The sequence below is a fragment of the Talpa occidentalis genome, unplaced genomic scaffold (genome assembly GCF_014898055.3).
Source record: "Talpa occidentalis isolate TD23 unplaced genomic scaffold, MPIMG_talOcc4v2.1 talOcc4.7, whole genome shotgun sequence".
In the NCBI taxonomy this organism is placed as follows: domain Eukaryota; kingdom Metazoa; phylum Chordata; class Mammalia; order Eulipotyphla; family Talpidae; genus Talpa; species Talpa occidentalis.
This window is the reverse complement of record NW_023605083.1, coordinates 90097253-90320088: the sequence shown is the minus strand read 5'-3', so window position 1 is coordinate 90320088 and position 222836 is coordinate 90097253. Positions and strand designations below refer to the sequence as shown.

At 40.8% G+C, this 222836-nt stretch overlaps 8 protein-coding genes, 1 long non-coding RNA gene, 1 other non-coding gene and 1 pseudogene across 24 annotated transcripts; 4 read left to right on the top strand and 7 right to left on the bottom strand.

Moving 5' to 3' along the window:
* The first annotated feature begins 3225 nt into the window (after positions 1-3225).
* LOC119231719 (uncharacterized) lies at positions 3226-14086 on the top strand. Its single transcript, XR_005121929.2, has 3 exons — positions 3226-3342; positions 12858-13037; positions 14066-14086. It is a non-coding gene; the product is annotated as an uncharacterized LOC119231719 (long non-coding RNA).
* LOC119233145 (U1 spliceosomal RNA) lies at positions 14063-14225 on the bottom strand. Its single transcript, XR_005122297.1, has one exon. It is a non-coding gene; the product is annotated as a U1 spliceosomal RNA (small nuclear RNA).
* Positions 14226-22893: 8668 nt separating this feature from the next.
* Positions 22894-112367, top strand: RABEP1 (rabaptin, RAB GTPase binding effector protein 1). Of its 2 annotated transcripts, XM_037493436.2 has the most exons (18): positions 22894-23141; positions 60070-60198; positions 70131-70334; positions 72066-72226; positions 74445-74564; positions 77596-77731; positions 80877-81055; positions 83502-83633; positions 88260-88727; positions 90316-90420; positions 92080-92196; positions 95452-95550; positions 100772-100912; positions 103607-103796; positions 104646-104701; positions 106574-106672; positions 107243-107359; positions 108206-112366. In XM_037493436.2, exons 1-18 carry the CDS (start codon positions 23108-23110, stop codon positions 108305-108307), a joined length of 2589 nt encoding a protein of 862 aa, XP_037349333.1. In that variant the 5' UTR covers positions 22894-23107; the 3' UTR covers positions 108308-112366. The 2 variants fall into 2 exon arrangements, with proteins under 2 accessions (XP_037349333.1, XP_037349334.1); XM_037493437.2 differs by lacking the exons at positions 22894-23141; positions 60070-60198 and adding an exon at positions 69223-69493 and having other exon boundaries at positions 108206-112367.
* Positions 39875-40149, bottom strand: LOC119231718 (60S ribosomal protein L37a-like; annotated as a pseudogene).
* On the bottom strand, positions 111144-144977 carry NUP88 (nucleoporin 88). Its single transcript, XM_037493438.2, has 17 exons — positions 144638-144977; positions 141468-141637; positions 140640-140765; positions 137543-137629; positions 133625-133801; positions 129233-129419; positions 128308-128455; positions 125039-125137; positions 118589-118679; positions 115430-115531; positions 113324-113482; positions 112925-113050; positions 112753-112818; positions 112544-112624; positions 112128-112254; positions 111729-111847; positions 111144-111308 (listed from the first exon to the last, which is right to left on the bottom strand). Exons 1-17 carry the CDS (start codon positions 144938-144940, stop codon positions 111245-111247), a joined length of 2232 nt encoding a protein of 743 aa, XP_037349335.1. The 5' UTR covers positions 144941-144977; the 3' UTR covers positions 111144-111244.
* A 336-nt stretch (positions 144978-145313) lies between these two features.
* Positions 145314-154115, top strand: RPAIN (RPA interacting protein). 3 transcript variants are annotated; one of them, XM_037493441.2, is made up of 7 exons: positions 145320-145598; positions 147093-147263; positions 148445-148505; positions 150217-150328; positions 150475-150538; positions 151622-151762; positions 153826-154115. In XM_037493441.2, exons 1-7 carry the CDS (start codon positions 145518-145520, stop codon positions 153853-153855), a joined length of 660 nt encoding a protein of 219 aa, XP_037349338.1. In that variant the 5' UTR covers positions 145320-145517; the 3' UTR covers positions 153856-154115. The 3 variants fall into 3 exon arrangements, with proteins under 3 accessions (XP_037349340.1, XP_037349339.1, XP_037349338.1); XM_037493442.2 differs by lacking the exons at positions 150475-150538; positions 153826-154115 and having other exon boundaries at positions 145316-145598; positions 151622-151763; XM_037493443.2 differs by lacking the exons at positions 150217-150328; positions 150475-150538; positions 151622-151762; positions 153826-154115 and adding an exon at positions 150129-150210 and having other exon boundaries at positions 145314-145598.
* On the bottom strand, positions 154040-159286 carry C1QBP (complement C1q binding protein). The gene is made up of 6 exons (XM_037493439.2): positions 158980-159286; positions 158271-158421; positions 156766-156859; positions 154850-154945; positions 154554-154676; positions 154040-154430 (listed from the first exon to the last, which is right to left on the bottom strand). The coding sequence occupies exons 1-6, from the start codon at positions 159209-159211 to the stop codon at positions 154281-154283; spliced, it is 846 nt and encodes a 281-aa protein (XP_037349336.1). The 5' UTR covers positions 159212-159286; the 3' UTR covers positions 154040-154280.
* A 722-nt stretch (positions 159287-160008) lies between these two features.
* DHX33 (DEAH-box helicase 33) lies at positions 160009-181323 on the bottom strand. Of its 2 annotated transcripts, none has more exons than XM_037493535.2 (12): positions 180850-181323; positions 178362-178522; positions 177161-177388; positions 176793-176963; positions 172741-172926; positions 171896-172007; positions 170609-170768; positions 170373-170461; positions 168689-168816; positions 168115-168318; positions 166104-166190; positions 160009-162870 (listed from the first exon to the last, which is right to left on the bottom strand). In XM_037493535.2, exons 1-12 carry the CDS (start codon positions 181130-181132, stop codon positions 162562-162564), a joined length of 2118 nt encoding a protein of 705 aa, XP_037349432.1. In that variant the 5' UTR covers positions 181133-181323; the 3' UTR covers positions 160009-162561. The 2 variants fall into 2 exon arrangements, with proteins under 2 accessions (XP_037349432.1, XP_037349434.1); XM_037493537.2 differs by lacking the exon at positions 180850-181323 and adding an exon at positions 180184-180597.
* A 6234-nt stretch (positions 181324-187557) lies between these two features.
* DERL2 (derlin 2) lies at positions 187558-197992 on the bottom strand. 2 transcript variants are annotated; one of them, XM_037493381.2, is made up of 7 exons: positions 197851-197984; positions 196932-196997; positions 194991-195064; positions 193757-193850; positions 192807-193002; positions 192458-192548; positions 187558-188066 (listed from the first exon to the last, which is right to left on the bottom strand). In XM_037493381.2, the coding sequence occupies exons 1-7, from the start codon at positions 197941-197943 to the stop codon at positions 187961-187963; spliced, it is 720 nt and encodes a 239-aa protein (XP_037349278.1). In that variant the 5' UTR covers positions 197944-197984; the 3' UTR covers positions 187558-187960. The 2 variants fall into 2 exon arrangements, with proteins under 2 accessions (XP_037349278.1, XP_037349279.1); XM_037493382.2 differs by lacking the exons at positions 187558-188066; positions 192807-193002; positions 193757-193850; positions 194991-195064 and having other exon boundaries at positions 192483-192548; positions 197851-197992.
* A 112-nt stretch (positions 197993-198104) lies between these two features.
* Positions 198105-203801, top strand: MIS12 (MIS12 kinetochore complex component). Of its 10 annotated transcripts, none has more exons than XM_054688956.1 (4): positions 198107-198153; positions 199451-199552; positions 200619-200816; positions 201661-203801. In XM_054688956.1, the coding sequence occupies exon 4, from the start codon at positions 201704-201706 to the stop codon at positions 202322-202324; it is 621 nt and encodes a 206-aa protein (XP_054544931.1). In that variant the 5' UTR covers positions 198107-198153; positions 199451-199552; positions 200619-200816; positions 201661-201703; the 3' UTR covers positions 202325-203801. The 10 variants fall into 10 exon arrangements, with proteins under 10 accessions (XP_054544935.1, XP_054544931.1, XP_054544934.1 ...); XM_054688955.1 differs by lacking the exon at positions 198107-198153 and adding an exon at positions 198297-198431; XM_054688954.1 differs by lacking the exon at positions 198107-198153 and adding an exon at positions 198604-198713.
* A 3975-nt stretch (positions 203802-207776) lies between these two features.
* LOC119230936 (uncharacterized) lies at positions 207777-208173 on the bottom strand. The gene has a single exon (XM_037492506.1). The coding sequence runs from the start codon at positions 208154-208156 to the stop codon at positions 207791-207793; it is 366 nt and encodes a 121-aa protein (XP_037348403.1). The 5' UTR covers positions 208157-208173; the 3' UTR covers positions 207777-207790.
* Positions 208174-222836: the final 14663 nt, after the last annotated feature.

Sequence of the window (222836 nt, the reverse complement as noted above, 5' to 3'; positions counted from 1 at the left end):
CACAGCTGCCATGGTGCCCTGATTAATGGGTGACCCATCAAGTGACAGAAATCTAAATATAACTGTGGCTGCCTGCCTGACTGGCTGACTTCCCTGTGTGTGTTCAGGGCAACAGACCAGGACTGATGCTTCCCTGAGCCGGCAGATCCAGATCTGTGTTGTAGGGATGGCTACCAGGACACAAGTTTGCAACCTGATGACAGAGAAGGTGTGTGTGCAGGGGAGATAGCATAGTCCAGAGAAAAATGGGGGCCAAGCCCAAGTTTTGATGGAAACATATCGCCAAGTCCTGAAAGGTTAGTGGTTGTGTTAACTGAAAATAGTGTTTTAGTGGTGATGGTTAGACTAAGAGTTCACTAGATAATTAAACTGAGAATGCAAACCTGGGAAGCCAGCTGGCCAGTTTTACTCTGTGAGAGCCCATCCAACACCACAAGTTGGATTTAGTTAATATAGGTAGGAACAGGGAGTCATGGCGTTAAGAATGTAAGTATTTTTCATAGGAGGGCTTCTGGTTGTAAATTGTCCCAACAGATATGCTGATGCGAGCAGAAGGCAATGCAGGATTTAACTTCTTCCTTTCTAAAGAAACCACTGCAGAGAGGCAAAGTCTGGTTACTATTGATAATTGTCTTTATCTGACTTCTTGGTCTTCAGTGAGCGTGAAAGGACTGGCTTTATCTTCATACAGAACTCCTGTATAAGTGACAGGATGGAGCCCATTCACACTCTAAGCACTTTAAGTCTATGAAGATCAAAGCCTTACTTGTCAGTTTGGGCAGGGGTTATGGGTGCTGGGAAGGGCATGTTATCCCAGTAACTTACAATATGTTGGCAACAGGAATAAACTGAGAGGTATGCTGTAGGGTAAGTGAAAATTATCAAGCTTTTCCGCCCTCCCCCCACCAGCATTAATGTTACATCCTTGTGGTCCTACATGCATGCCTGATGGCGGGCACCTGGAGTAAAGTGTGGGCATGCATAAGTGGGCACACCTGGGCTTAGAGACTGGGCTTATAATGTCAGTGTCACAGGGTTGTCAGCAGTGGTGGAAGCAGCAAAAGAATGAGAGCAGAACCAGCAGAACAGCAAAGGCGAAACAGAGAAGCAGAGTCCACAAGAGAACGCTAGAGAGCCCAGAACGCTAGAGAGCCTGCCAGCCTCCTGCACACCCCACCCCATACCCCCAGCCCTCTGCTTGCTGTGTACCTGGTTGCCACACTCCAAATGGTGTAAAAAGCTCAATAATAGCCTGAAAAGCCACAGTGGTCTCAAGACTCCTCTTACCCGTCTGCTTGGATCATGGAAAACCTGCTCTGTGCCTTCCTGCCACTACAGAGCAGAGTCAGGTAGGTGAGCTTGAAGATACCTCCGAGAAGTTTGATATTGGGCACTTAGGTTAAGATGGTACAGTATTGAGATTTATAAGAAATATATATTTGGTAATTCAGATGGCCAAAGTATATTTCTCATACATATTTTGTTTTCAGCCACAATTCCTGGCTCATAGCTCCCAGAAGTCTAGAAATTTTCCTGTGTTGAGAGTGATAAAGGTGTCTGTAGTTAAGTTACTGAGCTGCCTTTTGGGAAGCACCTGAGGTTAGTGGGTTGGAATTTTCATTCCCAACCCTCTAGAGGGAAGAAGGGCTGGAGGTTGAGTTCAATTTGCTGATTGTCAAGAGTTAATAAATCATGTAATGAATTCTCCATAACAGCCCAAAAGGATAGGCTTTGTTTTTTTTTTTTTTAAAGATTTATTTATATATGCATACAAGAGCTGGGGTACAGGCCAGAAGTGTGGGTGGGGGGGAGTGAGAGGATTCACCAGAGACAGAGTGGGGAACAGAACAGGCAGATTGACTGAAGTACACTGCTGAGGGGAGCAGTGAGCGAGACAGGAGAGGTCTGCTACGCCATGTGGGTTTGCTCCCTGGCCAGCTGGGATCCAGGATCGAACTCACTCCTGCAGCAGAGTTTGCGGATTGCTTCATAGTGCGGTGCTTAACCCTTTGCGCCATCAGGGCGGCCAGGATGGGCTTTGGAGAGCTTCATGGTTGGTGAATATGGAGATTTGGATAGAACAGTGCCTTGGAGAAGGCATGGTAACGCCAAGCTTTTCCCCATCCCTTGTCCTATGCATCTCTTCCATCTGGCTGTTATATTCTTTTAATAGCCATCAAGTGAGTAAACAGATTTCCTGAGTTCTGCGAGTGGTTCCAGCAAGTTAATCAAACTTGAGGAGGGGAACTTCTGACTTATGGTCCACTGGTCAGAAGCACCTGGGGCTTGAAGGTTTGCAGCATATCTGGTCGGAGGACTGTCTCTGTAGGCTGAGCCTTTAACCTGGGGAATCTGACACTATCTCTGGGTAGATGGTGTCAGAATTGAGTTGAATCCTGCTGGTGTCTGATATTTGCTTATTTATGTGGGTAAGTCTACCCATGCTCTCATTGGAACTGGGTCTAGGAACCCAATACAGATGGACACAGGATATTGAGACAAGGTAAGTCTTCTATCTTGAAGGATTTGTATACCTGTCTAAGAAATATAAGTTGTATCCAGCTAGCTGTAGGGAGCCAAATGTAGTTTTAGACATGTCAGAAGAATCTTGCTTTCTACAGCATAGAGAGTAGGAAGTACACCAATTTGGGAAGTGGGGAAGCCGCTTAAGCACTCTAAAACTATCTGCAGCCAATTCAGCACCAGTTCGATCCCCGGCCAGGGAGCTACTCACATGGAACAGCAGACCTCTCCTGTCTCACCCACTGCTCCCCTCAGCAGTGTATTTCAGTAGATCTGCCTGTTCTGCTCCCCACTCTGTCTCTGGTGAATCCTCTCACCCCCTGCATCTCTGGCCTGTACTCCAGTTCTTGTAGGCATAAATAATCTAAAAAAATAAAAGAAATTGAAGGAGGCAGGACAAATTTTAAATGTCTGGAGCCGCCTGGAGCATGCGCCGTGTTGCACATGTGCTCGATGAATTAGGTTTCGATTTACTGTTTCGCCTTCGGAGAAACCCCTGCGTTCTCCTGTAAATCACGCGAGACTGAGAGTACGATGGAGGAGCGACCGGGGTATAAGAAGGGAACCACGAGAGGGAGACTGCGAGGAGACTATAAGGAGATATGGCAAGGGGTACTGCGAGAGGAGCAGAGAGAAGGCCAGGGAAGTAAGAAAGACAGGGAAAAGAAAGATATGTAAAAGTAGGAAAGGATAAAGGAAAAATAAAGAAGCAAACGCTAGGGTCAAGTTGTCTCAAGCCCCTCATTTCAAGCCTCAGCCCTTCTCTTTTCGTGCCTCCGAATCCCGCGGGTCGGGACATTAAAGGAGTCAGACAATAGGGTAAGTGATGGTCAGGCTTTTGCGCTGTTGGCCTCTGTGGCTATCACCTGTGGCCTTGAATGCAAGAGGCACTTGGGAGAATGTGCTTGGTGGATACCTGAAGTATGGTGTGGCATGCGAAAGTGGGCATACTTGAGCCGGGAGGCTGACGCTATTAGGGTGGTATCACAGAGGAGAGTGTGCAGTAGAGAGTAGTGGAGAACAGCTAGGAGAGAAAAGAGCATGTGGAGATTTGCAGGGGGGCCCAAGTTGCTGTCTTCCTGCTGGCTTGTTTCCCCCGCGTATTATTAAAAAATAAACCCATGGGGATGATGCCAAGGGCGCCAAGATTCTCTCTTTTAAGCTGCCTGAAATGACAATGAACCTACCCGACCTGGGATGGTTGCAGAACAGTTGTCAACTGGACAAGTGCTAGGAAAGCTGGAAGAAAGACCTCACTGGAGCACCATCCCAACAAACTCTGTGACCTCAGGCCCTATAGCTTCTGGCTCCCTTACCAAGTTCCAGTCACACCAGTCTTTCCAGTCGTGTGCTGCGCTAAGACGGATTTTTTCAGGGTCTTCACACTTGCTGGTCCTCCTCCCTGAGATACTGTTCCCCAGCTTTTCACACTCCTGGTTCCTTCTCATTATTCAGCTCTTTGTTCAAATAGCTCCTCAGAGAAATTGTCCCCAATCACCCTATCTAAGTAGCATCCTCACCCCCTTTCAGGCCCCCACATTCCCACTCTTTCCACTTCCTCTGTAGACGCAGGACTGGCCACTGAGCAGGTTTTCTATGATCCAGCAGACTGGGTAAAGCAGGAGTCAGAGTCCTCAGTGGTTTTCTGCAGGTCTTTATTTAGATTTAGCAGGCATATGGCAGGCAGGGGTGCTGGGGGGCCGGGAGGCTGGCAGTCCTCCCAGCAAATCTTCACTCTATCTGGACTCTATCTGGGCTCTCTCTGCTTCTCTTCTTCTCTTGGCTTCTGCTTGTTCTTGGCTTCTCTGGCATCCCGGCGACACCGCCCTTATAAACTCAGTCTCTCAGCCCAGGTTTACCCACTTCAGGGGCCTGCCATCAGGCATGCATTCAGGACCACAGGGTTCCCTCATCTATCCTAATGGCGGGAGGGCAGAAAAGCCTGATACTTTTACCTTACCCTTATGCATACAAGAGCTGGGGCACAGGCCAGATTCACGGGGAGGGTGAGAGGATTCACCAGAGACAGAGTGGGGAACAGAACAGGCAGACTGACTGAAATACACTGCTGAGGGGAGCAGCGGGCAAGACAGGAGAGGTCTGCTGCACCATGTGGGTTGCTCCTTGGTCAGCCAGAGATCAAACTCGTGCTGCAGTGGCTACAGATTGCTTCATAGGTTGTGTCTTACCCCTTGCACCACCAGGGAGGTCCTCATGTTGTTTGTTTAAGAACGCATTGCTGGGTGACATTGCCTTTTATTTGCTTTTATTTTACTCTTCACCAGAGAAAAGCTCTGTGGGAGCAGGAACATTGTTGTTTTCATCAGGGTATCCACCAGTACTTGAAAAAGTGCCTGGTATGTAGTAATTACTCTTTAAATATTGAATGAAAGAATAAATACATGAAATAAAGTCATTCTTGGGGTTTGGTGCCTTGGCCAAAGTAACCTGCCTAGGGAGGGCAGATCTAAGGCAAACACTAAGTTACTCTCCACCTCTCAGTTACACAGCAGGGTGCTCTCAGCCACAGGGCCCTGGGCACATAGAAGCAATTAGAAGGAGGCCAGCTTGGGGAAAACACTGCACTTCTCATTTTTGTGTGGTTGCCTTTCCAATCTCTCCTCTTAGAATGCTTACCCCTATCTTCACCTGGCTAACTTCTATTTATCATTTATGACTGAGCTCAATTTAGCTAAATGGCAGGACAGAACAAATTTATAAAGACTAGGAGCTATAAGGTACATATTTACCAGTTTGACTCTCTCTCTTTCTCTCTCTCTCTCTCTTCTATATATATATATATATAAAATGTATATACTAAAAACCAAAACCTTCCATACTGGGATAGATTTTACAAAATTAGATGAAGCTGGAGAAAATAATTGTAACCCATTCAACAGATAAAGGATTAATATCCATAACATATAGAATGCTCCTATAAATAAATGAAAAGACAAATAAGCCAATTTAATAAACTTAGGCTGAATGGATGAACAAATTGTAGTACATCACTGATTAAAAAGGGATAGGATATAAATAGATAATTTAAGACTAAAAATAAAATGGGCAATTAATTTATTAACTTAGAGAAATACAAAAGAAAACTTATTTTCACCTGTCAGATTGCCAAAAAAATTTTTTAAACAATTGGACTGGATTATTTTATTTTTAAGATTTATTTATTTAGGCATACAAGAACCGGGTACAGGCCAGAGGTATGAGGGGTGAGAGGATTCACCAGAGACAGAGTGGGGAGCAGAACAAGCAGATTGAGCGAAGTGCACTGCTGAGGGGAGCTGCGGGCAAGTCAGGAGAGGTCTGCTGCTCCAAGTGGGTTGCTCCCTGGCCGGGGATCGAACCCTTGCTGCAGTGGCTGCGGACAGCTCCATAGGCTGTGTCTTAACCCCTTGCGCCACCAGTGAGGCCCCCCTTGCCAAAATTTAAGACTAGTAATATACAGTATTGATGAGGGTGTGGGGGAATGGTATTTTTATTCACTACTGGTAGGGCAGTAAATTTGCAAAGTCTTTTGGGAGAGGAAAATTGGCAGTTTGTACCAAAAATAATTTTAAATGTACTCTCACTTTTAAGTATCCTCATTTAATTGAAACTCACCTATTAAACCTTTATTTATGAGTTATTCATTAGTGCAGCACTGGTTTATAATTTTATTGTATATTCCCATACAATTGCAGACCCCCATTCTGACGCCTCCATAAAAGTGTCTCTGGTTCATAGTTTTTTGTTGAATTTTGATTTTCACTTTCTTATAGTTATTCATTTTCCTGGTCCCTTATTTAAGTTTTCTAGATTCGCTATGAGTGAGACCATCCGGTATTGGCTTATTTCGCTGAGCATGATCCCTTCCAGCGCCATCTGTTGCTGCAAATTGCATGTGTTTATCTTTTTGAATGCTGAGTAATATTCATGGTATATATGTACCACATCTTCTTGATCCAGTCATCTAGGGCATTTGAAAGCTGCTATTGTAAACAGTGCTGCTATAAACATAGGGTGCAGGTGTTCAATTGTGTTTCTCCTTTGGGTAAATACTAGGAGTGGAATTGCACATATGGAAGCTCTATGTTTAGTAGGTCCAGAAATCTCCACACAGTCTCCACAGTGGTTGGACCAGTTTGCACTACCAACAGTGCAAAAGTTCACACCCTCGCCAGCATTTGTTGTTGCTAGTTTTTTAATATGTGCATTCTCACTGGTGTAAGATGGTATCTCATGGTAGTTTTGATTTGCATTTCCCTGATGGCAAGTGATGTTGAACATTTTTTCATATGCCTGTTGGCCATTTGCATTTCCTAGAGAAGTTTAGCTCTTCTGCCATTTTTTGACTGATTATTTCTTTGTTGTAGTCATCAGCTTCTTTGCAGATTTTGTGACAGTCCTTAATATGTGTAAAATGTTTCAGTTGGTGGGGTTTCTCTTAGTCTCTTTTGCTGAGTGCAGCACTGGTTTTAATTAGAAACTAGTCCAATACTCATCAATAGGGTAATAAGTAATAAAAAATAATACACACTAAAATACTATAGCATACTACAAAAATCAGTTAAACATTTAAGTACAGGAATAAAGTACACCATATATGTTAAATTAATAAGCAATTTGCAAAATAGTGTGTAAAACGTATTCTCATTTCTTTGTAAGATACAATTTAAGAACATTCTGACATTCATTTTTATGATCTTCAAATTTACTGAAATAAATATTTTTGTATAAAAGTAGTAGCTTTACAAAGTCTGTGTTTTTAAACTCAATTTAAAAGCTTTGAAATAATCTTGAATTTAGTTGAAGAACTTTCCTCATGGGCTAAGTAGTTTGTTATATAAACATAGAAAACTATCATTATTAACTTCTTGGTATTCAAATTAGAACAAAAACAAGCATCAAAGAAACCAGCAGCTGTGGAATACCCCGAAAAAGGCTTGGACTTGCTGCCACAAAATCTGAGCAAAAACTTGGCAGTCACTAATTAGCTGTGTGGCTTCTGACTCAAACTCTTGAAGGTTTGCATTTCTTACTTGCAAAATAAGAAGTAACAATAAACAGCAACAACACCCTAATGTAGGAGGCCTGAGAAGCAAAAGTGGGATTATTGAGTGCAGAGGAAAAAATGAGTCAATGTAGCTCAAAATGATAAGATTTAAAACTTTAATCCAGTCTTGGTTTAAAATTAGGTTAAAATTGGTCATAGGGATATTTGATAAAAAGGCTGGAAAGGAAATAATGTATTTGCCCAAATTATATGCGAATTCATGTGTTGTGCAGGTTATTGCAATCTCAAGAGAAAGAAGAAAAAGGTAGCATAGCTGGAGACTAGCCAGCTGTCACCAGAGATCGAATACGTGATTAAACTAGACACCCTGGCTTCCTTGTCAGTTCCTCTCTCCATGTGTTCACTGGTATTCAAGGAGAAGGAACTACAGCTGTTGCATGAGATAGTCATTTGTTAGAACACAAAAGGTGTTTTGTTTCTGTTTAATTTTACAGGAATGTAACCTTTACCACAAAGTTTGGGATAACCACAAACTTGTAAATTATATTTATGCTGACAGATTGTATTTGCTTGTGCAGATCACAAAGTCTGCTTCTTATAGGAAGTTGAGTTTGTTGCTTTATCTGTAAATGAACTCAATGGTTTTATGATAATTAATGTACAATTTTATAAATTAAATAATTTCCATTGCATAGACTTGGGCTGGCTCAAGGTATTGCCAAGAGAGCTGGAGAAGCAGGTTTGAGGTTATGCAGTGAGAACCACAAACAAAATTATGGCATAGAACCCACTGGTGAGGACACTTCTGCTGCCATCCCAGAGGGGCAATCCTTCAGTGGTGTTGCTGATGGCTCCACTGGCACTGTGCCTTTAGGAACTGGATGTTGCCGTCTCCATCTCTGTAACAGTCAGTGATGATGCACCACTGCCTCTGTTGATTCCTTAGCTCCCATTCAAAAATTCAGGACAAATGTTGGCGAGGTTGTGGAGAAAAAGGAACTCTCCTACATTGCTGGTGGGAGTGCAAACTGGTCCAACCACTATGGAGAGCTGTGTGGCGATTTCTTGACCTACTAAAGATAGAGCTTCCATATGATCCAGCAATTCCACTCCTAGGTATTTACCCAAAGGACACAGAAACATTAATTCCAAAGGGCACCTGCACTCCTATGTTTATAGCAGCACTATTTACAATAGCTAAGCTATGGAAACAACCCAAATGCCCAAAAATAGATGACTAGATCAAGAAGATGTGGTGCATATACACCATGGAATATTACTCAGCAATCACAAAAGAGAAACACATGCAGTTTGCAGCAACATGGATGGAGCTAGAAGGGATCATGCTCAGCGAAATAAGTCAGAAAGAAAAAGAAAAATACCGGATGGTCTCACTCTTAGCAGGAATTTAGAAAACCTAAAGGGACCAAGAAAAATACTGATTAATACAAAGTAAAAATCAAAATCAACAAGCAACTATAAACCAGAGACACACTTCTGGGGGTGGAGGGGGAGGGAAGGGGAGAGGAAGGACTAGGGTCAAAATAAGGGGGGGTGCAATTGTATGGGGAATATAAGCAAAATGAAAATGCATACATTGTGAAAAAATGAAAAATGATGTAATAATTATATAAAATAAAATATTAAAAACAAAACAAAAAATTCTGGACAGTGCAGAGACTGCCTATGTCATGAACTCATAGCTGCAAAGGAAAGAGGTTCTAACAGATTGGAAAGGGGTTCAGATTCTGAGCAGCCAACAAATTATAAAATCCAAATATTTTCTTACTCTCTCTACCTCTGCACCCACACAAGGGAATGTTACAAGAGAAAATCAACTCACCATACTTATTTAAAATTACTCACTTTCAGTTTATGTCCATAAGTCTCAAATGAGCTTGCAACACTATCAGACTATTCATTTTTCTTTTTTCACTTCCTGAGATACTATTTCATATTTCTGACATCAAATGTCCAATATCTCCCCTTCATTCCAATGGTGTCTTTGTTTAGTGATCCCTCCAGAAAAGAGATTCATTCAGAGGAGCTCTCTCTACCTCCTCTTTCCACCATGGCAACCCTTCCACATGCTCTCTGTCCATCCCCCTTACCTACTCAAAGACTTCACTCCTGCAGTCTCCCCTCTTTGACATTCTACTGGATCATTCTCAGTGGCATAGGGACATATCTTTGTATCATTCATCTTCTAAAATATAAACAGAACTAAAACCTCCTTCAAACACAGTCCTCTTTCAACTCACCTCATTTCTCTCTTCTCTTTCTCAAACTCATCATTTGAAGGTCTCTTCTTGCTCTCCTTCCTCATGTCCATCTTTCCACAAAACCACTTCATCAAGCTCTTGTCCTCACTCTTTTATTAAGGTCACCATGACCTACATCTACCCAAGCAAATGTTTGCTTGTTTGAGTTTTTCTTTTCTTTTTAAAAAGATTTATTTATTGGGGCCTCCCCGGTGGCACAGCGGTTGAGCGCTGGGTTGCGAAGCTGCCCGCAGCCTCTGCAGCGCCAGTTCGATCCCGGCTGCTCCCCGGCCACCGGAGGAGGGTCCCACATGGCGCGCAGACCTCTCCTGCCGCCCACTGCTCCCCCCAGCAGTGTACCTTCCATCCTTCTCCCTGCTCTGCTCCCCGCTCTGGCTCTGGTGAATTCCCTCACCCTCCCGCGCTTCTGACTGTGCCCAATGCTTGTATAAATAATAAAAATAAATCTTAAAAGATTTATTTTTATGCAAGAACCAGGGTATAGGCCTGATGCGCGGGAGGGTGAGCGGATTCACCAGAGACAGAGCGGGGACAGAACAGGCAGACTGACAAAATACACTGCTGAGGGGAGCAGTGGGTGAGACAGGAGAGGTCTGCTGCACCCTGTGGAATTCTCTCCGGCCAGCCGGGATTGAACCTGCGCTGCAGAGTCAGTGGACAGCTTCACAGCTCAACTGCCTGCGCCACCAGGGAGGCCGTTTGAGTTTTTCTTTGGCACCTTATTGAACTTCTCAGAAGCATTTGATGCTCTTGAATGCTTTGTCCTTTTCAAGACACTTTCTTCTTGAGCTTTCAGGATTTCATACTCCCCTGTTTTTTCTTTCTTCTCAACATTTTTTGCTTCCCCATGACTCTGTCCTCGGTAGTCTTTCTCTTCTATATTCTCTCTAAATGATTTCCAACCTGTTTACCTACTTTTCCCTGCTCTATGCATTTTATCACACTTCCCCTCAACTTCCTGCTTTGAAAAATCTCAAATTTACCTAGAAGTTTGAAGAGTAATAATTATGAGTATCTCTGTACTTTTCAATGATATTCATCAGTTGCTGTCATTTTGCCAATATTTGTGTGTGTAATTTCTCCATCTCTTCCCCACCCTATACACTTTGGCTCAACCTTGGCTTCAACAAATTTCAATCAACATGATACAGTTCCTTTAAATATTTTAACATCTACCTTCCAAAACTGAAGTATTTTCCTAAAGAACTATAAAACTATTATTATAGCTAAGAAAATTAACAATAATTAATCACTATGCAGTATATTTTCAAATTTTCCCAAATCTCTGAACTATGATCTATATAGAAATCATTCTTTTAGGGCCTCCCTGATGGTGCAAGGAATTAAGTCTCAACATTATGAAGCTATCTGCAGCCAGTGCAGCACTAGTTGGATCCCTGTCTCGCTCGCTGCTCCCTTCCACAGCATATTTCAGTCTGCCTGTTCTGCTCCCCATTCTCTCTGGTGAATCCTCTCACCCCCTTTGCACCTTTGGCCTACACCCCACCTCTGGTATGCATAAATAAATAAATCTTAAAAAAAAGAGAAATAATTCTTTTAAATCCAAGGTCTAATCAAGAATTACTCATAAATTTCATCATTACCTTTAGTCTCTTTCATTATTAAAAAGATCATCCCTCCCTGTCTTTTGTTGTTTTCCACAATATTGACTGTTTTCAAAAGTCCATTCTTTACAGAATGCTTTCTAGATTAGTGGCTCTCAAAAGGGGTGATTTTGTTCCCCATGGGAAATTTGATAATGTCTGGAGATATTATTGGTTATCACAAAGGGGCAGGTGTATCTTAGACATATAGGGCTATTGTAATGAAATGCCATAAACCAGTGTCTTATAAACAACAGAAAACTTTTTTTTGACATTCTGAAGGCTGAGAAGTCTGAGTTCAAGGTGTTGGCAGGTTGAGTGTCTGGTGAAGTATATTTATATATATCTTAAAAAGTGAAATGTGGGAGGGAATTTTCTCTGGTCTCTTTTATGGGGACACTAATGCCATTCAGGAGGGCTTACCCTCGTGACCTAAACACCTCCTAAAGTTCCCACCTCCTAATATCATCACCTTGTGGGTTAGGGTTTGAACATACGAATTGTGGGGGAGGGGGCTTTCACATTCAATGCATAACAATCTACTGGCATCTAGTGGGTGGAGGCCAGGGGTGCTACTAAACTTCCTATAGTGCACAGAATAGCTCCCAGACCAAAGAATTATCCACCCCAAAATGTCAGTAGTGCAGAAGTTGAGAAACTCTAGATTCATCTGATAGTTTGCTCATGATTAGATTCAGATACAACAGATGATCCTCGCCTAAACAACTATTACAATGGGGGTTGCAGAATGGTTACTTTCTTTTATTCTGCCATTCTTTGTATGATTATAACTTAGAATTCTTCTGTAATGAAGAACTTTGCATTTCTGTTTCTCTTTTCATTTTAGTATTACTTGGACTAATGGGAAAACAGAATGCATCAACTTTACTCATATTGATATTCAAATTTTAGCATGTATTTTAGCATGTCACTAACTTGGCCAATGGGAATCATGTTAAACTCTTATCCTACGGACATTGCCATTTCTTTAGTCTTCAGTCTTCTTTGATTTCTGACATTAAATGTCCCAGGTATACCTTCTACTTTGCCTGCCCCCGTCCTGGAATCATCCATTTCTTGAAATATTGTTTCTTTTAATGGGGTGTAGTATTTAGAAACCAAGGACTGGATACTAGATATGTTCATTGCTACTGGGATATCATTGGTTCTAAGTCCATGGAGTGGACATAGCAAAAATTTGAACTTATGAAAAAATACACAATTTAAATTCAGCAAATACCTCTCTACCATTGTCTCCTCTATTTGTACTTTCCTTCTCCTATTATGAGAAACCTGGTTTTCAACGAAAATCAATGTATTTGTTCATTTGCTTTATCCTATAATATACCCAAAGTTGCTTGATAATTATACCCTGTATAGTGATTATTAATAGTCTCTGATTTATTCTGTTTCTTATTGTGGGAAAAAAAATGAATAAAGATAGAAGCACTTCCAGAATGACAAAGATCTCTGAAAATCTACTCCTCCATAAAAGTAACAAGAACACTGGCAAAAGTTGTCGAAATCAACTTTTTCAGAACTCTGAAAAGTAATCAAAGGCTTGCTAAACTTCAAGGAAGATTTATCCAAGGAAAACAGCTGAATCTAGTAAGAATCTAGGTAAGAATAGAAGGCTTTCTGGCATTTTAACTTACTCTCTTACCATCTTCCGCTCAGCTTTTCAGTATCCTTGGAACTGTACTAGCTATGAAAATCAGAAGCTTAGCAGCCACTGGAAGGAACAGAACAACTTTGAACTTCCCCCAAATGCCCAACTCAGACAATTGTCACTATTAGACCTGCCTGGCTGTCACTTGAAAACCTTCACTCTTAGGGCTTGTTTTATTTGAAGTGACTCAGAACTTATTCTATGCCTAGCAGTCCTATTCCCAGGTATTTGTTGGAAAAAAAAATAGCTGCAATCGCTTATATCTTAGTTGCTTGAGGTGGTAATACCAGTTGGGACTAGTGAAAGGCTGACCAAAGAACAAACAGGAGAAACTGGATATTTGTTAATTTATTGATTGGTTTTGTTAAGAGCTACAATTTAATGGAATACAACATGACTTTTTTTTTTTTTAAACAGATTTATTTATTTATACAAGAACTGGGGTACAAGCCAGAGGCAGGAGGGTGAGAGGCTTCACAAAGACAGAAGGTGAACAGAACAGGCAAATGGACCAAAAACACTGCTGAGGGGAGCAGTGGGCAAGACAGGAGAGGTCTGCTGCACCATGTGGGTATTCCCTGGCTGGTCAGGGAATCGAACCCACATTGCAGAGGCTGCGGACAGCTTCACAGTGCTGTGCTCAACCCACTGCACCACCGGGGAGGCCCAACATGACTATCTTTTGATGATTTAATTTTTTAAATAACTCCAAGGGGAAAATAAAAAAGGAAAAACTTGGGAATGGATTTCCATAGAGGGCTTTGATAATCTCTGATTTAATTTGGGACTCTAGAAAGACACTTGCATGTGCATTTCCATACTTTACATATTTTTTTAAACTCTGATTTTTTTCTCTTAATAAGATATCTTGGCATTCACTTTATAGTAACACATAAAACTCTTATATATTCTCTTTTATGACCATGTATCATTCAATTGTGCATATGTTCATCTTATTATATATTCATTTTTTTCTTAGGGCAAAGTGTGAATGCAGTCCTCCACTTCTACAAATTATGCATTCAATTTTCCACATTTGGGGAAATCACAGAGGTCAGCACATCCAGAGTACAACGGCTGAGCCTCACCTGGGGAAAACCACCGTTGTGATCATGGTGTCTCCCTTGCCAGGTAGGTGTCTTTAATTGAACAAGTTTTCAATGTAGGTGGCATACGGGTTGTTTTAATATTTTGCTATTAAAAATAATGCCATAATTGGGCCTCCCTGGAGGGAATAGAACAACTTTGAACTTCCCCCAAAAACCCAACTCAGACAATTGTCACTATTAGATCTGTCTGGCTGTCACTTGAAAACCTTCACTCTTAGGGCTTGTTTTTATTTGAAGTGTGTTTCCAGCGGCAATGTAAATAAATGAGTGCCTGTTTTCCTTACAGCTTCACTAGTACAGGAGGTTGTCAACCTTTTGAACTTGTCACTCAATGGATAAGAAACAGTATCTCAATGTTTCAATTGCATTGTGTTTTGAGTGAATTTGGGTCTTTTATATGTTTAAAATGAACTTTTAATGTCTTTTAAAAATGAATCTCTTCAAGTCCTTTGCCCACTTTTCTATAAGTTTTCAGTTTTGTCTCTTTAGATTTTTACAGGGCTCTTTGTATATTCTGGCTGTTGATTATGAATACCATCTGAACTGTTGACTTCTTAACCATATCCCCCTGCCTGAGCTCCAAATTTGTATGCCTGACTATCTATTTGACATTTCCAGTTAGATACTCAATAGGTGTTCTTGACAAAAACAGAGCTCTTTCCTCCTCAGCAAATCCTTATCTCATAAGTCATATCCAACATCTGTCCATTTTCTATATCTTCCCTGGTATCATGCTGGATGAAACTACCATCACTGACTATGGCAGCACCTCTTAACTCTTCCCCACTTCCATCATTACCCTTCCTCCCTCCTATAATTTATTTTTCATATAGTAAACAAGGTTATCCCTTTAAAAGTGTAAATTGAACCATGTAGCACTTCCATTTAAAACTTTCTGATGGCCTCCCATAATAGATGGAATAAAATAGATATTAAGATGACAATGGGCCTCCCCAGTGGCACAAGGGACTAAGTCTCAGCATTATGAAGCAATTTGCAGCTACTGCAGCACCAGCTGGATCTGTGGCTGGGGAATTGACCCACATGGCACAGCAGACCTCTCCTGTCTCACCCGCTGCTTCCCTCAGCAGTGTATTTTAGTGGATCTGCCTGTTCTTCTCCCCACTTTGTCTCTGGTGAATTCTCTCACCCTCCACACCTCTGGCCTACACCCTAGCTCTTGTATGCATAAATAAATAAATCTTAAAAAAAAAAATACGACAGCAGACCCAAAATTAAGTCTCTTGTACTAAGCCTTATGTCACCAAACCAAGACTTTATTTTTGTTGTTCTTATATCAATATTTTTTTTTTCTTCAGGGAATATTGGTTTACGATACTGTATATTATCAGAGATATAGAATCACACTTCATCAGATGTATGTTACCAAACCACACCCACAACCAAGGCACCCATAGTCCTCCATTATAGTCCATGGTGTACCCTCCACCATCCTGTTTGCTACCCTTCCTCTCCTCCTCCCATTGTGGTATCCTCAATTCTATGGTCAGACTGCTAGGATTTGTTATTGGTTTGGTTCTGTCTGATCCTTTGTCTTATTTCTCTATACTCTACAAATAAGTGACACCATCTGGTATTTGTTTTTCTCCTTCTGACTTATCTTGCTTAGCATTATCCCCTCCATTTCCATCCAGAATAACAAGAGTTCATCTTTCAAAACAATATAAAAACAAAACAATATATATGGAATACTATCATCATATATATATTACATATATATTCATGCCATCTGCAAATAGTGATAGTTTTCCTTCTTTCCCAGTTTGGATTTCTTTTATATCTTGCCAATACTTAATTTGATTACAGATTAAATTACATTTAAGAAGTTGAATCTTAAACCAGTAAATCAGGAATCACCTCACCAGCAATAGTTAGGTAATCTTCCTGAAAAACCCCCTGCCATCCCCTTCAAGAAAGTGACTTTATAATCAGACTGCTCTTTGACCTAATGTAACTTCCTTATTTCCACTCCTTCTGCATATAAAAATCTCTCATTTTACACAGGTCCTCAGAGTTCCTTTCTGTTTACTAGATGGGATGCTACTCAATTCATGAATCATTGAATAAAGCTGATGAAATACTGAAGATTTACTTAGTTGAATTTTGTTTTTAAAGACAGAATATAATTTAGTTCATGTTGTGGCATCAATGTCTTAGGACTGACTCTGGCCTCCCTCTCCTTTCCCACTTACCACTCTGGCTTTCCTCTACTCTGGTCCCTGGTTATTATAATTTTTTAAAAGATTTATTTATTTATGCATATAAGAACTGGGGTACAGGCCAGAGGTGCGGGGGTGAGAGATTCACCAGAGACAGAGTGGGGAGCAGAACAGGCAGATTGACCAAAATACACTGCTGAGGGAGCAGCGGGTGAGTCAGGAGAGGTCTGCTGTACCATGTGGGTAGCTCCTGGCCAGGATCGAACTCATGCTGCAGTGGCTGCAGATAACTTCATAGGTTGCGTCTTAACCCCTTGTACTACCAGGGAGACCCCCTTTTTTTTTTTGTCTCTTGGACATACTAAACCTTTTAATATTCTTGATACTTTTTAAAGTTTATCTTTTTTTTTGCATGACTATTCTTTTCCATAGCTTCTAATTGCTGCCTCCATTGTCCCACTCAGATAGCTCCACTCCCATCCTCCATTGTTCTAGTTAATTTTTTCAAAGCCTCTCCCTTTGGAAAGTTACATGAGAAAATTTTCCTTCTTTCCTTAAATGGTTTGAGAGTTTTTTTTTTCCTTGCAACTGAAATAATTCTAGTTAATATATTTATAGGAATTATCAATAATAAAGATAGCATTTCAAATTATTGGGGAATAATGATTTGGGCACAATTACTTGTCTACCTGAAAATAAAGTTAGTTCCCCTACCTAACACCATGTAAAAAGTCATTCCTAATAGATTAAAAAGGAAAACATGAAAAACCAAAGATATACGCATACTGGGAAAATGTTCACAGAATCATTGCCCATTTATGGATTTAGCGTTGAAAGACCTTCTTGGAGAGAGGGGAAAAAAGCTATAGAAAGATAGATAAATTGACAATTAAAAACTTAAAATTCTGGGGCCTCCCTGGTGGTGCAGGGGTTAAAAACAGCTCTATCAAGCTATTGCCAACCACTGCAGCATGAGCTTGAAAACCTGCCAGCCAGGGAGAAACCCACATGGTGCAGCAGACCTTTTCTGCCTCGCCTGCTGCTCCCCTCAGCAGTGTATTTCAGTAGATCTGTCTGTTCTGCTCTCCACTCTCGTGTATCCTCTCACCCCCTGCACCTCTGGCTTACACACCAGTTCTTGTATGCACAATAAATAAATCTTGAAAAAAATTAATTAAAAAAACAAAAAACCTTAAAATTCTGTAAATAAATGACACTACTAGTATTATTAATACTAAAAGACAAATAACAAAATGGAAGAAAATACCTCATATTTTACATATAAAAGATTAATATCTACAAGATGTTAAGAACTCTTTTAAGTCAATAATAAAACACAACAACCAGTGACAAATATCCAAAGATAAATAAAATCTGTGGTAGATGAAATGCAAACAGCTAATAAAATGTAAAATGATTCCTAACCTCATTGATATTCAGGAAAATGCTTACTAAAATGTCATTAATATATAACCTCTTGCCCATCAAATTGGTAGGCGAAAGAAGATTGATAAAAGCTAGCAATGGTATGTGCAAAGATGTTCACACATGTTGAGTGGAATATACATTATGATACTTTTTATAGTAATTTTTTAAAAAGCTTGTAATTTTTTTTTATTTTAAAGATTTATTTATTTATGCATACAAGAGCTGGGGTACAGACCAGAGATGCAGGGGGTAAGTGGATTCACCAGAGACAGGGTGGGGAGCAGAACAGGCAGATTGAAAAACACTGCTTAGGGGAGCAGCGGGTGAGACAGGAGAGGTTTGCTGTGCCATGTGGGTTGCTCCCTGGTCAGCCAGGGATCGAACTCGTGCTGCAGAGGCTATGGATTGCTTCATAGTGCAGTGCTTAAACCCTGCACCACCAGGGAGGTCCCATGATAGTAATTTGTCTGTGATGATAATGAAACGGTGTTTATGATCTTTGATTTTAGTAATTCCAAGTGTATAGGTATATATCCTGGAAAACCTCTCATATAAGTGTCAAAATATACATGCATGTTCCTTGCTGCATTGTAAATAGAGAAAAATTGTAACTTAACCATTTACTAAAATGAAAACTATGTGGCAGTCAAAAAGATTGAATAGAGTTATATGTACTGGTCTGTATTTTTAAAGGAAAAAAACCACACTTAGAATAATATATTTAGAAACTTATATAATGTCATAAACCATAGTTACCTCAGTTAAATAGATACATGAATATGTTTAATCGCAGGAAAAGTTAAAAAGTAATATGAACAATTTGATCTTATCTATGTAAGGAACATAAAACAGAGACACATGACCCTACCCTACATGTTCATAGATGCATAGAAAAATATCTGAAAGGATTCATATAAAGCTGATAATAATAGTTCTGGGGAAAAGTGTGGGATTGTGTGTGTGTAGGAGAGGAGAGGTTTGGGGGGTATTTTTGCTTTATCTTTTTAATTTAGAATTAGGACTGGAAATTTTTGAAAAAGATGCACAAAAATATAAGGGAGGATAGCTTTTGGAGATATGATTGAAAATTCTGAAAATGAATTTCATTGGCAATGGTATAGGAGTTACAGGGTATTCGTTGGTTTCTGATAGATATGGGTAGCCAGCACTGATAGCAAAAAAGTATATGCTTTGGAGTCAGAGAAATTTGGAGTTGAAATCTCCTTCTTCCATTTACTATGTAACTTGGGCTGGTCGATTAACCTTTCTAAATAATGAATAGAACCTACTTCAAAGGGCTGTTATGAGGACTGAGGTAAGATCTCTAACATGTAGTACTCACCATGTAGTTAAGTGGTTAAGTATTATTATTAATGTTAATGGTTAAACTTATGTTCTATAATCCAATGAGAGTTGAGAAATAGATTAATGATGACCAAATCAAGTTGAATCACAAAGATTTCATCTGCAGATTGCACATACATGTCACTAGCAAGGATTCCTTATTATTTGTTCCATCTACTTTTTTTTTTTTGAAGATTTATTTATTTATACAAGCACTGGGGTACAGGCCAGAGGCGCGGGAGGGTGAGAGAATCTACCAGAGACAGAGCAGGGAGCAGAACAGTCAGAAGGACCGAAATACACTGCTGAGGGGAGCAGCGGGCGAGGCAGGAGAGGTGGGAATCTCCCCAGGGGCTGGAATCGAACCAGTGCCACAGAGGCTGTGGGCAGCTTCACAGCGCTGTGCTCAGCTTGCTGTGCCACCAGGGAAGCTCTGTTCCATCTACTTCTAATATTATTTATTTATCCATTCATTCACTCATTCAACCAGTAAGTATTTACTGAGCGTTTCTTATGTCAGGCAATTGATATATGTTAGAAATAAATGACTCTTCCCATTTTCTGGGAGTTGTTATTGTTCCCCAATGGGAGAAAGACATGAATTTAGTTGGCAGCATAGCAATGGAGTTACACATACAGTCAGTGGACCCAGATAGCCTGGGTCTAATTTCCAGCTTTACTTACTTATTAACTCTGTGACCTTGGAAGAATTATTTAACCTTTTTGGTCTCATTATCTATAAAATGGGGTTAACAACAGACCCCCCTTACTCCTACTCCCTACCTTCCCACTGTAAGGTTCTTAAGAGGATTAAATGAGTCATTGCAAGGATAAAGTACTTTGCCCAGTACCGAGCACATGGTATACACCAGTAAATGTCAGCCATTTTTATTTCCAGGCAATTATGTCACGGTGTGGTCGCCATTAAAAGAGGAATCCTGAGAGGGGAGACCACACCAGATATAAAGTTACTTATCTACCTAGCAAACTTCATTTAGTAATAATGGATCCCATTTCATATTATTAATGAAGAGCTAATATAGAACTGGAATAAGAACTCCTAATCAATATGAGATAATTAACGTGATATACTTTTGTCCAAAGTAAAGAAACTTGACATTTTTAACCTTGGGGAATTATCTAGTGTAAATGGGACAGTGCCATTAGGAATTTCTTTCACAGAACCTCTGACCAACTGCCAGTCAGTTCTACTTGTACACTTGCAGAGACAGGCAACTCACTCTCTGAAAGGTAGCCTTGTGTCTGGTGAGCTCCAACTGAGAAAAAGTTCTCCTTTAGGTTGAACTAAATGCAATCTCTGGCCCTACAACATAATTGTATCCACTATCCTCCAGGGTCTGATGATAGTCTTCATAGCCCAACACATCTTCCCCCACCCCCATGCTCAACTCAATGCGGAAGTACCTTCCTCTGATACCTCCAAGTACTTTGCACACATCATTTCAGTTTCCACATTCCCTGTGGCTCCACCCACCTCAGCCAGTCAGTGTGCCCTTTAAGTAATGGTGCCCCAGAACAAACACTATCAGCACCGCTGCTGTGACCCAATCAGGGCAAAGTGCAGGACAGGCATCACCTTCTATAATCTACACTCTGATACTAATGAAGCACAAAAAAAAAAAAAAAAAAAAAAAAGTTTTCTGGCAGCTGCATCGAATTTACTTAATTAAAACCCCTAATTGGCAAATAACCCCAATATTTCTCACCTAGACTACATTAAAGTTTGTGCTTCCCAGATTGAGAATTAAATGGATTCAAGTTTGGTCATTTTCAATGTGGTAAAGTTGTATGATCATTTTAGAATTTATTTCCTTATCCTGTTGATGAACATTTGGGTCATTTATTTAATGGATGAGGAACTCTACCACCTTGAATATTTTTGTATGTGTCCCCTGGGGTACATGTGCAATGTAATTGACAATTATTTCATATGTTTAAATCTTATTTCTCAATTTCCTTCAGAACACAAGAATCACATCTTTTGCACTTAATAAAAGCTTTGAGCACATGCCAATTTTCTTAGGAATATATACCTAGGGGTGAACTTGCTGTGTGTTAGGGTTTACTTAAAAATATGAAAATGTACATAACTCTTGATTGATTTCAAAATTGCTTTTTAGACCACCTCCTTAGCAGAGGGAGATCTAGGTGTCTAAACCACCAGTCTAACCACTTCCAAATGACATTGATCTTAAGGGCCTGGCTTGGAATCCCAGAAGAGGCAATAAATGGGCCTCTTCTTCACTGAAACGAGCCCCTATAGTAAAAGGCATCAATATCTGCTATCTTTGTGACCTCTGCCTTGTGTTAGTCATCACAATAAGGTAGAAGATACACTGGGCTACCCTATGTGGGACAAAGGTTCTCATTGCCAAGTGCAAATTTGCTCACCCAGGAAAGTCATCTCTGAGGGAACTGGGGGTGGGGCTGGGGTGGAGGAAATAGTACTGCTTGCTCTCTCCCCAACATACCACCCATCCAAGGATGTTACCTGCTCAAAACACTGAAGTCTCTGTTGAAGCCCTTCCTAATGTGAGCAGGATTGTGAGACAAAGGTATAATAGATGCCACATGTTTACCTAAATTAATTTAAAATTACAAATTACTCCAAATAATTGTTAATCTCAATGTACTCTTTTTACCTTCACAAATACATATTTTTAAGGAGGTGAAAGACCAGGTTCAAATTTAGAATTCCTGTACTCAGATGTATGCACTTGAATGAGGTAGAGGAGCTCCAGACCTGATGGGCTTTTAGCTCATGGCACATCTGCCCTCTATTCCCATCTCTGTTCTGCGTTAGGGGGGGTCTGATGTCCAGAAGCTCAGATGTCCAAGTACTGTGCCACCTCCCCCAAAACACAGTGGCCCCTCAGCTACTTTTAAAGTTGCTCAAGATTTTGCCATAGTGAAAATGGACCTGGGGGGAGAAGCTACAGCATCCAGGCATTTGGGAGGGAATTCTGGGTTCACAGGTCCCCAGAACTTGATTCTGGAGGAGCACGGGTGCCAGATGGGCATGTCCCTTGGACCTTGTAGATTCCGCATTGTGTGGAAAGAGTGTGATCAGAGGGTGCCTTAGAGGGAGGCTTTAAAGTACTGGCCTGGAGCCTGCTCTCTTCCCTAGGTGTAAAGGCAGCGCTGTAGGCGCCTGTCTCTCCTCTCCTAGGAGTGCAGGGAGAGTGGCTGGGCTCTTTCCCCAGCGTCTATCCCAGCCCCTGCCACTGAAGCCACGTTGCACATAGACGCTTAATGGAAAGTTAAGTCTCAAACAGTGCTTCATACTTTACTTTATTAAAAAATTTCTCAGTCATCATACGGATGGAGGCCAAGAAGCTTAAAGAAGTGAAATGACTCGCCCAAGGTCACACAGTGAGGCGAGAGGCAGAGTAGACTCACACTCACTCCACCAGCCGGCCTCCTCCCTGGTCTCTCTTTATCTATTTTCCTGTCCTTCTCTGCCAAAGCGGGCGACTGGGAGGCGCCCTCCAAGAGGCCGAGTCTCCCTCGCCGCCCACGTGCCCCCCCTCCGCCCCACCCCGCGCATCCCACCGCTCCCTCCCTCCTCCCTGCAGCCTCCCTCCGCGTCCCGCGGCGGACCCAGCGCCTCCAGCCTGGCCTCCCGCCCTCGCCCCCTCCCCGCCCCTCCCCCGCCTCAGGAGAAGCCCCGCCCCTCCCTGGGGCGACGTCACGTGCCGCCCCATCCCCCCGCGCATGCGCACTGCTTATTTCCCGCTGTCAGGATGAGGAGGCGGAGGTCGGCGCTCGGGTCCGTCTCTGCCCGGGGCTGTGGCGGCACCGGCGGCTCCAGCCTTAGCGGTTCCTCCCTGGGCGCAGGCGGCGGCGGCTCGGTCGACGCCTCTCCCGCCAGCTGAGCCCGCGGCAGCGCTGGACGCCGCTTCCCCGCCCATCCCCGCTCCCGAGGCCGGCCACCTGGCCATGGCGCAGCCGGGCCCGGCTCCTCAGCCTGACGGTGAGCGCCCACCATGGCAGGCGCGGCGGGCGCGGCCTGCGCGGGGCTGGCTCGCCGGGGCTCCTCCGGGCGGCGGGAAGGGCTCGCGCGCGCCGGGGGGGAACCCCGCGGGGCCGAGGTGGGAGCGTGCGGGCTCCGGAGCGGGCGGCGCGCGAGGGCGGCGCGGGGGCCCGGGGGGCTGGGGCCGGGCGGCCGCCGCTGGGGAGGGGGTGGGCGGCGCGGGCGGGAGGCGGAGGGAAGGGCGTGGGGCGACTCGGGGACCTGGCGGAGGCCGGGGGGCGCGGAGAGCGAGCTGCTTAGGCAGCGCCGGGACCCGCACGTGGGTTCTGCCCGTGGGGTGGGTGGCAATCGGGAACGTGCGCTGTATTCGTTAAAAAGGAATTGCCTTAGGTGTTGGTGGGTGCCCCCACCCCCGTTCGGAGCCAAGCTGCAGAGGTTTTGTGATAGAAAACTAATTGGGAACATTAGCTGGATTTAGTGGCGTCCCTTGAAGCTGGGTGGTTTAATTTTAAGTTCTGGGGCCTGGGAGTCTAAAGGACCTGGATCCTTTACTGGCAAGCTCTAGGCCAATTCCTTAACCTCTTCGGGTTGCAGTCTTCGCGCTCAAGAAGAAGTTCATTAATGCCTTTATATTTTATTCATAAAGATGCAAACGTGCGTAAAGTTATTATTATTATGGGGTATTTGGGAATAACGAGGAGAGAGGTGTCTGTTGAAGTCGAGGAAATGGTGACTTTCATCACACTTTTATTTTTAGAAGGAAAATCAGCCCTAAATAATCCAAGTTGGTTGTCAGAATCCTTCATTAATACCTCTGGGAAATGTACTAAACTCTGCTTCAGATGATGATTTGATCACATCGGGCCAGACTTTACTACCTGGAGTAATGTTTGAAAAAAATGTGATTCGTTTTTGGCAGGGTGCTACTGAATCTAGTTGAGAAAGTACTTACAGGTGTTTTTCTGTAAACAGTGCTTTGCATTTTTAAGAGTGAGTAGAATGTTTGGATATCATGCTGGACACATAGTAGGTACTTAAAAACTTGCCTCTGCCTAGGGTTGTCTCTTAAATAACCTTTCGTGGAAAACCTTGCACTTTGTTCTTGCCTCTGGCTGAAACAATGTTATCAGATTTTAAGGTTTTAAGGCTAGCTACTTTCTTGGAAGTATTCCTTCAACGCTTGGTAGTCTTTAGTTTCAGGTTTTGTTAGTTACCTCAGGAGAGATGTCTGTTACAGGGCAAACCCGATATGAAATGGGTTACCTGACTGTAGGTCCTCACCTGCGGGCTTAAAAGGGACTTATAATAATACTTAATTGCAGGCACATACAAAAAGGTTATTAAAGGGTTTACTTACAAAAGAAAGGGAATTGAAGAAATGAATAACTCGGGAAAGAGAGGGAGATAAATTCGTGAATGCATCCTACCAGTTCTGCTGAGCTGGAACCCCAGTGGCACGCTGAGAGCTGGCAAAAAACCCAAGAGACCCTCGTGGCCCACGTGTCTGGTTTTATACCAAACCTGGCTGCTTAACTGCACGCTCAGGTCCCAGCAGTCCTCCCTTCAGTGATGATGACATTATGGGATTTGTAGTTCTTGGTGTCTTAGGTATCTTTGGTCTGAAGTGGGGGTGAGTCCATAAACCATATTTGTGGAGTTTGTTCAGGACATCCTTTCCCCCCAACATGTCCAGTCTGCTGCAGACACCTGGAATTCCAGAAGAATCTGCTGGCTGTTTCTATTCAAGTAGAAGAGAAGGGAGGCACTTCTGGTGGTTATCAGAGAGGAGACAGGGATAGTTCAGGCTACATTTTAATTCTCACCTTTTGCATTTGGTATTAGGGAACAAAACTGCTTTTCTACAAACCCAGAGCTCTTTGTAAGTGCAGACAGTGGCAGAATACAGAGTACTCTACTGGCTTCTGGTTGTGTTCTGGAGGGGGTAGTATGCTTAGCTGGCTGCTTCCTTCTCTTGAGTTGCATGGAAACAAATGTCTAAGGCAGCTCAGGTGACATGACAGTCTGGAATAAAAATTCCCTGCCTCCTTTGAGATGTGAAATGGTTTTCCTTGTAAATAGGCAGAAGTGACTAAGCACTGAAAAGAGCCTAGGAAAAATTCGATTTAGGACTGTATTTTTGCTAGTCTTGGTAGAAATTTATTCCCTATTTTGCAAATTCTGTGACTCTAGGATGAGATTTGGTTTATATAAATGACACTATTTACTTACAATTAGTATAGTAAATAAGAAACTACAGCTACTGTTTAGAAACAGAGTATTTGGGATATTTGAGTGCTTTGTGTCAGTGTCTGTAGAAGTTCATTTTGGGGATTTTACTTTTTCTCTTTGGCTGAATTTGAATAGACCACTTCTTTTTTTTTAATTTTATTTTTATATTCCCCATACAATTGCAACCCCCTTTTTTGACCCCAATCCCTCCTTTCTCTGCCCCCCCCCCCATAGTGTGTCTCTGGTTTATAGTTGTTTGTTGATTTTGATTTTTTTCTTTCTTATAGTTATTCTTTTTCCTGATCCCTTGAATAAACCACTTCTTAACGCTTTAACTTTAAACATACTCAAGTTTCCTACCCCTGCTGATTTAAAAAAATGCAGAATTCTTTGTGTCAAATTGACAGTAAAAGATAACTGCTTCATTTCTTACTTAATCTTTCTTTTGACACATTCTTAGAAGCAATTGTGTTTTGTGTTGACATTGTTTTTTCTTTTTTGACATACCTTTGTTTATCAGGTAGATATATAGAGTAAGAAAAGATTAGATTTGTATATTAATTGAAATGTATTATTTTCTGCTTATTCTTTTACTCATTTGGTAATTTTTTTTGAGAAGTTAATCTTCAAGAAATCTTAACAGCCAAAGAGTTCAGCTGATTTCATTTTCCCTTGAGAATTCAAAGACAATATCATTTAAAAGCATTTGATTTTAAATTTTTTTTACATCTAAGTTATATTTTTGAAACATTTGCTCTGATTTTACACCATTACTTTTTTTTTTAAAGATTTATTTATTTATTTATTTATTTATTTATACAAGCACTGGGTACAGTCAGAAGCGCGGGAGGGTGAGAGAATTCACCAGAGCCAGAGCGGGGAGCAGAGCAGGCAGAAGGACCGAAGTACACTGCTGAGGGGAGCAGCTGGTGGCAGGAGAGGTGCACCATGTGGGACCCTCCTCCCGTGGCCTGGGAGCAGCCGGGGATCGAACTGGCGCTGCAGAGGCTGCGGGCAGCTTCGCAACCCAGCGCTCAACCGCTGTGCCACAGGGGGGGCCCTACACCATTACTTTTTTATTTAAAAACACTCTCTTCTAAAATCCCTCCATTAAGAAAGTATGTATATTAAGAAATATGTCTCGGGCCTCCTTGGTGGCGCAGGGGGTAAAGACACGCTATCAGCAGCCACTGAAACATGAGTTCGATCCCTGGTCAGGTAGCCAACCCACATGGTGCAGCAGACCTCTTCTGTCATGCTCACTGCTTCCCTCATCAGTGTATTTCAGTACATCTGCCTCTTCTGCTCCCCACTTTGTCTCTGATGAATCCTCTCGCCGACCCACACCTCTGACCTACACCCCAGTTCTTGTATGCATAAATATATAAATCTTAAAAAAAAAAAAAGAAATGTCTTCTGTCTCCTGCAGTTAACCACTAATAAGTTTTCTGTCTTCTTGATTTTTTTCTATAGTTAAATAACTTGCTACCTTTTACCCCTGAATGGGACATGCTTTAAACATACATAGGGTCAGCACTTGTCTATTTTACTTAACAAATGTTTAGCTGTGATGTTTATTATTATATAATAAATATATAATAAATTTTTATTATATATCCTTGTAAGTGATTACATGGCCTTGTAACATACTAAAAACTCTACATGTACTATCTCAGGCAATCTTCATATCATTGAGGTAGGTACTATAGTACTATTATCCCTATTTTATTGATGAGGAAACTGAAGCATAGAGAAAAAAGTGCCGAGAGTTGTAGATAGTTAGTGGGGGAGCCACAATTCAAACCCAGGTGATCTGATGCCAGGACCCTGTAGTCTATATACTAGATCATAGACTGCTTTCCATTTCAGTGTTACAGATCTGCCTCATTCTTGTTAAAGTATTCCATCACATTCATGTACTGTGTATGATTTTTTAAAACGATTTATTTATCGCATACAAGAGCTGGGGTACAGATGCGGGGGGGGGGCGTGAGAGGATTCACTAGAGACAGAGTGGGGAACAGAATTGACAGACTGACTGTACCACACTGCTGAGGGGAGCAGTGGGTGAGGCAGGAGAGGTCTGTATCGCCATGTGGGTTGCTCCCTGGCCGGCCGGGGATCGAACTCGTGCTGCAGAGGCTACGGATTGCTTCATAGTGTGGTGCTTAACTAACCCTTGCGCCACCAGGGAGGCCCACTATGCCTGATTTATTTGTCTGTTTTATTGATAGAGAAGTAGACTGTTTTCAGGTTTTTTAGCTTTTTTTTTTTTAAAGATTTTATTTTTGCGTAGAAGAACTGGGGTTGAGAGGATTCACCAGGGACAGAGTGGGGAGCAGAACAGGCAGATCCACTGGAATAGACCACAAAGGGAAGCAGTGGGTGAAACAGGCGAGGTCTGCTGCGCCAGGTGGGTTGTTAGCTCTCTGCCAGGGATTGAACCCAGGCCCTTGCCTTGGCCCTCCTGGTTGTAGCACTGAGACTTAACCCCTAGGTCACCAGGTAGGCCTAGTTTTTTCATTTTATAAGCAGTGCTTATACATATTTTTCAGATACTCTTGCCTTTTTTTTTTTTTAAAGATTTATTTATTTATGCATACAGGAGCTGGGGTGCAGGCCAGAGGGATAGGCGGTGAGAGGATTCACCAGAGACAGAGTGGGGAGTAGAACAGGTGGATCTACTGAAATACACTGCCAAGGGGAGCAGTGAGCAAGACAAGAGAGGTCTGCTGCGGCATGTGGGTCACTTTCCTGGCTGGGGATCAAACTCGATTGCTTCATAATGCTGATGCTTAACCCGTTGCACCACCAGGGAGGCCCCACTCTTGTTTTTCTGAGACTGTTGAACAGAAGGTTATGAGCTCTGAGTAGCTTAAATTTTAATAACTGTTGCTAGATTACTCTCAAAAAGTATCAATTTATGTACCTACCAACAGTATATGAGAGGGTGGATTTCCCCTTCAGTCTTATAAGATCTGGATAATGTCTTGTTAGATAAGATTCTTGTGTTTTCTAATAGATTAACAAGTTATATTTTTCATTTAAATGTCTCCATGCTTTTTTTATGCAAAGCCCACTGCTAGGGTCTAGGAAATACAATGACCAACAAAACTGACTCAAACCGTGTTTCTCAGTAGTGAATCAGATGGCCATTAATTAGATAATTCCATAGACAAGTATAAAACTATTAAACAAATATGAATGTCTACTACTTGTCAGGCACAATTCTAGATATTTGGAGTAATCAGTGGGTAGCACAGATGACAAATAGCCCTGCCCTAGTGTGGGAAAAACAGATTAGTTGTAACTAAACAACATAAGCAAGTGATATGTATTGTTCGGTGATAAGTGCTATGGAAAAAAAGAAAAAATAGAGCCAGGGTAAAGGGGGATGGGTTGGTTAAATAGGTTGGTCAGAGTAAACTTATTGAGAAGATGACTTTTGAGCAGACATGAAGGAGAGATAGGGATCAATTTTTCACATGCCTTAGAGGAAGGGGCATATCTGGCATGTTTGAGGAATGGCATGGAGATCAGTGTGACTGGAATGAAATAATGGGAGGGAGGTTGGGTAGAGAGGAAGAGAAAGGAGAATAATAGGATATGAGGTGAGAGGCAATGGCAGAACTTGTGGGGTCCTAGAAGGATAATAGAGATTGGTTTTCCCTGAGGGAAATTTTGAGGTTTTGAGCAGAGTGGTGATGTGATCTGACATGTTTAAAAAAAAATCAGTACAACTGATACATTGGTAATAGAGCAAAGGGTGGCAAGAGAGGCATTAATCCAGGGAAAAAATGATGAGGATTGAATCAGGGTGTAATGATGGAGGTTATTTTTTCAAGGTATGGCCAACAGCATTTGGATTAGATAAGGGATGCAAGAGAGAGAAAGGTGTTAAGGATCACTCAAACATTTTTTTGGCTTAAGTACTATGAGAGTACCTAAGTACCTGTGCAGTACTCTTGAATGCTTATATTTGAGAAGTTTGACACATCAGGGAGGCCATGAAAGGTTTCTGAGGAAGTGGTCCTGGAGCTGATATATAAGGGATGATCGGGAGTCCCCTTTTGGGAAGAAGCAGGATGTGTGAGCCAAGGGAAGTTGGTTAGTGTGGGGGAGTAGAGAGAATGAGAGGGTGTGAAATAGCTATGAACAAGTCTTGAGTGGTCTTTTGTCTTAGAGCTGTAGGGGAAGCCACTGAGGGGCTTTAAGTGAGATGGTGACATGATGGCTTTTTAATTTGTACTTCCTTGATAGTGATTGTATGTTTTTTCTTTTTTGTCCAGAATGCTTTAATTTTTATGTTGCTCTGACCTTTTTAAAAATTCTTGGTTTCTAGATTTCTTGCCATGCTTATTAGGAAGAACCTCCTAACTCCATGTTTATTCAAACAAACAAGCAAACCAACCCTCATTTTTAACACTTTTAAGATCTTTTGTCTTATATTTTCTACCTTTATCCAGCTGGAAGTTATTTAGTTAATATTTCGTGAATACAAAGAATTAACTAAACCAGATTACTTAAGAGAAAAAGAAAACCCTGAAGAATACAGGAATAGAAGCTGTAAGGTGCAACCACTGTCTGTAGGGCTGAGGCAGAGCACCTAAGGAAGGAACAGATCTTTCAGTGGCCATTTCCAGAACAGATCCAGACTTTGTTGGAGAGGGTGCATCTGTGACCCTCTGAAGTATAGGGATCATTGATGGGCCTCTTGGGAAGAAAAACACTTTCTGGTTTGCTGGGGAAGTCTGCCTGTACTTGGAATTTATTTTTGCTATTACATAGGGACCCAACTTTTTTTTTCTTCTAAATGGATAACCAGTTGTCTTAATACCATTTATTCAATAATTCTTGTATTTGCTTTATTATAATTTGACAAATTTTTCCAAATGCTAATCTTGTAGAGATAGTTGATCTGAAACACAAAAGTCCTGTGCTCACCCCAGGGTCTTTTCATTCTGATGTTCCAACACACATTAATTTGAAATTGTAACACCTTTAATTTGTCTTTCCTGAATACCTGTGGATGAAACTGCCTTTGAATGTTTTTTTTAAAGTTTTTTTTTTTAAGATTTATTTATGCATACAAGAGCTGGGGTATAGTCCAGAGGTGTGGCGGGGCGGGGGGGGTGTGGTGGGTGAGAGGATTCACCAGAGAGAGTGGGGAGCAGAACAGTCAGATCAACTGAAACACACTGCTGAGGGGCGCAGCGGGTGAGACAGGAGAGGTCTACTGTGCCATGTGGGTAGCTCCCTGGCCGGCTGGGAATCGAACTTGTGCTGCAGTGGCTGGCGATAGCTTAATAGTGCTGTCTTTAACCCCTGCACCACCAGGGAGGCCCTACCTTTGAATCTTAAGGGGTTTAATTTCTAAAAAAGTGAACTACATCACAGACTAGTTTTTATTCGATGAAATTTCATGAGTTCTTTTTGTATAGTCATTGAATTGAACTGAGTCTTCACTAAGAGTAAGAGAACTTAGTCTTCAACAAGAGTATTTTTTTTTTTTTTTTTTTGCATAGTATTTTTGTGCTAGGCATTGTGGAGGGGATATAGAAGTGAGTGAGATGTGGTTCTGCTTTCAAAAAATGTATGCTCTAGTGGAGGAATGGGCCTTAGGCACACTAAGGTTAACTGAAGAGGTGCCTAGTGAAAGAACACAGTCAGTGCTGTTGGATCACAGAGGAACCTGTTATTTCAAGTAAAAGAACAGGAAGACCTATGAGGGAAGGTACCTTTGTTCAGTTTTTTTATTAAGATAACTGAATTTCTTCCAAGTGGTAGTCTTATTTCTGTTTGTCTCTGGAGAGAAAGAACTAACTACTTCCTAGTTTGGGCTAGTTCTAATGTTTTTCCTTTAAGCAGAAACTTGCCTCATAATTTCTACTCACTGGTTTTAGTTTTCTAGGATCACTGTGAAGAAATCTAAGGCATTCTTCCCCATGTTTATCTGAGGAAATTTGTTGGTAACATCATGTCTTTCCTAAGCATTTTTATTTCTCCTGTCAGATGGTTTTGAATCTACTTAACATTTTTATTCTCTTTGAGACAGATTCTGGTTGTTAATGACTTTAGATGGTCCCTAGTGTTCTCTAGATGTAGTCAACCTATAGGGAGTATTAGGTATTGAGACATCATTGAAAGGAATCTTGGGGGCCTCCCTGGTGGTGCAAGGGGTTAAGACGCAGCTTCCACAGCCACTGCATCTCCCAGGCCAGTGAGCTGACCCACATGGGGCAGCAGACTTCTCCTGTCTTGCCGGCAGCTCTCTTCAACAGTGTATTTCAGTCAATCCGCCTGTTCTGCTCCCCACTCTGTCTCTAGTGAATTCTCTCACCCCCCATAGCTCTGACCTCCACCCCAGTTATTGTATGCATAAATAAATCTTTAAAAGAGAAAAAGAAATTAATCCTAAAAACTAGTTCTGTTTCCTCATTTTACAGGTCATGAAACTATAAACTAAAGAGGTGGAAGTGACTTGGCCTCGTAGGAGACATTGTAAAAGAATTTAGGAGTGGAATGGGGCTGTCTTTCTTTTTGTTACTACTTCTTAAATTTATGTAGCATGAACTTTCTAGATGCCTCATTATAACATGACCTGGTAAGAATCATGAACTTTAAAAAAAAAAAAAGATTTATTTATGCATGAAAAAGCTGGAGTGCAGGCCAGAGGTGTGGGGTGAGAAGATTCACCAGAGTGGGGAGCAGAACAGGCAGATGTACTGAAATACACTGCTGAGGGGAGCAGCGGGCAAGGCAGGCGAGGTCTGCTGTGCCATGTGGGTCATCTTCCTGACTGGGGATCAGACTTGTGCTGCAGTAGCTGCAAATTGCTTCATAGTGCTGATGCTTAACCCCTTGTGCTATCAGGGAGGCCCAGAATCATAAACTTGATATAATTTGATTACAATCAAAATGCACACAATTTCTTGATAATCTTTTTTTCTTTAATACTTTCATTCTTTAAACATTTATTTTTAATGCTTATTGCATGAGCCTTGTGTTGTGGGTATTACAACAAAATAGAAAGGTGTTCCTTTTCTTATGGCCCTATAAGTCTCGTGGTAAATATAGACAAACTCCTCCTTGAGGACAGGGCATTTTTTGTCTGGCTGATGATGGTGTCCTAGCATAATGCTTAACATAGAATAAATATGAGCTATAGGTTGTTGAGAGAAATGAGAACATGTAGATTTAGTAATGTGGTAACTTCCACATTTAACAATATTTTTATAATACATAACAGGGACATCTAATAATATTCAGGAAATTTAGTTAACATAGGACCCTCCCTCCATTTCAGCCTTACTGCATCCCTTATGTTGGAGTAAGTGGCATTTGAATAGAGCTAAAAAGTTGTGTAGAATTTTTGACAGATGGAAATGGTGTCTTTGAGAAAATGTTAGAGGAGAGGAAGGAATTTTGCAGGATGGGGTGGAGCATGTGCAGTATTGGGTGAAGCATGTGAGTAATCTGGTGTCATGGGAGTGTGAGTCCTGTTGAAGACAGGTTTGAAGGAGGGGGTTGATCCTTAGTAGCAGAAAGCTATGCTGCCAGCTAAGGAGTTTGGATTTTTCTCAATGATGTCCATAGGTCTTTGTCTTCAAATATTTAATGAGTGTTTTTCCATTTTGGCAGTTCCTCATGTGAGGATTCTCTGCCCTCACCATACTTCTTGACTTTCTCTGCTCTCTAGCCAGACGTTCTATTTGATACAATATAGATTACTAGTGTTCTTCTTAAAATGATGCACCTAAAATTAGAGAAAATATTTCAGACATAGAATCTATGTGACTTGGATATAAAATAGCTAAAGCACTCTTTTTTTGATCAAGACCATCAACTCTAAAGGTTAATATTCCCTCAATTTGTTTTAACCCCCTGTATCATACTAGTTCATGATTAAGTAGCAACTGATTTATTGGGAAGCTACAAATAGCTTGTACTGGACTGTGTATTAATTTTTTTTTGAGTATTATAGACTAGATACTGTGCTAGCACTGGGGACACAGATATGGTTATAATAAAAAAAATTAATAGACTTTCTTAGAACGGTTTTAGATTTGCAAGAAATTATATAGAAAGTACACAGAGTTTCCATATACTCCCTCCCTAGGGGAACTCCCCCTTCCATCAACATTCTATACCATAGTGGTACATTTGTTACAGTTGGTGAATTTACATTGGCACATCATTATCACCAATGTCCATTGTTTACATTAAGGTTCACTCTTGGTGGTGTATAATTATTGGTTTGGACAAATGTAAATGGCATATATCCACCATTGTAGTATCATGCAGAATAATTGTCATAAAAATCCCCTGTGTTTTACCTATTCGTTCTTCTTACCCCCTGAATCCTTGCCAACCACTTTTCTTTTTATTGTCTACATAGTTTTGCCTTTTGGAATTACACAATATGCTATCTTTTTAGACTGGCTTCTTTCATTTAGCAATATGCATTTACGTTCCTTCATGTCTTTTCATGGCTTGATAAATCATTTATTTTTGACTGATTAATACGCCATTGTATGGATATACCAGTGTACTTATCCATTCATACATTCACCTGTTGAAGGATATCTTGGTTATTTCCAAGTTTTGGCAGTTATGAATTGAGCTGATTTTTTTTTTTTGAAAGTTTTATTTTATTTATGCATACAAGAACTGGGGTATAGGCCACAAGTTGGGGTGGTGAGAGGATTCACCAGAGACAGAGTGGGGAGCTGAATAGGCGGATCTGCTGAGGGGAGCAGCAATGCTGAGGGGAGCATCAGATGAGGCAGGAGAGGTCTGCTGCACCATGTGGGTTAACTCCCTGGCCGGGGATCGAACTCATGCCACAGTGGCTGGGGATAGCTTGATAGTGCTGAGACTTAACTCCTGCATCACCAGGGAGGCCTGAATAGAGCTGCTTTAATATAACTTTTTGTGTGTATATGGATATGTTTCCAGTGAATTTGGGTAAATACCAAGGAGTGTGATTGTTGGATCCTATTGTCAAGAGTATGTGATAGTAACTGTCATTTGCATTCTACCAGCAATGACTGAGAATTATGTTGCTCCACTTCCTCAGCATTGTTGTCCATGTTTTGGATTTCAGTCCTTTCAGTTGTGCATTGGCACCTAATTTTAATTTGCAATTCTCAAATGATGAATGATGTTGAGTATCTTTTCAAATGCTTAATTACCATCTGTTGTATCTTTCATGAGGTGTCTGTTCAGAAATTCCCCTGATGTTTTAATCAGGTTGTTCATTTTCTTATTGATTAGTTTTAGGAGTTCTTTGTATATTTTGGATAATAGTTCTTTATCAAATATCTTTTTGTAAGTATTTTCTCTCAGTGTGTGATGTGTCTTCTCATTCCCTTGTACAGAGCAGTGGTTTTAAATTTTGATGAAAATTATTTCTTTTGTGGTTCCTACCTTTGGTATTGTATCTAAAAAGTCATTGCCATACTGTGTGTCATGTAGACTTCCTCCTATATAATGTCCTAGAAATTTTATAGTTTTACATTTTACTTATGTCTGTGACTCATTTTGAATTAATTTTTGTGAAGGTTGTAAGGTCTGTATCTGTTCATTTTATAATATATATTTTTAAATATTTATTTATTTTATACAAGAACTGGGGTACAGGTCAGAAGTGCGGGAGGGTGAGAGAATTCACCAGAGCCGGGAGCAGAACAGGCAGACGGACTGAAGACACTGCTGAGGGGAGCAGTGGGTGAGGCAGGAGAGGTCTGCTGCGCCATGTGGGGTTCTCCCTGGCCGGCAGGGAATCGAACCAGCGCTGCAGAGGCTGGGGACAGCTTCGCAGTGCGGTGCTCAACTGCTGTGCCACCGGGGAGGCCCTGTTCATTATATTTTTGACATGTTGTTGAAAAGACTATTCTTTTTCCACTGATCTGCTTTTCCTTCTTTGTCACAAATCAGTTGACTGTATTTATGTGGATCTATTTTTGGGATTTCTGCTTTGTTCCATTGATGTATTTGACCATTCTTTCATGCTGTTTTTTTTTTTTTTTAAGATTTATTCATTTATTTATACAAGCACTGGGTACAGTCAGAAGCACGGGAGGGCGAGAGAATTCACCAGAGCCAGAGCGGGGAGCAGAGCAGGCAGAAGGACCGAAGTGCACTGCTGAGGGGAGCAGCGGGCGGCAGGAGAGGTCTGCGCGCCATGTGGGACCCTCCTCCGTTGGCCGGGGAGCAGCCGGGAATCAAACCGGTGCTGCAGAGGCTGTGGGCAGCTTTGCAACCCAGCGCTCAACCGCTGCACCACCAGGAGGCCCCCATGCTGTGTTTTAAAAATTTTTTTTAAAGATTTATTTATTTATGCATACAAGAACTGGGGTACAGGCCAGAGGCGTGGGGGATGAAAGGATTCACCAGAGACAGTGGGGAACAGAACAGGCGGAATGACAAACAAACTACTGAGGGGAGCAGCTGGTGAGATAGGAGAAGTCTGCTGTGCCATGTGGGTAGCTCCTGGCAGGGGATTGAACTCGTGCTTCAATGGCTTCAAACAGCTTCATAAGTTGCATCTTAACCCTTGTGCCACCCGGGAAGCCCTTTTTTTAAATATTCTTTTTTTTTTTTAATAGAGGCATGTTTTATTTATTTATTTGTTTGTTTTGTTTATACATGCACTGGGTACAGTCAGAAGTGCGGGAGGGTGAGAGAATTCACCAGAGCCAGAGTGGGGAGCAGAGCAGGCAGACGGACCAAAGTACACTGCTGAGGGGAGCAGCAGGCGGCAGGAGAGGTCTGCGCGCCACGTGGGACCCTCCTCCTGTGGCCGGGGAGCAGCCAGGGATCGAACCAGCACCGCAGAGGCTTCGGGCAGCTTCACAACCCAGCGCTCAACCGTTGCACCACCGGGGAGGCCCCCTTTTTTTTTTATACAAGAGCTGGGGTACAGGCCAGAGGTGCGGGAGGGTTAGAGGATTCACCAGAGACAGAGCTGGGAGCGGAACAGGCAGACGGACCGAATACACTGCTGAGGGGAGCAGCAGGCGAGGCAGGAGAGATCTGCCACGCCAAGTGGGAATCTCCCTGGCCGGCCAGTAATCGAACCTGCACTGCAGAGACTGCGGACAGCTTCACAGCACGGTGCTCAACCACCTGTGCCATCAGGGGAGGCCCTTAAATATTCTTTTTTTTTTTTTAACTTTTAAAAAAATTATTTTATATAATTCTTACATAATTTTTCATTTTTGCACAATGTATGCATTTTCATTTTGGTTATATTCCCCATACAAATTCCCACCCCCCTTATTCTGACCCTAATCCCTCTTCTTCCCCGACCCCCCCCCCCACCACTGTAGTGTGTCTCTGATCTATAGTTGCTTGTTGATTTTGATTTTTACTTTATTACAATAAGTCCTTTTCCTGGTCCCTTACTTAGGTTTTCAATATTCCTTCTATGAGTGAGACCATCCGGTATTTTTCTTTTCCTTTCTGGCTTATTTCGCTGAGCATGATCCCTTCCAGCTCCATCCATGTTGCTGCAAATTCCATGAGTTTATCTTTTTAACTAAAATTTTTTTTGAAATAACAGATGCTTGTGGCAAAATAATTAGTAAATGTATAATATGAAAAGTCTGTAAGTTCCTAACTTCTTAGAGATAAGCACTATTAAAGGCCCTGGTTTGTGTTTTCCCAGGTTTAAAAAAATGGGCATACTGATGCTTTGAAAGTGGCATCATGCTACATATATTCTTAAGTCCTACTAATGAATATTTGTGCCATTATGATAATGCAGCAAATACTTTGTACATCTTCCACACTTGAGTGTTTTGTGGGATGAATTCCTTGAATGGAGTTACTAAGTCAAAGAATGTGCATGTTTAAAAATTTAATGGCAAAACCAAAATTCTCATTCAAAAACGTTTGACAATTTATAGGTATGAGAGGATTAGTTTCTTAATTTAACAAAGTCAAGTTCTTTGCATCTGGGAAAATTGACCTCTTTGTCATCTGTGTAGCAGGGATAGCAAAATTTCTTTTTTAAAAAAATATTTATTTATGCATACAAGAGCTGGGGTGTAGGCCAGAGGTGTGGGTGGGAGGTGAAGTGAGAGGATTCACCAGAGACAGAGTTGGGGAGCAGAACAGGTGGATTGACTGAAATACACTGCTGAATGAAGCAGTGGGCAAGACAGGAGACGTCTGTTGCGCCATGTGGGTTAGCTCCTGACCTGCTGGGGATTGAACTCCTGCTGTCGTGGCTGCCAGTGGCTTCATAGTGCTGAGACTTAACCCCTTGTGCCACCAGGGAGGCCATGTTTTTAATTTCAGGATGCTTTGGAAATACTTTATTTCTGTGATTGATCAGGTTTTTCTTTATGACTCAAGGTTTTCTTCTACCTCTTTGTATTATCTATATTCTAGTATTTACTTTTAAATATTTTATCACTTTGGGATTTATTTTGATTTGACTAAGATAGGAATCCAGCTTTTGCTAAGTTCAAATGGCTACCCAGATACTCTTTTTTTTTAAAGTTCTTTTTTTTTTAAAGATTGATTTATTTATGTAAGAACTGGGGTACAGTGAGAGGTGCGGGAGAGTGAGAGAAGTTACCAGAGAGAGCGGGGAGCAGAACAGGCAGACGGACCGAAGTACACTGCTGAGGGGAACAGCGGGTGGCAGGAGAGGTCTGCGCGCCATGTGGGACCCTCCTCCGGTGGCCAGGGAGCAGCCGGGGATCGAACCGGCGCTGCAGAGGCTGTGGGCAGCTTCGCAACCCAGCACTCAACCGCTGTGCCACTGGGGAGGCCCTAATGTTTTACTATTTTAAAGAGCCAGGTATCCTTCATTACTCATTTTCTGTAATTTTCCTGTTCTATTCTTAGTTATTTATTCACTCAGATAAAATTTGAAATGATCACATTAAATTTGCCTACTATGTTCTTCTCATCTGCCTATAAAGGGGAAAAGGGGAACCTTAAAAAAAAAACACAACTCATTGAGTTTATAAACTAAGGAGCATGTGTATTTTTAAGAATCATTTTTGTAATTAAAGTACCTTATGGCACTTTAAATACATTAATTCTATTATTTAATCCTTTAATTCTTTCAGGATGGTAGTATCCTTATTTCACAATTGAGGAAATGAAAGTGTAGTACTTGTTCAGGGTCCAGTCCCATGACTATTTTTATTCTACCCACTCTCTCTCAGGTCAGGTCAACCAAAGTAAACTGTTAGGTCATTAAAACGGAGCTAGAATTAAGCTCCAAATTGTTTTGTTTTTTTTTTTTTTTTTTTTGGGATCATAAAGTACAAAGAAAGTGTAACTGAACTTAGCCATAATTTTATCATTTGGAGTATTTTGTAATTTTAGTGTATTTCTGATCCTGTTTTATAACTATAAGTAAAAAGCATTTTAAACAGTCATTGTACATGTGGTTTTGTATTCTGCTATTTTTTAAAAGATTTATTTATGCATACAAGAACTGGGGTACAGGCCAGAGGTGCAGGGGGTGAGAGGATTCACCAGAGACAGAGTGGGGAATAGAACAGGCAGACTGACTGAAATATACTGCTGAGGGGAACAGCGGGTGAGACAGGAGAGGTCTGCTGCGCCATGTGGGTAGCTCTTTGGCCAGCCAGGGATCTGATAGCTTCATAGTGTTGTGCTTAACCCCTTGCACCACTAGGGAGGCCCTCTGCTATTTTTAATTATGATGTGAAGTTTCCCTGTGTGTCGTTTTTCAGAAAACATGGGTTTTAAAAGTTTATTATGATTGTGTTCTAACAGTCTTCTTATTGCCTATTTGATTATTTGTAAAATCTTGCTATTAATAATTCTATAGGAGACATCCTTGAACAGTAATCTTTGATCTCATCTTTATTTCTTATAGAGTTCTGAATCAAGAAGTATGAGTTTTGGTTTTGAGATATGGTTGCCAAATTGCCTTTCAGAAGGTCCAGTTCTAGTTTATAGTTCTAACAGTAGTGTCATGTCTACTAGTGTCATTGTTAACATTATATACATATTAACATTTTCTTTGCCAATAATATAGGCAACAATGGTATCTTACTGCTGTTTTAAATCATGTTTTTAGTATGATTGGCCTTTAAAAAATATATTGGCTGGGCCTCCCTGGTGGCACAGCTGGTTGGGCACAGTGCTGTGGAGCTGTCCGCAGCCTCCTCAGTGCTGGTTCGATCCTGGCTTGCCAGGGAGAATCCCACATGGCGAGGCAGACCTCTCCTGTCTCGCCCGCTGCTCCCCTCAGCAGTGCTTTCTGTCTGTTTGCCTGTTCTGCTCCCAGCTCCATCTCAGGTGAATCCTCTCACCCTCCAGCGACTCTGGCCTGTGCCCCAGCTCTTGTATAAATAAAATAAATCTTAAAAAAAAAATATATTGGCTATTCGTTTTCATTTTCTTCCTTGTTCATTGACTAACCTTTGCCATTATCTTTTTTTATTTTAGTTCCTGTTACAGAAAACTCCATTTATTATAGACTGGCAGTGTTTCAAATTGTGGAATTTCTACTGGTCTTTCAGTTCCTTCAGTCTTCTAATGGCAGACTTCCCTGTGACTGTAAAAATGGTGTTGTAGGTCCATGCACCACCACCTACCATTTTGATGCAGGAACCACAGTGCCAGGTCCCCACAGCTCATATCTTCATCTTGGTTTTGCCACAGAGGGAGGAAGTGTACTTGGTGTGTTGGTTAACTTCAGTTTTCTTACCATTTTCCTGAGGGAGGCACCATGATGGGTACCCTATTTACCATCAGTCCTGACCTTGGTGTGTTTGGCCATGTCACATACTATGTCAGAGCCCAGAGACTTCTTTGTTATTTCCTTATTAATTTATAAATAACTGTCATTGTATTAGCCTTTTTGTTTCTGATATTTTCTAAGTTTGTCACTTTATTTTGGCTTTTTGGTGATTTATGATATAGAGAAGTTTAAGATTTCATTTGAACAAACTTAATAGTGCTTTGATACTTTTAAAGACCCCTCTGTCTCACATATCCTCTCATTTTCTGTTTTGTGTTTAAAATTGTTTTTTTAAATACTTGACTAGAGTTAGTTTTTTTTCCCCCAGTATCATTTGAATTTTTAAGTATTGGTTTGTGTCTTTTTAATTTAATGAAGTGCCGTTGTTTTAGATGCTTGTAAATATTTTAAAAGTATACGGTTTCTCCCCTCAGGTGTGGTCACCTTGCTCTCCCATCACCAAAGCGCCCATAGTCGATTGGTCTCTTCTCTTCCATCCTTTTAAGTTGTTTGTGTATGAGCTGTTTATCAAGTTAGGTCCCCCACATCATGTAGTTAAATTATTAATTTCTGCAAATAATTTTGTAGTTTTAGATAAAATTCAGAATGACTATTGCAAACAATTCAGAAAATGTAGAAATGCATGAAGAATAAAACTGATCATCAAAGATAATTTCCATTAACATTTTGGTGTATTTCTAGAGTTTTCATTTGTATATTAAAATGTATGAAAAAGTACTTAAAGTTCAATAAAAATGTTAGTATTTTTATAGCATACATTTCCTACTTAAACATACATTCATTCATGATGTGTTATTAATAATGTTAAAGTAACTGGATAGTATGCCATTGTGTGAATTCCATAATATGCTTAATTAATCCCCTCTTGGTATTTAAGTTTTAATTTTTTTCCTGTTACAAATAATACTTTAGTAAACATTGGATTCATGTTTCTGCTTGTTTGTGCAAATATTTACCTCAATAAATCCCTACTAGTTGTTTCAAAGGTGATATATATATATATTTTTTTAATTTTGGTGCTTAAGTTTCAATGTATTCTTTATCCATTGGGAGTAGGTATGTCTCAGAACAGGTGTAACTCCAACTCCTAGTGGTTTAAACAAGAGTTCAGTTTTTGTGTGTAACAATTTGAGATAAAGCAACTTTCAACTGTTGAAGGATGTCTAAGTTCCAGATTCCTTTTATTTTTTACTTTCCTTCTCTGTGGATCTCTTCCGATCTTTATTTTTATCTTACAGACTCAGTTCTGCTTTCCTTTTGGGAATATTTATTCCTTTAAGTCTTTCAGTTTGTTTTTTTTTTCCTGTCATTATTTACATTATTCTGTTCCATTTCTTGGATTCTCTATGCATATGGGTCATCCTTATATTGAATATTCTTTGCTTCTTGTACCTATTTCCTCTTTAGTTGCTTTACTATTTTCCTTTTCTTTGTAATTCACTGAGACTATTTCAGGTTTTTTTAATCTAGCAATTGATGAACAGATATATTAATGTTGGACAGCTTTTGTATGCATGTGATAAACTCAACTTTTGTTTGTGATGGATTCTATATACAGTTAGATTTGATTTGCTAATGTTTTAAAAAATTTGCAGTTACCTTTGTAAGATTGGCTGTTAGTTTTACATTTGGTATTATCTCGGGTTTTGATATCTTATTTTACCAGTCTGGTAAAACATGTTGGGAGCCTGTGCTGGGTGCAGCTTAATAGTATAGGAAATGTTTATTCCTGGTAGATTTGATAGAATTCTTTTTCAGGTTTCACCTTGAGACTTGCATAGATATTTCATAATTTGCTTGGTCATGTTTCCATTAAACATAGGTTTGTTTTTAATATTTTGGAATTTTAACTGATGCTACAGTCAACATTCTTGCAATTAATTCTACATATGTCCATGATTACTTCTTTTTTTTTAAAGTTTTTTTTTTTTTAAAGATTTATTTTTATTTATTTATACAAGCACTGGGTACAGTCAGAAGCGCGGGAGGGTGAGAGAATTCACCAGAGCCAGAGCGGGGAGCAGAGCAGGCAGAAGGACCGAAGTACACTGCTGAGGGGAGCAGCGGGCGGCAGGAGAGGTCTGCGCGCCATGTGGGACCCTCCTCCTGTGGCCGGGGAGCAGCCGGGGATCGAACCAGCGCTGCAGAGGCTGCGGGCAGCTTCGCAACCTAGCGCTCAACCGCTGCGCCACCGGGGAGGCCCTAAAGTTTTTTTTTTTGCATACAAGAACTGGGGTTCAGGCCAGAGGTGCAGGGGGTGAGAGGATTCACCAGAGACAGAGTGGGGAACAGAACAGGCAGATCTACTGAAATACACTGCTGAGGGGAGCAGCAGGCGAGACAGGGGAGGTCAGCTGTGCCATGTGGGTCACCTCACTGGCCAGGGATTGAACTCATGCTGCAGTAGCTGCGGATAGCTTTATAGTGCTGCGTCTTAACCCCTTGCACTACCAGGGAGGCCCCCATGATTACTTCTTTCGGGTAAATTATTGGCGGTGGAATTGCCTGGTTAAAGAGTATACAGAATCTAAAGGTGTTTGCTATTGATTCTCGCAGTCATCCATCTTTAAATATACCCTGGATTTGTTTTCATTAGGTATGGTAAGGGGTCATACACAGAGTCAGCCACCTATGAAAGCAGAGTTTCTTACAGTTTTCAAGAGAGAGGTGCACCCATGCTACATAGAGCCCCATGGGGTAAGTATGAGGGTGCAGGGAGAGCATAGTTCAGAGATTTATTGTCATTTCCATGGAGAGGAATAAGTGGGCCCTGGTAGGCAAGTTTAAGTAAATTTAGGATTGGATAATTCAGATTGTGTTGGTGGCCTCTGATCTGTGGGAATGGCCTCTGATTGTCTGGTACATGGCCTTTGGGTAACTTAGGGCAGGGGAAATATTGATATGGAGCAGTTCAATAAAGGAGGTACTAGGTGTATGGACTTGGAATTGTTTGTTTTATATGTGGTAGCTGTGTTCACATGTGAGTTGTTCATTATCTTTAGGAATTAGCTAGCCCTAGGAGGTGCAGTCTTTTCCTGGCTACAGAGTCCTATCAGGTTAAATCATCATAAAATATAGAAAACAAAACATTACATACCATTCTTTAATATTCTAGTAGTTGGTGCTCACATCAAGACTAGGTAGTGGTATTTTTAATTAAAAGAAGGAAATCCAGGGTCTCCTGGTGCAGTGGGTTGAGCACAGTGCTGTGAAACTATCCAGAGCCTCTGCAGCACGGGTTCGATTCCTGGCCGGCCAGGGAGATTCCCACATGGCGTGGCAGACCTCTCCTGTCTCGCCGGCTGCTCTCTTCAGTAGTGCTTTCGGTCCGTCTGCCTGTTCTGCTCCCCACTCTGTCTCTGGTGGATCCTCTCACCCTCCTGCGCCTCTGGCCTGTTCCCCAGCTATTGTATAAATAATAATAATAATAAAATCTTAAAAAAGAAGGAAATCCACAAAAATGTTGGCTAATTTTGCAAGCAAAAATCTGTGTAGTTGTGCATTTCTTTGATTTCTGTTTGCATTTGGAATTTCTTTGCAAATGGTCTATCTTTATCCTTAAAATATTGCTTGTCTTTTTTATTGATCATGAAGAATTTTATTTACAAGGATAGTACCCTACTAAATAATAGGTTTTAAAATGTATGTTTTTTGGTGAAATATGGTTACCATAATTTGAATTAATTTTGCAAAGTTGTCAGAGGAGAACAAGTTATGGGGTGGTGGTGTTTAATGTGGGTATTGCTACCTCCCAAAAGTTGATTTAACTATCACTAATTGATAAACCATATATACCTGTGCACCATACATACTATTGATACTTCAAAAATCATAAAAAATGTGTAAAAGTCATTAGAGAATGAAGTCCTTCATCTTTATTATTACAACCAGAGTATTTTTTGTTTTAACTGTTTTTGAGTGATCTGGTTAAATTTAGAACAAGAAGTTAAACATTTCTTTATGCATTGTCTTCCCCCATTAAAAAGAGGTTTTTTAGATTTTGACTAAAATACTTCCATGAATATTTTGGATACAGGGTTTGGATAGTTGGTAGAAGTATTTGACCCTGTAGTTCTCCAAGATTTAAATTGTTTCATTTTTGTGAGGTAGAATATTGAAAAAATACTGAAGTAGGTACCTAAGAACATACTAAATGAGCATTTGAGAGAGCAGAACAGGCTTTTTACCTGTTTCCTAGGCTGTCATTTTATTTCAGAAGTTCTGATCCCTATCTGTTTTATGACAGGTTTTACACCTTGTCACTATTAGCATTTTGGGCAAGGTAGTTCCTTGCTGTAGAGGACTGTCCTGAGCAGTCTGTACACTAATGAGAATGTGTTTCATCTAGGTCTTTCCCTAGTGCTGGGATTCTTACCTTGGCATCCATAGGAACAATACAGAAGTTTACGAACTCAGGAGTAAAAAAATCTGTGTTTCCATGAACTTGAACTGTACATTGTTGAATGTTTAGCAGCATCTTTGGCCTCTCCATGCTAGATGCCAGTTGCTTTCTCCTTTTATACACCTCCTCTTTGTGACAACCAAAAATATGTCCAGACATTGCCAAATGTCCCATGGGGAGCAAAATCATTCTCTGAGAACCACTGGTTTATTATGAAGTGCTTTAGAATCCTTTACCCTTCTGATATAAATTATACACGTGACTAAAAAAAAGGTTTAATTCCCTTTCAACATCTAAGTGAACAGTGACTAGGTAAAAGAACACCCCTACGAGGTGATGTTATACTTGCTTATAAACTCTGCTGAAATCTTTGTAGGTCTTGGAGCCAGGCAACTCAGAGTTTGAATCCAACTCTGCCGTTTATTAGGTGTGTAACAGATTAAGAGATTAGTTAATCTCTTAGAGCATATTACTTCATCTATAACTGAGAGTGATAATGTCATCTTTGTGGTTTATTTTATCAAATTTAATGAGCCAGTGTAGAAAATAACTTTTGTAGTACTCCATGTAGAACTATATATGGATTATTTTATTTTTATTTATTTATTTTTTTTAATAACAATTTTATTTTATTTTTTTAAAGATTTATTTATTTATTTATACAAGCACTGGGGCGCAGTCAGAAGCGCGGGAGGGTGAGAGAATTCGCCAGAGCGGGGAGCAGAGCAGGCAGAAGGACCGAAGTACACTGCTGAGGGGAGCAGCGGGCGTCAGGAGAGGTCTGCGCGCCATGCGGGACCCTCCTCCGGTGGCCGGGGAGCAGCCTGGGATCGAACCGGCGCCGCAGAGGCCGCGGGCAGCTTCACAACCCAGCGCTCAACCGCTGCGCCACCGGGGAAGCCCTATATATGGATTATTTTAATCTTTACTACAACTCTAGAAAGTGGTACTATTCTAGTCTCCTTTTTACAGATGAAGAGAAGCAACCAGTTTGTAAATGGTAGAGCCGGAATTTGAGCTCTTAATTCCAGAGCCTGTGCTTTTAACTATTATGCTATATTGCTTATTATATAATACCTGATAAATAGGTTAGCTCCTGTTAGGGTTTCATTTTCTACCTTTGAGATACTCCTCACCCACAAATGTTAACATCAGCTCTATTTCCTTAAATTTTTTATCTTTCCCTTTCTAGAGACATTCAATTAATTTTCTTTATCCATGTATAGGCAGGGTAGCTATTTTCAAAGATTCTGATTCCTGTTTGTGTTTGACCTTGATATTTCTGCAAAGCTCATAAATAATGCATTCAGCTTTCCTTATAAATAAAATATAACCTCTGTTTTTATTTATTTATGGAAAACTTTTCTTCTGCTAAGTAATTTCTATATTATTGCCTTTTTAAAAATAACACAAGTGTGGGGGCCTCCCTGGTGGCCTAGGTTTAGGTCTCAGTGCTATCACTGCCACAGCCTGAGTTCGATCCCTGGCCAGTCAGCTAACCCACATATGGCACAGCAGACCTCTCCTGTCTCACCTGCTGCTCCCCTCAGCAGTGTATTTCAGTCAGTCTGCCTGTTCTGTTCCCTACTCTGTTTCTGGTGAATCCTCTCACCAATCCCCCCCCCCCCACCTCTGGCCTACATCCCTGTTCTATGCAAAAATAAATAAAATTTTAAAAAACCAGGGGAAAAAAAGAATACTTCTGTTAAAACACAAGTGTGGGAGGATAAATGCAGGTACATTTTAGATTTTCCGTGTTATAATGAAGGACAGTGTATGCACAGGGAATTTGATTTTTTATGTTCCATTAGACTCAACTTTTCTCCCTCTAAATGATAAAAAAATTCAGATTATTCTAAACCACTTACCATTTTATATTAAAGAAATTGGTAGTAAACAGAAATAATTGAATTTTTATTAATGGTTTTCCATTGTGAATTGTATGTGTGCATATGTATAATAATCCATTATCTGGATTGGTGGAGGAATGAAGTTTTATTGGAACATTATTTTCCAGCTAATTATGCTTAAGACCCTCAAAGCACAGAAATGGCAAGACTTAAACAAATTAATGTCTTTATATGGGATATTTTTTAAACACTTAAAAAAGCACAAAGGTTAGTGTATAGATTCACTGCACTCACTTGGTCATGATTACTAATGTATAGCCAATCTTCTTTCATTTATAACCCTCTTCCCACCTCCCCTACTGGATTCTTAAATTGCAAATCTCAGACATTATGTGATTTCATTTGGAAGCATTTCAGTATATTTGTAAACATAGTGACAATACTATTGTAACACCTCAAAATAGTTAATAATTCTGTAATATCACATATTAAGTCAGTGTTGAAATTCTGTAATGGTCTCAACTTTAAAAATTGAGTTGTTCAAATCAGGATCCAAAATAAGTGCTGTCCTTAAAATTGGTTGCTATATCTGTCCTTTCCCCCTCACCCACTGTAATATATTTGTTGAAGAAATCCATCCTGTAGAATCTTCACATCTGTAATTTCCTAGTTGCGTCTATGTGGTGGTGGTCTCCATGTTCTTTTTGCCTTTTGTGTTTCCTCTAAGTTGGAAATGACTTTTAAAAGTAAAGATCAGATTTTTTTTTTAATGTGGTGGTTTTGTTTTGTTTCTTAAATGAGTATTTCAGAATATTTGCTATTTAAAAGAATATTTCCAAAGAATATTCAAAATTGGTAGTCTTTTTTTGAAATGATTTTAAAAATTAAAAATCAAGAGACAGAAGAACATACCAATTTGTTGGAGCAAAATACTCAGGGAATTCTCAATCTAGTGAACTGCAGAATGTGTCTAATGAGTCTTGCTGAATTAAGAAAAACAATGGATGATAAAAATCATGATCATAATACTGATTGAGGAAATATGAGACTGATACAGCTAGAACTAATGGATTTTAAAAAATGCTATAACCAAATTAAAAGTTATAATAAAGGGCTTTTACAGTAGACAAATAAAGGTAATGCAGAGAATTAGTGAGCTTGAAAGCACAATGGTGGCAAAAACACAGAATAATAAACAGGAAAAAGTGAAAAAAATGAAAACAGTATAAGAACTCTTTGGGATAACTTTTTCTTTAAAAAGATTTATTTATTTATTCATACAAGCACTGGGTACAGTCAGAAGCGCGGGAGGGCGAGAGAATTCACCAGAGCCAGAGCGGAGAGTAGAACTGACAGAGTGAGGAAGTACACTGCTGAGGGGAGCAGCAGGTGGCAGGAGAGGTCTGTGCGCCATGTGTGACCCCCACCCGGTGGCCGGGGATCGAACCGGGGCTGCAGAGGCTGCGGGCAGCTTCGCAACCCAGTGCTCAACCGCTGCGCCACCAGGGAGGCCCTCTTTGGGATAACCTTAAGAGAAATAATATCCATAGTGTGGGGATTCCAGAAGGAGAAGAGAAAGGAAGGTATAGAAAATGTAAAGAAAAATTGCTGAGAACCACCTCAATCTGGGAAATGATCCAGATGTCCTGATCCAAAAGCTGGAAGCATTTGCGTAGAAATATTTGTGTGGAAATTTTCATTTATAGAATTGTTGGTTTGTATGGTAAGTGTGTGTTTATAATAAACTGCCAATCTTTCCCAGAGTGGTTATACTGTTTTTGCATTCCCACCACCAGCAGCTTTATCAACAGTTGGTACATTTAAGCACAAAATTAAGTTTAAACATAATTTTACTCTCAGTGAACCTTTAGTGTGTCCCAAGTCAGGCATGAAGTGGCATGATGTAGTTCTGCTTATGAATGCCAGTAGAGTTGTAGGTGGAAAATTGAATTTTTTTGGCCTGTCTCCTTAAGCCCAATACCTAAGTTTTGAATATTTTTTCTTGTGAAGAACTAAACTATTTAAATATCCAAATGTTAAAAAAATATATCTGCTGATCAGTCCATTGACAGTTATCCTTTTACATCTGGCTTGCCTTTATATGGTATTTGAAATACTGTGGAAGTAGGATAATACCAGTTTATACAAATTGAATAGTCTGTTTTTATCCACACATACTTTTATCAGCTATTGAAAACTAGCTTTGACAATTACAATAATTTGATTAAATGTAATTGGAGAAAATGACACACACTGTGTGGTAAAATTTATGTAATGATGGTTAAATTTTACCGTGTATCCTGACTAATATTTTTAAATATTCATTGTTTATTTCACCTATATTCCTGTTTATTTCTGAAGTAATCCTTATTGGCAACTATTTGAGATTTTTTTCCTGGTTTACATTTCAATATATATTCCATATGGGAAAACATGATTGATTATAGCTTTACAGTCTTATAGTAATACAGGAATAGAGCCTGGAATATAGTTGATACTGCATTGTTCATGTAGAAATAATTTGAACAATGTTTTTTGCCCTAGTATGTTCCAGAAATTATGATTACTGAAAGGTCATGGGAAGTTCCCATTCTTTTGTTCACAGTTTATGCCTTTTTTGTGTATTTGACTTTTTCTCAAAACTCTGGTTACCTGCTTTTCATACTGATAAATTTGAGAGCAATTTTTGGAACATTTAACAATAGGTTATTAAATAATTTGTGAGTATTTGAAGAAATAAGTGATTTTTGTAGTTGTCATTAGGAAAAATCTCTAGATCACCATGGACCAAATTAATATCTCCGTTTATTTTTTTAGCAGAATTATGAAACCGAAGCCATTAAATCCTGAAGCTGTTAATAGTAACTATCATTTGAGTGCATGTTACATGTGAGTTACCTTTTATGATGCTTTCTCTAATCCTCAAAGAATGGGATACTCTGCAAAATGGGTATTTTTGTTTTAGTGAAATCTTGAAAAGGTTAAACTATTTGCCCTAGTTTATATAACAATAGCTTATCCTTGCATTTTAATAAGGTATTTGACCTACATGTTATGAAATCTTTGACCTACATGTTATGAAATCATGGATAAGATGAAGAAATGTGATTTGACACTAAGGGTTAGAATCAATTTGTAATTAATATAAGAGCAATCTCTAAATTTGTAATTAATAGAGACCTCCGCTGGGATCTCAGGTGATATATTAGAAGAATATCTTTCATTTATAACTTAAACGTTGCTACACACACCCACCGACACACACCCACCCCCACACACCCACCTCCACCCCAACTCAAACTGCAACAAGACTAAAGCTGTAGTGAAAGTTCAAGCATAAAGAATTTAAGGAGGCAGTGTTAAATTACCTTAATGGCTAATAATGACAATGTGCACTTGTGGCTGAAAACTAGGGTAGATTTATAATACATTATTAAGAGCGTAGCCCTCAGATAAAATGTTTGTATTAGACTCTATGCTGATATTTTATTAGTGTCAGAATGGCTTATTTTATGTAGAATTTTGACTAACTTGTATTTCAGGAGAGTGACTGAAATAATGAAGATTTACTATTAAATTGCTAGTATATGTTTCATCTGGAGAAGAAAAGAGAGGGCAAGTGTGAGATTTCAGATACTAGAAATTTCCCTTTCTAATTCTATTGGGCAAATCTGAGATCTCTAAGGAAACTGATTAAGGATTGTGTTACTAAAAATAGGTATTTCTAACAGCTGACCAATTATCCAACAGGGAAGAAGGGGGTGATCTAAAATCTCCAAACAGTTGAATTGGCAGCCCCATGAACTGAGCTATTTAGATAGCTGTTCATGTGGAAGCCATATGATCACCTGTCTGTGATACTGTAGGAATGGATTCCTTTCTGAGCTAGGAATTGGTGGCATTCAAACTGTTTTTATATCTGTCCACGAATAAGACAGCGCATTTTTCATTGCAATGCAGTGTAAACATATCAGAAACATAAATTTCATGAAATAACATACACCCATATTAAATGTGTTGCTGAAGTTTTTTGTAGTATTTCATTCTTTTAAAAAGGCAGTTTACTAATCACTAAATTGATTTAACAATTCACTAATTGACTCAGTTGAAATAAACTACTTGAATAATCTCTAAAATCTTTGAACAGTATGATGTTGTGATTGTCCCTGTATAACTAATAATCTAGAACCAAAAATTAAACCCAGAATACTCCATATTGCAAATATCTGGAGATACTAATTTTGATCATCCACCTCTAGGCAGGTTGAAAATGAGGAAACATTCTGTGTCCTCCTATTCTTCTCCATTCTTCTTCTGAAGATGAGAAGAACTTCATATTTTCTCAACTCCTTTCACTCTTGCCGCCACCCAGTACCCACTCCCCAATTTAGGCTTTTCCATGTTTTTTCTCCTTAATTCTTTTTACTCTTTTGAAAATTCTTAGTTTTTATTTCATTTTCTCCCTGAATTAACATTTGGTGTTGATTCTTTCACTTAATATTTTTTTTCTGGATTCGTAATAGCATTTTCTGTTAGTTTACATAAACACCTAAGCTTTAATATGTAATTGATTTTCTTATTTGAAACACATCATCTTCCAAGTATTTTTTAATCAGAGGTATTATGATACCTAATTGCTTTAAGAGAGTTGCTAAAACGAGAACGACTTTTCACTTTGATTCACGGAAGGAAGGCTAAGTAATTACTTTGTGCAATCCTCTTAACTAATAGTATTCTGTATTAGAACTGTTTTTTTTTACTCAAATGGACAAGCTAAAATGGGGTGCAGTTTCTTAAAGTTGCAAAAGTAAGATGTCTTTGAGATTATGTAAAGTGAAATGAGAGTATGTAAAGTGAAATGGCAACTTTCTATTGGTTTAAAGAATTGCAATTATCTTTAGTATTTTTTTTCGAATGATGACATACCTTTAATTCAGTCTTTTAGGATTGTTGTAAAATGTCTGTTTTTCCCCACTACTACCTCTTAAATACCCCTTTGACTCTTCTCCCTTCCCTCTCCTTCTTAATCTCAGTTTGGTTGTCAATTTCCACTAGTTTATAGTTTGCTTTTGCTTTGTCAGTTCATCTACTTTGTTTCCTTATGTTACTCATATATGTGAAATAGTGCAGTCTTTCTCTTTCTGTCTTTGCATCATTCCCTCAAGTATCTTCCATTTTTTGCTGTAAATGGTATCATGTCATCTTACAACTTGAATAGTATACCATTGTCTATATATACCATATCATCTTTATCCAGTCCTATATTAGCTTGCATTTAGCTTGCTTCTCTATGTTGGCAAATGTAAATAATGCCAAAATAAAAATTGTGGAGCATGTAATTTTTTGAGTTGATGATTTCATGTTCTTTGCATAGATACCCATGAGTAGATTTCTGAGTTGCATGGTATTTCCATTTTTACTTCTTTTTGTTTTTACTTTATAAAGATAGGTTCAGACTGCTTTCCAAAAATGTCTATGCCAATTTACATTCCCACCAACAGTGTATAAGAGATCCTCTTTTCTCCACATTCTCTCAACACTTGTTGGAAGTATGTCATTCTCAGAGGTATGAGATGATACTTCATTGTGATTTTGATTTGGATTTCCATTGGCTTTCTTATATCCACTAGGAACTGTGGATTTATTTCTGGGATTTCTATTATCTTTCATTGATCCAGTGTCTATTTTTATTTAATACTGCATTTTAATTGCTGTTGTTTTATACTATGGTTTAAAATCAAATAACATGCCTCCATTTATCTTTTTTCTCAAAATTGCTTTAGCTACTAAAGGTCTTTTATGGCTCCAAATAAATTTTAGTATTTTTTGCTTTTTTCTTTGAAAAATGTCATTGCAGTCTTAAATGGGATGGCATTAAATATGTATTTTGTTTTTGGTAAAAGAGTCATTTTGACTATATGTATTTTCTCCTTCCATGAACATGGGATATTGTTCCATCTCTTTGTGTCTTATAGAATAATTATCATAAATTATCATAAATTCTTCACATGTTTGGTTAATTCTTGGGTATTTGATTCTTTGAGGGGATTGTAAATGGAATTATTTTTTTTTTTTTTTTTTTTTAAATAAAGTTATTTATTTATTTATTTATACAAGCACTGGGTACAGTCAGAAGCATGGGAGGGTGAGAGAATTCACCAGAGCCAGAGTTGGGAGCAAAACAGGAAGAAGGACCAAAGTACACTGCTGAGGGGAGCAGCGGGTGGCAGGAGAGGTCTGCGCGCCAGGCGGGACCCTCCTCCAGTGGCTGGGGAGCAAACGGGGATCGAACCGGCGCTGCAGAGTTGCAGGCAGCTTCGCAACCCAGCGCTCAACCGCTGCGCCACCGGGGAGGCCCTGGAATTATTTTCTTAATTTCTTTCAATTATTTATGGTATTTTCCTCTGTCTCTTCATTTTCAGTTTTTAAGGGTTAAGGTGAAGAACTTAATTTCTTTATCCTAGTGAATTAGCCTTATATTACATTTGCAGGTTACAGTGTATGATTCTAGGTTGCTTCATAGATTGAACCCTCAAGTTCCCCTGTTTAGGGGTGAAGGGGCATTTTTACTCTCCAGTTCTGGTTGCTTCCTGGCAATATAGCTTTTATCTTTACCTTTGCACTTTTTTGAATGACTGGAGCTCTGTTGCTGAGGGGGCAGGAGATAGGAACTGGGGCAGCATGATCCAAGAAGTTGTGCTGTGTGTACCAGCAGTTCAAGCCTCCTAAGGTTCTTTGGAAGTCTGAGTTGCTTGGGGATTTACAGTGCTTTTCCCTAGGCCAAAGTGGCTAGAATAATCTTGGACTAACGTCAGTCTCAGCTCTGGTTCAGCTCTGGGGTGTGGGTTCTGTGACCAGTAACACCATAAATACCTCCACTCCCAGTCCCCCATATGAGTAGGAGCAGAATGATCTGAGAACTTCCCACTGCAGACAGGCTACTGTTCCAGTTCTGAATCCATGTGAATTAGGGTTGTGTTTCCCAAGGTTTCCACCTGCCTTCCCTGTAGACCTCTCTCAGTAGTTGTAGGAGGGGGCAATGGTTGGAAAAGAATCAGTCCCTTGTCTTTCAAATACAGAACCTCCCCCCACAAACACCCCCCCCCCCGCCCCCGGCCAAAAACCCGCGCCATGTTTGCTTCTGTTGCTAGGACCTGGCTGCCTTATACTCTGGTTGATGGCAGTATCCATTATGTATTATTGCTATCTCTGCTTTGGCCCTGGGTGCTGGTGATGCAGATGAGTCTCTGCTATAGAGAGAAGAACCCTTGCTTGTATAGCCTGCACAGGTGAGCCAGTTTAGCTTTTCCTTTAGTTCTGGCTCCAGTTTTTCCTGTCTGGGAGCTGCAAGCTTAAGCTGACAATCACTACCTTATACAAACCCCATGCTGGCAGTTGCCAAGACTGTATGTGACCCTCAAGTTCCCCTGTTTAGGGGTGAAGGGGCATTTTTACCCTCCAGTTCTGGTTGCTGCCTGGCAATATAGCCTTTATCTTTACAGGACTTGAACACTATGCTAGTGTTCTTTGGAAAATGCCCCCCTATTCCTGTAGTTCTCTGGAGGTAGAATCCTCTGTCCTGTATACTTAGTTTGTGTACCTTCACTCTCCAGTGTGGTCTCCATGGGTTCTAAAGTCCACGATGTGGGTGTGAACCCTTCAGTTAACAACAACAGAGGCTCAGTATCACAGTCATCACTCCTGCTCTTGGCTTGCCCTGTCTTAGTAACTCTCCCAGCACAATTACATTTTAGCTTTTTCTGTCCTCTCTGCTTGGCCATTCCTCTTTATGCATACAGTGTTCATCCAGTTATCCTCCAGGAACCTTTATCTTTATTTATGTGTGTTTTTTTTTTTTTTTTTTGTGGGACCCTCACCGGGGGCCGGGGAATGAACCAGCGCTGCAGAGGCTGCGGGCAGCCTCGCAGCCCAGTGCTCAACCGCTGAGCCACCAGGGGAGGCCCTGCCTTTATTTATGTATAATTTGTACATATGTGGAGGAGGAAAGCTCGGTGTCTTCACTCTTCCACCATTTTGCTGAACTCTGTTCTAACATTGCAAAGTGATTGGTAATATTAATCCAATTACCTGTGTGTGGATTGCTTGTGTGATGAATAGTCTCTAGATTAGTGACCCCTGCTAGCCCCATCAACTCCTTCTCTCTCCTTTTGTGAGGCATGCTAAGTAATTATGGATTTATCTAAATATTAGCCTAAAAAAGTACAATTGAGAGAATAGAGTTACTCCATATTTTTAGTAATTCCTAAAAGAATTTGGATGTGATGAGTTTTTAGAGCACAGAGAAAAGGGAAGGCCACTTTTCAAACAAGATACTTTGTTTTTAGGGAATTTATCTATTTTTAACAAATTGCTTATTCTAGGGAGAACGTAAGTATAGTTTCAAAATTGATTGTTTTTTATGTTAAACAGTTTATGAGCAAAGAACTTGAGACAGAAAAATAGATGAAAATAATCACTAAAGTAAAGCAAAATGAAGCACTTCATTACCTTTATTTTCAATCCAATCAGTGTAAGCTGTCCTTTTTATTGCCCTTTGAATCAGTGAGGTAGCCACTGTGAATATAATTTGGCGTATTCTTTCCAGTCATTTTTCCTTTTTTTGAGGTACAATTCACATATTTTTTCTGCTTTGATATTATCCCATTGGGTGGATGTATCTACCATTCATAATTTCATATTAAAGTTCAGTGATATTAAACTTAAGACTTCTGAGTTTTAAACGGTTCATGTTCTTTTGTTCTACTGGAGTTATGTTCTTTTGTTTTTTGCTTGATAAGAGGTATTTTCTTGGATCTTGAACATCTTTACACAAGGATTCTGCTTGTAGTAATATTTGACCTAGACAACTTTTTTCCCTTTTTCCGTTACTCGTGATTTATCAAATTTAGTACAATGTTAGAGGAATCTAGTCGTAGAACACAACTTGGGGCTTAAAATGTTATTATGTATTCTCCCATTCATGTCAAAATTAGGAAAGATATATCTAAGAATTACTGAGTTTTTTCATTTACTTACCATCTCATTTTTTTCTTTCTGGATTGTTGCTTAATTCAGGTACTTTGAGGGAATGGTCTAAAATTTTTTTTCCCTTTGGATGTCAAGCATTAAAAGTAAGCCATTGCATTTGCAGCAACATGGATGTCGCTGGAAGGGATCATGCGAAAATAAGCGAAATAAGCGAAATAAGCCAAAAAGAAAAAGAAAAATACCGGATGGTCTCACTCATAGCAGGAATCTAGAAAACTTAAATAAGGGACCAGGAAAAAGAATAACTATAAGAAAGAAAATATCAAAATCAACAAATAGGGCCTCACCGGTGGCACAACGGTTGAGTGCTGGGTTGCGAAGCTGCCCGCAGCCTCTGCAGTGCCGGTTCGATCCCCGGCCATTGGAGGAGGGTCCCACATGGTGCGCAGACCTCTCCTGCCGCCCGCTGCTCCCCTCAGCAGTGTACTTTGGTCCTTCTGCCTGCTCTGCTCCCCGCTCTGGCTCTGGTAAATTCTCTCACCCTCCCGCGCTTCTGACTGTACTCAGTGCTTGTATGTATAAATCAATCAATCAATCAGTCAATCAATCAATATATCTTAAAAAAAAGAGAAAAAAAATCAACAAATAACTATGAACAAGAGACTCTTTGGGGGGGTGTGGGGTGGGGGAAGGAGGGCTTGGGGTAAAAATAAGGGGGTTGTAATTGTATGGAGAATATAAAAATAAAATTTAAATTAAAAAAAAAAGAACAAGGTTCCTAGATCCACATAATTTCCACCATCACACATCACTTTCATCAGTGTCTGCCAGTTGATGATTCTGTAGTAAATGTGAATCAATGCTTTGAAGAAATAAAGAGCAAGTGGGTGAGGCAAATAAATAAATAAATAAATAAATAAAAGTTAGCCATTGCATAAGATAGTTTATCTGTTTTTCTTATAATTCAAAGGTAACACTGGATGTGTGAAATGGTTAATGAAGGCTGGTATGCTAATAACTCTCAGTTGCTAAGTTAAAAGGCATAATGTTGTTGAAGGTTGACATTAATGCTAATTTGTCCACAATGCTATGAAGATACTTGGTAGGCGGCAAAGGCATGAGCTGGAAATCTAAGCTTGGAACTGAGTCAGAATCATGAGGTTAGAAGCAACTTCTGGTCTTTTGTGGCTACATACAAAGTCACTTGATCACTCTACTGTTTTCCTTTATTACAGAAATATCACTAGTTTAATAATTACAGCTAATATTAATCAACGACTACATTCCTCTAACATTGTACTAAATTTAATAAATCACGAGTAATGGAAGAAGGGAAAAAAGTTGTCTAGGTCAAATATTACAACAAGCAGAATTGTTGATATCATCTGTACCTGGCAAAGTGCTTTTGGCATAAACTATTAGTTAATTATTGTGAACTGCTTGTAATTATGTCAGAAAAATAATACAGCATTTTGTGTGATGAGAACTATTTTCAGTTTGATTTGTGGTTAGTTACTAATGCATTAGGATATGCCTGTTTGTAAACTTTCCTGATGTCTTACGCAAGGCTAATTGATTTTTCTAGATAAAGCACCAGAGGCATTTTTGGAAAAAGCAGTTATTTCAGCTGTAGGGTCAGGAATGGACCAGTGCAGGTTTTCTGATCCCATGCAGACCGGGTAAAGGAGGAGTCCTAGAGAGTCCTCGGTGGGTTTTGCAGGTGTTTTATTGGGATTTACCCGGTACACAGCAGGCAAGGGTGCTGGGAGGCTGGGAGGCTGGCAGTCCTCCCAGCCCCCAGCAAATCTTCACTCTATCTGGGCTCTCCAGTGATCTCTGCTTCTGCTTCTTTGCTTCTCTCTCGGCTTCTACTACTACTTTCTCGGCTTCTCTTTCGGCTTTTGCTGGCGTCCCCGTGACGCCGCCCTTAAAAGCCCAGTCTCAGCCCAGGTGAATCCCATCTACCTATGCCCACACCCTATTCCAGGTGCCCGCCATCAGGCATGCATTCAGGACCGCAAGGATCCATCATTTATCCTGATGGCGGGAGTGCAGAAAAGCCTGACATTTTTCCTTTCCCTACATCAGCCTTTATCTGTATCATACAATTATAATATATTAGAAGTATTTTTGTTTTATTTTATTGGAATACTTTTATTAGAAGTATTTTTATTAAAAGATGAGAGAATAAGAGTTATTTAGTATACCCTCAAAGGGGTCACAATTCCTGGAATTGAAAATGATCCTGAAGCCTGGAGAGGCAGCCATATCTGGGGGTATGGACTGCATCTGACCTGTGATTGAGAGCCAGGTCCAGACTGGGAGTGAAAACACATGTAAAGCTGCAGTTATGAAGCTGTATTTTAGCTTTTATTGGTTCATTATCTTCAGAGTCTAAATGAAAGCTATGGATGGTATGTGTGCATGCACTTGGGCACACGTGCACATGCACATTTTGGTAGAAGATAGTGATGAGGTTGGAGAGGAATTGTTAGAGTAAGAACTGGAGGGATCTTAACTTTTTCTTCAATGTTGATTTCCCAGAGCCTTTCCTACCTCATGCTGTAATTAGCAGCTACCAGTAACATTACAGCATTAAGAAGAAACATGATTACACAGAGAGCAAGTTTCTTTCATGATTTCAGATGGTACATATGGCATAACTGGACATTTACCCCTTCTAATAGATTCTTCTTCTTTTCTTTCTCCTGTCACTTCACTTGACCAGAACTCATTCTTTGCTTTCTCCTAAAGACCCTAGGTATTTGCTCCTCAAAATGATTCCTTCTTATCTTTTATGACATGGAATCCAAAGCAGTAATCATTTCTTCTTACTGTCATAGATTGTACTAATAATGCTAGATCTCTGATGAGGCTGGTCTGGAGATATGGAAGTGAACAGATAATGTTTTTGTTTTGTTTTCTTTTTACCACTGAAGTAGACACTTTATTTTTTTAGCTTGTGTTTATCCTTTTCAAAATCAGATAGACAGAAAGCATGAAGACAACTTTTTTTTTTTTTAATTTATTTATTCAAGCACCGGGTATAGTCAGAAGCAAAGGAGGGTGAGAGAATTCACCGAGCCAGAGCGGGAAATAGAACAGGCAGACGGACTGAAGAACACTGCTGAGGGGAGCAGCGGGCGCGGCAGGAGAGGTCTGTATGCCATGTGGGACCCTCGCCAGCAGCCAGGAATTGAACCGGTGCTGCAGAGGCTGCGGGCAGCCTCGCAGCCCAGCGCTAAACCGCTGTGCCACCAGGGGAGGCCCCCTGAAGACAACTTTTTCTTGCACCTGTAGTGGATACTTTGGCAGCAGACAGTAACTGCCCCAGGTCTGTCAAATAGATGCATTCAAAACTGGTCTTAATTAATTCCTTATTATCAAGGAGTTGTAGAGAACTTTGAAAATCATATGGAAGGTATAAATGACCCAATTCTGTTACTCATAGATAAATCATTGGTGCATTTTCCCAGTCTTTTTTCTGTGTCCTATAAAATCAGCTCTCATTTAAATTGAGTAATGAATATGTTTGGGGTAGGAGAGGGTTTTCAGAGATAGTCTCAGATTATGGTTAAAATTGTTGACAAATCATCATCTGGGCATAGCTTGTAGTAAGGAACTGGGACCTCTACTGGCCTAGGTAATCAGGCAGTGATGTTAGTACTGATAGGTATCCCTGGAGGAATTAGGGCCAAAAAAATTAGGGCCATTTTGTAACTGGGTTGCTGTTGGGCTAAAGGAGGAGGTCCAGGTTTTGAACCCTGGATTTCCCACCCTTGCTTGAACTTGAAAAATCTCCGGATTTCGTTAGGATAGGTCTTTATTTAATTAGTTGTGGCTAAATTATACAGTCCCTAAAATAGCAATGTGCCCCAGTCCCTGCCACATCACAATTGACATTAATTGAAAAACTCAGTGGCACAGTGGTTGAGCGCTGGGCTGCGAAGCTGCCCGCAGCCTCTGCAGCGCAGGTTTGATCCCTGGCCACCAGCGAGGGTCCCACATGGCGAGCAGACCTCTCCTGTGGTGCCCGCTGCTCCCCTCAGCAGTGTATTTCGTCAGTCTGCCTGTTCTGCTCCCCACTCTGGCTCTGGTGAATTCTCTCGCCCTCCCCCACTTCTGACTGTACCCAGTACTTGTATAAATAAATAAATAAATATTTTAAAAAAAGGTAATTGAGAATTCATACAGAACATACACTTTTGTGTTCTTCCTATATGAAAGGGTTTTTGATTGGTTTCAGAATAATAATAATGGATCATCTTGAAAATGGAAGAGTAGTTCAGACTGGAATGACTATCCTAATTAGGGAATTCATTTGCTTTTGCTTATAACACTTGAGAGAAACAGGAGCTAGCAGGATTGGCAGTGGGTTCATATGTGAGGTATATAACCCAAATAAACCAATATTTAATAATTTCAGAATGGATTGCCATTCTGTCAGCTATACATAAAAACAGTCAGTGTTCTCTTTTGAGAAATTTACCTTGTATGATTCTGTATATATGCTGTTTCACTTTCTATAATTAATTCAGTTTGTGTATTTTTTTAAATTAGAATTTTCTAGATCATATTGTATCCTGGATGAAGCTTGACTGCTTGTTTTTTATTTATAGAAAAGTGCACTTGGAATACCAGTTTGTTGTAATAGTTCATAAATAAGAGTTATTTGTTAACTAGTATTTTTTTTTCCAGTTTCTCTTCAGCAACGGGTAGCAGAATTGGAAAAAATTAATGCAGAATATTTACGTGCACAGCAGCAGCTTGAACAAGAATTTAATCAAAAGAGAGCAAAATTTAAGGAGTTATATTTGGCTAAAGAGGGTAAGTTCATAAGTCTCCCCACCCCTATTCTGACACTATCTTGAAATGTGATGTTTCTTGGTTATACAATGTTAATTTTATCGTTTGAATTAACCTTGATTTTAATGGTACTTACATTTATAATAAAAACTTTGGAGCTGGGGTTATAAATGCACTTGAAAAGTAAGTTGAAAAAAATGTATTATTCAGATTTTTCCTTGCTTTTGACCTTAGGAATGATATTTATTATAGTAGGCTGCATATTTCCTGTGACATAGGACTTTCAGTGATCTTCGCACTTGAAAGATAGCCCTGGACAAATCAGGACTTTGCATTCTAATAATAATAGCTTTAGCCACATTATATTAAAACTAACAATTCATGGAATTTGTCCAATAAATGTTCAGTTATTTATCAACAAATGTTTAATACCTTCTATGAGGCAGACATTGTGTCTGGGTGCTGGGTTTACAGCAGAGAAAGATTCATGTGGTTCTTTAACTCATAGAACCTGACCTCTTGTATAAAAAAAAAAAAGGAAAGTATGTAAGGGAAATCCATGAGAACATTATTATGGAAGATCTAATCTAAGGAATAAGAGAAAGGGCTTACATTTTGGATATTGACTTAGAAATATATGATTATGGTTTTCACAGCTCTCTAGACCAGAGTTTCTGAAAGCCTGATTATGGAATAGCAGTATCAACATCACAGGCATCTGGGAAATTTAATGTCATTTAAATTTAAATGTTAGAAATGCAAATTTTTGGCTTCTACCTTAGACTTACTGAATTGAAACTCTGGGATTAGTGTCTGCCAGTTGGTGTTCTAAGAAGCTCTTTGGGTAGTTCAGATGCACACTGAATTTGAGAATCATTGCTGTAGTTTAGACTGTGGTTCTCAACCTTTAACATGGATAAGTCTCCTGAAGAGCTTGTTAGTTTGTTGGTATGAGGTCTGAGAATTTGCATTTCTAGTAGACTTGTAAATGCGATATTGCTAGAGACCACGGTTGAGAACCACGGCTGCAAACCATCACCAAATTTTTTAAGTTTATATATTCATAAAATATTTATACCCCTCACATGTTGACATTTAAATTTTTTATTTTAGGGCTACCCCGGTGGCGCAGCGGTTGAGCGCTGGGCCGTGAAGCTGCCCGCAGCCTCCGCAGCGCCGGTTTGATACCTGGCTGCTGGCGAGGGTCCCACATGGCCTGCAGACCTTTCCTGCCGCGCCCACTGCTCCCCTCAGCAGTGTACTTCGACAGTCTGCCTGTTCTGCTCCCCGCTCTGTCTCTGGTGAATCCTCTTACCCTCCCGCGCTTCTGACTGTGCCCAGTGCTTGTATAAAGTAAATAAATAAATCTTTAGAAAAAAAAAATTTTTTTATTTTAAATTTAAAAAGCTGTGAAAGATGTAAATTATATCATGTTGTCAATATTGACAATTTAAATGAAAACTTAATGTTTTGAAACATATACAGTGAAATCAATCACCATCTATTTCATTAAAAAATGAATAAGCTCTTTAATAGAAAGTTTACATTTTTGTTGTCTTTGTGTGGGGTTCTTTTTCATTTCCCTCAGAATTTTATTCTAAAAAGTGTTTTTTTAACATTTAAAAAAAATTTTTTTATTTTTATGTAAGAACTAGGGTACAACTCAGAGGCATGGGAGGGTGAGAGGATTCACCAGAGACAGCGCGGGGAGAAGAACAAGCAGATGGACCGAAATATACTACTGAGGGGAGCAGCGGGCGAGACAGGAGAGGTCTGCTGTGCCATGTGGGTATCTCCCTGGCTGGCCAGGAATTAAACTCGTGCTGCAGAGGCTGTAGACAGCTTCACAACACTGTGCTCAACCTGCTGCGCCACTGGGGAGGCCCTAAAAAGTATTATTTTTAGAATATAGACTTGAATATGCATTAGAATTTTACCTGTAGGGTTTGTTAAAACAAAGATGGCGGGGCTTCACATGTAGAATTTCTCCAATTCACTAGATCTGTGGGATCCTAGAATTTTCATTTCTAGCAGATGAACAGGTGAAACTAATGCTGTTGGTCAGGGACCACTCTTTGAGAACCACTGGCCTAAAGTAATATTTTGTGTTTTAAAGCCATTTAAAAAATTTAATTAGAATTCTCTGTAACAAAAATATGCATGTAAATATTCTGTATTAAGCTATAATTACACTGACTCAAAGTACATAATTGATTACACCATAAATATTTTACAAATTAAAAAACATTAACAAATACAATGATTTGAAATGCAGTTCATATGCGATACATTAAATATTATTCCCCCAAAAGTTATTTATCTGTGGATGAGTATTATTTATTTTATGAAAAAGACAGTTTTAGTTTTTTAAAAAATAGCTATAGGTGCTGTAAACCCTTGATGTCATAAATAACTGGGTGGAAATAGAAGTTTTTTTAATTGTGATTGTTAAATTGTAAATTGAGTCCCACAGTGCTCTAGCTTTAAAAATATTTTTATTCTACTAGTGACAACTCAAGTTTAGCTTCAGTCTTGTAGAAAGCAAGACCTGTCTGACCTGCTAAAAGATTTGTTAACTAGTTGTTAACAATTTATTAAAACACTGGTATTTGAAATTCAGGGTAGGTGAAAAGTCTTTTTGTTCAACAGGAAGGGGTGATTATGAAATAGGAGAATATTTAAGTACCCCTCTGTTTTATGAGAGAATATTTATGAAAGTTGAATTTCTAGATATTGATTCCTTTAAAACAATATGTGCCTATGAATCACTTAGAAAAAAATCTTTGCATACCCCCCAGAGGATAGGTGGGATCCCAGAAGAATCCCACTTTGAAGACCACTGCCCAGGAATTGTGTTATTCAGATTATAGATTACCCTGTATAGGTTATCCATTGATGGGTAACAAAATTGAGTGGATTGTGACTAGCAATTTATAAAAAAGAATAAAATGGAAAATAACAGCACATTGTACTTAGTAAGGTTAAGTAAGTATAGTTACACAATTTTTTTTGTTTCATTTACATGTATGCATATGAGCAAAGAAAATAAATTTCATATAAATGTCATATAAAATACATTTCTTACTGAGAATTGTGGTAGAAGAAATTTGAAAGCCATTGTTCTAGAGGATGGAAGGTTCTTAGGCTTTATAGAATAGAGCTCTGATTGTAGTGCGGAATGCGGTTCCCACAAACAGGAGGACTGTTTCCTCTTTCAGTTTGTTTCTTCATAGATTGATAAGGAGATGGGAAAACTGGTCTTCCTGTTTAGGTATGGTAGTATTTTGCAAGTAACTGGAGGTTGGGATGAATGAGATATGGTTTCTGTCTTTTTTTTTTTTTTTTTTTTTAATGCATCAAGAACTGGGGTGTAGGCCAGATGTGCAAAGGGTGAGAGGATTCACCAGAGATAGAGTGGGGAGTAGAACAGGCAGATCTACTGAAATATAATGCTGAGGGGAGCAGTGGTTAAGAAGGGAGTGGTCTGCTGTGCCATGTGGGTTAGCTCCCTGGCCAGGGATCCAACTCATGCTGCAGTGGCTGGTGATAGCTTGATAGCACTGGGACTTTAACCTCTGTGCCACCAGGGAGGCCCCTGGTTTCTGTCTTGAAGAAAGTACAGTATAGTAAGTATAGTATCATCGCTTGAATATATGTTAAATGTCATGAGAAATAAATTCTGTCTAGTTCTTCAGTATGTTCATTTGAATTTGTTAGCCTCTCCCTTTTAAAATTTGTTTTAACCTTGAATTGATACCACCTTAAACTCTGTGCAATAATGCTTTCTTGTCAAGAAGACTTGTAATATTTTTAATGTGTATTGAGGAGGTCTGGTTGTATTTTCTAATGGCCAATTCATACTCACTATTATACTAGCTAGTGACATCCTTTTTTTTCTCCCATCTTTCCTCCTGATAATTCTGTAGTTTGAGCATCACTCTATAACTTTATTTCAATCTTGTCTTATTTTTAGTAAATTCAAGTTAACCTTGTCAAAAATTTGTCCATATTTATTTGTTTTCTCTGTATCCAAATAAAACTGTTAGGATTTTCTTAATTTTATTTGAAATTATGGAATTGACTTTCCTGTAAAACTTTGAAATGTGAATATGACCACAAATCTTTCGTTTTTGAAATATTTTATCAATTACAGTTCCCTATCTCTGATCTAAACAGCTTGTAATGTGAATTCATCTAAAAGGCATACTTGGTATGTTAAAATTGCTATGAGTACATCTAGATACATCATCTGTATGTGTATTATTTATATCTTTACCATCTGAAGTTCTTAATGAACTTAAGCTTATCATAGAGAGTAATTGAGGTAACTTTTGCAGAAATTTCAAAAGAAATAATGTGACACTTCTTTTTGAGAATTTCAATGTCGTCTCTTAAAAAGTGCGTAGTGTGTAAATCTTTCATGTTGAGTTAGTTTGTCGGGATGTTTGCCTATATCATAATAAAAATCAAATTTGAAGATTTCCTCTAATGCAGAAACTTACATTGTGTCAACTATGATGTGTAAACCTAACCTTTTATGTTTGTCACAAGTAGTAACAGCATAAGCCATGGGTTTGATGTACTTAGCATTCTGTTTTATCTTTTCAGCAAATTAGGTCAAGGTAACCCCAGAAATCCAAATACTGGTATTTATGCTCTTGTTTATGGAGAATAACTGAAATATAACTGCAAATAATAATAAGAAATGGTAATAGAGACTGTTACTTTTTCACTTCTCTTACTGTCTTTTTGGAACCTTGGAACCTATTCTGATATCCTTTTCCAGCTAAATCAACTGGAATGTTATAAATATTTTGAAACTTTTGTTGCTTTTGTGTTCAACTTGGAAAAATATTTTCTGATTTAGTTTTTTCCTTTAAACAACTTCTGTACAAAGCTTGACACTGAAGCATTGTTTTTATTTTGGAAAGCCTCAGTTGTGGGCAATCAGTAAATGCCTATTACATGAGCCAGCAAACAAAAGGCCATAGAGTTCTTAATTTGACGAAAAATAGTATACATAGAATTTAAGTTAATCACCAGAAGAGAATGAAATTTTCTAGTGGTGTTCAAAAAGACTTTATACATGGTCATAATTTATATAAATCTCAGATGCTAAATAATCAGAATTTCAATAGTTAAAAGTTAGGCTTAGAAAGAAATTTGTGGCTCAGATGGTATAAGCTTGTACTTAGATATGGAAAATAGAATAAGAGTATGTTAAACAAAATTTAAAACAAGACTGTATTAAAAAAATTTAAACCATTAGAAATATTGGAAACAAAACAAAAAGGTTAACAGATGGTTTAAACTGTAGATGAGGAATTCTCTTTTAGAATGAGACAGAGAGGAAAAAATATCAAAGAACAGTTGACATCCAGGATGAATTGAGAACCTCCAACTCGCATCTTAAAAAGATTTCCAAGAGAAGAGAATGGAGGCAGTAGTAGAAAATATTTGGGGGAATAATTGATTTTTTTTTTTAAGTGTTAAAAGTCCTTGGTGTAAATATTGAGTAGCAGGCAAGGTAAATAATAGTGTATCCATACTTTGACACGTCTTAAATTATAGCATATTAAGAAAGTATTGAAAGTTACCAGAGCAAAGAAACAATGCTGGCAGGGGATAATACATAAGGAAAATAAATGCTATGAGACATGAAATAAGATTCTCAAATTATCAACCTAAGATTTTATATGCAGCTAAATTATTTGAGCAAGAACAAAAAGACATTCCAGGCTTACAAAAACTAATTGCGTATGCTGCCTATATAAATCCACTATAAGGCCAGTAAAGATAGAAGAAAAGTAAACATAGAGGGAATGTATAGGATATAAGAAACAGTACCAATCATAGAAATGGATAAACCTCACAATAAGAAACAAAATAAAAATTTTCCTAGTTCACTTAATTTTGTTAAAAGAAGAAAGACAAATGCAATAACATCAAGATTAGGATTTAAGATAAAAAGCATTGAAGGGATATAGAAGGCCATTTCAAAATGAAAGAAGCAATCTACTAAGGAAGTATAATCATGAGCAGGTATGTGGCTGCTAAAATAGTCTTCACATGTCATATAAAATAAAAGATATGTGGATTACAAGGAGAAATTGATAAATGTGCATGAGTGATATCACATTATATCAATTGCTATACCAATAATAGGTGAAGATATAATAGCTTAGAGCCACAGAATTTTTAAAAGCTTGACCTAGGAATTCTGTACCCAAGAATATAGAAATGTTTTATTTATGTGGAACACTTTAATGCCTATGTTCAACTCAAAGGAAGACTCAGTATATTTAGAAAATAAAGCTACTTACTGTATTTTCTTACCAAATGCAATCAGAAAGATTTTAACAATATAAAAATTTTGAAAGTTTGGAAATTAGGAATGCATTCCTATTATGAGTTAAAGACAAAATCAGAGAGTGCAAAACATTAAGAACACATGAAGATAAGTGTGAAATGTAGCTTAAACAATAGTTTGAGATGATCTCTGTTCATCTCCAGAAGTTGGAAAAAGTGAATCCAAAGAAAGTAAATGAAAGAAAATAATAGAAATTAGTGAAATAGAAAAAGCAAAGCAGTCAGCTATAAAGTTAAAAGTATACTTTTGGATAAAACTAGTAGAAAATAAAAAGATATGATTACAGCTAGAGTAGAGCTATAAAAGCATAATACTATGTATGTCTGCCAAAAATTTTGAAATTTTAGATAAAAGTAGTTTCTCAGGATATATGAATTACCAAGATTGTCTCACAGAAACCCTGAATAAACTAATAATCATAAAATTTGCCAAGTCAATAGAATTCTTTTTTAAAATTTATTTATTATGTATGCATACAATTACTGGGATGTAAGGGGGGGAGGGGAGAGTTGGTGGGAGAGTGGCAGTGGTGGTGAAGGGATACACCAGAGACAGTGGGGAGCAGAACAGGCAGACTAACTGAAAAACACTGCTGAGGGGAGCAGCGGGCAGACGGGAGAGGTCTGCTGCACCATGTGGGTTGTTCCCTGGCCAGGCTGGTGGGCGGGGATCAAACCTAGTGCTGCAGTGGTTGGGGATAACTTGATAGTGCTGTCTTTAACTCCTGTGCCACCAGGGAGGCCCAAGTCAATAGAATTTGTATTTACAGGACCTGCTGGTGACTACTGGTTGTCTCAGCACTACCACCACGGTAGCTTGATTTTGATCCCCACATGGCGCAGCAGACCTCTCCTATTTTGCCTGCTGCTCCCCGTATCGATGTATTTCAGTAGATCTGCCTGTTCTGTTCCCTACTCTGTCTCTGGTGAATCCTCTTATCCTGGCACCTCTTGCCTACATCCCATTTCTTCTATGCAAATTAAATATCTTCAAAAATCTTGGGGTTTTAGAAAATATTCTTGTTTACAAAAGTTTTGCACAGGCTTATGTTTTATAAAAATATTTTGTTAAATCTTTAATATTTGTTACTTTCTTTTTTAAATTGTCAGACACTAGATAAAAAGGGTTAGTGTAATTGGATACTCAAACAAGAAGTATTAATACTAGTACACCAATACACACTTCTCATTTATGATCATAGAGTATAAAATCTCTAAGTTTTGGTTCTATAGAGTATTAAAAAATAGTATATACCATAAAAATCCGTACTAGAGATGCCAGGATAGTTTAACATTAGAACATCTATTGATGCCACTCACTATTAACAAATGAGGAAACTCAGAAAGGACCTTCAATTCCTGTTAATAACATGAATTCTTACTAGTTCTCAGCAAACTAGGTATTGAGAAGGACTTGCCTTAACCTAAGGAAATTTTCCTACATAGAGGAAGCAAGAGAATCTGCACTATTAGAACTAAAAAGAAAATTGAACATTGTTGGAATGAAGATCAATATTGAAGATTCAGTAATGTTTGTCTCTGTACTACTAATTAGAAAAGTAATAGAAGAAAAAGATATTCTGAAGCAAGCAAATAAAAAGAAATCAGAATGCTTAGTCACTTCTAAAGTAAAGTCAGTCTAAGAAACCTTTGTAGAGGAAATTTATAAAACTGTATTTAAGGGGACTCTTCGGTGGCACAGCGGGTTGAGCACAGTGCTGTGAAGCTGTCCAGCCTCTGCAGCACAGGTTCGATTCCTGGCCGGCAAGGGAGATTCCCACATGGTGTGGCAGACCACTCCTGTCGCGCCTGCTGCTTGCTGCCCTCAGCAGTGGACTTGGGTCGTTTGCCTGTTCTCCCTGCTCTGTCTTTGGTGAAGCCTCTCACCCTCCCGTGCCTCTGGCCTGTACCCCAGCTCTTGTATTAAAAAAAAAAAAATCTTAAAAAAAAAAACCCCACAAAAAAATAGTTTTTAAGGACATACTTTATAAACAGAATGAGATAATGTGTTTATAGGTGGGATGACACAGTGTTATAAAGAAACTCACCTTTATCTATACATATAGGACAATTCTAATTTTATTTTAAAATCTTATTCCTCCTTCCCTTGGGCCTTTTAAACTATCTACAAATGTACAAGAAAGAATAGGATCAAGAAGAGGGTAATTCACTACATTTTTAAATTTATTTATTTTTTTATTAAAGATTTTTTTTTTAGAGAGGCATGTTTTATTTATTTATGTATTTGTTTGTTTGTTTGTTTGACTGTACATGCACTGGGTACAGTCAGAAGCGCGGGAGGGTGAGAGAATTCACCAGAGCCAGAGCAGGGAGCAGAGCAGGCAGAAGGACCGAAGGACACTGCTGAGGGGAGCAGCGGGCGGCAGGAGAGGTCTGCGCACCATGTGGGACCCTCCTCCGGTGGCCGGGGAGCAGCCGGCGATTGAAACGGCACCGCGGGCAGCTTCGCAACCCAGCGCTCAACCGCTGCGCCACCGGGGAGGCCCTCCACTACATTTTTTTAAAATGGAAAACAGTGGCTATTGGTAAAGGCTATTTCCAATAGTGGCTATTGGGAAAACAGACATACTCCTATATTGTTAGCCCATAGTATCTATAGGTTCTTTATCTGCAGATTCAGTCAGTAGTGGATGAAAACTACATAATTACATCTATGATGGTTGCATTTGTACTGAATATGTACAAACCTTTTCTGATCATTATTCCTAAACAATCCAGTGTAACAACTATTTACGTAGTATTTTCATTATATTAGGTATTAAAAGTCATCTACAGATGATTTTAAGTATATGGGAGGATGTGCATAGATTATGTGCAAAGACTACATTTTCATGTATAAGGGACTTGAGCTTGTGTGGACATTGGTATTTGCAGGGGTCCTGGAACCAGTCTCCTGTGGATACTGAGGAATGGCTGTATAGTGTTGGTAGGTCCATTTTTTATGGAAGTCAGTTTCCATATATTCTAGCTAGGCTTAAATCATATAGAAAGCTCATCAGATAAACTTAATAGTTAAGAGATGATAAAGGAGTGCTGAGAAATTAATCCTAACTTAAAAATATCTGAATCTAATAACTATTATATACTGTTGTTTTATTAACATTCCTTTTGTATTTATGTTGTGTAAGGTACTGTCTTTATAAGCATTTTCATCTAATTGTTTCATCATTAAAACAGCCTTGTGACATGGTTATTTTTAATCTCCATTTTATAGAAATGGAAAGTGAGGCCCAGAAAGGTTAAGAAGACCAAGTTCATTTAACTAGTATGTGAAAGAGCCTAAATTTAGCTCTTAAACTATAATCTTAATTAATTACTATATGGTTATAATCACTATGTGGTTATATAGTTAATAATGAATTGATTTGTGATACCCACATACCTTAAATCTTACCTTTATTAAAATGATTACATTTTCTAGTTAATTTAAAATTTAATGCTTAATTTCTTTCATTAGAATGTTAACATTGTAGAATTAATGTTTTATTTCTTCATTGGATTTTCAGCCTGTTATAAAAAAAGCAAAACCCTTATTAATGGAAAATTGTTTGCTTTTTCCCCAGAGGATCTGAAGAGGCAAAATGCAGTGTTGCAAGCTGCACAAGATGATTTAGGACACCTTCGGACACAGCTGTGGGAAGCCCAAGCAGAGATGGAGAATATTAAGGCCATTGCCACAGTGTCTGAGAATACTAAACAAGAAGCTATAGATGAAGTGAAAAGACAGTGGAGAGAAGAAGTTGCTTCACTTCAGGCTGTGATGAAAGGTAAAGACAAAGAAAATAAGATCTCCTTTATGATTTTGTGAGATAACTGATTCTGATGATTGAGAGCATTTTTCAGAGGGTCTTAAAAATATATCCTGCATTTCATCTGTGTCTCTGTATTGCCATCTTTCAAAATAGAAGTCAGTGACATAAATTGGTATGTCATCTATGTTTTAACAAACTTGATAATGGAGAATTATGAGGGTGTTATAGAGAAAATGCATTAAATTAACTAATTCATTATAAGGTTAAAAGCAGGGCTTCAAAATAGTTTTTCTGTAGAAATTAGGTTAGTAATGTCAATGAATAAAGCTGCATAGGCATAGGGAGTGTGCTGAACTGGGTGATCTGTAAATAGTAAACAGTAAAAGGTTACTATTTACACTTAATGGTTCCTGCTTATTATTACCCATCAAGTTCAGTGTTGCCAAATCTTTCACAGTTTCAAGAAAAATTTGGATTTTTATGTGAAATCCCCACTGCAGTCTGTAAGATAGAATGTGTTAGAATAAACTTTTGGTGCCATCAGCTTGTGACCCTTGATCTAAAGAAAAGATAGTCATTTAGTCTCTCTCTGCCATTGGCACTTCTACTAAATTACTTCCTGCATTTCTGAGAAGATGAAATGAAATGAAAATGAAGTTGTCTCCCCGAATCTTTGGCTTCCTGGAATTATTTTAGGTAGGATTGTATATGTGAAATAATGATGACCACTCCTCTCCTGTGGGCCACTCCTCTCCTGTGGGCCCCTCTCTGTAAGTTTTGTGTAATTTTGCTTTAGTGATCTTTATTAAGGCACATAAGACTAGTCGTATTTCTGGGTTTATGGATGTCATCTAGGGATTACTCTCAACTTCATGTAACAATCCTGACTATAGTGACTTACCCAAATAGGAGTTCACTTTTTTCTGACAGAACAAAAAGTCCAGAGAGCTTATCTAGGGCTGGTTACAGTGGTTCCATGATGTCACTGGTGTCTGAGACTCCTTAGTCTTTCTGTTCCTTCATCCTTAAGTATGTGGTTTTCAACTTCATTTTGCCTCATGGTTGAAAAACAACTGCTCCATCGTCAGTTTGCCTCAGAAAAGCAACAGCTTTCTAGAAATATCCAGCATATACCCTTTTCTTACACTTTGAGGTGTGTGTGGTTACTCCTAACTACAAAGACAACTGGAAAATCAAAATTTCAAATTGGACCATTGACTAATGAAATTTCAGTGTTGTTAGGAAGGAGTGGAAATTAATCGACAGCCAGCAATGTTTCTCATATTATGTTTAAAAATTAAGACTGTATAAAATTTGCCTCAATTTAGAATCTTGTTTATAGTAAAATATTCTAGAAATATATCTCTTTTCTTTAACTTTGAGGTAGTTGATTGGGGTGACTTGTTATGTTTCTCTAAGGAGTTATAGCATGTCTAAAAACATAGGTTTTGGAGTTTGAATTCTAGCTCTGCTTCTTTTAGTGGAACATTGATCAGAATATTTAACTTATCCTGAGTTTTCCTCATCTGTAAAATAATGTGGCACAGGTTTATTATGAAGATAAAAGATGATGATTAAAAGCTTTCAGCAAAATTTTAAAAACTAGAAATGTTGGTTATTTTAATTGAAATAAAAACTTTCTAGAAATTAGAAATATGTGCTTATATAACTATTTTAAAAATTTTGGTGTGCAGATATTTTTTTTCCAGATTGCTTAGACATGAAATATTTGGTGATGTTTTGTAGAAACAGTTCGTGACTATGAGCACCAGTTCCACGTTAGGCTGGAGCAGGAGCGAACACAGTGGGCACAGTATCGAGAATCTGCAGAGAGGGAAATAGCTGATTTAAGGCGAAAGCTTTCTGAAGGTCAAGAGGAGGAAAATTTAGAAAATGAAATGAAAAAGGTATGAAGGAATGTATTTATCATGTAGAAATAATTGAATCCAAATGCAAGATGCTTTAACTAATACTCTGGTAACAGAAGTTGTACTTCTATGTTTTCTGTTAGAGGAATTATTTGGGCACAGGCATAAATACAGTACCAGATTATTTGATGCCCTCCCCCTCCCAACACCCTCAAATATGTATGGCAAACTTGATCACTTTCTTCAAATCTTTGATCACCTTATAAGAGCTGTCCTGACCACCTCATTTATTTTTTTTTATTTTTTTTTATTAGATAATAAATTTTATTGTTATATTCCCCATACAATTGCAGCCCCCCCATTCTGACCCCAATCCCTCCCCTCCCGCCCCTGCCCCCCTAAAAGTGTCTCTGGTTCATAGTTTTTTGTTGATTTTGATTTTCACTTTCTTATAGTTATTCATTTTCCTGCTGACCACCTCATTTAACATTGTAACCTACCTACTTTCCTCCCCAACACGGATGCTGATCATTTTTATCCTAATTCTTCTTTTCCCATTACACATTTCCTTATACATACAGTTCACCTATTTATTATGTTTATTGTTTGCTGCCTTTCTCTCCATGCTGGAATGTAAGATTCATTAAAGGCAGAAGTCTTAGTTGAATATCCTAAATGCCTAAAGTAGTATCTAGCACATACCTTTTCAAGAAAATTTGTTGAATGAGTATGTTTGCTTGCTGATTATGTCTAAAACTTGTGAAAGATGTTAGTTTTCTTTCTTTCTCAATATAACTTGGTTCCTATGTCACGAATATACTGCATTATTTTGCCTGAACATAGAGCAACTAAATATAAGGTGAAATATTTTATTATTGAGAGAGATCGTAGAGTTCTCATATACTCCACACCCAGTTTCCCGTTATTAACATTTTAAATAAGAATAGTACACAATAAAATATTATTGGCACACTGTTAACTAAATTCCATCCTCTATATTCAGAATTCATTAATATCCTTTTATTTTCTTTTCTAGGATCCCATCCAGAATATCACATTACATTTAGTCATGTTTTCTTAGGCTCCTTGTGCTATGACAATCACTCAGATTTTACTTTTGTTCAATAACCTTTCTGTCACGTTACAAAAATCATCTTTAAAAGTTTTATTTATAATGAAATATAATGTTTAGAATTGTGAGGTCAACTTTGCATTAATAGATAACTCAGTCTATGTTACATTCTTTGGTGCTGCCCTCCTTTTTTTCCCCCTGCTGGTTTTTATTATCCGACCTCTGTCAGCATCCCAAATTAGCCTTGACTGATGATATTTTAAGCTCACATGTCTTTCCCAAACAGGACTTACTTCAAAATAAAATAAACCATAAAATGACTTTGTAAGGATTGGAAAACAAAATGAAAACCTCTTTTGTAAGAGATTTTTTTCAGGGGAAGCTCTCTACCCACCTTTGGACATATATGATATTTTTCTCTATCATGAACAAATTCAGTGAATAAAGTTAATTTTTGTTTTCACTAGAAGGAAAAAATTAACTTTTATAGTGTTCCTTGGAATGTGCATAATTTTATAAATAAATGTCAGTATATAAATATATAATTATGTATGTATAGATAATTGTTTCTCAACAATTTTTACCTTAGGGTATTGTTTCCTTTTAATCCATGTTTTTGAGAATGAAGGATGGAACACAATATGATAGTTTTAGGAGTCATTGTTTGGGTTTGTTTCACTTAGATATCAAAAGTAAAATAGTTTTTAAAATGCTCTTTAAATAACTAGATGGCAGCTTCTTTATAGCAATATAACTTTCTAGTGTTTTAGGAAGTACATTTGTTTATGTTTAAAAGTAATCAGTCCTTTCATTCTTATGAGAATGAAATTAATTTCATTAATTTAATAACAAGAATTCTAAACATTAATATATTTATTGTGTGTATTTCTTTTTATATACAAGATATTTTCCAACACAATTATTCAATTAATTTAAAAGTCAGACTTGTCATAGTGAATCCATTTTCCTTCTTTCTCCCAAATTCTAAGTGAAATATTTAGGCACACTCTGATTATGACTTGACAAAGTTATGCAACATTAAAACTTAGACATGTTTCAGTGCTGTGAGTGCTAGTACAATGCCTGTAGAATTATTTGTTATACTAATTTTAATGAGTGGGTCACTGTTTCTTAGAAAAGCAATAAAACAGTAAGTTTATAACACTTAATATTTTTTAACTATAGGCCCAAGAGGATGCTGAAAAACTTCGGTCTGTTGTGATGCCCATGGAGAAGGAAATTGCAGCTTTGAAAGATAAACTGACAGAGGCTGAAGACAAGATTAAAGAGCTGGAGGCCTCAAAGGTTGTGAACATTGTGATCCATTTGCTTTAAACTTAGTATTGTGTCCTAATACTATGAGTAAAACTAGAATCACTGAGGGAGTAAAGTGTAACTTAGACTATGGATCTTAAGATCTTTAAAATGCAAAAAAATGCTTTAAGATGAGTTTGCCTTTTTGGATATTTCATTTTATTTTTAAAGATTTATTTATTTATGCATACAAGAACTGGGGTATAGGTCAGAGGTGCGGGGGGTGAGAGGATTCACCAGAGACAGAGTGGGGAACAGAACAGACAGATTGACTGAAATACACTGCTGAGGGGAGCAGTGGGTGAGTCAGGAGAGGTCTGCTGCACCATGTGGGTAGCTCCCTGGCTGGGGGATCGAACTCGTGCTGCATTGACTGCGGATTGCTTCATAGGTTGTGTCTTAACCCCTTGTGCCACCAGGGAGGCCTCTTTATGGATATTTCAAATAATCATAATGGTGCTGCTTGTGCTGCTTTGTTATTTAAGTTAGTAGAGAGCCCAGAAATTGACCATTTGTATATGGAAATTTAGTATATGAGAAGTGGCATTATAAATCAGTGGGAGATGTTTTTAAAAAATGCTTTCAAATATTAGTTATAAATGTAAAATAAAGTGAAATTGGCTTCCTGTTCCACACTTTACAAAAATTAATTTCTGTGATTTAAAAATCTCAGAGTGAAAAATAAATTTTTAAAGCTTTTAGGTGTTACAAAAAGAAAATTATTTGAGGGTACAAAAACTTTTTTTGTTTTTAAAGATTTATTTATTCATGCATACAAGAACTGGGGTACAAGCCAGATGTGTGGGAGGGTGAGAGGATTCACCAGAGACAGCGGGAAACAAAACAGGCAGACTGACTGAAACACACTGCTGAGGGGAGCAGCAGGTGAGACAGGAGAGGTCTGCTGCACCATGTGGGTATCTCTCAAGCTGGCCGGGATCGAATCCGTGCTGCAGAGGCTGAGGACAGCTTCACAGCACTGCGCTCAACTGCCTGCGCCACCAGGTAGGCCCATGAAAACATTTTTTAAATAAAATAATACTATAAAAGATTGACAAATTTGCCTATATTAGAATATAAAATTTCCATACTAAAAGATACAGTAGGTAGTTGAAAGAAAAGTTGTGAACTATTAGAATATATTATACTCATACAGACCAAAAAATAGTGCCCAACGCTAATAAAAATTGCCAATTCCATATATGATAAATGACCCAAAAGGAAAAGTATCTGAACAATTTACAAAAGAAGAAACTATAGTATACAAGAATGAAAAGATATTCAACCTTACTAGAAATTAGGGAAATGTAAGTTGTGTGAAATTCTTCCCAGTTTCAGTTGCTGTTCCAAGTTGGGTTCCCAGTTGACTATCCTGGGCTTATCTGGGTGTAGATATTGATACCATATAAATCTTTTCCTTATAAGTAGCTTTTGGTGATGTGTCCCCATCCTCTATTTATCACTGTTTCAGGTTTTTTTTGGTAGATGTCCTTGTGTTTTTGTTATTTTTTTTATTGGTGGCTTCATTTTGAAGGCATTGAAATTCAAGGAAGTTCACACACTGTGCTACTATTAATTACCACCATCTTCCCAGGGTTCTTAATAGTTTTGGAATGCTAGAAATACACCATTAGTTCAAATGTTTATTCTAAGATAATAGCTGATAGAAATAATGGTTAGATACCACCATTTTATGTCTGCCATTTTGATTCTCTTCTACCATCAACATCAGCTGAATTACCACCCTCTCCAAATGAAAGAGAAAATGCCTTAACTACAGCCAGCAGTTTATCATGCTTAGTTAATAGCATTTTGGTTGATGACAACATCCAGTGAAACATTAAATGGCAACTTAAGTAATCATATTAGTCCTTGATCAGTACTAATGTATTAATAGTCTTCTAAAGATTAGATAACTAAAAACATTACTATTTCAAATTTGAAGAAGTGGGATGATAAAAGGCACGAAAATGACTTCTAATAACCATTTGAAAAAAACATAATCATTTGAAAAAACTGAAAGTTAAACAGATAGCCAAAATTTATGATGAACGGTTTATAAGATGGGATGGAGGGCCTCCCTGGTGGTGCAAGGGATTAAGTACCACACTATGATGCTATCCACAGCCTCTGCAGCACGAGTTCAATCCCTGGCCGGCCAGGGAGCTACCCATGTGGCACAGCAGACCTCTTCTGTCTCACCCGCTGCTCCCCTCAGCAGTGTATTTCAGTGGATCTGCCTGTTCTGCTCCCCACTCTGGTGAATCCTCTCACTCTCTCGCATATCTGGCCTGTACCCCGGTTCTTGTATAAATAAATAAATCTTAAAAAAAAGTTTATTTAAAAATAAAGATGGGATGGAACAACTGATTGTATAATCACTATCTGGGGGCAAGAGTGTATTTTATTTCACTTATAACTATCTCAGATATTAGTTTTTTTTTTAAACATTTGAATATTGTATCTGTTCAACAGAACTACAGTATGTTTAAAAAGATGTGATTAAAGCATTCTCTGCTTTTCTTCAAGTTTGTGTTCTTTATAGTATGAGACTAGTTATTTTTTGCATCATGACTTCTGTTTTCCCTCTGTGACTGTATATGTCTCTGAGAATGTCTCCTTTTATAAATTTAAGGCACTTGGAATTCTTACCAGAAAGCAAAGAAAAGCAAACTTACAGGGGTGTGATACCATTTTTGTCTTTGAAAGCAACTACTTGTCTTTTTTTTTTTTTTTTTAAACACCACTTGGTATTACTGACTATGCAATAAAATGAGCACATGTAAGTATTGATCTGGAAATACAAATTGGAACTATCTTTTGAAAAGCATGGTACAGAACTGTTATGTGTAATGTCAATTATATATTCACTCTGGTGACATGATTATGAATAATGCCTACTATTGTTATTTTCCCAGAATCTGTAGTATATGTTTTTTAATTAAAAATATGAATTTTCAATTCTTGTAAATTTAAATACAAACATCAATTTTTAGTTTAATAGAATTGTGTCTTGTTTCAGGTTAAAGAACTCAATCATTATCTGGAAGCTGAGAAGTCTTGTAGAACTGATCTAGAGATGTATGTAGCTGTTTTGAATACTCAGAAATCCGTTTTACAGGAAGATGCTGAGAAACTGCGGAAAGAATTGCATGAAGGTAAATATGTACTCTATTTTTTTAATTTCAGTCACTGAGTGAGTTATGTAAGTACTTGATATTGACTAACAACAATACATATTCTAAAACCCAATCCAACATATTAGTGATTCAGTTTAAACTTTGTAGGTGATTTGAATGTTTTCATGAAAAGTTGAGGGTTGTGAGGTATACTCGAATTGTTAACCTCTTCTCTTGCCTCTAGGTCCCAGTAATAATTTCACAAGACAAGTGTTCAGAGCAAAAAGATAATAGGGCTAAGAATTTCTGCTCCCCCCACTTCATTCATTTTGGTGAAGGTGAACATGGGACAGAAAGGGGAGACAATATATTCTGGTATCCTTAAGTAACAATCCTGTTTTTAAGAGACATTTTTTATTTCACTAGCCTGGTAGCAGAATGATGTAGAAATTGACTCTGTTTTCTAGAGATAGAGGAAGAAGGCTCATCCTTTGCCCTTTTAATTCTTCTAATAATTCTTACATACCTGGGGTTCTTAACCTTGTGTTGTAGACTCCTTTGGCAGTCTTCTGAAACCCTCTCAGAATAATGTTTTTATTCCAGAGAATACATAGAATTATGAAAGAAGTGAATTATATTATAAAATTTATCAAAACATTAACTGCAAACTTAAGATATAATAATAAAAGTACCATTTTATTAAATAACAAGGTTTATTAGCAGTTTATTAGTTTATATTAACTACTATAATTTTGAAGTAATGCTGAGCATAAATGATAAGATCTCTGTAACAGCTGTACTAAGATGAAAATATCTGTGACTTCTGTTGGTGATGAAGTCATAGCTATTGCTATACTGAATGTGATTTGTTACCTCCATTTTATAATAGAAGGAAATGATAAATTTTAGTTAAAGGTTAGTAAAAATAAGATATAGCATTTTCAAATCGTCATGTAAATGCATGGACCCCTTGGAATCTTAAGTTTGTTAATAATTATACTAGTAACATTTTAATATGAAGGTTTAGGACTATAGTGATAGAATCCTACTATGAACACTTTTCAGTGTATCAGCTATTATGGATGATACAGCCCTTTCTTAAATAACTTAGGTTTTCATGAGTTATTTTCCAAATAGTGGAAGGCTGAAATGATACAATCCTCAGGATTTTTATGAAAATGACCCAAAGTTTGAGGAAACATTTTTCAAAAGTACTTCTACAGTCAGAAAGACAATTTGAGAAAAAAAAAAATTCTGTGTCTGTAAAAAAAAAGTTTTCAATTAAAAAAAAAAAGATACCCTGAAAGGTGTCCAAATGAAATAGGAATTTATGCTTAAACTCTACACCCCAGTTCTTTCAGAATTAGTGTAAGACTACCAAACCTTCCTACGATATCTGGAAAAGTATCTGAGAAGGTTTATTAAGTTGTGTAATGGGGTGTAGTAATTTCAGTAATGAAATACACACAGAAAGTCTCCAAATGAAAGAAGACAGAATGGAGCAACAGTGTAACTTACAGCCTCAGTTGGTGGAATCAGACAGGAAACCAAGTTAGTGCAGTTATGTATGATAGGTGCTAGGCTTGGAAATGTAGGAGGCAACAGTGTCACAGATGTGCTTCTTATAAGAGGTTGCTTTGAACAGTCATTTTCCAGGTAGTCAGAGATGAACATAGCATTTAAGCCATTTGCATGTATACAAAAAGGTAAAGAAGTTTAAGAAATTAATTCAGCAGAATTAGATGTAAGATGTAGTAGGGCAAAATGTAAGATAAGAGAGCAAGGGGCCAAGATTGTAGAGACCTTATACTATGGACTTTGGATTTCATCTTTCTTTTTTTTAATGGAAGACAGTAATCTGATTTAATAGTTGTTCGTGCAGAAATCTACGGGTATTAGCTTTATCCAAATTTGATGTGAATTAACAATTATATTGACAGAAATAGAAAAATTAGTATACATCAATGGAAATGTGTGTATATATATAGAGTGAGATATAATTCATATGCTATGAAGTTTACGCTTTTGTAATGTACAATTCAATGTTTTTAATGTATTTACAAAATTGTGTGCTATCACCACTAATTCCAGAATGTTTTCATTACTCCAAAAAGAAATTCTGTACCCATTTACCCATTATTACTCTCTGTAGGCTCCTTTTCTTCAGCCCCTGGCAACACAACCAATAATCAGAAAGATTATTAAAGATTATTAATAAACAAAGTCTCTATAGATTTGCATATTCTGGACTTTGACATAAATGAGATTATATAGTATGTGACATCTTGTCTCTGGCTTATTGGAAGGGTTTGTAATTGACAATGATATTTTGTGTTTTAGAAAGTTCTATTTCACAGAAGTGTGGTGGATAGAATAGAGGGGACAAAACTAAGCAAGGGCAGGAAGAATAATAGACACTGCTGTTGTAGTTGTTTAAGGCATAAGGACTGATCTGAGGCAAAAGTCTGTGATGCCTGTGTGACACTGCACAGAATGGAGAATTCTCTAGGCCTCTGTCACAGGTGAATGTGTTGGGTGAGAAAAAGTCAGAAGTCTCAATTGTCTCATATTTCTGATTTGAGTAACTTGGTAGATGGACACATAGAGAATGCTACCTACTTTTTTGGGTGAACTGATGATATAAGTCAAAATTTGAACTGACTCATCCTGAGAGTTCTAAACCTAAATGGGCTCAAGAAGTTTTCTTGGATAACAGATTTATCAGAATGTATTAAAGAGAACTGGAATGGTTACTACACCTTTGACCTTTACAACAACACCTACCAAAGTATATTCTCTAGAACACTTGCTATATGATTGGCTGTCTAGAAAGGGTTTTTTAAAAGTGAAATAAATTTGGAAAATGTATTATATATCACTTTCCATGAGACCGTATATATACTCTGACTTCAAAGGAATCTTTAAAAATATTTTTAACCCAGGTATTCTAAAACTTACTGAATACAGAAGAATTTTTTCCCCACATGTTCCTAAGAGCACACTTTGGGAGACTGCTTAGAGACAGGGTGTTATGTGTAAGAACAGCTGTCATATGCAAAGATAGGCTCTTCCTTGGTTCTTGTGAAAGGCAGAATCCCAGGCAGTGCTCCATTGACCAGACCTATGTTAAAGAAATTGTCTACCATTAAACTTCAGTGTTTTGTATTGGGGGATTCCTAAACAGTTTGCCATCTCTTGGAGCAAGAGCGACAGCAACACAACCAGTTAAAACACACATGGCAGAAGGCCAATGACCAATTTTTGGAATCTCAACGTTTGCTAATGAGGGACATGCAGCGAATGGAGATTGTACTAACTTCAGAACAACTCCGACAAGTTGAAGAACTGAAGAAGAAAGATCAGGTGAATAGCAGTTTTGTGAGACCTGCTTGCTTTGTTAATGATACAGTCCATATGACTATTACTTTATATAGAGATTAACTTAAACTGATACAAGTTATATACACCCTTTCAAAAAGCATAACTGCTTTTGGAGAATTTTATTTTCTAGTTTTACAAATGACCTTGTCCGGGGAAAAGAACTGATCTAGAAATGATCATCTTTAAGACTGCTGAATGCAACGGAGAACATTTTAAAAAATCTTTATAATTCTGTCCAATTTTCCTGGGACTCCTGAATTGTGTTAATCCATACCAGGTCTTTTATAAAGGTGCTCTAAAAGCCTTATTAGAAGGTGACAGGGTGGAATGGAGGAACTGAGTGATATGAAAAGGCAGGTATCTAGAGTACTGCATACCCAAGATACTATTTTCTCCTTATCTTCAAAAAAATTACTGAAATTGGGGCCTCCCTGGTGGCACAAGGGGCTAAGTGTCAGCACTCTGAAGCAGTCTGCATCTCCTGCAGCATGAGTTTGATCCCCCGCCAGGAAGGTGACCCACATGATACAGCAGACCTCTCCCAACTTGCCCAGCAGTGTATCTCAGTAGATCTGCCTGTTCTGCTACCCACTCTGTCTCTGGTGATTCCTCTCAACCCCTACATCTCTGGCTTACACCTTGGTTCTTGTATGCATAAATGAATAAATCTTTTTTAAAAATCACTTAAATTACATGCGTAACACACAAATACCATCCTCATGTTAAAATATTTTAAGTACAGAGTGAAGTAATAAAACAATAAATTGAAAATCTCCCAAGACCTCCCTTCCCAGAAGTAATTACTTTGCACTAAAATGTACTCAGTCTGGAAGGCAGTCTTCTAGACCATTTCTGTGTTTATAAGTGTGTATTTAGGTCTTTAAAAATTGTACAACTAGTATGGTATTAATGTTCTGTAACTTAGGGTTCCCATAAGCATTATCTTGGACATATTTTCACACCAGAGATCTCATTTTGTTAACTGGTAGCATATGTGTACTGTAATTGGTTTTATCCATCCCCTGTAGTGCGTGTCTAGATGGTTCTCCTCCTTACCCCCACTTTTTTTTTTAATCATTTCAAACAAAGTTGCAGCTAATATCCTGTACTATCTTATTCACTAGAATATGTCACTAGGATAACTATGTAAAAGCTTTTCTACATATTATAAGAAATATTTAAAATTACCTTATATGACTTAGGTTAGATTTTGTTTTTCTGAAGTTTCTTCTTTTTAAATTTCTATTTTGTCTCTAATTCTGACTCATTCATCTATGTGCGGACACAACCAGCTTAAGGATTTAGATTTTTAAAGTATAGAACTAATCATGCTCTTCCTGCTGCCTATTAAAACAATCTACACTCCTATACTGGTCATTTAAAGCCTTTATTAACATTTCCTGAGTTTTTACTATAAGCCAGCATTGTGCTAAAACTTTATATATATTAAACTTTATCTCTTGTAGCTCTCAGTATTAACAAATAAATGAGCACACAAAACAACAAAATGCTGCAAATGAAATAGGTACTATGGACAGATCTGAGGTTTGACTCAATTTCTGATTCCAGAGTGTAAGCACTGAGTCACCACCCTCTTCTCCTTTATCTTATTCCATGTATCTCATGTTCCTGCCTCTTTTTAGTGACATCCAATTATTCAATAATCTTCCATTTGCCTGCTCTTCTGCCTGCTCTTCTGTAGCTATACCTTTGTACATGCTTCCTTTCTTCCTGGCACCATTTCTTGTCTCCTCTCACACATTTATTAAACTCATTTTACTAATCCTGCAATATCCAACTAAATTGTTAACCTTTGAGCTTCCATTCTAGTTCCATCAGATGAAAGCAGTCATTGATTTTTCTCCTATAGAACCTGTACGTACTTGTGTAGTGTTGTAACTAAATGTACCTTTGTCCCTCCCTCTAGCCTGTTTGGGGGCACTGAAGGTATCAGTTCATTTTTGTTGAATTATTGGATTAACTCCAATCATTCCTTTATTTCATATAAACTTGGACATGTTTCTAATAGATACTAAGTGTCATAGCTTTGTCTTGTTTTCTATGATAATTTGAAAGAATGTTCTGTGTAAATTTTCATTTCAAGAAGGGGGGTGATTTACTTCTTTTGCTTTGCCTTTCACATAGTGTACTTTTCTTGAAAGCTGTTCTCTGATTTCTTCTTTATGCCAGGGTTCATGTTTTGTGCCTGTAGTATTTAAGCAACATGTTATGGTCATAGATGTCCTTAGATGTTATTATAAAACAAAGTGTCCAGTTTTCTCTCATCATAAAACTCTGTTCATTTTTTTTTTTGTTTTGAGCAGTTAAATAATTGTAGATAATGAAATACTATACATAATGAATCATTACATATAGATTACCTGGGTGATTTTATTTTTATATTTATTTTTTTCTTTTTACCTTTTAGGAGGAAGATGAACAGCAAAGACTTAGTAAGAGAAAGGATCACAAAAAACTGGATGTTGAGGAAGAAGTGAAAATACCAGTAGTCTGTGCTTTAACTCATGAAGAATCTTTAGCCCAGTTGTCAAATGAAGAGGTATAGTGAATTTATCATTAAAATTATTGTATGCATGATGTTATTTTAATTAATATAATATCTTCAATTATTTTTATGGTATTATCGGTAGTACATTTTGAAACATGTTGCAATTTCTCTCACTGTCTCTGAAATAGCTGTTCTTTTCCCAGTGGTTCCAAAATTAAAACATCAGAAAATTTTAATAACTACAAGAGGTTTTTTGAAATGAATGATAAGTGTTGCCAATGCTTGAGCTTCTCATTTAAAAAACTATCTGAAATATTAAAACATTTAACTTCCTATAGCATATATTTAATTATTTATTAACCAGTAAAAGATCTTAAGGCCTAAGAACAGTGGGTGAGGTTTGAGAGATTCTGATGGGTAGGAAGGAGCATTTCAAGTATTGGGTATACAAAGATTGGAAAGACCTGAAGCAGAAAGTGTAAGGTGGTGTTCCTATGACCTCATCACTTCTCACCCACAATGGCTTCTTTATTACCTTTTCTGTTTTCATCCTGTCTCATTGTAACCTCAAACATATTGTCACATTAAATTTTCTTAAATGCAGCCACAGTCAGACCACACCTATTTCAAAAACCACCACTGACTTTGTTCTACATCATGAAGTATATAAATTGCCACTCAGTCAGTCAGTGCCCTTCATAGTATGTGCTCTGTTTTTAGCCACAGTGCTTCACTTGCCACCTAGCTCATTGGTTCCTTCCCCTGGAACACCCCTCCCTTTACCTTTCTGAGTATGGAAATCCTTCTATTCATTCTTCAAGACTCAATGATGATACCTCTTTTTCAATAAGGGAAATGCTTCTCTTACTGCCTTTAAGTGAAAACTTAAGTTCCCTCATTTGGCACACAAGGGCCTACAGTTGAATGACTCATTAGCCTTATCAGACAGTCGGCTGTATCATAGCCAGATCTTTCTGCTTATTGTCCATGTGCATATTCCTATTTATACTGCCCCTGCTGTTTAGAATTTCATACTTTCCTGGCTTGTGAACCAATTTCAGTTAAGTTAGATAAGGGTCTTTTCTCAAATTCAGTGGTATCATGTTTTTGTTTAGATTGAAGATTTACTTAGACCTGTATAGAATCTACTTCCTGTTTATGGATTGTTTAACATTTAAAAAATGCTTTAAAAATTTCCAGTGAACATAGAAAGTATGATGTAATTGTTTTTCTACATTCTTTGTTTTGGGTCATACACTGAAGGTCACTTCACCTGATTATGCTGTGCATTTTTAAATAGTTAGACTTGCAGGAGAATGTCTTAATTTTGGGGTGCTGCCAGACATTAGTTTTTGCATCATGCAGTTCTATGTCCAGAATGTTTGAAAAAGTTTCAAACTTCAAAAAATATTTTAGCAGGAAATTAGGAGAGGGAGATTTGTTGTGATTCAGAATGAAGCATTTTTCTTATTTTTGGTTCTGTCTGAACAGACATGTGATAAAGTGTACATAACTTTTCCTAATATTTGAAATATCTTTTAGATGATCAGATCTGGTATTTTGTAATTTGAGTGTTGAATGTACATGTTTTGTGTTGAAAGTTATTACAGTTTATTGTAGCTTGTTGGCTTAAAGTTAATATGAAATGCTCTTGACACTTAGATTTCTTGCTAAAAACATTTAAAATTTATAGAACCTTGTATCTTCTTTAATTGGCAGAATATACTTTTCTAATTACTTAAGTAATATGTATTCATTATGACAAAGGAAAGTACAGAAAGGTTATACAAAGTAAAATTACTGATAGGTAATTCTGATGTCCAGAGATCACCACCACTTAGCATTTTGGTATGTGCCTGTCCTTTCCCTCTTTCTCTTTTTGTTTCCAAAGATAACATTTTTTTTTTAATTTTTACTTTTCAAACATAATTCATATTGTAACTGTTTAATGAATATCATTTCCCACCTAAGTTTAAAAGTTTTGGCAAAAATGCTTTCCCTAAACATGATATTTAATAGCTTAATTCTCTACAAATTGATTTGTGCCCAGGTTTTAATTTGTAAGAGTTGTTAAGGGATAATATGTATAGGTGAGTGCCATTGAACAAGAAGTGTAATGTTAATCACAGTTCACCTAAAATGAGAGGCATGTAGAGCCACATGAAAAAGCACCAGTTAGTCATGAGGCAAAAGCAGGAGCAAGAGGAAAGCATCAACCCAGCCAATAGGAGTTTTTGCGGGAAAGGCAGGACAGGGCAGGGTAAATAGTATAGGAAAGACTATTTTGAATAATCCCATTGTGCCTTAGGGCATAAAGTCTGTCTTTAGTTTTTTAGTACCTGGTCCTGGGTTGACACAGGGCAGGGGAAATACTGGCTTGGTGTTTAAGAGTTACATGAAGGAGTTGGATGGATGAGGTGTGTGGAATTGGTATTGGTTGATTTCTTTAGAAAGGTATCTTCATAGACAAGTTGTTATTATGTCTAGGAGTTAGCTACCATGGGAGGGGCAGTCTCTCCCCAGTCAGCAAGGCTCCCCAACAGTCAAAAACATCATAAAATATAACGATTTAAAAACATAATTAACATGCTAGTCAAGTGGCTTTTCATTTTTTATTAGTATAATTTTTTATTATAAGTTATGCATAATGCTTTTATGTATAATTCTTCCCTATACTGAAATCATTATGGAATTACCTGATTATGTACTTAGTATAAATTTTTATGAAAAGGACTGTTGAGTTTAAGGCCATACACATTTTTATGGGATTAGAACATACTGTTTAATTACAGAAACACATTAACAGTTTATGTTCCCTTTTTGCTAGAAGTATATGTCCCTTATACTGTTATTAGTATGTTTTTAAAATAGCCCTCAACTTTTCTGCTGGAGTTCCTTTTTCTCTTTGGTGTCACAGCAGAATTGTATATGATACCTTTAGATGTCAGACTTCTTTGTAAGCAGACAGAATGCATTGACACTCCAGTGTTTATTCGAATACTTATTTTGGGACCTTTGCCATAACTAGTTTAATATGTACTAGATGTGTTCCTCTGCCATCTGAATTTCAACAATTAATTCTTTAAAAAGAATTAATATAAAAGGTGTTGACTTTTTATTATACCAAATAAGGATAAATTTAAAATATTTTTTAAAAATCTGTATTCTTTAGTTTTCCAGTTCATAAAAGGCAGGGTATTTAACAACAAAAGTTAGAAAGGATATGTTACAATAAGACTAGTCCTTTAGATGGAATAAGTTTGTCTCCAAGAAAAATTTCCTATTTTCCTAGTTTCCTGATTTCCTAACTCACTGTGCAACTTGCAACTGCATCATGGAATGCCAGTAGTGTGCTTTTTGACTTTGCAAATATGCTAATTGGAATGAAAATTCATGTAAAATGATATTAATCATTTGAAGTGTGCATTTAGTGGCATTTAGTACCTTCATAGTGTAAATGCACCCATCACCTCTGTCTAGTTTCATAACATTTTTATCACCCCCAAAGGAGACCCCATTTCTGTTAAGGACTCATTCGTCATTCTTCTTTCCCCTTAGCTTCTGGAATCACTAATTTGCTTTTAGACTCTCTTGGTTACCTGTTCTGGACATTTCATATAGATGGAATCATACAATACTTTTTTTGGTCTGACTGACTTCTTTCACTTAGTATACCACATTCATTGTGATTACACCTTATTCGAAACTTGGTTTCCAGTATACCACTAAACTCATTTTTCCTCTGCTTCTCTAGCTACTTCTTCCTTTGTTCAGCCCCAAAATGTTGGTTTTTTTCAGGGTTCATCCCTTGGCCTTCTTCTCATCCTACAGACTTATCCAAGGTGTTCTGATTTGCTGCTGTGACTTTATCATTATGCAGTGGATACGCCCTATCTTTATGTAAAGACTTACATGGTCCTCTATCAGGTGGACATCTCTACTTGGATATACCATAACCACCTCATATTCAAAATACCCAGCCCTGAATTTCAAGAGACCTTCCCTGACTCCTTATGTCTGGGCTGAATTCTTCTTCTTGAACTCCCAGATCATTCCTAGTGCTACTCTTGTCATTTTACTAAGTATAATGTTCTGATAGCCTGCTTGTTTATTTTTTTTTTTCATGAAACTATAAGCACCTTGAGGTCAGAGTTGTACAAGTTGTATCTTGTCCACTCTTTGTATCCTGAATGTTTAGAGCCTGGCATAGTAGAGACTTAGTAATTATTCCGTGAATATGTGAAGGTAGCACATTAATGATCATCCTATGTAACATGTGGCAAAGTAATTTCAATATATGGTGGTTTGTCTCTTTGAAAATATAGAGACTTGGGCCTCCCCAGTGGCGCAGCGGTTGAGCGCTGGGTTGTGAAGCTGCCCGCAGCCTCTGCAGCGCCAGTTCGATCCCCGGCTGCTCCCTGGCCACCTGAGGAGGGTCCCACATGGCGCGCAGACCTCTCCTGCCGCCCACTGCTCCCCTCAGCAGTGTACTTCTGTCCTTCTGTCTGCTCTGCTCCCCGCTCTGGCTCTGGTGAATTCTCTCACCCTCCCGTGCTTCTGACTGTACCCAGTGCTTGTATAAATAAATAAATAAATCTTAAAAAAAAAAAAAAGAAAGAAAGAAAAAAAGAAAATATAGAGACTTGCAACTTGGCAATATATTTTTTCACATTTCAGGAACATTTAGATAGTACCCATGGTTCAGTCCATTCCTTAGATGCAGACTTACTGTTGCCATCTGGAGACCCATTCAGTAAATCGGACAATGACATGTTCAAAGATGGACTCAGGAGAGCACAGTCTACAGACAGCTTGGGAACCTCAGGCTCACTGCAATCTAAAGCTTTAGGCTATAACTACAAAGCAAAATCTGCTGGAAACCTGGACGAATCAGATTTTGGACCATTGGTTGGAGCAGATTCGGTGTCTGAGAACTTTGATACTGCCTCCCTTGGGTCACTGCAAATGCCAAGTGGGTTTATGTTAACCAAAGATCAGGAAAGAGCAATCAAGGCGATGACACCAGAACAAGAAGAGACGGCGTCCCTCCTCTCCAGTGTTACACAGGGTATGGAAAGTGCTTACATGTCCCCCAGTGGTTACCGCTTAGTCAGTGAGACAGAATGGAATCTCCTACAAAAAGAGGTGAGTTATCTTCCTTATTTTTTCCTCTTGCTTTGAGAATACTTGGTAGCTCTGGGATTCATTGTTCATTTACTAGCACCTGGAGTCAAGCATCCCTCCAAGTATATGTTAACCCATATTGTCTGACCATTGTCATAGTCTGCTTTGGCTGTTCCTAGTGACTGTGACAAAGGAGGGAACTAATTTCATTTAGTGTCAGCTTTTCCACTTGCAATCACACTTTTGAAGTTGTAGCAATCTTCCTGAAAAGCATAGCAAATTTATGAGTAGCTTGAATTTGGTTTGCTTTGCAGGTTTTTATAATCTCAATATATTCCCAAATTTATACTCTTTCATTTTTCCTTGAGATCTAAAGGGCAAATATTTGTTAGCAGTTGATGCTGAGAGTGAGTATAAGGAGGGAGTAGAAAATAAGGGAAGAGAATGGAAGACAATCTTCAATGAGGTTAAATTTCTTCCTAATACCATTTACAAACTCAGAAGATTAGGAGGTAAGAAATTAAATGAAATAAAGCACAGTGGGGCCTCCCCGGTGGCGCAGCGGTTGAGCGCTAGGTTGCGAAGCTGCCCGCGGCCTCTGCGGCGCTGGTTCGATCCCCGGCTGCTTCCCGGCCACCGGCGGAGGATCCCACATGGCACGCAGACCTCTCCTGCCGCCTGCTGCTCCCCTCAGCAGTGTACTTCGGTCCTTCTGCCTGCTCTGCTCCCTGCTCTGGCTCTGGTGAATTCTCTCACCCTCCCGCGCTTCTGACTGTACCCAGTGCATGTATAAACAAAACAAACAAACAAAATAAATAAATAAAAAAAAAAAACATGCCTCTATAAAAAAAAAATAAAAAGATTTAAAAAAAAAAATAAAGCACAGTGCTTTATAGAATACAAAATCCTTTTATATACCTGATCTCTTTGAGCTTCATGATATTAATGAGGCAATCAGGGCATGGTTGTCCCCCAATTGTAAGTGAAGAAAGTGTCTCTGAAAGGTAAAGTGAATCACTCAAGTTCTTCCTTTGATTTAATGGCAATATCAGGGTTAGAATCCAGGTTTTCTGACTTCTGGTGCTTTCCTTTACTCACAGCTACTTCTCTTTAAAGAAGCTGTTGATAAGTATGTGGAATAGCCTATTAAACTGAAAAGAAACTATTCTCTTTAGCCTTATGGAAAACATGTATGAGAAGGTGCTACTTAATAGTTTCATACTACTTTGTAATTGGAGCTGGTAAAATGGTGAATTGGCACTGCTTCCCTGTTTTCACTCCCCTTGGCTGAGTAGTATTGATTTAAATTGTGAGTGCCATGGTGTTATACCATTTGCTTGACTTGTTTTTCCTCAAATGTGGTGTTTTCAGTCCTTAGCTTCATGATGATAAAGTTGTGGCCTTCTATTTTACTACCACATTTGCAATGGAGCTTGTAAATCTTTTAAAATCTGATTCTATAGTTTAACTTCTTGCCATAAGCCTGAAGAAATTATTTACTCCATGTTCTACTTTAATAACATAGGTAAGTCTGTGCATGTGTTCCTCAAGTATGTGATGTAGAATTATTTTGTTATGGCTGATAAGAGGTAATTTTGGTGCCCTCCAGGTACATAATGCTGGAAATAAACTTGGTAGACGTTGTGATATGTGTTCCAATTATGAAAAACAGTTACAAGGTATTCAAATTCAGGAGGCTGAAACAAGAGATCAGGTGAGTTTCTTTTGGATATACTGGGTTGGTGAGCTGTTGTAATTTTATTGAAGGTATGGAATTAACTTCTTTTTTCCCTCTGTCATTTGCTTAATGAACTGTATCCATCTTGTTCAGTATGAAATAATCTGGTACATGAAATACCAGTTACATTTCCAGCAGGAGCACATAGCCTCTGTTGTGTATCTGTTTTATTAACTTGCCCAATACCACACAGGTCAGTTCAGTAGCCCTGGCATATCTGGCATATCTCTCTGCCCCTTCCACCCAAGACCTAAAAATGGTATTGTCATGAAATATATATGCATGTGAAAGTACATTATCATTTGTAAATTTTGGCAGATAAGAACTTGATTATTGCCTCTAACTGAATAAAAGCTTAATTGAACATTATATTAATCAGTATTTGGCCTCTGCATTGCTTATTGGCTACATCTTGTCATAAATTTGTTGAATTAATGTTAATTTATAGGGGCCATAGAAATTAAGATTTGGTATGCTGAAATGAACAAATCTTAAGTATCTTTCCAAATACATGCTTAATTCTTGGTTCCTTAATATCATTTGGGAAATAGGTAGAATTTCTTGAGTAGGCTTGCCAAAGTATGAGTAAGGAAAAGAAAATTAATTTATAGTTCCAAATTGTTCTTTGGTATGAAGATTGTTCCCATAGTCTTCAAAATAATATGAAGAAAATCAGAATGGTTGTTCAATATTTTCCAATGTCATTGGCATTGATTTCTTATATGTGCTTTTTTCATAGATGATTTAAAGATAAATTTCTAAAGTTACTTGTAAAACTAATACAGTTCTTACAGTGTGACATGGACATGGGCTATTGGATTCTAGTCATTTCAATAGACATTTTACTGATGCTTCGTTTGTGCTTAGAATTCTGCGGACTCTTGGGCATTCAAATACAGATAAAATACACTTTGAGTGTTGCCAGCTAAGCCATTAGTTAAATATACTTTGTTCCTGTAGATGTACACACAGAACTAGAGGAGGGATAGGGCAGCTAACTTAATAGTTGGCTCAGGGAAGGTAACACTTGAGCTGAGTTGTTTTCAAGCTGGAGTGAAAGTTAATTAAGAATAGAAGTGGGGAAAGGATGTTCAAGGAAAGGAAAGAAAAGAGTTCAGTGTTGTGGAGAAGTAGCTAGGCATATGGCATGTGTGTGGTAGGGGGTAAGAAGGGGGGGGTATTGGGAGAGGAAGCTACTAAAGAAAGACCATGATGAGAGCATGAGGGAGGGTTGATAATTGTGAAGGGATTTAATTTTACCCTGAAGAGTTTGAGAGGCATTTAGAGATTTTAAGTAGGGAAATAATATGACTTGAATTTTGTTTCAGAAAAGAAAAAAATGTATTAGTGGGGATTGTGGACTGGAGTCAGAGGACAGACTGGAGTTAGGGAGGCCAGTGACCTAGCCTAGCGGATCTAAGAAGAAAAGCACATATTTTCAAATGAGATAATATATGTGAAAAATTGCCAAATACGGTGATTTCACCTGTTCTCCTTTTGAATTAACAAATATAAAATCGTTTTTAGGGGGAAAAAGATGAGATATTTTAGAACTATTACCCAAGTTAAGGATTTTTGTTTGATTTATGAAGGAATTTTGGTACTTTCTTCTAATTAACACTTAAAACTGCATAGGTGAAAAAACTGCAGGTGATGCTAAGGCAAGCAAATGACCAGTTAGAGAAGACAATGAAAGATAAACAGGAACTGGAAGACTTTATAAAGCAGAGCACTGAAGATTCAAGTCATCAGGTAAATGAAGGTTTTAAGACTGTGCCCTGGAAGATGACTGGGTTGTTTAAAATAAAAAACAACTGTGTTCTGAAAACACAGTATTCTTTGTTTCTTGCCCTGAAGAGATAGCATTTCTGTTTTTCTTCAGGTAAAAAGATATCTTACTGTTCTTTCTCTGGTATCTATTTTACAGGTTTTTAAAAAATCAACTTTTAAAATAACTGGTTATGAATATCGGGAGACTCAGATTTTCCTTTCCTTTTTGATTTTTATTAAGTTTTTCTACTGTACAGGCAACTTGATGACAAGAAAGATACTATTTTTAATTTTCTTTTTGACTCTTCAGAGTATAGCATCCATTAGGAAAAAAATCCATCTTACACAGATACACCAAACATACTAGAGCTAACATCTGTGAAGCCACCATCAAGGTCAAGTAATAGAGGGGCCTCCTTGGTGGCGCAAGGGGTTAAGTTGCAGCACTGTGAAGCTGTCCACAGCCACTGCAGCATAAGATCAATCCCCGGCCAGGGAACCGACCCACATGGCGCAGCAGACCTCTCCTGTTTTGCCCACTGCTCCCCTCAGCAGTGTGTTTCAGTGGAACTGCCTGTTCTGTTCCCCACTCTGTCTCTGGTGAATCCTCTTATCCCCCTGGCCTGCACCCCGGCTCTTGTATGCATAAATGAATAAATCTTTAAAAAGAAAAAAAATGATCAAGTAATAGAATATTAACTAATACCCCAGAAGTCCTCATTTCCCCCTCCACTTATTACCTCCTCCCTAGAGGTACCATTGTGCTAATTTCTAACACTGTCAGATTAATTGTGACTGTTTTGTGTTTCTTTCTTTTTTTTAAACAAACGAAGTATATAGAATGCATTCTTTGGTATATGTGTTGTCCATTCAACGTTGTGATATTCCTACTCACTATGCATGGAGCAGTAATTCGTTCATTTGTGGATATATTATAGTTTGTCCATCTTAATGTTGATGAGAGTTTGGGTTGTTTCCAGTTCTAGGATATTATGCATAATTCCTACTTTGAAATTTCTTTTTATGACTTCTTGCATAAGTTTCTGCTGGATATATGCCTTGGAATGGAATGCCTGGGTCAAAATGTTCATCAACTTTAGTAGATTATAAGGCCAAACAGTTTTCAGAGTGATTGTACACATTTATACTCCCACTAGGAGTGTATGAGAAGAATTCCTGTTGGTCTACAGTCTTCATAAACTTGATTTTGTTATTTTAATTACAGCCATTTTGGTGGGTGTGGAATGGTATTTCATTGTTTGCATTTCTCCGGTGTTTACTTAGCATTTTTCATATTTATTGGCCTTTAGGGTATCATATTGTGTGTGTGTGAGAGCTTGAGTTCCCGCAGCTCTGAAGCAAGTCTTATGCTAATTTTTCTGTTAGGATGTCTGTTTAGGCTTTATTATTTTTTTTTTATGTTATGTATTCTTTTATTTAAACTTATTGAGCCCTTTGGTGATATGTCTTGCATATGTCTTCTACTCAGTTCCTTACTTTTCATTATTTGAATAGTATCTTTTGAGGAACAGAAGTTTTTAATTTTATTGTAATCAAATTTATTATCTTTTCTCTATTAGTTATTTTTTTGCCCTGGTTTTTAAGATAGTATTTTCTCACCCTGCAGTTATGGAGTTATTTTCATGTGTTTTGTAGACGTTTCCTTGTTTTAGAGTCATGTTTATATTCTAAACTCCAGCTAGTGTATATATGCTGTATGTGTATATGCTGCAGGTCAGGGTAAATTTTTGTTTCACTTTTCCATATGGATAACAAGTTCTGGTACCAGTTAGTAAATTGGTCATTTTCCCCCACAGCTCTCAAAGTTATCTTTGTTCTCTGTCAGGTGAATATACATGTGTGGGTCAGTTTTAGGACTCTTTTTTTGTCTTTGCTTATTTTCTTCTGATGTTTTCTAGATCACTAATTTTTCCCTTCAGATGGGTATAATCTGTTTAATTCATCCATTCAAATATTAAGATAAATGGCCTTGTATGCATTGTATTTCTATTTGGTTATTTTTCATTGTTTCCAATTCTCTGGCAGTTCTAAATTTTGTCTTTTAAATACCAAACAGGCCAAGTATAGTTATTTTAAAGTCTGTCTCTAATAAGTCACATATCTGGATTCATTGTAGATCCGTTTCTACAATCTGTTTAGTTTTTTATAATGTCCATTTGTTTCCCTTTTTTTTTTCCTTAAAATGTCAGGAAAATATCCTTTTCATGTGCAATTTTACTTGAGGGCTAGGCATTGAATGTGAAAAATTGTTGAAATGATATAAAACCGTTTTCTTTATGAGAAGCAGGCAACTAGTAGTACTAATGATTCTGGGTATTACTGTAATCCAGTTGCATGAATTGAGATTATCTGAAGGTTATTAGATTATTTAAATTCCTCTCTTACCCCTCAGTGTGGCCCTTTGGGGCCTCAGTCTAAAGTGCAGGGTGTTTTCTGAGCATCCTCAAATGCTTTGCTCAGCTTTTCAGTGTCACCTGTTTCTTTTGGAGTTGGCATTTACTTTTAGAGAAGAGCTGTTGTAGATGCTGCACTCAACTCTCCAGGTGTCCACATTCAGGTCCTTGGCTCTGTGATTCTTTCCGCCTTGTTCTCCAATGTCTTCAAATGGTTGTTTTCATATTTTAGTCTAGGTTTTCTATTTCTCAATAAAAGGTTGGTTTACATTAACTAATCTGCTATTACTGGAAGCAGAATTCTGATAATAATCATGTTTTAAATGTCAAAAAGTTATTTTATTTTATGATTATTCTATGAGTCATTAACTTTCACATAAACCCTTCAGGAACATTAAAGCCAAGTCACGGGAGTGTAGAGTTCAGTGGTGTCAACCTTGTGTTTATTGCTCTAAGTAAATCATCTTGGAGGATAGTAGGTAGTTGCAGAAATGATTCATTTGTTCTTTGAACTGTGTGAAATTTCACATTTCTTTTGATTTTTCTTTAGCTTCTTTAAGATTAATTTTTATAATGAGGTCACATGGATTGATATTTGTCTAGAGACACCATGCCGATTTCTCATCTGTAGCAGCATGTGACACTGGGGACTTTGGGTAGTGCCTTGTGTGATCTGAAAGGCAGAGCCACACATTATATGTTGAATGAATAGTGAGTGGGTTACAGTGGACAATAAACATCAATCCTGGATGTTAACTAGGAGAAGAATTACCAGTTTCCTAACTGTATATTTTCTTTATGTACATTTTTTCTCTCCCTTAAGATCTCTACACTTGCCCTAAGAGCCCAAGCATCTGAGATCTTACTTGACGAGTTACAACAGAGCTTTTCCCAGGCAAAGAGGGACGTTCAGAAACAGATGGTAAGTTAACACTTAATTTAAAAAAAATTAATTATGTATTAATTTATATGTATGTGTTCTATCTTGAAATCATCTATTAATAGAACTTTTTTTTTTTTTAAGATTTATTTATTATTTATACAAGCACTGGGTACAGTCAGAAGCGTGGGAGGGTGAGAGAATTCACCAGAGCCAGAGCTGGGAGCAGAGCAAGCAGAAGGACCGAAGTTCACTGCTGAGGGGAGCAGCGGGTGGCAGGAGAGGTCTACACGCCATGTGGGACCCTCCTCCGGTGGCCTGGGAGCAGCCTGGGATCGAACCGGCGCTGCAGAGGCTGCGGGCAGCTTCGCAACCCAGCGCTCAAACGCTACGCCACCGGGGAGGCCCTATTAATAGAACTTTTAACTCCCTGGTCAAAGTGTCTATGGTTTTCAGGTTATGGTTATGTTATTCAGGGCCTACATAACATTAGTAATGGATAAGATTATGTAAAGATATTCCTTTATTAAATCTACCTCCTGGGAGCCTCCCTGGTGGTACAGGGGTTAAAGTCAGTGCTGTCAAAGCTATCCCCAGCCACTGAGGAATGAGTTCGATCCCCAGCAGAGAGCTAATTCACATGGTGCCGCAGACCTCTCCTGTCTTGCCCTCTGCTCTCCTTAGCAGTATATTTCAGTAGATCTGCCTGTTCTGCTCACCACTCTGTCTCTGGTGAATCTTCTCACCCCCTGCATCTCTGTCCTGTACCCCAGTTCATGTATGTATAAATAAATAAAAATCCTGCCTCGCCTGCTGCTCCCCTCAGCAGTGTCTTCGGTCTGTCTGCCTGTTCTGCTCCCCGCTCTGTCTCTGGTGAATTCTCTCACCCTCCCGTGCCTCTGACCTGCAACCCAGTTCTTGTATAAATAAATAAAAAATCTTTAAAAAAATAAATCTTTAAACTTACCTCTTGACCAACAAAATAGTGTCACCTCTAGTTTATTTTTCTGATTTGGGGAACCTAACCAGAATACACTATGGACTATGTAATTTAATTTTCAGCTCCAAATACAAGCTAAAAATGGAAATCTCAAAGCCTAGCCGGTGCAGCTTTTGGCAGTCATTGTGCTTTCCTTAGACTGCTAATTTATTTATTTAGAATAATCTCATTAATTTCGCAGGGGCTAAGAAAGCCCTAGCTGCTGTGGTGCAGGAAAACTTCCAGAAGGCCATGAGTTTTGATGGGAATGGAGCAGAGAGCTTCTTGAAGAGCTGTTTGGAATCTCTGCAAAATAGTACCCCAGCTTTGGGCCTCCCTTCTTATTCTGGCTCATTTTGCCTTATTCTTTTTCTCAGTGTTGGAGCCCTGCATCTGATAGCCCTTTGTAAATTATAGCAGAATTGGTCCTGCTGGGATGGACCTGCAGAGCTGCCTCTTGTCCATCTCCCCCAGGGTGACAGGAAACAAAAGCCTCAAGTCAGTTGGTAATGGTTTTTGATTGGCATTAGGTCAGTATCTGAATGGCATTTAAGCTGCTCCCTAAATTAGTCCTGTTTTGTTGGGAAGCATCTCATCCCTATCATCGACCAGAGAGTTTCATAATTTTCCATTAACTAGAGAACACAAGGTAATAGTCACTGACCTAAGAACACTGTTACATGCTGCCAGAGTTTCATAGTGCGTAACCTCCTTATACTCTATCTCATCTTTTTTTCTGCTCTTTTAAAACCTTTGCAAACAGTTGATTCCTTGTTAAATGAATGTGTTGCAGGTAACATTGAAGAATGTTTGAAATTAAGGTTGAGGTTCTGTTAATGCTACTGTATTACCTTTTTTTTCAAAATTTCCTTTAAAAGTTCTTATGCTGAGAGAGAGAAATTCAGTTTCTTATGCCCCTTCAGAGAAGAGTACCTGTGGTTGTGGTGGGGATCTTGATATCTTACTGTAACTTTTTATTTTGAAATATTTCCTATTTATGGGGAGGTTTATGGAATGAACACTCATAAAAATCTTTCCTTAAATTTACTAGTAGGGGCCTCCCTGGTGGCGCAGCAGTTGAGCACTGGGTTGCAAAGCTCCTCGTGGCCTCTGTGGCGCTGGATCAATCCCCGGCTGCTCCCCGGCCACCGGAGGAGGGTCCCACATGGCGCGCAGACCTCTCCTGCCGCCCGCTGCTCCCCTCAGCAGTGTACTTCGGTCCTTCTGCCTGCTCTGCTCCCTGCTCTGGCTCTGGTGAATTCTCTCACCCTCCCGCGCTTCTGACTGTACCCAGTGCTTGTATAAACAAACAAACAAATAAACAAACAAAAGTAAAAAAAAAATTTACTAGTAAAATTTTGCTACATTTTTACATGCTTGCAATTACTCTTTTAGTCTCTTTCATATGTATGTATGTATGTATATATTATTATATGTATGTATGTTTTTCTTCTTAGCCATTTGGAACATTACGACACATCTGCCATCTTTGTGTTTCTTAAGGCAGAGAAATTATTCTATGTAACCAAAATTCTGTTATTATATTCTAAAAATCTAACCAAGTCCTTGATTATTTCTTGGCAATGGTTTATTTATTTAAAATGTTGGATCCAGGGCCTCCCTGGTGGCGCAGCGGTTGAGCGCTGGGTTGCGAAGCTGCCCGTGGCCTCTGCGACGCCGGTTCTATCCCCGGCTGCTCCCCGGCCACCAGAGGAGGGTCCCACATGGCGCGCAGACCTCTCCTGCCGCCCGCTGCTCCCCTCAGCAGTGTACTTCGGTCCTTCTGCCTGCTCTGCTCCCCGCTCTGGCTCTGGTGAATTCTCTCACCCTCCCACGCTTCTGACTGTACCCAGTGCATGTATAAACAAAACAAACAAACAAACAAATAAATAAAAACATGCCTCTATAAAAAAAAAAAAAAAAAATGTTGGATCCAGGAATCAGTCAAGAGTCACATGTTGTATTTTGCTGTCTTGTCACGTTAGTTTCCTACAGTCACTTTTTTGGGTGTGACTTTATGACTTTTTTTTAATTAATTTTTTATTTATTTATGTATGCAGGAACGGGGTGTAGGCCAGAAGTGCGGGGGTGAGAGGATTCACTAGAGACAGAGTGGGGAGCATAACAGGCAGATCCATTGAAACACACTGCTGAGGGGAGCAGTGGGTGAGATAGGAGAGGTCTGCTGCGCCATAGGTGGCTTAGCTCCCTGGCTGGGGATTGAACTCAAATTCATTCTGCAGTGGCTGGGAATAGCTTAATAGCGCTAAGACTAACCCCTGCACCACCAGGGAGGCCCTATGACTAACATTTTTGAAGATCCACACAGTTATCCTTATAGAATACATATGTCTGATTATTTCCATATGAGTAGATTCAGGTTAGACATTTTGGCAGGAATACTACATAGATGAAATGATTCAATGGGAAATTCATAACATCAAGAAGTATGTAATAATGGGCGTTTTGGTTGTTGTTACAGCTTGATCACTTAGCTAAATGTGGGGACAAATAGTTTCAGAATGACCACACTAATATCGCTGTCAATAGTAAATCTACTAAGTAAAGCTCAACATTTCTTTATATTTCTTTCTGTTCTTAGAATGTATCCCAGGTAAAGATTTACAGTTAGGATACTGTGTTCAAAAGTCAGTTGAGCTGATTTTCACTTGTTATCAATATAGTTAGTACCATTTGTTTCTGTTTTCTTTTTTAATTTACTCTTTTTTTTTCTTGAACATACAAATGGAAAACTATTAAAATGTATCAGTATCCAAAAGTCTCACTTTCATTCCCTGTCCTTTTTCCCCTATTCCTACCCACCCCTTTAATGATCATTTAATTTTTGTTTTTTCCTCTGTCTTTACAAAATAAATCAGTATACAGTTCTTCTTTCCTTTTATATCCCAAAAGTAGTAGGATACTAATATATGGTATAAGTGGATTGAAAGTGATAATAAAGCATAACTGATTCTGGTCTGAAGATAATGAGAACCAACAGAACTGATCACAAGTTAGGCATTACCTTGACTTCCAGACAGCAGCCTGCTTAAGAAGCAGTTATTACTTCTGGAAAATGTTCTTGAGTCCTTTCCCCTAATTTGATACCCTTTTGTCCTTTTATCATGGCCGTACCATTCTCTGTCATGACACTTGGGAAATTTTTGGCTTACTTATCTTTCCCTCTGCTGCGCCTTCAACTTCTCCAGAGAAAATTATCTGCCTTTTATCTCTGTTCCCAGTGAACAGCAACATGTGAAATAGATTAGGGCCTCTCTGGTGGCTTAGGGAGGTTAAGCCTCAGCACTATCATGTTTTCACTGCTGCAGCCTGAGTTCCATCCCCGGCCAGGGAGCTAGCCCACCTGTGGCCCAGCAGACCTCTTCTCTCTTGCTGGTTGCTCCCCTCAGCAGTGTATTTCAGTGGATCTGCCCTGTTCTGCTCCCCACTCTGTTTCTGGTGAATCCTCTTCCCCCTCCGCCCCATACCTCTAGCCTACTCCCCAGCTCTTCTATGCATAAATAAGTAAATGAATCTTTTTAAAAAAAAAAAACTAAATAGATTAGTACCTGCTAAATAAATGTTGAGTGAATAATGTACAGTTTATACATAATGATTTAAAATTATTTAAAATCAGCAGATATTAAATACTTCTGCAGAATTTTATCTTAAATTAACTGGAATAACTTTATATTGATATAAATTCATAAAAAATACCCAAAATTATTTTATACGTGAATAGAATGCTCCATTTTAAGAATGAGTTACTTAAGTGTCCTATATTTCTTAATGACCTCCAATATTTGTGTTCCCTGGGCCATTCACAGTGATCCTGCACTTGAACAAATGTATGCAATGAAAGATGAAGATGCTGCTTTTTGCTTCTCTCTGCTTCTGTTGAATGCATGCCATGAGGAAATAGGAATTGTTTTGGAGTACATGCTCTATTTGATACAGGTCTTGACTATGTCAGCCCTTTCCAATGAGCTAGAGATAGTGTTCCTTCTGTAGTCCAGGGATGTGGGGGAAGACAGTCATTTTAAGCTTTTGGTAGAAACAGTGGAGATTTAGTTCAGATACTTGCTTTGTTGCCTGTCCCCTTTAATATATGTAATGGCTATAAATCAAATAATCTTTAAACTGGTTTTCATGTCATATATAGAACTTTATTATGTACCTCTCTTCTCATCCCTCATTTGGTTTGGCTTTCGTTTTTTCCTGTTGCAGCTACCAGCTGATAGGATTTACCTTTCTGGCTGTGATTAGTATCTGTTTCTATTCTAGGCAGTGCTGATGCAGTCACGGGAACAGGTTTCAGAAGAGCTGGTGAGGTTACAAAAAGATAATGACAGTCTTCAGGGAAAGCATAGCTTGCATGTTTCCTTACAGCAAGCAGAAGACTTCATTCTCCCGGAAACAATAGAGGTGACTTGTTTTCCACATGATCAAAAATATAAACAAGTACATTTTCTGAAATGGCTCTAATTTTTTTAAAGACTTAATTTAGATATAATTCAGATACCCAATGATTCACCCATTTAAAGTGCACAATTCAATGGTTTTTAGTATATTCTCAGATGTATAACCATCACAATCAATTTCAGAATATCTTCATCTCTTCAAAAAGAAACCGTTTCTTCATCGTTGATTCCTTCTCCCAACCTTAATGAACCACTAGTCTACTTTCTGTTTATAGATTGGCCTATTCTGGGCTTTCACATGAATGAAATCAGACATTTTATCATCTTGTGTGTCTGGCTTCTTTCATGTAGCATACTGTTTAAGAATTATCTATGTAGTAGCATGTCCATTTCTTTACTTTTTTATGACCAGATAACACTGTGCTGCGTGTGTGTGTGGGGTGTGTGTGTTTGTGTGTGTGTGTGAATTTATTTGTCTGTTAATGGACACTTAAATTGAATTTACTTTTGGGCTATTATGAATAATGCTAACATGTACATGCTAATCATTCATGTACAGGTTTTGATGTGGACATGTTTTCATTTTTCTTGGGTATAAACCTAGGATTGGAATTGCTGGGTCATAAATCATCTGAGGGCGGCACTCCATCTGCCCGCCTGTGACTATGCTGGTGCTTCTTTTCACCAACTCTCTCCTGCAGGGCAGCAGCTTCCTGCCTTCCCGTGAACTGTACCATGCCAGGACTTCTCTTCACTGACCTCCCTCAGCGGAGGCTGCTCTCCTCAAGGCCACCCCAGCCTGCAGCCATGCAAGCCTCTCTTAGCAAACCTGTTCCTTTCAGGGCAGCTCTTCCTGCCTGCTTGTGTCTATGCAAGTTTCCTTTATTCTTCTGTCCCTTTCCCTAATAAACCTGTTCTTTAAATATATTTAAAAAAAAAATTAGATCATCTGAGGATTTCTCTACATTCTCACCAATATTTGTTCTCTCACTTTTGATTATAAACTTCCTAATGGGTATCTCATTGTGATTTTTATTTGTATTTCCCTGATGACCAATGATATTGAGCATCTTTCATGTGTTTATTGGCCATTTGTATATTTTCCTTAGAGACATGTCTCTTCAGATCCTTCACTCATTTTTAAACTGGGTTGCTTATTATTACAAGAGTTCTTTATGTTTTCTCAATATAAATCATTCTCTTAGCATATAAATGATTTGCATTGTTTTCTTTCACTCTGGATTGTCTTTTTCACTTTCTTGATGTCCTTTGAAGCACAAAGGTTTTTAATTGTGATAAAATCCAGTTTTGTTTTTTTTTTCTGTTAATATTTTCTGTGTCATAGCTAAGAATCTCTGCCAAATCAAAGATCTGTACATTATTCTGGCAGGTCCAGATGGAGAATGCATCAGAAGTTAGGTCACCAAGCAGGCTTCTTGTAATGTCTTTCTGTCTAGTACTTAAAAGGGTTTACCACCCTGTTTTCCTTTTGTCTTCTAATAACTTTTATGACACTTTTAATACTTCCATTCTTTTTTTATAAATTATTTTAAAATCAAACATTATAGAAACTTACAGTTTTGTAAGTAACAGTTTTCCCCTATTCTACTCTGCAAACTAAACCTCTATAGTTTGGACCTTATTCTTTCTCCCTGTATGTATGTGAACAATGCTGTGATATTTTTGTTGTTATTTTGTTTTTATTTTGCTCATTTACCAGGGCTCCACATCCTACTTTGCCATTAGTTCCTTGTTCTCTCTTAACCCACTTCCGTCCCCAACTTGTGATATCAGCTCAGGTTTCTGCACCTTGGGAGAGGGAGCTCTCCATTTGAAACTGGTGACTGATCTCATCAAAGAGAACGTTTTGGGAATCTGTCTACTTTTACTATCAGCATGCTACTTTCAACTGACCGTTATTAAACTTTTCTCTTTTGGTATTAAAGAGTCCTTTCTTCCATTTTTTCTAGAGAATTTCAATTCCTAAAAAGTCCCAAGAATCTTTGAAGGATGTAATTAGTATATAAACTTTAATTCTTAGACTTGACTCAGTAATACATTTTATGAAATTTTTCTTGTGTTACAGTTTATACTCTTATTTTTTACTCTTCTTTAACTTATACTTTTGGTAGTTATCAGGAATTCTAGTTTTTACTTTAGGGTTTCTTTAGGATATAGTTGGGAGGATTTTGAAAAGAACGACAACAAAAGTTAAGGGAAAAAATAAGAAGTAAACTGAATTATAGGAAAACAAGTGATTATCGTAGAAAGGCATTCTTTGTTATATTTGCCTCTGGCTTAACATAGTTTCACAAGAGTTTCACACTTGGCTTCTAAGTTTCAGACTTTTTGGCCCTCATTCCCTAACTCCCCTCAAACTTAAGCAAATAATAGAAGTTCCCATGCTATTTATAGTAAATGCCACATTGTAAGCCATCTAACATTTTTACTTTTCTGCTTCTGAAGCAGTTTTGAAAGGAAAATATAGTTCACAATACACATTGACTGAAAATATACTGACTGTTGACATAGCACGTGCCCCTTGAAGCCCCTAAGTGGGTTGGAGTTCAAAGTCTTAAATTCTGAACCATTTAAAACAACGTCTGAACTTCTGATTGCAGAAAATCTTCAGCTTCATTTCATTTCTTTGTTTTCTTTCACTCTCACAACCCAATAACTATTTGTTTTTTTAATCCAGGCACTTCGGGAGTTGGTATTAAAATACCGCGAGAACATCATTCATGTGCGGACAGCAGCAGACCACATGGAAGAAAAGCTGAAGGCTGAAATACTTTTCCTAAAAGAGCAAATTCAGGCAGAACAGTGTTTAAAAGAAAACCTTGAAGAAACTCTGCAGCTGGAAATAGAAAACTGCAAGGAAGAAATAGGTGAAGATAAAAGTGATATAGTTTAGAATTGGAGGCACAAAAGAAAATTTCTAATTACAAGAATTAATATATGGTCATGCAGTGTGGAAAATGAAAGTAGAGGAAAGAATCAAGCACTTAATCCATTTTTCTAGGTGTTCTGATACATCTAATAATGGGGAGTAAAAACTAAGAAACAGGACAAATGAGCTACTCTTTGGCAGTTAGTAGTAGCTAGGAAAGCTTGAAGCCAGACCACTGGGGAACATTATTAGATGGGGGGCATTTCCTTGCAATACTTCAGTGTGTCGACACACTCCTGCTGGGGCTATCTCATTCCCCCAACCCCCACCCCAGAGTTGTGTGGATAGTTTATGATAACTGTATGCCTCTGCCCGAGCTTGATTGGTTGGGGAAAAATTTTTTTTAAAGATTTATTTATTCATACAAGAGCTGGGGTGCAGGCCAGAGGTGCGGGTATTGAGAGGATTCACCAGAGACAGAGTGGGGAGCAGAACAGGTGGATCTACTGAAATACACTGCTGAGGGGAGCAGCGGGTGAGACAGTAGAGACCAGGTCTGCTGCACCATGTGGATTGCTCCCTGCTGGGGATCAAACTCATGCCACAGTGGCTGGCATAGCTTGATAGCGCTGAGACTTTAACCCTTGTGCCAGCAGGGAGACCCTAGTTGGGGAAATTTTTGACAAAGGAGTGTTGCATTCTTCCCATGCTCTCAGTATGTTGACTCCTTCCATTGTATGAGATTGAGCTTGTAGTAGAAAGGGATATTTTAAGACAAAAATTTAAATGCCAAATCATAAATGCTAACCTTGCCTTTCCTTTTTTTTTTTTTCCCCCCCCCTTCTAGCCTCCATTTCTAGCCTAAAAGCTGAATTAGAAAGAATAAAGGTAGAAAAAGGACTGGTGAGTTTCATGAGTTTCAGATTAATTCTGTCAGCGATCACTAGTTATTTATTGAATCCTGCTGTGCTAAGCTCAACAAATAAAAGATAGACATAGTCCCTTTACAAAACTTGTCTCATGGGGAAAATATGATAGGATTAAGATGTGAGGACAGTGGAGACTGTTCTTTGAGTCCTGTGTCAGGGCATGTGTTAGCTGGAGGTGGTCCAGGGAGGACCAAGATGTGACTGCACCCCGCAGTCTCCACTATAGTCAGATGGTCATGACACAGTCTGTACTTAAAGCTACACTAGAAATATATATAAAATCTTTTTCAAACAAGAAGTGGTGTTTTCTAGCTGACTTAGAGTCTTCTCTTAGATAACACTAAGACCTTGTTAAATGGCCCCAGTCTGTTCCCTGGCCTCTTTGTTTATACATCAGTGACTTTTGCCTTCTCTTTGCCCTTCTTTCCCACATGTTGAGCTGTGCCTTGCCCCACCACTGACATTTCATTCACATCCCTCACCCCAATCTACTGTCCCTCCAGCTCTATATTCATGGACCCATCTGAGTACCCTCAATTCAGAGATCTTCAATTCTCTGAACTTTTCCTTTAATCTTAGCTTTAGCAACTTCTTTATTTCTTTGCTTTCTGTCTGTCTAGGCTGCATCCTGTAAAAAGATGAAAAAATCTTGCATCTTCAGCTAGATTCCCACTGAAACCCACAAGTCCCCTGATGCCTTGTTCTCCTGCTGCCCTGTTCTAACAACCCATTGCAGTCTGTCTTCTGCCACCACTGTAATGGCAAGGTTGCATTGGCAGAAACTACCAGAAACCTAAACGTGTCCAACTCTTGCCACTGCCACTGTGGTTGCAGACTTCAGTCCTCACCAGACTTATTTTAACAATCTAACTTCTTTTCCTGCTCCCACATTTTATCTCCTTCCAATTTATCTTCACACTGAAACCAAGGTGAGCTTTAAAAATTACAAATGACTGTGTTCCAGTCTGATTAAAACTCCTTTAGTGATTCTATTTCCAGGATCAAGTCCATACTTCTTAGCCTGGCCAGGAATTCCTGCCTCACCGCTGCCTTTATGGTCTCAGCCTCCAAGCCCCAGCGCTCTGGGCTGTAGTGTAGGCAAGAATCACCACATTTCCTAAACATATTTTTATACATGTTATCCACTTCATCTTTTTTGGAGTATCTCACTTTACTTTCTCTCCCTTACCATCCTTTCCCTTCCATTAGATTTTTTCATCTTTTACAGGTCAGGTATCTCTTTAGGGAAGTTCTTCCCAACTTTTCAGTAGAATTAAGTATTTCTTCCTTCATGTCCATGTGCCGTAATGATTATTAGTTTTTAATAGATAAATTTTTTAAAAGATTTATTTATGCATACAAGAGCTGTGGGTACAGGCCAGAGGTGTGGGGGGTGAGAGGATTCACCCGAGACAGAGTGGGGAACAGAACAGGCAGGCTGACTGAAATACACTGCTGAGAGCAGCGAGCAAGTCAGGAGAGGTCTGCTGCGCCTGTGGGTTGCTCCCAGGCCGGGGATCGAACTCCTGCTGCAGAGGCTGTGGCTAGCTTCATAGTGCTATGCTTAACCCCTTGCGCCACAAGGGAGGTGGCATAATTATTTACATGTCTGTCTCTCCTTGCCAAGGCCTTAGAACATAATAGATGCCTAATGTTTAATGAAAGATAGAAAAGGTCCTGAAAATAAACTGAAGCTCCACAGAGATCAAAGGGTGAGAAGAGTGAACGTAAGCATGGCCAGCGTCTGAGGTCTAGGAGTCCCTGAGGGTTGGGGGGTGCACATCTCCAGGCCACAGGATCCTCAGGCATTTCTATGAGTTTAGTTTTTTCCTTCTTAATTTCACAGTTGGAGTCCACATTAAGAGAGAAGTCTCAACAGCTTGACAGTCTTCAAGAGATAAAAATCACTTTGGAGGAACAGTTAAAGAAAGAGACTGCTGCTAAGGTGATATTTTTGTTGGTAATTTATTTTTTAAAGATTTATTTGTTTATGCATATAGAGGTGCAGGGGGTGAGAGGATTCACCAGAGACAGAGTTGGGGAGCAGAACAGGCGGATCTACTGAAATACACTGCTGAGGGGAGCAGTGGGCGAGACAGGAAAGGTCTGCTGTGCCATGAGGGTCACCTCCCTGGCCGGAGATTGAACTTGTGCTGCAGTGGCTGCGGATAGCTTCCTAGAGCTGACGCTTAACCCCTTGCACCACCAGGGAGGCCCCCCACCCAGATGCTTTTTGATGATCAGTCACCAGGCTGTTGGGGTGAGCCTATAGGAGTGGGGGGTGCAGCACTTTATTTTTTCTTCTTTCATACTCAGTTTATTTTAGGACCTAGAGCAGATAGCTAGGTGGCTTGCCCGTTGCTGTGTAGATGAAGGGAGGCGAACAGGATCCATGACTGTCATGGGCATCCACCGTCCTCTCGAGGGTAGGAGACCACAGGTTCCTAAATTTCCGAAGTGCTTCTGACCCGAGGCTCTTTGGCATTAACCCTCATTCAAAACTTGTACTTTCTAGGTTTCCGTTGAACAACTCATGTTTGAAGAGAAGAACAAAGCTCAGAGGTTGCAGACAGAACTAGATGTCAGTGAGCAAGTCCAGAGAGATTTTGTAAAACTTTCTCAGACCCTTCAGGTGAGGCATTCGGGGTACCCCAGGACTGTGCACCAAGGCACTTTTGGGGATCTTGGTACCCAGGAGAGGCTTGCCAATCCCTGACTCAACCACTGACAATAAGAGCTAGAGGTTTAGAGACGAAGGCTGCCCAACCCTGGCCCCAAACAGCTGCTTGGTCATTTGAAACAGAAATATATTTCAGGCTTGTCCCACTTTCCTTTCCCTTCGGCACCTCGCTGGTTTTGCCACCTTAACCCTCAGCTGTAAACTCCTCAGCATATCATGTAAGACCCCTCCCTAGCAGGCTTAGCCATGTGTTTTATTTGTTCCTCTCTCTGCCTCACGTCATACCCGTATGTGTGAGAGCTGCTTGTGGTTGCTCAGCCACGGCGCGGTGTCCCTCTGGTAGGCAGCTTGCTTTCATTGCCCTTTTACCCTTTCAAGGCCCAGGTTAGGATTGTCTTTGCCATAATACCCTCTGTAGGTCCCCAAAGTGGGCTGCAGTGTCAGCCCCACCCCTGCTGTCTCCTGCTCATGGTGCTTTGGCATCCGATGGGCATCTACAGGGACATTTACTGTACTGTGACAAAATTCTCTCACACCTTGTTTCTCCATCTGAACTGTGGGTTCTCGGGGCTCAGTCTCTCATTTATGTCCATGGTCCCAGCATCTTGTGCTAGGTCTGTGAGAGCGGCTTTGGGAAATTTTTGATTATTTTTGCTGTTTTCTTTCTTTGAAGTGACTATTCTCTGAATTAATTGCTCCATTTCTGCTCTGTTTCTGCTCCATTTCTGAAGTTCAAAGTAAACTTCAGGAAACCTAAGTGGAGGCATCTGCACTGAACTCAATGCATTGTTTCTCCAGGTGCAGTTAGAGCGGATCCGGCAAGCAGACTCTTTGGAGAGAATCCGGGCAATTCTGAATGACACCAAACTGACAGACATTAACCAGCTCCCTGAAACATGACACCCTGATAGCAGGACTCTAGCCTGCACTTTGGATTTTTAACTCATCTTTAGAGCAACATTAATTATTATTTAACTCTTAACTGAAGAAGCAGAAGTCACAAAAAAAGGGAAGACTGGAGAAATGCTTATTTCTAGTGGAAGAATGTGCAGCACAGGAACAGCGACCAGCCAGAGTAACTTGCATCAAAAAAACCTTTCCAGTGGGAACACTAACGAGACTCCAGTCTCAGCCCAGCAGGTGTGGTGGAGAAAGTGCTGTTTCCTTGCCTGCTTTATCCAACATTTCCCTACCCTAATGCAACATCCTCATAAGTGTTTGGTATTTTCTGTTCTTAGGTATTGGAAGAGAGCCTTTTCTGTTGATTAGAGTTCATCAGTAACAGTATTCAGCTAGCAGACAGAGGTGTAGTATGCTGTATGACTATTTTATATTAAAATATGAAGTTTGAGAGCAGGCCATTGGCTAATGACTGTATTTCCTAGCTCACTGCTTTCCGTTTTTTACCACTTTATCTTGAGATGGAGGACCTTAAATGCTACTGAAACTTTCCTGAGACCCAAACAAAAGCAATTCAAGAACTGAATTAATTGTGAGAATCTGAAAACATGGCTGGGGCTTCTGTTGAGATCAAAGGAAAAGCACAAGAAGCAGTTTGGAAGCACTTTTTCTGCTACCTGGATGATTTTGTGCGCCCACAGGTACCAGAGTCAAACTTAACTGGCACCATCTACTCTTTCAAAAACCGTCTTAGTTATTGGATCAGTGGAAAGAAAAAAAATTACAGAACAAGCTGTGTCTGACAACATCTAGTATAAATTTATAAATCTTATTTTCAACTCAAATCTGTGGGCCCGAATACTACTAGTCTCAAACACCAACATGCTAACTAGGTTTGACAGATACCTGTTTTGTATTTTTCTTTTATAATTTAGACCTGGGGTGTGATGCTTACTGAGGTTGTGGAAAACCCAGTTGGTATAGTCATCGTTTTGGAAATCGCTTTGTAATTTCTGTGAAGTTAGATTCCTTTCCAATGTGCAAAAGGCTTCAATGAGCAGGTTATTTTTGCCGTAGCCTTATGAAATGTTGCGGAAAGCACAAAGACCAGATTCAGGTTCACGCTTTACCTGCCGCAGTTCTATCAGGCAGTGGAGGGCAATACTGTAGTTCGTACAGGTGGTTCAAAATAAAATTATTAGTATCAAATACCTTTGATACTGGTGTTGCATAACAGCAGGATACTGGAAGGACTTTATGGGAATTAAGTGGATTAAGTAAGATCGGCTCATGGAAAGCCACCATCAACTTAGAATTTAAAGTGAATTGTGTTTGTTATAAATGAAGTGGTAATGGACTAGCCTTAAAGATCTTTATTTCTCTGTCTTCCACAGAACAAGCGATAAGGACTACATACCTCATCCCCTGGGTTACTGTTGTAGTCTTGCATTCATAATTATGAACTTAAAAGTAAAACTAATAATGGAAATAATGCTATAGGCTTGCCATGCATGAAACATTTTAATTGGTTTAAAGTCCCTTTGTATAAAGTGCTACTTGGTTTAGATAGAGGAAATGTATAGCCTCATTGAGTTACAGGGAATTTCATTCCAAAATGCAGTCAATTTAAATTATATACGCATAAGACTAGTCCCTTAGATTATCCACCAAGCTGACCTGTTTCAGATTATTAAAATTGGCACTTTAAAACAGGATGGGTAATTCACAATCTTCCTGCACTAACTGAACATAGCTCCAGGGACTTGCTGAGATCAGGCATCTTGCAGATGTTTTTCTTCCTAAGATGGTATGGGGCCAGTAAAATCATGATTAAGGAATGTTTTTGGTCTCTGTTGTGGCAGATGCGATCTGTTGGAACCCACTCTGCTGAGAAAAATAGCCTAGAAAAACCCAAACTAAGATTCTGGGGTTTGTATTTCTGGTATGAAACAAACTGTTGGGACATTCTAGTAGAAAAAACTCCTGGAACTGGGTTTTCTGTAGAAGTGGGCAGCTGATTTTGGAGGTAGGATTTTAGCGCTTCTAGACAAAAGGACAGTTGGGTTTCATGAGTGTTCCTGTGCTTGTATTCAGTCTGTACACTTATTCTCACGCATGTCTAACCTGATTTACCTCCTACCTGTAACCTACCTTATTACCATGTGGCTTTTAATTGGCAGTCACTCAGCCATTTCTAGGCAGGTACATATTACCTTTCAGAACTCATATTGATAGGTATAAAAAGATTACTAAAGCTGAGGACAAGATTTATACTGCATACCAGCCATTTTCTTCTTTTTCCCTTTTGAGGTCCTGCACCTGCACCTCATACCCAGCAACAGGTATTGGTACATAGAGCACAGCCAAACCCAGCTCTGAAAGGTAATACTGCCTGTCAAGGAAGTGAGCTAGCAGTGGGCTTGCGATTGTGGATCTTGAGTTCGGCTCTGAGCGGACTGCAGGTGTTAACTGTTTGTACTGAAGGCGTGTCCTTAAGAAGAAAGTGTTCAAATTAAAAAAGCTGCTGCCTAGTATACTGTGTGGTCTTTTCCTGGGAATCCCGGGGTTATGTCCCTCTTCAGACTCATGTTTGTGGTGCTGCTACTTTAAAATGCAGCTCTTATTCTTGTGCAAATACAGAGAAAGCTCAATAGGAATGATCTGGTGGTGGCTGCAGCTGAATGTCTCGGGCTTTTTTTGTTTTCAATCCTAGGTCACTGCTGAGTACAAGCAGATTCAAACTTACATAGAAAGCACATTCCACTGTTTAAATATAAGCATTTATTCAATAATTATAAAACAAGTATAAAAATGAACAACCACACTAAGTTCTTCCCAAAATGCCTCTTTATAAATTAGATAATGCCACCTGTTTTACAGTATGAGTTTAAGCCTTCACTTGTGTTAACTTCAGTTGCGAGTTTGTTCCTGGTGTTGTCAGAAGTTCACATGGTTTCGGATATCATTGATTTGCTTCACCATTTCTCTTATGTGTTCACCCCTGTAAAATTGTAAAGTCATTTACCTTTGGGAATACCACAAATGAATAAGCTATTATAACTGCTTCTGAAGAATGTCCACTGGCAATGAATGATCTTAGAAGTGCTGTGCTAAACTACCAGCTTATGGTTTTGGGTGGATAGTAATGGTCTTGACTCTTCACTGCAGGTGGCAATCGGCGCAACTGCTGGAAATATGTTTGAACAGATCGTAACCACATCAAATTGTATTACAGGAAAGTTAATCAGTTTGATCCTCTCACATACTCATCTTAAGTCCACAGCTATCCTAAAGCTCCTGTCTCAGTAATACTAGACATGCAAATAAGTAATCTTATCTGGGCGGAAAAAGGTTGATTTTTTAATACTGCAGTGGAAATAAAGACACTGTCTCTGTGCGAGCTGACGGTAGTGTTACTTACTCCTCTTTCAGGATGGACTGAATGCACTTTCTCTGGTAGGCGCTGAGCGTTATGGTGGGTTTTTGAGGACTCAGAACCTTTTCCATCTTTCGTTGCTGATACTCTTTTTTCATAGTAACCTTAAGTATGAGACAACAGATATTTTTGGCTATGAATCGTATGTTGTATGTACAACTTTGTTTTGTAACTGAGGAAACATCAGTTGATAATCCTGTGTAGGTTTCAAGATAAGTTTCTCATGGCGCTCACCAATACCTAGTCCCCACCTACCAACAACCGATTGCTGTACATCTTGGTAATGTCAGTTTTAGTCTATTCTCTTTGCATTAAAAAAAATTATCTATAGAACAGACTCTTGAAAAAATGCTGGATTTAGCTCCTCTGTTCATCCCTTCTTACCTGTTTAATGGCATTGCCCAGGTGTCGGAGTTGATCAGGTATCAGCTGTAGTTCTTTCTTCATGTCTCTCTCACTATCAGAAAGCACTGGCAGCTGAGAGTGGAAACTGTGAAGTACTTTCTTCATCCTTTAGAAAAGGTAAGCCAACATCGTAGCTGGAGATAGGCTACCGAGGAGAAACCCAGTCCTAACTTAAGTTTACAGGGGAATTCACGCCCCTGTAAAGGAGGCCGCTACAGGGCGGCCGGGGAAGCACTACTGTCTTCCCTGACAGACCTCTGGGGAGGGCTGGGGGGTGATCCTGTCAGCAGGTGAGCACCCTTCTGAGGTGCTCAAAAACACTATTAGCACCCAAGGACTTAAGTGACTCTGCTAAGTAGCTGAACAGGGCAGAGAATGTTACACATCTCACTGACCTGTTCATGATATCTTCTTGTTTTTCCTTGGCTTCCTCACATTTTTCAGCTAAACGCTCAGCCATTTCCCGAAGACTTTTCCTAATGGTGTAAAAAACAAGCTCTTGGAGTCCACCTTGAGGTTGATGCCACATGATGTGACTCAGCATCTTGTGAAATACAGTTCTATTCTACTTACTATTTGTTTTCTCCCTATTTGTGGCACTTACCTCTCCTCTCGACAATAATTGAGATCTTCTTGTTGCTTATCTTTTTGGTCACATAATAACTTGACCCTTCAAGAGCAAAAAGAAGTGAAATTTAATCCAAAGCCAGGTCCAGGCCATTACAGCGTCAGCTACTAGTCAGGGCCTGATGGTGTATGAACAAAAACCATCTTACCTCCGCTGAATCTCCTCCTTTGCCAGGTCCTGTTTAAGAATGTACTGTTCTCTGAACACCTGGGTGGCTCTGCTGATGAGCTGAAGACATTCTTCAGGAGGAGGGGGTGTATCTTTTTCAGATGATCTTTTAAAAAAAAAGTTTATTTCTATAACTGAGTAAAATAACTAAAAATATTCAAGTTATAGCTGCTTTTCTCCTTTTTTATACTCTTCCTGTCTATCATTCTCAAATGCCTCTGCCCATGTCTATTTTCGCCCTCTTTTCATTAGCTGATTAAACATGCCCCATGTTTCTGACAACTGTAACATAGTAATAGTGAGGGCAGAGTTTGAACAGTAATGATAAAAACAGAAAAGACAACCAGCTCTTAAAACCTATATGCCCCAAAGCTCATACTTCAAAAATGCTGGATTTGCAGTAGTACGTTGCAAAATGCTTTTAATATGCTTTTCAAAGGAATCTGGTGTTTCAGCTAGAATCCGGAGGGGAGACTCTGCCACTTCGACATCTTCTCGGGTACAAAGCAGCGGGGGAGAGGCTGGATGGACTGTGCTTCTGCAAAATAAAGTTCACAGTGGAGTGATTTACAGTACACCTGAGAGGAAAGCATAGTCACATTTCCAGAGCTTTGAGAATAGAAGAAACTATAAGCATTACTTTTGTAAATGCATTTTCTGCTTTGAAGAGGTCATCTTAGGAGTGTATCCCCTTATTCAGCCAGTGCTGCTATTTGTCAAAGCATTTTGGACTCTTCACTTTCGATTTTTTTTTGAAGATGGAGGCAGCACAAACACAGACACTCATGGACTCTTGGCAAAAGACTTGAGAACCAGTTTAGAAGCCAGAGTTAGGAACAAATCACTCATTCTCTAGGTATAGTTTGGAGCCGATCAAAACCAACATTCAGCCAGACAACTACTGGACATATAGTTGGTCTATTTAACTTGATTTCTAAGAATCACATCTACTTAGATTACTATAAAAATTTACAGGCAGCAATCCCTCTGCCCACCTGTGAATATGCAGATGCTTATTTTCACCAACTCTCTCCCTCTGCAGGGCAGCAGCCTACCTGCCTGCCCGTGACCTGTACCTGCCGGGACTTCACTGACCTCCCTCAGCAGAGGACGCTCTCCTAAAGGCTGCCCGCCTGCAGCCATGCAGACCTCTCTTAGCAAACCTGTTCCTTTCAGGGCAGCTCTTCCTACCTGCTGGTGTCTATGCAAGTGTCTTACTCTTCTGTCCCTTTCCCTAATAATAATAAACCTGCTCTTTAAATATAAAAAAAAAATTATAAAGACAATTTCAGAAAAGCTTGGAAGACTGCAAACTTTGACAGCAAGGTAAGTGAGTGACTTTGGAAGCAGCAATTCAAATCTGGGAGTCTGTTAAATAATAATATAGACAGTTTGGACTTCGGGCAGATGGCAGAAACATAAGCTCTGCAGGTATCTCTATATCTTATATTTAGAAGTTCCCCCTCCTCCCCACCTTTTCAGATTCAGATTTTCATCCTCAAGTAACTTAGTGTGACTAGGCCCTATTTTACAAAGGTTAAGATAGGTTTTTAAAATACATGCTGAGGTTAACAGGCAAAAAGGCCATGTTTTTTCAGTGAATTTATTACTTCTGTTTAGTCTTACTAGAGTTTAGTATAAAAACTTTTAGTATAAAAGTGATAATTTTTCTTTAAATTGTAAAACTTATCAATATTCAAAGAGCACGGGAACTCCTCTAAGGGCAGTACATTGTATTTACTGTCAGTACTTTGAACTTAGGTTGAATGTTTTGAAGTGCTTGCTTTGAACTGACAGACTGGGAAGGTGGGTGTCTAGTGTTCAACACCTGATGGCTCATTAGAGGCTTGTATTCCTGCGTTTATGAACCTCTGCATGACCTTCCAGGACTGCTGAAAAAGCAAAATGGTTCAATATGAGTTCCTTAAGGGGAGTGAAGATTTGAGTGTAGCAACACACTTCCTCTCTCCCAGAGTTTACATTTTGTACATCACCCTCAAGCTGACAGGGAAGTGGAAATTAAGTATTGGTACAGACTTTGGAGTCAGAAAGGCCTACATGTGCAGCCAGCGATGTGCGTCGCCTGTAACTTCAGCCTTTACTTCACACTTCTAGTCCTGTTGCCTATAAAGCGGGGTAACAGCACTCTCCTTACAGGATTGCTCTGATTACATGAGGCACTGCAGGGAACTGACTTCTGAGCCTGGCACATAGTTAGAGCTTGCTGGTCATCACGTCTAAATCATAAAAATGAATTGCCACACTTCAAAGCAAAGCTCACATAGCTGAAGTAGATGCCAGAAATCAAAACTAAATAAAATCTATTAGAGATGGCAAGAGCAAGAGAAATAGACACCCTTCCAACTGCCAAATTAGAAGCCAAAGCATAAACCGTGTATTTTCAACTGGTTGCTTGACAGCATTTTTCCACTTGAGATTGCAGAATGGAATGAGAGCTGTGCTAGGAAAATAAAAAGGGACATACAATAAAGGTCTTATGAGGCATTCGTAGGTACTGGTGATGCAGATCATTGTGGGGCCCAGAATGTCCGGGACAATCCAGAATCCTTGAATGGGAGCTGGCTGCCTAGAAAGACAAGACACAGTTGAGTTGTAAAGTAGCAAACGCAATGGGAACAAGCACAAGGACATACGTGAGGTTAGTGGCCTTCTCACGAGTGAACTGTTAGCCTGAGCTAACAGTTGCTGTGTGGACATAGAATAATTTCGAAGGTGATGACTTGGAAACCTATAAAGCCGATCTGACTGAGCTGCCACTCCACAGTCTAGGGTTGGGGAGGAACCCACTGCCGCCTGTGTGCTCACGTAACCTTAACAGTTGCCACGGTGCACTGTAGTTTCTTTTAATTGAGGTAACAAGCACATAGTGAGTTTCAGGTGTTCATTTTTGAAAATCAACGTGTGTGTACACATGACACAAATCACTGTGAAAATGCCAGTTTATTCTTCACCATACCACGGTCCTTTTTTCCTGACTTACCTATTTTCTCTGCCCCTTCAATTCTGGTAACATTAATTGTTCTCATAGTCTAAGAGTTTATTTTTGGCACTAGGACAGGCATATGAAGACAGGGTTTATATGCGAGCGGGGAAGACATGCTTCTTTGCTCTACACATCACATACAGACTCAAATCATGGCGTCTATCTCCAACCATAATTCCATCTAGGTCCATCCATGTTGTTGCCAATGGTGGAATTTTTCCTTTTTTTATATTTCACTGTGTACATATACCACATCTCTATTCATTTGTCAAATGATGTGCAAATTAGTTCTTGTGTCTTTCTCCCCAGTTTACAGGTAAACCTGCTACCTTCATATGCCTATCCTGTTGCCAGCCCAGATTAACTGCTCAGAAACTGTTGACTGAATAGAATGTTAAAGTCAATTTCACATTAAAAATACAATGCAATGCAGGCCAGAGTCTTTTGTCACCGTGCACTTCCCTTTCAACCTTAGTTCCTATGTCTCTGAAGAAACCGAAAACTGTGGACCTCAGACAGGAACTTCCTGGCCAACAGGCTACTCCACCTGCCCCCGCGCACACCCTCCCCATGTGCCATAGTACATTTCTGCCCCTGGAATGAAGAGGCCACCTCTACCCACTCTGTAGTTTCACTCTCTCCTCATTGTCTATTTCCCTTCCGCTAATAAACAAGTTTGTTCACAACTTTTCCACTGGAGGTCCCGGTAAGGAGGATTTCAAGCTCCTTAACCTATTGTTTCTCCCTTCCTTTTAGACCCAACCAGAAGTCCTTCAGCAGCGTCTACAATACTATTTTTCCTCCCACATCTCTTGTTTACCCCCTTTTTGGGGGAAGAGTTGTGAGATGGAGTCTGGGAGTTTAAATTTTTTAATGTTATATCTTTAGTGTGACATCTACATATAGGAGAATACACATATACACTCCGTAGCCACAATCTGGATCAAGAATAAAACACTGCCGTGGCCTAAGACCTCCTATTCCACTCCCCGGAGAAGCAGTCACTTTTTATTACCTACTTTCCCTATTCACATTTCAACCTGATACAGTTTTCCATCCTCTCCCATCCCCCAAAGTATTTTCCTTATGATCCTTGATGAACCTCTGTGGTGCCAAATCTAGACTCTTAACTGCCATGCTGTGCTTATTTGATGCTGTTGCCCTCTGCCTCCTCTTTGAAACCTCTTCCTCCTTGGAATCCTTGACAGCATTTCCTCTCTAGTTTCCTTCCTGGCCTGGACTTCCCTTCCTCCACTAACTGCTTGTAAGAGTGTTGCTCAGGACTTTTCTTAATTCTCCTGTGCTCATTCTAGGTCTTTTCCTGAGCTACCTCCACCAATGCTAACAATATCAAACTCCAGACCTACAGGCCTAGTGAGGATCTTCACTTGGATGTTCTATAACAACAGAAAACTTGAGGGAAGGGACTGACATAGATCAAAAAGAGTTAGAGCAAAAGTAGTATTCAGAGTTACTCATAATTTACTAAGTCTAACCCTTAGCAGTCATGTCAGTATGCATGACGGAAACCAACCCGCCTACCGCTGGAGATTGATGACACTGAGGAGTCTGAGAGCATTGACAAGGACCTGGAGAACCTTAAGAGACAAAAGGAAGATATGGGCGTGGTAGGGACAGTGACGGGGAAGGAGCTTTTGGGCTCAACAGTGAGCCGAGGAGTAGGGAACAAGCAATTCATGAATGAACTGGTAATAAACCCCAAACCAGTAATCTAATAATCTTAATCATCATTCATCTCAACTCTGGAAGTTTTGAATTTTCGAGGTGGATTATCTTACATGCGAGAGCCCTGGAATGGAATAAAATGATGGCTCAGGTACAAACAAGATTTAAAGAATTGGATGGTTGCAGTCAAGCAGAATGTTTTACCTCCTTCAGAGAAACGCTTCTGCATGAGGTTACTGATGCTTAACTTTCACTCTAAGCTACAATCCAAACTCATTTGTTTCTGAAAAAACTGACTGTAAAACTTGTCTGATTTTTGTTGTTAAAAATATGTTTTTGAAAAATCAGAAAACCTGAATGCTACCATTAACTCCTCTTCTGTCTTTCCAAATCTACCTTTTCTCCTATGTCTCTATGCCTGAAGGGTGCCTCACATACCCAGGTTTCCCAGAGGCAAACCTGGCACTAGACACTCTGTCAGACACCGGGTGTACACACCTGAGGGGACAGTACACAGTATGAGACAAACAGACATGACGAGGGCAGAGGACCTCATCAAGCATACATATTCCAGTAGTGATGACAAACACTAATATTAATTGTAACATGTTATAAAAGAGAATAAAAAAAAAAATCCCAAGTTAGAATCACAGAACTCCTTCTGAAGCACTAACATTAAGATCAGAAAGAAGATTAAGAATTAGCAAGTTAAAATAGGGGATAAGACTGGAGAAATCTATTCCAGAGAGAGGACACAGAGTATGAAGTGGCTTTGAAGCAGGTGTGAGGTTTTGATGAACATCTGATGAACTGATACTCTTAGAGGTGAAGTATCATGAGTGCAACTTACTTTTCAGTGATTCAAATTCGAGTCGTGTTCATGTGAATGTAATGTATATACTGGTATCTGAATTACTGAAAACTGTTATCTGAGTATACAAGGGAGACCCTTACCTGCATGGCAATGGCTTTGTACAAAGGATGTGTTCTACAAAGCATTTTTGTTCTGTAGCAAGTTCCTGTAAACTATCTTTATCTTCTTCATCTACAAAGGAACACATAAAATTTAACTGATGCTTAGAAAAGTCACATTAAAATGCTGACAATGTTAAATACATTTCAGTTCTTATCTCAGACCACAGCTTCTGACATAGCAACCTCCTTCCCTCAGGGATCTAGATTTCTGTCCCCAGAAGGAAAACAGATTTTCTTTAGTCCAATTTCTAAATTAAGAAATGTTTCACTGAGACCAATTCCAGAAATTATTCACTTCCCATTTTCCTTCCGACGATCCCAGAAATCATTCCTCACCCACACCAAATTTTTGTAACAGCTTTTTTTTTTTAAAGATTTATTTATTTATACAAGCACTGGGTACAGTAAGAAGCGCGGGAGAGTGAGAGAATTCACCAGAGCGGGGAACAGAAGGCAGATTGATGAAGAAATACACTGCTGAGGGGAGCAGCGGGAGCGGCAGGAGAGGTCTGTCGCTCCATGTGGGACCCTTGCCTAGGGCGGGGGATTGAACCGGCACTGCAGAGGCTGCGGGCACCTTCGCAGCCCACTCTCAACCGCTGCGCCACCAGGGGAGGCCCTATAACAGCTTTTTGAAATGTAATTCACACTACATAAAACTCACCCGTGTGTGACTCAATGAGTTTTAGTATGTTAAGAGAACTGTACTTCATCACCACAAAAAGTTTAAAATACTTTCATTACCAAAAAGAAACCCCCATACCTGCTAACAATCACCTCCTAATTTCTTCCAATCACCCCAGACCTAGGCAACAAACACTAATCTACTTTGTAAATCACTTGATTTACAAAATGTCTATCCCGGACATTTTAGACAACTGGAATTATAAAACATGCAGTTGCTTGTGACTGGTTTTTTTCATTTAGTATACTACAACCAAGGTTCATCCATGTAACATGTATCACTACTCATTCCTTTCTACTGCTGAGTAATATTTAATTTATGGATATACATTTTATATAATCATCTGTTAACAGACACTTGGCTATTTGACTTCTATGAATAAGGCTATTAAAATTCATAAATTTTTGTGTGCACATGTTTTTATTGCACTTCTCAAGGTCTCAGGAGTAGAAAAGTTGGGTCACATGGTAGATCTATTGAATCACTTGAGGAACTGCCAGACTATTTTCCAAAGCAGTAGCATTATTTTACGTTTTTATAAGTAGTGAATGAGAATACTTGTTTCTCTATAGCCTTACCAACATTTTATTGTTCTGTCATTTTTGATTTTAGCCATTTTAGTGGATGTGATGTGGTATCTCATTTCTACAATGACTAATGATGTTGAACATGTTTTCATGTGCTTAATGGCTATTTGCATGTCAATGGAAAAAGTCTGATCAAATCCTTTGTTCATTTTTGAAATTAGCTATTTATCTTTAGAATTCTAAGAGTTCTTTATGTTTTAGATATAAGGTGATTAAAATATTTTCATTACCAAAAGAAACTCCCATATCTGGTAACAATCACTCCCTAATTTCTTCCATTCGCCCCAGACCTAGGCAATAAACACTAATCTACTTTCTTTCACTTGATTTACAAAATGTCTATTCTGGACATTTTATACAACTGGAATCATACAACATGCAGTTGTATATATTATTTGCAATCAGATATATTTGCAAATATTTACTCTAAGAAGAATTCTTACAGTGATTTCATCAGATCTGCACATCAATCTGGGGGGTATGTTTTCTGATCTATTTGCATGGAATGTTTTTCATTTATTCAGGCATCGTTTCCTTCAACAATGTTTTGTAGTTTTAAAATACATTGTGTACTTCTTTTGCTAAATTTGTTCCTAAGTATTTATTCATTATGATGCTATTACAAATGAAATTATTGGGGCTCCCTGGTGGCGCAGGGGTTAAATTCTCAAGGCTATCCAGCTATCGCCAGCCACTGTGGCATGAGTGATCCCCAGCGGGAGCCAACCCACATGGCAAAGCAGACCTCTCTTGTCTTGCCAGCTGCTCCACTCAGCAGTGTATTTCAGTCAATCCACCTGTTTTGCTTCCCTCTCTCTGGTGAATACTCTCAACACACCCTCCCCCCATCACACCTCTGGCCTACACCCCAGTTCTTGTAAATGTATAAAATGTCCACTCAGCAGTGTATTTCAGTCAATCCACCTGTTTTGCTTCCCTCTCTCTGGTGAATACTCTCAACACACCCTCCCCCCATCACACCTCTGGCCTACACCCCAGTTCTTGTAAGTGTAATAAAAAAAAAGAAATCTTTAAAAAAAAGAAATGAAATTATGTTGTTAATTACCTTCTGGACTCTTCATTGCTGTGCAACAGAAGTGATGTTTGTACACTGGTCTTATTGCCTGCAACCTTAGTGAACTCACTAGTTTTAGTTTTTTAGTGTGTTCCCTCTTATTTACTGTATCAGAGATCATATAATAAGAGAACAGGCATAATTTTACTTCTTTCCTTTCCAATCTAAATGTCTTTTATTTCTTTTTTTTTAAGATTTATTTATTTATACAAGAACTGGGGTACAGTCAGAGGCGCGGGAGGGTGAGAGAATTCACCAAAGACAGAGCGGGGAGCAGAACAGACAGACGGGCCAAAGACACCGATGAGGGGAGTAGCGGGTGTGGCAGGAGAGGGCTGCTGCACCATGTGGGATTCTCCCTGGCCGGCTGGGATCAAACCCATGCTGCAGAGGCTGTGGGCAGCTTCATAGCGCGGCGCTCAACAGGCTGCACCACCAGAGAGGCCCCTATTTCATTTTCTTAATTATTTCCCTAGTTTAGAACCTCCATTGATGTTGAACAGAAGTTGCAATAGCAGACATCTTGTTCCTGTTCTTAGGCGGAAAGTGTAGAAGGTAGAACTTGTAAGTGGACATTTAACTGAGGAGATTTCCAGGTAAAACATGGATGTGGCCTAGATTATTCTTGTTGATTATGGTAGAATGTAAGGGAAAGTAGAATTGAAGGAAGAACTTGTAAACAAAAGGCACAACGCCTTGACGATTTGGGAAATTCTCAGACTATCTAGATGGCAAAAAATGCAAAAATTGAGATTTATTGTCAAGAAAGCGTATCTTAGAGAAAAAGTCACTGGTGTGGATATCTAGTCTTTTTCTAATACTTTTGAAAGAAGGTCAGACTATTTAGTCATATAACACAGTTCTTTGAAGAGATTTAGTGTGACTAAGAGCCTGTAACCATCTCAGCAAAAGCCAAAACTGAGATGAGATTATCTAGGAAAGATCTATGGATGAACCTCTTGTCTACTAGAGTGAATCCTCATGATATGCACAAGAGACCCAACAGGTTCTCGAGAATTTTATACCTACGCCAACACTGCTGGCTTGTACTGAAAAGGTCATAGAAAGGATTAAAATAGGCTATTCTACCGCTAAAATTCTATAGGCAGGAAACCGGCTGATAGAACCACTCAACTATGGACAAATGTTACCTTTCCTGAAAAATGAAGGATTACACAGAGAGCAGAGCAGCAAGCCAAGAGGATTATCCTTAGAATTTGAAACCCAAAAGAATTGGGATTTTGAAATTGAGACCTGTGCTTTCTTTTTTCTTTCCATTTCCTTTTGAACTGGAATGTATATAACCAATACCTATACCTGTTCCACCACTATGTTCAGGGAGCAGGTAACTTGTTTTCTCGTTTCTAAGCCTACTGATACTTTTGCATTGGGTAGATTATACTCAAGATTCCTACCTGATTTGGATGATGTATATGATACTGGGGACTTTAGAACTCAAGAGAGTTAGATGAGGTTTTGAACCCTGTGTTGCCATAATCATGCTAGGGGTAATACATTTTGCACATATATCGTTGGGGGTCATGGGTGGACTACAATAGACAGAATAATGGACTTCCAGATAAGTTTGCATCTCAATCCCCAAAATCTGTGAATATCAGGGTACAAGGCCATGGAGAATATTGGTTGCAGATGGAATAAAGCTGTCCATCAGACATCTTTGAGATAGGGAGAGTATCCTGGATTAGCTGGGTAAACACAATGTCATCACAAGTTTCCTTAAAAGAGAGGGGAGCAGCAAAGAAGCTGGGTGATACAAAGGGAGGACTCTACTTGTCCCACCATTGCTGATTTTTAAGATGAAAGAAAAGTGCTGCAAGCAAAGGAAGGCAGTAGAAACTGGAAAAGGTGAGGACATGGATTCTCTCTTAAGAGTTTCTGGAAAGGAACTCTGTTCTGCCCAGTGGAATCATTCTAGAATTTCTAACCCAAAGAACTTTAAGACAGTAACTTTAAAAAAAAAATTATTTGCTTATTTATGCATACCAGAGCTGGGGTACAGGCCAGAGGTGCGAGGGGTGACATGATTCACGAGAGACAAAGTGGGAAGCAGAACAGGCAGATGTACTGAGATACACTGCTGAGGGAAGCAGCAGGTGAGGCAGGTGAGGTCTGCTGCGCCATGTGCTCCCTGCCCGGGGATCGAATTCATGTTGCAGTGGCTGGCAATAGCTTAACAGCACCAAGACTTTAACCCCTGCACCACCAGGGAGGCCCTAAGATAATAACTTTTTTAAGCCACTAAATTCCGGTGCTTTATTACAGCAGCATTAGAAAGCTAATACAGAAAGCACTCATCTTCCATCATTAAGTAGAGTGTCAGCTGCAGGTTTTTCAGAGACTCTAACAAGTAGAGGAAGTTCCATTTTATTGCTAGTTCATTGAGTGTATGGGATTTTCTTAAATGCTTTTTCAGTGTTTAGTGAGATGATCATGTAGTTTTATCCTTTATTCTACTGATAAGGTATAATACTTTAAGTGAATTCTCAATAAATCAAGCTTGCATCCCTGAGATAAATCCCATTTGACATAATGTATAATCCTTTTTATATGTTGCTGAATTTGCTAGTGTGTTGTTCAGAATATTTTACATCTGGCCTCCCCGGTGGCGCAGTGGTTGAGCGCTGGGTTGCGAAGCTGCCCGCAGCCTCTGCAGCGCCGGTTCGATTCCCGGCTGCTCCCCGGCCACCGGAGGAGGGTCCCACATGGTGCGCAGACCTCTCCTGCCGCCCGCTGCTCCCCTCAGCAGTGTACTTCGGTCCTTCTGCCTGCTCTGCTCCCCTCTCTGGCTCTGGTGAATTCTCTCACCCTCCCGTGCTTCTGACTGTACCCAGTGCTTGTATAAATAAATAAATAAATAAATAAATAAATAAATAAATAAATAAATAAATAAATAAATCTTTAAAAAAAAAAAAAAGAATATTTTACATCTATTTTTGTAAGAGAGATATGCAGTTTTCTTTTCTTCAACGTCTTTCTCTGGTTTTGGTATCAGGTAATACTGGCTTTATAGAGTGAGTTGGGAAGCGCTTTGTTGTCTTCTTTTTTTCCGAAAGAGCTGTGAAGATTTGGCATTAATTCTTTAAATGTGAAGACATCATGCCCTGAGCTTTTCCTTTTGGGTAATTTTTTGATTACTGATACAATATTGTTACTTGTTACAGATCTATTCAAGTTTCCTATTTCTTTTTGAGTCATTTAAGTTATGTGATTGGCATACAGCTGTTGACAGTATTCCCTTACAACCTTTTTTTCTGCAAGGTCAGTAGTACTAGTCCTCCTTTCATTCCTAGTTACAGTAATCTGAATCTTTTTTATTTCTTGGTTAATCTAAGTTTTGTCCATTCTGTTGTTCTTTTCAGAGAATCAACTTCTGGTTTCACTGAGTTCTCCACTATTTTTCTTTTTCCTTTTTTCCAAGAAAGACTTATTTTAATTAATTTATTTATTTTAAAGATTTATTTATTTATTTATACAAGCACTGGGTACAGTCAGAAGCGCGGGAGCGTGAGAGAATTCACCAGAATCAGAGCGGGGAGCAGAGCAGGCAGACGGACCAAGTACACTGCTGAGAGGAGCAGCGGGCGGCAGAAGAAGTCTGCGTGCCATGTGGGACCCTCACCCGGTGGCCGGGGATCAAATCGGCGCTGCAGAGGCTGCGGGCAGCTTTGCAACCCAGCGCTCAACCACTGCGAGGCCCTCCACTATTTTTCTATTCAAGCTACTTTTTTTTTTATAAAGGATTTATTTATTTATGCATATAAGAGCTGGGGTACAGGCCAGAGATGTGGGGGGTGAGAGGATTCACCAGAGCTAGAGTGGGGAGCAGAACAGGCAGACTGACTGTGAAACACACTGCTGAGGGCAGCAGTGGGCAAGTCAGGAGAGGACTGCTTCACCATGTGGGTTTCTCTCTGGCTGGCTGGGGATGGAACTCATGCTGCGGAGGCTATGAATTGCTTCATAGTGCGGAGCTTAACTCCTTGGGCCACCAGGGAGGCCTTCAAGCTACTTTTGGTAGCATTTATGAAACAACAAAAAGCTCAGAAAGTTAATAAACTCACCTGATCCAAGAAATTTGTGAAGTTTATGAATCCATGTGAGCCCAACACTATGGACACCAGCTTCGTGAGTGCAGTGGTACCTTGAGGGACACTTGGGATCTGCGAATGCAATATAAAGGGATTAGGAAAATGAAAGAATTCACCCCAGTAGCCCACAAACACATTTGTTGACTGAGGTAATAGAGAGTCTATAGGACATTTATATTGTATTCTGAAGTATAATTAATAAAACACAATCCAAAGACGTTAAAGTCTCAATATTTCTATAACAAGTGTTCACCAAAATAAACACTTGCTGACAGATAGCTCATTTATGCCTCTCTGTCTACTTGTGTGCACTTACAGTTCTTCAAAATAAAATGGAAATTCAGCAAGTTTGTAGCTCTGTAGTGAACCTACTGCTTGCATACAATCACTTACAGGAAATTGCTGACACAAGCACACGCCTATAGCACAGGCACTAAAAAGACTTCACCACAACTGCTCAGTGAATAATTCTGTCATCGAAAAGTCAGCCAGGGATGAAATGTGAAGTTCTACTTATCCTGATAGTTTTGTTTGACAATCGTGTGTATTTATACTAAGAAACAGGAGCAGTGTAACAATTTTAATGACAATTTCTGTACTTCCTTCCAAGATGAGTTTTTGAATACTTATTACTTATTTTATGACTCAGGATTTTTAAATCATTAAACAACTAAAATAGGAATAAACATTAAACAACAAAAACAATGTATAGGAGCAATGAAAACTGATTTAAGATGGCATCTGTCATCCATAAACTCCTAAATTAAAATTTTCTCTAACAGTCTCACTTTTTTATTGTTGACTATATAGTATATATAGTAAGTAAATGTTGTAAAGTGGATATTAGGTTTTTGCATTGGGGGTTTGCATAATGCATCCCTCTGAATAAACACTGAAAAACTTCATTTTTTTTTTTTAAAGGATTTTCTTTCTTTTTTTTTTTTTAAAGATTTATTTATTTATACAAGCACTGGGTACAGTTAGAAGCACGGGCGGGTGAGAGAATTCACCAGAGCCAGAGCGGGGAGCAGAGCAGACAGAAGGACTGAAGTACACTGCTGAGGGGAGCAGCGGGCGGCAGGAGAGGTCTGTGGGCCTTGTGGGACCCTCCTCTGGTGGCCGGGGAGCAGCCGGGGATCGAACCGGCGCTGCAAAGGCTGCAGGCAGCTTCGCAACCCAGCGCTCAACCATTGCGCCACCGGGGAGGCCCTGAAAAACTTCATTTTTGACACTTGATAATTCAAGGCTCAAATCATGGTCTACTATAATTTAAAATGATCTTTCAAAATGTGTCTGTGGTGCTGAAGTCAACAGAAAAATACTAGCATTAGGATATAACAGAAATCTATCAAGAATGAGCCAATATAAGTAACTGAAGTAGGAAATTTGCTAGACCTCCCTCCCACCTCCATATCCATAAGGTAGCCATTTCATTTATGTCATTAAAAATATGGGTATGGTGGGCCTCTCTGGTGGTGCAGCGGGTTGCAAAGTACTGAGAAGCTGTCTGCAGCCTCTGCAGCGTGGGTTCCATTCCCAGCTGGCCAGGAGATATCTACATGGCGCGGCAGACCTCTCCTGTCTCACCTGCTGCTCCTCTCAGCAGTGTATTTCAGCCAACCTGCCTGTTCTGTGCCCCGCTCACTCTCACCCACCGCATCTCTGGCTTGTATCCCAATTCTTGTATAAATAAAAATAAATCTTTAAAAAAAAAAATATGCGTATGGAGCCTCCCTGGTGGCCCAAGGGGTTAAGTCTCAGCATTATCAAGCGATCAGCAGCCACTGCAGCATGAGTTTGATCCCTGGCCAGGGAGCTGACCCACATGGCACAGCAGACCTCTCCTGTCTTGCTCACTGCTCCCCTCAGCAGTGTATCTCAGTAGATCTGCCTATTCTGCTCCTCACTCTGTCTCTGGTGAATCCTTTCACCACACACACCTCTGGCCTACACCCTAGCTCTTGTATGCATAAATAAATCTTTTAAAAAAATGGGTTTGTTTCAGGGATTGTAATATATCTTATGTACAAATATGATTAAGTCAAACATTTTTTAGTTTCACATTGGAAAATATTAAATCTCATGAGAAGGCCCAATGTAAAAATGCCTATAATTAAGATTTCCCAAAGACAAATGTATCTTTATAGGAAATCAAATCATACCACTGAGATCATTTGGTCTCAATTTTCTCACCTATAAAGCAAAGTGCTGATACTTAATATCCAGATTATATCTCTTCAAACATTGTTTAGACATGACCAAATGGTTCTCCCTGTCAGTTTATTATGTAAGGACCACTATCTCTCTAAGTGTTCTGACTATAGTATAGTAATAGAGTTGAAGCCATTATTACCAGACCTACATAAACATGCAAATAAAAATGCAAGATTAGGTCAAGCTGCTATAAGGTCGAACTCTGTAGTGGATAGAGGAAAACTACTGAAGATCCATCCAATTATTCCAGACTGAGTAAGCTTTTATTGCACATTCTTTACAGGGAAGAAGACAAGATCCTAGAGGAGACTTACAAAGGGTAGAGGGATTTTATAGGATTTCTGTGTTAGAAGGAATCTGAGAGAGTATCTAATGTTATCCCTCTTGTTTTCCGATGAGAAAATGGAAGACTAGGGAGGCTGAGAAAATGCCCATTACTACAGAGTAATAATAAAAGCTAGCACACTCCAGATTCCTAGTCACAAATTCCTTCCACTCATCTACTCTGGGTCTGGACAATGCATTCTTTGTTCTAGAAGCTTATCCAAAAGCTCTCTAGATGAGTAGAGATGAAGGATCTTCTACCAACCCAGATAAGACAAAATATAAAAAGGATGACATTCAAATTGGATGTGGGTACAACAACATAAGTGTGTACTCAAAAATAAAGAATTTTATACTTAATATGAATATAATTTGATTTTTAGTTATTTTAAAAGTTTATTAAAGCTTGTATCCATTTAAATATTTGAATCATAAATATTCGTTTGATAGGGCCAGAAAAAATTCACTATTATTAATCTGGATAATGTGGCTAATAGTGAAAGCCACTATTTTAAAACTTGAGATATTTGCTCAGTCTTTTCTGAACTTAAAATATAAATATAGTGACTAAAAGGCCAAAAGAACTGTTTAATGGCTGGAACTACAGAACAAATAACAAATAAATTATAAGGGATCAGTCTCTAAATCTATAATAGCATCAAGTATAAATGTGATGAAAAAACTAAATTTAATGAATACTTTACCTCTGTGAAGTTTGATTGGACAAGAAAAGTCAGAATCAAAGGGATCATCCTCTCTGCATGTCAACTTCAGGGCAAGCTCTAGCTCAACACACTCAAACACATACAGAGAAGGAATGAGGTCCACCCTTGAATCCCACGACTTTTCTGACTGTAAAAAAAAAAAAAAAAAAAAAAAAAGCATTGTAATGTTGGCTTTTCATGTTCACTTGAAAATATACACAATTAAAGACAAAAGCAAAAAGCTGAATCAAAGAGTGCTTTCATATTCTTAATTCCACCCCTATTCTAACAATGCCTTGTTATGCTTAAAAGAGAAAAAAAGGTCTCCTTTTAGGAAGATGTAAATACACAAGAATAGAGAAGAGTCAATTCAGTGATTCAAAGGTTCTATCACCCAAGACTTCAATTTAGATTTTATTTATTTTTTTTTTAATAGAGGCATGTTTTTATTTATTTATTTGTTTGTTTTGTTTATACATGCACTGGGTACAGTCAGAAGCACAGGAGGGTGAGAGAATTCACCAGAGCGGGGAGCAGAGCAGGCAGAAGGACCGAAGCACACTGCTGAGGGGAGCAGCGGGCGGCAGGAGAGGTCTGCGTGCCATGTGGGATCCTCCTCCGGTTGCCGGGGAGCAGCCGGGGATCGAACCGGCGCCGCAGAGGCCATGGGCAGCTTCGCAACCCAGCGCTCAACCGCTGCGCCACCGGGGAGGCCCTCAATTTAGATTTTAAAAGGAAACAGGTAGTTGGTGGACTAAAGTAGCTGGGTACCTTCTAACTTCTTTCCATTTAAAGTGTTTCAATTAAATGTATAATTCCAAAATATACAGAAGTGTCAGATAAACTAAAATTCCTCATATACTAAGCATTCATGCTGGTCCAGGAACTACATTAGGTGTGGAGACATACACAGTACACTACTTACTGTTTGGTCATCTTCTTCTTCCCCTTCCAACACAACACAGTGATACAGCATTCCAGATTCAGTAGCAATTACTAAGATGTTGGGGACGCAGGGTAAGCAGAGTATGGCACAGGCATCATAACCATAGTTATCTTCAGCTGCAGGGTGCATAGGCAATGGACCTAACAGCTTTCCAATACTGCCAGAGCTAAAGAAAGAATCAAAACATATTTCGGAAATGTTGATAGGAAATAATTAAGTCCTTCACTTTAAACCCTTTTTTAAACTTCTTTCTCCTATCAAACCCTAATTAAAAATGCAATATATTCCCATGTCTCCACTTTTTCACTTTCCCACTCAATTTCCACTGCTTAGGGGTCTTTCAACAGGAGATAATTTGCCACTGAGAGGATAATGGCAATGCATAAAGCCATTTTTGGTTGTTACAACTCGGGGGTGGGGAGGTTATTGGCAGCTGGTGGATAGAAACCAGTGACACTGCTAAACATGTCCCCATAGGACAGTCCCTACAAAAATAACTATTCAGCTCAAATATCAATAATGCAGCAGTTGAAAAAAAAATCCCCTACAAATTCATTGTTTTTCATCACTCCACTGAAGTTACTCTCTGGCAAAGTCACCAAGATTGTAATTGCTATATGAAAAAGCCAATTAACTTGATCTTCTGCACCATTTATCACTGGTTAACATGATTGCCTCAACCCCCTTAACATCTGTTGTTATTTCTTGTAATTTCTCCTTCCTCCCTCTTTGAGGACACCTCACCAATGTCCTTTTCTGTTTTCTGACTTAAATATTGGCGCTCTCCAGGATTCTGATGTAAGCTCTCTCCTCTCACATGAGAGCATAATATGTTATGCCTGGGGGTCTCCCTGGTGGCGCAAGGGGTTAAGTCTCAGCACTATGAAGCTATCAACAGCCATTGCAGCACGAGTTCGATCCCTGGCCAGGGAGCTGACCCACATGGCACAGCAGACTTCTCCTGTCTTGCTCACTGCTCCCCTCAGCAGTGTATCTCAGTAGATCTGCCTGTTCTGCTCCCCAGTCTGTCTCTGGTGAATCTTCTCACCCCCTAAACCTCTGGCCTGCACCCCAGCTCTTGTATACATAAATAAATAAAATAAAGAAAAATTATGTTTGGCTTTAATTACTACTATCAATATATTCTAATGACTCCCAAACCTTTCTTCTGAAATGTAGCTTATTTTCAGGGCTTAAACCCACATATTTAATTAGACAAAGAAGAACTGATGGATTAGTTGGGGGAGACATTTAGCTAGCATTAGTATACTGTGCAGTAAGTATAGCAAAAGAATAATTTGCCGGGTTCAAAAGAAAGCAGAAAGGTAGATATAAATTGAGGTAATAAAAGCACCAGAAGTAAATAAAATAAATGAATAAAGAATATAGTCTGGGAGGAATTATGAGTAGACAATGCAAGTTAGGGAGCAGCATATACAAAGTCCTAGAGACATGAAAGAAAAGCAAGGAGCAGGAAGGAAGATTTGCTTAGTATGATGGGAAGTAAAGTACAAAATCAAAACCAACAGAAAAGCAGCTACTCAAAGTGGCTTATGAAAAGTGTTATATGCCATGTTAAATGCTCGGAATCAATTTGCAAGGTGACTGTGTCACCAGAGGTTTAAATTGAGTTAAACTGAGTTACTAAGTTTCACTTTACTAATACTGATCTGAGGAAGATGACATGGAAGAAGTCAAAATGGGATTCAGGGAAATATCTGAGAACAATCTAGGCAGAGGAGGATGAGGAGCTGACGTAAGGACAAGGGAATGGAGAGAAGAGAGTGGTATATATAAGAGACATTCAAGGTTAAAAAAAAAAAAAATCAACAGAATTTTGGAAGTGTTTTGCATGTAAGATACAGAAGATGACTTTCATGTTGTGGATTAAGGTTACTAGGTGGATCACGGTGTGGACAAATGAAGGCCATGTGATAGAGAGAGAAGGTATGTTACCAGAATAGCTACCCAAGGAAGATCATGTGTGAGAGGCAGAGAACTGTCTGGCAAGAAGAACACAATTGACAGTAATCCTTACGTTCTACAATCTGTCAAGTCCTTTCATCTTTCTCATTGTGCATACTCTTTTTTTCCCTTTCCTGGAACCACCTCTGTTCTTGTTTCTGCCTACTGAATCCTTTTGGGCCAAGCTTTTTTACTATGGTCTTCTCAGTCTTTGAAGCCCAGGAGGCTGAAACATTTACTCTGTCCCACTCCCACAGTGCCCTATGATGCCTGTGCAAATCACACTGTGCTAGTTATTGGGTTTTTTGTTTGACTTTTCAGTATTCAAGGAATACCACATTGCAGATCCTGAATAAACATCAGTTATTTTATAAATCAATAAAGAACAGGGTCTCCCTGGCGGCACCAGGGGTTAAGTCTCAGCACTATGAAGCAATCCGCAGCCACTGCAGCAAGAGTTCGATCCTGGCCAGGGAGCTACCCATATGGTGCAGATCTCTCCTGTCTCACCCGCTGCTCCCCTCAGCAGTGTATTTCAGTGGATCCGCCTGTTCTGCTCCCCATTCTGTCTCTGGTGAATCCTCTCACCCTCACCCCATACCGCTGGCCTACACCCCAGCCTTGCATGCATAAATAAATAAATAAACTCTTTTAAAAAAATCAATGAAGTATAATGTTCAGCTTTTGGCCTTATGCCTCTCTAGTTACAAACTAATTCGTCACTGACTCTTAACTCTCACTGTGACAAATGAATCTTTTTTCATTATTTTTATCTCCTCCATCTTCTCTCTAGTCCTGTATGTCCAACTATCTATGGATTATTTCCACTCCGTTGGTCCACTATTGTGTCAAATTCACCATTTGTAAAAACAAGTCATTGCTCCAAACTAGCTGCCCTTCGTAGCCTCAACTTTTTTTTTTTTTTAAGATTTATCTATTTATACATACCAGAACTGGGGTACAGGCCAGAGATGTGGAGGGTGAGAGGATTCACCAGAGACAGAGTGGGGAACAGAACAGGTAGATTGACTGAAATACACTGCTGAAGGGAGCAGTGGGCGAGACAGGAGAGGTCTGCTTTGCCATGTGGGTCACCTCCCTGGCTGGCAGGGAATCGAACTCGCTACAGTGGCTAGCTGCAGCTTGATAGCGCTGTCTTTAACCCTTGAGCCACCAGGGAGGCCCCTCTCAATATTTTTGTTAATGGCTCATTCCTTTATCCAAACAACAACTCTTACTGATTCTTCCTTTGAAATATTATGTTCATTTCTTTTCCTGTATAACAATCACCGTAGTTTAAATTCTTGTAGGCCTCCTAATAAATTTCTTTATTTTTTTTTATTATTTTTTTAAAGATTTATTTATGTAAACATTGGGTACAGTCAGAAGCATGGGAGGGTGAAAGAATTCACCAGAGCCAGAGCGGGTAGCAGAATAGGCAGACTGACAAAGTACACTGCTGAGGGGAGCAGCGGGTGGCAGGAGAGGTCTGCGCGCCATGTGGGACCCTCGCTGGCAGCTGGGGATAGAACCGGCGCTGCAGAGGCTGCAGGCAGCTTCACAACCCAGCGCTCAACCGCTGCATCACAGGGGAGTCCCAATAAATTTCTTTTTTAAAAGTCTTTCTGCCCCAGTCCCTTCCCTACCTACCTATTTTTTCTTGCTTAGAAAACCATCACTGGCTCCCTATCACCTTATTCCTACAGAAAACACTCCACATTCCTTAACCATGTGCTTAACTGTACCAAATTATCCCTGAGGAGAAACTTTAAGCTTTATCATTCAATGTCTCCTACACGTATGCCCTGCTCTAGCCTCAAACAACTAATCATTGAGCCTTGTATGACACTTGTATTTCTTTCCACATTCTACTTCAAGCTGCCCTTGTGACTAAGTAGTCTTTTCCTCCCTTGATGTGTCATTTACTCCTGCATTAAACCTGTTAAGTCTCACATGATATCAGTCCTTCTCTATGAAAATTTCCTTTATTTCTTCAGTCAGAATGCTCTCTCCTTCCTCTGGTTCTTACTGACTGTAGCACTAATATGGTAGGGTTAGGTATCTTTTCATGCATATGTGAAAGATACCAGATTACCATGTCTAACTATCCTCATGGAACCTCGCTCATACATGACGAACAATACTTTCATAGTTGACTAGACTTTATGAAATTAAATGTAGTCTTATCTTCAGTGATTACCCAAGAATTCTAAAGAATTTCCCAACTCATATGAGGAAATGAAAGGTCAAATGATCTATACCAACTCTTTCTTCAAAATATTTAAGCTAAGCACTGAAAGGCTGCCTTGCTGTTGCAAACTCAAAAACATGGATCCCAACTCTAACTATGACAATCTAAGGTAGAAGTTGGGTTCTCATTTGAGGTGGGTTACCTCTTCAACTTACCTGTGTAATAGACTAACATATGTAAGAAAAGTCTCCCCATTCTCATATAAGATGTACAGTGGGTATGCGACTACTTCATCTTTGCCTTTTTGTCCAAATATATTCTTCGGGACTGCTGTCAGTGGTCCAAAGTCAAATGCAACTGCTGTTTCTCCCAGAGATGCAGTATATGCCCTCCTGGAAACAGATTTAAAAAACAATTTGTTGAAAACAAATACACAATGTCCAATTATAGGATGTAGGGATGAAATCTGTATTCAATGGAATGAGAAAAAAATTCAAGACAAAAAATGATTACGAAGAATGTTAAAACAAGAAAGTCTCATAGAATTAAGGGAAAGGTCATAAAATCATACAGAGCTACTTTAATTTTAAAATATACAAATCAGAAATGGTAATAATATATACATATAAACATAACCACACACAAAAAAGAACAGGAAGAAAATACATGAAAACATCAGCAGTTATCTCTGAGCAGTAGGATGCATTCATTCCACAAGTAGTTACTAAGGACCTACTCCAAGCCAGGCACTGTTAAAGGTTCTACAAATGTATCAATGAATTAAAGGGCAGCTAGTGAAAGAGACATGCATTAGAGAAGAAATAAACACATAACATAAAGTCAGAAAATTGGGTCATAAAGAAAAATAAAGCAGGTAAGATGGCATTGGCACAGATGCTGTTTTAACTAGGTGGTCTGGGAAGGGCTCTGATAGGTGATATTTGAGCAAAGATCTGAAGGAAATAAGGGAGCAAGTAAATGGCTGTCTGGGAAGGAGCAGGCAAAGCAGAGGAAAGGACACATGAAAAGCTCTACAGTGGGAACACAGAAGCTGCTGCTTGAGGAATGCCACCAAGGCTGAAGCTCAGAGAGCCAGGGCACAGTGGGAAGAGAGAAGCTGGGGAGGGCGTCAGAGGACAGACCTGTAAGTCCTTGCAAGCCACAGTAAAGACAAGGGGAAATCAATGGGGTGTGGCAAGCAGGAAGGCAGAACGATGCTGATTTATTTTTAAATATTTATTTATTTTTATGCATACAAGAGCTGGGATGTAGGTCAGAGGTGTGGGGGGTGAGAGGATTCACCAGAGACAAGAGTGGGGAACAGAACCGGCAGACTGACCAAAGTACACCGCTGTGGGGAGCAGCAGGCGAGTCAGGAGAGGTCTGCTGCGCCATATGGGTTACTCCCAGGCCCGCTGGGGGATTGAACTCTTGCTGCATGCAGAAACTGCGGACAGCCTCATAGGTTGTGTTCCAACCCCTTGCACCACCAGGGAGGCCCAGAACCATGCTGATTTATATCAAAAGTGTATCTCTGGCTGCCATATTGAGGACTGACGATAGGCGATTACAAAATATTTCATTTTCTTAATAATTTCCTATAATATACATTCCTTTTACAAATTGGAAAATAAATGATAGAACATATTGTTTTTATATTTTAAAATTTTGTATAACTGGTTATCCATTTTAAAATTCCATTTTAATACAAGTTTAATTAATATGGCTAAAATAAAATCGCAAATTCATATAGATGAGTCAACATTAAACAGGAGGAATCTCAAAGTCTGGAAAAGGGCCTCCCCGGTGGTGCAAAGGTTAAAACGCAACCTATGAAGCAATCTGCAGCCACTGCAGCACAAGTTCGATTCCCGGCCAGCCAGGGAGCAACCCACATGGCGCAGCAGACCTCTCCTGACTCGCTCGCTGCTCCCCTCAGCAGTGTACTTTGGTCAATCTGCCTGTTCTGTTTCCCACTCTGTCTCTGGTGAGTCCTCTCACTCCCCACACCTCTGGCCTGTACCCCAGCTCTTGTATGCATAAATAAATCTTTAAAAAAAAAGTTTGGAAAAAAAAGATCTGAGTTAAACTAAAAAAAAAAAATCCAGGGCCTCCCTGGTGGTGCAAGGGGTTAAGATGCAACCTATGAAGCTATCTATAGCCACTGCAGAACGAGTTTGATACCCGCCCAGAGAGCTACCCACATGGCGCAGTAGACCTCTCCTGACTTGCCCGCTGCTTCCCTCAGCAGTATATTTCAGTCAGTCTGCCTGTTCTGTTCCACACTCTGTCTTTGGTGAATCCTCTCACTCACACCGCTGGCCTGGACCCCAGTTTTGTATGCATAAATAAGTAAATCTTTAAAAAAATCAATAAAATGAATGGGAATAAAACAATGCAGAAGTTAAGACACTTAAATGACTCCCAACCATCGAAATTTAACTTGAAAGTAATAAATATGGTAGTATTTCTAATAAATAAGTAGTTATCAATAATGATTACGCTGTGCCAAGATTTATACCAAATACTTCTTACGCATGATTTCATTTATTCTGTACAATAAACCTAATGAGCACTATTATTTTTTATAGCCATGGAATAGTCATGGAAACGAAGCTTAATGTAATCAAATAACAAGATGCCACACTGACAAGTGGCTGAGATTAGGACTTGATGTGTTGGTACCACAGACAAAAAGCTCTCATCTAGACAATGTGCCTATCAAAGAAGGTGGTAAATTACAGAAACACACTGAAGGGGAAAAAGTACCCTGATTCAAACACAGGGTCTATCAACTCCTAAAGACAGATATTTTCCCTTTGTTAAAATCACTTACTGAAACTTTCAGTCCTAAGATTATCACAAAAATCAAAGTGGTGGTCCCAGGTTGGTGGCAACCTCTGACTCCTAGCAGAAGCAAATGAAAATCCTCTCTGGAGGAACACCCTCATGCCTAACTTCCCATTCAGGCACTCAAAATTCCCAAACACTAAAAATTGAAATCAAGTAAACATAAGTTCATAATTAGAGACTGGCATTCACAGGAAGAAACCACCATGACTGGTAGATCAGTAGAGAGAATACAGATTTGACCTTTCTCCTTCCCATACCAAGAATTTCAGATATTAAAACTATTAAACACAGGGCCTCCCAGGTGGCACAAAAGTTAAGATGCAACCTACGAAGCTATCCACAGTCTCTGCAGCATGAGTTTGATCTACAGCCAGGGAGCTACCCACATGGCGCAGCAAACCTCTCCTGTCTCGCCCGCTGCTCCCCTCAGCAGTGTATTTCAGTCAATCTGCCTGTTCTGTTTGCCACTCTGTCTCTAGTGAATCCTCTCACGCCCCACACCTCTGGCCTATACCCCAGTTCTTGTATGCATACATAAATAAACCTTTAAAAAAAAAACTATTAAACACAGAATAGCTATATATAAAACATTCAAAGGAATAAAGATCAGAAAAACAAAGAAGCAAGACTAGAGACGACAAACCATGGAGACGTAAAAAACTAAACTTCTGGAAATACTACTACTAAAAGCTTCACTCTATATGCACACACTAGGGGTCATCGATCATATGTGGTAATCACCAGAAAGACTGATCAGGAGGCCAGAGGGATGGGGGTTGTGAGTTCAAAGGGTGATTCTGTTCTGTTAGTGGTCAAAGTAGCCAGGAACTTGCCCCTGTAGTGGGTAAGAAAACATAAAAGAAGCCAGGGTCAAGGAGAATCAGAAGGGTTATCTAGAATTCACTCCAGGCTCTGGGACACTAGATGCTGGTCTGGGAGTTCAGTAAACTCAATGAATAGCTGGTAGTCTCCAGCCCAATACTCTCACCTTCTCTATATTTTTGCAACATAACTGATTATCTTATTCAAGACACAACAGGGAATCAATTTCAGTAATTCACAAATTCACATTTTAGAGCATTCTTGAAAAAAGATCCTGCTAGCCATACGGTGACATTCAGATTTGTAATTTCTTGTTACACATTCACATTGCCTACTTCTGATAACTTCTCAAGTTACCAAAAGAATGCGAGTCACCTCTAGAAAACTTTTCCTCTGTTGAAATTGCATGTATAATCCCCATAAACTAAAAGAAAATCATTACACAAATAAAAACTTACCCTTTATTGAGTATTAGACTTTCCTCTTCTGCTTCTGAAAGTAAAATGATCTTAGTGGGTGTCTGGGGCTCACGTAGAGAGTAAATTCTAGCAATCAAGAGAAGAAAACCAGCAATTAAAATTCTTTCTCAGTTCCCCAATGCTCTTTTCTTGCCAGTTAATCAGTTCTTAGGAATTTTCCTACCAATTATCAAAACTTTTTTTTACCAAAGATCTTCCTGTTACTGACAAAGTAGCCTACTTCAATTGTTCTCTTAAGAACAAGGAAGGTTTTTTTTGAGGCCTAAAGAAATGTTTTCTATACTTACCAAATCCTTAATCAACCTATTCCATGACATTGTACCTGTTTCTTTTATCCTAAGTCCTTAGCCACACTCATCTCATCTAGTTGTGTCACTGCTTCTAAGTTTGCCAGCTTTCCTCCAATTACACCCATTTGCCTCTCTATTAGATACAAAGCTCATTAGAGAAGAAAATTTATCTTACTCTTCTTTATATAGCAACCAGCAGGCAGAGCAAGGGACATTTAGCTTGAAATCTATACACGTTTTGGTTATGTGATGACTTAATAGCATGTCATCCTATTTTTCAAGGGGAAATATGAAACTAAAAAACATTTTTTTTTAACCAAAATAATTTACATTTTTAAAATAACTTAAATTGGGCCTCCCTGGTGGCGCAGCAGTTGAACACTGGGTTACAAAGCTGCCCGCAGCCTCTGTAGCGCCAGTTCAATCCCCAGCTGCTCCCCGGCCACCGGAGGAGGGTCCTGCATGGTGCGCAGACCTCTCCTGCCGCCCGCTGCTCCCCTCAGCAGTATACTTCGGTCCTTCTGCCAGCTCTGCTCCCTGCTCTGGCTCTGGCGAATTCTCTCACCCTCCCGCGCTTCTGACTGTACCCGGTGCTTGTATAAATAAATAAGTAAATAAATAAACAGACAAAAAAACAAAAGAGTTCTCCTTTAAAAAAAAAAAATCCTTTAAAATAACTTAAATTTTCACAACATGAATGGCTACTGTTAAAAGGAAAATTCCCAAAAGGACAGTAATGCCATTATTAGAAATCCAATATGCTTTATACAAAGTTTATCAAACTGATCACTTACGTGGTCTGATCCCATTAAGAATTTTTAAACTTAGTGTGTTCCATTATCAACAATATGCCAATATGGTCTTCCTGGCTGCCTACAAGCATTACTGGATTCAAAATACATATGAGTACTATATAGTATACTGTAACAGGGAATTGTAAAAGAAAAAGTAAATGCAACAAGGCACCGAGTGGCAATTTCTTTGTTGTCCTGAAATTGTCAACAGGGTCCAAAGTTCAGGAAGAAAGACAAATGTTAAATACCCCATATTTCAAAAAGAACTTTCAGTAACTGAGGCCAGATACCTCCAAGAGGGTTTAATGGGAGGAAGACCTAGACCTACACTACTCCTCACCATCTCCAATGTACCTAAAAGGAAAACTAGGAGAACACATCAAGAGCCCTTAGGAATACAGTACCATGTTTGTAATGGGAGGGTATTTGCTTACTCTTTCTTTGTCCCAAACTCCAAAGCTATTGGTGGGCAGAGAAGGCTCTCAGAGAAATTACTCAGTCAGATTTAGGGGTACTTGAGTAAAGGGAGATGGACATCTTCATTTCCTAGTAGAGTATCAGAAGTGTTGCAAAAAATCTGTATGTGACCAAGATGAGGGAATTCTTGGGTGAACCTAACATGTCATGTATAGCATGCTGTCACTTAATGGCATGTTTCTTTTTTGAAGGAGGCAGGCTGGAGCACAGTAAGAAGGGACTGGTATAATACACGTTCTCTGTGGTCTTTGAGGGTAGGGAAGGGTAGGGAAGGGAAAACTCTACCTTTATGGTAGAGACCATGGCTCCTTAAGAGAATGCAGGAGATATAAGTTTGGGGATAGTCTATCTTAAGAGAGGATTGGGGAAATGGACAGCTGACAGAGCCCATGGGAAACACACCTACTCAGTGATGGAGAGACTTGGAGGTTAAACACTCACCACCAAAAAACACACATACCAACTGTGCAGAGACTACCACATCATCAGAGGCCACTGACAGCAGAGGGAACTAAATTAAATCAGGATTAGGGATACATATCCACATCCATCTATTGCTGACAGCTAGTTATATGCCTCTCCTATACCATTCTCCTAAGCCACTATCAGAGTTAGACCAAGAGGGAGGAGGAAGCAGTCACCAGCTCCCACCCCCCTCATTCTTACACTTATCCCCTACCTCAAGGTGCTAGGATAGAAAGAAGAGTCAAGAAGCAGACAAAGTCCTCCCCACTCATTTCAGATCCCTCAAGTCACATATCTGATCTGTGACAGGGCCAGGATATGGTTTTGAAATGAATTTGAGGTCAGAGTTTTAAAGTAGACAGACTAAGTTTTAATAACTAAAAGTAACCAGAGATCCATATAAGATGCCATTAAGGGAGCAATCATTTGGCATGGAGGAAAGATTTGATAGAGCAGTTAAAAGAAGTGGCTAGATGAAAAAACAAACTGAATATTTGCACCTCCACTAGTAGAGTCCCTCAATAAACTTTGTAATATAAGGTAGATCCATCTGGAAAGTTAGCTGATAACAGAAATGCTATAGGATTAGGACATTTAATCATAGAATATACAACATGGAAGGGGCTTTAGTATTTATCAAATCAAACCTGCAAATTTTACAAATCAGAAACTGAGGCTGCCCTAAACAGAACTTTAAGATCACAAAACAGCTGTGATATCAGGACAAGAATTCAAATTTCTCAGTTCTCACTTATATTTTCTTTCCCCTAAGCTACATTACATCCCAAAGGGTGACATAATGAAAATGGTCTTGGAAAGATTATTCTAACAGTACTTGACTAGTATAGGAGAAACTGGAAGCAGGAAGGCCAGGGTATAGCAGCAATTAAGGGGTGTAAGTGAGGACAATGAGGCCATTCTTAGATGAGTACAAGAGCCATTAGACAAACCATTCCAACATCAATGACTCATTTTGTGGTACCCTGAGCTGTTAACTGGCAAACAGAAGTAGAGTCACACAAAGTTACAAGAGATAAAAATAAAACTCACCTTATTACATTATCTGATGTTAACAGTACGATGTGGGGGTCCAGCATTTCACTTGGATACCAGGCAGCATGCTTTAGAGTCAGAGAGGTAGAACTGGTGAAAAATCTCTCAGCAATTGGAGTGGTACTAAAATAAAGACAACAATTTTCCAAAACATATTGTGTAGAACTTGGATGAAAAACCTTCTAAAGGAAAATCTATTTTAAAACACTGTTCTCCTTTCCTTCAAATCTCTTTCTCCTAAATCTTTCTAAGAGAGCATTCAAAGAATCTAGTCAGTGAACATCAAAAAGTAAAATAAAAATATTTTTTAAATTACAAAGTATTTTATACTAAACTTTATATGATTTTAATATCATATCTTATTTGATCCTGTCATAACCTAGCAAGGAAACTACAACAGCAGATACTATCATTGTGATTGTGTACATGAGGAGATAGATATTTAGAAAGGAGATATTTTAAGGGGATCAAACCTGTAAGTAGTGGAGCTAATGATGGGTTTCTATATATATATATATATATCTTTTCAGACTAACTTTTCTATACTTGTTAAAAAAGAAAACAAAGCAAAAATAAAACTTAAGTTTTGGATCATAAATAACAGCTTTTAAAAAATCTTATTTCTATTTCTTGACAAAATGGCATGACTTGCAATGTGATCACCCATACAGGATACTGTCAGTATTAATATCACAAGACCATCTGGAGAACGCTAATGTTCAAACAGAAGCATAGTAAACATACCTTAAGAGCCAGAGATCTGGAATAATATTCTGCATGTATTACAAATTAAACAGATAAACACTAGATGGGAACATAACTTACCTACAATTCACTACTGATTTTCCACCTTCAAATTCAGAATTCTTCCCCCATCTTTTAGGTAATTCTAATACTGATAGTCCTTTTATTCCTATAAGTGCTATATGATGTTGTGTTGGACTTAATAAGACTTGATAGATTTCAAACAGAGGTGGATTTATGCAGAGCAATCTCTGGAAATGAAAGCAAACTGATCAAAATGGTTCATTTTAATAAAAATATATGGCAGTTGCTTAAAAAGCACAGTACGATTTTAGTTTTCTATAGTTATAATAGCTGATGAAATACTTTTAACCATTTAAATTGGAATGTTATGTAAAATACAAAAGCTTTTCCAACCTTGATAACTAAATGGTATATATAATTTCCCTTTTTTCTAAAAAAAAAAAAAAAAAAGATTATTTATTTATGCATACAAGAACTGGGGTATAGACCAGAGGTGCAGGTTGTGAGAGAATTCACCAGAGAAAGTAGGAAGCAGAACAGGCAGATCTACAGAAACACACTGCTGCGCCATGTGGGTTGCTCCCTAGCTGGCCACACAGGGGATCAAACTCCTGCTGCACTGACAGGAGGTCGCTTGATAGCACGGTCTTTAACCCCTGCGCCACCAGGGAGGCCCTACATAATTTCCCTTTTTATGATTAAGCTCCAGCTTACCATTTTAGTCTCAATTCACCATTTTCCACTTGTAATTTATACTCAGATTAATTTGTACTTCTGGGAAATAATTATGCTTTGTTATGCCTCTCTCTTTACACAACTGTTCCTCTTCCTACAATGTCCTCATTTTCCTTTTTCCCTTTGTTAACATATTCTTGGAGATTCACCGTCTACTTTCCTCCAGAGAAACTAACTCTGATTTTTTGGCCAGGAATAAGTTCATCTTTTCTGTATTCCTATAACACACTTGGATAATGCTATTATAGCTCTAATCACTTTGTATTCTATCCTCTTACTTGCTCATCTCACTCAAGTAATTATGAACTACTTGAAATCTGTGCTTTTCATCTCTGTATCCTTAGCAGAGTATATGGCTCTTAATATGCGAATTCTCCTATTCAAATGTAATATTCATGTAGACAAAGATGTCAGAAGCATTAATGAATGATATTTATTATATTTAGAAACAGTACAGTGAGAGAGAGATTGGCTTTAAGTGCTTCTGCAGCAAACAGAATGGTGCTTGACCTATGCAAGTTTAACATGGAACACCGATATTTTCAGGAGGTTCTGATAAGTTGTTTCAGCATCATATGCCCTCAAAAAAACTCGCTTCTATTGGTATTTCCTCTTCTCTCATAGCCATCTCAAATTCCCATTTGCTTTTCTTCCTACTTTCAGTAACAAATCATGAGGCTGCAAATTGCTTACCCTTAAGTATGGAGAATAACCTTAAGCCAAAATCCTTTCAGAAAATATTACTCTGAATATAATGAAAGTTGTACTAATTGTTACTAATGTCTGTAAGTTTGTTTTTTTTGTTTGTTCTTTAGCTGCCCTAATCAAACTATTTTTTTTTCTGGTGAGTGGTTCTTCCCTGCCTTCTCAACCCACATCTTTCTGGCCCTAATCAAGTAATTATTTTCCTCTGGTGAGTGGTTCTTTCCTATCTTCTCAACCCACATCTTTCTGCTTGATTTTGACAGCCTATCTCAAATCAAACACAGGCCACTTTTCTTCTGTTACATATTGACACATTACAGAATCTATTCTCTTAGATCACTTATGATAATCACAGTGTTAGATGTGGCTTTGTTTTGAAAGTCATTGCTTTGTTAACACCAAAGCGTTGTTGTGTATCTGAGTTTTTGAGATTCTGAAGGATTAATGGTCATTCAGAGAGTCACTAATTTTTACTGAGCTTATACATTCCAGGTGCTCTGTGTACTGGAGATAACAAATTAAGTAAAGCAGACACAGATGCTACTTTGGTGCTTACAGTCTATAAAAGCAGATAGACAAAGATAATTCAATCATAACTGGGTCAAATGCTGCAGAGTTTTAGGGTGCTCTTACTGTGCATCTGAAAATTATTCTTTTTTAAAGATTTATTTATTTATTTACTTATACATACATACATACATACAAGCACTGGGTACAGTCAGAAGCGCAGGAGGGTGAGAGAATTCTCCAGAGCCAGAGCAGGGAACAGAAGAGACAGACTGACGAAATACACTGCTGAGGGGAGCAGAGGGGAGCAGCCGGCAGCGCAGGTGAGGTTTGCCCGCCATGTGCAACCCTGGCCCTGGATCGAACCGGCGTAGCTAGCAGAGGCTGCGGGCAGTGTCGCAACCCAGCGCGAAACCGCTGCGCCACCAGGGGAAGCCCTGAAAATTACTCTTATAAATGAAATTTTACTGCACGTAAAACTAGACTTTTTGACCAATAATCTAAACTGCAGAAACACTGCTGGCATCTTTGTTAATCATTTCTCATCAACAAGAATCAGATAATGGCACACAGACGCAGCATGGGTGCCAAACTTTTAATCTTTAAAGAGAATCAACTTATTATAAACAGTTCTGTAAAGCAATGTGTAAGCATAGTATGTCTAGAATACTTCTTAATCTGACCCAGTTTCACAGGCTGTTGGATTATCAAAAACAAACAAAAAAATCCTTCCCAATTTAGGGGACAGTTTAATTTTCTAAAAGGGAAAAGAATTCACAAGGGATTCTCCCCCCATGTCAGACACTAAAGTGCTTTAAGTCTATTACCTAACTTAACGCTCATACAATAACCCACAGCGAGTTAGGGTTATCCTTATTATTTCATAGGTTACTCACGACCAATTAAATGAAAATAGCAACTCTACCTACACTCTCAGTCCCCTAACCCTGCCTTGTCTTTCTTCAGAGTACTTGCATTACTGGTATTTTACTGATTGGTCCTTCCCTTCCTCCAGGCGCCATGGATTTCAGTATCTTGAGAGTATTCTGAGAGCACGAATTCCTACAGCAGCGGGGCACGGTGTCGGAGTCGAGAGACATTGGTCAAAGTAATGAAGCTGGGCAAGAGAGGCCATGCTAGAGCGTAATGGAAACACAGACTTTTCCACCTGAAGTGGGCCTGGAAGCACACCTACCAGACGACGAAAGACAGGATGGGAAGGGAATAAAACTAGCCGAGATCCCAGCCGAAGGTCACTGCCAAGGCCAGCATGACCGTACCTGGTACTGGGAGAGGGGCGATTCCTCTTCGTCGCCGCTAAGGCCCCGAAGGCGAACGACCAAGAAGGAGCTGCCTTCTTTCTCCCACAGAAAGAGCTCTCCGCCGAGGCCTAACACCAGGTTTCTCGTCAGCATCTGCGGCGGCAGTGGCGGCGACGAAGACAATGATGAAGAAACCGGTTTCTCAGTCTCCGCTGGGCTTTGGTTTTTCAGTCCTTCCCGAAGCCGCAAGAAGGCAATGTGGTCAGGAAGCCAGGTCTGCCACAGCTCCCCGTCACCAGCGAGTCCCTCGGCCGCCGCCATCTTGGCTCCTCTGTCCCTCTTACTCCAGTTGCTCTGCCCGCCCCTGAGCGCAGCCAATCCGCGGCCAGCAGTCCACTGCCTCGGCCAATCATCAAGTGGACACTCCGGAAGCACGCGGCTAGAGTTAGGGGCGGGGCGAAGACAAAGCCAGCCTATCATTTATTCAGAAGCCAAAGCGGGTGGGACAAAATGGTCGGCAGGGCGAGGCTTGTTTTGAGAAACCTGTGGTGCTATGGGAAGTGTAGTTCTCAGAGGGGAGCCCGCGGCTTGTGTGGCTAATTGCCTATTGGGGCCTCCACCTGGGTGAAATTAGACGTAGAAAACCTCCCCTCAGGACTTAACTCGCTCGATAATAAATAAATAATAAAACAAACAAGTCTTTCTCATTCACGTTGAATTGACTTCACAAATGTTACTACTTCAATCACTCCTTGAGTTGAGCAAATCCGCCTTCGCTGGTAGACACTTCCCAGAATTCCCTGCAATCTAGTTAGCGTAACACCCAGAAACTACAGTTCCCAGAGTTCTGCGCGCTACAAGGAGGCGGGGCTTTCTGGCGCAACTCCCGCGAAAGGAGATGGCAGAGTCCTCGGGTTCTCCCCATCGCTTGCTGTACAAGCAGGTGGGCTCGCCACCTTGGAAAGAGGCTTTCAGACAAGTAAGTGTGAGGTTTAGGAAACCTTGCTGGGCTGTCGTTACTTCCCTAGCACGTTCCTGGAGCCATTCTCCCCCGTGCCTTCGCCTCAGCCCTGCCGGGTGAGGCAGGTGTTGGGAGCCCTTGGCCGGTGAAAGTGGATCGATCCGGAATCCAGGCCTCCCCTTGGGCCTTGGCCACCGTCGTGCCGCCCCTCTTTCACCACCCCTTCCCCGCACGCCGGAGTTTTGACCCCTGGATTAGCCGGGGCCGTCCGGTCCCAGGAAACTTTGAGTATGGGTTTGTTTTAAATGCGATTGTGCTCATAACCGCCCGTCTGCACCTCTGCAACAGCACCTGTAGTTGTTGGTAGGTGGGCACCGAGGGAAGCACTCCGTGTACGTACCTCATACGAGAAGGAAATTAGTCATAGTCCTGGGGAATGTAACTGAGCCTCGGGTAAGCCTCGGTTGCTAAGTCTTAGAGCTGTGCTGTTACCTCAGTTCTGACCTATTCTGAACTCTGCATGGTGCCTGTAAGCAATATTGTCTACCTCGCTAGGAATCCCTGAAGTAGTGGGTATATCCCAGGAAAATAACACTAGAAATGACTGTTTATTTATTTATTTATTTTTTTAAATAGAGGCATGTTTTATTTGTTTGTTTGTTTTTTGTTTATACATGCACTGGGTACAGTCAGAAGCGCGGGAGGGTGAGAGAATTCACCAGAGCCAGAGAGGGGAGCAGAGCAGGCAGAAGGACCGAAGTACACTGCTGAGGGGAGCAGCGGGCGGCAGGAGAGGTCTGCGTGCCATGTGGGACCCTCCTCCGGTGGCTGGGGAGCAGCCGGGGATCGAACCGGCGCCACAGAGGCTGAGGGCAGCTTCGCAACCCAGCGCTCAACCGCTGCGCCACCGGGGAGGCTCTAGAAATGACTGTTTAAAGCAGAGTTTCTCAGCTGTGGCTGTTGATATTTTGAGGGAGATAACACTTTGTTGTTGGGGTGCTGTTCTGTGCATTGTAGAATGTTTAGGAGCGTCCCTGATCTGTACCCCCTAGAAATCCTGCAACTAGAGTTGTTATAACCAAAAATGTCTTCAGGCATTATCAACTGTCCTTTGGGGGACAAAATCACCCCGAGTTGAGGACCATTGTTATACAGGGAAGCAACTACTGTAGCTATGTCTAGAGCAGCAAGTATTTCGAAGCTACTTAAATGTCCCATAACAACACAGTTGGGGTATTATCATTCAACCTTTAAGGAAGTTGGCATTGAAGATAGAATGTGAAATATGGTGATTTGGAAATACATGAGTAAACCATAATTTCACTTGTGTACATGTGAATAAATACTGGAGAGTAATATAAAAAAAAATACTATAGTTAAGCTTGTAGCTGAAATTTTGTTTATAAATTTTCTTTAATGTTTTCACAACTAATTTATGAGTTTTTTTTTTTAATGGAATTGCCTTTTCTTAAAAAAATAAAAGTAAAAAACTCTTTTTCTCTTTTTTCCAAGGGATGCCTGGAGAGAATGAGAAACAGCCGGGACAGGGTCCTGAACAGATACCGCCAGACTGGAAGCAATGTGCCAGGGAGCATGCAGAAAACCCTTCTTGTGCAGGAGGTGATGGAAGAAGAGTGGAATGCTTTGCAGTTAATGGAGAGCTCTCCAGAGGCCTTGATTCAGGTCAGGCTGGAATATGTGTTTTCAGGAAGGGTGCCATAGCACCAAGAATGCCTGCTGTCTGTATATCTACTTACCCAAGTCTTCTAACCCCATCTACCCTCTAGTCCCCAATCAGGAGTCTAACTGTCTTTATCCCAGGTTCTCCTACTTTTAATGTTAGATTCTTCTAGATTATTGATTCCTAAATACCAGAGTGTTGACCTGCTATGTCATAATCACTTATGAAATTAAAAAGAAAGAGGTTTCATTTGTTGGATCAACCCCTGGAAATTTTGAGTTAGTAGGCATGGGCTAGGTCTCCTAGCCCTACAATATTTTGTAAATATTTTTATTGAGTTAATATTGGCTTATATCATTGTTTGCATTATAGAAAGGCTCCCCCTCTTCAGGTGTGGCTATAGTGCAGGCACCACCAAGGAACCCCTAGTCCACCATCATAGACCCTTGTGCCCTTTCCCTCTTTGTTCTCACCCCCTCTCCACTCCTTCCCTTTCCCTGGGAACTTTTTTTAAAAAGGTCTTCAGATATTTTCTGATTCTAATCTCAACCAGAGTTGGGAGCTGGATGTGGATAGGAAATCATTTACCATGTATCAAAAAGAGCACCAAAGTGGAAGTCAGGGTTCTGAAATTCTAATCTTGGTTTTGCTGTTGACTTTTCACTCCATTCTGCCACTTTGAGCTTTAGTTTTCACTAAAAAATCAAGGAGATACTATTAGTATTGTGAGGACTAAATAAGAAAACATGTGGGAACTACTTTGAATACACGCAGGCTATTTATACTGATGCCATGTTACTTGATGCTTTCTACTGGCTCTGTGGTATGCCAAATGTTGCGTTATATAATCACAAACAGTGCTCACAATAACACTCTGGGTAGGTTTTGTTCCTGCTTTACAGAGGCCCAAACTGAGGTTTATAGAAGTTAGCAACTTTCTAGTGGACACATAGTTTTGACAGAATTTATACTTAGCAGTTCTCCAAAATATAGTGCCATAATTTTATTACTGGGTAGTTTAATCATTTGTTGATGACTTCTCAGTATGACCACATTACCCCATTGTCTGCATAATTTGGACTGATTTCCTCAGGTAAACCTAGGCTCCAACTATGAATTATTGTGGGGCTTGTCAGCTGACTATATAACTTCAAACCTCTGATGACCGTACTTGCTCTTGCAGTTTGAGGAACCAATGGACCTGGCTGTGTTGGAAGAAATTCAGCAGGAGCTGATTGACCAAGGTGACCCTTAGCCTATATCTACTCTAATGCTCACCTTTTTTCTAATTAGGATTAGTTCGTAGCTCCCCTTTTTCTCTGTCCATCTTTGCTGACTTAGTTCTTATCATCTGTAAAATAGAAAAAATAGATTGGGCCTCCCCTGGCGGCATAGGCAGTTGAGCGCAGCGCTGTGAAGCTGTCCGCACCGCAGCCACTGCAGTGCTGGTTTGATCCTGGTCAGTAGGCGAGGGTCCGTCCCACATGGCACGGCAGACCTCTCCTGTCTCTCCTGCTGCTCCTCTCAGCAGTGTATTTCATCAGTCTGCCTGTTCTGTTCCCCACTCTGTCTCTAGTGACTCCTCTTATCCTCCTGCGCATCTGGCCTGTACTCCAGTTGTATAAAATAAATAAATCTTTTAAAAAAAAAGAAAAAATAGATCTACCCTATAAGTTTGTTTGTAGGATTAAATGATATATGAAGAAGACTTAGAGCAGTGCCTGGCATTAAAAAAGCTTTCAATAAACAATAGTTATTATCATGGCGCTATAAAAGCCAAACTGCTAAGATTCACTTCTTAGATTTACTAGTTTAATTTATATGACTCTGGGTAAAATACATAATCTCCCCAAGTCTCAGTTTCTTTACCTTTAATAAGAATAATCTTAGTGAAGATATTAATATACACAAAGGACTAGCATTTGACACATAGTAAGTGCCATGTAAGTGTTAGTTGTAATGATTGGTATTATTGTTATTTGGAGGTAGGGGTTAAAAAACATTTTATGAGAGGTGATTGGATCACATCAGAATACTTGTGATTGACTGCAATTAAATTGTAAATTCTTGAGTTTATTTTATTTTTTTTGTTCTTCACCACTCATAGGTCTCACTAACTAAAAAATCTTGAAGTGATAGGATTTCCTGTGTTCTGCTATACTCAGTTATAGGGACCCTCTGAATTTATACAAGCACTGGGTACAGTCAGAAGCTCAGGAGGGTGAGAGAATTCACCAGAGCCAGAGCGGGGAACAGAACAGGCAGACTGATGAAATATACTGCTGAGGGGAGTAGCGGGCGCCGCAGGAGAGGTCTATGCGCCATGTGGGACCCTCGCCAGTGGCGGGAGATTGAACTGGCGCTGCAGAGGCTGTGGGCAGCTTTGCAGCCCAGTGCTCAACCACTGCGCCACCAGGGGAGGCCCTCCAATATACATTTATTTACAGAAACAGAAGGTGGGCTGGGTGTAACCTGTGGGTTATGGTTTGCTGACCCCTCCTCTAACTAGAGCCTGGACAGTACATGAAGAGCAGAGACCAGTCTTTTTTATTTTTACATCTCTTGCCTACTTTTTTTATTTTTGTATCCCTAGATATTATTGTATCATGTTTGCTGTGTGAACACACAGGTTCTGAACAATGTAGACTTTTGAGTATACAGTTATTGGGGAACAGATTACTTTAGACTCAGCAGGGTAGGCCTCCTGTCAGAAGTTAAGTGTTCTTTTTCCTGCTGGCCCTGGAATCCCAGCACTCTATATTTCTCCTCCCGTGGCCTTCAGAGATGTGGGATGGGTGGCCAACAAGATGGAGCAGTAAATAATGATTTGAGCATGATTTTACCCCTGTTTTTTCTCTTGTGTGAAGGAAGCCTTTGGAGGTGAAGCTTAGCGTTAAAGGTATGGTCCTCTGAGTGAAGCACGGTAAAGTACTCCGGCTGTCCTTTGTCTTGCAGAACAGTCCATCATTAGTGAGTATGAGAAGAGCTTGCAGTTTGATGAGAAGTGTCTCAGCATCATGCTGGCTGAGTGGGAAGCAAACTCCCTCATCTGTCCTGTATGTACAAAGTAAGAGTTTTCAAAACCTTTTCAGCATTATTGTTTCCCACCCCCCACTCCAAGGTGAGTGGGATTTCCCCCATATTTGTTGCCTGGAAAGATTTGGAGATCCAGGTCTGCTGGCCATGACTCTGGGATCCCAATTCTGCTTCTAGGTACAACCTGAGAATAGCAAGTGGTGTGGTCATGTGTCAGTGTGGCCTGTACATCCCCTCACATGTAAGTGTTCCACACAGATTCTGTGTTCCCTCTTCCCACCACCGTCTACTTCCTTAACCTTCAGTGGTGTGTGGAGCCAGTTGTGTGTGTCTCTTCCCAGCTTCATGTTATGTTCACACCGGTGGCTTGAAATCAGCTGTGGTGAGACTATAACCAACATGGAAATTGGCAAGTGCTACACATTTGTTGTAATTCCTTGCCTTTTCCCCCAGAGCCATTGTTGAACACCTGTTCATGTAGCATTGCTTAATATCTTCAAAGGCAGCCCAGTTTAGAATTGGAAACACATGTTTCTGATTTCCCATAAAATTATCCCTATGTCTAGTCACATGGATATTCAGAATTTCAACTTTAGTTGAACACAGAATGAATGAGGCTTCTTACCTGACATCATGGGGAGTGGAAGTTTGCTAGTTGGTTAGTTGCAAATTATAAAAAATGAAACATAGTTTCAAACATGTAAATTTGTTTGCCAGTCTTTTAGCAGGGCTCTGCTAAAGTCTATTTTTTTTTTTGTTTGTTTGTTTCAGAAGTTCTGTTACTGTATCAAAAATGCTGGGTGCACACCTTTAGGCTTTTTTCTCCCCACCTTTTACCTAATTCAGCAACCCTTTTTTAAGCAACCCAGCTTTTTGAGCATTTCCTAAACATCCCATTTATATAAAAAAAATCTTTTATTTTCGTTGGCCTACATATTATGTAGTTACATTACATTAGCAAATTCAATGACCACAAACAGATCTGGGCCTAAACAGTGCTGGTTCTTGGTAAGGATACACTCAGCGCATGGCAGCTGAGCGTGAGGGAGACCAAAAGGTGACCTACTACTAGCTCTGGGTGTTTCCGGTGTGATGAGTGAGTGAGTCAGTGTTTCATGGTGTGAGTGGAGAGCGTTGGTTGATCTGGAGAGGCAGTTACAGGGAGCTCATCTTCTCAGCACCGTCAGGAGCCCATTTCTAAAGGTCCTTGGAATCAAGCCACCACAGTTAGCCAGTTGCACAGGGTTATTAGTTGGCATTAGGAATCAGAATTGTCAACCTATTGACTATGATTAGGTTGTGGTGTAACTTTCTTATTTTTCAGTCTCCACAGCTGACAGAGCAGAAACTCCGTGCCTGTTTAGAGGACAATGTGAATGAGCACAGTGTACACTGTCCCCACACACCTCAGTTTTCACTCACTGAAGGAACAGAAGAAAAGGCCAGTCTCCTCATGAGCTGTCTGGTAAGCCTCCCTTGGGGCCCTGTGGTGTGAATGTTTCAGTGGCTGGTTTTATTCCCACCTTGTTAGAAATGATAGCTTAGAAACAGGCAAATGTTTAAATATACAGTTTAGTCTCTGATCATCTAGAACTGCTTGCAGATTCTGGAATATACAAGTGCTCTCAGGCTTCCATGTGATTCAGTCTGGAGTGCCTTTGGCTTTTCCCACTCAGCTCAAGGATCATTTGTACAGATGTTGGGTACTGCAATATACTAGATAATCAAATCTGCCCCTCACATAGAATGGTCCAGGATCTCCTTGGGTTTCCACTGTTCCCTGTTCCTGTAACGTTGCTGCAGTTGGTGTCTTTGTCTGTGAGGACAACAACTATATCTTTATCTTTACTCCCAATCCTTGGCATGTAGGAGGTGCAGAACATGTGTAGAAATGAGTTAAGGTGGAGGGGAGAGAGTAGAAGCCTCACAGGTCAGATGGCTTTCGATTCCGCCTTCTCTGTGAGATGAACAAATGAGGCATCTGCAGTGTAGTGGAGCAGAGCTGGAGTACAGAGCTCCTTGAGTGTGAACGTTTCAGCCCAAGTGCTGGAGGGAAAGGGGAGGGCAATTGAAGAGGAGGCCAAGGCTTACCTAGGTGCCGAGTGTGCATCTGCAGCCACAGTGCAGTTGTTGTGGACCCCAGTTGTCCACTCACCAGACCAGCAGCACACAGGAGCTCAGATCAGAGCAGCAGCAAAGCCAGTTGGGAGAGATTTGGAAGGAGAGTGCTTCCAGCGGCTATAGGGACATGATTGACAGTGCTGGCTCCAGAGGGGTCAGGGAGACCATTATTGGGTATGTGTGTGTGGAGGGTTCATCATGTGAAAGATGAGAAACGAAAGGACAAAATTGTATTTATTAGGCTATCCCAGAGTTCAGCATTTTGAAAAGTAGTTTATTTGAAATGCTGTAGAGTCCCACTGTGCCAGTCAAGTACTGGTTTCTCATAAGGGGAAATCAAGGACCCATGGGTTCGAGGTCCAGTGCGATGGCTATAGGGTAATTCAGGGTGAGGTAAAAAATAGGTATGGGTTAAAGATGGTAATATGTATTTCACAAGTATTTGGAATATTTGATATGAGAGGGACAGTGGATTAAGGGTGAGTGTAGGAATGGAATATGCCAGACCACCAGAAAGCCACATATATTACCGATGGCTGCAAAAATAAGCAAGATTGTAGACAGCATTCTTTGTCCTGGTGGTGGGACTGAGCTGTCAAGATACCAGGGACCAGTTTTTATACTCAGTAGCTAATGGGGGACCAAGGTATGTTAGAAATAATGGACCTCCAAGTTCTAATTCTGCTTGCAGTAGGCAAACTTGGTTTGTACCTCCTTGTGACACATTCCTTTTTCAATCTTGCTTCAAGTAGAAGACATTTCACCTCCCTGCTGGGCCATAAAAGCTCCCAGCTGTCAGAAGTTTGAATTATCTTTCTGGTCACCAATTTCCTGAACGTGAGGGCATTTGATTAGTTCATCTTTACAATTTGATTGGAAGAGACTGCTTCCCATGGCTTCAAAGGCAGTAGTTCTAATACTACAGGCCAGGTTCAGAGAAGCCCAAGAGCAAGGGTTGGCAGTGGCCTCTTTGACACAGCTGAATTATCACATAATATAAAATATTGCAAATGCCTCAGCATCATCTCACCTGTAGGAATTCTAATTGTATGTTAAATACCATTACCGATTACAACTTTTAACCATACACCGAGGGGCCTCCCTGGTGGCCTAGTGGTTAAATCTCAGTGCTGCCATGCTATCAGCTGGGGCTTGCGTTTGATCCCATCCAGAGAGCTAACCCACATTACACAGCAGATCTCTCCTGTCTCTCCTGCTGCTCCCCTCAGCAGTGTATTTCAGTGGATCCACCTTTCTGCTCCCTACTCTCTGGAGAATCCTCTCACCCCGGTACACCTCTGGCCTACACCCCAGTTCTTCTATGCATAAATAAATCTTTAACCATATATTGAGATAACTTTCATGATGGCATGCAACTTAAGCTGACTTCTTTCTATTTAAATCCAGGCTTGTGATACTTGGGCTCTGATCCTCTAGCACCAGTTTTGACTCATCGTTCTACTGGGTTGGAAACAACTGGTTCCATCTGCGAAGGGGGCCTTGTAAATACAAACCTTTTATTTATAATTTATTTTGTATTAAAACTTCTCATGTCTCTGTTTTTGGTGGTTTGTTATATAGATTTCAGGGGAGGGACTAGAAATAGAAAAGATAAATCACCTTGGAGGAGATAAACCAATTTTATTGTCCATCATTGTTATACAAAAAACTAGAAATAATAGATCTGTAGAGAAGAAACAAATGAATAGTAAATAAGAGGTCAGAAATAATTTATATTTGAATTACTTTCCATGATATTAGGATGAAAACCATTTCAAAGTACACCTGTCTGGCTTCAGAGTAGATATTGTTCACTGGCCAAAGTCTGCCATAAAATTAAGGTGTTCAGCATCGTGTCTCCTCTATTGGCTCTTGACAAAACCTTTGAGGTCCTCAAGGAAAGAAATGTACTCCTGGTGCTCCAGTGCCGTGCTGAGCTCCACCAACTCATCTGCGAAAGTGTTGTCCACCCCTCGATCCGCAAGAAAATCCATTAGGTGGTCATACAAAGCCTAATGAGAGAAATGATGGTGACTAGTTTAAGAGAAAAATACTTCTTCTGCAATAATTAATATGTTGCTTTGTCTCTTTCTGGGTCAGGACCAGGAACACCCCCATCTTTATCAAACACTCACCCAGTCCAGGGAATCTGTGTTGAGAGTGTAATTTGTGTCCTTCCATTCAGACTCGCCAGTGGACTGAAAGCTCACTTCCCGGATGGAGAAAATGTCACTCTCCTCCTCCTCTTCTTGTCCAACCTAATAGTATTCGGGGAAACAAAGGTTTTGCTCCCTCATTCCTCACCTCTTCCTCTGCTTTGCTGGTCTGAGTCAGAAAATGTTAGTATCTGCTAAAAAGGACCATGAAGTAGCAGGAAGCACTCGCTTTCCCCAGGTGTTCAGGGGGCTAGCATGCCCCACCACCTACATACCTCATCCTCTGGGTAGTGACAGTCCAGCACAAGGGCCTTCTTGCCGTCATTCTTTATAACTTCAACCACGAAGTTCGGAGTGGATGTTAATTCAGGCTGGGGGAATAGAACGAGTCATTATAGGCTACTGTCCACAGGGGTCTCAAACAGTTCAGGGGGTCTGATGACCACCACTATGAGGATATTATTTAGTCATTTAACAGTCTCATGCTATAGTGCTCCCAAATAAGCAGCCTAGATGCTTTCACACACAGTGTAACAGCTTATTCAGAACTCTTCTTGTTGATTCTTTCTAGAGTTGTAGATGGTTTTTGGAGGCAGAATATCATGTATTTAGTATAGTGTTTTCACTTCTGGTGCACCTCACTACTTGAAAGAACACACTAGGCTTTGAATTAAGCCCAGTGTGTGCTAATTAACTGAGCTCCAGACTGGTTCTGTTAGGGGGAAAAGGATGTCCTAAAGCTAATTCCATACAGGCTTTGTGGACTCCACCCCCGCCCCAGGCCAAAGCCAAAGACACTGGGAACTCCAAATCCCATCACCACCAAAGGGAAGGTGGCTGGGACCTGTTAACAGCCGCCAGCTGTTATAGGACAGCCCCGATATTGAACGCGTTGCCTGGCTGTGGGTCCTCACCTGCACGCTTAAAAGGGACTTATGAATACTCCACTACAGGCACACACAAAAGGTTAATAAAAGGTTTATTTACAAAGGAAAAGGAAATAAGGAAAATGTACAACTCAGGGAGAAAACAGGGAAACAAAGTCTTTAATGTGTCCTACCCGATCCGCCGTCCTGAAAACCCAAAGTCACTCTCAGAGCTGGCCAGATGCTGCGAGCTGGCGGAGAGCCAAAATGGGGGACCCGCCCAAAGCCCACGTGTCTGGCTTTATACCAACTTGGCTGCTTAACCCCACCCTCAGGTCCCAGCCACCTTCCCTTTGGTGGTGATGGGATTTGGAGTTCCCAGTGTCTTTGGCTTTGGCCTGGGGTGGGGGTGGAGTCCACAAAGCCTGTAAGGAATTAGCTTTAGGACATCCTTTTCACCCTAACAGTTCTTCAGTCCTCCCAGGTCTGTTATTCTATCTACACACTGAGCTGACTTAACCAAGATCTCCTCTTTCCAGCTGTTTTAGAAATCTCCCTTTATTATGGTCCAGGATCAAAGGCAGTGCTTCTGGCCAACTGGCCATCCTAATGGCTGAATAATATCCCTTGATGGTGAATTGTTCAATGTCAGGGACAGCCTAGTCAGCATGGCTGAGAGACATACCAAGAAGTTCAGTGTTACGTCATGAGAATACCAATGCCTGCTTACTTGGAAAGTCTAGGGACCTGGTGGCCATCATACCAGCTGGTTTCTAGACCTGGCACAGTACTTTTCTAAAATACCTGAAGACCAGGTTCAATCAAAATGGCCTACAACCTAAAAAAAGATCTCTCCTTGCCAAAATCACTGCTGTTAAAAGTTCTTGCAACCTTGGGCTGAATAGCTAGTGTCTATTGCGTGTTAGGGCCATCTGCCACTTGGAAACACTCCAAACATCAAACATCTCGCCATCAGGGGAAGGGGCAAGACAGTTTCAATCCTTTCCATGTAGAGAGCCCAGGCCAATATAAAGCCTAAGCCTGCAGATAGCAATTTACTTAGTTCCTAGGAGAGAAAAGGGGCCACAAAGTACTGGTACTGAAGGTGGCCAGAAACTGCTCTTCATAAGCACTTCACAAGTAAAGTCCTAAGGATGGTTGTCCTTTGCCTTCTCTCTCCTGGAAGCATTACAGGAATGAAAACAAAAAAAAACAAAAAAAAAAAAAAAAAAGAAAGAAAGAAAGAAAATGCTCCTCTAAGCCCCTGGAGTAAGGAGCCTGCCAGTATTCTGAAGTAAAGGCTGATTACGGTGTTACAAGCTTACCTCTTGTTCTTCAACCTTCTGCCCTTGGGACTGCTCTTCCTCCCCATCAAAAGATGGTGGGATGCTATTGTTAATGTTGAAAGTGACAGTGATCCTACAAAGACAAAAGGGAACAGTATAATTTTACCTGAGTAAATACTGAGGGCCCCCCCAAAAAAAAAATTCTGCAAAGAGCATGTGTTTATATTTTTATTGTATAATCTTACTGTTTTACTACTTAACCTTAATCATGCAAATAAAGTATTGGTAAAATAGTTTTAAAAAAAAAAATATATATATATATAGAGAGAGAGAGAGGCCGCTACAGTTTAAAATACTTGTTGAAACAATGTCTCTGTCGTAGCTGGCTGTACATCTGAATTATTTACAGAAGCAAGAGTAGCCCTGGCCTCAGGAAGGGAAGGCCTCATAAACAGCAATATGTTGCAGTACAGATTCACTCTTTATACAATATTTGTGGGAAGTGTTATAATCAAAAGCAGCCCAGAGATATCAACTACTTACAATTTTAAGGTGTAAGAACCCTCACCTGACAAATCATATTCCAAGGTTTGAGTCAAAATTCCAGTGACGTAAGGCTTGGAACTAGCACTGCAGGGCCACCCACCTCCAAGCAGAACAACAGCACACAACTGTGCACTGTAACTGCTGCCCCTGAAGCTATGGTAATTGGCTGCCTTGCCAGGAAGCCACTCCCATACAAAAAATGGTGGTTTGAGGTTCAGGCACACAATTTGTCTAATTTGCAATAGTGCTGACCAAATTGACCCCCTGGCCACAGAAATGTAGTTATATTCATTAGAACATTATTGATAATGACCCAGAACTGGCTATGACTTATCCTAGGAGAATGGTATAATCGAAGTTGCAGGATATACAACTGACCTACGTATGGGGAAAAAACACTCCCCCAAAACCACACAACAGAACCCCACAGCATAAAATATACATAAGTTCGCTCAAAATGGATCCGAGACCTCTAAACTAGGCCCCCAACTCCCCACCTTTCTAATGGCAGTCCTCACTATACTATAACCCAATCTTGTTACATGTGAACTACCGAGCTTGCATTTTCACCTACCATAAACATCAGCCAGCAGAGCAGGGGAGTTTTACTCCGCCAGAGCCTGTAGTGAGTCAGCATGTCAACTAGAGCTCAAGCTGATTCTGTCTACACTGAAAAGGTTTTAGGAAGGGGAAGGACTCCCTTCACCACTATGGCTCATCGAATGAAGCTTCTTCAGTTCCAATAGGTGTTGGGATACAAACCTTTATGCTAATTCCTTACTAGCTAAGGAATTACTGACACTCACTGACTCTTCAGTAACCACCTCAGTCATATTGTGTCTGGAGCCTATGAAGTTATCCAAATGAATCCTGTCTCTTGGGAACCATGCCAAAGCACCCACTATAACACAAGGCTGTTCTGGAGATGACCTAGGGCAGGTCCTGCAAGGTCACAGATTAATCCCCTGGTGTCCCCAGGTCCCCAGCCGAGAACTTACTTCTCTCCAGCAACTTTCCGTACTAATTTAGCTTCTGTCCCATTCACCTCCAGCTCCCAACCTCCAGACATCTTGGGGAGGGACTTATGTTTCTGTATCTTCTTTTCCTCCTTAATTTCATCATTCAGGAATTCAACAAAAGCTTTGTCCCCTGCAGTGAAAATCGAAATGATACAGAAAAAGAAAAGTCAATCAGTTTAAAACCTAAAAAGGACACCCATGTACTGCAGCACTTGGACGGTTCCTACTAGCTGTTCTTGGGACGGGCCTTAGTTTCTTCATCTGTAAAAACACTGTTTAACACTCAGTGGAAAGCCGAGCTCTTTCTAGAAAAGTGATTTCAAATAAATCGGCTCATCACCAACGGTCACTATAAAAGCAAATTCCCAGTTACCAAGTTTTATCCTTGCCAAAAGACATACAAGCACACTACTTTTAACCATGCCCTCAGCCTTCCCAAACTTCTATTTTCCAGAGAGCAAGGATAAAATAGGCCTCCAGGGTTGTTGTATTTCTCCCACAATGAAACTCTCGGAGGCAGGGAGGTGGGAAAAGGGCTAACAGTAGGAAGTAACCCGCTGCTCGCCAATCAGTGGGGAAGAATCAGGAAGTCCAGACATGGGGGGCTGCTCTGGACGATCCGCTGTCCCACCCTGGGGTCCCCTCGCCCATCTAGGAATCGCTTCCACCCCTCGCGCGCCACCCTCACCTTCCGTGTGCAGCGCGCCGCAGCCGCAGCCGCAGGCGCAGGGGCCGCGAGGCCGCAGGAGGCCGGGCCGCCGCACCGACCCCGCGCGCACGCTGAGCAGCCCGAAGGGCCGGGCGCACGGACGCGGCGGCGGCTGCAGCAGCTGCCGGAGCGGCGGGGAGGGCGCGGCGGCGCGAAGGCCGGCGACTGCGGAGCCCAAAGCCCGGGGCACGCAGCGAAGCAGAGGAAGCATCGCGGCGGCGGACACGTGCGGGTGGGAAGGACGACCCGGGCCAAAACGCCCCCTGACCGCGCGCGCCCGCGGAAGTCCCGCCCCCCCAGGAAGTGCTTCCGCCCGGCCGCCTGCCAGCCTGACGCTACTGGGCGGGGCGCGCGCTGCGCCCCCTGCTGGGCGCTCCGGGGCAGCCTCCCGGGAGGTTCAGAAACTGACTAGGGTCCTTAGCCAAGCGGGCGGGAGTCTCTTGTGTTAAGCCTTTTTTATTTTTATTTTTTTAATTTTAAATTTGGCCAGCATCAGTTCTCTCTCCGGCAGCTTACATTCTCCAAATTCAAAGCCGCTTCTCTGGCTTCGTGGAATGCCCTCTTGCAGGCCCCAACTCCCAAAATATCAGCCGCCAAGGTCATGTGCCTTGAGACCTCCCTGGAGCCCTCTCTTGCAAGAAACAGATGGTACTCAGGCCTGAGTGGGCCAGCCCCTGTGCTTCATTCTTCCCTCAGCAGAAGCCTCTTGGCACTGCAGGTTTACCTGGCGGCCTCTCTCTACCCACGCCCTGAACAGCAGATTAATTAACTCTTTCTCACCTCCAACCTTGCACCCTGGTTTTGATGGGGCACTGTTCTGCAACAATAAGCAGTGGATCACAACAGGTTTTGGTTAAGATTGCTCTACCTTTCCAGGACACAGGTTATATAAGGTAACAAGAAAGTCTTCCCAAATTATCAATAGCAGCAAAGACTAATACTATATACTAAGCAGCGTTCTGTGAAGAAGGGAAAGGAGACGCGGGAAAGAAGCCACACACATCATGTACAAGATTCACTTTTAATGGTTTTGATAGTCATGTGCAAATCTGAGCATTATATATACATATATACAAGAGCTGATGTTTCTATAGAGCTATGTCTGTCTGAATACGAACAGACTAAAAATATAACCTTTATCAACTTGATCTTTTTCTTTTCCTGCAAGTTATGATATTCTGATCATACAAAATATATAATAAAGTCCTTCCTTCCCCATTAGCATAGTGTCTTCCTTATATGCTCAAGGTATATCCTCCATGCTTGGCCCTAGTTCCCGATCACTCAATTAACTGTATGTGTCACAGCCATCATCACTTTTACTCAGAGCAAAAACACGTCTCCTTCCTGGCATCTCTTTTACAACCAGCAGAGCGGCAATATGAAGGGTTCTTACCAAGGCTCAAGTGTAGGCAGTTCTCTCCCTGCAATGGAATCTGTGTTGCTCTGGATCTTTCACCCCTGTAATTACTAGAAGACAAACTCCTGCGGCATGCTAGCGGCTTGGGGTGCTATGACACAAAGCTGCTCATGGGAGCCAGTCATTCACCCAGATGTGAATTTCACAGGTTGGAAAAAAGGTGTCACACCCTTAGAGGTTTTACCAATTGACAAAGTTGCTCAAGATTACACTGTAGCATCATCATGAAACACAACTTTCTTAAGAAAGTTTAAAGTACCGGCAGCTCAAAATACCCAGTAGTAATATGTGGAGTCAGAATGAGGTTTCCAATCTGATTTAATCCCTGAGCAGCTATGTTAAAAATGAACTCTTTAAAAAGCCCAATAAAAAACTAACATTAAAACTCTACCAGAATATTACAGTGATAAACATATTTCTGTACAGAAACATTAAAGCTAAGAAGTTACTTATATTTACTTAGAAGTTATTTACCCCTTACTCGTGCTCAGAAAATACACATTTCCAGAAGCTTCAGGTACTTAAACTGGACATAAATTACTCTCAAGTTAAGTTTTACTTGACCCATAAAAAGTCTCTAGATAGAGAATTTGCTGAAGAAGATAAAACGCACCCCTGCTCCCCATTTCTTGCCAGTATGATGACTGTTTTATTAAAAGTATATTTTCTTTTACCAACTCAGATTAAACATCCTAGGCCTCCATTAAATAAATGAGAAAAATATACTTAAATTTTCTGAAAAACTTCAGAAAGTGAGCAATGGTAAAAACAAGTCATTTGAGGAAAGTCAGGTGAAGTCTAACAATTCAGTAAGATAGGATACACATTTGTCTACTCTCTTTGGCCTAATTTAACTACTACTAACAGAAATAAAGTTCTCACCCTGAACACTGGGTAAAAGCTTGACTGCTCAGGCCACACACAGCTAGTGTTGGAAAGCCAAGAGCACAGACAAATGAGCCTTGGATTGGGGGTGCTTTGGCTTGGAGAGCTCACTGGACCTAGAGTAAAGAGAACATCCACTGCCTTGAGAGTCTTTTGGGCAATCTGGCCCCCAATTTATAACTTGCATGATTTATTTTGTAAGTAATAACCAAATACTGCACACATGTGTTTAGCCCAATTAATAAGTACAATGAAAAGATCAAATCGTGCCTTTTTCTAGGGCAGAAGATTCTCTGGGGAAAGATTATATACTTTTGATAATTAAATAGCTAAGAACCTTTTTGTCTTCTTCCTTTTCAAAATACGAGAACAGGAAAAGACTGTGGAGACACGCTAATTTTCTCTGACAAACGTAGAAACTGAGGGCTGGAGAGGGGTGACTAGCACAGTTAGTAGCAAAGTCAGGATATCCCCAAGTCCTTAAAGGGAAGGAAAAGGGATTTCAGAAAGAAAAACAAAAAAGCTGCAGTGGCCTCAGGGCCTCCTTTACTGGTGTTCGCTTGGAGGGAGCAAGACAGAGCTTCACACCCTGGGGAATGAGGCCTAGGAGGGGCAACAAGCCCCTGAGGTAAGAGACCACAGCACCTTCCTACTGAGACTTCTACAGAAGTCAATTTTTAATGTTTTCTATTTAAAAGCTTCATAGAGATAGACATTAAAATAAATCAAAGTACAATATTCAAGTTTTTTGACCTACTATGGTCCCTTTCAGAAACTCCCACTCAGTTACGATCTCTAGGGTTCTTTGCTGTGCTGAATTCATACCACGTAGAAAGCAACAGCATCAAGCACACTGGCTCACAATTCATTCTGCATTTATCATGGCCAGGGTTTAGCTCTGGGCACTTTCACTCATTCATTTTCTCTAATATGACCCCAACTCTATATTATTATTATTATTATTATTATTACCATCCCCATTTGGCAGGTAAGGAAAGTGAGGCTCAGAAGTCAACTAAGTCACCCCTCAAAAACCAAAAGCATAATTCTAAGTTTCCAAAGTATGAATGTATGTACAAATTTACATAGTTCAGCCTTAGGAGTTTAAACAGGGATGCTTTCAAGCTCCTCAAAGTCAGGCACATTCTGCTACATTAACTTGCCTCTTTTCTAGATGCTGACCCAGAAGTCTGCTAGGAGGATGGATGTGGCCCCAGCATCCAGGCACCCACAGTTCTGGCAGGTCCTGGGCTGGCTCAGGTCCTGGCGGTCCTCAGCTTTCTCCTGAAGTACTCGGGGGCAGCCTCGTACAGCCATTCGGCATCCACAACACAGAGGTCTCGCATGTAGCACTTGTTGGTGTAGAGCAGTTCCGTGTACACTACACAGGCTGGTTTGCAGTGGAAGAGGACAGACGAGGGGTGGATGGCCACAGGCTGGTGGGTGTCCGTGGTGGCGTAAGTGCCATCTGGCTGAAGCTCAGCAGTGCTCATGAAGAGGCTGTGAGCCAGGCAGCGGCGGATATTCTCCGCGTCTCCTCGGGATGACATGATCGGCATTGACATCTGTTTCAAGAGGAAATGAGGTACATAAAAGACCCTGAACAAAAATACTGCTCAGCACTACATAGTATTTGGAGCAACTGTACCTAAAATGCAGCCCATAGTGCAAGCCCAACAAAGTGAATGCTGACATTTGAAGGTGGTGACTTCAAATGCCTTAGGGATGGACATAAGCACAGCTGAAGAACAACAACAGAAACAGGGAAAGAGCAGCATGGGTTAGTCAGGACTAGGGGGAAGATGGTGATATCAGCGCCAGACCACTAACAGGTTAGGTGACCCAGTAAGGTTGGGTGACCCGGCATCCCACATGTTCACTGAAATATTCACTACCCCAGGGAGGAAGGCTTTCCCCTCTAACCTTGACTACATCATCATCCCCTTACTCCAAATCATCCCACACACTGCTGCCAAATTAATCTTCCTAAAGCATAACTCAAGTCATTCTTTATCTACTCAAAACCCTTCAATGTCTCTATTGTCCCTGGCAAAACCATGCAAGCTTCCTATTGTGCAGCCATGAATGAGCCACCCTGAGCATCCTGGGGAACTCCACAGTCAACTGCCTTCTCTTACCGAGGCCTGTTCTGGGGCTGCTTTTGCACCCTCAGTGCTGGAGTAGAAATGCCAGCTATCAATCAATTTCCTTGCTCTACCATCATTGTTGAGAGGGTCATGTCACCTCACACCCTGGCCAGAGCTGAGTGGACTAGTGGCAGACACTTATTTTGCTTATATTGGGCCAGCTTCTCACTTCCAGGCACTTAAAAAGTCTGAACATGGAGCGTCTGACCAATCTGTTAGTCTCTTGGGTGGAGAGGACAGGGAAAGCAATCTTGCAGGCTGAGGCAGAAGGTAAGAGGGGAGGAAGCACATAGAACAGAGCTAAAACAAGAGGACTAGCAGGCCCAGAGAAAGTTGCCCTGGCTCCTGATGTCTTCATCTGTTTCCTTATTCTGATCCCTGTGTACTTCCTGCCCATAGGTTCTCAGAGATAACTCTTTATCCCTCCTTTTCTCTTGAAGATGGTTTAAGGGGTTTTGTTCTTTGTTACCAACTTCTCCTGGCCCAATGAAGATACTCTGTCTCATTTGTTAAGATGTAGCTCAGCTGTCACCACCTCCAGGAAGCCCTAGAGTACTACAGTTAACTGATGGTCTCTTTTTCCAGGTTGCCTGCTCCAGCACTCACTTGCTGTTTGATTTGGGACAAATTACTTAATTTCCTTAGGCTCTAGTTTCATTTGTAAACTTGGATAATAACAGAATTAACCTCATAGAGGGGAAGTGAGAATTTCAAATAAAGCAACTACACGAAAAGTGTTTAGAACAATGCCTTAATAAGTGTTTCATAAACAATAGTGATTGTTAATTATTACTGGCTTCTCAACAAAGTTATTCATTCATATATATATATTCATATATACATATACATATATATATAGTTCCTTCAGATTGTCTCTTAAGATACTGTGTCTCAGTATCTCTATTTTTTCTAATATCAAAAAAGATCATGTACTCTAAGTGGGAATATAAGTTGACAGAAAAATTTTGGGTGGATGATTTGGCAATGCCCATCAAAATTACTTATCTAGAAATTTATTCTGTGTACATTGGAGCAAAATACATATGCAGGGGGATGGTCATTACAGCATAACCTATGACCACCATTGGGAATTTGATTAAATTAAATTTAATCATTAGATTGTGAATATAATGAAATGCTATATAGTTACAAAAAAAAATATGAGATAGGCATATGACAGAGACTGAAAGACAGCTCAGACACACTAAGTATTCAAGAACTATACCAAGTAGAAAACAAGTTGCAAAATAAAATGTATGCTGTATTTGTTTTAAAAAGAAAATCTTGGGCCTCCCTGGTGGCACAAGGGGTTAAGCACAGCACTATGAAGCTATCACAGCCACTGCAGCATGAGTTCGATCCCTGGCCAGGGAGCTAACCCACATGGCAGAGCAGACCTCTCCTGTCTCACCCGCTGTTCCCCAGCAGTGTATTTCAGTCAATCCGCCTGTTCTGCTCCCCACTCTATCTCTGGTGAACCCTCTCACTCCCCACTCCCAGGTGCTCTGGCCTATACCCCAGCTCTCATATGCATAAATAAATAAATCTTAAAAAAAAACCCAAACAAACCAGGGCCTCCCTGGTGGCGCAAGGGGTTAAAATGCAACCTATGGATGCTATCCGTGGCCACTGCAGCACGAGTTCGATCCCCCAGCCAGGGAGTTACCCACATATCACAGCAGACCTCTCCTGATTTGCCCGCTGCTCCCCTCAGCAGTGTATTTCAGTCAATCTGCCTGTTCTGCTCCCCACTCTGTCTCTGATGAATCCTCTCACCCCCTGCACTTCTGGCCTCTACTCCAGTTCTTGTATGCATAGATAAATAAATCTTAGAAAACAAAAGTTTTTAAAAAAACCAAAAAATATATAATTCAGAAAAAAATACTAGAAGGATCCATATCACAGTAGCTAATCCTTGAAGGGGCTATGGTAGACTTTTAAATTTATAGCATTAGGCATTAAGTTTTGTGCACTGCATCAACTTTTATTAACAATAAAGATTACTTCTGTAACCTGAAAGATAAAGACATACCCACTTGAAAAAAGCTTAGAAAGAATTCTAATAACATTGGGAAATGCAGTTAAAGTTTTAAAAAGGGCCTCCCCGGTGGCGCAGCGGGTTGAGCACAGTGCTGTGAAGCTGTCCGCAGCCTCTGCAGCACAGGTTAGATTCCCAGCCGGCCAGGGAGATTTCCACATGGCGTGACAGACCACTCCTGTCGCGCCCACTGCTCCATCTGCCTATTCTGCTCCCTCCTCTGAGTCTGGTGCACTCTCTCACCCTCCTGCTCCTCTGGTCTGTACCCCAGTTCTTGTATAAATAAATCAATCTGCTCCATCTGCAACCTAGTTCGATCTGCTCCCTCACCTCTGAGTCCTGGTGCACAGTGTCTCTCACTGCCTGCTCTGCTCTCCGCTCTGGCTCTGGTGTCAGACTGTTCATGTATAAATAAATCAATCTTAAAAAAAAATAAAGTTTTTAAAAAGTTAGTGCAAATTATAGCATGTAACTGTTAAAAAATGCTATTAAAAAGCAGGGCTATGAAGAAATAGACCAAAATAGAGGAAGGTTTACAACTTTCATCCTTATTTTCACCTAGAATAAAGTGATAGCTTAGTCCACCCTCAAGAACACCAGCAAGAAAGAATACCTTTAAGCAGATGTCTCTCAGCTGTGCTCTGACTTCGGCTACTAGCATCATATTCTTGCTGTTGACAAAATTCTCTTTGCACCAGTCCTGAATAGGAAAAAAAAAAAGTATTTCAATTCTCTCCTTTCTGTCAAGAAAAATAAATACAACAATTTTTAGTATGGAATTGAACTTAGGTGAAAACTTTAGTTACTTCAATTTCCAGTAAATGTGGAAAAATATGTCAAAATGCACAACCCAAAAGGAAAACTATTAGTAAGTTAAACTTCCTTCCTTATTATATTTCCTTAAAACTAAACATTTCCTTATGTCAAGTGAACATGAAAAAAGCTACAAACTGGAATATTTCAAGCATTATACCCAATAAAGAATGAGAACTCCCAGAATATATAAAAACCCAACAATTCAGGAAAAAAAAAAAAAAACAACCCAAAGGTACGGAAATCTCACAGAAGATAACTATAAATGACCAACAAACTTACATAGGGATTCTCTGTAAGAATCACGGCAATGTATTCTAAAACGAGACTAGTACACATCTAACTGGGCAAAAATTCAGCTAAGCGTTGGAAAGGATGATGGAAATAGAAACTCTTACACACTGTGGAGTGTATAAAGAAGTACTGAGACCTTTGGGGAGCCACATGCCAGCCTGGTAAAGCTGGATGCAGCAACCCAAGACCAGCAGGTCAACTCCTGGGTGCTGGCACCCAGCGACATTCTCCCTGTGCAGGAGACACATATAGATGTTCACTGCAGCGCTGGAAGTAGAACAAGCTACAAAGGGTAGTGTACAAAAAGATCCCTAGTATATAATGTTCATGGATATAAAGTAAAGGTATTCTTGGCAGCACTCCATCTGCCCACCTGTGCCTATGCAGGCGTTTTTCTTCACCAACTCTCTTCCTCTGCAGGGCAGCAACTTTCTGACTGCCCGTGACCTCTACCATGGTGGGCTTTTCTTCACTGACCTACCTCAGCAGAGGCCGCTCTCCTCAAGGCCACCCACCTGCAACCATGCGGGCCTCTCTTGGCAAACCAGTCCCTTTCAGGGCAGCTCTTCCTGCCCGCCTGTGTCTATGCAAGTGTCTTTATTCTTCTGTCCCTTTCCCTAATAAAGCTGTTCTTTAAATATATATTAAAAAAAAAAAAAAAGTAAAGGCATTCTTTTACCCATGGAAACACACCCAACTTCAAGACAGTGGTTAAGGGAGGGTAAGTGGCTAAGGGAAAGAAGGACTAGGAAAGGAGCAGATCAGAGTTTCTGCGATAGCTTTTGAAAAACAAATCAAAGCAAATATGGCAAAATATTTATAAAGTACTTTAACTACTGGGCCTTCCTGGTGGCGCAAAGGCTTAAGCACCACACTGTGAAACAATCCGCAGCCTCTGCAGCATGAGTTCGATCCCCAGCCAGCCAGGTAGAAATCCACATGGCGAAGCGACCTCTCCTATCTTGTCAGCTGCTCCCCTCAGCAGTGTGTTTCAGTCAGTCTGCCTGTTCTGTTCCTCACTCTGTCTCTGATGAATCCTCTCACCCCCCATCATCTCTGGCCTGTACCCTAGCTCTTATATGAATAAGTAAATCTTTAAAAAAAAAAAAAAACTTTACCTACTAAAAATGGGTGGTGTCTTTTTTTTTTAAAGGAATTAACTGTAGTAGAATGCAGACAAAGTTAAAATATGCATACTATGGCATAACTACTGGTTTCATTAATAAATGAAACAATATATTGTCATTTTCACTTGAGAGGAAATGAAACGTCATACAAACACTAACTGCTACACAGAAAGTGAGGAGCAAGTCGGGGAAAAACGTCATTTTGTAGCTAAGAAATAGGGTCACTAAACAGAGTGGAAGGTTAAGACTTGTATTTTTTCCCTGGTATTATCTCTGTATGTTTTCTGAAATAATATCTGGCATTCTTTTTGTGATTCTTTACATGACTCAGCCAAAACCAAAGGTACATTCAAATTGCATCCCTGAAAATAGGAAAAAGACAAGGTTCACCTTATTCCCGCCTATGTTTTTGAAGGTCCGGTATATGTTGAGCAGGGTGATGTGATCACCCTCGCTGGATATGAACTTCTTGCGGACACCCTGCACTTCATCCCGCCGGGAGGGAGGGTTATAGAGAACACTGTCCACCGATAGCAGGGACACAATGGTCAGAATCTCTTCTGTACAGTGGAATTTGGGGGACAGGAGAATGGTCTGCAAATCAAAATTAAAAACTGTATAAACCAATTTTTTTCTAGCTAGATTATTTCTGTATATTCCATTTGCAACTTCCTTTCTAAGAAGTTAAAGAGGAGTTATTTCTAAAGCCATGACTATGTTTGTTACTCTTATTTTACTCTCTTGTAAAGCAGGACTGTAAATTTCTATTGAGTAGGGCTCATGATTTAATATGAGTTTGAAGCCCACATAGAACATAAATCAGTGTTGGATGCAAAGAAAGGACTGATAATTATTTAAGAGAAAAAAATGAAGATTAATCTAGAAGCATTGGGATGAGAAGTCTACTTTGGGATGGCTAACCTGTAATATACAGAAAAGGAACTGAGGAGAAGGTATCATTTACTTTGGCAAATTTGGGTTCTAAAGGAAAAGCCGCCATCTTTCTTCCAATTGGAGTCAAAGTCAGCTGGTCATCCTTATGTTCGAGAGCACCTAACAGGTCCAGTTGGGCAATGGCTGCCTGTACATGATCTAAAGAGAAACAAACATAAAAAAGGAGCCAAAAATCCAAACCCCCCCACAAATTGCAGCTGCCTCAGTACTTTGGGAGCTTCTGTTTGATGGGATACTCTCCATCAAACTACAGCAAAGATCAAAACCACCACTCTCCCTGTGACATACTTTTCAGAGTTGTTAATGACATGACTGCCTTCAGTTTAATTCTCTTCTAAAACAATGACCTATAACTTGGCAAACTATACATAAATTTAAATCCTGCAACATCATTTATGAATTTTATCCACAGATATTCATTGTCAGTGCAGATATACCTGCACTCCAGAAACATACACACAAGGATGGAAGTAGCAGGTACTTTAGAGGCACTCTTTTATACTGTTTGAATTTTGAATCATGTAAATACATTATCTATTAAAGAACCAAAAAAACATTTCTGAGAGTATAATAAATATATAGACACTGAGAGGAACTGATCTGTAAAATGTATTAAATGAAAAAAGCAATGTGCAAATGTCTACCAATAGAATAGATGAATGTAATTTGACTTATTCATAGAATGGAATAGCATCTAATGGTGAAAATGCATCAACACAAATAAGCCTTACAAAATGTGATGGGAAAAAAGGAAAAGCTGCTGAAAAGTTGAGACATAAATGTGTAAAATGAAACAGCATTGTTAAGGGACACATGGGTATCTAGTGAAACATTAAAGAAAAACCAGGAAATTACATACAAAATGTGGGAGGATGGTCACCTTGAGGGAGTAGGAAGCAAGCAAGTATGGCAGGGAGGGATTTGAGGACACTGGTAGGTATTGGTTTACTACATCTTCTATCTTACATGTATGTTCTTCCCTTGCATGTAAGAATTTAGTAATTGAAAGGGGAAAAAAAGTATAGAACTGTGCACAATGTGAAATTGTTACTTGTGTTTTAAGAGGCTATCTATACTTGCACAAGCATAAGTTTTCTCGAGGAGACAACTAGAAAGTGGTCATAGTGGTTGTGTTAGGGGCAGGACACTAAGACCTGGAGGTGGGAGAGGAGCGCTTGTATACCTATCAATTGTCTACTTTTTTTTTTTTTTAACCAATTGCATTTCTTCACTTAAAAAAGAGGAGAAAAAAGGAAAATGGTGTACTAAGGAGATGCCAAGTGCTAAACCTACCACCAAAAATTAAAAAAAAAATTTCCCCATACAGATTGTTAATGAAAGGCAGGAATAAGATTCCAGCCCCAAACAAAGAAACTTTTAACTTTTTACTGGTAAAACTACAATGCTGTTAGTTCCTCCAGTATTCCACAGATCCACCTGACTACCTTCATTGCCTCCTGTGGTCAAGAACCTGACTGTCAGCCTCTGGGGAGACACTGTTTCTGCACCAGGACAGTGCAGACAGCCAGCACAGGAGCCATCCTTCCAGATTCTGAGACGCTTCTCTGAAAGCGTCTGTGTTGTTATGTGTCAAATGAAATGAAACAAAGGAGACCACCAAAACACTTTTGGGGGGAGTATTCATTTGCTGTTGTCTACTTGAATGCCTTCACTGCACTAAAGATTCCATTTACCTGGAGACGGTTTGGACATGAAGTCAAAGGTGAGCACATTTGGGACTTTCATTGCCAGGAGCTGTAGCAGCACACTCGCCAGGTTACACCTAAAAAGAGAGAGACGACTCGTTCACCTGTTCTTGATTCTCTAGTCAGTGAGGCAGACAGTCAATTGAGTTAGTGAAAACTGCAGCCCTGGGATGAGAGGAGCATGTGGGGACAAATGGCAGGTGTGTGGGAGCACCTTGGCCTACCTTTGGATCTCTGGCACAGTCATCTTCTCAAACTTCTCAAACTCATCTTCTGTGTAGAGCCGGTAACAGATGCCGCTTTCTTCTCTGCCAGCCCGTCCTGTTCGTTGCCAAGCCTGGGTCTTTGAGACCCGCTGCACAGCTAACACCTCCAGGCCACTGTCTGGATGCAGAATGAACCACATTAGTGCTCTGTTCAACACAGAAACAAATTGTTTCTACAGTGTGGACAAAAAGCAGCATTCCTCAGAACACCAGTGATCCTTTCTGCAATACATAAGTCCAGAAAAACTCAAGGCTACATTGGAAAGTACAAAACCCACCTCCTCTGTAGTGATACAAGGCATTGCAATGAATGCTGTGTGAAACCTGTTACTAAAATAGCATAAAAATCTGCTTATAGTGTGGGGTCGGGAAAGCCTACTTCAGAGATGTTGGTTTTGACACAGGGAGACATGCACTTTCCCCAGGAGTGAGGGGTTTCCCAGGACTTGGGACTTTTAGTGCTAAAACCAGGAGATTATGCAAACTAGGATGATTGGTCACCCTATCAGTGACTTGGAAATGAAATGCCTCCAGTCCTTCGTGCCGTACCCTCCCCCTCAATTTTATAAAGGATGGCCAAGGTGATGCTGTTTCTCCTAGGAGTAAATGAGACTTTTTTTTTATAAAGGTGTATTCTGTGCCAGGCACTGAAGAACCAAATCCTTTCACATATGTCATCTCCAAGAGACACATGTGGAAGTCAGCAGCCTCAAAAGCACTGTAGTTCATTTCAATTAAACATTTGGGAGCCAAATCCCCTCTAAGTTAAAGCAAGGTATGAAATGCACAAGAATAAAAATGACTTCAAGCAAGTTTCCCACTGTATAATCTCAGGAAATAGCCAGTGCCTCACTCCGGCCTCTGGCATGCTTCCTTCCTTCCATGGCTCACACCAGCCATGCTCAAATATTACTTCTGATGAAGCCTCTGATGTATCATGCTGTCCCTCTTCTTCAATATTCTCAGTCAACTTCCAATGAGGCTTAAGACCCTCTGTCTAGATCCCGACCTTCTGTCCCCAAGTTTGCTACCCTGGGTTCTTCTTTCCACCTCTTTTTCTTGTCTCACTGACCTGCCTCAGGTCCCCTTTCAGGACCTGACTTCTGGATTGTCTACGTGCCTGCCACCTAAATATCAGTTAGTTCCAAACATGAAATGCTCATTTGGGGAAAACTGTGAGACTATATGAAACTCAACAGTGCTAACTATATAGAGAAGAGACATTCATGAGCTACAGGTTCTCACCAGGGTTATACTTCTTTGCTTTAACCATGCCCGTGTCAACTACATATTTTATTCCTGTAATGGTTATGGAGGTTTCAGCGATGTTGGTTGAAATGATCACTTTGCGATAACCCTAAAAGGAGGAAGAAAACCAAAAAGCCATATGACACACGTATGATTCAGAAGTTTTAAAACATATTCCTCACCATTAATTTCCACAGTTCATTCATGATCAAGAAAAGATGACTTCGCTATTAATGACAGTTAATAATATCGATGGCTGATCTGTACACTGAGTAGAGGAGAGGGGGGATGTTCCAGTCTTACGAGCTTATATTGAGGTGTGATGAGATGTAGAACAGGCACAAGATTCAGAAGCAGGTAGATGTGGGATGACATCCTGACCCTGACATTTACTTACTATATGTCCCTTAAGCAACTGTTGCTTCTGAGTCCTCAGGGTTTATAAAAGGAGACCAAAACCTACTTTGCTGATTCTTGAGAGGATGAGAGACAGTGTATGTAGTGTTAGCACAGTGCCTGGCACAGCATGGGCACCTGATAAATGGCATTATGGACAACTGTGACCTGTTTATGTTGGACCTTAGAAGTCACTCATTAACCATTCAGCTTCTGCCAGTGTACTCTTCCTCATCTCCGAACAACAGTTTTCCTGTTCTTACCATGGAAGAGCTGTATCTATAGTGATGTATTACATTCCTGCAGTTTTTCAGCCAATGTTATTGGGTACCTAGCATCCCATCCCATATACCTTATAAGGAGTCTGGTGACTGGCATATAAGCCCCACTGCTGGATCATCTGGGAGCCCAGGGATGGTGCTGGACAGAAGAAGTGGTGCACTCACCTTTGGGGCTCCCTGGAAGACGCGGAGCTGCTGTGCATAGGGCAGGGAGGCATACAGAGGAAGAACTAGCATGGAGGGGCAGCTGTCTGGGAGGTGCTTTGCAATGTCTCGGCATGTCTTGCTCATTGCTTCAATCTCCTCTTGACCAGTGAGGAAAACCAGGATGTCCTGAGAAGAAGGGGCTTCCTATAAAAATGGGAGAGAGGGATTACCAGGCATTGATAGAAGTGTAGGGTGCACTGAACAAAACCATGGTCACTGACAATGTTTCCCAAAGTTTTTTTTCTTAATTGTGGAGCCTAAATGTTGATATTTACATGAGCCTAAATGTTGATATTTACCCTGGAGGAATACCTTTTCTACAATGTATAAAGCTGTAACTTATGCAAGTTAGCCAGCTATATTTAAAAGCTAATTAAGGACATTTTGGATGAAAATCACCAGATTAACCAGTATCATGAAAAGCACAATCAAGTAAGCAAATGAAATATGCAAAAAGCTTCCTCCTTTTCAAAATCATCTTGAAAGATGAGGCTGATAAAACAAAAGAAAACTTAAAGTCCTGACCCATGAAAATGATCAGAAGCAGTCATGCTGATAACGGAGCCCTTATTAAATGATGCCATCAAAAGCACTTTGATACACCCAAAGGCACACTGTACTTGGCCAAATGCTTTCAATAAAAAGATTAACTTCCAGATGGAAGAATATCCCATTGTTAATGACATAACCATTTTACTTGATTTTTCCTTGAAGGCTGTCCAGAGACAATAATTTGTAAAGTGGTTGATGCAAAAATAATTGAAAAATGTTTAATAAAGTATATACATAATATTGTATATGTATGTGCAAGTACATTTATTTAAGCCCAATATTAATACCAGCAAAAATGTCTGAGGGTACACAAGAGACAGGATAAATCTAAAACAGTCAAAACTTCATCAATGGGAAGACTCATCAAAACTACCATGCAACCAGAATGCACCCACAGGCATCATTCATGAAAACTCCTCATCTCAGGGCCTCCCTGGTGGCGCAAGGGGTTAAGACGCAACCTATGAGGCTGTCCGCAGCCTCTGCAGCATGAGTTCGATCCCCAGCCAGGTAGCTACCCATATGGTGCAGCAGACCTCTCCTGACTCGCCCGCTGCTCCCCTCAGCAGTATATTTCATTAGTCTGCCTGTTCTGTTCCCCACTCTGTCTCTGGTGAATCCTCTCACTCCCCACACCTCTGGCCTGTACCCCAGTTCTTGTATGCATGAATAAATAAATCTTTAAAAAAAACTCATCTCAAATTGACCTTTGATAGGTAAAGGAGACTGACCATCTTCAAATACTATCAAATGACAGTGAAGGTATAAGCCTAGAACACAAAGACAATGGGAGAAGAGAACAGATAAAAAGTTTCAACCCATTTTTTTTTTAAAGATTTATTTATTTATGCATACAAGAACTGGGGTACAGGCCAGAGATGCAGGGAGTAAAAGGATTCACCAGAGACAGAGGGAGAGCGGAACAGGCAGACAGACAAAATACTCCCCTCCTGCTGAGGGGAGCAGTGAGTGCGACAGGAGAGGTCTGCTGCACCATGTGGGTTGCTTCCTGGTGGGGGATTGAACTCATGATGCAGAGGCTGCGGATAGCTTCATAGGTTGCGTTTTAACCCCTTGAGCCACCAGGGAGGTCCTCAACCCAGTTTTGAAAGATGGAAGAGAAGGGGGAGGAGGTGAGTGGCTGGGCTGGTGGAGGAAGTGCTCACCTGGGTGCCTTCTAAAGGAAATGGTAACCAGAGATGAGCCACTTTCCACAGAGAAGCCAGAAAGGCTCAGGACTTGGGAACAAGGTGGAGCTGAGTCGCAGGAGGATAAAAATGAAGTGGTTCAAAGTCTGAGTACAGTTTGGCTAAATCCCCCAGTCCCTTCTTCTACCCTATGCAACCAGAAGGCTGGCAAGACACACACAGAAAAATGGCAAAGGGAAAAGTCAAGGTGACTGTTACACACAGGCCAGAAGAACAACCGGTTATGAGCAGAAACAGAGCATAAAGGACTCTAAGATAAGTGGATTATGTTTGAATGCATAAAAGATATTCATGATTGGCAGAAGACAGATGATGGAAAACATGGGAAAAAATTAATCGTAAGTATATATTAAGGCTGTATAAGTATGTTCTATAAGGAATGAAAAATTGAGATAGTGCACTGCCAGCAAGGTAGAGTCATAATCTTGACACTTGATTTCAAAAACAGTGTGATATAATTAAGCCGCGAGAATGGAAAGAAAGATGTGGGAGGGTGTTTCCAAATCCTCATCCACCATAGTAAGAAATTAACATGTAACACCTAATAACAGTAAGTAAATAAAATGCTATATAGCAGGTTATTTTAGAAATATGAAGGTAGTATCCAGTGGAAACAGATAAGAAGTTGAATGTAGTTATGCTAAAGAACAAGATCTGGAATGGATAAGTAAAAGCAACTACTGGTTCTTTTGTTTTAATTGAGTCTTTTAAAATGAATTACTTGATTTTTAAACTTTAAATTATCCATGTACCAGCCGGCTTAAAATAAAAATTAGGGCCTCCCCGGTGGCGCAGTGGTTGAGCACTGGGTTGCAAAGCTGCCCGCAGCCTCTGCAGCGCCGGTTCGATCCCCGGCTGCTCCCCGGCCACCGGAGGAGGGTCCCACATGGTGCGCAGACCTCTCCTGCCGCCCGCTGCTCCCCTCAGCAGTGTACTTTGGTCCTTCTGCCTGCTCTGCTCCCTGCTCTGGCTCTGGTGAATTCTCTCACCCTCCCGTGCTTCTGACTGTACCCAGTGCTTGTATAAATAAATAAATAAATCTTAAAAAAAAAATAAAAAAAAAACAAAAATTACTTTTAAAAAGCTTGTCTCTAGTTTTTTTTCCAGAAAGTTAATGGGAAGGTAAAAAATCAATTTTATATTCAACAAAAATGGGGTTATGTAACCATTCAAATTTTAGAGTGAATGTGTCATAAGATGAGAAGAGATTTTGAAATATCTGTTAACAGTAGCTCTCCTGCCCATCTGTGACTATGCAGAGGACTCTCTTTTTCTCCTTTTCCTAATGAACCTCTTCTTTTCAAATGTTAAAACAAAAAAAGAAAAAAGAAATGCTTGCCAATAGGTTTTGGGTTTTTTTTTTTTTTGAGAACTCTTAAGTTGCAACCTATTTTTGGTTGCCAAGAAAAATCCTGTATCAGTTTTTTGTTTGCATGAAGGAGAAAATACGAGAGGACATCACACGTAGTAAAGGAGGCAGTGCTTCACAACACTTATTTCTGTGATATATACTGTGTATGAAGTTAACACATAAAATAATTTGCCTTTTTTTTTTTTAATAGAGGCACGTTTTATTTATTTGTTTGTTAGTTTGTTTTTTGTTTATACATGCACTGGGTACAGTCAGAAGCACGGGAGGGTGAGAGAATTCACCAGAGTCAGAGCGGGGAGCAGAGCAGGCAGAAGGACCGAAGTACACTTCTGAGGAAGGGAGCAGCGGGCGGCAGGAGAGGTCTGTGCGCCATGTGGGACCCTCCTCCGGTGGCCGGGGAGCAGCCGGGAATCGAACCAGTGCTTCAGAGGCTGCGGGCATCTTCGCAACCCAGCGCTCAACCGCTGCGCCACTGGGGAGGCCCAATTTGCTTTTTTTTTAAACCCTCCTTTCACTGTCAACCAACTGAACTTCAATTCTTCCCTGAATATAAAGTGCACATTATAAAATATGCTTCTTAGGGGGATTATGATAAAAAATTATTTGTAAGCTACTATTCTAAAACATGGAAGTTTTCTGATTTGGTTGAGGAAAGACGCTGGTCAGAATGGAATTACTTTTGTTTTTAAAAGGAAAAAGAGATTCCATAAAAAAAGGATAGAAACTTGAACATGATAAATAAATTCCTTATTCATCTTAATGGCAGAGCTCACAAAGTAGTTTCATCTAGTAGCTGAATGCTCTATCTTTTCAGGCCTGTGTGCTTTATCAACTGCAAGTAAAACAGACCTCTTCAGGCATTTGCACCCTTTCCATACCTGGTGGATCTGGAAGACCGAGACAAGCGCAGCATGCAAGTAATCATGCTGAGGCTGTTTGGTGTAAAAAATTTGGATTGGATGCTGCCGACCCTCCAGGTAGAGGACAGGGGCTCCATTGAAATACTGAGAGAACAAGTCCACATCCATTGTAGCTGACATCACAATCACCTATGCAAAAGAGGGAAGAAAAGGGCGGGAAATCAAACACTGGACAGACTTTCTGTGCCCCTCTCAACAATAAAAGCAGATAAAAAGCCTGTGTCACTCCCATCTTGGTTATTTTCTCCATGGTTCTGAAGCAGAATGGGCGAAGGAGGTGCTGTGGAGGAAGCACAGGCCTAGACCCTTAAGCATGCTGAACCTACTTTGAGAGGCAGTTTCCCCAGTTCCTTTCGCCTCTTCTGTGCCGCTTTCACCACACCAAAGAGCACATCTGTGTGGATAGTCCGTTCGTGGGCTTCATCCAAAATGACACAACTATACTTCCGAAGCAGGGAGTCTGAAATTGCTTCTCGCAGAAGCATGCCATCTGTCAGAAACTTGATTCTGGTGTCTTCGGAGGTGACATCATCGAAGCGCACAGTATAGCCAACCTGTGCAGAGATGTGACTCATTTACACATCACACACTTGTTAAGCACCCACTAAGTATCCAGTACTGTGTGGGCATTTGCACGATCACAGTGAACAAGACAAACATCGACCCTGCTCTGCTCCCTCGGAGCATGCGATCTAGTGGCGGAGACAATGGACATGCCCCTTTTGTTGCAATTATTATAAGCAAAACAAAACTAGCTTTCTAACCCCAGCAACTTAATAGCTTCAAGTGAAACTATGTACAGATAAGAAAAGATGCCATAGATGTTTTTATGTGAAATGTATAAACATACACAAACAGAATAAAATCTGACATATACAGTTCTAGACGCAATATCCATCTATATACAAGAATGCTTATGATTTTTCTAGAAAGATATATAAAGAGATTGAATATAGGTCTTAAAAATGCTCAAGGAAAACAACTAATATACTCCACTTGCCAGCAGATTTTGAAAGCAAAGCAAATGGATTGACAACCTCTAACCAGCCAAACCCTCTGATTTCTTAGGAACTGTAAAAAAAACAACCAAAAAACACTAAACTAAAAGGCCTAAATAATTGTGGCAAGAAAGAATCTTGCTATGCTTAAGAAATCTTGTTCAGGGGCCTCCCTGGTGGCGCAAGGGGTTAAGCACAGCACTATGAAACTATCCTCGGCTTCTGCAGCATGAGTTCGATCCCTGGCCAGCCAGGAAGCTACTCACATAGCGCAGCAGACCTCTCCTGCCTCACCTGCTGCTCTCCTTAGCAGTGTGTTTCGGTACATCTGCCTGTTCTGCTCCCTACTCTGTCTCTGGTGAATCCACTTATCCCCACCCCCGCACCTCTGGGCTGTACCCCAGTTCTTGTATGCATGAATAAATAAATCTTAAAAAAAAAAAAGAAATCTTGTTCAGAAAAATAAAAGGTTGGGGGCATGAATGGAGTGCACAGGAAAGAAATGTTAGTAAAGAAGGAAATCAGGTACCAGCTTCCCAAGTTCAGTTCTCTTCTCATCTGAGACTCTAGTAGCAAGAGAGATGGCAGCCACTCGACGAGGCTGGGTCACAGCAATGATGCCTTGGCGACTAATTCCCCCCTCATAGAGGTACTGAGGGATCTGAGTCGTCTTGCCAGAACCAGTTTCCCCTAGGAAAGAACAAAAAAGTCTCATTTAAATTAAACTGAAACAACTTCCACAAACAGATCAAAGTTAGGAGGAAAAGATGTAAATAACCTAAGTTGATAGAGTCACAGAAAAATGGGCACTCATATATACTGTTGGTGGAGGGTTAACTGGATTGTTTCTCAGAAGGTCAAATTATATTTAAAAAATCTTAAATATGTTTATACTCTTGGACACACAAATCCACTTGCATAAACTGATTGTAAGGAAATAATTAATGATGTGTATAAAGATTTAACTTCAAAGATGTCTTATTCCTCTTTGTTCCTGATAGCAAAAAGCTGGAAAGATCATACATACTCAATAATAGGTTACCAGATTAGTAAAAACATAAGAGGAAATATAACCATTAAATAAAGTGTATTTTTTAAAATAATAGATGAGATGCATATATTCTGACATGAAGAGACATCTACTGACACATTGCAACCATAACAAATGCTTCACCATTCCCTAGCCTGCTTTCTTTCAAGTCCTCTGCTCTTGCCCACACTATTATGAAATGCCTGTTCTCACATTGTCTGCCAGGCAAACTCTACAAGATGAGTTACACCTTAAACTCTCTTTCATCAAGCTGCACTGGCGGCTTCCTCCCTGCTCCTTATGCCTTGTTCATCTCTCTTCCACCATACTGACCACCTTACCTTGTGGGAAGTATTAAAAAGTTTTTGTCCTCCTTTGACAATGGTAGCTCCTGGTAGGCAGAAGGTCTCTGCTCTATACCTGAGCATTCTACATACAGTAAGATCCAGTGTTATTTCCTACCCCCTTGTGGGTTTCACTTACAGCGCCTAATTAGAACTAAGAACTCAGTAAACCTGAGAACACTCCCCTTCCCTTGCTACCATTATATCTCTTTGACCTTGGAGTCCTACAGTCTCATTATTCTTGCATTTTTCTCCTCTGGTTGCTCATCCTTCCTGATCCAGCCAAGCATCATGGACTAAGAATTTGACTATTCTGCATTCTTTCTGCCTTGCCTGGTAAGGCAAAACCCCAATCTTGGATCAATGTTTTCCTGCCCCTCCACCAACTGAGCACAACAAAGCAAAATAACCCAATTATGCAGATGAAGAACTGAGTTTAAAGTGGGGCCAAATGCACCCGGGTACCAGCTACCACTGATACTGTTTTTGCAATTTATCTTGTCCTCACCCTTCCCAAGGGCCTGCCTGAAGTTCTTTGATACCTACTCTCAGCAGAATTTCTGCATCTATTTCACTAAAAACCAGTAAAAGCCTCATATGTGATCTCCTACTACCTTTACCTACAAGATTTTGGGAAGTCACAATCTTTCTTACCACCTTGCTCCAGTCCTGTAGCCTTTCAGATAGCCTTCCTCCTGTTGCAGGCCAACTCTGCATCTAACTCTTGTTGCCATGCACCCTTGTCCCCAATGCTGCCCCATCTCTGCTGTAGGATCTACTTACTATCTTCAGCCTCTCCTCTCTAATTGAGTTCTTACTCTCCACCTGTGAATTCCTGCAATTTCCTCTCACTCCTCCTTCTTTTTCTAGTAACAGAAGCCTACTCCCACTGCCTTCATTTCCATGCCTCCTATTTAGTTTTCAGCCCAGTGACAAATCAGTTCCTAGCTCTACAGTTGTGTTAAAATAACACTCACCGGGACTCACAATCAATCCCTTGCATCCAAATCCAGTAGGCATTTTTTGGTGCGTCTATTACTGGATGTCATTGTTTCATCTATTTATTTCCTTCTTAAAACTCTATTCCTTTGACTATCAGGTCTCTCCTCCGCTCTAGAAGCTCATCCTCTTCATCCTTCAGGAGTCTTTATACTTAAAAGTTAAGGAGCAAAGCCCGCGGCAATTAGTCCGGACCCACAATTCTGTCTCCTAGTTCATGACCCAGAAACTGCTTCTGCTCTAATCGAACTGCTTCTCGCTTCCACTTTGTTTTTCACAAAGCAGAACCTCCCTCTAGGTAAAAAGACCTCCCTCGGGGACCATCTTCTCCGCTGCCTTCGCCTACACTGGTTCAGATTCTCTCGTTTAAGCTCCCAAAGCTCCCGGTACTTCTTTGTACCCTTTCAGAAGGAAGGTGAGTCTCTGCCTCCCACATCGGTCACTTCTGGGCTGTGAGGGCAGCGCTGTCCGACTCTTTTGTGAAGCCCCGAGTCAGATCTGACAAAGAAAAGCAGGGAAGGCTTGTGTAGAAACGAATAAAAGAGGGCGGGAGGCACCAGAGAAAAACTTCTCACAGACAGCGAAAAGCCGAAAGCAAGGAAGGACCCGAACACAAGAAAGGGCCTGCCTGCTCGGCCACTCACCGATGAGGACGGCGCTGTCCAGGTTTCGCAGCTGGGCTAACAGTTGCCCCCGCGCCTGGAAGATGGGCAGACTCCGGCGCTGCAGCTCCACCGCCTCAGTGTAGGGGCTGGTGGAGGGCTGGGCCAGGGCCGGCTGCTGCCTCCGGCCTCCACCGCCGCCACCGCCGCCCGCGGTCAGCAGCATTACCACTCGCCTCCCGGGAGGGCAGGACCCCGCGCGGCTCGGGGGCCCAAAGCCCGGCCGGAATCTCTTGGCCGGCGGGAAGCCCGCCTCCTCGGGCATGTCAGGAGGGCACGGAGACCCGGGGCGCGAGGGCGGGCAGCTCCTGCCGCTCCAGGGAGCAGACAGCTACCGCGCGTCGCCCCCGCCCACCACGTGCTGCCGGCTCCCGGCGACCACCGATGACCTCACGGCCACCCTCAGCTTTTAGGGACGGGACTGCAACTCCTAGCATGCACTGGGAGCTTGGGAAAGTTTTTCACTTCCTGAGGGCGGGGCTAGCCGGCTGAGGTACAACGGAGAAAAAAGGCCCGGAGTGACAACAGCGCTAGACCGGGTGTAAGGTTCCGTGGGACTGAAAGGTTGCATAACAGCGACGATTTTCTTGACTGATAAAACGGGTTCTTTCCAGTAAAAACGGGTTTTATCCTTTCTGTCCACAATAATACTCGCGCTTGAAGGAAAACGACCTAATTCTGTAAAACCAATGAGGAACGCACGATCGTTTTCATTATCTAATGCTTTATAAACAATTTGTTGTATGGTAGATACTGATATTCCCCCCAATTTACAGATGAAAAAACCGGATCTTTGCCATTAGTCATTGAGATGTCACAATATCTGAATGTTGAAAGGAATAATGATTATTTTGTGTCACATAAGAAAACGATATATGGACCTCCCTGGTGACGCAGGGGTTAAAGACAGCGTTATCAAGCAATTGGCAGCCACTGCAGCAAGAGTTAAATCCCGGATCCTGGCTGGCCAGGGAGCTACTCACATGGCACAGCAGACCTCTCCTGACTCGCCTGCTGCTCCCCTCAGCAGTGTATTTCATTAGATGCACCTCTTCTGCTCCCCACTCTCTCTGGTGAATCCTCTCACCACCCCCACACCTCTGGCCTGTACCCCAGTTCTTGTATGCATAAATAAAATAAATCTTAAAAAGAGGAAAACGATATATGATATAATCTATGAAAATAATATATTCACCTTAAGAAGTGACCACCCTACGTGGTGTCCTTGTAATACAGGCAAGGAAAGTGAGAGTTCATTGGAATTAAAATCGTCTTTTCTATGCCTGTCTACATCTATTCCTGCCAGAATCTAAAGTCCTTCTCAGCCCCATTACACACACCACCAATCAATGGAAAGCATTACAACTCCAGCGTTGATAATAGTAGTGGTTTCTCCTTCTAAATTCAAAACTCATAGATAAGTCTTGCAAGCAGCTGTTTGCTCTCCACACAGGAAATGCGATTTCCAGATAATTCATCAGAAGGTTCAATCAATGTGAAGGATCTTAAGCATCTTCTGAAGTTCATTTCCACGAAACTCATCCTACTAGTGAAACAGTTAAAAATCTTCCTCTTTCTTCCTGGTCAGAGAAAATATTCCATTAGCTGCTGACAATAACCAGGTATTACTGAAAATGCACAGGTTGATCAAAATACAGATGCATATTTAGGAATGGACAAAATTTCACTTCCTACTTCTATTAATTTAGAAAGATACTCTCCGCCTGTTATAGGACAGGGAGAGGGGCAGCCCAAACCCCGCAAACCTGCCTATTCTAAATGGGTTCTGCCATCCACCGCATCAGCACAAAACATAGGAGACTTTAATGGGAAGGAACTTTAATAAAACTAGGAAACAATACAGGTAAGGCAAAGAATCTAGTTTCTAAATGAAGCACCCAAAGTTACCCGTCCCCTCGCGGGTAAAAGTCCATCCATATGGGATCGGCCCAGAGCAAGGCCCCAAAGCCTGCCACAAGTCTAAAGCATCTTCCAGTGGGGACCCACAGCAAAGGGTCAGAAACAACCAGACAAGCCCGGAAGGAAAAGAGCAAAATCAACATCAAGATAAAAGCTGCCATGGTCACCTCTCCACGGGTCTCACCCACATCTGTGTCACCCAGTCCACAACCAAAAGACAAGCGCAGTTTCTTCACGTGTCTCTAGGCTCCATGCGCCTCCTCCAGGTCTGCTGGCTCCATCCTGCTTCCTTCCTCAGTCTCTTCTGCAGCTTCTCCTCCTCCTGCTCAGCTCCACCCTCCCTTGGGTGGGGCAGGGAACCTCCCCCTTTCCTGGGGACCACCCTGTTACACGCCCACTCCCCATCCCCACCCCCAGGTCATCTTCTGGTAAAGACCCTCTTCCTGGTTTATAGTTGCCCTTGTCATGACCTTATATGATGGAAAGGGCTAGGGATCTTTCTGGGGCCTCTTCATAAGGCACATCCCTATTCATGGTTATACCTTCATGACTTAAGCACCTCAAGACTGCACGTCCCAAAGGCATATTTATTGATATTATTGTATCATGCATTAGGACTTCAACATTAGAATTTTGGGGAAACCTAAAGATTCAGACTGTAGCAATACCTGTTAACTCTCAAATTATGGTCCTTGAATATGTAAAAGACAAACCTCTGACCTTTTCCCCAATGTGCTTTCCAAAGAAATCCAATGCAGGAGACATATGTTCCAATGACTACAAGAGTCCAGGTAGGTGATATAAATGAGTGATATAATCTCTTAGTAGAGCACATGCTTTGTAAGTAGTCGCTAGTCACCCCTAGGCAATGACAGTCATGCAGGCCTACTATTGCCAGATATTCCCATTTTTTTCCTAAGAAAAACCAAAAATGAAGTTTTTCATGTGAGGCCTGCCAGTGTTAAATGTTGCTCTTCCCCTCAATTGTTTTAATGGTGCAGGCAACTCAATGACTGTATAGGCAACTCAGTATACCACGTGTAGGTAACTCATCCAAAAATCTCTGGCCTAATGACCCAGCTATTCTGCAGTCTCAAAGTTCAATGGAACTAGAGCTGAAAAATAAAATCCTGTGTCAAACGGTGTTACACACATCACTCCCCCTACCCCCATCCTTTAGTGCCTAAAATTTGCTCTCTCTCTCTATAAAATCTCTTGTGGCTAAGTGATTTCCATATGTAGATGACAAATTAACTATTCAAAGAGTATCTGGGTTTTTCCTTTAAAAGGCGGTTGTCAGACACATTTCATTCTTATTTTTCTTTCTTTCTTTATTTTTATTTGTTTGTTTTGTTTATACATGCACTGGGTACAGTCAGAAGCACGGGGTGGTGAGAGAATTCACCAGAGCCAGAGCGGGGAGCAGAGCAGGCAGAAGGACTGAAGTACACTGCTGAGGGGAGCAGCGGGCAGCAGGAGAGGTCTGTGCGCCATGTGGGACCCTCCTCCGGTGGCCAGGGAGCAGCCGGGGGTCGAACTGGCGCCGCAGAGGCCGCGGGCAGCTTTGCAACCCAGCGCTCAACTCTGCGCCACCGGGGAGGCCCTCATTCTTATTTTTCTTTAAAGATTTATTTATTTATGCATAGAAGAGCTGGGGTATAGGTCAGAGGCCCAGGAGGTGAGAGGATTCACCAGAGACAGAGTGGGGAGCAGAACAGGCAGATCTACTGAAACACACTGCTGAGGGGAGCAGTGTGAGTCAGAAGGTCTGCTGTGCCATGTGGGCTAGTTCCCTGGGCAGGGATTGAACTCAGACTGTAGTGGCTGGCAATAGCTTGATAGCACTGAGACTTTAACCTCTGCGTCACCATGGAGGTCTAGACACATTTCATTCTTAACTGGTTTGGGATGGTTTGTGAACTATTTGTTCTAAACTTGACCATTCAATTGGTAGTCACTGCTGCTGGCTGATTTGTCGGAGCACCAAACCACTGCCCAGATCATGTTTTACTCCATTCCACTTTGAGATAATCATAAACCTTGGTATGTAGGTAGAGGCGTGCGTAACACAATTTAATCCCACCCCTCTACAATTAAAATACCAGATAATAGTTTGCTGATCAATAAACAAAGTATTTATTCAGCACCCATGTGCCAAGCACTGTGCTAGGCACTGTGGTGGATACAAAATTTTAAGACATGGTCCCTGCCCTTAAAGGAGCTTACATTCTCATGAGGAAGACAAGACTAATATACATGTACCAGCTAGGAACAGTACATTATATAATTTGGTGTAAGAGTATGTCATACAGACTTGAGACTTTATAGGGATTCAGAGAAGAAAGACAATGAAATAGGACTTACGAGTCAAGATTTCTTGAGGGGCCAAGAACAGGGCCAGGCCTTGAAGGACTAAAGAGACTTAAATTGAGGTCCCTTTTAAGTAGAAGTGGGAGTAAGGTTCAGAGAAAGACTAACAGTATTCATTGATAGGGGCCTTACAAAGACATTACTGTGGATTTCTAAGTGAGGAATTATTTGTAACCAGAGTTTAACAATTTTAAAGCAAACTCATAAAATACACAAGTAGCTTAAGGGACAGACATCCTATAGAACACTGAAAAACAATGGCAGTATCATGACTAGCAACACAGATTGACACTCACATGTCAAAGGAAGGTGCAGCCACAGTATAAATTGCTGGCTACCAAGGACATGACCATTTTAGGAAGCCCCTTACCCAAGAAGACAGTAGCTCCATTATTTAATTGTCCTAGGTCCCAGACACAGGTTTCATTACTAAGATCCAGGACTTGGGTGCTCTCTGCAGAGAGACCACACAAGAGGTATGAAAGAGATCAGGACATGTTAAGAGTAACACAGAAAAAGAACAAATGGAGAAAAGAAATAGAAATCCAAAGCAGGGGAAAAAAAAAACAAACCATTAAAAATATTTATAAAATGTATCTCCTAGGGAGATGCAATTTGCACGTCCATTTTTAAAAAAATGAACCTATACTGTATTTCTACAACAAAGAAAATCATGCCTTAGTCAGGTGTGCTTTTCAGTATTACTGGTTAGAATCCAGGAACCCTATTTATGTATTGGTTGGTAAATGGTGACCAAACGCTACATATCAAGGTTCACTCTTCAGTTTACTTGCATTATGGAAAGGAAATGTGTTCTGGAAGAATCAAGATTTAAGAATTAAGCTGGCGAGGAAGTGAGGGCTTTTCCTTATGTCTAGGTAAATCTAGGTATTCTACTAAGGGATGGTGATCATGGAACTGGCCAAACTGCTAAGAGGTGGGTGACTGACATCACCACTGCCCAGGACACAGTGTAGTAAAAGTTTGGCATCTCACCACTAGAAATTCTCATCCTATAAAATCAGAGAAATCAAACTCCCATAACTGACTGCATTAGGCCATAAATTCAAAATTTGTTTTCTGTTTTACCGAGTCATTCATTAATGTGTACAGACATTCCTTAATTAAATGAACAGTCAGTGAACAGATATTAGGATTAAATTTTTACCACAAAAATTGCATGAATTAGAAATCTCTTAACCTAAGGGAGGTAAAATAAAACTAGAGGTAACCATTTAGTCCCAGGATAAACAATTTTTAAAAACCACTGTAATTAAGTTCACTGATAAAGCTTTCTTGAACAAAAACAAGATATGACAAAAATTAAGAATCCCATAAGGATAATACATTCTAAGATTGGCATTTAAAGATTTTTTAACCACTTAGGGAAAAAAGCAGCCCCATTAACCCAAGTTTCATAAAATCACAACAATCATATTAAGTTACTGACTAGTGACACGTAAAATATTTATATTAATTCCATTACTTATGCATATTCCATTTAAAGATCTTAAAATATCTTTCACTTCACAACTGGAATTTCCATTTAGGATGTTTATTACATTTAATCCAAACTTCATGTCCATCTTTCTGAGGAAAACCTCACACCCTCGAAAGCCACCACTTAATCCAGCTAGAACCACTTGGGAAGTGGTTCCATGCTCACATGCTGCTTATAAAAACTATTTGAAATAACGTGTTTTTAGGGGGTATGATTTTATTCTGGGTTCTCTGAATCACTTAAGCAGTGTGAATGCAAACCTGCTGAGACCCAGGGGGGGCTGGGTCAATATTTTGGGTATTTATTTAACCACAGGCATTAAGTGCTACTTCTGTGGACCCTGACTGTCTTAAATTTCTACCTGACTGGGAAGGTAAATCAGGTACATGGCTCTGCAAAGCTTCTTTGCTTTTCATGAAGAAAATAAATGTTAATAGCCAAAGACCTAGGAGAAATGTATCCCTGCCTAACTGGTACCTGTTCATCTAACTGCAAAGTCAACATGTTTTCCAGTAATGTGGCAATTACTTATTTCTTGATGGAGAAATGCACAGTAAGCAAGACATTAACTTTTTGCTTATAGCTAACTTTCCTTTGAAAGAAATCTGCTACTACAGGAACCACAATCCATATCATCTGCTTTTTGCAAACCCAGATGGAGAACAAACTATCTGGACAACAGAAACAAATCTTCCTGCTGGAGCTGGCATTCTCAATTAGTAAGAAGTGTGTATACAGCCAGAGTGTAACGGCCACATTTCCGATCTTGAAATGAAATTCAGTCCAAAGCTGTGAAGACACTGAAGAGTGGGCATGTAAACTGCTCTGAGCTCACACCTTTGCAGGAGAGCTAGGCTACATTATCATAATTTAAAAGATCACACACAAAAGCTTTAATTCAGTGAAAGTGAGATGGAATTCAGTTTTATTTTGTCCTCTCTGAAACTTCCATTTACACCATGGCCTCGTCTATCAAAGAAGAAGAGGAAAAAGCTCTGCCTTATACCATAGAACTCAAGTACTCAGGTACTTGTTTGTTAGAGGCGGCAGGGTATTTGTTTCTCCAGTTTTTTGGCTCCAAGAGATTACACTTTCAGTACCAGTGTAGTGAGGAACCACTGGCAAACTGCTGGAAATGTCTTCTGGATTAATCAGTGTACCATTTCATAAAGTGCTTCTGGAGTTAAAATCTGTCAAGCTGTCAAAAGTGTCCACACTTTTGCAACACAAAGGATAAAGAATCCCAATAGGTACATGTCACTGAGTCCTTCCCAGCTGCGTCTTGTTATTGGCACTGCTCCTTTAACCGCCAAGGCGCTGGCCCTCACCCCAGGCGAAGCCTCCTGGCCGCTCTTCAGGTAGTGGATTGTAATTTGGATCCTCATCTGGTGTATCAAAAATAGCCTTCCTAAAAGACAGGCAACAAATAATTTAGCCCCAGACTTTTCTAAGGTCCTAAATACTGTTAAGGTGGGTGAAGATCCCACAGGGTTTCCATCCATGGAGAAGCATTACATCTGCTTGCCAATGAAAGTTACTGTGCTGTAAAGGTATCCATAATTATTCTATGTTTACATTACCTTTATCCACCTTTACTAACTTTTACTACACAAGCTATAAATGTTAATTGTGGAGAAAACAGGAGATATATATCAGCAAAATGTCCTCTATTTCCAGGAACATTATTATGTTTTCATTATTCTTCCAGAACTTTCATATAAATAATTTTAACAAAAGTTAGACCATGTTACTTGTTTTATAACCTGAATTTCACTTAATATATCATGAATGTTCCCCCACAACCAAGGTATCACCCAATACCCACAGACGACTGAAACGAATAAACCAAATGGCATATATATACAATGAATTATTTCTTAGCCATAAAAAGAGGAAATTCTGACACATGTTACCACATAGATGGAGCTTGAAAACAATGTGCTAAGTAATACAAATTGGTCACAAAAGCAAAAAAACTGTGATTCTATTTATACGAGGAACATAGAATACAGGGTAGTCAAACTCATAGAAATAGAAAGCAGAATAGTAGTTGTCAAGAGCTGGAGGGAGCAGGGAAGGGGAGTTATTATTAAAATGGTAGTTTTAGTTTAGCAATATGAAGAGAGCTCTGTGGGTGGATGGTGGTGATAAAAGCACAATGTGAATGTACTTAATACTATTGAATTGTACAATCAAAATGTATGAAACAATAAATTTTGTTATGTGTATTTTATTACAACTAAAAATATTAACAAATTATTTCAATAAATGCCTAAAAAGAGATAGTAAATGTCCAAAAGACATTTTAAATACTATTATGTGGTCATTCAAAATGACCATTTAATACTATTAATAGTATTTAAATACTATTACATGGTCATTCAGAATTAACCATCAAAAAGGAGCATCCTTTATTTGCGCTCATATTGCTAACTGCACTTGCCCACAGTTAATGAAATTAGAAATATATCTGAAAACTATTTTGGGGGTCAGAAAAGGCATGTATATTTTAACATGAACCACTTTAATTCTTTCAAATTAACAATAAAAACAAACACTGATAGGAAAATATAAGGTTGGACAGGGAATTAAAAAGGAATCCAAGTGGTCAATAGATAAAAATTTTTTGCTCTCACAATAATGAAAGGAAAGCATATTAAAAGCTGAGACGACCTCTATTTCCTAAACATTAGGTGGGGCAGAACAAAGGTGTCTGCGCAGATGGAATCATGGTAGAGGTGGGGGGAGCAGAGGGTGACAAAAGCCCAACTGGGGCATGCTCTGGTGCAGAGCCTGAGCAGGGAAAGGTGGACATTCCTGTAGGAGGGCAGCTAGACATGAGGAGTCTGAGGTAGTGCAGGATGAGCAAGGTACTCACAATGGGGAGGAAGCAATGGTGGGAGAGACTGATTACATATGAGGGGGGAATAAGTACATGTACTCATGACAATAGCAATTAGGTTTCCTATTCTTGGCATAGGAAATAAGGAAGAAGGGTGTTATACAATGGAATAGTACTCAACAAGAGAGAGGACAAATTGATAGACGTGGTGATGCCGAAGAGTTTCAAAAACATTATGTTGAACGAAAGAGGCCTTACACAAAGGAGTACATACATACTGTTTAATGCTACTCATGAAGTTGTAGAACATACAAAACTTATCTGGAGAGGAACAAGCTCAGTATAGTGATAGTTTCCTGGGGGACAGGGGAAAGGAAAGACAGGAAAGGTATGTGAGGAACTTTTTGGGTAACAGTAATCTTTCTTGATAGCACTTTGGGTTACAGAGGTGTGTGCATTTATGAGAACCTGTTAGTTGACAAACTTGAAATCTGTGTACTTTGTGCATAAAAAAGGAGAACTTATTAATGATATACATACTAAAGTATTTAAAGAAGGAAGTATACTGGAATGGAAAGATGGATGGAGAGAGAAACGTACAAAAGCTAAAAATAGTAAAATATTGATTGTAGAAACTATGTGGCAGCTATATGGTGGCCAGCGTAGAAATTTTAGTAAAATGATGGAGGAAAAATACAAAAAGGGGAAAAAAAAAAAACCCTAGAATAATGTGGATTTATGCTAGAACAGAGTAGCCATATAAACGTGTTAAAATATATATAGATCTGAAAAATACAGATGTATATACACTCATATGCATACATCGAATTCCCTCGCTCTGTTCACTGAGAGGACCTGGAAACAGCAACACTCCAAAAATAATGAGCATACCTAGTACCTGGATCTGGACCCCTATATGCCATTCTCCACTAAAAAGAAAACTAGAGTTTCTTGAAGAAATAGCTGTATTTTTAGTCAGGAAAACACAAGGGATATCTTGCTGGGCCAGAAGTAGTAAGTAGTTAAGAAATAAACAATGGGAACACGTTGAAAGGGACTTAGAAGTCAGTTTGAAGGGATTCCCACCGGCCAAATCTGGGACAATGTAAACATCAAAGTAAATGATGATAACAAGGATTATAATCTATGAATAAAACATGTAACCTCAAGTTCACACAGATTATCAATGAAATGAAATTTGATAAGGAAAGCAATATTCAGATAGTCTCAAAGCACCTTCCCACAAAATATTACAAAAGGGAATAAAGGTCACTTTACAGTGAAGTTCGCAGGCATATTAATCAAATAATCATAGTGATTACCACCACTGACATATCTGATGAACTGAAATCCTGTGTTAACAGGCTGTAATTAGAAGAACGCAGTGCCATTTTTCTGCTCTTCCTGCCAAAGATGCAAACAAATCCTGAACCTACATGTGAGGAACATTAACAAATTGAGACTTTCTACAGAATGGGCCTATCTTAAAAAATGTCAATGTGTAAAAGTCAAGGAAATACTTGAGATGTTGTTCCTAATTGGAGGAGACAAAAGAGAGATGACAACTAAATGCAATACCTGAATCTGAACTCAATTCTTTCCTTACAAAGAACACTAATAGGACAACTGCCAAAACTGGGATTGGGTCTAAGGATTAATTCATTTCTTGATTTTAACTTAGAAAATACCCATTAAAGGGGATCACAAGGCATTAGATTGACAATTTACCTTCAAATACCTAAGGAAAGTCTTTGTACTGTCTATAACTTTCCTAAGTCTAAAACTATCTTAAAGTTTTACACAAAAAATAAAAAAAAACAATGAGACACCATCTTATAGCTCTCAAAATAGGAAAGTACAAATTCCTCCCACATTCGATGAGGATGTGGGAAAGTGGACCCGTAAGGATTGCTTGCAGAAATGTAAACTGGAACATCTGTTCTGGATGACAATTTGGCAATAAACGAAACAGTCAATCCACTTCTAGGAATTTATCCTTTGAAAATAGTCACAGATGTGTGTAAAGATTTAGCTACAAGGATGTTCATTCCAATTATAAAGGGGAAGAGTAAAAACTAATGTCAATGTCCAACAATAAGGGATTAGTAAAGTTATGCTATAGTCACACCATGTCATGTTGTGGAGCTGTTACAACTTAAAATGCCTTTATGATGAAAAAATGATTTTGACCTATTTTAAGAGGTTATATGTAAAGTAGTACTTTTTAAGAGTACACAGTAAAAGACCAGAGAATACATTAACAGTGGCAGCTATCAATATCTAAGTGGTGGAATTATGGAGGATTTAACATTTGTCTTTTTGCCTAAGTATTCCACAACACACATTTTATAATAAAAACTCACAGTTATTCTTCAAGTGAGCCCTTTCTAATGCTACTTATCCCAGGGACACAAAATTCTGGAGTAGAAGTCCTTTTAAGTCAAAGCTCTACCCTCTGGAAACTTAAGTGCAAAAAAGAAAGGTCTTGTTTAAAATCACACAGCTGGTCAGTGGAATAGCTACACCTGGTTTCCAGCCCAGAGCTACAGTTGTCCCACTCTACTTCACTACTTACCTCTATCACCTGTTTGGAAGGCCAGAGATCTCACTGGAAACTTTCCACTAGTCACTTTGGCCCATTTTATTACCTCACCTCTCTAAGCTCAGCAGTTTTCACAAAAACAGGGACAGGAGGTGCTAGTGGTCATCCGGGACTACTATCACATTACCAACCCTTTTCATCCTGAGTTTGTTAACCTCAGTCCTGCCACACACCCAGCACTGTTTGCTCCTACCCACACTAAATGCTCTCCAACTGCAGCCAGGCTGCTCAATCTGCAAATATTTACGGACCTGAGCTACGTGCCAGGAGCTATGGGAGTCCCAAGAAAACAGAGATTGTGGACGCAACTCTAGTTTATCCACAAGGAACACGTGGTCTACTGTTGAATACTCACAAAATAGATGGTGTTTTCAGAATTCTTATTCCACCAGGCTGAATGGGAAATATATCTTCCAAGAAAAAATATATGTGTCCAACTGCAATACCTAGAGGCAATCAGAGATAAAGGATGAGGGAAAGGATGAAAATTTCTATTGTAGGTGAGGCCAACATACTCCTTATGTTTAGTGTGAGTGTCAATATATTGACAGTTATTAAAAATTTAAAAACTATTTTTTAGCCTTTGAGCACATAACTATCAAATAATCCTATTATAGCTATACATGAAGTCCAGACAGAACTAATTTAAAAAATAGTGACAAAGTTCACAAATAAAATAGAAAAAGTAGTGATAAGACTCTTACCCAAGAGGTCCACAATGATTGAATTTCCCAACAATAAGGAAAAGCCCATGAGCACCCAGGGTAGAAAGGGGGCCTGGAAGTTGAGAAGGCCAAAGAAGTTCATGCGGACATAGGGATTCCTTCGGCTCCACACGTAGACAAGCATTATTGTAAAGGCCTGGCCCAAGAAAACTAAGCTCACAAACAAACCAAAAAGCTAGCAAATGGCATTAAGGAAAATATCAACATAAAAATGTAATAGGGAAGACTGAGCAAGGGAACTAAGGATTGTGTTCTAATCAAAATTTGAATTAGGAAAGTTGAGCAGTAGCTCCATATTCAGAAGGAAAAGTCTGAAAATAATTACCCAGACCAATCAGGCAAAAACCTGCGTAGGTCAAGCCATCTGAATTACAGCTGTTTCAAATTAATATTCTGCTCTCACGAAGTTTTTGCCTCTTTGGAAAACGTATTAATCCTTTGGTGAGTAACTACATTAAGGTTCATTCACTGTGAGCTCAATCACCTTTCCAGAGGTGAATAAAGCCTGATGGAGCAAAACTATCTTGTCAGATGGGACTACATTTAAATCTGTTCTATAATTAAAAAAAAAAAAAATTGATCAGTTTTGGTCATGACCAAATAAATATCTTACCAAGTTAGTTTAAAAGCAAAGTACACACATCAACATTACTATGTCTAAGATGTTTAATAGTAACCCACCTGGGCTAAAAGCTCCTTTGACTTGCTCATAGTAGAAAAGCATCCTGTCCAACCTCTAGGTTTAGAAAGCTGTCACATAAAGTGTGCTGTAAAACAAGTAGTTGTACTCTGAAGCTAAAATCTGGAGGTCTACTTGTATTTGTTTAGAATATCTACTGAGTTGTGGGAGACAGATGAAAAGCTTTTAGGAAGAGAGGGTATTCTTTAATGTTAATTTTCTTGTATTTGGTCTAGTTGTTGAAGGATACAGTCATTAAGAATCCACCAAAAAGGAACATAAATACAAAGTCTGCTGTCCGACCTCGGAAAGAGCCTTCTTCTAGCATTCGACAGTAACGATATCTTAAGTTCCAAGTTAAGAAAATATTAAGCACACAGATATGAAATACAATTTAATACTATCACCTGACTACACTTGGACTGCACATAAGTCAAGCCTTTACTTCTGTAAGAATGTTTATGAGTGTAGTATGACTACTTCTCTGTTACCAAGCATTTCAGGCAAGGTGAAGACCGGTCTCATATTTTACAAAAACTGCTCCTGATTGGGCAACTAAGACAGATGCTACATAAACATGCTTCTAGTCACCTATTAAATCTTATCGAGTGTGTATCATCTTTCCCACATTTAATCATGTGCTATCTGCCCCATCCTTAGTTTTTCACAACTTGGGAGAAATCCCCAACAAGCAGCCTTATGTGATAATCTACTTCTGTAAGCCAGGCAGATGAAACATTTCTATACCTCAGTCAATAAAGATTATAGTGAAAAATTTTTATTAGAAACTTACCAGAATGATATATAGGAGACACAGGAATCCATCCTAGGGCAGGTAACCTGCCACCCCTTTCAAGGCCCTCTGTCAACTACAGATGAGCCGAGTTGTCATTCCCCTCTTAATCCAGAGGATGGGGGTAAGGAGGAATCCCTTCCTCAGAGGCCCCAGTTATCATCTGACCAGAACACAGCTCTCCTTCCCTCTCTTTCAACAAACCAGATCATGGCAAGCCTAGCAGAAATGGCACTGTATTTTCAGCCAGTAGAACCGGCAACCATGATCCAAGGAGATCTCAAATACCCTAATTCCGATTGGTACCACAAATCTGTTAATTTTTATCCAGCTTGTGTCTTACCACTTGGTACCTTATGCTATCTTCTAAGTACATATGCCTCAATACATTACTTCTCTCCCATTATCAGATTTATAGTGACACAAGGGCAGATATATTATCATTTTGTGGCTAAATACTTCCCACTTGAATGTTACCTATAAACATCCTCAAACATTACTATTTAAACAACTACTCTGGGTTATAAGCTATAACCCATAAGTTATAGCTAAGATGGCAACAAAAATAACAGGATTAATCTTTGTGTTTTAGAAAATATAAATACTTAATAGTTACAAAATACAAACACTTAATATTCTTTTTCCTAAGTAAATCTAAAATTTTTATGCTCACCCATTTAATAAAGGATACAAAAATATCATGTTAAATAAGAAATTGAATCCAACTGGCCCAAAAAATAAGAAATTGGTGATTAGCCTCCATATCTGTTAAAAAAAAAAAAATCAAGAGAAAGTAAATTAAGTAAGATATATTACCAGGGAACATTTCCATATTAAGACAATAGGGCTATCCTACGTTATGAGTATGATGATTGGAAAGGCCACAATAGGGTGATACTATGTTCTGAACCAAAAACTGGGAGACACAATTAGATACCAGATTTTTATGCTGCTTCTAATTAAAGTCTGAAAGATGTCTTTTGGACTCTGAAATTTGTAAGGATCCAGAATAGAAAACTTGAATTTGTTATTGCCAAAAAATAAAACACCACACCACATGGTCAGACAAATTAAGAAAAAGTCTGATAGAAAGACTAGGTTAATTTGTAGAAAACAGTGCTTTTCTGTAGGCAGTATCAAAATGCAGTGAGTGGTCCTGAAACACCAGAGAAATATTTCAGGGGTCTAAGACACATTCAGAGTAAAGAGTGATTCTAATGCAAGAGTTCAAGTTCTAGTTTGAATGACCAATTCCCGATAGCATCTATGCTTTAATAATTAGAATCTAATTGGTAGATACAAGGACACTCATTTTTATGTAGGAAACACTGACATACCCTTTCCTATTCAACCCACCCAGACCTGTAAAAGCCACTACTTACAATGGTAGAGCCACTGAACTTTTTATCTCATGTGATCTTAAAAATCCTGTGAGATAAGCAGGCTGGATAATTTTTAAATGGCTTGCCCAAGTTTGTAGAGGGAGATGCTAAACTTAAACCCAGAACTCATATATCCAAGTGCAGATACATGCTGTCATCAAGAATGTAACTCCAGACAAAATTAAGCCAAGCAAGTAAATAGTAAGCAATGCTTGGATGGAGCCAAGGCTACCAGCAAAAGCTACGTAAGTATCAAGGAAGACAGCAGTGACAAAAGTCCATAGGACTGTTTTTTTATGCATCACTAAATTCTTAAGAACTGATAATTATTAAATTTGAAACAATTAAGTTCTATATAGTGATTGGACCCAGGATTTGAGAGTCCTCAACCCTGTGACACAGGCATATATGTAAGTGCAAGTACAGGTGAGAGGTTCTCTAAAAGAAGTATTAACAGATACCCTAAGGGCATAAAGGAGGATGAGTCTGAGAAGGCTACACAAGAGAGTCATCTTAAAAGGCAAACTGGAGTTCAGTGAGTAAAAAGTGACTGCAGCACATCTGAGACAAAAGGAATGGCATATGTAGAGTCAGAATCACTGGCTTTTGGGTTTCTCTCCCACTCCAGCTGTAAACTGTATGATCATCCAGGAAAACATGCCTCTTTTAGCACTCTAAGAACTGGAAAAGACTATATCCCACTGTGATCTAACAAACTGGCATGTTGTTTTAGATGTCAGTTTTTTTGGCATTTTGGTAGCATGATCTGATTCCTGGAAGATGGATCAATTTAAAAACACAAAAAGCTGACTTTGTGAAAGGAGGTAACACCAGGGTGGTGGGTGTGGTCAGTGGACAAAATCAGGTCATCCTGTAAGAGTCTCTTTTGTCAGCTAGCTGGTGGGTCTCCTCACAAACTACAGTATTAACTCTGAACCAGTGTTCCCTAAATACAGGGAATGGACACATCAAATTGAAAACCAAACAGAGAACTGTACAAGTAAAATACAGATTCTTAACTTTCTACCTTGGTAATTCTGATTTGGTACATGCAGAAGAACTTGAGAATCTCTTAAATGACCTAGGTGACTTGACTCTGAAGCCCAAACAGGCTCAATCCCCCAGTAACACTTATAACCAAAAATCCCCACTGGATTAGTTTTTGAGAATATGGTGGGGTTTGCTACTAAAAAGTGAAAAAGTAAATTAAAAAACTGAAACATTAATTGTGGTTATGATGTCCCACTTACTTGAAAATGTTTAAAGATTAATTCAGGATTGAAGTACAACTGAAAGGGTGTGATCAATTCCAATTGCTGAAATAGAAAAAGAGGTTCTTAAAGTATAACTGATGGAGAAACAATTTTTTAAAAGTTACAACAAAGGATAAGTAGGCCTTGCAATTTCCAACTCAGTCACGGAGACTGAATTCCTTGAAAGTTTTTTTTCTTAAACCAGAGAAAATGTTGGTAAATATATCCTTCAACTGTTTCAATTCTTGGTATCCCCAAACTTAAGACAAATCAAATGCCTTTGTTTCAAACAAGCAAGGCTTGTTGAGACTGACAGGAAGACATGGGAGGCAGATGGGGCTATCTTATGACACAGGGCAAGTAAGAACAGCTGCTATAATCTGCCCACCGCATGGGCACCACCTGTAAACAACTGTGTGACCCAACACAAGTCACTCAAGAGGCGAGACTTGAGACCCTGCTACCGACTGAGTGGGGTGCTTCCAGCCGACCTCTATATCCAGACTCGATTTCAAGAATTTCTTCTCGACAGCTCCAGCTTTCTATCCTCAAAATCTAAGTTTCTTTAGTAAGCGGACCTTCTTTCCACTAGTTACCACGGCACCGCTTGCTATTAACAAGAGTTCTCAGACAGATTTCCTGGGTGGGAGGCTCCTGCAGTTGACTCGCTGTAGGTTGGGCCTTCATCTCAGAAACGGCCCAGCCGTCCCGAACCTCCACACTTCACGGAGCAGCACTCCTCCGGCCACGGGATAAGCTCTTTAGGGGCCACCGCGAACCCCAGAGTGGGTCCTGAATGCTTCCACCCACCCCTGAGACCAACCCCTCGAGGCTACCCCGAGGCCTAAACCCTAGTTTCCTGGGGACTCAGTCATATCCTCCAGGCTAGTGAAAGGCTGGCGCTGCAGCTGCTCACCACAGCGGCGGTGGTGAGGACGCAGGCGGTGGTGTAGGCGCGGCTGACCGGTGGGATCTGCAGGTACTCCAGCCGGAGGCTCTGGTACGCCATCTTCCCCACCGCCGCCTGCCCCTGCACTTCCCCTTCCGCCAGTCAGCCCGAGCGACGGGGCGGGGCCAAAACGGGACCCGCCCGCTAGAGGGCGGCTGCCCAATCAGAGCCGCGCAACCCGTCGCAGGCGCCCCGCACACTTGCCAATCACGAGTTCGTGTCCGCGGCGTCCCAGCCTTGCTTCTCCACCCACCAACGTCCGGGAGAAGAGTAAGTACCGGTTCCTTCCGCCAATCCCCGCCGGCCACAGCTCGCTTTCCCGCCCGGCCCCGTTGGGTCGCCACCCGCGGCGGCCCCCCGCCCGCAGGAGAGCCAGCCAATCAGGAGTGCGCTCGCCTCCCGCCTGCCCTCCCGTTCGCCGAGGCAGGTATCCGTCGGGACTGCGCAGCGCCAGTGCCGCAGCCTATCTCGGGCCGCCCCCGGTGCTTTGAAGGCGGTGGCGGGAACTCGCTGTGGGTCAGGTTCCGCGTCTCCTCACGGTCGCTTGGGTAGGTGCCGCGGGGCTGCATTTTCTCTGCTGAGGAGCGGGAAGGGGGGGGACTGTGTTGGGCGTGGTCGAGGGTGTCGGAGCGGCCTCCTGGGCGGCCTCGCCCGCTGGTGTCCAGCCTGCCCCGAGCTCCCGGCATGCAGCGGGGTCGCGTTGCCCCACGGGAGCGGCCCGGCGGCCGGAAGCTGTCTGCGCGGCGGTTCCTGGGACTGCTGGCTCGCTGAGCTCGCCTGCGTTCCTCTGCCTGCTTTCGGGAATTCTTAAATCTAGCCAGGAAAGCTAGGTGGGTCCGCGAATAATAATACCCTAAGGTAGAACTCGTCAGTGCCGGGAGACGTCCTGGTGGGACTTCAGAGGCGCCGGTGGGTCTCGAGGGAGGTGTGTTTGGACAGAGCATTGAAGGAATTTTGGTCACCCCAGCCTTTCTGGAGAGAAACACATCACTGTGGGGATGTTATAGGGCAGCCCCGATATTGAACGGGTTGCCTGGCTGTGGGTCCTCACCCGCGCGCTTACAAGGGACTTAATACTCCACTACAGGCACACACAAAAGGTTAATAAAAGGTTTATTTACAAGGGAAAAGGAAATAAGGAAAATGTACAACTCAGGGAGAAAATAGGGAAATAAAGTCTTGAATGCGTCCTACCCGATCCGCCGACCTGGAAACCCAAAAAGCACTCTCCAAGCTGGCGGAGAGCCAAAATGGGGGACCCCTCCAAAGCCCACGTGTCTGGCCTTATACTAGCCTGGCTGCTTAACCCCACCCTCAGGCCCCAGCCACCTTCCCTTTGGTGGTGATGGGATGTGGAGTTCCCAGTGTCTTTGGCTTTGGCCTGGGGTGGGGGTGGAGTCCGCAAAGCCTGTATGGAATTAGCTTTAGGACATCCTTTTCCCCCTAACAGGGAGGAGAGAAAGCTCGATCTGGCTGAAGCCAAAGTAGGCAGTTCATGGTAGGCAAAGATAAGAGTATCATACTTTATTTGGTTTGTTGTAAGGCAGCCTTAAAATTTATTGAACAGGAAGTAACCACCAAATCAGGAAGGAGGCAAGAAAAAACTCGGAGGAAATGGCTTCTTAGGAGGACGTGAGTGGGTTACTTACAGAACGAGAAATCTGAAAAGGTAATGTGCATGAAAGCTAATGCGTGCTCAACTTGATTGGTAATCGGAGAAATGCATATTCAGGTATTTTTACTTGCTCCCCAAATGTCACACATGCAAAATGTTGATGAAACAAGGCTGAATGTATTGCTTATCTTGGTAAGGGAGAGCACTCCCTCAACAGAGTAGTGTCTCAGTGTATCTCACAAGGAAATAAGGCAAGTTGGAATTTTTACAATTGCTTAACTTTGGCTTAAGGTGGATCTTAAAATTTGGGGACTTGATTAGGATTGGATAGGGATTGGGAAAATAGATTAGGATTGGCAGAAACAGCTAACACAAGGATGTCAAAGAATCTTAGGGTACATTTATCTTCCATGCTTCCCGTTGAAGAGTTGATTCATCTCTTGGGGAGTTCATAATGAACATTCAATTCACTTGAATAATGAAAATGCTCGTGTCTCCTAGAATAGTAAACTCATGCTAAGTAAACAGTAAATTGTTCCAGAAAAGACCTTTCAGGAGGATGTTATTTACAGTATTTCTGTAGCTAGGTGCTGAAAGCAAACAAGATATCTGTCCCCAAAATGGATACATTAAGTGTGGTATATGCATATGATAAAATTGATGGAATACTTAGGAATGATAAGTAGCATAAAGTAATGCAAACATGAAAATGTAGAGTACAAAATTTTCAAGAATACATATCTAACACTTACTAGAGATGCATTGTAATTTGGACATGCTTAACCAGTAATAAAATCATTCTCTTTTCTGTCTTATGAAGGTAATTCTGTGAATTGGCAGGATTTTTATATGCTCAACGTTCCGCTATGCTTTTAGGATCAAGTTGACACTCCTTCAACATAGTTTACAAGGGTCTTTACATCTAACCCTTATTAACCAAGCACTGTCATCCTTTTTAAGTGCTTCACACATGCAATTAAGCCGGTAGTACCTCATACTTTGCGGCACTCTATTTTTGGCCCATGTTAGCTTCTTTTATGTTAGTCTTCCATCTTCCATAGGAAACTACCTTAGTGTTTATAACATATGCCTTTTCAACCCACCTTTTGTTTTATTATAGGTGATCTGTGAATGAAATTACAAAGACAAAAATTCTACTTTAGCTGTACAGCAGTCAAGCAGTTAAATAACCATTCTGTTTTTAACCATCACATTTATAAATTCTCAAGAGTTTATAAGAGCATGTTGTCATCCCAGTGGAAAGATTTGACCACACCATTTGCTTCATATTCTTTGAGAAAGTTCATCCTATAGTCAGGTAATTGAGTTAGCAGTTTGTTCCAGCTAATTCTTTTATCTGGAGGAATGATAATATTTTTCTGATTTCTATGAGAGAGATATGCTTATAGTTCAGAAAAAGGTGACGGTTTAACTTCCGTAGTGCAGTTTTCCTAGATGGTTACCATTGAAAGGAATGACTCCTAGACCCTTGAAAAGTATGTTAGGGTTGTAAAGCTGGCAAGGGGCTTCTAATTAGGGTTTATTTTCAGGTAGCTAGGTTGGAAAGACAAGGGGATTGAGGACATTGGCAAGGCGGTAGCTGAAGTAATGGATTGTGGAGCCTGAAATGAATTGGGAAAGAAGTGAAGCGGGAGAGACAGCAATAAAGAGAGGTTCAGAGGGCTGAAAGTCTTGAAGATAACAGATAAGTATGTTAAGGGTAATTGGAAGAATAGCATATGAAGTCAAATAGTAGCAGTCAGAGAGAGAAGTTACAAATATAGGTAGCCAAGTAGCTAAAAGAGTGGAGATGAGTCATTGAAACTCAAGAAATCTGAATTTCTGGTTTGGTCATAACATTGCAAATTGTCTGGGATGGTAATAAAATTCAGAATGATCCATAGGCCAGAGTCCTCAATATATGAGAGGTGAGAAGAATGAACAATGAGGGGGGGGGGAAGGGAGTTAATAGCCTGATGAAAAGAATCTCCGAGAGACATAAAGCTGGAATTTTGCATTGGGCACCAGGGCGCAGAACTCCTTAATTTTTGTTTGCTGCTTTGATATCCCTCCCCCTGCCCCGCCCGCCCCATCTATAATATGATGTTATTTTCCTCAAATAAGTTTCATGTAATGAAATTTTTTTCTTCTTACATTTACAGATTTTTTTAACCAATCAAAATTAACACAGCAAAATAAGCCAAGATGTCAGTCAATCCAATGACTTATGAGGCACAGTTCTTTGGTTTCACACCACAAACTTGCATGCTTAGGATCTACATTGCATTTCAAGACTACCTATTTGAAGTGATGCAGGCTGTCGAACAGGTTATTCTGAAGAAGCTGGAAAGCCTCCCAGGTTGTGACATTAGTCCTGTCCAGATCCGTAAATGCACAGAGCAGTTTCTTTGCATCATGAAAGGACGTTTTGATAACCTTTTTGGCAAAATGGAGAAGCTGTTTCTACAGATGATTTTGCACATACCTCCAAACATCCTGCTTCCGGAAGACAAATCTCAGGAGATGCATCCTTGCAGTGAGGAAGAATTCCAGCTTCTCCAAAAAGAAATTGAACAGTTACAGGGGAAGTATAAGGCTGAATTATGTACTAAACAGGCTCTTCTTGCAGAATTAGAGGAGCAAAAAATTACTCAGGCCAAACTCAGACAGACATTGGCTCTGTTTGATGAGCTTGAGAATATTGGCAGAGATCACGGGACTAGTGATTTTAGGGAGAGCTTAGTGTTTCTGGCCCAAAACTCCAGAAAACTACAGAATATTAGAGACAATGTGGAAATGGAAGGCAAAAAACTGAAAATATCTTAATTTGCAGATAGTAAAACGAGCCTGTCAGAATGGTATAGGATAAACATCAACAGTGACTCTTATTCTAGTGAATTGTGTATTTTATTGGTTTTCCTTGTTTACTCATATTCCATATTTTCTCATTCATTCTCAAGTTTCTAAGTTTGATATTTCTAATAACTAAATATCAAAGCATGTTTCTTAGAGGCCTGTAGTAGGTGGGAAGGGATTCTTGACTCTGTAACAATTTATTTATGGGCATGATTGAAGAAGTAAAGCTCTCCCTGGCCAAAGACATTTGTAAAGTTGTACCTTGATCATGAATCCTTTGTAGCATTGATGCTTTTGGCTTATTCTTTGAATGAAACCAAATGTGGAAAAAAGGTTAAATGGATAGCTTCTTTATTAATCAGCTACTGTGCTGTGTGACAACTGCTTGTTTCTGTCCAGTAGCTTTCTTACACAAGAAAGTTGATAACTAGTTGAAAGAAGCATGTAGCCAAAAACCAACCAGGTTCTTTAGTGATGAGCAAAGAAGTCATTTTTATTCTACAGTCCTTCCCATGACTAAGACTTTGGAGAATTTAAACAATTGAGTATGTTGGAGTATGGAGTCCAGCAGAAGACTGTGGACATGAAAACAGATCTAACTGGAATAGAAAAGGAACATACCCAATAGCTAGGTCTATATTAACTGATTGTTAGGTATTTATACCATTTTGTTTTTCATACTTCATTTAGCTTTGGAACTGCTTGTACCTACTATTTATTTATTCACTCTCATCAACACCAAATATTTAATTCCTTCAGTGGGAAATTTTAGCTGTGTCTTGTGCTTAAATTCAATAGGTTCTAATATTTCCTTTTGTTTTTAGTCTGCAAAAAGTGTTAGATCATCCAAGGAAAGGGGAGAAATAGCAATAGTTACTCATAGATATTGCTTGCCATCACGTCTTTCTAAAGAAAAGGATTTGGCGTTTTTCTCTTATATAGAGGAGTAACTTTGGGTATTAATATTTGCAATTAAGTATTCCTAGGTTTAAGAAGCTCGTATTTACCTTGAATGTTTATTAGAGGTCTTTCACCAACCCTGTCATTAAATACATATATTTTAAAAACTTTAAAAAAATGTTCTGCTGTCATGCTATGTTACTTCCTTCAGTATGACTTTTTACCCAAATGAAAAATTTTTTTAGTGTTAAAAAAAAGTGCGTGTTTGTGTGTGTGTCCTGTATCTCTTTTATCCATTCATTTGTCATTAGGCTTGGATTGTTTCCATATCTTGGCTATTGTGAATAGTGCTTCAGTGAACATAGGGATGCAGATATCTTTTTGAATTAGAGTTTTCATATTTTTCAGGTCAGTACCCACAAGTGGATTACTGGGTCATATGGCAATTGTATTTTTAATTTTTTGTAGTGCCTCCATCCTGTTTTCCATAGAGGCATACAAAGTGTACATATCAATAGTGTACAAAGGTTCCTTTTTCTCTGTATCCTTGTTACTTATTTCTTGACTTTTTTTTTTTAAGATTTTTTTTTTTTAATAGAGGCATGTTTTTATTTATTTATGTGTTTGTTTGTTTTGTTTATACATGCACTGGGTACAGTCAGAAGCGCGGGAGGGTGAAAGAATTCACCAGAGCCAGAGCGGGGAGCAGAGCAGGCAGAAGGACCGAAGTACACTGCTGAGGGGAGCAGCGGGCGGCAGGAGAGGTCTGCGCGCCATGTGGGACACTCCTCCGGTGGCTTGGGAGCAGCCAGGGATCGAACCGGCGCCACAGAGGCCGCGGGCAGCTTCGCAACCCAGCGCTCTACCGCTGCGCCACCTGGGAGGCCCTATTTCTTGACTTTTTGATAGTAGTTTTTTTTTTTTTTTTAAAGATTTATGCATACGAGAGCTTGTGTAGGCCAGAGGTGCAGTGGGGGAGGGGGTGCAGGAGTGATGGTGAGAGGATTCATCAGACACAGAGCAGGGAGCAAAATAGGCAGATCCACCAAAATACACTGCTGAGGGGAGCAATGGGTGAGACAGGTCTGCTGCGCCATGTGGGTCAACTCCCTGATTGGGGAATCAACTCTTAACTGCAGCGGCTGCCTATAGCTTGATAGTGCTCTTTAACCCCTGTGCTACCAGGGAGGCCCCCATGGTAGCTGGTCTAACTGATGTGAGGTGAAATCTCATTGTGGCTTTGTTTTGCATTTCCTTAATTATAAGCAGCACAGAACATCTCTTCATGCATGTTGGCCATCTATATACCATCTGTGGTAAAATGCCTATTTAGATATGCCCGTTTTTCAATTTTTTTTTGTTGTTAAATTGTAGGAGTTAGATATTTTGGATAGTAACCCCATTTATTTTTATGATAAAGCCCTGAAAATGTTTTGATATATTGTGGAAAGTCTTGATATTCTGGACAAGGGAGACTTATTGGAAACCCAGAAATTGGGGGACAATTAAGAGTATTTGGGAAGTGGGCCTCCCTGATGGCGCAGCGGTTGAGCGCTGGGTTGCGAAGCTGCCCGCGGCTTCTGCGGCGCCGGTTCGATCCCCAGCTGCTCCCCGGCCACTGGAGGAGGGTCCCGCATGGCGCGCAGACCTCTCCTGCCGCCCGCTGCTCCCCTCAGCAGTGTACCTCGGTCCTTCTGCCTGCTCTGCTCCCTGCTCTGGCTCTGGTGAATTCTCTCGCCCTCCCGCGCTTCTGACTGTGCCCAGTGCATGTATAAACAAAAACAAAAAACAAACAGATAAAATAAATAAATAAATAAATAAACATGCCTCTATTAAAAAAAAAAAAAAAAAAAGAGTATTTGGGAAGTATAGGGAAACCTAATTAAGAAATTAGGGGGCAGTGGGGGAGGAAGGAGTGTGACCAAATATTCTAGGATACTTGTACTACAAAAGAGAAATATTGGCCTGGTCAGACAAATGAGGAAGCTAAAGGGAAATGGATGGTGTGAAAGTAATGGAAATTTGGTATTTGTTGGAAAATATGGACCAAACATTGGGATTCAATGGAATAAGGAATTTCAAGGTATGGAGAAAAGAGCTAATAGGGGAAACTACAGGGATATGGGGAGAAAGTGATTAGATTTTGGGGTTAGCAAAAAATTTAATATTGGGGACAGCAGTGATGTGGATGCTGAGGACTGGAGTGCAATATTGGGGAGACAAATTGGGTACAACAATGAATTCTGAAATGAGGATCAACTGGGCTAGATATTTAGCAGAATATTAGAACCAATGTTCAGATTGTAGAAGCAATAGAATCTAATAATGGTACTTACGGGAACTAGGTATTGGAATCTGGGATAGAGAATGGAGGCCTAGATTTGGTGGTACAGAAAGGGTCACGATATTGGAACAATGTACCAATTATTGAACAGGGGACTTTATTTTTTTTTAAAGATTTATTTATGCATACAAGAGTGGGGGTACAGGCCAGAGATGTGGGGGGTGAGAGGATTCACCAGAGAGTGGGGAACAGAACAGACAGACTGACCGAAGTACACTGCTGAGGGGAGCAGGGGGCAAGTCAGGAGAGGTCTGCTGTGCCATGTGGGTTGCTCCCTGGCTGGCCGGGGATTGAACTTGTGCTGCAGAGGCTGCGGATTGCTTCACAGTGCAGTGCTTAACCCCTTGCGCCACCAGGAAGGCCCTGAACAGGGGACTTTAATCTTGGGAATGGGGAGAGGGGAGGATTCTATCAGGGCATTAGCTGAAGGAAAGATATTGGGGGATCACATCTTGAGCACTCATTGGAAGACAATAATGAAGGATAGTAGGTAGTGGCTGAATGGGAAAATGAGATCAAATGTTCGGATAACACTGGGTCATACCTTGTAGCAAACAGGCTAGAAAGCATGGACTGACACTGAGTAACAGTCCAAGCTGTATTTGGCAAGCTGTTAAGGCATGTAGTGATGATAAAGGTGAGGTCCTGATATTGGGAAACAGCTTACTAAGACAATTTGGGTAAATGGGGGCAAATTTTAGAGCTTGGGGGATTGTACTGGGGCAGCAATGTCTTGATGATGGAGAGGAGTGGGGACTAAATGCCAAAGGTAGTGCCACAACGGAATAGCCACAGACTTCCATTTAGGTGATAGCAGAACTGGACATTGCCATATTGTTGGGATCGGATAGAGAGGAAGAGGAAGATGCCATTGGGAGGCTTGTATAGCTGTTTAGTGTAGGGAAATGCTGTCTCTTGGAATGCTGGATAATGATATGAAATCTGTTGTGGCGGGACAGAGGGCTATTGCGAAGATCATAGGGTGAAAGTTGTAGCAGATTGGGAAATTTGCAGGGTTGCTGCATAGTTGGAAATGAAAAGCACAAATAAAGGAAACTGAAAAAGATGATTTATTCCATCAGAGGTACCATAATTGCAGACATTTCCAAGTTAACTCTATGTGGTAACAGAGCACTGCGCTTTGACATTTAATATTCATGAGCAAACAGATGGCAGGTGGGTGAATAACCTGCCAGGTGGGTATTAGCTCCTTTGGGTTTGAGATGACAAATCCCTTGCAGGGAGTGGAGGGTGGTCAGGTAGTTTTCCAGCAGCAATTCTTATCGACGACAGATTCCCCGCCCCGCCCCCTCGGTCTTGAGTACTTCAGCCTCCTAAAGGCTCATGGGCAAGATCAAAAAGCCCCGCAGTTCCTAGAAACAGCCCTCCCGCCAACCCCAGCCAGGGTCCCAGAGTTTGAACCCGCGCTGCGCATGAGCTATTGTCCTGCGTTCCGGGAGGTCTGGAGCCGCGGGTCCCACGCCGTTCAGGACACTTGTTCAGTGTCTCCTGGCAGGACAGCTCTTCCAGTTATGGGGCTGCAGTCGGCTTGGCAGCGGCAGTAAACGCTAGGCAGGAAAAACGAAATCTGGGTCAGCCCTAACACCTGGGCACGCGGCGCGCCGCCCCAGAGGAACCCCTTTACCTTGCGCAGCGCTCTGGCAGAGTCTGCTGCGCGCTCAGCTCAGCCAGCTCCCGCGCTCCAAGTTCTGTCTGTGCCAACTCCGGGCCACAGCAGGCTCCTCCTCTTGGGGGCCAGGCAGCATCACAAGCTCCTGCCGGGCCCCAGCCAGGGCGCCGACCCTCCCCGAGGGACCCTCCGGGTCTAGCTCATCCCTTAACCTTAAGATTGAACTCCCTGCACCATCTCCCCACTATACAAAGCCGTGGCGACCTGGGACGTTATCCTAAATGTAAAAGGGGTTCAATGGCACTTCGAGATTCTAAACATCGGGAGCTGAGTGCCCCCCCCCTCTGAATCTTCATGTGCAAACAGACCCGACGTTCATAACGCGCAGCTGCTTCGGACGGTTCTACTGATGGACAGCGAGACAAAGGCAGTGACAAAGGAAAAAACCCAGCGTCAAAAGCTAGATGAAGAGGCTGCAGCGCATCTCCCCAACACCAAATGCCGAGACCCTTCTTCCCTTCCCCTCCCTCCCCCTCCCCCCTCCCCCCCCCGCCCCGGCCTCTCAGGCGAGCTGTAAATGGATATAAGTGAAGATGCAGGAGGTGATGGAGAAGGCGATGGCGGCGTAGATGAAGATGGAGAGGTGCGGGAAGTGGTCGAGGTAGCAGCCCTCGTCCAGCGGCGGCGCCGTCTCCTCGGGCGGGGGGCGCGCCGCGGCCTTGCGGGGCTGCCCGGCGCGGGCTCCCGGCGCCCTCCCGCCCGCGCGCCGCCCCGCCTTCCTGCCCGCGGCTGCGGCCGGCCTGGGCGCGCGGGCGGCCGGCGGCGCCTCGGGGGGAGCCTCGTCGAACAGGCCTTCCGAGTCAGGGTCGGGGTCCGGGCGGCCCTGCTCCGGGCCCCAGGGCTTGCGCTGAACGAGCCCGTCGGCCATCGGCGAGGTCTGCGGGGCGGCGGGGCTGCGGGGTCCGGCGGGCACGCTGCAGCCGGGTCCGGGCGCAGCGGGCGGCGGCGGGGACGCGACGCGGAGTTTACCCCGAGAGCGGGCGGCGGGCGGAGCCGGGGCCGGGGCCTCTGCGGGGTCTGCGGGGCCGCTCAGCCGAGGCGCCGCTCGCCGGGCTCCTCCCTCCCCCGGCCTGTTGCAGAGGTGGGCGGGGCGGGCTGGAGCCTGGGGCCCGCGGCTCTGGAGTGTCTGCGCAACCAGGTTTGTTTCCATGGAAACCAGAGGGGGGCAACCAGAGAGGGATGCAAATTGCTAACGGGGACCCGCGGGCGCGGAAAGGTGTGTGTGTGTGTGTGGGGGGGGGGGGTTGGCGGAAGCTGAGACGCACAGCAGAATCCCAGCCGCGCAGTGCTTCCCCGGGCTGCAGTTCTCCTCCTAAAATATTATCGTGGCCTCTTTTTTCCATTAAAATTTAACACGCGGAAAAACTACTTGTTACGTACATAATCACTGTAGAAACCTGAAAGTTAGAAGACACTATTAGAAAAAACAGTAATGAAACCTCCCCCAAGGTCCGGAGGTGGCACGTTCACCCGTCGTGCATCTCTCCGCTTGGCCCATTGCTCTCTCCCCGTGTCAACCTTTGTGTCTGTGTATCCTGGGTTTTCTCACTGAACCCTTCACCCACAAACGCAGCCTCCCAGCCTGTGGAACTTCTCAGCTAGGACTAGGAATGATCCTTTTGGAGACACCCCACCGGAGCCGTCTCTTCCTTGCGGGTGCAGCCCTTGGCGCCTTCTCTGACTTCCCCTGGCACGGCTGCTGGGCATCTGAGCTTTCAAGACTCGGTCAGTGTTCTCTTGTGGGACGGGGGCAGGGGGAGAAACAGCTTCTAGGGCTTATTAGGGTCCCAGTGGATTGAAGGGGTACACTGGCAGACACTGCCAGTTGCAGCAGACCCTACTCTTACCGCCTTAGGGAACTCACTGTCTCCTGCAACTGAAAGACCCCAGGGGAGCCAGGGCCAGAGTCCTGGAACAATGTCACCAGGTGTGGCCTTTCTGCAAGATGATCTTTCGGCAAAGGTCAGTTGCGGGGGTTTCTTGCACGGCCAGAGCTAACTATCTTACTGGTAGTGTTACAGGGCAACCCCAATATAATAGGGCCTCCTGACTGTGGGTCCTCACCTACACCCTTAAAAGGTACTTATTAATACTCAACTGCAGGCACACACGAAAGATTAATAAAAGGTTTATTTACAAAGGAAGGGGAAATGAGGAAAAGTACAGCTCGGGGAGAAAAGAGGTCTTAAATGCATCTTAAATGCATCCAACCCTTTCTGTGGACCTGGAACCCCAGTGGCACCATGAGAGTGGTGGCGAGTCAAGAGCTGTGAAGCCAAGAGAGCCCCAAGGCCCACATGTCTGGTTTTATAGCAGACCTGGCAGCTTAACTCCACCCTCAGGTCCCAGCAACCCTCCCTGTGGTGGTGACGGGATTTGTCTTTCCCAAAGTCTTGATGGCTTTGGTCTGGAGTGGGGGTGGAGTCCACAAAGCCTGTATGGAATTAGCTCAGGACATCCTTTCCCCCAACATCTCTGGGAAAGGTCTCACCAGAGCTCCCATTTCAGCAGCATGCAGCGAGTTTCCCAGGCGAGTTTCTCCATGAGACAGAGACTTTAGTTATATTTAAAAAACAGGTCTATTAGGGAACAGGAAAGGAATAGGTTTGCTGAGAGGCCTGCATGGTTGCAGGAGGGTGGCCTTGAGGAGAGCGGCCTTCACTGAGGGAGGTCAGTGAAGAGAAGCCCCGACGTGGGACAGATCATGGGCAGCCAGGAGGCTGCTGCCCTGCAGAGGGAGAGAGTTGGTGAAGAGGCACCTGCATAGTCACAGGTGGGCAGTGGGATTGCTGCCCCATTGTAAGGGTTGTGTTAGATTTTATCATCTTCAGGGAGGGGCTCATCTTTGTGGGTGGATGGTTTGTGCCATTGACATTCCCTATAGCAGTCTGATAGTTTCTGGGTGTTGTACCTCCTGATCTGGGCATTGATGCCTAAGGGTCTTGGTTTCTATAACTGGGTTGGTGGATTATGCTCATCCCTTCTACCCCTACCTCCTTGTGTGAGTTAGGTTCTTGACCTTGTATCTCCTTTCCAGTTTTTCCATTCTTATCCTCCATTAGAGAGTCTGGGAGATAGATGTATGGTATGTGGACATGAAACAGGGTGGTCCCCAGGAAAAGGGGAGATTCCAGTTTCCCTGCCCTACCCAAAGGAGGGTGGAGCTGAGCAGGAGAGAAGAAGCTGCAGCAGAGACTGAGGAAGGAAGGAAGCAGGGTGGAGAGCCAGAAGGAGACCTGAAGGAGGCACATGGAGCCGAGAGACACGTGAAGAAACTGCGGTTGTCTTTTGGTCGTGGCCTGGGTGAAACAGATGTGAGTGAGAGACCGGTGGGGAGGTGACAATGGCGGCTTTTGTCTTTTGATTTTGCTGTTTTCCTCCCAGACTTGTCTGGTTATTTCTGACCCTTTTCTGTGGGTCCCCACTGGAAGGTGCTTTAGACCCGTGGCAGGCTTTGGGGCCTTGCTCTGGGCCAGTCCTGCTTGGGTGGACTTTTACCCACGAGGGACAGGTAACATGGGGTTCTTGATTTAGAGCTATATTCTTTGCCTTTCCTGCATTGTTTACTAATTGTATTAAAGTTCCTTTTCATTAAAGTCACATACGTTTTGTGTTGATGTGGCAGATGGCAGAACAAGCGAAATAAGTCAGAAAGAAAAAGAAAAATACTGGATGGCCTCACTCATAGCAGGAATTTAGAAAACCTAAATAAGAGACCAGGAAAAAGACTAATCAATACAAAGTAAAAATCAAAATCAACAAGCAACTATAAACCAGAGACACACTATGGGCGGGGGAGAGGTAGGGAAAGGAAGAACTAGAGTCAAAATAAGGGGGGATGCAATTATATGGGGAATATAACCAAAATGAAAATGCATACATTGTGCAAAGATGAAAAAAGATGTAAGAATTATATAAAATAAAATATTTAAATAAAAAAATAAAAAGCTCATTAAAAAAAAAATACTGCCAGCACATGTGTGATTCTAGATGTTATTTCATGTCTCCTAACCTTTGAAAGAAGAAGATGGGTTAGAGCATGTGAGTCATCTCAGGGTTTCTTCAGAAAAATGAATCCTTGGGTATCCTGCAACATTAACTGGAAAAGAAGTCAGTAGCATTCAAGTTTTTGTCTTGCTCTAATAAGGCACCTCTCCCATAGTGCGATCCTTCATGCAGATGTTTTAACAGTGGATATACCAGGGCTTCCTGGAGGAGTATCATCCCATGGCGTTTACTCTCCAAGTAGAGCTGGGGTCAAACTCAGTAAATTCCCATGCATGAGCTCTCTCCTCATCCCGCTCAGTGTTTTCAGGAGCATACTGAGTCAGGTCCACAAGAGGGATGAGTGCACCCTGGAGAGCAGAATGGGCAGCATGGGCCTTAGCCACCTGATCACCTGCCCTGTTGCCCTTTGCCATGTCAGACCTACCCTTTTGGTGGCCAGAACAGTGCATCACGGTGACAGTGGATGGTAAAGCTACTACCTTCAGCAAGGCCAGGATTTTAATGGGTGTTTGACGTCCTTGTTACTGGAGGTCAGGAGTCCCCACTCCAAGGCATGGGTCAGGGCTATTAATTTGGCTTTCTGCGCTGATGTACCATGGAAGAGCCTTGGCCTCCATGGTGTTCTGGAGGGTCACCTCTCCATATCCTGCGCATCGACTGCCTTACTCCATGAAGCTGCTGCCATCTGTAAATAACTCCCACTCTGATCAGCAGAGGCTGATCAGTCAGATCCGATTGGCTGGCATACATTGTATCAATAGTTTCTAAACAGTTATGGATTAAAGTGGCATCCTAGGTCCATCAGCTTTGCTTGGAAGAAGTGTGGTGGGATTCAGGGAAGTAGAAACCTGCAGTTTCACATTAGGATTGTCCAACAGAGCTGCTTATTATTTTCCCATTCACCCAGAGGTCAACCAAAGTCCACCCTTCTGCTCCAGCAATGTCAAGACCTGATGTGGCACACACACAGTGATGGGCTGACCCAATGTAAACTTCTCTGCCTCGTGTAGGAGGTCACAAGTGGCAGCCACAGCACACAAACATGGAGACCATCTCTTAGTGGAGTGATCCAATTGTTTGGACAGATATGCAATGGGCTGCATTTCTGGCCCCAGCAATTGGATGAGCACTCCTCGGCCAACCCCTTGTCTCTCATGTGCATAAAGTCTGAATGGCTTCCTAAGATCTGGAAGCCCTAATGCTGGTGCTGAGATCAACTTTATTTTTATTTCATCAAAGGCTTTTTGACATTCTGGAGTCAAGACAAAGGTTCAGAGTCCAGGCATTTGAGAGCATCATATAAGGGTTTTGCTATTAGTCCAAAGTTAGGAATCCAAATCCTGCAAAACCCAGCCATACCCCAAAATCCTCGCAACTGTCGCCGGTTGCTGGGGACTTTAAGGGCTGAAATTACCTGTTTTCTTTCCGTCATCAGGCTCTGTTTGCCTTTCTTAATTTCAAACAACAAATATGTCACCATTTGTTTACATATCTGTGCCTTGTTAGGTGACACCTTGTAGCCACATTCTGCCAGGTGGTTCAGCACCACTACGGTATTTTCCAGACAAGATTCATAGTCCGATTTGCAATCAATAAATCATCTACATATTGTAATAAGATGCCCTGGTTTAATTGAACCTTCCTGATATCCCTGGTCAGTATTTCCCCCAAAATAGTTGGGGAGTTCTTAAACCCCTGTGGAAGCACAGTCCAGCAATGCTGGAGAGTGCTCTTGGACTTAGGGTCTTGCCATTCAAAGGCAAAAAGCGGTTGATCCTGGACACGGCAGTTGATCCTGTATTGGGATACAGAAAAAGGCATCCTTAAGGTCTAATACCGAAAATCACCCAAAGTCACCAGGTATGGCAGTTAATAAGGTGTAGGGATTAGGCACAGTGGGATGTAAATTCTGGACAATGTCATGAATGACCCTTAAATCTTTTTTTTTTTTTTTTTTTTAATAGAGGCATGCTTTATTTATTTGTTTGCTGGTTTGTTTGTTTGTTTTGTTTATACATGCACTGGGTACAGTCAGAAGCGCGGGAGGGTGAGAGAATTCACCAGAGCCAGAGCGGGGAGCAGAGCAGGCAGAAGGACCGAAGTACACTGCTGAGGGGAGCAGCGGGCAGCAGGAGAGGTCTGCGCACCATGCGGGACCCTCCTCAGGTGGCCGGGGAGCAGCCGGGGATCGAACCGGCGCCACAGAGGCCGCGGGAAGCTTCGCAACCCAGCGCTCAACCGCTGCGCCACCGGGGAGGCCCGACCCTTAAATCTTGGACAAAATGGTGCTCGCCTGTGTGGAGTTTCTTCAAAGGCAAAATTGGAGTGTTGTACGGTGAGCGGCAGGGCCCAATGAGTCCAGATGGAAGGAACCTTTTCAAAACTGGCTCAATTCCCCTCAAGGCCTCCTCCTTTAAGGGCTATTGCTTCCTCCTTGGGGTTTTGCTCCCCTCTATCACTTCTATCTTTACAGGCTCTGCATTTTTCACACATCCTGGGGTCCCATCAGCCCATACCCATTTTCTTACTTGTTCAACAATTTCTGAAGGTGTAACTTCACCTTTTGGTGGAACATCTTGAGTAAGTAACATCTGGAAGCACAGAGCATGCTCTGGAGGTACCTGTAGGTGGAGCCTCTGACTTTTGGGTAAGAACATAATTTGTGCATTGAGCTTCTTAAAAGGCCATGGCCAAGTAGAGGGATTGGACGCTTCTCCAGGTACAGGAAGTGGTGCTAGAGCTGTTGGTGCCCAGCTGGCATTCCAAAGCTTGTAAGAAGGCTTTCTGTTGCGGCCTTCCTGTAATCCTGGTGACTGGTACAGACTCTTTGCTCACTTTAATCAATTTAGAATTCAAAACCAAGTATGTCGCTCCAGTGTCCAGCAAGAAATCATAGTGAGTGTTACCCGGGGCTCTGAGGGGGCTATTCTAATGGGCTTCTTTAGATCTAGTGGGACACCCCTATTCTTCATCTGAACTTTCTCCATGTACTATCATTTGTCTCCTTTCCTCTGTACTGGACTCTTGCTTCCTTCTACTTTGTCAGTCGTCCGCCTTATCCTCAACAGAGCCTCTGCTCTGGGCTGTCATTTGTCTCCTTTCCTCTCCCCTTGGTTCCTGGTTCCGTGTCCTCCGTCTCTATTCCATCCAGTAACCCCTGCGTGAATCCTCATGTCGTGGTGTCCTCAGTTTGCTGTCCTGTCTTCTGTCATTATGTCTTCTGCTGCTTCCCTGTAATCTGGAACAACTGTCCTTCCAATGTCCCTCTTCCCTGCAGTAAGCACACTGATTCCTCCCTAGGGTTTCACGTCTCAGTCCTGTTTCCCTGAAATCCTGTCCTCTCTATTATTATAAACCCGAAAAGCTAAGCCTACTACCTGGGACTAACTCATCTCTGAGACGCCGTCCATCTTTGCTAACTTTTTCCTTATGTCTGGGGCATCATGTGTGATGAATGCCATAGTGATCAGGCGAGCATTTTCTGGGGCATCTGGGTTTATATCCATGTGGTTGGGATATGTCTGAATAATTGTTTCAAGGACTTGGATGGATCCTCGTTAGCTCCTTGTTCAAGTTGTAATATTTTGTTAAAAATTTTTTTTCTTTGGGGATTCCCTGCTGCAGTCCAACCAGTAAACATTTTTTGTAGAGCTCTAATGAGTCCTAGGGCAAGTTAGGGATAATTCGGCAGCCTCAAGGACAGTGCAGGGACTTCAGGAGAGTTAAGGAAGGCTCCAAAGATAATGACAACAAATTCCAAAGGGGACTAATCAAACACCCCAGGACTTATGACATTAGGGACTTATTTTATGACCTTCAGGTCAACAAGACATTCCAAATACAGGACAGTGAAGAAAAAAAGATAAGGGCTGGGACACAGAGACTTAGTTCCGGGCACAGAGACATTCAGGCAGTGAGTGAGACCACTGAAAACTAACCAATCATAAAGAGGCTGGTGGAAGTTTAGAATAATGAGGGAAAGAAGGTCTATATTCCCTGAGACACGACTCCACCTTGGCTTCCTTGCCCCTCCCTGGCCTGGTTTCATGGCCTGGTAGTCCCAGTTTATTTCTGTTCCTTTTCTCCTCAATAAACTTGTTCTTTCTCTAAACCTGCCTCTTCTCGCTTGCTTGCCTGAACATCTGCGAAGTTCCTGCTGGGGCTTCGTGAGACACCAACCCGTGGTGGTCTAGTGGCTGGGGCTCAGCGCTGTCCCTGTAGCCTGGGATCCGTTCCTGCCTGGGAGACTAGGCCTGAAAACCTATAATTCCGGTATTACTAACATGGCCATTCCTCCATTGTTGGGGTCCCACTCGGGATCCACCACTGGGACAACCATCTCTGGCTCTGGGGATTCTCTGTCCTGTTGGTGGAGATGGTCAGCCTCCTCCCTGGCTTTCCTGAATACCATTCTCTGCTCATCCAGACAGCAATGTTTGTAGCATGGACTGTATGTCTGCCCAGTTACGGCGGTGGGAGAGGAAGATAGAGGCAAACACCATCCACTTAGGAGCCAGCTGGTACGAGGGAACAGAGCTCCTCCAATTTAGGAGGTCCGCAGTGCTAAAAGAATGGTGCAACCAAAAGTACCCAGCAGGTTGCCCATGTTCATTCAAGCCACCCATCCCATCGGCATCTGAAGGAGAGGAAATTGTCCCACCTCAGGGTGACCCGTCCTGCCAAAATGGGTGCCGCGTCTAGTGCGGAGAGGAGGCGCCATTTTAGTTTCCTCCCCAGAGGGCAGTGGAGGCTGTGAAACCTCAGGAGTCTGCGCGGGAGGGGCCTTGTCACATGGAGAAGGACTTTGTCCTGATGTATCTAAGGTATTTAACAAATGACACTCCTCCTCTTCTAACTCTGCCCTCTTGCAGTCCTCATGGGAAGGTAAAGGTTTATCCCTTCTCTGTGCCATGAGCCTAGCCTCTGCCACATCCAATTTATGGAGGGCCGCCTGTGGCTGGTCCTGCATACTTGTATTTATTTATTTTTTAAGATTTATTTATTTATACAAGAACTGGGGTATAGGCCAGATGCATAGGAGGGTGAGAAGATTCACCAGAGACAGAGCGGGGAGCAGAACAGGCAGACTGACGTAAATACACTGCTGAGGGGAGCAGTGGGCGAGACAGGAGAGATCTGCTCTGCCATGTGGGATTCTCGCCTGGCGGCTGGCCATTATTAAACCCGTGCTGCAAAGGCTGCGGCGAGCTTCACGGTGCGTTGCTCAACTGCCTGTGCCATCAGGGAGTTCCCCTGCATACTTTTTTTTTTTTTTTAAAGGTTTATTTATTTATTTATATAAGCACTGGGCACAGTCAGAAGCACAGGAGGGTGAGATAATTCAGAGGGGAGAGCAGAGCAGGCAGACTGACGAATTACAATGCTGAGAGGAGCAGTGGGAGGCAGGTCTGCGCGCCTTGTGGGACCCTCATCTGGTGGCCTGGGATCGAACCAATGCTGCAGAGGTTGTGGGCATCTTCGCAACCCAGCGCTCAACCGCTGCGCCACCAGGGAGGCCCCCCTGCATACTTTTTAAAGCTTGATCCTGCATGCTTTTAAAAGCTGACTCAAAAACAGTACGGTTTTCATCCCTCATACTCTTAGTAATTAAATCAAGACCCTGAATTTGTTGTTGCTTAGCTAAGTTAAGAGCCTGAATTTGGGCCTCTCTGGTGGCGCAGCGTTGAGCGCTGGGTTGCAAAGCTGCCCGCAGCCTCTGCAGCGCGGTTTCGATCCCTGGCCGCTGGGCCAGGGTCCCACATGGCGCACAGACCTCTCCTGCCGCCCGCTGCTCCCCTCAGCAGTGTATTTCTTCAGCCTGCCTGTTCTGCTCCCTGCTCTGGCTCTGGTGAATTCTCACCCTCCCGCGCTTCTGACTGTACCCAGTGCTTGTATAAGTAAATAAATAAATTTTTTAAAAAAGTACTTATTCTCAGCTGTCTAACAGAAGGGTATCTTTAAAAAAAAAAAAAGAGCCTGAATTTGTAGTTGCATGGTCTCATAGGTAGAGTGGAGCATCTAGTGCTAGGAGAAGCAACAGTGTAGCCAATGGTGCTCACACATACTACCAGAAAAACAGCCAGAAGCACAGATTGCAAAGCAGGGATGGCTTGCAAGCCACCCACATAAGTATATAAAAACAAAATCATGTGCCACAGGTCTGGTTTCACCAAATTATTTATGTTTATAAAGCTGGTAGTGATGTTGAATGGAAAAAGACTACTTAAAGTCAAGGCCAGAATATAACTGAAAGAACTTAAGCTAGGGATGAGATTGCTTAAGCTCATGGTTGAAAAACCAGACAGAGCCGCAATCAAGAGGAAAAAAAAACCAAACTGTTCAAGACCTGGGACAAAGACTTTTACTTACTTTTACTTTTACAGTGTCCTGCAGACCTAGTGCGCTTAAGGTGACCAACACAAGGAGTTAACTTTGGGCTGGTCAACCATGGGTGTAACTTGGAAGCCACGTTGGGCTCCAAACTGTTGCGGGGCAACCCCAATACAAAAGGAGTTGCCTGACTGTGCATCCTCACCCATGCGCTTAAAAGGGACTTAATACTCAACTGCAGGCACACACAAAGGTTAATGAAAAGGTTTATTTACAAAAGAAATGGAAAATGAAGACATGAATAACTCAGGGAGAAAAGAGGGAGATAAACTCATGAATGTGTCCTACTTGTTCTGCTGACCTGGAATCCCAATGGCGTGCTGAGAGCTGGCAGAGAGCCAAGAGCCTTGAAGCCAAGAGAGGGCCCCAAGGCCCACGTGTCTGGTTTTATACCAAACCTGGCAGCTTAACTCCACCCTCAGGTCCCAGCAACCTTCCCTTTGGTGATGATGGGATTTGTCATTCCCTATGTCTGGATGGCTTTGGTCTGGAGTGGGGGGTGGAGTCCACAAAGCCTGTATGGAATTAGCTCAGGACATCCTTTCCCCCTAACAGTAGGATTTCAGATAATATTTATTGAATGAATGATGCAATGAAAGAATGGTGGCTGGTAGCTGAAGACTCACATTCTCCTAGCTTAGCAAGTCCCACTAAAAGCTTCTAGTTGTTCAGGATGTGGAAAATATGAAACCTTCCTATACTGTTGTTGGGAATATAAAATGGTGCAGCTACTTTGGAAAATAGTTTGGCATTTTCGTAAGAAGTTAAACATATGGGGCCTGCCTGGTGGTGCAGCGCGGGTTGAGCGCAGAGCTGTGAAGCTGTCCGCAGCCTCTGCAGTGTTGGTTCGATTCCCGGTAGGCCAGGGAGATTACCACATAGCATGGCAGACCTTTCCTGCCTCCCCCGCTGCTCCCCTCAGCAGTGTACTTGGGTCCTTCTGTCTGTTCTGCTCCCTGCTCTGTCTCTGGTGAATTCTCTCACCCTCCTGTGCCTCTGGCCTGTACCCCAGTGCTTGTATAAATAAATGAATATTAAAAAAAAAAGAAGTCATACATATACTTAGCATACAAGCCAAAAATTCCACTCCCAGTTTTCTACCCGAGGAGAAATGAAAACATGTGTTTTCATATGAAAACAGACTTGTACACAAATATCCCTAGCAGCATTACTGGTAATAGCTAAAAACTGGAAACGATCCAAATGACCATCAGATGGTGAATGGATAAACTGAATAATATTCAGCAACAAAAAAAAGTGAACTACTGAATGAGGATACAATATGAATGAACCTCAAAAATATTACACTAAGTGAAAATCAGATGCATGAGACTACAGATTGTATGATTCCATTTATATGAAATGTCCAGAAAAGATAAATCATATGTGGAGACAGAAAGCAGATGAGTGGTTGCCTGAGGCTGGATGGTGAGAGGTGATTACTAGCAAACAGTTTCAAGGAAATGATAGAAATGTTCTAAACCTGAACTGTGGTGATGGTTGCACAACTCTTTAAATTTTCTAAAATGTATGGATGTGTACACTTAGAGTGGGTGATTTTGATGGTATATAAACTACACTTCAATAGGACTATCGTTTAAAAAAAACTATACTGAGCTATCATTTTGCAGGAACAAGATGGGCAAAACCAAACCATCTGATTTTTATTTATAATCCTGTGGGGTTGATTGGGAGTTTCTTCTGGTTTGAGCTGATTCAGCTGATCTCTACTAGGATCTGTTATGTCTGGCAGGTGGCCTGGAGGTTGGATGACCTGGAATGATCTCACACCATGTGTGAGGTGGCAAGCTGTTAATCAGAGGTCTCAGTTGTCTGTCACATGGGCTTTCATCCTCCAGCAGACTAGGTTGAGCTCATTCATATGGTGGTCTCAGGGGTCCCAGCACAGCCAGAGGGTAAGCTACAAAGCCCAAGGATCTTCCAAGTCTCTGCATGTGTTATAGTTGCTGTCCTGTTGACAAGCAAATCAAATTCAAAGCTGGTGCAAAGACATTTTGCAAAGGGATAAAATCAGTGACCATGTTTTGCAATTTGCCATAGGGAGGAAGAGAGGTTAGTAACTCCTCCGTGGTTAGATGACTAGTGACTGCAGGACCAGGACGCTAGTGTTCACACTTTTACCCACTATGTGCTACACTGAGAGGTCTTTTCAGGAATTGTATTTGAATGTGGCATACCCGTTAGAGAAAGTTTGGGTATATAGCCAGACAGGAATTTTGACTTTATCTGAAAGGCACTAGAAGTCCATTGGGAGATTTAACCTGAATGGCATTTTAGAAAACTTACTCTGGCTGTACTATGGAAGATGGACAACAGATGGTGGCAGGATGACGGATGGGCACTTCATCGCATTAGACTAAGTTAGAGACAAAAGGAAATTGCAGTGGAAGTGGGTTGAAGAGAGAGGATAGTCACAGGCCATTCGGAGCTGAAATAGGACTTTGCTAATCATGAAAGGGGTGAAGAAGAAGCAGGTTAACTGAAGCTTACCAGAAGGTCTATAGGAAGGTGGTGAATTATTATGTGGTTGTGTTGCCTCTGCGATCCTCATGGGTCGTATAGGGTAAATGTCCCTTTGCCAGCAGCATATTCAGGTGCAAGGTGTAAGCTAGCAATCTAACTTTGGGAATTATTGGCACAGAGGGTATGGTTGAAGTCCCAAACAGAGACAAGATTGCCTATGAGTTGGGAAGATACAGGACTTCGGAGTGCCCTGATGACCACTAACCTTTAAGGGAAATGCTGTAACCTGTGGATTGGACATTAAAACCTAGTATAGAGATTAGGAAACACCCAGGAAAGTCTTGAATTCAATCAAACTCAGAGACAGAGGTTATCTGTGTTGATGTCCTGCACTAGGAATCATACCTGGGACCTAGAATGAGGTCCAGTGCTACAGTGTGACCTTGGGCCAATCCTTTCTATTTAGAGGGTTGCAGTTCCACGTTAAATGAAAGAATTAATAGTACCATAGCTCTGAGGTAAGATTATTCCATTTTAACATGGTTAGTGCTGAGGAAAGTAATACAACCTCTGACAGAAGCAATTGAGGAAGGCATGGAAAGTGATGAGGCATGTCTTCTGATACATGTCCTTTGATGCAATCATCTCACTCCTTAGTATTGATTTCAAGACAGTGATCTAAAGGATAAAGAAAAGCTCTCTGCAGAAAAGTGTGTACTGCGGTACTATTTGTCATGGCAAAAAATTGGAAGCAAACTCAATATCAGAACAGGAGGAGAATAGTTAATGAAATGATGGTGCATTGCCTGCATGGAATCATGCACAGTCATCAGGGGATTATTCTGAAAGTTCCAGTAGCTTGAGAGATGCCTGGGATCATTTAAATCAAAGTCAAACAAAGAAAGGGTTACAGCCACATGTGCCAGGAAATAAGTGAGAAGGAGAAAGACAAGGCTGTACGAGCTCACTCATATGTGGAACATAAAGAAACAAAACAAAGGGATGGAAACCAAACCCAAACAAACCCTGAATCCTGAGATCAGAACTGAGGCTTCCAGAGGGAGAGGGTAGGGTGAGCGGTAGAAGGCGAGGGGCCCAATGGACACAGTGGAGGATTATTGGCGCTTTGGTGGTGGGTGCGGTGCGGTAATATTCATCTGTATAGGTGCGAACCTATACTTATAAAACATAGTGTTGTAAACCAATATGGCCTCAATAAAACTATTTTAATCAATAACAAGGAAACAAAACACAAGCAAAAATATCCCATGTGTGCTCGGATGACAAGATGATGTGTTCCTGCAGAGAGAGGCTGGACTGGGAAGGGTGAAGAGGGTCACTTTTACATTGTTTAGATGATGAAATCATAGAGTGAATTTTTTTCTCATTTTTCCTGACTTCGTGTGCCATTGTTACAATTTCTTTTGTGTGCAAAGGAGCATTTATTAGATGAGAAAATCTAAGTAATGGATTCAGGATTAATAGTATTACGTGATGTCTGATCAGTGCCCACGCAGACTGAGGACCTATCCAACTGGATGTCCCCAGATTGCCTAGCAACCACCTGCTCAACAACCGTTGCTAGGAAACCAGGAGGAGAGTCAGAACCAGGGATGAATCTCCCAGTGTCCACACTACTGCCAGTCCCTTTCACCCCAAGTTGTCTCCCTAGTGTCACGTTCCCGTTTAGCTCTTCCTCCAAGCCTCTTGCTCTCTTGCTCCAGATTCTCTACCTGCTGTGTGCTAACGAGTGCTAGCACTCAATGGGCTCCCTCAGTCAGAGCCCCACAGCACAGGTTCCATAGGCCCCTCTGAGGCTGCCCTGAGTTCCAGAAATAGGACTTTGAACAGAGTATGCGCCTGGCTTAAAGCTTAAGTCTATAGTCACCACCGAGATAAGTAGTGCTGCAGTCTCTATAAAGCTCTAACCCCGGCAGTCCTTTTTGCGCTGGGGAGTGATTTCCTCAGGAAAGGCACTGAGGTCAACCCAGGGCTCCCACCACTCCAGCAGAGGGCCTGACCCAACAAGAGCATTAAATCCATGACCCTTGAATGAATTATTTGACAGGGGTCACGTGACATTTCTCTGTTCCAGTGGCACATTTTCAAGAGAAAGAAAACTTCATCTAGGGTGAACTCATCTAAACACAATGATCCTGGAGGAACTCCCCCCCTCTCCCAATTTTTTACCATTGATTTGTGCTGCCTTGCACTTCTCATTCCCCTACCTCCATCATATTGTTCCACCATCACCTCTGTCCTGAGGCATCAGCTGCCTTCTCCAGCTGATCTCCAGTGACTGCACCATTCAGAAGGACAGCCAGGAAGGCCTGGCCATGGCACTGGCGGCAGATCTGAATGCAGCCAGAGGGCCTCCTAGAAAGGAATGGGCCTCTTATAAATGGAAACATGAGTGCATGAACATTGGTGCTCAGCCACGAACTGGTTCCCTGGCTCACAGGGCCCCTCCTGGCATGGGTCCCACCTTCATCATCAGGGTCTAGATGACCTTTGGATGACCTGCCCACAAGTCAGAGTCAGTGATATTCCCAGTGCTTATGATGTGCGATTCTGAAGGATCATATGTGACTTCTGAGACCCAAGGAAGTGGGGAGAGAGCCAGGTAAAGGGCAGGCTGCTCTTCTTGGTGGGATGGTGGCAAACTT

Excerpts from the sequence above, each read along its gene's own strand:
- RABEP1 (XM_037493436.2), top strand. The coding sequence starts at position 23,108 with ATGGCGCAGCCGGGCCCGGCTCCTCAGCCTGACG. Across the intron at positions 88,728-90,315 it reads GGAATCTCCTACAAAAAGAG|GTACATAATGCTGGAAATAA; the intron begins GTGAGTTATCTT and ends GGTGCCCTCCAG. Across the intron at positions 92,197-95,451 it reads CTGAAGATTCAAGTCATCAG|ATCTCTACACTTGCCCTAAG; the intron begins GTAAATGAAGGT and ends CTCTCCCTTAAG.
- NUP88 (XM_037493438.2), bottom strand. The coding sequence starts at position 144,940 with ATGGCGGCGGCCGAGGGACTCGCTGGTGACGGGGAGCTGTGGCAGACC. Across the intron at positions 125,138-128,307 it reads TCCAATCAAACTTCACAGAG|ATCCCAAGTGTCCCTCAAGG; the intron begins GTAAAGTATTCA and ends TTGCATTCGCAG. Across the intron at positions 113,483-115,429 it reads TGCCTCATAAGACCTTTATT|AAGCACAGTCCATCCAGCCT; the intron begins GTATGTCCCTTT and ends TTTATTTTGCAG.
- RPAIN (XM_037493441.2), top strand. The coding sequence starts at position 145,518 with ATGGCAGAGTCCTCGGGTTCTCCCCATCGCTTGCTGTACAAGCAGGTG. Across the intron at positions 148,506-150,216 it reads GCAGGAGCTGATTGACCAAG|AACAGTCCATCATTAGTGAG; the intron begins GTGACCCTTAGC and ends TTTGTCTTGCAG. Across the intron at positions 150,329-150,474 it reads ATCTGTCCTGTATGTACAAA|GTACAACCTGAGAATAGCAA; the intron begins GTAAGAGTTTTC and ends TTCTGCTTCTAG.
- C1QBP (XM_037493439.2), bottom strand. The coding sequence starts at position 159,211 with ATGCTTCCTCTGCTTCGCTGCGTGCCCCGGGCTTTGGGCTCCGCAGTC. Across the intron at positions 158,422-158,979 it reads CGGCGCGCTGCACACGGAAG|GGGACAAAGCTTTTGTTGAA; the intron begins GTGAGGGTGGCG and ends TTTTCACTGCAG. Across the intron at positions 154,677-154,849 it reads GTCACTACCCAGAGGATGAG|GTTGGACAAGAAGAGGAGGA; the intron begins GTATGTAGGTGG and ends GAATACTATTAG.
- DHX33 (XM_037493535.2), bottom strand. The coding sequence starts at position 181,132 with ATGCCCGAGGAGGCGGGCTTCCCGCCGGCCAAGAGATTCCGGCCGGGC. Across the intron at positions 176,964-177,160 it reads TGGGGAAACTGCCTCTCAAA|GTGATTGTGATGTCAGCTAC; the intron begins GTAGGTTCAGCA and ends TCTTTTGCATAG. Across the intron at positions 168,817-170,372 it reads CATGTCCAAACCGTCTCCAG|ATCATGTACAGGCAGCCATT; the intron begins GTAAATGGAATC and ends GTTTCTCTTTAG.
- DERL2 (XM_037493381.2), bottom strand. The coding sequence starts at position 197,943 with ATGGCGTACCAGAGCCTCCGGCTGGAGTACCTGCAGATCCCACCGGTC. Across the intron at positions 195,065-196,931 it reads TAATCTTTAAACATTTTCAA|ATATGGAGGCTAATCACCAA; the intron begins GTAAGTGGGACA and ends TTTTTTTAACAG. Across the intron at positions 193,851-194,990 it reads TTATTTAACATGATATTTTT|ATATCGTTACTGTCGAATGC; the intron begins GTATCCTTTATT and ends TTGGAACTTAAG.
- MIS12 (XM_054688960.1), top strand. The coding sequence starts at position 201,704 with ATGTCAGTCAATCCAATGACTTATGAGGCACAGTTCTTTGGTTTCACA.
- LOC119230936 (XM_037492506.1), bottom strand. The coding sequence starts at position 208,156 with ATGGCCGACGGGCTCGTTCAGCGCAAGCCCTGGGGCCCGGAGCAGGGC.